The sequence below is a fragment of the Lynx canadensis genome, chromosome D2 (genome assembly GCF_007474595.2).
Source record: "Lynx canadensis isolate LIC74 chromosome D2, mLynCan4.pri.v2, whole genome shotgun sequence".
Lineage (NCBI taxonomy): Eukaryota > Metazoa > Chordata > Mammalia > Carnivora > Felidae > Lynx > Lynx canadensis.
Genome location: NC_044313.2, coordinates 72,720,534 through 72,940,843, shown reverse-complemented (window position 1 = coordinate 72,940,843; position 220,310 = coordinate 72,720,534). Strand labels below are relative to the sequence as shown.

General features: G+C 44.2%; 2 protein-coding genes and 1 pseudogene across 4 annotated transcripts; 1 reads left to right on the top strand and 2 right to left on the bottom strand.

The window, feature by feature from the left end:
- Nucleotides 1-5,697: 5,697 nt before the first annotated feature.
- On the bottom strand, nt 5,698-12,574 carry LOC115527543 (cytochrome c oxidase assembly factor 6 homolog). Of its 3 annotated transcripts, none has more exons than XM_030335250.1 (3): nt 12,506-12,574; nt 11,670-11,829; nt 5,698-6,029 (listed from the first exon to the last, which is right to left on the bottom strand). In XM_030335250.1, exons 2-3 carry the CDS (start codon nt 11,811-11,813, stop codon nt 5,934-5,936), a joined length of 240 nt encoding a protein of 79 aa, XP_030191110.1. In that variant the 5' UTR covers nt 11,814-11,829; nt 12,506-12,574; the 3' UTR covers nt 5,698-5,933. The 3 variants fall into 3 exon arrangements, with proteins under 3 accessions (XP_030191110.1, XP_030191109.1, XP_030191111.1); XM_030335249.1 differs by lacking the exon at nt 12,506-12,574 and adding an exon at nt 12,331-12,485; XM_030335251.2 differs by lacking the exon at nt 12,506-12,574 and adding an exon at nt 12,324-12,425.
- Nucleotides 12,575-24,710: 12,136 nt separating this feature from the next.
- On the top strand, nt 24,711-25,607 carry LOC115527712 (annotated as a pseudogene).
- Nucleotides 25,608-89,303: 63,696 nt separating this feature from the next.
- SLC35F3 (solute carrier family 35 member F3) lies at nt 89,304-210,041 on the bottom strand. The gene is made up of 7 exons (XM_030335429.1): nt 209,940-210,041; nt 193,096-193,420; nt 104,019-104,238; nt 97,349-97,474; nt 94,424-94,616; nt 93,528-93,617; nt 89,304-90,772 (listed from the first exon to the last, which is right to left on the bottom strand). The coding sequence occupies exons 1-7, from the start codon at nt 210,013-210,015 to the stop codon at nt 90,537-90,539; spliced, it is 1,266 nt and encodes a 421-aa protein (XP_030191289.1). The 5' UTR covers nt 210,016-210,041; the 3' UTR covers nt 89,304-90,536.
- Between the last annotated feature and the right edge of the window lie 10,269 nt (nt 210,042-220,310).

The following is a 220,310-nucleotide window of genomic DNA, read 5'->3' as shown; positions in this document are numbered from 1 at the left end:
GCATCTGGGGTTTCAGGAAGGACACTGCAGGGATGATGTGTCCTTGTCCTCACATCGCAGCACGACCGTCACCCTGGTCATTTGTTGAAGGCAACGTTTGCCGTGTTCTCCTCAGTGAAGTTGCTGTTTTTTGCTTCCCGTGGTCTCTTTGTTAGAAGTGGGGTCACTAAGCCTAGCCTACGCTCAAGGGTAGAAGATAAGCTTCAACCTCTGCTGGGGGCACCTATTAAAACGACCATGGTAATTAATACTGTGGGAGAGATACTTGGGAGGCTATGCTGATAGGTGGCTCCTGAGTGTGTTGCCCACTCATTTTAATACTTGTCAGTGGGTACTGCCTGCCGTGTTCTCACGGTGAGAGTCCGTCTCCCTCATTTCTTCTACATCCATGACCTGGGATTCTGCTAGAAGGAAGACTAGTCCCTTCTTATTCAGTCACTTGTTTAGATCAGCGTGGATGGCTGGCTCCTGTCCTTTTGACCTGTTCCCATTCTTCCATTCTTTTTTCTTAAACCTTCCCTACTCTCTGGCAGTACACAGTGCTCCAGGCTCTTTTATTTTTTCCACCCTGGTTCTAGAATCAGACATTTCTCCAAGGACCACTGGTTCCAGATGTGCCTGTGGCTGCCCGAGTATCCCTGCAGGCCCTGTCGGCGGCTGGAGCTAAGGAATCTAGGCGTCTGCCACGCATGTGCACAGAAATACAACATCTACGTCTGAATGTTAAGCATGAATTCTTAGAGCTCTCCGACACCAGTCCAGCTCTACAAGGTTAATTCTGACACAGCTTATTTTTAACTGCTTTTTCTGACTTACACATGCTTCTCATTATTGGACTTTGAGAGTCGCTAACCCGGAACCTGTGAAATTTCGCAATTTCTGTAAGTTGTCTTGAGCCTTACGGGATCCAGTCAGATCACCATTTTTCAAAGTCACATGAGTCAGCTCCTCTCTTAGCCATCCCTTCCAGTGAGTATATGGCACATGTTTCTAATACGAGTAGACTCATTTGTCATTATCTACCTTCCAAACCGGAATCCCTCCAAAATCCTGGCTGATTTTATTTTAATGTGCATACAGAGTCACTTTTTAGCGTGCACAGTTCTTTGGGCTTTGATGAGTGCATACTCACGAATCCCCCACCACAGAGCCAGAGAAGACCCTTTTCCCCATTCCCAACCACTCATCTGTTTTCTGTGCTAATTTTAACCTTTCCCAGAATCCTGTAAATGGAAGCATATAACACATAGCCTTTTGGGTCTGGCTTTTTACCCATAGAAAAATGCATGGAAGGTTCGTGCCTGTTGCTGTGAGACTCAGAAGTTCAGTCCTTCTTATGGCTGAGTGGTATACCTGTTTTTCTGCTCCTGTTGTAGGAATCTGGGTTGTTTCCAGTTTTGGGCAATTATAAGTGAAGCTGCTATAAACACAGGTTTTGTTTTCAGTTCATTTGGTGAACTACCTAGGAGTGTGATTGGTGGCTCATAAGGTAAGCAGATGCTTAACTTTATAAGAAATTCCAAACTTTTCCAGAGGGGTTTTATTGTTTTGCATTCCCCTCAGCAGTGACTACGAGTTTCTGTTCGGTCGTGTCATCTGCACTTGGTACCATCAGCTTTTTAATTTTAAGCTATTCTAATAGGTGTGAGATCATCCTCATTTTAATTTGCATTACTCTACTAACATGGAGCTTCTTTTCCTAATGTTATATTCAACACTATGAGTAGATATGCAACAATATTCACATAATCTGCCCATTTTTTAAAGCTTGGGTGGGTGATTTATTTTTGTCAAGAGTTGGAAAACTTTATTCTGTGTACACATTTTTTATGTGATTTGTAGATATTTTTTTCCCCAGTCTGTAATTTTATCTTTTCGTTTTCTTAATAGTATCTTTCACACAGCATTTTTAGTATTTATACAGTTTCAGCTTTTACAAAACTTTTGTCCTTTTCCAGATTGTGCTTGTGATGTCATTACATAAAAATTAAAATGCAGAATTCCTCTGTATTTTCTTCTAGGAATTCTGTAGTTTTGTATCTTACATTTAGGTCTATGATCCATTTTGAGTTTGTTTTTAGTAAGATGTGTGGTGTCAAGGTTCGCTTTGTTGTGTGTGGGAGGACACTTTCTCCAGCACCACATGTTGAAATTCTTCTTTCTCCACTGCACTGCCTTGCACCTTTGTCAAATTCAGTTCACTTTGTGTGGGTATATTTCTGGACTCTTCTGTTCCACTGAGCTCAGTGGGAGTCCTTTGCCAATACCAGTTTTGATTACCATACCTTTATAATAAGCCTTGAAATCACGTAACATGAATCATCCAACTTTTTGTTCTTCTCAAAATTACTTCGGCTATCTTAGGTCCTTTGCCTTTCCATGCGAATTTTAGTATCAGCTTTTGTCAATAATTACACAAAAAAACTTGGGATTTTGATTAGGGTTGTGTTGAACAAATTGGGAGGATTTAAGAGTATTGAGAAAATTAAGACGAGTTTTCTAAATCTTGACTACAGTATATCTAATTAGATCTTCTCTGACTTCAAATATTTTGGGCTTTGTAGTTCTCAGATACAGTCCTATACGCAGATTTATGTCAAGTATTTTAATTCTTTTAGTGCTACTATAAATGGTATGTTTTTTATTTTAACTTCCAATTATTCATTGTTGGTCTACAGGAATAGGATTTTCTTGCGTATACTGACCTTGTTTCTTGCCGTCTAAGATTCGCTCGGTTCTAGGAGCTTTTTGGTCAGTGCTTTGAGACTTTCTAGAGACACCATCATTGCCACAAACTGAAGTTTGTGTTCAGCAAGACTTTAGGCATCGTATTTCCAATGCACTGGTTCACTTTGTGTCTGTCACGTTTTCGTAATTCTTGTAATATTTCAGACTTTCTCATTATAATATTTATTACGGTGATCTGCACTCTGTGATCTTCGACATCACTATTGAAATTGTCTTGGGGAGCAGTTAAGCATGCCCACGGAAGACGGTGAACTTACCACATTTGTCTGTGTCTTACGTTCGTAGAGCCGGTTTCATTTCTTCCTTCCCAATTTGTATGCTCTCTCTTTTTTGTCTTTGAAGCAGCTAGGAATCCAGCACAATGTTGAACAGACATGAGAAGGGACATCCTTACCCTACAGCTGATTTTAGGGAAGAAGCATGTATTATCTTCCTACATTAAGTATGATATTAGCTGTAGGGGTTTTTTTATAGATGGTCTTTGTTATTTTACCTCTATATTTTAAGTTCGACTTTTTTCTTCCAGTCTTCATTTTTTTTGTGCCTATATTAAAATGCTAATTCCCAGGATACACACCAGCCGACTTTCTTCACTATCTTAACTATAGAGGTATACTTCGTTCTATTGCACTTTTCAGGTACTGCATTTTTTTTTAGACATCGGAGGTTTATGGCAACTCTGTTGAGCAAGTCTATTGATGTCACGTTGCCAACACCATTGATTCCATGTCTCTGTGTCACATTTTAGTAATTCTCATAGTATTTCAAACGTTTCCATTATTATATTTGTTAACGGTGATCCATGATCTTTGGCGTTACTATTGTAATTGTTCTGGGGCACCATGAGGGTGTCCATAGAAGGTGGCAAACTTAAAGCTGTGTGTGTTCTGACTGTTCCACTGACTGGCAATTAAGAACGAAGGAACAACACTGAAATTAGGCCAGTTAATAACCCTACAGTGTCTCCCAGCGAAAGGAAGAATCCTACATCTCACCTTAAATCAGAAATGATTGGGCCTGGTGAGGAAGACATGTCCAAAGCCAAGACAGGCCAAAAGCTGGGTCTCTTTTGCCAAACAGCCAAGTTGTGAATGCAAAGAGGAACCCTTGAAGGAAGTTAAAAAGTGCTGCTCCAGTGAACACATGGATAATAAAGCGAAACAGCCTTACCGCTGATACGGAGGAAATCTGAGCGGTGTGCAGGGAATATCAAACCAGCTACGACGTTCCCTAAAACTGAAGCCTAATGCAGAACAAGGTCCTAATTCTTCAGTATTATGAAGGCCAAGAGAGGTGAGGAAGCTGCAAAGGAAAAGTTTGAAGCGCACAGAGGCTGGTTCATGCGGTTGAAGGAGAGAAGCCGTCTCTATAACCTCAAAGTATAAAGTGAGGTAGCAAGTTATCCAGACCTACCAAGATCATCAGTGAAGGCGGCTACACTCAACAACAGATTGTCAGTGTAGGCAGAACTGCCTAACTTCTATTGGAAGAAGAGGCCATCTACGATTTCTCTAGCTAGGGAGCAGAAATCAATGCCTGGCTTCAAAGCACAGGCTGCTTGTCTTGTTAGGGGCTAACGCAGCTTTAACTAAACACAGTGCCTTTAACTAAAAGCCTGTGCTGGGGCGCCTGGGTGGCTCAGTCGGTTGAGCGTCTGACTTTTGATTTCAGCGCAGGTCATGATCCCAGGGTTACAGAATCAGCCTCTGTGCTGAGCATGGAGCCTGCTTGGGATTCTCTCTCTCCCTCTCCCCCACTCTCTAAAATCAAAGTAAAAAAATAATAATAATAATAAAATAAAGGCCTGTGCTGTATAAATGGAACAGAGCCTGGATGACAACACATCTGTCTACAACATAGTTTTACTGCAGGTTTTAAACCTACTCAAAAAGTTTCCTTTCACAATATTACTAATTGGCAATACACCGGGTCACCTATGAGCTCTGGAGATGCACCCAGATTGTGGTTTTCATGCCTGCTAACACAGCATCCATTCTGCAGCCCGTGGATCACGAAATTTCAGCTCCCAAACCTTATTAAGAAATACACTAGAGCTGCCGGAAATAGTGAACCCCTCTGACAGATTTGGGCAAAGCACACCTGGAAGAGGACTCACCACTCTAGATGCCATGAAGAATATTCATGACTCATGGGAAGAGGTGAACATCATTAACGGAGTTTAGAAGAAGTTGACTCCAGCCCTCCCGGATGACTGTGAGGGGTTCAGGACTTCAGGGGAGGGCGTTGCTGCGGATGTGGAAACAGCGAGAGAACGGAAATCAGAAGCGGAGCCCGAAGACGGGACTGAACGAACGGCTGCAATCTCATGTTAAAACTTGACCAGATGAGCAGGTGCTTCTTACGGACGAGCAAAGTGGTTTCGTGAGGCGGAATCCACCCGTGGTGAAGATGCTGTCAAGGTTCTTGAAATGCTAACAAACAGCAATAGAATATTACAGAAACTTAGTTGATAAAGCAGCAGCAGGGTTTGAGAGGATGGACACCCAATGTGGAAGCAGCGGTACTGTGTGTAAGATGCTATCAAACAGCATTAAGATATTACAGGAAATCGCTTGTAAAAGGAAGAGTCAACCCGGGGCAAACTTCATTACTTTTAAGAGAATGCCACCACCCTGGTCAGCCGTCCACATTAAGACCAGCCCCTCCACCAGCAGGGAAAAAAAAAGTACAGCCCACTGAAAGCTCAAATGATGGTTATCATCTTTTTTAAAGTACGTGCATTGTTTTTTTAGACATAATGCTCTTGTACACTTAAGAATTCAGTATAGTGTAAACATAACTTTTATGTACCCTGAGCAATCATTCATCTGACTTGCTTAGTTGTGCTCTTTGCCTTATCGAATGGTCTGGAACCGAACGTGTGCCATCTCCAAGGTCTGCCTGTATTTGCCTACTACTGACGCTCCAACCAAAACAAACAAGAGTACATGGGTTTTTATAATAGGCTTTAATTTTTCTTAAAATATAGATTTCTGACTACATTAAAACTAAGCATACTTCATACTATTTCGACTCTTCATAGTGTGAATGATGGAATCTGTTACTTGACCATTTGCGTGTGGAACAAGTACTGATGGTGAGTCCCATCATTGCCACGGTCAGCGGAGCATTGCTGCAGGTGCAGAGAGAATCGTTTCAACCCTTCTGACAAGTTCAGGAATAGCCTAGGACTTCACAGTTGGTTTTGAAGGCTGGAATTGTCCTGCTTCAAATTTTTCTTTGAACTTTAAGTAGTCTCTTCTTTTATCAAAATATTTTATCTGTTGAGAAAAAAAGTGAAGGGAAAGTTTTGCAGTTTAAACAAAAGCACAGATTTAGTTGAGTAAGTGGTATAAGTGATTTGCATTCTAGAATCATTTTGAATCCGTGCATATGATATATGAGTCTCCAAAGAGGATGTAAACCAGTGAGCCCTGACCCCTTTTGAGTTATAGATCCTGTTGAGACTTCAAAGAACCCATGAACCTTCTCGAAAAATGCCCCTGTGCCTGGATGTATGAATCTTGCCATGCAGGCTGAGAGTTCATAGGTCATAACACTCATGATTTAAAGACATTGTACAAGTTTTTCTTATCAACTGTAGTTTCAATAAATTTTGTAGTTCACCAACCATATTTTTAGCAAGGTGATCTCATCCAGAAACACAGAGTTAAAAATTATACTTATAAATTTTACTTATAAACTAATTTATTGAAATTTTACCATCCACTCAAAGACGTCCTCTTATTTACATCCTCCTCTTGCCTAGGGAATTTGAAGTATCTTAAAGCCCCATATCCTGAAACAGTAAAATTCCAGCAGAAAATCAAGGTCAATCACAAAACTCTCCGTGTCTATATCTGAGCTGCTCTGCAGACCAGGCAAAGGCAGAATACTACACGTCTTCACTGTCAGAATAAACAACACTAGTTCTTTTGATAAAAGCTTTCCTTAGGCTCCAATAAATAATTTAAGAATTAAATCCTAAGTGAAAATCAGACTGAGAATGTAAACCTATCTCCAGCTGGAATGAGAGACACAGACCATTTCTCCCCAGGACACCGTAGCCACAGAACGTCCTGACAGACCCCGCTAAGGGACTACTGCTTTCTGCCTCACCAAGAAACCTTGTCCTCTGCAACAAGAGACTATCAGAAATTTGCTCTTAGTGGTTCTATCAATAAAAGTGAAACCTCTTACCTTTGCCTGGAGGATCTAAGGCAATCTAACACAAAGCAGCAGCCTCCATTTCCAACCCAGGGGCAGGATCTCAAGGGATTTCTGAACACGATGTTCATCTTTAAGAAAACAGGACCCTTGGTCCCCTTCTCAGTCTGGAGCTGACAATGACCTGTTTAGATGCAGCCCTGTTTCATTTCAATTTTGCCTGTATCCCATCCTGCCCCTATGCCTGGGGGACTCCCTTCCTCCAGTTGGTGAGGTGCCCACAGTTCCTCTGATATGTGGCCTCCCTCCCCGGTTATGTGTTAATACATCTGTCAGACTACAGATTCACCCCTGGTGGCTGGGACGGGTGTCCTTTACTAAAGATCCCACAGGAAGAAGTGGACAGGGTCTGAACATCTGTGGCAAGTTAACAGATCTTTGTGACATCTGTCACATTGCCAACCGCTTAACCGACAATTCCACGTAGACGCCCTAACACCTCGGTCCCAGCCGCCGCTTCAAACGCGTCTGTCCTCTAACACTTCAGTGCATGTGCCCGTACGCACCCCCACACTTCGATCCCACCCCCTCCTCGTCACTACAGTACAGGCCCTCCCTTCTAGCTCGGATTGTCCCAACAGCTCCCGAACTGGGTTCTTGACCCTCTTGATCCGTCTGTCGTGCTGCTGCCAGGCATGGTCTCTCCGCAGCCCACAGCTGGTCCCATCCCTTGCTGGAAGGTCTTTCCGGGTATCCCTGCGCTTTAAGGTCCACATCCAAACTCCTCAGCAAGACAGACAAGGCCATTTGTGGCTTGGTCTCTGTCCTCCCTGAATGTGCCACCAGTCCCTGAAATGCCAGCCCAACAGAGCCCCTCCAGCTCCTAGATGTGTTTCTTGCGCACTGTACTTCCAGGGCTCTGTGTGCTCCACCCTCTGCCCGAACCGCTCTCTTCCCAGGCCTTCCCCTCCTCGGTTCACAGTCCAGCATCCTCGACACGGCGCACGCGCTCTCTCTCTCCAAGCTAGTAAGCCAACGAGCAGTTACCGAGAAGGACCGTGTACACGAAATGCTAGCATCCTCTAAGCCGCTACATGAGATACAGGACAGCAGTGCGAACAGCAACGCTCTGGAATTTCTACAACGTATCAAAGGTTTATACAAAAAAGATAGTATCTGAAATTGATAATGGGATCGGGTCTCTCGGATGATGCCGGAATGATGGATCTCATCCCTGCTCCTTCCTCTGCTGAACCGACAGGAGACTTTACACAGGCCTGTTACACAAGTTAGGCTGACGAGCGCCATTAAAAGCCACAAAGCAAGAGCTAAGAGTAATTCGTTGTGGTGACAGCTAGCATTTCAGCTGTTTGCCACGCTTCTTAGGTAACAAAGGTCCTTTTCCTACTGGACCTCAGCTGATCTTGGACAAGTCACTTCACCTTTCTAAGCCTTAGGTCCTACCATGTAAAACAGACACACAAGTACTCACGAGACTGAATGAAAAATAAAGCTCATAAAAAAGTCTCACCCAGGATGGACCCAAACGATACTTGCATTTCTGACCCCTCCCTGCCCATGTACCCCCCCGCCTTCTCACACACCGCTCCGGAAAACATCTTTCCGTTTCTAGACTCTGGCTACTGGGGTAAGGCTGCAACAGCTGATACCTGCGCAGAGCGCTCCGGTGAGGCGGGAGGTGGCTGAGAGAGAGCACCGCACTGCAGAATCAGACCGTTTTAACCAGGAAAGTGGCCACCACGGTCAAAGGCTGCAGAAGTCAACTCCAGTATTTTGCTGCACTACCCACCGCCCTCCTGCACTGGGGTTGGCTTTGCAGGCTACGCTCGTCCTCTCCACCAACACTCCCGTCCTGATGCTCGGGGGGCTCCAGCATCTGCGGGGTCAGTCCTTCCGTGGCCCAGGCCTCCCGGCTCCTTGACCTCATCCGTGACCTTGTCCCCCAGCCTTCCTCCCAGGACCAAAGCGTAGGCCTCGGCCTTCCCAATAAAGCCAGCTTTTCCGCAGTCCCAATCCTGAGTATCCTGCTCTCCAACCACCAGCTCTTCCCTTTCTCTGTGAGACCCAGACGCCAATAACCCAGCCACCACCTTGTCACTGGCTCCCTCTCCTTTCCTCATGCCGCCTCACTGCCAAACTCCAAGCCTTCCAACAGCTTCTCGCAGCACTCAGAGTAAATGCCACGGCCCCTGGCCTCCGGTCGCCTCTCCGACCCTGATTTCCGCTACTCGCTCCTTGCTGTTCCTTAAACAGCAGGGCCGTTGTGTGGTCCCGCTGCCCTCCTGAGGATGCTCCTTCAGTACGCCCCGCAGTGAAGGCTGACGCCCTGCGCTCCGGGCCTGTGTCGATGCAGGAGGCCATCACCGAGGTGAGGGGCACGGGAGGAGAGGCCTGCTGGGTACAGGATGGGGAGGAGTTCAGTCCTGTGTACGCAGAGGGCAAGGTTGGTGCTTGTGAACATCTAACTAGACCGCTCGACAGGTGCCTCCGGAGCTGGAGCTGCAGATCGGGCACCAACTAAGACCAGCCTGCCCCAGGGAGAGCGGGCACAGCCCTTAACACGGGCAGGCAGGCGTTCCAAAAGGCGTGGCTGCTACACACGCAGGGGGAACTAGGGCAGTGAACCCTAAAGGCGCCCAGGGAGAAGGGGCTCTTGCGTTTCAACGCCTGGAAACTTAGGACCGAGGTTCAAGAGCAGCAGGAGGCTCGTGCAGGCTACTTTCAGGCATCTCGGTGTCGCGGGGCAAGCACAAGCGGCAGCGTGTGGAGAAGGGGAAAGCGTGGGGTCCGGACTCAGACTCCTGGGCTCAAATCCAGGCTCCGCGCTTACAGGTGATTTCCTTTCAATGTGCCCGGGGTCCCTGTCTGCAAAACTAGGTGACAGCTGCTAGGAGGAACACATCTGAGATGCTCAGAGCCCTTCCTCAGTAAATAAGAGGCGTGACAGGGACATGGGAACCTGGGGAGAGGGCTGGCCCTCGGGCTGCAACGTTCAGCCAGTGTCAGAATGGAAGGGACACAGAATGAAGAAGCAACTGGCTGGCAGTAAAAACAAACAAAACCCTTTATGATGCAGAGAACAGAAGGTGCCCTGAAGGTAGGGGAGGGAGAGGGTCTGCCAAACCCTGGGTTGAAGAGAAAGCAGAGGGTTTCCATGGAGAAAGGATAAAAATAGGACTGAAGTGCGACTTTGCCAGGGGCTAAGACCGTGATTCCCAAGGGTGGTTACTGTCAGAATCACCTGTAGAACCACAGCCAGTTTGAAAAGCTCGGGTTCTATTTCCAGACATTCAGCAAATCGGAGGTGAGGTCTGGGACATGGCTGTTCAGCAAACGTCCACATGATTAAGACGTAATCTGAGTGGAAAATCAGGGCAACACTTGTCAAAAGACCGGTCTAGTGACAAAATTCTCCTGAGAAAATGCGGGGGTGGGGCCAGAACGGAACCAACACCCCAGCTGTGACCCACCTGGGTGGGGGGAGGGCTAGTCCTGCCCTGTTCTCAGCAACCCCTTGTGACCACGGGGCGGAGGGCCCAGTGGGAAGGGGGCAGCACAGGCAGGAAAGGGATCAGGGCCTTCCAGGAATCGGGTTTGATCAGCCCAAACTCCACCTGCTAGTTAAACCAGGGAGTTCACAGTGCATCCGGCTAGTGGGCAAACCAGGGAGGTATAACATTTTTTTTTTTTGCCTAAATCATGATGCAATCTGATCACAAAGCCCCACATTTATCAGGTTTCTGTTTCTGTGTCAAGTTAGACATCGACTCTCCATGGGAATCCCATGAGGTACATGGCATGATGCTGATCTGACCAGGAGCTCATCTAAAGTTCTCGGACTGCCTCACTCCCTGCCCAGCCCTCCGGTAGGATCCCCCCCCCCCCCGCTCCTCATCTAAAACTGTGGCAAAGACCCTAAAAGCACGTCTCATCTCTAGGATGATCTGTTCACACGCTACCTAGCACACTCTGCAGCAGCACGATGGGAGTGAAAAAGCACAGACAAATTCAGGTTCAAATCTGCCATGGGCCAGCGGGGCCTGACTTCGAACTGCAGTTCTGCCACTGACGGACCAATAGAGTAAGTTATTTCAATACCCCAAGCTTCAGATGCCTCCTCCGGACAAAGAGCAAACCGCCCATCTGAAAGGATGCGGATACAGGAGTGTCCACCACTTAGTACCATTTGCTGAGCTCAATGTTAGTTCCCCTCTCCACCCACTCCCAGAAGGGCAGGCACTACAGAGCAAGGAAAGGCCTGTCGGGGAGGCATCTGGGGCGGAGGGTGGCAGAAGCCATCATAAGGGCATCCTCTTCTATTTTCTAAACCATTCTCAGAGCATTTTGGGTTTATGGCCCTATGATTTGGGGTGGGCGACAGGGAATGCTTTATTTCCGACAGTAGCTCTAGGCCCATGAATTTGCCGACCCTTGCCCAAGATTCAAGACTCTTCTTAAGATCCTGGAGAAACCTACCCATGTAGTGGGTCACAATTTTTGGTTACTGTCTATATGTTTGTTTTCAGTGATCTTTAAAGTGTCAGGTAACATCTCCCAAATGCCTCCCTGATGTAAGTGCACAAAACACGCCGGGATTACCAGAGGTCTCTCTGCTGCTCACAGAAACTAGATGTGACACGCCTCGGATAGGGCTTCATTTCGTCATCGACCACTCACCCTGTAAGCTCTATGCATTTTAACAGCGGAGAGAAACGCATCCGAGTGTGCCTTACCCACTGTTGGGGACAACTCGATTCAAAAGAGCTTCTTAACTTCTTGCACCGAGAAGCGTCCTCTGTGTTCTCATCTAAACACTTCCAGTACTCATCCCGGGCTCCCCAGCAAGCCTGCCTTTCTTTCATAGAAGGGGCTGCCATTCCCAGTGGGCTCCAGCTGTCGGCCGAAACAACATGTGACATTAACGAGGAACTGGTCAATTCACAGACAACGCCGCAGTTCCCTCCCACTTCCTCTTTTTAATGATGCAACTGACATCAATCTGTTCTAAATTAACGATCCCATGAGAACACCTGCTTTTGAAGCTTAGCTCCTACTCTATGGAACCGCATCCACTGCTGGGTGCCAGCCTGGTCTCGGGAAGCCCGAGTTAGAAGTACGGCTCTGGCACGGGGCTGTCACTTAGGGGAGCTCATTTATCCTCTAGGACCTGCTGCCCATCTGTGAAACGGGGTAGCAGTGCCTAGTTTACAAGGTTGCCGATGGAACCAAACTTCTGCACAAACAAGTGCACGGGGGCGAAATCACCCCGCAAGGGCCAGGAGTGCTACCCAGGCCTGCAGAAGAGGAGCCCGAGGAGCGCGGAGTCGGTGACCGCCGCGTCCTCGTTCCACGCTCGCTAGCCCGCCCGGACCCAACCGCGCGCTGACCTCTCACCCGCCCAGAACCAGGTTCCCTTCGGCACCGACGGGGGTGTGGGGGGAGGCAGGGGTCATGGAGCCCAACAAACTGGGGGAAGAAGGCGCGGTGCCGAGTCCTGGCGCCGGAGGGTCGCCTCGCCCGCTGGGGCTCGAGCGGCGTTAGACAACCCCACCGTGAGAAAGCAACTCACGCGATGAATCCGCCCTCCAGCTTGGAATGACCCTTACGGGATCCCGTTCACGGTTCGAGGAAGGCGGGACTTCCGGCTCCGCTCTCTCGTATTGCAGCTACTTCCTTCCGGATCTCCGGTGTTGTGGGAGGCGGTGCCTGGGGGTGTGGAGGTGGAGGCTGGGTGTGACTCTGTCACCGCTTAGAGAGACCTGAACCTTATTGGTGTGTAAAGTCTCCCCCCCCCACAGCTTTGAAAAGTTGTGAGGAACTGTGCTCCTTTCGTAAATATCAATGGCTATGTATATTTCCTCCAGCTCCGCCTGGAAGGCTTGACTCGCCAGCCCTGCGGGAGAAGGCAGTTTGGGGTGGAAATTTGCCCCTGGGGGATAAGAGCTAGACAAAGTGTTACAGATGAAAAGCCTGACTCATCGCTTCCTAGAGAGAGATATGTAGAGAGACAAAGATGGAGTTGATAGAGGGAGAGAGAGAGAGAAAGATGGGGAGGGGAGGTGGGGGAGAGGAAAGAGGGGAAGAGAGATGGGTAGAGAGGGAAAGGGACACGACCCAGAAGACTTGGCAAAAAAGTGCATCAAGCTGCGAACCCTAGGCTTTGAGCTCCTAGCCCCCTGGTTGAGATTTCATCCTGGTACATTTCTCAACATCACCAGCTTGCCTTGAACCCTTGAGGCTTGCTTCTGTGCAAAGAAAATGTCTTTTTAGTTGGTATTTGGAGACATCTAGTGAAAGAGAATGTGAAAGCAAAGTGTCATTCGGCTGAGATGTGATAGTTAAAATGTGAGCCTGATTATAGTTTACAGATAGGATCTGTGGACTTGGATATAAAATTTGTGGAAAGGTAGCACAAATTGGTCAGGAGAATGAAGAAAATCAGTATCTGTAATATTGATTTAGTCTTGTGGCTTTTTACTCCCCAAACGCCAAGGTATCTTAAAACAGAATGGAAAGAGCTGCTCCAGATATTTCAAAAGTATCCTTTTTCTAATAAACAAGTTAATATCTCTGAGCAGAATCTTTAAAAGCACGTTTATGGATAAAGATCAGTCAGTCATCTGCTGTCTGGTTCTCTTAACATATTCCACCTGCATCATCTAATCCTGTTCTGAAGTGCTTATAAAACTCATAAACAATGTACAGTTCTGCATTCGATGCAGGTGTTTGATATTTTCCAAATTAAATATATGCAGATTTTCAGGGCAGCTATGTGAAGCTAAGTACTACCAAACATATGTTCTACAATATGGGAAGTATTTCTGTAATAGTTAATGGACTCAGATGATAGTGGAATGCTTTATCTTTACCTCAGCCACTCATTTCTTTTACACTATGTCTATCAAAGATAGTTTATATAAAGATAATATCTTCTAAGTATGACTGATGAAATATAAAAAGGATGAAAAGAAAAAAAGAATGGGTCTTGGATGACGTGTGAGTTGAAAAAAAATACATTTAAATTTTTAAAAAATTTAAGGTTATTTGTACTTAATAATAAATATATAAAAGTGAAACTTGACTGAATTACAAAGAAAAAATGTAAAGTCCTATTAGGTTATTTTAATAAGCCTTTCTCAGTGATTTTTAAGACAAGTAAAAGAAAAGTCAATAAGGATATAGAAAATTTGAATAACATGATTAATAAACTTGACTTAATGAATATACACTGAACACAACCAAAATCAGAATGTACATTTTTTTCCAAAGTAAACATGGCATGATTCCCAAATCAACCACATACTTAGCTGTAAAGCAACTCTCATCAAATTTTAAAGATTGAAATCATTTGGTACGTGTTTCTTGACCATGACACAATTAGGCTAGAAATCAATAAAGAGCTATAACAAGCCCAGGGGCAGCTGGGTGGCTCAGTCGGTTAAGCATCTGACTTCGGCTCAGGTCATGATCACTCAGTTTGTGAGTTCCAGCCCTGCATCGGACTCTATGCTGACAGCTCAGAGGCTGGAGCCTTCTTCAGATTCTGTGTCTCCCTCTCTCTCTGCCCCTCCCCTACTTGCACTCTGTCTCTCTCTCCCTCAAAAATAAATAAACATGAAAAAAACATTTTTTAAAGAACTGTAACAAGTCCATATAAAACCTAGTTAAATAAAGAGTCACAATGGTAATTAGAAAATATTTTGAGCTGAACAATAAAATACAACAGCAATGCCTGTGGAGTGAGGCTAAAACAGAACTTAGAGGAAAATTTGTAGCCTTAAGTATATTAGGAAAAAGGCTAAAAGGTTTTTAGCGAAACACCCCTTTTCAAGAAGTTAGAAAAAGGAGAGAAAATTTAAAGAAAGTAAAAGGACAAAAAATTAAAGGACAAATAATTTTAAGAGCAGGAATAAATGAAATGGGAAACAAAAGTAGTGTGCTAGAGACAGTTGGTACTGACCCAGGAGAGCAAATTGTGCACACCTCTCCCCAACTCCATGGTCACTAACATCAAGTTAGTGGTTTGAAATTGCCCATGATGGTAGTATTCACACAATAAAAGACTAATAAAATTGACAAATATCTGAGAGTATTGAACAATAAAAGAAGGTATGTTAACCGGTATCAGTAATGAAAACTATAGACATCCAAAAAGTTAGGACATCTTATAAACAATTTAATGCAAATAAAATTTAGATAAATGCACAAATTCAAGCAAAACACAGCTGGCTGACTCAAGAGTGGAAAATATGAATCTGCCTAAACCATAATTTGAATCAGTAGTAAAAAATTTTCACACACAAATTCCAGGTCCAAAGCTCCACCAGTTAAGTTCCTCTAAACTCTGAAATAATTACATTCTTCCTGTATGAGGCTACCATAACTTTTATGCTAATTACAAAATCCCCCACTTCTGAAACACCAAAGTATTTGGAACTCATTAGGTGAAAATGTGACTTAGTGACATGAGGCTCTTTATAGTCCTATATAGGCTCTTTATGTACTTAGGTGATTACATGTTTTGCCGCAGAAATAGTAATGTTTGAATATTGGTTATTGACTATAGGTGCTCTCCCAGTACCTGCTGAGAGTGTTACATAAATAATATATATTGTATTTTCCACAGTACCTTTCCAATGTCCAAAAAGTCTGTATTCCAAAACACATCCAGCTCCAAGAATTTCAGATAAAATGCATAGGCCTGTATGGAAGAATGTTTTTATGACTTAGGGGTCAAGAAGTATTTTTTTTTAATTTTTTTTTTCAATGTTTATTTATTTTTGGGACAGAGAGAGACAGAGCATGAACGGGGGAGGGGCAGAGAGAGAGGGAGACACAGAATCGGAAACAGGCTCCAGGCTCTGAGCCATCAGCCCAGAGCCCGATGCGGGGCTCGAACTCACAGACCGCGAGATCGTGACCTGGCTGAAGTCGGACGCTTAACCGACTGCGCCACCCAGGCGCCCCAAGAAGTATTTTTATCCATAAGAGAAAAGATCAATAAATTTGTATTAAAATGAAGAATTTTTGTTTACCAAACAATACCATAAAGCAAGTGGAACAGACAAAACCACAGTGTGGGAGAAGTTTGTAAAACAAAGAATTGGTGCCCAGCATATATAAAGAACACTTAGAAATCAATAAGAAAGGGACAATGTAGTTTTTAAAATAGGCCAAAGCTTACATAAGCACAGAACGCAAGAGGAAATGCACATGACCGATAAAATAAAATACCCATATCCTTGTTAGTAACCACAGACTTGAACTTTCAAATCACAATGCAATGCTGTTAGACACCAACCAGACCAAAGAGTGATTAATTAGAGAATCTGACAGTAACAAGTTTAAGAAGAATGAAGCAAGAAGGATCCTCGTACACAGACGGTTATATAAATGGTGATAGATGGTTATATAAATCGATGGTTATATAAATCACTTTGGACAACAGTGTGGCATCATCTAGTGAAGTTCAAGATACACATTCACTATGGCTCAGCACTTCTACAGACTGACTTCTACACGCACATGTCTGTTATAGCTAGAGACCATATACAACCTAAACTTATATCAACAATAGAATGAATAAAGCATGGTATAGTCGTACTATGAAACATGATGCAGCAATGAGAGGAGCATTTATAGTCCACTTACAATAACAGGATGTATCTCGTATTGAGAAGCAAGTCAACCAAAGAATAGATACCGTGTATTTCCACTTACCTAAGGTTCAAAAACTGGCAAAACTGAGCTATGTTTGGGACACATAGACGAGTAGTGAAACTATTAGCAAAAGGAAGAGGTGAACAGGGGCCTTCTGAAGGGCCGACAAAGTTTTATTTCTGGACTTGGGTGCTTGCTTTCTAATTATTCTTTAAATAAATGGTACAAGCATGTTTTATTCACTCTTCTGTATGAATGATATATGCCACAATTTTTAGTTTTTGTTTCTTAATTTTTAAAAATATTTAGTTTTGAGAGATAGAGACAGAGTGTGAGCAGGCGAGGTGTAGAGAAAGAGGGAGACACAGAATCTGAAGCAGGCTCCAGGTTCTGAGCTGTCAACACAGAGTCCGAAGCAGGGCTCGATCCCACAACCGTGAGTTCGTGACCTGAGCCGATATCGAGAGTCAGACACTGAAGTGACTGAGCACCACCCCCCGCCAGGCACCCCCAGTCAGGAAAGTATTACTAAAGAGGTTCAATGAACTAAAGTAATGGTCCCCACCCTTACCTCCAAGGAGGTCCATGGTTCACCAACAGAGAAAGCCCGATTTATCCAACAGAGCACAAAACAACTAGGAAAGAGACATTTTGAGAGGCTGACAAGACAAGCCAAAAATGACACAGGGTAAGAACTGCAAAAGCCAGACTCGCCTTATAAAATCTGGAAGGCTGTGGGCAAGGAAGAGAACGGGGCTGCCAAGAGATGATTTCACATGTGTTGTCCTGCCACGAACGGAGTGTCGTCTCCCCGCGTGTATGGAGGAGAGAGGGGGCGAAGAGAGGTCCGCGTGAACAGGTGGAAGAGAGCTGTGCTGGCTGTTGCCATCCAGAGGAAACTTCGTGTGGGTGTATCTCTAGTCTGAGCTAAGTCGATCCCGAAAGCACCGCTGGGCAGGGCCAGACAGACACCGGAGCACGGAAAGCGTATGTGTTGTTTCTCTGTTGCTGCCCACAGACTTTTATTTATAATCTGCACTGTTGTACCAACCAGTGTCACGGACACCTACGCAGGCACACAAACAGGAGAAAGCCTCCCTTGACTTGAATGTTGCTGCAGAGATCCTTGTGAATTTCCCGGCGATCTCTGCGCCAGCCCCTGGTCTCTCTCCTCCCGTGAACTACAGATCTGCTCTCCAAGGTGCTGGCCTTCTTCATTTTTTCCTGTGCTTGCATTTTCTTTGCTCTGTTTTCCTTGGCGAGCTGATTCACTCTTATCAGAAAGACCTGTTGAGCCTACAGTTTCGTCCTAAGGGAACCTCTGTGCCACTTTTCTCTTTCCAAGTCCCTCCTGGACATCCCCACTTGTATGTCCTTCCATTAGTCCAGTAAGCTCAAAACTGGACAAATGGTGTCTTCTCTCCAGAACAGTTTTTCCCTTTTCATTGGTTCCACAAGTCTTTTGTCTGCCAGTCAGGGACCTATGAATCCTCTGTCATGCTTCCTGCTCTGTACTCAGGCAGCCAGTTTATTTCATAGACATTAGGCACCTGCTCAGTGCCAGGCACAGTGCCAGGCTGTGGGGGGAAAACATGAACGAGGACAGGTCTCAGCCCTCGAGAAGCTCAGTCTAGTGGGGGACGGGGGGCACGTTGTCCTCTAACACACGGGAGTGAGAGCTATGGTAGAGGCATGCCTGTGCCCAGGACAGTGGGAGCTCACATAGGAGTTCTCCCAAAGCGATCCAGAAGGGAAATATAGGTTGTAGTAGAGGCAGCAAAGTGTAGATTCTGGAGCCAAGATGGCTTGAATCCTGCCTCCCCCAAAGACAAGCTATGTGACCTTCGGCAGGTTACTGGAACTTTGCCTATGTTGGTTTCCTCAACGGAGAATGTGAATGGTAGTCACACTTACCTTAGGTTGCTTGTAAATGTTAAATGAAATTATCCCGGCAAAGCACTCAGAACAGTGCCCGACACACAAAAGGATTTCACTCGTCTGCTTATTCTGTGTGTGCCAGGCGCTGGTCTAGGGGCTTGCGAGACATCAGGGAACGATACAGATGAGCACTCCTGCCCTCGTGGAATGTGCATTCTAACAGGGAGACAACGAACAACAAACATAAAAAAGAAATTTTATAGGTAGTATTATAGAGAAGTATTACAGGACAAAGAAAAAGGTAAGTGTAAGTTATTAATGTTGTATTTGAGAGGTCACTTGACCTTGGACTTCAAGGAAGAGAGGTCCTTTGAAGAGAATACCATGTTTCACCAAATCAAAGATGCATTCATTATAAATAATTTGCACCGTTATTTTATGTTCCACTAAGAAAAGAAAAAGCATTCCCAATTAAACCGTAATGCAATTCCTTTTTCTTAACTAGGGTTCTAATCTTAAATTTAGTAAACTTATTTAGGCATATTTATGTATGAATTTTTAAAAATCATATCACATACACACATAAGAAGGAAAACAAAAGCAGAAATTGACTAAGGTATTGTATTCCTAAAGCTTCTTTATATTTAGAGCTCTAGTCCCTGGAGTCCCTCTCTGACCTAGTCACCAATGTGTTTTTCCACCAATCTCACCACCTATGCTTTTAAGCACTTTGAACAAGTCCTCATCCTCTCCCCTTCCCTTCTCTTGGCTCTTAAAAGTTTTTTTGTGTGTTTGTTTGCTGTTTTTTTAGAGAGAGAGAGAAAGAGAGAGAGAATGGGGGAGGGACAGAAAGAAAGGAGAGAGAGAGAATCTTAAGCTGATTCTTTCTGGGGAAGCCTCCCAACACGGGGCTCAAGCTCACGACTGTGAGATCACGACCTGAGCAGAAGTTAAGACTCAGACACTTAACCCACTGAGCCACCCAGGTGCCCCGCCTCCCTTGGCTGTGGAAACGTTTCAGAGCCACAAAAGGGTGATGAACAATGCTGCCCGCTCTGTAAGTAGGTATAAGGTGCCCAGTTTTCATTCCTATTTTGGGGAGGTTGCTCAACAAGTTGGAGTTGCCCTCTGCCCACCCCCTTCCCTTAACATTTTGATTGGTACAGGTTAAGAGCGCCCCCTTCAGATCTCCTAGATTTTCGTCTAAGCCACTGAGGCCGCAAGTTTGGATGGCTAAGGGTAGGCAGTCGGTGACGACTGTTTTATAACTGGGATCTGGGGACTCTACTGTCAACTGTAGGACACATCCAAGTGTCCAAGAGGCAGAAATGCGGGAACAAAAATGGGGGTATTTGAGTCCATGAAATACTGCAGTAATAACGTGGTGATCTCTTTTCTGAGCATTTGCTCTTTGTCAGGCACTGGGCTAAACATTTCATAATTATGATCCCATTTAATCTCTCTACAAGCACCCCCTGAAGTAGGCGCTCCATTATCCCCCTTTTATAGGGCTGCAATTTTACAGTTTCTAGTAGCCACATTAACACAGTGCAATAGGAAGAGATGAAACTAATTGCAGTAATATATTTCCTTTAACCCAATATATTTAAAATATTATCATTTTATCCTGTAATTAATCAGGTAGTTTAATTTTCTTTCATACTAAGTCTTTTTTTTTTTTTTATTTGAGAGAGAGAGAGAGAGCACGAGCAGGGGAGGGGCAGAGGGAGAGAGAATCTCAAGCAGACTCCACACTCAGCACAGAGCCTGACATGGGGCTCGAACCCACAACCCTGGGATCATGACCTGAGCCGAAATCAAGAGTCAGATGCTCAACGGAGCCACCCAGGTGCCCTTCATACTAAGTCTTCTAAATCTAGCATGTATTTTAGCTTAAACACATCTTTAAAAAATTTTTTTTCGATGTTTATTTATTTTTGAGAGAGAGACAGACCACAGCTGAGGGAGGGGCAGAGAGAGAGAGAGGGAGACACAGAATCCCAAGCAGGCTCCAGGCTCTGAGCCATCAGCACAGAGCCCAACGAGGGGCTCAAACTCATGACTGTGAGATCATGACCGAGCCGAAGTCAGACGCTTAACCGACTGAGCCACCCAGGCGCCCATTAACTTAAACACATCTTAACTTGGACTAGTCACATTTCAAATGCCCGATAGCCACACACGGCCAGCAGCTGGACAGCAAAGTTACAGACGGCAGGTGTAAATTGTAAGACTCACATTAAGTATGGGGCAGAGTACAAACTCCAACTCGGATCTTGACAAAAGGTTGTGCTTCTGGCCTGCCTCCTACAGGAGGGAAGAACCTTCTAGGCAGAGCAAGAGGGGATGCAAATGTTCAGAGTTGGGGCAAAGCAGGTCTCTTAAAATTGTAAATGGCTGGCTTTGGCTGGGACATTGGATATGAGGTCCCCTCCATCACTGGAGCCCATCTCAACTCTTTCTGGCCCAAATTCTGACCCTTTCGGTCACCCACTCACATATCAGCAGACATCTCTTCAACCGTGCCACCGGTCTGGGGTTGCTTCAGTGACACAGATGTAGTCCTGGCCTCAGGTTGCCTCCCTGATGCCCTTCTCCTCCCCGCTCAGCAGCCTATCCCATACATTCTGCCAGACTGAGCTGACAGAGATCCTTCCAGAAGCCTGGGGGATAGGACACCACATTCATTTTGTGCTGTCAGTTAACCCTCGCCACTCCTTTCACGTCTGTCCTTTGATCTTCCCAGCTCTACCCAGAGCAGGGGTTGATTAGCTCCCGATTATTCCGCATGGCACAGAGACCTTGCCACTGCCCGCAGAAGGCACTTAGGAGCACACTTTCCACTTGCACGCAAGACAGGAAACAAGTAGCCGAAAGAGGACTTGCATCGCTTAGTACAGGACGTCCCTCGCTTGATCCACAAACACTTCCTGAAGGTCTCAGGTACCAAGCCTGACCTACGGGGAAGCAGAGCGGAGTCCTTACCTTTCCTTTGTTCCTGGTTTGGAGGTGGGAGTCAGGCATGAAATCCACAAGCCACAAGGTGATCAATGCAAATACCGAGCTACGGGCCAAGTGCTGGGAGCGCAAAGGACAGAGGGACACATCCTTCCCGGGAGAGCTGGGGACCTTCGCTGAGGACGTGAACTTTGAGCTCAGCTTAAAGTGTGCGTGGACATTTTCCAGATATGAATGGGAAAGAGGGCATTTGCAACAGAGAGACCCACACGTGAAAGGCCCGGAGCTGTCTGTCAAAGGGATTTACGGACCATCTTATGGTTCTTCAAAATCACTAAGCACTTCCCTGCTTTAGAGCCCTTGTGCCGGCTGGTCCCTGGAGTCCCTCTGCCTGGAACATTTCCTCCCAACTACCTGTTTTCCTCCAAGTCTTTGCTCACCAGATCCTATCAGATCTCCCCAAATGGAAATCTGCGCCCACCTCCTTCATTCCATTGTCCCATACCAGTATGAACATTACATTCTTGCTGCATTAAGATCTCAAATGAATCCATGGGTGTTTGTAATATTTATAGCCTCTGCGGGGTAAATCCGTCACTCTATCTACTATATGTGTATACATGTATCTATTTATATATCTATGAATCTATTATCTATTATCTAAGCTTACACTGTGTTGTTCACTCAAACCCCATGCATTTCTGTTGTTATGAATTATTTGTTGATTCCTTGGAGAAGTATATTAAAGTATGTCACTATAATTATGTATTTATCTATTTCTCTTTTTTGTATTCCTAAACCATTTTAATAGCTCACAGTTGTCTTGTTAGGTGTATAGAATTCTATATTCCACCAATATGAAGTCCCTATTTACTTGTTTAATATTTCTGGCCTTGAATGATATTACATCATCTGATATTATCTCATCTTTCTTTTTTGTGGCATTTCCCTGGTACATATATTGTTCAATCCTTTATTTTTACCTTTTTTCCCTATGATTTTGTGTTCATTTTACCTACTATGCACAGCCTACAGTGACATTTTAAAATCTCATCTGAGAATCTGTTTTTAAATGGGCAATTGCAATATGTTTTCATTCACAAGGATTGTGAATATGTTGCACATTATTGCAGCCTATCCTGACCTGTTTCTAGGAAATTGGAACAAATGGGAGCCCGTGTTCAATCAAGCTGAAAACAAAATATGTTCTATCCTTTACCTTGATAAGTATGGCTTCATCATGGCAACATTACACAATACATTTAAAGGTATACTTTTTATATGACTAAAAGTTGCAAAAAGTCAAAGATGGATGAATTCAAATCTTGCGTATCTGCGAGTCCTATTGGTGGGTATCTGTTCAGACTGCTATAAGAAAACGCCACAGACTAGGTGGCTTATAGACTACAGAAATCATTTCTCACAGTTGTGGAGGCTGGAAGTCTGAGGTCAGGGTGCCTGCAGGGTCAGGTAAGGGGCCTCTTCCGGGTCAGACTTCTCCTGTATCCCCACATGGCAGAAGGAGCTAGGAGCTCTGTGGGATCTCTTTTATAAGGGCACGAATAGTATTCAGGAAGGCTCCTCCCTTGTGACCTAATCACCTCCCAGAGGCCCCACCTCCTGAGGGGTTAGGATTTCAACATGTGAATTGGGGGTGGGGGGGAGAGGACAAAAATATTTAGACCGTAGCAATGGGTTAGTGGTATCTAACTAACTTATACAAAAGTATATATTTATTTTACAAAATGCATTTTCTTGCCTTCATTTCAGCAAAATTATGTTGCTAAATAAGTATTTTCACGAGAGATAAAGGAGGATGGCAGAGGAGAATCCTGAGCTCACCTCATCCCACAGACACACCGAGCTAACAGCCACATTTGTGCAACAAACTCTGGAAATGACCCAAAGACCCAACAGACTGGAAGGTGTGTTAAGACCTTCCATGGTGAATCGTGGAGATGAGGCCACATTGAAAAGGGTAGCAGGGGAGAAGCAGCTGGGAACCAAACCCCAGGCGAGAGACCACAAGCCGAGAGAGCAGAGGGTCAGACCCCACATCGGTACCCTAGGCACTGGAGATCTGCTCTGGGAAATCATAACTTCTGGCTTTGAAAACCAGTGGGTCTTATCTCTGGGTACTTTAAAAATCAGCAGGCTTAACTCGAAAAGAGTCAGAGTGAGGTAGGAAATGGAATCTATGTCCTTAAAGAGCCAGCATATGTAACCACCTGGCCTGAAACACAGCACTGAAGCAGCAACTTGAAAAGCACCTGGGGTATACGTATACATGAAGACCTATTTACTAATCTCAAAGCACGTGCTGGAGGGGCAGGGGTTGTTAGGGGACTTCTCCAAGAACAAAAATGCTGGTAGGTGCCTTTTCTCTTCCCCTCCCCCAGCCTAGGTAGCAAGATGCTGGTGGGAACCAGCCCTAACACTCTCCACCTATATTCCCAGCAACATGTGACCTATCCCTGGATTCCCCTGGGGACCCTTCCCAGCCAACCCACCCAGTCATCCATCCAAAGCAGCCCCTGCAGGGACTAGTGCTACTCCAAAGTCTGAGGGAGAGGGGGAGATAACCCCACACCCCAGTGCATCTGCTGTTCCAGCAGCTAAGTCTTTTAGCAGGCCATGCAGGGAGAGAGCCCTGCTGTTGGTGCAGCTGCAGCTGCAACAGAAAGGCCAATTGCAACCACTTAGCACAACTCTGACCCCACCGACTGAGGAGTTCACAGAGGCCTCAGATATGCCTCTCAATAGTGCCCAGACCAGACCCTGCCCAAGGGGCCCAAAGAAGTCAAAGCAAGTTATTCCAGAAGATTGGGCTGAAGGCAAGTGGAGCCCAGGCACGACAGTAGAATGCATGCAGAGCATATAGGAGGCCCCCTGGAGCATCTGGTTCTGGTGACTACGGGGCATTGTGCTCAGGGAACCACGGTACCTCTTTTATACAAGGCCACTGCTTTCAAGACCAAGAGACAAAGCTGGCCTCCCTAATACAGAGAATCACACAGAGAGTTAGACAAAATGAGGATATGGAGGAATATGTCCCAAATGAAAGAGCAGGACAAAATCACAGCAAACAGCTAAGTGAAAGGAAGATAAGTAATATGTCTAATAAAGAATTCAAAGTGATGATCATAAAGACACTTACTGGACTTGAGAAGAGTGGAGTTCTTTGACTTCAACAAAGAGATAGAAAACATGAAACAGAACAAGTCAGAGATGAAGAATTCAATAACCAGGCAGTTGCCTCCCTCCTCTTTCCTTTCAGCATGACAGATGCTGCATACCCTTCATTGCCAAGGACTTCCTGGTGGGTGAATTGGCCGTGGCCATCTCTAAGACCACGACAGTTCCTATCAAGCAGGTCAAGCTGCTGCTGCAGGTGCAGCATGCCAGTAGGCAAATCACCACAGATAAGCAATACAAGGACACTATAGACTGCATGGCTCATATCCCTAAGGAGCAGGGAGCCCTGTCCTGGTGTGGTAACTTGGCCAATGTCATCAGATACTTTCCTACCCAGGCTCTCAACTTTGCCTTCAAAGATAAACACAAGCAGACCTTCCTGGGTGGTGTGGACAAGAGAACCCAGTTTTGGTGCTACTTTGCAGGGAATCTGGCATCAGGTAGTGCTGCTGGGGTTATATATCCTTGTGTTTTGTGTATCCTCTTAATTTTGCCCATATGCGTTTAGCAGCTGATGTGGCAAAGCTGGAGCTAAAGGGGAATTCAGAGGCCTCAGTGGCTGCCTGGTTAAGATCTACAAATCTCATGGGATTAAGGGCCTGTGCCAAGCATTTAGTGTGTCTTTGTAGGGTATTATCACCTACCAAGTTGTCTACTTCGGTATCTATGACACTGCAAAGGGAATGCTTCCAGATCCCAACAATACTCACATCTTCATCAGCTGGATGATCACACATTCTGTCACAGTGTCTGCTGGGTTGACATTCTATCTGTTTGACACTGTTCACCATCATATGATGAAGTAGTCAGGGTGCAAATGAACTGACATCATGTATGCAGGCTCACTTGACTGCTGGAGGAAGATTGCTTGGGATGAAGGAGCCAAAGCTTTTGTCAACTGTGCACAGTCCAGTGTTCTCAGAGACATAGGTGGTGCTTTTGTGCTGGTCTTGTATGATGAAATCATTAAGTTCACATAGGTTATTAACTAGCTTATCCCCCGTGTGAACAGGCATGCAATATTATATAACATATCTTGAGCATTCTTGACAGATTGTTGGCTATTTATCAATAGCAACTATTTACTGGTTGAAATGGGAGGGAATGATATTCATCTGACCAGTTTTCTCTTAAAGCCACTTCCATGATGATGGGACTCCATTACAGTTTTTATTTCGGTCACTCCTGATAAATAAACTTGAAGAAGTAAAAAAATATCTGAAATTAAAAAAAAAAAAAAGAATTCAATAACAAAAATAAGAAAAAACACTGGAAGGAATCAATAGCAGATTAGAGGAGGCAGAAGAATGGATCAGTGATCTGGAAGACAGGTTAATGGAAAGCAACCAAGCTGAACAGCAAAAAGAAAAAAAAAGAATAATAATAAATGAGAATAGGTTAAGGGAAGTCAGCCACATCATCAGGCACAGTAACATTCACATTAAAAGGATCCCAGAATGAGAAGAGAAAGAGAAGGGGGGCAGAAAACTTATCTGAAGAAATAATATCTGAAAACTTCCCTAATCTAGGGAAGGAAACAGATATTTAGATCCAGGAACCATAGAGAGCCCCTACCAATATTAATCCAGGGAGTTCTATACCAGCACACATGATAATTAAAATGGCAAAAAGTAATGATAAAGAGAGAATTCTTAAAGCAGCAAGAGAGAAGAAAATAGTTACATACAAAAGAAATCCCATAAGGATATCAGCTGATTTTTCAGCAGAAACTTTGCAGGCCAGAAGGAATGACATAATATATTCCAAGTGCTAAAAGGAAAAAAACCTACAACCAAGAATACTCTACCCAGGAAGGTTATCATTCAGAATAGAAGGAGAGATAAAGAGTTTCCCAGACAAACAAAAATTAAGGGAATTCATGACCACTAAGCCAGCCTTACAAGAAATGTTAGAAAACTGATTTGAAAGAAAAGACCATAACTAGAAGAACATTAATGAAAGTTTAAAAATTCATAGGTAAAAGCAAACAATAAATAAAGGTAGTAGATTAATCACATATAAAGCCAGTATGACGGTTACAACACAAATGTAGTAAAATCAATTATATCTACAAAATCAATCAAGGGATACATAAAATAAAAAGAGGTAAAACATGCCATCTTATACATAAATGTGAAGGTCGGTTAAATTTTAGTGCTTTTAGGATGTGTTCAAAATTAAGTAATCATCAACTTAATATAGACTGCTATACAAATAAGATGTTATATATGAACCTAATCGTAACCACACATTAAAAATCTGTAATTGATATGCAAAACATAAAGAGAAATGAATCCAAATATAACACTAAATAAAGCCATCAAATAAGAGAAGAAAGCAAGATAAAAAGGAACAGAGAACTACAAAAACAACTGGAAAACAACTAACAAAATGTCAGTATATATATATATATATATATATATATATATATATATCTATCTATCAACAATTACCTTAAATGCAAATGGACTAAATGTTCTAATAAAGAAACACAGGGTGACTCAGCTATGTGATGCTTAGAAGACACTCGCTTTACACCTAAAGACATGTACAGACTGAAAATGAAGGGCTGGAAAAAGCATACTCTGCAAATGGAAGAAAAAAAAGAAGCTGGGGTAATAATACTTACATTAGACAAAAGACTTTAAAACAAAGACTGCAGTAAGAGACAAAGGGCACTACATAGTGATAAAAGGAAAAATTCGACAAGATGATATAGCAATTGTAAATATCTATACACCCAACATAGAAGCACCTTAACACGTAAAACAATTATTAACAGACATAAAGGAGAAACTAACAATAATAGTAGAGGAGTTTAACACCTCACTTACATCAATGGATAGATTATCCAGCCAGAAAATCAACAAGGAAACCATGGCTTTTAATGATACATTAAATCAGATGGACCTAGCAGATACATACAAAACACTTTATCCAAAACAGAATACAGATTCTTTACATTTGCATACGAAACATTCTCCAAAATAGATCACATGTTAGGCCACAAAAAAGTCTCAATAAACTTGAGAAAACTGAAATCACATCAAGTTTCTTTTCTGACCACACCCAAATGAAACTAGGAATCAATTATAAGAAAAAAAAATCTGGAAAGAACACAAATACATGGAAGATAAACAATATGCTAGTAAACAATGAATGGGTCAACCAAGAAATCAAAGAGGAAATTTTAAAATATGTGGCGACAAATAAAAATGAAAACACAATGGTCCAAAGTCTTTGGGATGCATCAAAAGCAGTTCTAAGAGGGAGGTATATAGCAACACAGGCCTACCTCAAGAAATAAGAAAAATCTCAAATAAATAAACTAATATTACAACTAAAAGAGCTAGCAAAAGGACAAGTCCAAAGCTAGCAAAAAGAAGAAAATAATAAAGATTAGAGCAGAAATAAGTGAAATAGAGGTTAAAAACCAACAGAAAGGATCTATGAAACCATGACTTGGTTCTTTGAAAAGAGTGACAAAAGTGATAAACTTTTAGCCAAACTTATCAAGAAAAAGAGATAAAGGACTCAAATAAGTAAATGTAAAAGAAATGAAAATAAAGTAAAATAAATGAAAAAGGTGCAGTAACCAGCAATATCACAAAAATAAAAGGGATTATAAGGCAGTACCACAATTATATGCCAACAAATTGGACAACCTAGAAGAAATGGATAAACTCCTAGAAACACAATCTTCCAAGACTGAATCAAGAAGAAACAGCAAATCTGAACAGACTTATTACTAGTAATGAAATTGAATTGGCAAAAAAAAAAAAAAAAATCCCAACAAATAGAAGTTTAGGATTAGATGGCTTCATAGGTGAATACTACCAAATATTTAAAGAAGAGTTAATATCTATCCTTCTCAAACCATTCCAAAAAATAGAAGAGGAAGGAAAACTTCCAAATCCATTGTATGAGGTCAGCATTACCCTGATACCAAAACTATAAAGACACTTAAAACAAAAAACAAAAAACAATTACAGGTTAAATATCCCTGATGAACATAGATGCAAAAATCCCCAACAAAATATTAGCAAGCTGAATTCAACAATACACTAAAAAGATTCACCATGATCAAGTGGGATTTATTCCAAGAATACAAGAATAGTTAAATATCCTCAAATTAATCAACAGGCTACACCACATTAACAAAATGAAAGATAAAAACCATATGATCATCTCAATAGATGCAGAAAAAGCATTTGACAAAATTCAACATCTGTTCATGATAAAAACTCTCAAGTAAGTGAATTTAGAGAAAACATATCTCAACATCATATATGACAAAGCCACAGCTAGCATCATTCTCAACTGTGAAAAGCTGAATGTTTTTCCTCTAAGATCAGGACCAATACAAGGATACCACTTTTATTCAACACAGTATTGAAGGCCTAGAGCAAAATAGAGACCTCGGCAATAAACCCACAATTATATGGTCAATTAATCTATGACAAAGGAGGCAAGAATATACAATGAGGAAAAGGCAGTCTCTTCAATGAATGGTGTTGGGAAAACTGGATAGCCACACACAAAAGAATGAAACTGGACCACTTTCTTACACCATACACAAAAAATAAATTCATAATGAATTAAAGACCTAAATGTGAGACCTGAAACCGTAAAAAAAATCCTAGAAGCAAATATTGGCAATAACCTTTTAGACATTAGCCTTAGCAACATTTTTCTGATATGTCTCCTCAGGCAAAGGAGACAAAAGCTAAAATAAAATATTGGAATTAAATCAAACTAAAAAGGATTTGCATAGCAAAGGAAACCATCAACAAAATGAAAAGGCAACCTACTGAGTGGCAGAAGATATTTTCTTTTTTTTTTTTAAAGAAGCACTTCTTTTAAAGTTTATTTACTTATTTTGAGAGAGAGAGAGAGAGAGAGAGAGAGAGAGAGAGAACCACAGACAGAATCCCAAGGAGGCCCTGCACTGGCAGCACAGAGCCTAATGCAGGGCTCAAATTCATGAACTGTGAGATCAAGACCTGAGCAGAGATCAAGAGTCAGATGGTTACTTAACTGACTGAGCCAACCAGGCGCCCCAAGAAGATATTTTAAGATCACATATATGATAAGGGGTTAATATCCAATATATAAGCAACTCAGACAACTCAACACCAAAAGATCCTGAAATAATCCAGTTAAAAATTGGCCCAAGACCTGAATACTCATTTTTCCAAAGAAGACATATAGATGACCAACAGATATGTGAAAAGATGCCCAACATCACTAACCATTGGGGAAATGCAAAACAAAATCACAGAAAAATATCAGCTCATACCAGTCAGACTGGTTATTATCAAAAAGGCAAGAAATAACAAGCGTTGGCAAGGATGTGGGAAACGAACTCTCATGTGCTACGGGTGGGAATGTAAAGGGTGCAGCCACTATGGAAACCAGTATGGAGTTTCCTCAAAAAAAAATTAAAAAATAGAAATACCATATGATCCACTGATTCCACTGCTGGACATTTACCAAAGAAAACAAAATCACTATTTTGAAAAGATATATGCACCCTCACCTTTATTGCAGCATTATTTACAATAGACAAGATAGGGAGCAAACTAAAGTCTACTGATAGATGAATGGATAAAGAAGATGTGCACACACACACACACACACACACACACACACACACACACTGGAATATTACTCAGCCATAAAAAAGAATGAAATCTTGCCATGTGTGACAACATGGATGGGCCTACAGGGTTTTATGCTAAGTGAAAATAGTCAGGTTAGAGAAAGGCAAATCCCATATGATTTCACTCATGTGGGGAATTTAAAAAAAAAAACAAATGAATAATCAAACAAAACTGGAAATAGACTCAAATACAATGAACTAGTGATTGCCAGAGGAGAGGGGGAGGGGGGATGGGCAAAATAGGTGAAGGGATTAAGAGATACAAACCTCCAGTAATAAAACACGCAAGGCACAGGGGTGAAAAGTATGGCATAGGGAAGGCCGTCGCTAATATAGTAATCACTTAGTAATCACTTTGTATGGCGACAGATGGTAAGGACATTATAAATGGTAAGTTTGTGTGGTGACAGGTGATGGGGATGGTGTAAATATAGAATTGTCCAATCACTATCTCAGACATCTGAAACAACTATACTTCAATGTTAAAAAGTAAACGTAATTTATTCAAAGTGTACAAAATTTAAATACACATTTGCAACAATGTAGATTGAAATCCATGTAAAGAACTGAAAATTAAAATTATTTTTAAGTACATTCATAGTAAAGTTATCCTAAAATACTCAAACTTATCTATTAAAGTTGAAAAGGCGAAGCAAATGATAATCAATGGCTATGAAACAAAAAAACTGTCATGAAAAGAGTTACATTGTATTTAATTTCCCCCAAATTTAAATATTTATCAAAAAAACTTTTTAGTGTTTATTTATTTTTTTTTTTGAGAGAGAGAGAGAGAGAGACAGAGCACAAGCAGGGAAGAGGCAGAGAGAGAGAGAGAGGGAGACACAGAATCCAAAGCAGGCTCCAGGTTCTGAGCTGTCAGCACAGAGCGAACTCACGAGCGGTGAGATCATGACCTGAGCCAAAGTCAGATGCTTAACCAACTGAGCCACCCAGGTGCCTGTCAATTTTTTTTATGACACTATAGCTATTTGCAAGTTTAGCGTCCAAATTTCACCACCCCCCCGCCCCCTCTGCCAATGTAACAAGTTGGTATCATGTTTCACTCGTGTTAAACCTAGACCACTATGCATGTACCTGTGAATATTATCAATTGCCTAACATTGAAAATGTTCTTTGGTCACCAAGCGCAACTGTTATGAATATTATGCTAAATTGTGAGTGTCTTCAAAATCATGAATTGGGAATAAATGGGGGCTTGCCGCTCCTGGGAAAAGACATTTCGTAACACAAGACTTTATTGCATTTATGGTACCTCGCAAGAAGGAGTTGACAATTTATTTTTTTCTCTAACCTAAGCGCTTCTGCCCTGCAGGTCCTCCCCGCCCAGCCACGCATCTACATGCTGATATCAACAGTGGCACAACACAAAGCTTTCATAATATTCGGATACAGCTTTGGATCATATTTGGATCTGTTTCAAGGACGTAGACCCAGTCACAAGAGATGATGTTTAGGGTTGCATCCTAAAGACAAAGGCTGGATCCCATGACTGACCAACCCATTGTTATTTTATGCGATCCTCTGAAAATACTAGTCATGCTTTGTTTTAAAGACTTCCTATGTTCATTGATAGATTCTTTTTCTGCGAGTGTCCTTCTGACCTCTGGGTTTCATGACTTCAGTGTCGGGTTTGCTTAAATAAATGCTCGGTGAACCTTGTACTCTATCTGTTCGTGTTTGTCATTGCTAAATTATGGTTTAGCCCATGCCCTGGCTCTTTAGATTGGGGGGATTCTGCATGTGGGATCAGAACTTCTCCTGCAGGGAATAATCACTGTGTGTCTGAGATAGCTGCATCATTTCTATTTCTGCTTCAACTTGTCAGGGTTGAGGGGGCCCTGTTAGCTCACCTTAGCTCTGCTCCCGTCACCATCTCAAACCAATATAGTTTTTCCCTGCTAGGTTAATCCCTCAGGTTAGCAAGCATTCTAGGACTTACCCCTAGGGGCACATGCCTTGACTGCCTGCCTTCCTCTGGCCCAGCTGTTTGCCTTAGGAGGTGTTGCCTAGTTTTCATCCTAGTGTGGCGTTTCTCTGGAGCTACGTAGGAGCGATGGCTTCTACTCTTGACTATATTTTCTCTGGAGTGTGTTTTGAGTTGCAGTTTTCTTTGCTTAGTTTTCTTTCCATAAGTAAAATCCCACCTTGTTTCTGTTCTCAAAATTCTTCCACACTCCTGACCCTCCATTTTCAGGACTTGGGATGGGAGAGGAAGTATGGTTCAGCCTAATCTCTTTCCTTGTTGGGGAGGGGAGGGGAGGGGAAAGGGGAGGGGAGAGGCGAGAGGGGGGAGGCGAGAGGGGGGAGGCGAGAGGGGGGAGGCGAGAGGGGGGAGGCGAGAGGGGGGAGGCGAGAGGGGGGAGGCGAGAGGGGGGAGGCGAGAGGGGGGAGGCGAAAGACTATTTTTTTCAGAGCAGTTTCAGGTTCTCAGCAAAATTGAGAGGAAGGTACAGAGATTTCCCATTTATACCCTGCCCCCACACATGCCCAGCCTCTCCCATTATCAACATCACTAACCAGAGTGGTGCTCTGGTTACGACTGATGACATAATGATCATTCAAGGTCCACAATTTACTTTAGGGTTCAATCTTGGTTTTCTACATTCTATGGGTGTGGGTAAACACATGACATGTATCGATCATAAAATCATACAGAAAATTTCCACTACCCTAGCAATCCTCCTTGCTCTGCCTATGCACCCCTCTCTCCCCCAACCCCTGGCAGCCACTGGTCTTTTTACTGCCTCCACAGTTTTGTCTACTCTACAATGTCACAGAATTGAAATCATATAGTATGTAGCCTTTTAAGATTGGCTTCCTTCACTTGATAATAATATCCATTTAAGGCCCATGTCTTTTCATGCTTAATAGCTCATTTCTTTAAAAAAATTTTTTAACGTTTATTTATTTTTGAGAGACAGAGAGAGACAGAGCACGAGCAGTGGAGGGGCAGAGAGACAGGAAGATACAGAATCCGAAGCAGGCTCCAGGCTCTGAGCACAGAGCCTGATGTGGGGCTCGAAATCACGAACTGTGAGATCATGACCTGAGCTGAAGTCTGTTGCTTAACTGACTGAGCCACCCAGGCACCCCAATAGCTCATTTCTTTTTAGTGCTGAATAATACCGTGTGCATGGACCATAGTTTGCTTACCCATTGACCTACTGAAGAGCATCTTGGCTGCTTCCATGTTTTGGCAATTACAAATAAAGCCAATACAAATGTCCATGTGCAGGTTTTTGTGTGGACACACAGTTTCAACTTTCGACTGTCTGGTATTTACCCAAAGAGCACAATTACTGGATGATATGGTAAGCCTTATGTTTAGCTTTGTAAGAAACTGTGGAACTATGTTCCAAAGTGGCTATACCATTTTGCATTCCCACTAGCCATTGATGAGAGTTCCCGTTGCTCCACCTTCTCACCAACATTTGATGTTGTCAGTATTCCAGATCTTGGCCATTCTAATAGCTATGTAGTGGTATCTCACTGTTGTTTGAATTTGCATTTCCCTGATGACATATGATATGGAGCATCTTTTCGTATGCTTATTTGCCACTGTATATCTTCTTTTGTGAGGTATATATGAAAATCTTTGAGTCCTTTTAGTTGTTTTTTTTTTTTAATGAGTTTTAGGAGTTCTTTGTATATTTTGGGTAACAATCCTTTATCGGATGTGTCTGGTACAATTATTATATCCCAGTTCATGGCTTGTCTTCCAGTTCTTTGGCATTGTCTTTTGCAGATAAGTTCTTAAATTTAATGAAATCGAGATTATCAATTATTTATTTTACAGATTGTACTTTTGGTATTTAAAAATTCATTACCATACCCGAGGTTATCTAGATTTTTTTCATATATTATCTTCTAGGAGTTTTATAGTTTTGCATTTTACATTTAGATCTATGATCCATTTTGAGTTAATTTTTGTGTAAAGTCTGTAACTAGATTTATTTCTTTGCCTATGGATGTCCAGTTGTTCCTACACTATTTGTTGAAAAGACTATTTTTGCTCCATTGTATTGCCTTTGGTCCTTGACAAAAATCAGTTGACTGTATTTCTATAAATAAATTTCTGAGCTCTCTATTCTGTTCCATTGATCTTCTTGTCTACCCTTTTGCCAATGCCACGTGATCTTGTAGCTTTATAGTTAAGTCTTAAAATCAAGTACTATCAGCCCTCCAACTTTGTTTTTCTCCTTCAATATTGTGTCATCTATTTTGGGTTTTTTACCTCTCCATATAAACTTTAGAATCAGTTTGCCAACATCTACGACATGACTTGCTAGGATTCTGGTTGCAATTAGATTCACTCTATAGATCAAGTTGAGAAGAACTGATGACTTGATAATGTTGAGTCTTCCTACCCTATGAACATGAAATATATCTCCATTTATTAAGTTCTTTGATCTCACTCATCTGAGTTTTGTAGTTTTCCTTATGTAGATCTTGTCCATATTTTATTAGATTTATACCTAAGTATTAAGTTTTGGGAGATGCTAATATCAATGGCATTATGTTTGGGGGTATTTTTGTGAAAAAAAATTTTAATGTGTATTTTTTTTTTAATTTTTTTTTAACGTTTATTTATTTTTGAGAGAGAGAGAGACAGAGCATGAACGGGGGGAGGGGCAGAGAGAGAGGGAGACACAGAATCGGAAACAGGCTCCAGGCTCTGAGCCATCAGCCCAGAGCCTGACGTGGGGCTCGAACTCACGGACCGCGAGATCGTGACCTGGCTGAAGTCGGACGCTTAACCGACTGCGCCACCCAGGCGCCCCTTAATGTGTATTTTTGAGAGAGACAGAGCATGAGAGGGGGAGGGGCAGAGAGAGGGGGGGCACAGAATCCAAAGCAGGCTCCAGGCTCTGAGCTGTCAGCACAGAGCCCAACATGGGGCTTGAACTTACACACTGCAAGATCATGACATGAGCCAAAGTCAGATGCCCAGCCAACTGAGCCACCCAGGAGCCCCATAAATGGCATTATGTTTTAATTTCACATTCTACTTGTTTACTGCTGGTATATAGGAAAACAATTGTTTTTTGTCTATTAACTTATATCCTGCAATTTTACTATAATTACGTATTAGTATTCCAGTGGTGTTTGTTTGTTTGTCAATTCTTTTGGATTTTCTACATAGACAATCATGTTGTCTATGAACAGAGTTTTAGGTCTTCCTTACCAATGTGTACATCATGTAGTTCCTTTTGTTGTCTTACTGCATTACCAAGGACTTCCAGTACAATGTTGAAAAGGAGTAGTTGGGACATCTTTGCCTTGTACCTGATCTTAGTGGCAAAATTTGAATTTATCACCATTAAGTATAATGTTAGCTGTATGGTTTTTTTCTTTTATCAAGTTGAGAAAATTCCCCTCTATTCCTAGTCTACTATTCTTATCATAAATAGTTGTTAGATCTTGTCAAATAATTTTCTGCATCTATTGATATGACCATATGCTTTTTCTTTTTTCAGACAGTTGATGTAATGGATTACATTGATTGATTTTCAAACATTGAATCTGTTTTTGCATACCTAGGATAAATCCTTCTTGGTCGTGGTGCATAATTCTTTTTATAATTGTTGGATTCAATTTCCTAATATTTTGTTAAGGATGTTTGAGGCTATGTTCATGAAAGATTTTGGTCTGTAGCCTTCTTTTCTTATAATGTCTTCACCTGGTTTGGGTATTAGGAGTAATAATATTGACCTCACAGTGAGTTGGAAAGTATTTATCCTCCAAAAGAGATTGTAGAGAATTGGTATCATTTCTTTCTTAAATGTTTGGTAGAATTCACTAGTGAAGCCATCTGGGCCTGGTGCTTTCTGGTTTGGATGGTTATTAATTATCAGTTCAGTGCCTTTAATATGCATAGGCATATTCAGATTCTCTATTTCTTCGCATGTGAGTTTTGGCAGATTGTGTGTTTTGAGAAATTGGTCCATTTTCCCCCAGATTACCAAATTTGTGGGCAGAGTTGTTCATAGTATTCCTTTATTGTAATTTTAAATTTCCAGGGAATCTGTGGCAATATCCCCTTTTTTATTGCTGATGATAGTAATTAGTGTCCTAATTCTCTTTTTCTTAGTTAGCCTGGCTAGAGGTTTATTTACTTATCTTTTTTGAAAGCCAGCTTTTTGTTTTGTTGATTTTCTATTTTCAATTTTATTGATCTCTACTCTAATTCTTTTTCTTTCTGCTTATTTTAACTTGCTCTTATTTTTCTACTTTCCTAAGGTGAAAACTTAGATCACTGATTTTAGATCGTGCTTCTTTTCGGTATTTGCATTCAATATGATATTTTCCCTCTAAGCACTGCTTTTGCTGCATTCCATAAATTTTGCTAAATTCTGTTTTCATGTTCATTTAATATAAAATATTTTAAAATTTCTTCTGAGATTTCTTCTTTGATCCATGTATTATTTACAAGTGTTTTGTTTAATCTCCACATATTAAGAGATTTTCCAGTTTTCTTACTGTTACTGATTTCTAGTCTAATTCCATTGTGGTCCAACTACAGGCATTGTATGACTCACATTCTTTTAAATTTGTTTGGGTATGTTTCATGGTCCAGATGAGGCTTATATCAGCAAATATTTCATGTGAGCTTGAAAAGAATATGTATTCTGCTGTTGTTGGATGAAGTAGTCTATAGATGTCAATTGATTGATGGTATTGTTGAGTTCAACTATGTCCTTACTGATTTTCTCCCTGTTGGATATGACCATTTCTGGTTGTGGGTCACCTGAGCATAAGAATCACTCAACTTACTTAAAAGCAGCAAGGAAAAAAACCAACTTGCTACATAAAAGGGAACCCCCAAAAGGCTATGAGCAGACGTTTCAGCAGAAACTCTGTAGATCAGTAGGTTGTGGCACTATATACTCAAAATGCTGAAAGAAAAATAACTTTCAACCAAGAATATTCTACCAGGAAAAATTATCATTCAGAAATGAAGGAGAAAGAAAGAGCTTTCCAGACAAGCAAAAGTGAAAGGAGCTCATCACCACTAAACCAGCCTTACAGGAAATGCCAAGGGGACTTTTTTAAGCTGAAAAGAAAGGGTGCTATTTGGTAATAAGAAAACGTATGAAAGTGGGGCGCCTGGTGGCTCAGTGAGTTAAGCATCCGACTTTGACTCAGGTCATGATCTTACCCTTCCTGAGTTCAAGCCCTACGTCAGGCTCTGTGCTGACAGTGTGGAGCCTGGAGCCTGCTTCAGATTCTGTGTCTCCCTCTCTCTCTGCCCCTCCCCCACTCATACTCTATCTCTCTCTCTCAAAAAGAAATAAACATTAACAGATGAACATAAGGGAAGGGAAGCAAAAATAATATAGAAACAGGGAAGGGGGAAAAAAGTAAGAGACTCTTAAATATGGAGAACAAACAGAGGGTTACTGGAGGGGTTGTGGGAGGCAGGATGGGCTAAATGGGTAAGGGGCATTAAGTAATCTACTCCTGAAAGCATTGTTGCCACTATATGCTAACTAACTTGGATGTAAATTAAATAAATTAATTAAATAAAATTTTTAAAAATAAATACATAAACTGGAAAAAAAACAACAAAAAGAAAACATGAAAGTATAAATATCACTGGTAAAAGTAAATAGTAGTAAAGATAGTGCATTAATGATTTATAAATCTAGTATAAAGGTTAAAAGAAAAAAAAACAGTAAAAATAGATGTAACTATAATAATTAGTTAAGGGATACCCAAGATAAAAAGATGCAAGATGTGACATCAAAATTATAAAATATGGGGAGAAAGAATAAAAGTTTAGAGCTTTAGAATGCATTAAAACTTAAGTTATTATCAACTAAAAACAGACTCTTATAAGTATTACATGTCTCATGATAACCACAAAACAAAAACCTACAGTAGATACACAAAAGAAAATGGAATCTAAACATAACATTAAAAAGGGGAGACTACAAAGGAAGAGAGCAAGAGAAATAGGAAGAAACAGAGAGGCACTATAAAACAGCCAGAAAACAATTAACAAAATGACAGTAATTACATACCTATCAATAATTACCTTATTTTTTTAATGTTTATTTTTGGGAGAGAGAGAGAGAGAGTGTATGTGTGTGTGTGTGAGCAGGAATGGGGGAGAGGCAGAGAGAAGGGGACAGAGAGTCTGACGTGGGCTCTGTGCTGATAACCCAATGTGGGGCTTGAACTCATGAACTGTGAGATCATGACCTGAGCCAAAGTAAGACATTTAACTGACTGAGCTACCCAGGAGTTCTTCAATAATCACTTTAAATGTAAATGGATTAAATTCTCTAATCAAAAGACATAGAGTGGCTGAAAGGATTTAAAAAAAAAAAAAGACATATGTACATGCTGCCTATAAGAGAGACACACAGACTGAAAGTGAAGGTATGAAAAAAGATACTTTGTGAAAGTGGAAACCAAAAGAAAACTGGGTTAGCTATATTGATATAAGACTTTAAAACAAAGACTGTAAATAACAGACAAAAGAGGCCATTACCTAATGATATAGGGATCAAACAGGGGAATTTAACATTTGGAATTATTTATGTACCCAACATAAGAGTACCTAAATATATAAAACAAATATTAACAGACATAAAAGAAGGAAAAGACAGCAACACAATAGCAGGGGACTTTAATACCCCACTTACTTCAATCCATCCACACAGAAAATCAGTAAGGAAACATCAGCCATAAATGACATCTTAGAACAGATGTCCTTAATAGATATATACAGAACATTCCATCCAAAAGCAACAGAGTATACATCTTCTCAAGTACATATGGGACATTTTCCGGGATAGATGACATGTTAGACCACAAAATAAGTCTTAAAAATTTTAAGAAGACTGAAATCGTATCAGGCATCTCTTCTAACCACAATGGTATGAAACTAGAAATCAATTACAATAAGACTGGGAAATTCACAAGTATGTGGAGAAAAACAACATGCTACTGGATAACCAATGGACCAAGAAATCAATCAAAAGAGAAGTCAAAAAATACTTTGAGATAAATGAAATTGGAAATAAAACACCAAACTTTTGGCAGTTCTAAGAGGAGTTTATAGTGATAAATACCTACATCAAGAAACAAAACAAGGGAGCTTAGGAAGATGGTGGAGTAGGAGGGTCCTAAGCTCACCTTGTCATATGTTTACAACTAGGTATCACTTAGGTTCATGTAAATAAACCAGGAAGTGATCTGATGACTGGCACAACAAACTCCACAACTAAAGAGAGAGAAGAAGCCACATCTGACAGGTTAGGAAGGGCAGAGACAGTAGTTGGGCGCTTCCCTCAGAAGGGAGGGAGCTGTGGGCATGAAGAGGGGAAAGAAATGGCCCCTCACACCAGGGAGCCCATACGGGGAAGACGAGCCCCCATAATGTCTGGCTTTGAAAACCAGAGGGGCTGAACTCCCTGAGTTTTACAACCAGTGGACTTGGAGCCTGGAGCTTTAAAAGTCAGCTGACTCAGCACTGGGCAAGACAGGAGGGTGAGTGATAGCTGGGTCCCCACCTTTAAGAAGAAAGCAGCCTGTGGGGAGGCAACAATTTGCCTCTGGAAAGGAGTATGGAGGTTCCTCAAAAAGTGAAAAATAGAACTACCCTACAACCCAGCTACTGACCACTAGTTACTTATCCAAAGTATACAAAAATACTGATTTGAAGGGGCACATGCACCCCAATGTTTATAGCAATACTATTGACAATAGCCAAATTATGGAAAGAGCCCAGATGAAGAATGGACAAAGAAGATGTGCTATATGTATACATACACACACACACACACACACACACACACACACACACACACACACACTGGAATATTACTCAGCCATCAAAAGGAATGAAATCTTGTCCTTTGCAATGACGTGGATGGAACTAGAGTGTATGATGCTAAGTGAAATAAGTCAGTCAGAGAAACAAATACCATCTGATTTCACTCATACGTGGAATTTAAGAAACAAAACATATGAGCATAGGGAAAGGGAAGAAAAAATAAAATAAGACAAAAACAGAGAGGGAAGCAAACCATAAGAGACTCTTTTTCATGTTTATTTATTTATTTTGAGAGGGAGCGAGTGTGTGAGTCGGGGGGAGAGGCAGAGAGGAGAGAGAGAGAGAGAGAGAGAGAGAGAGAGAGAGAGAGAATAACAAGCAGACTCCATATTGTCAGTGTGACATCCAACATGGGGCTTGACCCCACACACCCTGAGATTATGACCTGAGCTGAAATCAAGAGCTGGACACTTAACCAACTGAGCCCCCAGGCACCCCATGAGACCCTTAACTATAGAGAACAAACTGAGGGTTGCTGAAGGGGAGGTGGGTGGGGGAATGGGTCAGATGGGTGATGGGCATTAAGGAGAACACTTGTGATGGGCACGGGGCATTACATGTAAGTGATGAATCACTAAATTCTACTCCTGAAACCAACACTACACTATGTGATAACTAACTTGTATTTAAATAAAATCTTGGAAGAAAGAAAAAAGTGACAGTTTGCACAACACCTGGGGCAAATAAGAGGCAGATCTGTCTGTACCGATTTCAGAGCGTGTTGGTGGACTTCTGTGGGAACAAAGGAGCTAGCAGACCCCATGTTCCTCCCCTACCCCTGGCCTAAACACAGAGCCCCTTGCTGGAGGCAGTGCTGCACAGATACTTGCTACCCAGCCTGCTAGCAGTGCACCCCACCGATGCTGAGGACCCATCCACTCTCAGCCTGCTGGCGTTGGGCCCGGGCTCGGTGCAGATTTTGTTAAAGCCATGCACGCACCCTGTTCAGCTGCCAGGCACAGATGCTGCACATCGTGCCCCCAGGGGCCACCGCAACTCAGGCGATCTGGCAAATTTAATGACGTTTGCTAACGTTGCCACCCTGCCTCTGAGCCCTCCTGTAGTCACATCCTTCAGAGCTGGCCTGCCTGGGTCTCACTAACAACACAGAGCACAAGCACAGGCAGAGGGCCAGTGCAGGTTATCTGGAGGAAAAGCAACTGAAAGGAAAAGCAACGCAGGTACAACAGCAGGATGTAAACAACACATCCCCTGAAGCGCCAGGTTCGGGGGAACAGGGGACACTGCACCGCAGGGCACTACAGGACCTCTTATTCACAAGGCCACTAGTTTCAAGAGCAGAAGACATAGGTGACTTTCCTGACACACAGAAACAGATAGAGAGAGGCAGGCAAAATGAGGAGACAGAGGAATATATCTCAATGAAAGAAGAGGAAAAAAATCACAGTAGGAAACCTAGGCAAAATAGGAATAAGTAATACACCTGATAGAGAATTTAAAGCAATGGCCATAAAGGTTCTCAGTGGACTTCAGAAAAGGGTGGAGGATATCAGTGAGACCCTTGACAAAGAGATAAATAACATTTCGGAGATTAACAACTCAATAAATGAAATAAAAAATATAATAGATGGAATAAATAGTAGGCTACAGGAAGCAGTGACCTGGAGAATAGAATCAACCTGAACAGGTTAGAGACAAACAAATACTGCATTATGAGAATATACTTAGAGAACTCAGTGACATCATCAAGCATAATAACATTTGCATTATAGGGATCCCAGAAGAAGAAGACAGAGAAGGCAGGAGTCAGAAAATGTATTTGAAGAAATAATAGCTGAAAACTTTCTGAATCTGGGGAGGGAAACAGAGATTCAGATTCAGGAGGCACAGAGATACCCCAACAAGTTCAGCCCAAGGAGGTTTACATAAAGGCAATAGTTTTTTTAAATGGACAAAAATAATGGCAAAGAAAGAATTTTAAGGGTTGTGGGAGAAAATAAGAAAGTTACATATAAAGGAAACCCCATAAGGTTATTAGATGACTTTTCAGCCATAACTTTGCATGTCAGAAAGGAGTGGCACAATATATTCAAAGTGTTGAATATATTCAAAGTATTAATGGCCACTAAACCAGCCCTGTAAGAAATGTTAAAGGAGACTCTATGAATGGAAAACAAAAATCATAAGTAAGAAAAATAGGCATCATAAAAGGGGGAAAAAAGGTATACTTGTAAAAATCAGTCAAGAGAAGCACAAAATTGAAGGATGTAAAATATGATACCTGAAACATGGAGGGGAGAGGAGTAAAGAATGAGCTCAAAATTAAGTGACCATCAGTTTCATATAGACTGCTATATGGAGAAGATGTTATATATAAAACAAATGGTAACCACAAATCAAACCACATTATAGATATGCAAAAAATAAAGGGTAAGGAATCCAAGTGTATCTCTAAAGAACACCAGGAAAAGATGAAAGAGAGAAAGAGAAGAAAGGACCAGAGGAAAACTACTAAAACAATCACAAAACAAGTAACAAAATGGCAATAAATACATATTTGTCAGCAATTATTTTGAAAGTAAATGGACTAAATGTTCCAATCAAAAGACATAGGGTAGGGCACCTGGGTGTCTCAGTCAGTTAGGTGTCTGATTTCAGCTCTGGTCATGATCTCGCGGTTTGTGATTTCGAGTCCTGTGTCGGGCTCTGTGCTGACAGCTCGGAGCCTGGAGCCTGCTTTGGATTCTGTGTCTCCCTCTCTCTCTGCCCTTCCCCTGCTCATACTCTGTCTCTCTCTATCCCTCAAGAATAAATAACATTAACAAAACTAAAAAAAGAAAGACATAGGGTGACAGAGTGGATAAAAAAACAACACCCATCTATATGCTGCCTATAAGAGACTAATTTCAGACCTAAAGTCACCTGCAGATTGACAGTGAATGGATGGGGAAACATTTATCATGAACACAGATGTCAAAAGCAAGCTGGAGTAGACAAAATCAACTTTAAAACAAAGTCTGTAAAAAGAAACAAAGAAGTACATTATATAATAATAAAGGAATATATAACAAGAGGATATAACAATTGTAAATATATATGCACCCAATACAGAAGCATCCACATACATAAAACAGTTAACAAATATAAAGAAACTAATCAATAATAATACAATAATGGTGGGGCACTTTAACACCACACTTACGCTGATGGACAGATCATCCAAACAGAAAATCAATAAGAAAATATGGCTTTGAATGACACACTGGACCAGATGGATTTAACAGATATATTCAGAACATTCCATCCTAAAACAGCAGAATCCACATTCTCTTCGAGAGTACATAGAACATCCTTTTCAATAGATCACTTATTCCCACCAACAGTACAAGAGGGTTCCCATTTCTTCACATCCCTGCCAATATCTGTTGTTTCCTGTGGTGTTAATTTTAGCCACACTGACCAGTGTGAGGTGGTATCTCAATGTGGTTTGATTTGTATTTCCCTGATGCAAACTGGTGCAGCTGCTCTGGAAAACAGTGTGGAGGGTCCTCAAAAAATTAAAAACAGAACTACCCTATGACCCAGCAGCAGCACTACTAGGAATTTATCCAAAGGATACAGGAGTGCTGATTTATAGGGGCACTTGTACCCCAGTGTTTATAGCAGAGCTTTCAATAATAGCCAAATTATAGAAAGAGCCTAAATGTCCATCAACTGACGAATGGTTAAAGATGTGGTTTATATATACAATGGAATACTACTTGGCAATGAGAAAGAATGAAATCCTGCCATTTTCAACAACGTAGATGGAACTGGAGTGTATTATGCTAAGTGAAATAAGTCAGTCAGAGAAAGACAGATACCATATGTTTTTACTCATATGTGGAACTTGAGAAACTTAACAGGAAGGGAAGGGGAAATAATCGTTTCAAACAGAGAGGGAGGCAAACCCATAAGAGACTCTTAAATACAGAGAACAAACTGAGGGGTGATGGGAGGGTGGTGGGTGAGAGGGGAAAATGGGTGACGGGCATTGAGGAGGGCACTTGTTGGGATGGGCACTGGGAAGCAATGAATCATGGGAATCTACCCCGAAACCAAGAGCACACTGTATACAATGTATATTAGTTAATATATTGACTTGACAATAAATTATATTAAAAAATTAATAGATGGCCACAAAACAAGCCTCAACAAATTAAAAAAGATGCATCTTTTCTGACCACAATGCTATGAAACTGGAAGTTAACCACAGGAAAGGATCTGGAAAGAGCACAAATAGATGGAGGTTAAATAATATGCTACTAATCAAGAGTGGGCCAGCCAAGAAATCAAATAAGAAATAAAAAAGCACATGGAAACCAACGAAAATGAAAACACAATGGTACAAAACTTTTGGGATGCTGCAAAAGTGGTTCTAAGAGGGAAGTTTATAGCAGTACATGTGTACCTCAAGAAGCAAGAAAAATCTCAAACAATCTAACCTTACACCTAAAGGAGCTAGAAAAAGAACAACAAACAAAACTCTAATCCAGCAGATGGAAGGAAATCATAAAGATTAGAGCAGAAATAAATGTTACAGAAACTAAAAAAAACAATAGAACAGATCAATGAAACTAGGATCTGGTTCTTTGAAAAGGTTAAGAAAATTAATAAACCTCTAGCTAGATTTATGAGAGAGAGAGAGAGAGAGAGAGAGAGAGAGAGAGAGAGAGAGGACTCAAACAAAATCACAAATGAAAGAGGAGAAATAACAACCAACACCACAGAAATACAAATAATTGTAAGAGAACATTATGAAAAACTATATGCCAACAAATTAGTCAACCTAGAAGAAATGGATAAATTCCTAGAAACGTGTAATCAACCAAAACAGAATCAGGAAGAAATAGAAAATCTGAACAGACCGATTACCCGCAAGGAGATTGAATCACTATGGACTGACTAAATGGGTGATGAGTATTAAGGAGGGCACTTGTTGTGATGAGCACTAGCTGTTATATGTAAGTGAGGAATCACTAAATTCTACTCCTGAAACCAGTATTACACTACATGTTAACTAACCAGAATTTAAATAAAAACTTAAAAAAAAAATCTCCCAACAACAATAGTCCAGGACCAGATGGCTTCCCAGGCAAATTCTACCAAATACTTTAAAGAAGAGTTAATACCTATTCTTCTCAAACTATTCAAAAAAAAAAAAAATCGAAGAAGAAGAAAAAACTTCCAAATTTATTTTATGAGGCCAGTATCGCCCTGATACCAACACCAGATAAAAACACTCCAAATAAAGAGAACTACAGACCAATATCTCTGATGAACATGGATGAAAAAATCCTCAACAAAATACTAGCAGACGGAATCGAACAATACGTTACAAAAAGCATTCACCACTATTAAGTGGGATTTATTCCCAGGAGGCAAGGGTGGTTCAATATTTGCAAATCAACCAATGTGATACATTATATACATAAGAGAAAGGACAAAAAATCATATGATCATTTCAATAGGCACAGAAAAAGCATCTGACAAAGCACAACATCCATTCATGATAAAAGCCCTAAACAAAGTAGGTTTAAAACCTACCTCAACATAATAAAGTCCATGTATGTAAACCCCACAGTGAACATCATACTCAGTGGGGAAGAACTGAGAGCTTTCCCCCTAAAGTCAGGAACAAGACAAGGATGTCCACTCTCACCACTTTTATTCACCATGGTACTGGAAATCCTAAGCACAGCAATCAGACAACAAAAAGAAATAAACAGCACCCAAATTGGTAAGGAAGAAGTAAAACCTTCACTATTTTCAGATGACATGATACTCTAGATAGAAAACCTGGAAGACTCTACCAAAACACTGCTAGAACTGATAAAGTAGTTCAGTAAAGTCAGAGGATCCAAAGTCAATGTGCAGAAATTCATTGCATTTCTACACACTAACAATGAAGCAGCAGAAAGAGAAATTAAGAAAACAATTCCATTTACAACTGCACCAAAAATAATAAGATACCTAGAAATAAACCTAACCAATGAGATGAAAGACCTGTACTCTGAAAACTTATTATAAATCACTGATGAAAGAAATTGAAGATGACAGAAAGAAATAGACATTCCATGCTCATGGATTGGAAGAAAAAATATTGTTGAAGTGTCTACACTACCCAAAGCAATCTATACATTTAATGCAATCCCTATCAAAATACCAACAGCACTTTTTCACAAAACTAGAACAAACCATTCTAATATTTATATGGAAACAATAAATAGCCAAAGCAATCTTGAAAACGAAAGGCAAAGCTGGACATATCACAATTCCAGATTTCAAGTTCTATTACAGAGCTGTAGTAATCAAAACAGTATGGTACTAGCACAAAAACAGACACATAGACCAGTGGAACAAAATAGAAAGCCCAGAAATAAACACACAATTGTATGGTCAATTAATCTTTGACAAAGCAGGAAAGAATATCCAGTGGGAAAAAGAGAGTTTCTTTAACAAATGGTGTTGGGAAAAACTGGTCAGCTACATGCAAAAATAAAAAAAAAAAAAAAGAAATTGAACCACTTTCTTACATCATACATAAAAATAAATTCAAAATGGATTAAAGACCTAAATGTGAGACATGAAACCATAAAAATCCTAAAAGAGAGCACAGGCAGTAATATCTCTGACATTGGCCATAGCAACATTTTTCTAGCTATGTCTCTGGAGGCAAGAGAAACAAAAGCAAAGTGAACTATTGGGACTACATCAAAATAAAAAGCTTCTGTACAGTGAAGAAAACAGTCAACAAAACTAAAAGGCAACCTACTGAATGGGAGAAGATATTTGCAAATGACATATCCAATAAAAGGTTAGTATCAAAAATATATAAGGAACTGACATAACTCAACAAATAACAAATAATTCAATTTAAATAACAAGTGGAAAACATGAACAGACATTTCTCCAAAGAAGACATCCAGATGGCCAACAGACACATGAAAAGATGCTCAACACCACTGATCATCAGGGAAATATAAATCAAAACTACAATGAGATATCACCTCACACCTGTCAGAATGGCTAAAATCAACAACATAAAAAGCAGCAAATATTGGTGAGGATGTGGAGAAAAAGGAACTCTTGTGCACTGTTGGTGGGAATGCAAACTGGTGCAGCCACTGTGGAAAACAGTATGGAAGTTCCTTAAAAGTTAAAAATAGAACTACTCTATGATCCATTAATCACACTACTGGGTATTTACCCCCAAAATACAAAAATGCTCATTCAAAGGGATACATGCACCCTTATGTTTATTGCAGCTGTATTTACAATAAGCAAATTATGGAAGCAGCCTGAGTCCATCAGTTGATGAATGGATAGAGACGATGTGAAAGAAAACTACCATATGATTTCACTCATAAGTGGAATTTAAGAAACAAAGCACAAGAGCAAAGGAAAAAACAAAAGAGAGAGACAAACAGATTCATAACAAGAGAGATCAAACTGATGGTTAACACAAGGGAGGTGGATAGGGGAAATAGGTGATGGTGGTTAAGGGTGCACTAGCCGTGATGAGCAGTAGGTGATGTATGGAATTATTGAATCACTATATTGTACACCTGGAGATAATATAGCACTGTATGTTAACTATACTGGAATTAAGATTAAAAAAAACAAGAAAAATCTCAAACAACCTAATTTTACATCTCAAGAAACTAGAGAAAGAAGAACAAATGGAGCTCAAAATTAGTATAAGGAAATAAATAACAAAGATCAGAGCAGAAATAAGTAATATAGAGGCAAAAAAGAAAATAGGAAAGATCAATGAAACCAAGAGCTGGTTCTTTGTAAAGACAAACAAAACTGAAAAATCTTTAGCTAGACTCACCAAGAAAAAAAGAGGACTCAAATGAATAAAAAATGAAAGAGCCAATGATATAATACCACAGAAATACAAAGGATCCTAAGAGAGTTGTAAGAACAATTATACATCAACAAATTAAGCAATGTGGAAGAAATGAATGAATTCCTAGAAATATACAACTTACCAAGGCTGAATTATGAAGAAATTGAAATCCTAAAAGGTTACATTTTATTTCTTTATTTTGAGAGAGAGAGAGAGCAGGGAAGAGACAGAGAGAGAATCCCAAGTAGGCTCTGCATCATCAGTGCAGAATCCAATGTGGGGCTCAAACTCACAAACCATGATGATATCGTGACCTGAGCCAAAATCAAGAGTCAGACACTTAACCGACTGAGCCACCCAGGTGCCCCAGAAATTGAAATCTTAATAGACCAATTACTAGTAAGGAGATTGAATGAGTCATTAAAAATCTCCCAACAAACAAAATTCCAGGACCAGATGGCTTCACTGGTGAAATTCTACCGAACATTCAGACTAAATTAATACCAATCCTTTTCCTTCTTCAAAACAAAAACAAAACAATCCCCCCCCCAAAACCCAAAACCGAAAACCACAAAGTAGAGGGAATACTTCCAAACTCATTTTATGAGGCCAACATTATCCTGATACCAAAACCTGACAAGGACACCACAAGAAAGGAAACCACAGGCCAATATCTCTGATGAACATGTGCAAAAATCATCAACAAAATATTAGCAAACTGAATTCAACAATATATTAAAAGGACCACACACCGTGATCAAGTGCTATTTACTCTAGGGATGCAAAAATGGCTCAACAGCTGCAAAACAACGAATGTGATACACCACATCGACAAAATGAAGAGTAAAAATCACATGGTCCTCTCAAAAGATGCAGAAAAAGCATATGGCAAAGTTCAACATCTATTTATGACCCAAACTCTCAACAAAATGGCTTTAAAGGGATTGCACTTCAACAAAACAAAAGCCATCCATGACAAACCCACAGCTAACATCATACACAACTGCGAAAGCTGGAAGCTTTTCCTCTAAGATCAGGAAAAAGACAAGGATGCCCGACCTCAACAAGGTATTGGAGTAGATAAGAAAAGGAAATAAAAGGCATCCAAACTGGAAAGGAAGAAGTAAAACTGTCACTATTTGCAGATGACATGATAGTATATGTAGAAAATCCTATGGATTCCACCAAACCAAACAAATGAATTCAGTAAATTTGTGGGATATAAAAATCAATATACAGAAACCTGTTATGTTTTTAGACACTAATAATGAACTATCAGAAAGAGAAAATAAGAAAATAATCCCATTTACATTTGGATGAAAAAGAATCAAATATCCAGAAAGAAATCTAACCAAGGAGGTGAAAGACCTGTACGTTGAAAATTATAAGACACTGATGAAAGAAATTAAATACAAGTAAATGAAAAGATACTCCATGGTCATGGATTGGAACAATTAATATTGTTAAAATGTCCATACCACTCAAAGAAATCTACATAGTGCAATTTCTAGCAAAATTCCAATGGCATTTTCACAGAAATTGCACAAACGATCCTACAATTTGTATAAAACCACAAAAAAATCCAGAATAGCCAAAGAGATCTTGAGAATGAACAACAAAACTGGAGGCATCACACTCCCTGCTTTCAAACTATCTTACAAAGCTATGGTAATTGAAACACTGGCATTAAAACAGACACATAGATCACTGAAACAGAACAAAGAGCCCGGAAATAAACCCACGGGTAGATGGTCCATTAGTCTACAACCAAGGAGGCAAGAATATACAAGGGGGGGGGGAAGGACAGTCTCTTTGATTAATGGGGTTGGGGAAACTGGACAGCCACATACAAAAGAATGAAACTGGACCACTTTCTGACATGATACACAAAAATTTAGCTCAAAAATGGATTAAAGTCTTGAATGTAAAATCAGACACCATCAAACTCCTCCAAGGAAACAGGCAGTGAGCTCCTTGGCATAGGTCTTGGTGAAGATTTCTTAGATTTGACACCAAAAGTAAAGGAAACAAAAGAAAAACAAACGAGTGGAACCACATCAAACTGAAAAGCTTCTGTGCAGCCAAGGAAATCATCAAAAAGATGAAAAGGCAATCTCCTGAATAGGAGAAAATACTTGTGAATCATATATCTGATAATGGATTAGTAACAAAATATATAAAGAACTCCTACAACTCAATAGCAAAAAGCCAAACTGATTTAAAAAATGGGCAGAGGACATTTCCCAAAGAAGATGCATAGATGGCCAACAGGTACATGAAAAGATGGCCAATGTTAACTCATCATCAGAAGACGTGCAAATCAAAACTATAATGAGATCTCTCTCTCTCTCTCTCTCTGTCTCTCTCTGTCTCTCTCTCTCACACACACACACACACACACACACACACACACACACACACACAAGAAATTAAGTGTTGGTGAGGATGTGGAGGAAAGGGAATCCTTTTGTATTGTTGATGGAAATGTAAATTGGTGCAGGCACTATGCAAAATAATATGGAAGTTTCTCAAAAAATTAAAAATAGAACTACCTTTTGATGAAGCAATTCCACTTCTGGATACTTATCCAAAGAATACAAAAATGCTAACTCAGAAAGATATATGCACCCCCATGTTCACTGCAGCATTATTTACAACAGCCAAGATACGGAAACAACATTAAGTGTCCGTTGACAAATGAAAGGATAAAGAAAATGTTGTGTGTGTGTGTGTGTGTGTGTGTGTGTGTGTGTGTGTACAGTGAAATATTGTTCAGCCATAATAAAGAATAAAATCTTGCCTTTGCAACAACATGGATGAACTTTGAAGGCATTATGCTAAGTGAAATAAGTCAGACAGAGAGAGACAAACTCTGTATGATCTCACTTATATATGGAATTAAAAAAAAAAGCAATCATAGATACAGAGAATAGATTGGTGGTTATCAGAGGGTAAAGGTGGGGGGTGTGGGCAAAATGGGTGAAAGGGGTCAAAAGGTACAAACTTCCAATTATGATAAATAAGTCACGGTGATGTAACATACAACATGGTGACTATAATAAATTATACTGTAATTGTATATATGAAAGTTGCTAAGAGTAAATCTTAAAAAGTTGTCATCACAAGAAAAAAATTCTATAACTATGTATGGTGGTGAGTGCTAACTGTGGTGATCATCTGGCAATATATACAAATACCAAATCATTATGTAAATAAAATCACTCCACACTAAGCAAACACATTCGAAGTCTGCCTGCACATCACAGCCGCTCACGTCATGCCTTTGGCCAAAGTAGACTTGTGGCCAAGTTCAAAGTCAGTGTCAAAGGGAAATATACCCTGCCCCAAGTGGATGGGGGTGGTGAGTGGATACTTGATGGACAATATGTGAGTACCTCACAGTTTTGGGGTGGGAAAGGAAGAAAGAAAGTACTAAAGCATGGATCCTTAACTCATGGAGGGTGGAGGCTTATACCTATTTTGAAGGAGGATTCTGGGTAACTGAGGGCCAGCATAAAGGTATTTGGTGTCCAGATGCCTATTCACACCAAGTGTGCTGTCTCATGGCCTTAAAATGTCGCAGAGGAATAAAAAAAACCATCCAATACTCACTATTGAATAGAGAGGTAACTACTACAAAAATCAGGCTCTGCTTTTGCAGCATAAATTGCTCTATTCACACACTTGGCTAGGAAGGCCACTGATTAGAGACATAACTGTCAGATTTATAGCCCTATCCCTGACTGCTCTCCTAAATTCCAAAGTCCCGAGTGCCTAATAGCATTCCCACAGGACAGGTACCTCATACTAACAGGTCCAAAGCCGTACTGTCCATTTCCCCCCGAATCTATTATTCCCACACCTTCCCCATCTTAGAAAATGCAACTCTGTTCATCCAGTTGCTCAGTGCAAAAGCCTTAACAGCAGAAAACAGGTTGTCAGAAAATTTAGTTTCCTGGAAATTAAGGCAATAAGTCCAGCAAGGGGTTTCTGGAGATGGCTGAAGAAATTCCTCTGCTAATGGAAATCTCTTGAAAACAGGAAAGAGGGAGAGAAGTGGGGAGGGAGGGATGGGGGAGAACACAGAACACCATCTGACCCCTGGTGGAGGTAAGCTTGGAGGGAAGAAGTCACTGGACAGTCTCACCTGAGCCCTCCAGCCTATGAGGCTAGAATATGAAACATCTATTTGCAAGGCAAATGCTCTCTTTAGCTACAGTCCATGCGAACACTATCTCAGTAGGCTACTCTTTGATCCCCTCTTACAAGAATCCCCTGCCTGTGAAGATAAAACAGGAAATAAGTTTCTTTCCTATTAAACGGAATGAAAATAATAGACCTTCAGGCACTTCTGGGAATGAGATTCTGTGTTATAGAAACCAATGTTAATTAAATAGTCAGTTCCAATTCACTGCATACCTTTAAGTAGGAGACCTAACGGTTTGCTTCTAACTTCATTATATAAACAGTCCTATGACCTAACCTTGGTGTTGATTTTCTTTCCAGGCACTAGCATAAATGAGGTTGTGCTTTAGTGAGAAATTCTTATACCATGGCTAAACGTTGTAAATTGACAATTTTTCTATTCTAATGTTTCTGTTTAGAATATATAAATAAGCAGGAGAGATGCTCAGGTTTTATTAAACTATGAATATTCTTTAGTGTTTTACAGTTTAAAGAACACTTTTCAGATGCGTTGCCTCATTAAATCTGTACAACGATCCTATGAGGTGCTAATTTTATTCTGGCATGTAGGTCCCAGAGAGATTAAATAACTCGCTCGTGGCCACAAAGTGGGCACATAGCAGAGTCAAGATGTAAACACAGGTCTTTCAGACTCCATTTTCCTACCCTACACTGTCTCTCAACTTTCTTCCCCCAATCCCCCACCCCCTACAAATGGTGGTGGACCCCTGGCTGGACAGCATTCCTTAAAGGAAGGCTCTAAGGTTGTCCTCTTTAATCAGAAGGAAAATAAAACAGCATTAGGTGTTCAAGAGCATCCTCTGGTTTCCTGTCGCCCAGGAACTATAAAGAACCGAGCAAAGGGAAAGTGCCTGCAGGGAGGGGCCTCAGTGAGCAGCAAGTCCCTGATCCTTGGGACCCTAAGGCTGTGTGCTGGGGCACGAGCACCAGAGGCCAGGACAGAGGGACATAAGCAGTAGCCATGAAAGCCCAGTGCAGGCCAAAGGGAGAGCGCTGTCGGAAGAGTTTTAAACTTCTACATGTGGAAAGTAGTAATGGAATGGAAAACTCACTGAAATAGAGTTGGGAGGTTTTCGGGGCTGGGGGGCGGGGCTCTCACGCTTTACCAGTCATAATCAATTGCAGACCCAACAGGAAGAGCCAGACTTAGCCAGACCTTGCATGTGGACTTGACCTTGCATGTGGGTACTGCTCACCCAGTTGGAGGAAGAGACATTTTCCTTATCTCCACTGCCAAGGGCTCAGCCAATGAGAAGCCACCAACCTTGGAGCTCCCAGTTTACTCCAATGGACTTTTAGTTCGCAACAGTCTTCCCAACTTAACCCCTTTTCTCCTTAAAAAAGCATGCCTCTCGTGTTCCCTGGACTTGCCAGCGGTTTTTTGCTGCAGCTTGTTTCTTCTGGATTGCAATTCTCTTTTATTCTTGAATAAACCCATCTTTTACTGGCAACATAACAGGCAGTGTTTATTTTTAAGGTTAACTAATAATGTATACATATTACATAATATATGCATATATATGCATACACACATATATATACTTCACCTCAGCACTCTTATTACTCCTTTTTTTATACGTTTATTTATTTATTTTGACAGAGAGAGAGCACGAGTGGGGGAGAGGCAGAGAAAGAGGGAGAGAGAGAATCCCAAGTAGGCTCCTTGCTCTGTGCTGTGCCTGACATGGGGCTCAATCTCACGACTGTGAGATCATGACCTGAGTCAAAATCAAGAGTCAGGCGCTTAGCTGACTGAGCCACCCAGGAGCCCCATTTCTGACTATTTAATGAACACTGTATTCCACCTGGAAGATAATTCAGATAACTCCCAGTTACAGTCATCCTCTGATGTATACGGATTCTATTATGCCTGTTCTTTTCAACAGTACCTTTGTTATCAGAATCACTAGCTTTCAGCAGAGTTCTTGACCACCCCCCTCACCCCCCCACCCCCACCCAACCCCATGCTCCTGCACAGTTTTAAACAATAGGCTTGAACTAAATGACAGTCCGGGGGCCATAAAGGCAAAGTAACTTGGGTTCTGTCATTCTATGTGACAATTTGGACTTCTGGTGTTTAAAGTTAAACAGAGAAAATTGCAAGGGGCAATGTTTTTGTTTGGTAAGTATACATTTTGGTTTCTTTAAATTTTTTTTTCAACGTTTTTTATTTATTTTTGGGACAGAGAGAGACAGAGCATGAATGGGGGAGGGGCAGAGAGAGAGGGAGACACAGAATCGGAAACAGGCTCCAGGCTCCGAGCCATCAGCTCAGAGCCTGACGCGGGGCTCGAACTCACGGACCGCGAGATCGTGACCTGGCTGAAGTCAGACGCTTAACCGACTGCGCCACCCAGGCGCCCCTACATTTTGGTTTCTATGTGAAACATTTTACTGATATTTGAATACATTTAATACTAAAATGTATCTTTTAATTGTCGATCACCTTAAAACCAAAGAAGGAATCAAGAATTCCAATAGGAATCACCTATTTGGGCAAAATAGGTGATGGGGATTAAGGAGGGCACTTGTGATGAGCATCAGGTGATATATGGAGGGGTTGAATCACTGTATTGTACACCTGAAACTATTACACTGTATATTTAAAGAAAAAGAACAGAAAATATTATTTCAGAGATATAACTTAGTAGTTTTTTGTGGGGTTTTTTTGGTGTGAACTTTTAGGAAGGGTTAATCAGGCACAAAAACATTAGCAAACAGCAAGATTCAGGCTCAAACAATGGGCAATAAAACATAATTTAAAATTGTTCCTTGAAAATCTGTGCGTAAAATTGTGGCGAAGGTCAGTATTTGTGTAGTAACATAAGGTGAGGAAAACTGATATGCGCACGGAAGAAAGAATCACATTTCAGAGAAATGCAAAGATGAGTTACAAAAGCAGCTGGGCATATGTGGCCAGAGGAAATCACAAGGACAATGTTTGAAAACCTTGACCATTTCTACCAAGAGCGGAGTATCCAGTCTACGGCAATACCATGATGTCAATGTTTGTTGTAAGTCAGTGGTATTCTCTAATTTTTGCAGAAGAAAACCTTCAGAAGTTTTAACAAATAGAAATTTATGATGGATTTCCAGAAGGAGGTAGTCTAGTGGGATTCTTTTGACTGCAGAGGTATTTGACAGCTACAAGAATTGAGCCCCTCAAAACCAAAAATGTGGAGAGTATTGCAATTTCTGGAATTCATTGTGAAATGTTTTTTTTTTTTTTTAATGAATATCTGCCAAACTTACACGTAAGACTTTTCTAAACATTTATATATCTTCTCTTTGTAGGAGGGAAATTTTAAATAAACATAATAATATGTGGTTTAAAACATTTTTTAAAAAATGTTAATTTTTGAGAGAGAGAGAGCGAGCAGGGGAGGGGCAGAGAGTGAGGGAGACACAGAATCCAAAGCAAGCTCCAGGCTCTGAGCTGTCAGCACAGAGCCTGATGTGGGGCTCGAACTGAAGAACTGTGAGATCATGACCTGACCCAAAGCTGGACACTTAACCGCCTGAGCAAGCCAGGTGCCCTATTTGGTTTTGATCAACTATAATTGAAGATAAATAGACTTATCTAGCTATAACTATCTAAAGAACATGAATACATAAAGGAGATACATTTTGACAAAGTCACTGAAAAATTTGCCCAAGTTAAGGGTTGAAAACATCAATAGTTATGTTGTATATTCATTCCTATGACAGATCCATATGTAGGGATACACGCGTTTGTTTTCCAAAAAATATATTCATGGAGTAAAAGCATTATCTAGTATTTTTTTTCCTTTTTTTGTACCATAATATTTATATTACTTTGATTTTATTGTATATATAAAGCTCAATAAAAGAAAATGTTCACCATGTTTCTTTTCTAGTCATTATTGTTTCATTTTATGCTTATTACTGAAAATAATTTTGTTGTGTGGGGGGGGAGGAGTATTTAAAATATGATCAAGGGGTGCCTGGTGGCTCAGTCCATTAAGTGACTGACTCTTGGTTCGGCTCAGGTCATGATCTCACGGTTTGTGGTTCATGAGATCGAGCCCCTAGTCGGGCTCAGCACTGACAGTGCAGAGCTTGCCTGGGATTCTCTCTTGCCTCTCTCTCTGCCCCTCTTACCCACTCACACACACACACACACACACACACACACACACACACACACTCTCTCTCTCTCTCTCAAAATAAATAAAATAAAAAAAACAATACAATAAAATATGATCAAGTCCAGGGGCACCTAGCTGACTCAGAAGAGCATGCAATTCTTAATCTTGGCGTCATGAGTTCAAGCCCTAGGTTGGGTGTAGAGATTACTTAAATAAGTAAATAAAAAAACATGACTAAGTCTGGGTGTGACTATGTTAGATATGGCACTGGGTGAGGCACAGGGCTAGAAATGTGGTTGGGGGAGAGGATGAAATTCTCAAAACAAGGACTTAGAGACTCAACTCCCTTCCCTGGTACACACAGTCCCTGCTCTTCACTCTGGGCTTTTGCACCACTGTTCCCTCTCTCTAGAACCCAATCCCATTAAATATTTGCAGGACTTCCTTCCTTTCTTCCTTTAGGTCTCCCATTAGAAAGGCTTTCCACATCTACAAAAATAGCACCCTCTGTCACTCTCTATCGCCTTTATCTTATTGTGTTCTTCTTACTGGGACCTATTATATATTTGTTGATTTCATTTCCTTCCATCTCCTCCAAGGAGAATCTAAGCTCACAAGATCAGGGACTTTGGCTCACTGCCTATTCTCCACATTGTGGACAGCACTTGGCATATGAAAATCAACCATTTTGGAATGAATTAATGAATTCACTCCAGAAACTGATTCTGAGAAACTCCGACCTTGACGATATGACAGAAGGTAGGAACAAGGCATAGATCTACACATGTGATAATTAAATGGAAGTCTATCTACTCAACCGTGTTACCTTCAGCTCCATTCTCATGGAGGTACAGATTTCTTAACCCCTCTACTATGCTTTAGGCAAGGGAGTGAAAAATACAGTTGCAAAGAAACTGAGGTGCTCCAGAGAAGACAATTTGAGGTACTGATACGCGGAGATTCCTCAGAAAGCCTAGCTTGCTCCTTGGCCATTGCATATGGCAGCCCACCAGCCACTGTTTCCGCTCACCTGACAGAACGAGAAATCAACTGTTCAATCCCTGACTCTTCACGCCCAGCCAAGAATCACCTAACATTTCAAAAAGATTTCCAAAATGAAGAAAGAGACTAGAATAAACAAAGTATGAAGAACTAGAAGGAAACAGATGACACAGAGAGGAGAAAATAATAAAAAAGCATTTGTCACCTCAGAGATTAAAAAGAAAATGTGCATCCAAAAAAGCAAGATGGAATGTTATTTATATAAAGGCCACAATCACGGGATAACAAAAACTTTAGAAACTCAGAGCAGGGCAAACAGCTTTTTCAAGTCAACAGTCTTTACCTATGTGACACAAATGGCATTCACTGAAAAGAAAAAAAAAATGAGAAAGTGGACTCCACAAAAATTAAACACGGATACTCATTAATGACATTGCTGAGAAAAGAAAAGGCAAGGCACAGATTTTGGGGAAAAAAAAATTTGTAGTACATATATCTAGCAAAGGACTTAGACAAAGTACAAAAAAGCACTTGCGCAAATCAACAAGAAAAATAAAAAGAACTCAATTTTTTTTTAATCGGCAAAAGACTCAAATAGATACTTTACAAATAAATATAAAAGAAAAAGATCCAAAAAGCGCATAAAAAGGACCTCACTGTCATTAGTCATTAGAAAAAACAGAGGGATGTCTGGGTGGCTCAGTCAGTTAAGCATCGGACTTCAGCTCAGGTCATGATCTCACAGTTTGTGGGTTTGAGCCCCGCGTCGGGCTCTGTGCTGACAGCTCAGAGCCTGGAGCCTGCTTCGGATTCTGGGTCTCCCCCTCTGCTCCCCTCCCACTCATGTTCTCTCTCACGCAAACTCAAAAAAAAAAATTAAAAAATTTTTAATTACTAAAAAAAAAGAAAAATGGAACTAAAACTATGAGTTTTTATGGAACATTATCCTACCCAAACGGCTAAAATATAAAAATACTGACAGTAGCAAGTTTTGATAAGGATATTGAGTGTCTGACACTCTCAGAATGATAAAACGACTTCAGAAAACTGGCAATTTCTAATTGAGTTAAATATACACCTACTTACGACTGGCATTTCACTTCCAGGTATACAGCAAGGAGAAATGAATGCATACATTTACAAAAAGGCTTATAAAACAATGTTCATACGGGGTGCCTGGGTGGTTCAGTTGGTTAAGCGTCCAGCTTAGGCTCAGGTCATGATCTCACAGTTCATGGGTTCAAGCCCTGCGTTGGGCTCTGTGCTGACAGCTCAGATCTGGAGCCTGTTTCAGATTCTGTGTCTCCCTCTCTCTCTGCCCCTTCCCCATTCACACTCAATCTGTCTCTCTCAAAAATAAACATTAAAAAAATTTACAAAAAAGAAAATCATTAAAAAAAATGTTCGTAGATATTTAATTCATAACAACTAAAAACTGGAAACAATCTACATGCCCATTAACAACAGCACAGAAAGACATATTATGGCATATCCACACAATGAAATTTAATAAGCCATAAAAAATAACCATTGACACGTGCAACAGCATTAGATGAATTTCCTAAAACTCATGATGAACAGACATCAGACACAAAATAGTACGTATTGGATAATTCCATTTATATGACAATTGAACAGCCTGAACTAATCTATGTGGGTAGGAGTCAGAATAGTGATTCCTTCTCTTGGGAAGAGGGTACTGATGGACCAAGGGGCTACGGCAGCTTTCTGGGGGGTGACGGACAGGTTTTATATCATGATCTGGGGGATGGTCTATTCTTTTTGCTTTATATGCATAAATCACGTCTCAATAAAGTACCGTAAAGAACAATTTACCTCCAGTTTCAGAGCAACCCGCTTGTTGCAAACCACCAGAGGAGCACCCAGTACCGCGAGAACTTTCCCAGAGAGAAGAGACTCGCTGAGGAATGAATCTCACGTTTGTCACTTTTTTCCTGAAGGCATTTGCCAATCGACCACTCAGAGGCTGAGAAGATGAACAGGAGACTGACCAATTGACAGGGCTGGGGGAACAAAAATTAAAATTCAGACCCCACTAATGAAAAGCAGTCCTGCTACAAACCCAGGGTTTCACTGGGGCTCCAAAGATCTATACTGTAGTATTTGGAGTCCAGAAGTCCAAAATTAAGGTGTCAGCGGGACCACGCTCTCTCCCAAGACTCTGGGAGAGGATCCATTCCTTTTCTCTTACAGCTGCTGGTATTGCAACATTCCTGGATTTATGGCCTCGACACTTCAATTTCTACGTTTGTGGCCACATTGCCTCCTTTCCTTCTTTGTGTGTCAAATCTTCCTCTGCCTCCCTCTTATAAGGATACCTGGGGTTGCACTTAGGGCCCACTAAGATCATCTCTCCATCTCAAGATCATTAACTTATTAACATCTACAAAGTCCTCTCTCTCTCTCTCTTTTGCTATAAAAGATAAGATTCACAGGTTCCAAGGACTAGGAGGTGGATCTCTTAGGGGCGTGGGTGGGTCACTATTCAGCCAACTATACCTCACCGGAATTAAAACCTAGATCTGAATAAATATCATTTCTGATTGGATTAAGGTAAGCTGCCCTAGTTTAATTGTTAGACAAAAGCCAAAAGTAAGTCCTCTCTGGAGAAAAACAACATCACCCAGAGGCTTAAATTATATCTACAAGTTTTCCTACACAATATTTGAAATATCAAAAATAATCAGGCATAAAAAAGAAAATGACAGATGAAAACCAAGAGGAGAATACAGACAGTACAAATAGATCCACAGAAGATACAAATATTGGAGTTATCAGATGCAGACTTTAGAACAAATAATTAATATGTTCAAGAAATTAAATGACAGAGTGGAGATTTTTGGCCAAGAACTAGATATTTTTAAAAAACAAACAGATATCGTGAAAGTGACGAACAGTTTTACTGAAATTATGAGTATAATCTGCTAGCTTAGACACGGCTGGGAAAAAAAAAAACATTTTGATTGGAAGATGTATCAGAAGAAAATACTGAGATTAAAGCATGGAAAATATAAGAAGGAGAATAAGAAATATGTGATGCACACTGCAAAGTCTCAACATATGTATGATTAGATTTGTGAAGGAGAGAAGGGATGGAACAGAGTGTGTGCAATACTTATACAGCTATTGGCTGTGGGTTTTCCAAAACTAAATACATCAAGCACGGGTTTAGAAAACATTATTAAACCCAAGCTCTGTGAGCATCTAGCCCAGATTTAAGACTATGAACCACAACTAACACACAGTAAAACTAGTGAAAACCAAAGATAAAGAGAAAAATCTTAAACGCTGACAGAGACCAAAAAATAAATAAGACATCTCATCTTCAAGGACCAATCATTATTGACTTCCTAACAGAAAGAAGACTTGAAAAGCTTATTGTAAAGTGAGAATGAGATCTTCAAAAAGAGAGAAAAGAACTATACTAAAAACGTATACTTCGTGGGACGCCTGGATGGCTCAGTCCAAAGCGGCCCCTCTTGATTTTGGCTCAGGTCATGATCTCATGGTCCGTGAGTTCGAGCACCGCATTGGGCTATGCGCTGATAGCAAGGAGCCTGCTTGGGATTCTCTCACCCTCTCTCTCCCTGCCCCTGCCCCACTTGCTCTCTATTTCTCAAAAGAAATAAAAATAAACCTTAAAAAAAAAGGTACATAACTCAAGAGAGGAGGAGGAGATAGATATATACTGGATTTGTGTAACTGAAATAGTAAATTTGTGAGCACACCTAAATAAGTGTGTAAAATGTTAATTGAAATGTCTTGTGGGGTTTGAATACATATATTGATATCTAAAATTATACAATAATAATGTAATGATTAATAAATTTTATAATATATATTTATATTTATTAATACAGTATACCATATATAATGCATATTTGCATATTTGTACATATATATAATTTATTATGTATAACACACATAAATATATTATGTATCTTTAAATAAATATATATTTAAAATGTTATATTTTATCATAGATATTTATTGCATATTTATAGACTTGTATATGTTTTATAATACATTATAATACTTATAAATAATTTAATATTTGTATATTATATATATATTTTATGGATATATAGACAAAATTTACAGTAGTGCAAAAAATTAGCACATGGTATGTGAAAGAAAAGTGTTGTAAGGTTCCAAGATTGTCTAAAAAATAATAAAAGTTCTAGGTTATAGTAGACTTTAATGACTCAGAGATGAATATTGTAATCTCTAGGGTGAGTAGCTAATAAAAAATGTCAAAAGAATGTAACTACATATAAGAATGGAGAAATAGCATAAATTCTTGATTAATAAAAAAGACAAAAATAATAATACAGTGTGGGGTTTATAACATTTAATAGTAAGATGTGTTGCAACAATAGGGCAAAGAACGGTGGGAAAGAAATGGAAGTATAATTGTGAAGTCCTTAATCTCTATGTGAAGTGGTGTAATACCAGTTAAAGGCAGAATGTGACAACTTTTCAATGTGTACTATATAAACCCTAATGCAACCACTGACATTTTTTAATTTTTAATATTTTATTATTTTATTTTTTTATTTTAGAGAGAAGGGGAGAGAGCAAGAGGGGGAGAGGGGCAGAGGGCAAGCGAGAGAGAATCTTAAGGAGGCTCCACGCTCAGTGCAGAGCCCGACACAGGGCTCGATCCCATGACTGTGGGATCATGACCTGAGCCGAAATCGAGTCTGACGCTCAACCAACCGAGCAGCCCAGGTGCCCCCTGAAGTGTTTTTTAAAAAGAGATAGAGCTAGTAAATCAACAAAGATATATTTGAGTCATAAAAATATTCAATTAATCCAAAATAAGACAGAAACGAGATTAAAATTAAAAAGAACAAATAAGACAAATGAAAACCAAATTTTAAAATGACAGATATAAACCTAACCATCATTGATAAGCACATAAAGTGTAAATAGTCTAAATACCCCCAATTAAAAGGCAGAGATTTTCAGGTTGGATTCAAAAACACCCCCAATTATACTCTGTCTACAAGAAATGAATTTGAAATGCGCAAGCAGGTTGAAGTGAAAAGATCCAAAAAGATATAGTGTGGTAACACTAAAGAAACCTGGAGTGGCTTTATTAATATCAGACCAAATAGATTTCAAAGTAAAAAGTACTGCCACAGAAAAGATCATTCCAGAGTGATAAAGGGGTTGATCAAATCCTAAACACTTATGCTCCTAAAAATAGTTTCAAAATCCATAAAGCAAAAACAAAAACAAAAACAAAAAAAACCCCAAAAACAAAACAACAGGATTGCAAAGAGAAATACACACAAGTCAGAGATTTCAGTATCACTCTGTCAACAATTAAGAAAATAAGTAGACAGAAAATAAGCAAGATATAGATGACTTGGACAACACTATCAACCAACTTGACTAAATTGATATTTTTAGAACACTTTTTCCAACAACAGCAGAATAAACCATTCTTTTCAGATGTATGTGAAGCAGTTATTAAGATAGACCATTTTCTGAGCTATAAAACAGAATTCAAGCCATCCACAATTAAATTTAATTGTAAATCAATAACACAGATCTCTGGAGAATTCCCAAATACTTGAAAACTACTAACACACTTCTAAACAAGCCACGCACCAAAGAAGAAATCAGAACAGAAGTTAAAAAGTATTTTAGTTAAATGAAAACTACAACATATCAGAATTTGAGGGATACAATTAAAACATTACTTAGAAAAGAAATTTTAGCACTAAACGCATAGATCAGAAAAGAAAGGTTGCAAACCAATGACCACAGCTTCCATTTTAAGACACTAGGAAAAAAGAAGAAATGAAACCTTAAGTAACAAAATAGGGAAATAATAAAGATCTAAGTGGAAATAAGAGAAAACAGAAAAATGATATAAAAATGCACTTAAACCAGTTCATTGAGAAGGTCCATAAAATTGATAACTCTCTAGCCAGAGTAATCAGGAAAAAAAGGGGAAAAATACAAATGACCAATATCACTACTGAGAGAAGTGACCTCACTACATAGTCCACAGATATTAAAAGAATGGTAAGAGAATACTATGAGCAATTTTATGCCAAGACATTTGGCAACAGATATGAAATAGACAAATTCCTTGAAGGACACACACTCCAAAGCTCACCTAAGAAGGTAACCTGAATAGCACTTTTATCTACGAAAGAAATGAGATTTGTAGTTGAAAATGTTCCAGGTCCAGATGACCTCGCCAGCAAATTATGCCAAATATTTAGGAAAGAATAGTAATTTGACACAAACTCTTCAAGAAAAGTGAGAAGCAGGAACTCATAATAAGGCTAGCATTATCCTAATACTAAACCAGGCAAAGACATTCCAAGAAAATAAAACTACAAAATGATATTCCCATTAAAGTAGATGTAAAAATTCCAAAGAATTTTTTTTTTTTAGCAAATTGAATCTAACAATACTTTAAAAAGATAATATATCCTGAATTACTGGGGTTTCTCTCAGAAATGCAAGGTTGGTTTAACATTGGAAAAAATTAATCAGCATAATTCACTGTATTACCAAACTTAAAGAGAAAACATATGATCATTCAAAAGACACAGAAAAAACATTTGACAAAAAATAACATCCACTTCTGATAAAATGTCTCAGAAAAAATAAGAACAGAAGGGTTCAACCTAATAAAAGCCATCTGCCAAGATCCTACAGCTAACAAGATAGTTAATGGTGAAAGGCTGAATACTTTCCACAAAAGATCAAGAACGATAACTGGGAACTCTCACTTCATGTCTTCCCGTTAGACATTGTGCTGGAGGTTTTAGCCGGTGCAATAAACAAACAAACAAAAAAAGCATCCAGACTGCAAGAAAGAAAGACAACTATCTTTATTCTTCACTTGCGTGGTTATCTACGTAGACGATATGACAGTTGACTAAATCAACAAGAAATGGTGGTTCCAATATGTATCCTTATCTTCTTCCAAATAATCCTCCTTACAGTTTTTGCTAAGGGCCTGGCCATTCAAAATACAGGCGACATTTTCCAGGCTCCTTGCAGCTGGATGTGGATATGTGAACTAATTCTTGACATGTGAGTAAAAATACTTTTTTGCTGACTTATGGAAACTTTCACACGAAAAAATAACTGGCATGCCCCATAAGGCAAACTTGGTGATAGATGGAAGCTGACTGGACCCCTTCACGGAATAGAGCTCTCATACCAACAATGGGCAGCCTATCTCTGGCCCTTGGCATAAGAGAGGTTTTTTTAAAAATATAATTTATGGTCAAATTTGTTTCCATACAACATAAGAGAGTTATTTACACCCTCTTGCTAAAGGTATAACTTTAGGTTTTTGTTGTTTGCAGATGAAGAAACAGAAAGAATTTGATCAAATCTTTCTGAAAGATAAACAAGATCAGAAGAGATGGAATATAAGAATAGAGAAAGAAAATTAGTGGATCAGTCCAGTAAATCCAATATCCTACTAATAGTCCAAGAAGGTGAACCGAGAAAAGAGGGTGGAGAGGGGGATCTCCCAGAACCAAGGGACATAAGACTCTAGACTGAGATGCTTCACTAAGTGCATAGCAAAAGGTGTGAAAGAGACTCATATTGAGGTATGCTACTGTGAAATGGCAGAACACCAAAGAAGATCCTGGAAACTTCCAGAGAACTAGAGACTACTTACACATTATCAGCAAAGCAGAATGGATTCATCTTTCGCAGTAGTGGCATCAGAAGCCAGAGGACAACAAATCGAATGTCATCAAAATTCTGAGAGGAAATTATCTGCAACTTAGAATTCTAGAGCCAGCTAAATTATCACGCAAATGTGGGGGGAGGATAAAGACATTTTCAGATATGCAAAGACTTAAATACCTCCCCTATACTCTCCTGTAAGAGGCTATAGAGAATACCTTCCGCCAAATCAAGGAAATTAAGACAAAAAGATGGATCCAGGACAAAGGATCTCTTACACAAAGGGAAGTTCCACAATGAAATCTTTGCATAGAGCAACCAATATGTATTGTAGCAGGATGAAGGGGTTTCTAGGAAATAAACCCATGCAGCTGTTACTTTGCATATGGCAGAAACATACTTTTATGGAGACAAAAATTAACAATAGGTAGATAGAAAGTCAGGCCCTCAGAAAGGGCTAGTATCAACCCTAGGATAGTAACACTTTTTATCTTAGATACTGTAGGGGTAAAATGAATGAGGGTGTGTGTGTGTGTGTGTGTGTGTGTGTGTGTGTGTGTGTGTTATATAATGTAAGTATATAAAATGTACTGATAAGAATGCTTGGCACAAAGTTAATAATCAATAAATGTTTATTATGATTTCATATCATTGTTAACATGGTAGGAAGGCCATATATATTCTCTAACCTTTCTAATTTAAAAATATGGAGATGAGAAAAATAGAAGAGGTGAGGGTAAGGGGAGGAGCAGAGTACTGAGCCGTGCATATAATCCTCTCTGATTTAATAAGGGATATTGCCCATAGACTGTTATGATAACAGTAAAACTTAATTCCAAACAAGTTGGCTGTGGTCCCCAAAGCATTCTGTCTCTTGGAAGGTAGTCGAATGAGCCTTGAAATGAGCCCATCCTGCTGTCTGCCAATAGTGAAACTCTCCTTCTCCAACCCAATTCCTCACAAAGCCTAAACACCTTTGCTTACTCTGATGCCTGTCACTTAAAGCACAGCTACATTAGACAGCAAACTGAAGCCAGACATGATAGATAAAACCCCTAGGAAGTCAACATGGTCTCTCCCCAGAGTCTCACTCAAGTCAGTGTCTCCCATTTTCTATAACAGACTTCAGGGGTTCAAATCCTGAATCTGCTATTTAGTAGCTACATGAATTTTACCAAGCCATTCATCTCTCTGCTTATTGGCTGTGAGTTGTAGCAAGGAAATCTATAGGTGATGCTCTATTCCCTTGTGGGTTAGCTTTTAAGGAATGGTCATCAATGTAATGTTGGACACGCTTTCAGTGAATAGGTGTTTCCTGAACATCCTCTAAACAGGGAGCAGGGCAGGCTGAAAACTCAATCTATAAAACAGAAAACATATTCTGAAACAGATTCCCTGCCCCCTTGGTCCTTCATCACGTTCTTAGTCTCATGTACTTAGAAGAAGAAAGATCACAGGATGACAGTCTGGCTATGGACCCATTTACTAATCTGGTGAGAATTGGTAAGAAAAATATAACACATCACACTTAATGCAAAAGTATAAAATAATTAGGAAACAACCCTTTTCTTTGTCTACAGTAAAGGTCAAAATGCATGTGGAGACTGAACCTCTGTAGTGTAGAGAAGTAAAAGGAAACAGAGTATTAGCTATCACAGCTGTTCACACATCTAACGGTTGTTTTCCTGGTGAAAACAACCACCATTGTTAACAGATATGAGCATCAAAGGCTCACAGTCACTACCAAGAAAGTCACAGTTAGCAATCAATAGTTGGTATTTCTTAGATGATACTCTTCTATGCCATTAAAATTCAAGGCATTTCTTTGGTACAGACCCATGGGTTTCCATGGAAACCTGCTTTATTACCCAGGCAACTAAAGGCTCATGCCGGCAGCGTTAGATTATTTTAAATTTTTCAGCAAATTCAGGTCTACTTAGATAAAAATCATCCTTTTTGGCTAAGTTAAAACTCTATTTGACTATTCCCCTGTGCCAGATTTAAAACTTTTTATTTAGCCCCCATGAACACAAAAATGAAGTTTCTAATTCATCTTGTGAGTTCTATGACTCTTTATATTAACCAGATAGACATTAAAGGAGTTGCAGTTGCCTGAAGGTCTTTTGAGGAATCTAATTGATAACAAATCCATATTTTCTTTGGGGAATTGATAGGAAACCAAGTAATAGAACTGAGATTCAAGTGTCTGGAAAAGGGAAGATGTTGCAGTTTAAAGAAATGCAGGGTGTCAGTAGCCTCAATTGATAGGGTTGGTGAAAGGTTTAAATAAGGTAATACCTGCAAATCAAGTGTATTGATATAAGCAATCAATAATATCTGCCATTATTGAGAATGGTGGACTGGATGCTTTTATACATGGGTATTACGTGTTTGAATAAGCATAGCTCAAAGAATTGGAGTAATCATCAGCCTAGAGGGAGGTCATACTTTTAGGGGTATGACCAGGGTTATGCCTTCTGTACATTTTGAAGTCAAATTAGAGAAGCATGTTTAAGATGCTTATCAAACCTTCAGGGAATCTGGGGCTGGAGGAGATGGTTCATAGTTTTAATGACAAATTCAAGATCAAAATGTTCCAAAGGCCTTGTGTGGTGGGCTGGAATAAACAAGATAATATTTAATCATGCTACTGTTCGCTTAATCACTTCTAGAAGTGTGGAGACCCTCACATTGGGACTTGCCCTGTTTTCTGATTTTGTCTCCTACCACTCTTCTACAGATGCCTATCTCTTTTTCTGAGCTATTTGCTGTTCCCAGATCCTATCCCTAACATGCTGTCTCTCTCTCTGTTTTGTGTTCATCCAAACTGCCTCGTCATCCATCTGTTTCTAAAAATCCTATTCATCCTGTTAGGCTCAACTCAACAAGTTATTTCCTTCATGAAGTAGTTCCCAATCCCTCCAGATTGGAACGGCACAGCCTAACACCGAGAGTCAATTGTCTCATGTCAAGGTCTTGGTGACCTTGATCAGTCTGCTCATTAATTTCTAAGTTTGTTAAAGATAGGAGCTCTTTCAATTACACAAATTCCCTTTTTAAAAGTATTTATGGAACAAATAAATAAAGCTAAGTGTGAAATCCTGTTCGTGTTCGAAACTCAACAGCTTTGGTTGAATAGGATGGAATGAACATCTAAGTAAATCTATGGGGTCTTAGTTGACTCTAAGTAGAATAAGTAATAAATACTATGGGGACCAAAAGCTAATGTAAACATAGACTACACAATCCAGATGACAGATAAACTCTTGTGAGTAATTATTCTGTATGGACTCTGATTATCAAATGCTTAAAGGGTTGCTATACAGTAAGCTAATGGTTGAAGGGAAAGGGCTTCGCCTGTAGGGTGGTTTCTTATCATTTGCCTTGCCAGTAACAACACATTCCTTACCCTGGAATCAGATGAAATCTCTACACATTCTTGGACCTACAGGGACCAAGGAGTTGGAATCCTATGTCCCTGGTGATGGCTGCAAAGGGGACACATGGCTAAAAAGGGTTGGGCTCATCTTACGTTGGGAAATAAAAATGTTGGTGGCTGTGAGGGACAGTCTGAGGACAATGAATTGGGATGGGAGCACAAGAGGCGTGACCTCCATGGGAGTCGGGCTGAAGACCTGGAGGTCAAACAGCCACTGGAGGTCAAACAAGAGGTGGCTACTGGAGGAGGCGGAGGAACAGCCCGAAGCCTGTGGGGCACAGCAGCCCTGTCACTGAAGAGTCAGAGGGTCAAAGGGGAGAAGCACCTACATTGGTGTAATTTGTGTTTTCTGTAGTCATTTCTGTTTTGCCTCACCTTGGTATTTCTTAAAGGATTTTTCCTGGAAAAGTAAGGAAAAGCCCTCTGATTTCCAGTTCTGCATGTAAGGAGCTTGGAAGTCACTATCCCCTCCTAACAACAAGTAAAAAGCTAAACAGGCTAAAAACAAAAACAAAAAACAAAAACAACTATCCTAAGATCTGTAAGAGAAGTAAGGACACAGGGCAAACCACTGCCCCTAAGGGTGGAGATACAGACAAATACAGAGAAAACCCAGGAGCAGAGACCAACAAGCAGAAATGGCCACCGGCACCAGTGCTGGGGTAGGAAAACCAGAACCGAATCGACAAGTTGCTGGAGGCTCAGGGCAGACAACTCTGAGAGTTAAAAACTCCAGGGGACCCTGTCATGGGGCGGGGGGCCCACAATATTGTGACATTTACCTCCAGGATCTTGACCAGGTTCTCACAGTAAATACCAGAGAAATTTTCCTTCGTGCTTCCGGCAGCAGGAGGTCACGGTGAAGGAACCATTTTGAAATACATCAGGGCGCTCCGTTCTTAAGAAGGCTTTCCCTCCGGTGGAACTACTTAACAGAGCCTAACCTGCTGGGCTGTCTTCGGGGCCTAACCAGGAGGAAGGGAACTAGCCAATTGCAGTCAGCTGTAGCCTGCCACAAAGGGAGATAAATACTCAACTCCAGCCATGCTAGCCACCCTCTCCCACCTAAGAGAGGGGAAAAAACTAAGACCCATTTCCCAAACTGGAAAGCAAAGAGAACAAAACCCAGAACAGAATATCCAAGGACTGTGGGACCACTACAGAAGGTGTAACATAGGGGCGCCTGGGTGGCTCAGTCAACTGAGTGTCCAACTTCAGCTCAGGTCATGGTGTCATGGTTCATGGGTTTGAGCCCCGCATCAGGCTCTGCTGACAAGCTTGGAGCCTGGAGCCTGCTTCAGATTCTGTGTCTCCCTCTCTCTTTGCCCCTCCCCTGCTTGTGCTCTCTCTCTCTCTCTCAAAAATAAATATTAAAAAAAAAAAGAAGGCATAACATATACCTACTGGGAATACCAGGAGAAGAAAGAGAGAAAGGAAGAAAAGAAATATTTGAACCAATGACTTAGAATTTCCCCCAATTTAATGTTGGAAACCTAACCACAGATCTGGGAAGCTCAGAGAACACCAAGTGGGATAAATGCCAACAAAACAAAGCAAAACAAACAAAAACTGTACCTTGGCATTTCATTTTTAAACTATAGAAAATCAAAGATGAAGAAAAAAAATCTTGAAAGTAGCTGGAGGAACCTTGCCTTTAGAGAAACAAAGGATTACATCCAACTTCTCTTCAAAACCATGCAATCAAGGGAGGAGAGAAACATCTGAAGTGTTGAGAGAAAAAACCCACCAATCTAGAATCCTGTATCCCACAGATTTATCCCTTAAAAACGGAACAATAAATAAAAATTGGGGGAAATCGTTGCTAATTGGCTTGCCTTGCAAGAAATGTTAAGGGTTCTGTAGAGAGAAGGAAAATAAAATAGGTCAGAAACTTAGATCTACATGAAGAAAGGAAGAACATGGAAAAAGGAATAAGTGAAGATAGTTTTCTCATTCCTAACTGACCTAACAGATTAACAGTTTGCTCAACATAATAACAGCAACAATGCATTTGATGATGTATAGATATTATGTTTTTTTATTTTTTTTAAAATTTTATTTATTTACTTTGAGAGAGAGTGAGGGAGCACAAGTGGGTGAGGGGCAGAGAGAAGGAGAGACAAAATCCCAAGCAGGCTTTGTGCCATTAACGCAGAGGCCGATGTTGAGCTTGAACTCATGAACCGTGAGACCATGACCTGAGTGGATATCAGGAGTCGGAGGCTTAACTGACTGAGCCACCCAGGTGCCCCTAGATGTTATGGTTATATGTGTCTTTATATGCTTATGTATACTTATCTATAAATGAAATGAATGACAGAGATGATACAAGGGATGGGGAAAGAATTAGGATTATTTTATTATTATAAGGTACTCACATTACATATGACATGGATTATTTGGAAGTAGTTGGATTAGTTGTAAATGCAAACTCTAGGGCAATCAGTAAAAAAAAAAGTTTTCAAATAAATATAACTGATATACTAAGAAAGGAGAGAAAATGGAATCATATAAAATGCTCAATTAAAACCATAAAACCAAAACCACAAAGAACAAGGGCAGAGACATACAGGGAACAGAGCTGAGCATCTTCAAAAGGTGACACCCGCCATCAGCCTGTGGCCACGCGACTCCGCTGAGCCCAATCTAAGCCAGCCAAAGTGCAATCCCCTGCAGATTGGTGAGCACGGGCAGAGACTTGCTTGTTACAGGCCACTGAGTGCAAGGTGGATTTTTTTAAATGTTTATTTTTGAGAGAGAGAGAGAGAGAGAGAGAGAGAGAGGCAGAGAGAGAGAGAGAGGGAGACACAGAACCCCAAGCAGGCTCCAGGCTCTGAGCTGTCAGCACAGAGCCTGACGGAGGGCTCGAACTCACCAACCGGTGAGATCTGACCTGAGAGGAAGTCGGATGCTTAACCGACTGAGCCACCCACGTGTCCCATGAGGCGGAGTTTTAACACAGCACTATTGCGGCAATGCCCGATTAAAGAAAAAAGCCTACCTGCCCTACATCCCATTCTCTCAGGGGCGTATTAGGTGACTTCGTGGATGGTCATTGACACGGATTCTGGTTAAGTACATCGGGCTCTGTGAGCTCAATGAGAGCGCTTTCCAGGTACTGATTGTAAATTTCAAAAAGGCTCTTCTGGAGCCGGTGAGCTATGTCTGGAAAGAGATACACTCCATCAGGTGGATCTAAAGAATCTTTTCTATCTCCCCAATTCAGAGGGCTGCCCAGAGGCTTGGTGGAGACCGGATTGAAAAGGGCAAGACAGCGGAATAATAGAAACTGTAGCTTTTTCTTGTTGCTGTAAACGAACTGTACGGTATACTGAATTGCATTACTAAAACCTGAAAAGTAATCCACTGTAGCAAGATATCACAGATGATTAAGACATTTAGTTTCTAGTCTGTGGTATTAAATGTTTAGAACCCTTTCCAGATTCATATTTGAGGGTCACAGACGGGTACAGATGGATATATGGAGTGCTTAACACGCTCATTCATAGATAAGAGAATTTTTAGAATGGGTTTCTCATAAGTGACGTCTAAAATAACCTGGCAACAGCCGAAGGGTCTTGGGACTCCCTATGGTCGGACTGTTTGGAAATACGTAGCATTTCCTGCAAACATCTATTATTAATTCTAATGTTAATAAAGCCATCCATATGGCATATACTTCCGAGTTCCCATAAAAGTTGAAAGAGTTTCTATTTTTAGTTTTGACTTTGCAGCTCGATTGCTTTTCATCGAAATCCACACTGAGCCCTCTCTGCCAGACCTTGGCCAGGACACTGAAGTGCCCTCCTTATTGATTCTCCGCTGTGTGTGTTGTTGCTTGCTGGATTGATCCAGTCACATCTTGTATTGAAAGCAGCCCGCTGTCAGTTCCATTAGCTAATTTTATGAGCGTTGGCGCCCATGTGCAGTCCCAGATGGGATTCTAGGACCCGTCTGCTTCCACCTGCTCTGATAGCATGACATGGCTTCTGCTCTGGCTGCCTGCTCTCTCCTGGAGTTGTATCATGGTGCTTTCTGAAGAAGGGACATCTCAGCAGTGGGATGTTTGGCTTAAATTTCTTTTAGCCACAGTCTATGTATTAGTCAGAAAACTGTGGGTATTTGAAGGGATTCTTCATGATTTGGGCTCTACCCGTCTCTGCAGCCTTATCTTCTGCCAGAGATATTAATGGACACCCGCACTGATCCACTGTTTGTATATGTGTCTTTGTATGCCTCATCTGTATTTACCTAGCTATCTATCTAATGCAGTTATGGCCCCAAACTCCATACGGCATCAGTAGTTATCTCTAAGGCCCACAGAGCCCAGGTTAATAGCTAAAATGAGCAAAGGCCAGCACAAGTACACACGCAAATACTCACGAACGATCTGGCTGAAGGGTGTAGCCCCAAGTGGGGCTGGCTGATTTTTGCTGTGAAATATTGCTGGAAGTTTCTTTCAAGAGAAGTTATTTAAGGGAAATCAGAAATCCACACCTTTTCAAAAATTTTAAAATTTATTTAATTATTTTTGAGAGAGAGAGAGAGAGAGAGAGAGAGAGAGAAAGTGAGAGCACAAGTGGGAGAGGGGCAGAGAGAGAGAAAGGGAGACATAGAATCAAGAGCAGGCTCCAGGCTCTGAGCTGTCAGTGGGGCTCGAACCCAGGAATCGTGAGATTGTAGAAATCCACGCTTTAATGTGAAATCTCCTAATTTAAAAATGTTGACTCAAATGCCTTCGTGGTAGTAAATGCGGGGAATGTGAATTGGTGCAGCCACTGTGGAAAACAGTATGGGGCATGGTCCTCAAAAAATTAAAAATAGAACTACCATATGAGCTTGTTTCCACTGAATCCTACTTCTAGGTATATATCCAAAGGAAACTAAATCAGTATCTTGATGAGACAGCTACACTTGCGTATTCATTGCAGGACTATTTATTACAGCTGAAACATGTAAACAGCAGAAGGGTCCACTGATGAATGACTGGATAAAGAAGATGTGATATATACATATGTATCACAGACAGATCTAAATATCGATGTAGATAAGACATATCCATATAGATAAGACAAATACTGTATGATTTCACTTATTTGGCTAAAAAAGCCAAATTCACAGAAACAGAACAGATTGGTGGTTGCCAGAGGCGGGACATGGGGGTTTGGGGGGAAATGGGTGGAGAGGGTCAAAAGGTACAAACTTCCAGTTGTAAGATAAATAAGTTCTGGGGATGTCATGTACAGTATGGTGGCTATGGTTAACACTATCTGAAAGTTGCTAAGACAGGAGATTCCAAAAGTTCTCATAACAACAACAACAACAACAACAACAACAACATGTAACTAACTATGTGTGAGGTGATGGATGCTAACTAAATTATTGCGACATTCATTTCACAATATACAAATATATCAAGTCATTTCATCGTACACTTTAAACTAATGTAATGTTATATGTCAATTATAGCTCAATAAAAACCAGGAAAAAGAGAATACATTCTGAATGATACAGAAAAGGGTGCAATCAAATAAGACAGCTACGTATGTTACCAGTGTGTATGAAAGACAACTCGGACGTCACTAGTTCTCAACTTTTGGCTTACTATTCTTACCTTCTTATTTCTGTGCATGCTACTTCCTGTGTTGTTAGCCTGCTACCCCTCTATTTACCTTCAAAATGCTCACTCAGGTGGTACCTCCTCTGTAGAAGTATTTCTGGTCTCTCTCTCAGAGGCCAGCGGTCAGTTTGAGCCCCGCCCCATCTACCCTGTATATATAACCATCGTGGTACTTATCACACCGCCTTGTTATTTATTTATTTATTTGTTTATTTATTTGTTTATTTATTTATTCATTCAGTTATTTAGTTATTTAGTTATTGAGAGAGAATCTTAGGCAGGCTACACACTGACGCTGTGATTTTTGGCTGAAAGTTGGACATTTTTATATTCTAATATGTAACTTCGGAAAGAGTACTCTCTCCCTTACCTTTTCTGTTTTGTTCTGTGTTTGTGTTGTGGTTTTGGCTGTTGAAGGCTGTAGTAGGCCATTTGTTTGGTGACTTTCCCAAACGACTATTGCAAAGACTGTATTCCTTGCCACGTGTGGTCACTGAAATCTGTTCCTTACCTTTTTGGGGGGCTAGTATTTGACAGAGATTTCTTTGGATGCCAGCAGCTGAAAACAAAAACAACAAAAACACACATAGCAATCAAGCATACAAAAGGAGAGACAGAAAAAAGGCACCTCTTACAATCTTTGTAGATTGGGTCTGTCAGTGCCCTCCTTCAGCATTTAGCCAGGTTTGCACTGAGATCAGGGATCAACACGAGGCTGAAGGTTTAGGGTCCCATTGAAAAGACTCAAAACGAAAGCTTAGGGTCTTTTCTGAGCATGTGTTTTGTCCTTGGAAGGCATAGGGGGCTTTCTAAATCCCCCAGTATACATGGATGCTTTTGAGTGTCCTAATTTCCCAAAGAAACTCGCCTCAACTTTTGCTTAGGCAGTCTAATACGGGTTTCAGCTATAATCTTTGCCTCAGACATCTGAGGACTGTTAGTTCAGCCTCCAGTGTTTTCAGCAATGCTCATCACTTTTTTGGCCTGAGTTCTGAGGTAGGCAAAACAGAGATGAGTGCCTTCCGTCAGTCCTTCAGGTACCCACCAGGCAGGTTAGAGCACATATACACAGTGTAGACACAGCAGTCCGCTAAGGCTGCCATAACAAAATACCACAGACTGGGTGGAGAGTAACCAACAGAAGTTTGTTTCCTCACAGTTCTGGAAGCTAGAAGTCCAAGATCCAGGTGCTATCAGGGCGGGTTTCTGGTAAAGCTTCACTTCCTGGCTTATGATGGCTGTTGTCTTGCTGTGTCCTCAGATAGCCTCTCCTTGTGTGTGAACTCTCATATGTCTTTTCTTCTTATAAGGACACCCACCCTACTGGATGAGGATCTCACCCTTGTGACCTCAATTCTTCTTAATTATTTCCCTTAAGGCCCTTTCTCCAATACTGTCACATTGGGGCTTAAGGCTCCAACATATGAATCTTGAGGGGGCACGATTCAGTCCATAACACACAGTAGCTTGTGAATAAGGTCTTCACTCCTTCCTCCAGAGCCAGGGACCAGGGTTCCCTTCCAGAAACGTGGGCTGCTGATGCTTAAAGACCAAAACTGCCTAAAGGGCACAGGGGAAAGGCAAATAAAATGACCACAGAACTTTCCTACCATTTTGAAATTCCCTTTTCTTGAGTCAGCGTTCATTTGGTTGCTGTAAACTTTTGACTGTTTTACAGAAATCTGGTAAAGTTGGTACTCATGGTTCCCGCTTGTTTTTGTGTTTCTGGGGAGGGAGCTATCAAGAACTTGGAGCTGCAGACTCCACCAACTTGCTGATGTCAATCTAGCCCATGCTTCTTAAAAGTTGAACTTTTGTAATCCCTTTATTCCCAGAAAAGAGCACAATGTTTGGTATGAGAGAAGAGTTAAATAAATATTGAATACACATGTCAATCTTGGTGAGCATCTAGGCTAATGCAGTGCATGGGCAAGAGTCTAAAGCCTTCACGGGAGAGCTTCAAGGAAATTCAAGGCTCTGGAAGGAGGCTGGAGGTTGGAGAATCTGGGGGCTGGTATAGACCAAAGTCTGTGGGAAACAGAGCACCAAGAGCCACCTATGTCCAAAGCCAGAAAGTTCCATGGAAACATGTTTTGCTATATTATATTATATTATATTATATTATATTATATTATATTATAACTTTATTTTATTTTTGAAAAATGTTTATTTTTGAGAAAAAGACCGTGTGAGCGGGGTAGGGACAGAGAGAGTGGGAGACACAGAATCCAAAGCAGGCTCCAGGCTCTGAGTTGTTAGCACAGAGCCCAATGTGGGGCTCAAACTCACAAACCACTAGATCATGACCTGAGCCAAAGTCGGATGCTTAACTGACAGAGCCCCCCCAAGCGGCTCCTTGCTATGTTATATTTATGACGATTCATTTTCAAATGCTTCAGGATGATATGTAAATGTGGGAAGATGAATTTACCTTATGTTATCAATATCTTAGGATTGTTTAAATTATCACTGCAAGTGGTAGAAGTACTTTGATAGAACAATTCAATTTTTATTCTTTGCTTAAATAAAGCATAAAATTGTCAAGCCCAACAGACTACACAAGGAGTCAGCGAAGTATGACCCATGGGCCAAATGTGGTCTGATGTAAGTTTTTGTAAAAAAAAAAAAAAAAGTTGAATTGCAACACAGCTATTCTACTATCTATATATTGTCTTTGGCACCTGTTGTGCTACAACAACAGAGTTGAATTGTTGTGACAAAGACCATATAGTCTTCAAAACCTAAATTTATTTTATTTTTTTAACATTTTAAAAAAATTGTTTTATTTATTTGTTTTTAGACAGAGAGAGACAGAGCATGGGCAGGGAAGGGGCAGAGAGAGAGGGAGACACAGAATCTGAAGCAGGTTCCAGGCTCCAAGCCATCAGCACAGAGCCCGACGCGGGGCTGGAACTCACAAACTGTGAGATCATGACCTGATCAAAAGCAGGAAGCCCAACTGACTGAGCCACCCAGGTGCCCCCCAAACCTAAATTTTACTGTATGTTCTTTTACAGAAAAAATTTTCTAACTGTTGTTCTACAGCCTGATATTTGAAGGCCACTTTGGCAGGATATAACATCCTGGGTTCACACTTTTCTTCCCTTCAATTTTCAGAAAATATTTCTCCATTGCTATCTTGCTTTTTATGTAATTATTGAGACATCTAATGCCAACCTGATTTTTCTAAAGCTTTGTGAGTCGGCTGATCTTTGCTGGAATTCCAGCAATTTTTTCCCCTTAAAGTCTAAAGGTTTTACCAGAAATATATTTTGAGAATGATCATTCTGGGTCAATTGTCTCAGGTATACATTTTTCCCCTATATATGTCCAGATCTTCTTTTATTTTCACAAAATTTTCTTGAATTACTAATTTAAATATAACCATCCATTGTTTTGTTTTCCTTTTAGGGGACTTCATCATTCACATATTGTAAATGTTGGGTTTTATTTGTTGATTTTATGTATCTATAGCTTTTGCCAGATCCTTTTGCTTCTATTTATTGATTTATTGTGTTTTACTCTTCTTGATTTTTATAATTCTTCTACTCAGGTTTCAATATTTTCAGCAAATCTATTATCTCTAGGTATTTTATAAGGTCTTTATTTCTGAGATGATTTTTTTCTTTATTTCTTGAGTTTGGTTAACTAACTGTTATTTCACATTTTCATATTTTTGTCCATTTCTCTTCTGATTAGACTTCTTATTCAAGGCATTCTCTTCTACCTGAACATGCATTGATATGTTAAATATCAATGATATTTAATTTGTGTGGCAGGTCAAAGACTTGGGGACAAATGACAGATACTCAGGGCAGGAGTGGCTGAAGAAGCCTAGGCTCAGAAGGGTTAAAGGAAATTTTGCCAAGACTCAACTGAGTTCATTGTGGAGGGGAGCTTTGAGCTTTCAGCAGGAGTTTGGCTTAGAGGCTTGGACACTGAGAGGTCAGAAGACAGATGAGTTTCCACTATGCAGGCATTTTTTGATAAAGCTTCAGTGTCTTTATTGGGGGGAACAATGGGAATGACTCAAAAAGATCTGAAGGAAATTAACAAAATCCAAGCCATTCCCAGCGCCTGAAGGTTGGATTGCATCAGTAGCCAAGCAATCCCTCCGATTTAGGAAGGATCATTTTAGATTCAGTCTTTCCTGTGCCATCATTAAGGGTTGCTAGTATAAACTCAAGCACCAATTAGACCCCTTTCCAATATTCAGTATAGACATTAAGGACTAGCATGATAAGGATTCCCATAGAAATGGGGAAACTGAACCCTGCACTAGTTATTGGAAGTCCAGAGGACACACAATTCACATTGAATAAGAAGAGGCTTAACGCTGCCCACCATGTGCCAACATGTTCATGAACCTTAGGATTATAGAGAAAACACTGATATTATTTTGGATGAAATAGGTAACCCTAATCATTATTTGACAGGATCCTGGGAGAATTCTATGATGTTGACTATGGGATATATAAGATGACTGAGATGTTCACCCTGTACTGTCCAAGGGGAATTGACATAATTGTTATAAATCATGTCTAATTATTTTAAAAGCTTATAAAAAAGAGCCAATTCAATAAATACATCCTATTGTTTATGTGGGACCCTGCTGGGTGCAAAGGACAAAAATTAAGGAACACAGTTTTTTGTTTTGTTTTGTTTTGTTTTTTGTCCCTTAGGAATATTAATACTGTAAGAGAGAGAAGTTTTGACTGTAATGTGTGGCACCGGAGATAGAGAAATTTCTGTGCAGGCCACAAAGTAGGCATATTAGTTGTCATGGGGTAAATGAGGAGTTTCATTAAGGAGGAAACATTGGAAGTAGACATGTAAGAACATGTAAGATTTGGCCAGGCAGAAAGAGGGAGAGGGAGGAGGAATTCTATGCAGAATTAACAGCAGTATCAAGACAAGAGAAAATACGGTATCTCTGAGAAATAGTAAATAGTCTAGTATGGTTGAAGGGCAGGAGATGTTGGTGATTGTAGTGGCAGGTGAGTTTGGAAAGATTAGTTACTGCCAAATTGCGGTGGGCCTTGAATTCAGGCTCAGGATTAACAGTTTATTTAATAAAGCATTTAATAACGGTTTATTTAATAAAGACTCTGAAGATCTTTGTGCAAGACAGTGAAACAACCCCAGCTTTACAGGACAGATCAGACGACTTGGAACTCCCTGGGTGATACATACTAGGAAATGGGGTGCCTGGGTGGCTTGGTCGGTTAAGCGTCCGACTTCGGCTCAGGTCATGATCTCATGGTCCGTGAGTTCAAGCCCTGCGTCGGGCTCTGTGCTGACAGCTCAGAGCCTGGAGCCTGTTTCAGATTCTGTGTCTCCCTCTCTCTCTGCCCCTCCCCTGTTCATTCTCTGTCTCTCTCTGTCTCAAAAATAAATAAACGTTAAAAAAAATTAATGAAGTAGGGTAGTAGCGGTGGGGTGGGTGGCAGGGGAGGGTTCTACACATGATTTGGAGTTACAACACCACCGACTTGGATGTGAATCATACAGTGATTGCTAGTGTAAGAGTAAGGAAGAAGTTAAAGGTAGTATTAAGATTTTATGCACTATTACAAGATCATAGTGATGCCAATTAACACCAATAGAAGGAGGAATGGTTTTCCGGGTGAGAAAATAGAATGTATAGTTTGGGACATGTTAACATTGAGGGGCTGCTAGGACACATCGGGAGAAATGTCTGGGAGGTGGTTAAAAACTCAGATTTGTAGATGGCAGAGATTTGGAAGTGATTTTCAAGGAGGTGAAAATTAGAGACACAAAACTGGATGAAATGGGAGGCAAGGTGGCCTTGGATGGAAAAGGCCATGGGCTGGAATGCTCTTCAAAGGAAATGATTGCTCAAGCTTGGAAGATGTGCTCTGGTGGTGGTGGTGGTGGTGATGATGTTGATGCTATCGTTTTTTTATTTTATTTTATTTTTATTTTTATTTTTTTTTTAAATTTTTTTTTTTCAACGTTTATTTATTTTTGGGACAGAGAGAGACAGAGCATGAACGGGGGAGGGGCAGAGAGAGAGGGAGACACAGAATCAGAAACAGGCTCCAGGCTCTGAGCCATCAGCCCAGAGCCCGACGCGGGGCTCGAACTCCCGGACCGCGAGATCGTGACCTGGCTGAAGTCGGACGCTTAACCGACTGCGCCACCCAGGCGCCCCAGATGCTATCGTTTATTGAGTACCTACTTATGTCTAGAAACAGTGCTTAGCTTTCATACATAGTGTTTTGTTTTACCTTGATGATCTTCTAAGTTAGACTGTTTTTATTCTTTTTTTTTTAATTTTTTTAAAATTTTTTAACGTTTTTATTTATTTTTGGGACAGAGAGAGACAGAGCATGAACGGGGGAGGGGCGGAGAGAGAGGGAGACACAGAATCGGAAACAGGCTCCAGGCTCTGAGCCATCAGCCCAGAGCCTGACGCGGGGCTCGAACTCACAGACCGCGAGATCGTGACCTGGCTGAAGTCGGACGCTTAACCGACTGCGCCACCCAGGCGCCCCTAGACTGTTTTTCTTCTTATTTGACAGGTGAGAAAACTGAGACTCAGTCGTGTCAAGTGACTTGCCCAAGGTCACAAAACTATAAATCGTAGAGCTGGGCTTTGAATCCAGTTCTGTCTGTCCCTAAATTCCATGTTATTAACCACTGCACTCTTCTACTATAGCTCTGCCCTGAACCTTGTAAGATTTCTATTTTTAGGAATTTGAAGACAAAGCATATCAGCTAAGGGAAAGAGAGTAAGGACTAGAGACACAGAGATAGTAAAGTAGCATCAGTGTGTGCTGAATTCATCCAGGTATAAGAGGAAATGATACACTTTTGGTGCAAATTCAATCTTCCAAACAAACGCACTCTTCATTCGGGGCAATGTAGGGATTATGAATGGATCATCGAATCTCCATTTCTGAGTGTTCCGAGCAAAGTGGATTGAGTGTACTACTTTCCAACCCAGGATTCAGAAATATAAACAAGTGGCCATGTCCCATAGGCAGGGCTGTAGAGGGCGAGAGGTTGGTCAGTGAGGTCCCAGAAGAGCTGTGGGGACTGTGCCTGGGTGTGTGAACACACCCATGAGAAGTGCTTGGTAAGTTGCAAACACGTACAAATATTGACTCTTGTCGTTGTTGTTTCGGGGTGGTGGTGCTGGTGGTGTTAGTTGCACGCAAAGGAAAGTACAGTCAGTGGAGCAGAAGAAGATCTGGTGGAGGAAAGAACTGCGAGTTGAAGGGAAAGGGAAGGACTAGTAGAATCAGGTCCAAGGTGGCTGAGAAGTTGACGAGAGAAGTAGGGGATGGGTAGCCTGGTCATTTTGCTGGGGTGGCAAAAAACCTACCATTGACTTCAGTTAGAAATCGATACCAGAAAGGAACTTATGGGCACGGTGTCATTTGTAGAAAATACCCAGCCTTTACAGAGCTTTAATGCTAACCGAGATCTTCCAAAGTCCCAGGAGACCATCTGTCATGCTTCTAGGAAGGCCCTTGATAAAATCACTCAGCCGAGAAGCTTGTCCTTAGAGCCTTTCCCTCTGTGTGGTCGCCCCACAAACCAAAGAGTGGGGCTCTGGGAGGGGGGTGGTCAATGAAGACAGCCTGCTTTGCCTCTCCTAGCCACATGGCCTTGTGGCAAGTCCCTTGATAACCACTTATTAGAGTCATAGAACATTCTGCAGCTTTTAAGTTGCTTTCACAAACATATCCCTGAAACCCTGGGGACCAGAGTTTCATAGCATTTCCTAGTATTTTGATTTATCTTAGTTGACATTTTAGAAGCAGACGTCCTTCTTACTGTCTCTGCCTTCAAAACCTTTTCATTCATCTTGCGCTCAGAAGTCTTGATCAAATTTTTTAAAGCTATCTTTCAGCATCTAAAATTCTTTAATTTTTTTAAATGTTTATTTTTGAGAGAGAGAGAGAGAGTGAGTGGGCAAGGGTAGATAGGGAGACACAGAATCTGAAGCAGGTTCCAGGCTCCGAGCTGTCAGCACAGAGCCTGATGCGGGGCTTGAACTCACCAACCGTGAGATCTTGACCTGAGCTGAAGTTGGACGCTTAACCAACTGAGCCACCCAGGCACCCCTCAGCATCTAAAATTCTAATAGCATTTTTATGCAGGATAAAGATAACAGAACTTGGATTATTTTCTAAGTTCTTAGAAACACCAAGCCAAACACTCTGCAACAGATAAAATCAAAAAACAGAAAACACAAACTTACAATTTAGGAGAAGTCTAGAAGTCCAGCAATCCAAAAGTAACCCGTAAAGCCTTTTGATGCAATAATGCCCGCAGATGAGTCAGATCTGCAGAGAGTTAAATATCCCAATGTGCTTTGGACTTTAAATTGGTGCTAACAGTAATATCTGACTTAAAAAAAATTAAGCTTTGGAGAAAAATACCAGGATCTCTGTAGATGATCATTGCTTGCTAAAGGGATTTAAGAAAGTTACCAGGTAGCAGCTGGATGAATCAATACCCAGCCCCATATGGTATCATTTATTTAAAAAAATTGTAATTTCTAGTTAGTGATTAGCTTTCGTGGATGATTTAAACAAAATTTTTAAAAAATGGAAGCAGCCTAATTGGTCAAAATATGTACTAAGAGCTCACAGTAAATGTAGCAAATGCACATGCATGGGTACACCCACACCCACACCCACACAAGGTCCTTGATGAAATCCAACGTCTGCGCATTACCACTCAGCAGGGCTACCTACTGGGCACAGATATTTGCAAAATCCTAGAAAAGTGGTGAAACCACCAGCATCCCCATGAGGCTGCCTTCTCCACATATTTCAGTTGATAAAAGAAGGTGTTCCACAAATTCAATGGGGATGAAATCAGAGAACAGGGAGAGAGGGAACTACATCTAGTTGGTGTAACTGAGTTTACAGTTCTCATAAATGGAGGGGCCAGAGAAGGATGGTTGGGGATTAAAAAAACCAAACTCTAATCCGGGATAGAGGTGTAAATTGAAAAAAGAACACCATAAGGGTATACCGCTAGTTTTGCTTTCCTTATACCCAAATCTCCCCCTTTGTTGCGTGCAGAGACTGACCCGGAGGTCCATCAAACTGACTCATTTCCTGAACTCTGAGCAGAAGTGAGATGAGCTACTTCCAGGCCTCTCCTCTCTAGCCTGTGGATGAGCGTCGCCATCTTGAAGTTGCATGTTGAAGATGAAGAGCCATAGCGAAGGGGTCTGGGTCCCAGAGTCACTGCTCAGGGGAGAGCTATCTGGTGATTAGGAATACGTTTTGGAAGTGAATGAGCTTGGGGTACTCACCAGGTGTGCGTGTGACGGCACCTGGTGTTACACAGTGCCCCCTCTCCCCTCAGGCATGCTGCATTAGGTGGGCACCAACAGTATCCTGTAAGACCCTGGGTTAACGGCTGCTTCCGCCTTGCCCCTCAGATTCCCCTACATCACTGGAATTCAGGAGATTCCTAAGAAATTGAAGGGAGTAGGTAGGTGGCCAGCTGCTCTTCTATTTTTCTTTTTTTTTTTTTTTAATGTTTATTCATTTTTTGAGAGACAGAGAGAGACAGAGCTGAGTGGGGAAGGGGCAGAGAGGGAGGGAGACACAGAACCCGAAGCAGGCTCCAGGCTCTGAGCCATTAGCACAGAGCCTGATGCGGGGCTCGAATTTGTAAACTGTGAGATCATGACCTAAGCCAAAATGTGACGCTCAACCGACTGAGCCACGCAGGCGCCCAGCTGCTCTTCTATTTCTAATAAGGAGTAAACATGGATTCCTGGAGGAAACCTTCTAGAGGTTCTTAAATTCATTTCATTTATTTTCTTATGGTGAAGTATCTCTTCCTTAGGATGCCTTTCTATGGAGATACTTGTATTTACAAGTCAAAAGCCAAGAAGGCACACTTAGGTTCTTATGTGTTCATGTCAGCTCTCAGAGAGAAAGTGCCCTTCCCAGGGAGATTCCCCAGCCATCGGGTTCCCTCTCCGCCATTTTCCTCTATTTTAGACTGCTGCCATTACTGTTCCTGAGGCTCCTAATACAACTGCAGTTATTACTGGCTTGTGACTTTATGTGTATTTCCAAATCTCCCCAGGAAGCATATTCTTTTTTTCAGTAAGAGAAAAAAAATTCACCATGTTTTGTTCTGAGCTAAAATTCACAACTCATTACACTGTAATTACATGAAGTCTCATTTCCCATAATTTCAGTAACTGTTTGTTTGATAATTTAGAGAAGATTGACCTCGGCTGAAGTTTACCAGTATTTTAACTCAAGGAAAGGGTTTTCTTGGGATGCCTGGCTGCCTCAGTCTGTAGAGCATACAACTCTTGATCTCAGGGTGGTGTGTTTGAGCCCCATGTTGGGTGTAGAGATTACTTCAAAAAAGGGGGGGGGGGTTCAAAAATGTGACAATGCTGAATACAAGAAAAAATATGGAAGGGAAAATACCATTGTTTAAAATGTTTTTAAAAATATGTTTTGGGGGGTCGCCTGGGTGGTTCAGTCAAGCGTCTGGCTTCAGCTCAGGTCATGATCTCACTGTTCATGGGTTCAAGCCCCGCATTGGGCTCTGTGCTGACAGCTCAGAGCCTGGAACCTGCTTCGGATTCTGTGTCTCCCCTCTCTCTGCCCCTTCTCTGCTCAGGCCATTAGCCTCTCTCAAAAATAAACATTAGGGGCACCTGGGTGGCTCAGTTGGTTAAGCGTCCGACTTTGGCTCAGGTCATGATCTAGCAGTTCGTGAGTTCGAGCCCCGCGTCGGGCTCTGTGCTGACAGCTCTGAGCCTGGAGCCTGCTCTGGATTCTGTCTCCTTCTCTCTCTGCCCCTCCCCCACTTGTGGCCTGTCTATCAAAAATAAATAAGTGTATAATATTTTTTTAATAAAAAAATAGGGGCGCCTGGGTGGCGCAGTCGGTTAAGCGTCCGACTTCAGCCAGGTCACGATCTCGCGGTCTGTGAGTTCAAGCCTCGCGTCAGGCTCTGGGCTGATGGCTCAGAGTCTGGAGCCTGTTTCCGATTCTGTGTCTCCCTCTCTCTCTGCCCCTCCCCCGTTCATGCTCTGTCTCTCTCTGTCCCCAAAAAAATAAATAAACGTTGAAAAAAAAATAAACATTAAAGAATTAAAAAAATGTATGTTCTGGGATGCCAGGGTAGCTCGGTTGGTTAAGCATCTGAGTCTTGATTTGGGCTCAAGTCATTGTTTGTGGGTTCTAGCCCCACACTGGGCCCTGTACTGACAGTGCAAAGCCTGCTCTCTCTCTCTCTCTCTCTCTGCCCCTACCCTGATTGTGCTCTCTCTCTCTCAAAATTAATAAACTTAAAAAATATGTTTTAAGCACTGTGGAGAACTTTCACATCCTCTTTATTTCTCTATCATTGATGCATTTCTTATAAATCATTCCTAGTCATCCTTAAAGCAGTTTGACTGAGGAGTCCTGCTCAGCCATCACAAGCCCAGCTGCATGGGAAGGATCTGTTTGGAACCAGGGAGCAACCATGGATCTCCACACTGGGTGGGGATTGAGGCCACGGCCAGGAGCCCGGGGACTGGCTGGTCAGCGCGGCCCTCCTAGGCTGCTCCTCGGGGTCTGGTATTCCTTGCTCCAGAACCAAAGTCCTAGGAGACTGCAGCCTGCTGGCCAAGTGCAATTCACCCCTCCTTTCCCTCCCTGGACTGTGGGGGGGAGGGGTGGTGGCGCCCATATGGAACATCTGTTCCCTTCAGCCTCCGAACCGAAGCAATGTGCTGTTTTAAATAGGGATCAGATGCCGGGCAGCCAACACCAAGCCAACTACCCAGGAAATGTCCTCTCTGCTTGTAAGATTTTGGCAAAGGCATTTTAACTCATTTCGTGGGGCAACCGTTTATCTATTATCTAATAAACCACTTTATTGAGATATTATCCACATGCTGTAAAATTCTCCCCTTTGAAGTGTATGAAAAATTGAATTTTATTTAAACATTTTTTAATATTTATTTTTGAGAGAGAGACAGAATGTGAGTGCGGGAGGGGCAGAAAGAGAGGGAGACACAGAATCTGAAGCAGACTCCAGGCTTCGAGCTATCAGTACAGAGCCCGAAGCAGGGCTGAAACTCACAAACGTCAAAATCATGACCTGAGCCGAAGTCAGATGCTTAACTGACTGAGCCACCCAGGCACCCCGAAATTGAATTTTAGAATATTCACAGAATGGTACAACCACAACCACATTCCAATTTTAGAACAAATCATTTATTTTCAAAATCGAGTATGAAGAACTCCACATTATGCGTCCCTGGCTAGATTTGGAAACACACCTGTTCTACGGGGTGGTAGGTTCTCTGGCAACAGTTTCTTCTCTCCTGTTTCTCTTCAGCCTGAGCGTCTGCAGAGCAGGTATGAGTTCCCAGAGACAGCTGTGACTCGATGTGGCAAGGCGGCTGGTCACTTCGTGTCCTCTGGCTCCAAATGGCCACATTTCTGACAGAGAAGGTAGGATTGGAGGCTTCTAAGCGTCTTTGGGACCCTGATCAGCAGCAGAGGCCCCGTATCCTCTTTGTACTTTCTGTCTTTCCTTCTACTCTTCAAAGGAGCAAAATTGGAAGAATCCTTTCATTGCTATCCAGACTGGCCTCTAGAGGGCAGACGATTCCCCAGACAGAGCACTGATGGAGCCTGTTTCTCAAAGCCACGCCATGGTTCCACTGGAAGGGACTCTCTTTCTGGGATTCTTCTCTTCATAGACCCCTTCTGGGTTAGCCACAGCTCACACCAGTCCTTGAAGCCTGCTTGGGGTGGAGGTGGGAAGACGTGGTTTGTATCCTTTCTGGAAAGAAAGCTCTCAAAGCCCCTCAACCCTCTTCCAACTCGTGTGTATAATGTCCTGAGAGGACCATTAACCATTCCTGAGAGTTTTAACCATTTTATGTCACATACCTCACCTTTAATATTTTTTTTATTATTATAACATGCAAATAACATAAAATTTACCATGTAGGCATTTCCAGGTGTACGTTTCAGCGGCACTGGGTACCTTCACATTGTTGTGCCCCGTTACCACCATCTGTCTCCAAAACATTTTTATCTTACAAAATTGAAACCCTGTCCCCACTGAATGAAAACTCTTCATTTCCAGCCACTAGCGACCAAACTTCTGTGTCTATGAACTTGACTATTCTGGGTACCTCATATAAGTGGATCATGTATTTGTCCTTTTGTGACTTCTTTCTTTCAGCATTATGTCTTCAATGTCCATCCATGGTGTACCGTGTGTCAGAATCTTTTTTTTAAGGCTGAAAAATATTCCACTGTGTGTACATGTTGTTTATTTATTCATCTGTTGATGGACACTTGTGGTACTTCCACCCCTTGGCTTTTGTGAATAAGGCTGCTATGACCCTAGTGGACAAATACCCCTTTGAGTCCCTGCTTTCAATTCTTTTGGGTCTTCACCGTCTTTTAGGCCAAATGGGTGAGTGGGGTAAATCTTCTCTAGTGTAGGCCTTCCCAACTTTATCATGCTGTGGCTTCCATAGGAAATGTTTGGCACCCTGACGTAACAAAATCATGGAGGTGACTCGTCCAGGCTCCACTAAGGGGGCTGAGGGGTTCCCCCTCACAGCACACACTGGACACATCAGGCAGGGAGCTCTCTGCTTTGGACAGCTCAACTCACCAGTTCTTATTTATTATTCTAATTTATTTTTAGTTTTTAATTTACATCCAAGTTAGTTAGCATATAGTGCAATAATGATTTCAGGAGCAGAACCCAGTGATTCATCCCCTGCGTATAACGCCCAGTGCTCACCCCAACAAGCATCCTTCTTAATGCCCCTTGTCCATATAGCCCACCACCCCCCACCCACAAACCCTCCAGCAACCCTCAGTTTGTTCTCTACATTTAAGAGTCTCTTATGTTTTGTCTGCCTCCCTGTTTTTGTTATTATTTTTGTTTCCCTTCCCTTATGTTCATCTGTTTTGTCTCTTAAAGTCCTCATATGAGTGAAGTCATATGGTATTTGTCTTTCTCTAATTTCGCTTAGCATAATACACTCCATTCATGTTGGAGCGAGTGGCAAGATTGCATTGTTTTTGATCAACGAGTAATATTCCATTGTATATATAAACCACATCTTCTTCATCCATTCATCTGTCAATGGACATTTGGGCTCTTTCCATACTTTGGCTGCTATAAACATTGGGTAAATGTGCCCCTTCCAAACAGCACACTTGTATCCTTTGGATAAATGTGCTATTGCTGGGTCGCAGGGTCGTTCTATTTTTAATTTTTTGAGGAACCTCCGTACTGTTTTCCAGAGTGGCCGCACCAGTTTGCATTCCCACCAGCAGTGCAAAAAGATCCTCTCTGTCCGCATCCTCGCCAACATCCGTTGTTGCCTGAGTTGTCACTGTCAGCCACTCTGACAGGTGTGAGGTGGTACCTCATTGTGGTTTGGATTTGTATTTCCCTGATGATGATGAGTGATGTTGAGCATCAGCTCACCAGTTCTGACCCCAAGGAGCAAGTGATGCATGGTGTATGGTCGCTCTAGGTGTGGCTGGCAGGGTGACGTGTCCTGAAGAAGCTTGTGGTCTCCTCTCCTCTCTGCTCCACCCCCCCTCCCCCCCACCCATCCTTAGAGAACCTGGCCGTTTGCAGCTGCAGAATGAGAGACATTGGACCTCATGGCCCCTGGCTGCAGCTGCCTGGAACAGAATATTGAGGCTGGTACCTCAAATTCTCCACAGAGCAGAACGAGGTTAGGACACTGAGGCAGAAGTGAGGGGTGGGAGTGGAGCTGGAAGACCGTGCCAACAGGGCGACCGAGGCCACCACTTGGAGGTAGCTATGAGGGCAACGTGAGCTGAGGAAGCAGTCTGTGCAGAAAAAAGAGAGACACAAGCAACACCCAGAGCTGAGTAGGGGGCAGGCGCCTGGAGGGAAAGGAGAGGGGGGTGAAGGGAGAGGAGGAGGGGAGGGAGACGATGCCTCAAGACATTTTGTATGAGGCCCAGATGGCTGTTTTGCATTCTGCTTTTGTGCCAGTCACCTCTGTCGTCACAATGAGAATCTTCGCCCCTTGAGGTGGCTGGGTGGGTTTTCATGCCTTGGTGGCGCGGGAGGGTGGGACCTGCTGGGAGCGGGAATGGGCGGGAGTGGGCACCGTGGGAATGCAACAACGGGGCCACCAACACAGCACGAAATGCTTCTTTTTTAAATAGTTTATTCATCTGTTTGGCCAAACAGGTAATGGAAACTGAGAATAATAATTTGCTAAAAAGTTCAGGTCACGAATGCCCCTTTCCCCTATGAAACGAAAGACTCCATGGTTAACAGAGTGCACCATTGGGTTATGACAACATTTCAAAATAAGGTCTCCATTTCGTATGTAACAATGTAAACTTCAAAAATAGTAAACTCTAACCCCCTTGTCCCTCTTTACAAGATCTATCACAGATAGAATTTTTCTGGCAGACCTAAATTGTGTAAGTAAACAGCCCGGTGCTTTAAAAGTTTCATAAAAAGGTTTACAGGTTCAGGAAGTAATTTTTCCAGCTTGGTCACGAAGTGAAAGCAATTCACCTCCGGCATAGTCTACCTTGTCTGTGCATTGCACACCGCTAACCATGTGCCATTACACAGGTCACCAGCTTGTCATTTTTCGTACACACACACACACACGCACATATATAGTTTTACTGGTTTCTAAAGATTTTTACACCTAAATAAGAAGACGGCGCCAGTGACTTACAATGTCACCTCGCTTCACGTAGGTAAAGACGAAAATTCTGTAGAAGGCACTGTAATTTCTCTTGCGTGATCTTACACAGACACAGGAGAGCAGCTAGCTGGGGCTTGGGCTTCTCTTTCCCTCTCTGTCACCCGGCGCGGGCCTGTCCTCCTCCAACCGTCACCCCGAGGTTAAGTCCGCAGTCGATGGGTTCTGCAGCCCGTTTCCCTTTTCCGCGTCACCTCTTAACGTCCTCATCCATCCATCCCTCCGTCCGCCCAGATTGACCGAACAGTCAGCTTTTGGTTCGTTGAGATCCCTTAAAATTAAGAATACAGCTCTGGTATAAAACAAAATATGACCCTACCATAGCTGGAAAGTAATCACAGTGTGCAATGTAAATTTTCAGTTGCTAAGATTCAGAACACTTGGCCCTGCCTCTCGTCGTCCCCGGACAATCAATGCCAGGGTAACTGTAACCAGCTTTACATTCCCTGAAAAAGGGCCGAGAGGCTCTTCTCGTCGCTCTCATTTTGAACTGGTAACCTTAGGAGAAAGGTCTGATGTGGAAAAAGAGCAAGCAAATTGGACATGCCAATAAATACCGTATAACTTACCGCAGATTACCGGAACTGTACAGGTATGTACACCTTACCAAACCGAGGGGCCCCCGCCAGGAAGAGACCCCCCAAGTCACTAACAACGAGCGTGAGCGTTCGCCGCAGAGTTCTGGAGGGCCCACGGTCAGCGGGCGAACGAAGGGCGGGCTCTTCTGTTCTTGCTCTGAGGTCCAGAGCCCGGGTCTGCAGCGCCCTCCGCCGTCTCCTCCTTCTTCCTCACCTTGAGGCGGGTCAGCAGCTTGATCAACCAGACATCCCACTCCTCGGGCAAGAGCAGGAGGAGGAAGCCCAGGCCGATGATGATGATGGCGATGACCCGGACCCCGTTGAAGACGATCTTACTGGTGTAGTGATCAACCACTGCACGAGACCGAGAAAAGCCGGGTTACTCGGAGGTGAGCCAGGCGCAGGGGCTGGGGCGTCCCCTCGCGGGCCGGCAGGAAGCGGTCTTCCTTGACCACAGGGTCTTCCTCAGGGTGGCTTCGTTCCTTGCGGGCAGGGGCTGCCTCTCAATTTTATAAGCCTGGCGCTTGTATGTCACTTGCCCAAACTGACCTGGCACCTCAGTTCAGGCACTGATTTATGTGACAGGCAAAATTAATGGTGGGGGGGGGGGGCAATTGGAGATACACCCCCCCCTCCCCGGACGATTATTCTTGGCCCACCTCCCGAGGATCCGGGGGAGGGGGGACGGGCAGGATAATGAAAACATTATTGCCTTCTTTATATTTTTGGTACTTTTCATGTTTTGTTTTTTTTTTTTTTTTTTTTTACAATGACGTTTTGTATTTATAATTTAAAAGCATTATTTCCCAATATCCGCATAGGTACGGTTTAAAGGCCAAACTCACACTGGTGTTTTGAAGATAATAAATATAAATTCTTGTTCCGCCCCAGGCCGTTATTAGCACGACACTTCAAAGCCACCTGGGTCGTCACTGACTATTCAAGTTTATTAAAGGTCCACGGGGCACATGGCTCATACCCGACCCACATCGGGTGAGGGAACACAGCGAGAAGCAGGGTTAACGTCCAGTCATAAAAATCCACACCATCACTCTCTTCATAGCTGAATGGTCAAAACCACTGGGGATATTAAGGGTTTTCTTTTTTCCTTTTTTTTGCTTTATTTCCCTGCGTTCTTAATTAAAAGCCAGAAAAAGCAAATTTGGAGGCCGCCTTCTACACAAGAGACACCAACTGCTTACTTTTCTATCACTTCGTGACAGAGCGTTTGCTGGCTTCGAGCACGCGGCCTTTGAAAGCCACCTTGCTGGCCGGCGGTCGCCGGCTCTCCACGTGTGGGCCCAGGATGTGGCCCCGGACATGGCCTGGCTTCTGGCCTTCTCCCCTCACGGGTCTCCACTCTCCCTGCCTCCCCCCAGCCTCCCCTCCCTGCCTCTCACCTTGCCACTAGGGGAGGCAGAGAAAGACACAGGGATAAGAGTTAAAACGGGAAGAGAAACTGTTAGCAGCCCTTTTGTGGAACTAAAGTGCCTCTTTTGTCTCACTGCAATTCGGCAAGGCTTTAATTTTTAATAATGGCGGAACATTCTGTGAATTCAACGGACGGGGACAGTCAATTAGCAGGGCCCACGGGCTGCGCCCCAGATAGGCGCCAGGGAGGGTCGGGAAACCACCCAAAGGCTCCGCTCTGACACATCAGGTAATCGTGGCCACCTTTGCTCCTCTCTTCCACTGGGGAATTGGATGTGATCCCTTCCTTGGCCGCAGAATTAAACTCCTAGGTTGCAGGTGAGTGATGAGAAATGATGCTGATTTCTCTCTCAAACCCCTGGCTGTATGATACGGTCAAAGTAAGCATCCGTCTAGGAACCACCTGTGATACGCCTTCTCCAAGTGAAGAACGCCGTGACTACAGAGACGCCGTAAGGGGTAGGGGGTAAGCTGAGAAGTGATTTTCCAGAAGGCAGCAGTGTCTGGAGGCTCACGGTGAGGACCGCTTCTTACCAGCTCTCTCTGACGCATTCAGCCTTTTGAGATATTGACCGAGGGCAGGTACTACCTTCACATTCGGGTGGGACAGGCAAAGACCCAGCGAGGCAATGGGTTGGGACCACCATCCTCCAGGTGGGCGGAGCCCGTGCTGCCACCCCCGCCAGGCCTTTTTCCACACGCTGCCCTGAGGTACCCCTAGGAGGGTCTGGGGCCAGGGTGAGGCACATACAGAACAAGTGGGACAGGAGGGGTGAGGAACCAGATCACAGGAAAAGGCTTCAGAAATTGAGAGCTGTCAACGGGGCGAGTGCTACAGAGAGAAGAGATTTACAAACCCTTCTCCGGCTAACGACAGGTTATACGGGGGCGTCAGGTGTGTGTGGGGGGGTGCTAACGGGAAGAAAATCCAAAATTGCCACCAGGATGAGCCAGGAAAGGAGGAAGGTGGGGGGCAGGCGGCCACAAAGTTTTGGAAGAGCTGCCGACTGTCCCCAGCAGAAAACAAAGCAAGGTCCCGAGTCACCGGGGGAAAGGGCTCTCGCTCTCCGGGGAGGTGGAGAATCACGTGCACGCTCCTTCAGTCTGTAAACCCTACATCGTACCCATCACACCCTGAGCACATTTTCTGCCCCAGAAAGTCACTTGCAAAAGTTAAAAGTTTCTTCCCGCTACATATTTTTCCATGCTTCTTACTCATATGAATGCTACTCCTCTCCGGTCCTCACGGCAGTTAGCCCTGAGATGGCTTTAGACTAGCTGTACTTTGGTGTGCTACGTGAAAATCAATGCATTCTGGAGAAATACCGTATATATGAGAAACACCGACTTGTACCTAAATGCTTGCTTTCTTTCGTTTTTTATTTGTTTATTTTGAGAGAGAGTGAGCAGGCTCCACGCTGTCAACATGAAGCCCAACATGGGGCTCGATCCCACGAACCGTGAGATCATGACCTGAGCCGAAATCAAGAGTCAGACACTCAACCGACTGAGCCACCCAGGCACCCCTAAGTGCTTTCTTTTTATACAGAAGGTTAAACCTGCTTTCCATGGCAGGCACAGCAAGAGTGTGTGTGAGTACGTGTGTTTGTAAGCGTGCACACGTGTGTGCGTGTGTGTGTGTGTGTGCAAGCAGATACTGGAAGCCATACTGGCTTACCTGCATTCACAGGTACACTGAGGACGATTCCAACAGACATCAGAGTGGGATACGTAACAGCAATTCCAAAATTTAATACAATATTGAATGCTGAAATAAAGAAGAGAGAGGGTGTTATTCGTGGCTGGCCCTGGACTTTACAGCCTCCCTGGTCTGTCCCACCCCACCTTCTCTGATGAGGCTGGAGTCACGGGAGTTACCACTGACTCAGTGACCTTGGGTGGGGGTTAGGGTCGAACACCCTGATTATGTAGCTTTCTTCCCTTCCCTGAGCGCTGAAGAAGGGAAAAGAAATCCGGAAAAGGTGGTCAGGGGGAAGGCACTGGAAAAGAGGGCCGGGGCCATCCTACTCATCCTACATCCTGGTGCTTTCTGCCGGCAGTGACCATGGCAGGCGCTTCGGGTTATGCATTTTTAGATGGAAACTGGGCGAGGCACCTTCTTGGCCACTTTTCTGCCTAAGACCCGCCTTCCATCAAGGAATGGTGATGATGATATTAACAGTAATGATAACTGATAATATTTATTGGACACCCATGTGTATTAGACACTGTTCTAAGAACCTTGCGCGTATTATTTGCCAACTCCCTACCGGTCCTGTGGGGACTGTTCTGTTATCAGTTCTGTTATCAGTAGGTCACTATTCAGAGCGGCAGTGACCATGGCTACTACTGCCTCGACTGTGGTTCTGAATTAGAATCCAGTGCCATCTTTACAAGGACTTAACAGTCTTCAAAGACTCAACCATCTTGAAAAGCACTGGGAATTTCAGCATAACAACAGAATGCTTTTCTTCTTCAGGGCATGGGTTTGCAGATGCCCCTTGAGCTGCCCGGTCCTGTTCACCCATCATTGCTTCTGACGGCGGGGATTCTGACGGGGTGATCGACACTTACTCAATAAGAGGACTGAAAATCCACAAAGGTTTCCCCATGGAATGTCATCGAAGGAGCTCCAGTATTCCACTTTGGTAAAGTAGAGGATGACGGGAATACAGGTGATGAAGAGGATGTTAAACACACCCAAAATGGACAAAAATAAGGCGGCTTCTCCGAACTTAGCACTGCCCAGGAGGAGCTTGAACAGAACCTGACGGAGGAAGCAGAGGAGGCCGGGTGAAGACTCGCCCCAGACGTCACCTTGTCACAGGGGGAGTAGAATGCACCTGATGAGGCTGGGCTGGACCACAGGACTGCAGCCACGTGAAGGGTAAATCCTCCCTTACCAGGCTTCATGGAAAAGGTGGTGGGGTCTGACCTATGTGCACCTGTACACATATCCAAATCTCAGCAGCGCCATAATGAAGAGTTACGGAAATCTGGCCTCATAGAAGGCATCTTCAGGACTCGTGGGTTTTCACGCTAGGCTTCATTTGTCTGTGTTGTGTTCATTGAATGTTTACTTATTTTTGAGAGAGAGAGAGTGAGAGCGCGTGAGTGTGAGAGAGCACACAAGTGGGGAAGGGCCGAAAAAGAGAGAGGGAGACACAGAATCCGAAGCAGGCTCCAGGCTCCGAGCTGACAGCACAGAGCCCGACGCGAGGCTCAAACTCATGAGCCATGAGATCACGACCCGAGCCAAAGTCGGACCCTCAACTAACTGAGCCACCCAGGTGCCCCTGTCTGTGTTGCATTCATCACACGACATGCCAGGTTCAGAGAGTCTGAAGAGGAGGAAGCCACAGAAATTACAAGTGACTACCGTTCGTCTGATGGATCTCTGACTTTGCACAACACAGCTTGCCCCCAGTGAAAAGAGCTTTGGCTGCAAAGCCATGTTCTGCAAATCGAAGGTAGAGGGACTGTAACACTCAGCTCATCTCTGCTCCATCCCGCCACCTCATTCCAGAACCGGCAAGGGTTTTAGTGGAACGCGCCTGCCCCACTCTGAGTTCTTACACCTTTTCTTGTTTGTACATATTTCAAATGTGTGAGGGCCGGAGAGAGAGGGATAGATGTGCCTGGAGGCTGGGAAGCTGGGATTACAGAGGCAGCCTTCAGGGAACGATCCACACCCAGGGAACTAACTGATCTGAGTCGAGCTGGAGTCTCCTCCTACCCTGCCTGCTTCTTCCTTTTTTCAGCCAGTTCTCAAGTCTTTCAGGTATTTCTGGGCATACGTGCAAGGAGCACGAAGAGGGAAATAAATTGCTCGGGCTTCCACCCGCTAGCCCCTCTGCGTAAGGAGGGGGCAGGGGAGGAGATGGGAAATGGGAATCAAAATCAGCATTATTTGTGCTCATTGTGGATTGATTGCATTTCCGTGTGCCCTCTGCTTCCCATTAGCACGCAGCTGATCGAGTGCAGCCGAGTGTGGCCTTGTCCTATTTTCTGCATTTGAATAGTGCCTTTGAAGTCTCAGAGCGGCGTGGGCCTATCGCATCCTCTTGGCGAGCTGTGTTCCGGAGAAGGAAGATGGCCTGTGTGCGTCTCTCTGTGGGCAGTGAGGGCAGGGAGCTGATGAAGGATGGGAAGGTGCCGTTATTTCGCATTCCCAAACCACAAAATGTCTTACGCACAGAGCTGGGAAAAAGTGCCTTTTCTTATACCTCTCTACCATACATCATTTTCTCTGTCCTACCGTCTGGATCCCCAAAGGGCCAGTAAGTCTCAAGGCTAAATCCTCACTCCTCCCTGGATCCTCCTCGAAACCTCCGGGTCAGGCTCCCAGCTTGGAGATCAAAGACTATTTGCATTCTTCACAATGAACATAAAAGAAGGAGAGAGGAAGAAAGGGAAGGAGGAGGGAGAGCAGCCAGAAGCCATGATGGGGTGGGGGAGCAGAGAGTGGGGATCAAAACTGGTCCCATCCAGGGGCGCCTGGGCAGCTCAGTCGGTTACGCATCTGACTTCACCTCAGGTGATGATCTCGCGGTTTGTGAGTTCGAGCCCCGCATCGGGCTCTGTGCTGACAGCTCAGAGCCTGGACCCTGCTTCGGATTCTGTGTCTCCCTCTCTCTCTGCTCCTCCCCCACTCGCACCCTGTCTCTCTCTCAAAAATAAGTAAATGTTGGGGCACCTGGGTGGCTCAGTCGGTTAAGCGTCCGACTTTGGCTCAGGTCACGATCTCGCGATCTCGAGGTCCGTGAGTTCGAGCCCCGCGTCGGGCTCTGGGCTGATGGCTCAGAGCCTGGAACCTGCTTCCAATTCTGTGTCTCCCTCTCTCTCTGCTCCTCCCCCGTTTACGCTCTGTCTCTCTCTCTGTCTCAAAAATAAATAAACGTTAAAAAAAATAAGTAAATGTTAATTTTTTTTTTTTTAAATGGTCCCATCCACACCTGCAGTTGGGACATGTTTTCCAGCACTTCCCAACATTTTGTCAAAAATAGGTTATAATCCCCATATCATAGTAGTTGTTCTTCAGATCTCCGGGCAGTGCTCCAAATGCATCATGGATTCATGCTGAGTACGGGTAGCTGCACAAACCATGGGATGAAAGATTTCATTGACAAGGCTGCACCGGGTATTTAAATCTTCACGTCAGACCTGGTGGGAAGTCATCTCCCCCAACACCGAACCAGCCCTTTAGGGCCCCCGATCCTCCTCCAGTCCTTGCCAAACCATGAAGTCACCGACATCTGACACTGCCGATCCACTGTTCCATCTATGTTATCCCCAGTACTGCAAAGATACGGCCGCCGATGGCCAGATCTAGAGAGTCAAAGCCAAGAGCAGGTGCACGCCTCATCACTACAAGTCTGTATGCTGCTCACCTTAAAACACAGGTGCCATCAAGGTGCCCCAAAGGTGCTGGGCCAGCCACGCAGAGGCCCGCTGTTCTCTCCCGGGAAAGCTCAGGGAGCTTGCTCTGCGCGTTCTTACCTTGTAGAGGGCAGACATGGACGCAGAGCCCACCACCAGCGCTATGCCGATGACAGAGTGGCTGTGGAAGCCATCCGCATAGGTCATCATCACGATCCCAGCGATGGCGAGGATGGCGGCCACAATCTGGACAGAAGGAAGAAGACAGCGGTGAGGGTAGTGGTGGGGAATCCGAGGGGCCGCTGGAGGGTGAATGCGGTAGAAAAGCTCATGGAAGTTCAGTAATGGGACGGAAGAGTGGGGTCTCCTTTCCAGGTCTCTGGAGAACGAGCGAAATTTCCGTTCTTGCTCAGTAAAGCTTGGTGCGACCGAAGAACCCGGAATGGCTGTTAGCAAGGAGACATGCTCATCCCGTGGTGGCCCGTCACTGGGAGCCTTGGGAACCGCAGGGGAGGCGGCCGTAACGCCAACAGCAGGTGGTTTGGCCGTGACAAGGGTTGGTAGACAGCACCTGGAAGTCACCTCGGTTCCTTCCCAACCTTCTGAAAGCACCTCACGGGATCTTGCTTTTACGTACTTTGTATCTCAACAGAGAGAGGGCGCAGATCATGACCCCATTTAACATGCCAGCAGTAGGGTCTTCTGATAGAGTGAGTGTCATATGACAAAGGGCAACAGTGTCCTCACCCTGGGAGGGCAGCTCCTTTTCTTAGCTGCTGCAGGGCCATCCCCCCCGCCCCCCACCGACCCCCCCTAATCCTGTCATTATCCGGATATAGACTTCTTGGGTGGAATGGCCCTTCCAGGGAGACGTACACATTCCTGCCGCTGCGCCCAATGAAACTGTCGGAATACCCAGGAGACCGACTCCATGGGATGACATTTCGCAAAGGAGAAATGCATCAGCGCGGCGAACAAGGACAAGTTTGGACCCGAGGCGGTCAGGGAGCTACCGAAATGTTGCTGGTGCTGAGTGGGGGTGCTGTAGGCAAGACACGGGGAGGCCAGAACAAATGTGCGCGATACAAGTTTCTGCTACTGGGTTCGCTGGGAGCTTTCTCTCTCTTAACGGATCAAAGTTGACCTCAGCTGCCTACAACAGTATCAGTCGCCACTTACTAACTTGGGGGTCACGGGCTAAGTGTTCTCTATGTATTTTCCCGCTTTATCCTCAAAACAGGTAGATACGATCATTCATTTCATTTTGTAAACATGAAAGCTTTGGCTCAGGGAGGCTACGTAACTCGCCCAAAGTCACAGCGCTGGTGTGTGGCTGAGCGGGGACGCCAAATTTCAGGTCTGTCTGGTTGCAAAGTCACTGTTTATCTCAACAGGAAAGGCTGGCTCACGTCACATGCTACTGCCAACCACCCTGTCTGCGGTTGGAACTGTGGTTTCCTTCGCGGCTTAAACATAAAAATTTCAGGTTAGTGCAAGGTACTGCGGTTGAGCGTCACGCAGCCTGAGTTACAAACTTCTGGTATGTTCCTCACACAGTACTTCCGGGTCATGATAAATCTGCCCGGAGAACACAGAGGCTCTTGAGAGAGCAGGTGATGGTCATCTGCTAGAGAAGTGCCAGGCCCGTGTCTGCCTACTTGTCCTTTCTGGGTTAGTGACTCGCCGTTAGGCAGATGCTTCATCCCGCATCACACACGGAATCTATTTCATACTCAGATGCTACCCATACTGCGTGCGACTGCTCAGGTAGGGAAAGAAACGGAGACCGTAAGACGGTAAGGGGGTTTTCTTCCCCCCTCCAGAAGAAGAGAGGGGCAGGGAAAGAGGGCGGCTTCTGGTCCAGGGGACACACACAGCGCAAAGATGCCGCTTGGAACAGTTTAACCTGGCTGGGCACCGGAGGTCCGCAGAAGAGAAAAATAACTAGAAAAAAAGAAGGAGGGAAGAAAATAGCTGCGTTTCAGACGATTTGGTGCAGCCCCAATGGTATTTGAGCCTTTTCAAACTTGGGGCTTGAAGTTTCAAGGAAATGAAGGGGATCAGGGCTTATTTTCTCCTGAAGACTTACAAGGCTGGTCTCCAGCCTCTGGCTCTGTCTTCCCTACTGGGTAAATAACGAAGGGCTGAAAGCTTCTGCCTGCGCTGAGCTGTGCAAAAGAGTGGAGGGAAGGGGTTGGAGGGGTAAGAGTGAGAACCTTCCAGTCAGCAGTCGGGAGCCCGGGCCCCAAGATTTCATTCTGACAGGTGGCACCGGGGGACTGTGGTCCCCACCCCCCCCCCCCCCACTGGCTCAGACCTCCAGTTCTCCTCTTCGGAGTCCCTGCCACAGGTCACAGGGGACTCCTGTGAGCTCCACTGTGAGGCCCCCACTCTCCTGGCACCAGCAGCCCTGATGGGACCCCTAGCCCTGAGCCTGGGGCACACCCACGGTGCTGGGGCTAAGCTAACTCTTAACACCCCCCGAACAGCAGGGCAGAGCTGAAGCACCCTATGGATTTGGGGGGGGCGGGACCTGGAAGTCCTCCCTCAAGCCTGACATTTTCTTTCAAGATCCCAATTCTATCTTTAAAAAAATACGTGCAGGGGCGCCTGGGTCGCTCAGTCCGTTAAGCATCCGACTTCAGCTGAGGTGATGATCTCTCGGTTCGTGGGTTCGAGCCCCACGTCAGGCTCTGTGCTGACAGCTCAGATTCTGTGTCTCCCTCTTTCTCTGCCCCTCCCCCCGCTTGCGCTCTTATCACTATCCAGCAAGGCCAGACATGCCTGTCCTGTGGTTTCACATGCCCCTTGTCTAGATCGGGGTGTCCCTGAGGGAGAATGTGGGGTTTGAGGAGGAAATAAAGAAAAGTAGACAGCCGAATTTCCCCCAGCCCCCTTTCTCCCACCTTCCACCACCCCCTCCAGGTAGCCCACTGACCTGTCCCAAAACGGGGACTTGGTGCTTCAGACTGGTGGCTGACAGAGGCCCTAAGACCAAGAAGGGTGAGATCACCATCTCTTCTCCAGCTGGAGGGGAGGAGAGTTAGACACAGGAGACTCCGAGGCCACTGTGGTGCCAATTACCCTTTCACTGGTGGCCTCGCCTCGCGTGGTGACCCCACCAGAGCCTGCCTGGCCCCGGGGGCTTTGGATTCAGAGCTCCAGCAACTCAGTGATGCGCCCTGCGTCCCCTGTGGCCGCACTACCCCATCTCCAATGTCAGGCTGAGCAGAAGGAGGTGAAGCCCTCGAACATCCAGGAGGAAAGGTGGGTGCAGCACCACAGTCGGGCCCCCTCTCAGACGGGCTCTGCCCTCTACTCTGCCCAGACCGCGATGGGCCGCGCGTCCTCTCCCCAACCAAGCCCCGGGTGCTGCACTGTGGATGTTGACAGTTGGGGGCAATTTTGAGAAATAGAAAGGACACGTTTTAAATATACTTCCCCTAACACTTCCCCTCCCAGCTCCTAGCTGCTCTTCCCCACTCAGAAGAGTGTAACAGGAAGGGGCTGGCTGTGAGCCCTCCAGTGACCCCCCCCACCCCACCTCCCCCGCCGTGCTCTGTGTCCCAGCTCCCCCCAGCTGTGCTCAGGTGGCAGGGGGCAGCCTCCCAAACAGAAGGCAGTCGAGATCGGAAGTGGAGCTACCATTCAGGGATGGCCCCTCGGGCGACACCAAGAGAGCACTGTCATTATTGAAAACATCAGCTGGAATCTGAGATGGGAACTGGTCTGGGAAAAAGCACGGATCCCCGGGGAATGTGCTGCTGGGCTTTGGGGGCCCACGTGAATGATCTCTCAGGTGGCTGTCTTGCTTCTGCCCCAGTCCCTCCTGGCTGGAAAGCCCTAGCTATTGGGGACCGTTATGAATAGATGCCCAGGAAACAGAAGATCCCATCATCTTCCGTTTCTATCGAGATGGGGGTCTCACCCAGACAAGGCTTCTTTATCCAGCTGCTGAGCACAGCTGGGAGGGCTTTGGCTTTAGCAGAGGCCTTCCTCATGCCCCAAGTTCTACCTGTTTTCGTTCAGCCGCTGCTTTTGCTACACAAAACTGCCTCCCTAGACATCTGTCGGCTTCCGGGACTGTCACCAGAAGAAATGGAGCTGATCCAACAAACCCCTCCAACTGAGAAGGAATGATCAAAATAACAACACTGAGAAAGAGAACAGTTACTGGATTTTATGTGCCGAGCACACATCATCGTATTTTATTCTCACAACTGTCCTGTAAAATAAGTAACAAAGGCTCAGAGACGTTAAGTAACTTGCTCAAGGCCCAACAGCTTGTAAGAGCGGAATCAAAATCCAAAGCCTAGTCGTTTGACTCTAGACTGGAACATCTCCCTATTGCATCAGAAACCCTGAATCTGGAGAGCCGGGGGACGTACGGAAAGCCCATCTAAGCACAGGGTGAAAGGGGACACAATGGCCAACGTGGGCTGCTTTCAACAGTCCCCTCTGATGCCTTAAGTGGCCAGGATCTCTCCAGCATGAGAAGATATGTTTGCTTCTTCTTGGCCAGCCCATGTGACCTGGACCAGTTGATGTTTTCCAGGAACCACAGCCCTTGTGATGTAACTGTCGTAAGAACGCAGATCCTCTGGGCGGGCTGTTCCCACAAACATAAGGTTGGTGCTCCTTTGTCTTAATGTCTGTGAGATTCTCCAGCTCATATGCTCAGCCCCCAGGATGGGGAACACTGTCAGTTTCCTCCAATGTCTGGAAATTTTGTGCTTGGATAACCCAGCAGTCTGAGGGAAATCTAAAAGAACCCTTGCACCAGTTAGATATTATCTTGGACCTAGGTTTCCCATCTGTTATCAAGGGGGAGATTTCCCATCACTCTGGCTGCTGCTGGGGTCTCACAGATTTTGCTAGCTCTCTGAATTTTTAAAGATGGGAAGAGGGGAATACACCATGACTTGGAGTGGGAAGCTCTTGGATGGGGGAGGGGGGGGTCACATGCTTCTCAGAGGATTAATGCTTATTAGAGAGACCCATAGCTACACAGCACTTTACAGGTTACAAAATTTCATCGCCAGTACCAGCTTCTGGGACCTTCTTTTCAGTGCTGGCCTAGTGATGGCTTCAACACAAAATTTTGTTCAGTATATAGTGGTCAGTGCAGACCAAACTGACCAAGTGGCCAGGACGGCGAGACAGGATCATAGTTCAAGGGATGTCATGGGAGAAAACCCTCCTATCCGTGAATAGCAACAAAGGAAAGATCTGGGTATGTCACATTGTTCTCTACGGGTCTAGGAGGGTTTCAAGTATTTTCCAGCCTACTTCTCTTAACCTCACAAAAAAAAAAAAAAAATCCAGCTTCGGTGCAGAATTCATCTTGAAGTTTCTCTTCCCGATTAACAGAGTCTCATTTGGAATTTGCTTTGGACATGAGAATCATGCCGAAGAGTTTCCTGAATTCCCTTGGCATGTGGCAGCCAAATGAAGTCACAATGGGCTCCAGGACATCGGAGTCTGCAGGGTCCAGGCAGGCAGGCTGTTGGACAGATTACCGCTGGAAGCACCTGTGTTTTTTGTGGCGAAGTATTAGATCATGTATTTGCTGAAAGCTTTTCTGGGTGGTAGAACAGTGAGCGAGTTTTAATTCCAAAATTAACACTGAGACTCAAAACAAAATCTCCCCCTACTGCAAGCTAAAAATACTACTCAGCAGTTGACTCATGTCCCCACTGCTGTTTGAGTAGCTAGGTGGGTGTGAATCCTCCATCAGGGTGATGTCATTGTCCTCAGGACAATGAGCAAAGGATACAAGCGGAGGGCCTGGAGTGGAGCCTGCCCCTTGCTGGATGCCTGTGTGGTTCACGGTCACAGAGCTGCCCATCAACAGGGCTCTCAGCTGCAAGGCCGGCCCACGTGGCCCGACGGGCAGGAAGGAGTAAGCGATGTGCCCTGTCTACAAGAGGACGGGCCGTGTGGCCAAATCCCCTTTTGTCCTTGTTTGTGGCAAGGAGGTGATGGGGCAGTATCAGCTCCTGGCCACCAAAGGGAGGCGAGCAGAAGCCACCAGGACTCTGTCAACTGAACTGTCACCTTGTGCTTTCATTCAGGGTGAGTCCCTTGCTATTACAGCTGACAGTTGACAATGCACCTATCATATTTCACACAACTGTTAGGAAATTTGACTGGCTGAGGTTGACTAGATTTTGACAGAATTTACTAAGTCTCAGATCTCACAACAAGAAGTAATTCACAGGATATAATTTCCCTCTCCCTTCGCCTGGGGTGTGAAGGAAATGAAACCGGCCCTCCACAGTCTGGATTTAGCCTAAGTGCATCCGGCCCACTTTGGCTTGTACACACGGTCCAGACAAAGGGTCTACCAAGACTGCGCGCATATGTGGATGCGGAAGGATCCTCAGGCTTTCAGATGCGTCCTAAGCAAAGAGCGATAGGGTTAGCAGAGAGCTCCAGGCTGCAGGGCACTGCTGCCCAGGAGAGAGAGAGAAAGCACGCAGAGAGGAAATGCATCACCATCCCCAGGTTGGGTCCCCGACTGGCACACACTTTGGGGAATGCTTGCTGAAATGCTTGAAATGAACGGTGCTTTAATGAATGCTGGTCTAGTATGGTTTGCAAGCAAGAGAGTTTGCAAGGCGCACCAAGAACCAGGCCCTCTGCCGGGGCTCCTTTTCTGCTGCAAATCAGAAGGGAAGTGGTCAGCAGTTTATGCTTATGACGCAGCACATGGAGGTAAGCAAGCCAATGGGCAGGTTTTGGTTGACATGACCAAGTGAGGGAGGAAGACAGAGAATAAGGAACTTACCCTCACTCCCATGAACCTGTCCCTGAGAACGATCCATGAGAGCAAGAACACAAAAGCTTTGTTGCAGCAGAATAAGACGGAGACATCCGTAGTGTTTATTTTCTTTATTGCATGTAAGTACAGGTAGTTTGTGAGTGTCCAAAGAACACCAAAGGGTGCTGCCTTGGTAAAAAACACCTTCAAAGTCAAGCCATTGTCTCCAAAAAATCGACAGCATTCCCTAAAACAAGGAAAGAGAGGCAGTGTTATTATATTCTTGGGTTGAGACAGATCATTTTTTCCCCTATACCCATTTTTAAAGCAGATGAGGAAGGGGTGGGGTTGCTTATTATTATGTTTTCTGGAACATCTATTAAATAGCTCTTCAACCTATTGCTTTAGTCCATTGAAGACAATGTCCCACGACGGTCTGACATCATAGATGATTATTCCTTCTGCTCATGCTAAGTTTGGAACTGATGGTTCTAGACAGAAGGTAGTGGAGTGTTGGGCTTATCTGATCTGAAGAAGGCCCAGTTCCATGGAGACTGACTGAGGAATTCTTTTACCTGCTTGTTAAGAGAAGGAAGTCACTATATCTTTTTCGGGGGGGGTGGGGGGTGGCGGGAAGACTACTCGAAGAGAACTCACTAAAACATATTTTTAAAAAAGTTTGCCTCCAGCTGGAATTGTCTCTGGTCAGCCAGGGGCAGTCCTTTCTTGGGTGCCTCTAATACATTTTGGCTATGATACAACTAGTGTTAACTATCTGCATTTTCTCTATGAGGCCTTTTTTAGGGTCTGTCCTTCAGCCATGTGGAAGTTCATGTCTCCATGCCACCTAAGAAACTAGCACAGATTCAAGAGCTCAGCATCAGAACAGAGAGGGAGGTGAGGAACCACCGATAGAAGGAGGTTTTTGAATGCTCTTCTGGATTCCAGGGGAAAGGACCATGAGTGTATGGAAAACCACGTCAGAAAAACAAAGCTAACCTTCCACACACAGAAGAAGACAGCAGAGGAGGCCGTGGGGTAGATGGAGAGGACATCTACCCCCTGAGAGGGGCTTGGTCTGCAGACAGCCTGCTATTACCAGGACCGCCTGGGAGCCAAGGTCATTGCTCTGCTGCCCTGACAGCCAGGCAAGGGGATGGGTGGGCAAGGAGCCTGGATCCCATGGCCGTCAGCGCCCAGGCACACAGACTGTGCCCAGTGCAGCTGATACATGAGCGAGTGAGGACAGGAGTGAGAGAAAAGAAATAACTAGAATAAGCAAAATACCCCAGCGTGGGGGAAGGGGGGGATAGCTGTAGTCTATGCCACTTAAATTTAAAATGCAGCAGGAGAGAAGAAAAATTAAGAGCACGCATCAAAGGGGATTTGGCATGATTTTTATTTTAATTTGTTCTTATCATTAATCCAAAATGCAATCCGCCTTCGCTCATGACTTGACTGTGGGATCGCCACAGAAGAGACAGGGAAACGCATGCTCTTTCACTGAATTCAGGGGCCTCTGTTGCTTCTAAACCACCACCAGGGGAATACGTCTGAATTTCTAAAGTTACCATGAAACCAATTCGGCTGAATTGATTCCAGTGCGGCTTTATACAGACGAAGCTCTCATCTGATAGGTTGATGTTTCTGCTGCTTCATGATCTTCATACAATATTTCAGTGGAATTTTTCTAGGGGGTTTTCTTGAGTCCCTGTGCATGGAACAGTCTTCTTTCCTTCAGGGGTGATGCCCAGGGATGGCTTCCTTCAAGTTTGTGTTTGACAGTAGCCAGAAAGTGGTGTCAGTCCTTTCAGCACGATCAATAGGAAATACAAATTTAAAAAATTTGTTTAATGTTTATTTATTTTTGATACAGAGAGAGGGAGAGACAATGCGAGTGGGGGAGAGGCAGACAGAGAGGGAGACATAGAATCCGAAGCAGGCTCCAGGCTCTGAGCTGTCAGCACAGAGCCCGACACAGGGCTCAAGCCCACAGACCATAGATCATGACCTAAGCCAAAGTCGGATGCTTAACCGACTGAGCCACCCAGGAGCCCCAGGAAGTACAAATTTTAACTCTACTTAGAGGTTACCCTTCTTAAGGGAGCACAATTAAAGTAGGATTTCTAAGTTTCCCTGACTCACTAGTATAAAAAATGATTCATGCTGTGGCAGGGGCCATCCGAAGTCAGTTGGACACGTTATGTCCTCTCTAGGTTCTAAGGAGACCAAGATGATTGGCCCTGAGCCAGTGAAACTTGTGCTGTGTTTTTTTTTTTTTTTTTTTAATTTTTTTTTCAATGTTTATTTATTTTTGGGACAGAGAGAGACAGAGCATGAACGGGGGAGGGGCAGAGAGAGAGGGAGACACAGAATCGGAAACAGGCTCCAGGCTCTGAGCCATCAGCCCAGAGCCCGACGCGGGGCTCGAACTCACGGGCCGCGAGATCGTGACCTGGCTGAAGTCGGACGCTTAACCGACTGCGCCACCCAGGTGCCCCACTTGTGCTGTTTTATAGTTAGAGTTGGGGGAGAATGTCCTTGGAGAGAGAAGAGAAGAAATTATATCAATGAAACAAGAACAAATGGCTATAAAAAAGGAGACAATCTTGGAAATTAAATAAAGGATAGCTAAACTAAAAAGATTAAATAGAAGAATTGCACATAAAGCCAAGATAATCTCTCATGAGAGAAGGAAAGAGAAAGAATCTATGTGTGAGTCTTCCAAAGTGTGATGGTTGTAGAAGTGGTGGGGAAGGGGGATCCATCCTGGAGATGGAAAAGGCAAGATTTCTGAGCCCAGTAGAGTTCTTTTGGCCCTTTGTGGACTGATGGCTGGGGAAGTACAGCTAAGATGGGCAGATCTGGGTTCTAAGGAGACCAAGATGATTGGCCCTGAGCCAGTGAAACTTGTGCTGTTTTAAGACTAAAGGCTGTGCACTGATCTATGTCAGGTATATATACCCTTGATTGCAAGGGGACTCAAGAGAGATGATGAGCACAAATTCTTTTCTTCCAGATACCTCTTCTTGGTACACAAAGAATAGAGTATAGTAGAGACTCTTGACTTGTTTTTGCTTAAATGATATGACAGTTGAATGCCCTTCTTTCTTTGGCAGACCAAGTACTCAAGGCTGGCAGGGTATTCTCCAGCAAGCTCAAACCCTTTGGTTTCTACCAACTGAGTCATGTCTTAGCAGAGATTTAGATGTTGTTTGCTTCCAATCCTGCTTGTGCCAACTGTTCTTGGTTATTTCAACCGCATAATTTATTAGATATTTCCTAAACCAACGAAATATAGTGAAAAAAGAAAGTTGTGTTTTCTCTATGAAATCTAAGTAGAGAGTTTCATGGGAAAGTCAATAAAAGTCACTAAAACATTGTTCTTGAATAACCCAGCTAGGACAGCCTGACTCAGTGGAATTAGGATGGCCATTTTTTTTAAACCAATAAGCACTTATTTATCACTTGTTGTATTCACAATTCTAGACAAGGCACTCTGGCTGATAAAGAACAAGTAAACAGTGCTTCCTTGGTCTTGAGAATATTAGAGTGAGATCAGGGAGAGGAAACTGATTTCCTCAACAGCAAGAAATGCAAATTTAATCACGTATTAGATGGTGTGGAATATAACAGTGCCATAGAATTCATGTTTAAGGAAGAGATTTGAACTGATTGGACAAGGCCTCACACAAGATATGGATTTTGACCTGAACATTCAAGGATAGGTAGGATTTATAGTTAGAGTTGGGGGAGAATGTCCCTGGAGAGAGAAGAGAAGAAATTATATCAATGATACAAGAACAAATGGCTATCAAAAAGGAGACAATCTCGGAAATTAAATAAAGGATAGCTAAACTAAAAAGATTAAATAGAAGAATTGCACATAAAGCCAAGATAATCTCTCATGAGAGAGGAAAGAGAAAGAGAGAGAAGGAGGAGGAGGAGAAGGAGGAGGAGGAGGAAGGTAACATTAGAAGGTCAAGCCAGGAGGTCCAATATTAAACTAAAAGAAACTCTAGACTAAAGGGAAAATGGAAAAAATGAAGTGGAGAAAATTACAAAAGAAATAATGCAAGAAATGTTTTTAGAAATGTAGGATATGAATCTTCATAACAAAAGGGCCTACCAAGTACCAAGAAAACCGACTGAAGGAAGAACCAAAACAAGGCACATATTTGTGACATGAAGGGATAAAGAGAAAATGTAAAAGCTCTCAAGAGTAATAAAACCAAATAGGTCCAAGGGGTAGCAAATCGTAATAGCATCTGATATCTCAAAAACCAAAATGGAAGCTATACAATAATGACTTTAACATTTTTCAAGGGCAATGTTTTTTGGGAGCCAAAATTCTGTTACCAGCCAACCATCAATTAAATGGCACAGTAGGATAAAGACATTTTCAGTTATACAGTACTCAAAAACATAGTCTCCCTTACTATTAGAGGACAGGCTGCACCAACACAAGGGTATAAACCAAGAAAGAAGATATGGCAGCAGGAGGCATGGCTCCAACACAGGCAAGAGTGAAAGCTAGTCCCAGGAGGAGGCTCCACGGCAGATCACGTGGGGCTCTGGAAATGGAATCTCCAGGGAAGTCTTCTGATCAAACCAGCACAGGGAATATATTGGCAGGTTTTTGAGATGGCAGGAGATTTAGGAAAAAATATCAATCATTACTGGAAATCAGGGTAAATGAGACAAAAGAGGCAAATGTTTCTGCAGGAGAAATGACAAGTTGTTCATAAAAGGAGACAGTCTCCGGGTACTATTTGCATGCTTATAATAATGAAAACACTATTAACCAAATGTTGAGGTAGCATTATGTTGACGGGAACAGAATCAGGGCAAGTGGGTATAGGAGGGGTCAGAAATCAATAGATGTCTACATGGGAGAAACACGGAGATAAGAATTTCATATAAATTGGCATAAATAACACAAGAATTGGGAGTGGCTGAGAGTGAGGAGGTATGGACAGGGGCTGCAATTTTTTTAAAATGATTATTTTACTACCGTTTGCTTTCTCAAAGTATGTACATGTATTAAACTGCTAAAAATAAAAAACATTATTTAAAAACACGCAAGAGAGGTCAAGGTCGCTGTGGCTGAAGTTGAAATGTGAGTGCTCTCAGACAGTTCTGAGGAGTGCAGTTTGAAAACCGTAATTGCAGAGAAACCCTGCAAGGTACAGATAAAGATGCTGTGGCCCAGACAGATTAAATGATGTATTCAAGTTCAGTCAGTGGTGGAGCCAGGCCCGCAGCCTGTGCTCACTCCCCAGCGAACACTCTCAATGGTCCCCCTTTCTTTTGGATCCTTTCTGTCACCATTTAGATAGGCCTAAGCCTCACCAACCTTAAAATATACCCCCCAAAGCAAAAGCAAGCATCCTGTCAGCCCCCCGTCCTCCCTCATCCCCTCTTTCACAGCCAAGATTTTTCAGAATGGTTGTCTGCACTCAAGTCCCCCACACCCACCTCTCTCACTCTTCCGTTTACAAACCCAGCATCAGCTCCCACCACTCACCCAGACCCCTGGCCTGATTACTAATGAGCTCTGCACTGCTACATCCAACAGGTACCTTCGGATGTTCCTCTTTCTCTTGGAAGCCTCTGACGTTGTTGACTATTCCTCCTTGAAGCACCTTTCTTGACTTCCAACTCCGCACACTCCTCTTGGTGTCCTCGAACCTCTCCGCCCACTTCCAAAGCTTCCTCTGAAAGACTTCTTCAGTATTTTCCTAGATTTCTCTTCTACTATCTCCTCTTTTTGTCCTGCAGTCACTGAGCAACCTCATCTACTGTTCTAGTTTCAAAGCCCAGCTGGTGATCTCTAGTTAAGACACTTCTACTGGATACCATCTGCATGGTGGACATCCCAGACACCTCAAATCTGGCCTTCTCAAATGGATGTGGTATCTTCCCCCTCAACCTTCAACCACGGCATGGTACCATGATTCATATTTCTACCCAGGCTACATATACTTGGGAATCATTTTTAAAAATGTCCCCCCTTCTTCACACCTAATTCATTCACCAAGACCTATAGATTATTTCTCCTAAATATCTCATTCCCACGGCCACTGCCCTGGCCCATGCGTCTTCCCCTCTCACTTGGACCACTGCTGCCACAGCTAATTGAGCTTCTGTCTCCACTGTTGTCTCTTCTCCAATCCATTCCATTCTCCATGCTGCAGCCAGAGAGGTCCTCCTCTCACCTCGCTTTCTCTTAGGATAATGGCCAAGCTTCCCTACAAGGCTTGTCAAGTCCTTCCTGACCTGGCCTTATTCCATCCATTAACTTACCCATCACTACTTCCCCACCCATACTCTGAACTTCACTCACCTTGAACTCACTTCAGTTCTCTGAATTCATGTTTTTTCTTTCTCTGCTCTAGGTCTCAACCCATTCTCCATTTCCTTTTACTGAAACACTCTTACTTTCCCCCTCTTTCTTTGGTTGGTTTCTTCCCATCCACTGGGTACCAGTTCACACACCCCTTCAGTGAAGTGTGCCTGATATGTGCTCCCCAAATGCCATATACTCCTTATGACACATACGGTACCCTCCGTTGTAACTGTACTTTACTGTAACCATTTATTTCATCATCTGACTTCTTCATTAAAAAATAAGCTCCTTGTGGTCATTATATTTTTGCTTCATCTTATATCCTCATAGCCTAAGACATAATCTCTATCTCTATCTACATACACACCATTAGTCTTAGAAATCCAAGGGATCCTTTAACAATACGGATTACCTGGGGGTGAATTTCAGCTTGGGTCATGGTTTGTGAGATCAAGCCCCACGTCATTGCTGGGCTCTGTGCTGAATGGTATGGAGCCCGCTTGGGATTCTCTCGTTCCCTTTCTCTTTGCCCCTCCCCTGCTCATGCTGTCTCTGTCTCAGAAAAAATAAATATAAAAAAAAAAGATGGCTTGGATTCAACCCTAGATATATTTGATCAAATTGTCTAGTAAGGAGCCTAGAATCCTATAGAGAATGGTGCTGTTTACAGAAAGGGTACATTCTTGACAACATTCCATGGTTCACAACTTACAAATCTTGATTCGTTTTTCCCACAGTATACTGTATTTCTGTTTGCCAGCGAATGTTAACACTGCCACCTGGCATTTATAGTTCCCTTGGCCTCCCAGAGCTGATATTGTGATTCTTATTTAACATTTAAACTCTCAAGAGAGTCACATTATTTGAAATTTTATGCATAAATGAATCATTAGTCATACTTACATTTTGTTATTGCAAATTTGCATTAAAATGTGACTGCTCTGTATTTTTTAAAATTTCCAAACGATTCTCATGTGCAGCTAAGTTTGGATTCAAAAGTTCTCTGTTTTCTTGCTTTAAAAAATGTTTTTAATTGTGGTAAAATCCACATAACATTTATGATTTTAAGCATTGTTTAGTGTAGTTCAATAGTGTTAAGTACATTCATATTGTATAATCAATCTCCGGCACTCTTTTCATCTTGCAAAACTGAAACCCTGCACTCATTAACAACTCCCCATTTTTCCCTCCCCATAACTGCTGGCAAACAGCATTCTACTTTCTGCCTCTGTAAATTCTGACTACTCTAGGACCTCATATAAGTGTGACAATATGGTATTTGTATTTTTGTGACTGGCTTATTTAACTTAGTATAATGTCCTCAAGGTTCATCTATGTTGTGCCATGTGGAAGAATTTCTTTCCTTTTTAAGGCTGAATAATATACCATTGTATGGATATACCAACATTGTGTTTACCCATTTATTCATTGATGGACGCTTGGGTTGTGTCACCTCTTGACTATTGTCAAGACTATCGTCTAAGACTATTGACTGTAATTATTGTGAATAATGCTGTCACGAACATGACTGTACAGATATCTCTTTGAGATCCTGATTTCAATTCTTTTGTATGTATACCCTGAAGAAGAACTTCTCGATCACGTGGTAATTCTACTTTCAATTTTTTGAGGAATGGCCATAGTGTTTTGCATAGTGGCCACATGATTTTATATTCCACCAAAAGTGCACAAGGGTTCCAATTTCTCCACATCCTTATCAACATATATTTTTTTAATTTTAATGTTTATTGTAGCGATTGTATGGATGTAAGGTGGTATCTCGTGGTTTTGATTTCCTTCATGATTTCCCTCACAATTAATGATCTGGAGCATCTTTTCATGAGATTGTTGGCTATTTGTGTATCATCTTTGGAGAAATGTCTGTTCAAATTCTTTGTCTATTTTTAATTGTTGGTTTTTGTTGTTGTTGAGTTGTAGGAGTTCTTTATATATTCTGGATATTAACCCCTTATCAGATATATGATTTGCAAGTGTTTTCTCCCATACCATTTCACTCTGTTATGTCCTTTACTGTGCAAAAGTTTTTAATTTTAATATAATCCAATTTATTTTTACTTTTGTTGCCTATGCTTTTGGTGTCATATCCAAGAAATCGTTGCCAAACACAATTTATAAACTTTTGTCCTTATGTTTTAAGAGTTTTATAGTATCAGCTCTTACATTTAGATATTTGATCCATTTTGAGTTAATTTTTGTGTATCATGTAAAATTAGCATCCAACTTTATTCTTTTGCATTTGAATACCCATCTTTCCTAGCACTATTTGTTGAAAAGACTGTCCTTTCCCATTGAATGATCTTAGTATTCTTGTCAAAAATCATTAACCATGTATGTCAGGGTTTATTTCTGGGTTCTCTATTCTATTTCATTGGTCTATAAATCTGTCTTTATTCCAGTATCACACTTCTTGTCAGTTTTGATTACTATAGCTTTATAATGTTTTGAAATCAAGAAATGTGCAACCTCAAACTTTATTCTTTTCTTTCAACATTATTTTGGCTATTTTGCATTCCTTGAGATTCTATATTAATTTTAGGATGGATTATTCTATTTCTGAAAAAAAAATGCTCTTGGAATTTCGGTAGGGATTACTTTAAACCTGTAGATTGCTTTGGGTAGTACTGATATCTATCAATATTAAGTCTTTCAATCAATGAACAAACACTAAATGATGGGTGATGTCTTTTCACCCATTTTGTGTCTTAATTTCTTTTAGGAACATTTTGTAGTTTTCCATATAGACACCTTTCACTTCCTGGGTTGTTTGCTTCTAAGTAATTTATCCTTTTTGATGGTATTATAAATGTAACTGTTTTATTCTCTTTCTTTTTCAGAAAAAAATTTAAAAAATGAAATACAACATGTATTTCTTTAAGTGCACAAAGATTAAAGTATACAGTCTGATTAATTTTTATAAAGAAAAATTATACACATAACACCATCTCTATCAAGATATAGAATATACCAGCACCCTAGAATCTTCCCCTGTGGCCTCTCTTAGTCATTTCCTGCCCTCTAAATATAATCATTATGGAGAGTTCTGTCATAATAGTTTACTTTTCCTTTATAAAGATAGAACCACACATTATATTTATTCTTTTGTGTCTGGTTTCTCTTACTCAGTATGATGTCTGAGAGATTTTAGTTGTAGGTAGCTGTAATTCAGTTGCTTTATAGTATCTACTTTATGAATTTACCACAATTTACTCATTCTTCAGTTGATAGACATTGAGTGGTTTTATGAATTTAGAGAGTATCCATTTATATTTTACCACATATTTGCTCTTCTTAAAGTTTATCATTCTTTTCTGAATTATACTTCCATCTGGATTGTTCCTTCTGCCTTAAGAGTCCCTTTAAGTATTTTTTTCTACTATTGGTCTGTTTGTATTAAAATATCTTTATTTTGCTTTCACTATTTAAGGACATTTTCACTGGATTTAGGATTCTAGATTGACAGTCATATTATTTCTGCCCTTTGAAGAAATAATTCCATTGTCTTCCAGCTTTCAGTTTTTCTGTTGAGAAATCAATTGTCAGTTTGTTAATACGTCTTTTGATCTTTTGATAATAATCTCATTTTTCCTAGTTTCTTTAAAGATTTTGTTATTTACTTTGGTTTTTAACAGATTTGCTATGACGATAATAGGTGTGGTTTTCTTTTATCCGTTTTTTTATTTATTTATTTTTTTTGGTTTGAGATTTATAAATCTTGACTCTGTGGCTTGATGTCTTTCATCAATTTTGGAGAATTCTTGGCCAATATACTCATACTTTTCCCTCTACTCCTGGTACTCCAATTATACACACACCAGACCTTTCCACTGTTCTCTTTATGTATCTTGTACTTCTTTTTGTATTTTCCATCCCCCCTTTTTTCAATCTTATTTGTAACTGACCTATTTTTCCATTTTACAGATTCCTCTTTTGTTGTGTCTAATCTGTTGTTAAACTCATGAACAGATCCTTGACTTCTGTTGTATTTTTCAGTTCTAGAATTTTCATTTGATTATTTTTCATAGATTTTTATTTCTCTGGTGAAATTTTTCATATGTTCAGCATTCCCTTGAACACATTAATCAGTTATTTTATGGTGTGTGTGTACCTGATACTCCAAAATCTAGAACATCTCTGAATCTGTTTCTAACGCCTATTTTATTTTTTTCTTAGGTTTTGGTCACCTGTTTCTTGGCAACCTGTATTATTTTTGATTGATGACAGACTACATATGGAAAATTTTAAGGCTGTGGACGATGCTTTCTTCTTCTAGTGTAGATTTAATTTCTTCTGGTAGGAAGATCACCTTGGCTAATTGATGCTAGCCAATTTCCATTTTCCTCCCTTACTCTTAGGTCACAGCTCTTTTACTGGTCTCAGTTGAAAGTATCTCCTGCTTTGTGGGCTTGAACCCCAACTTTTCACTCCAGGACCATGAAACTACTGAAGTTTTTGACCCAGTGGCTGATTTTCTACTTGGTTCTAGCTACAAACATGCATATCTCAGGAATCAGATAATGCTTTGGGGGGATAATTGCACATGAAAGTCAAGTTCACTTCTGACCTTTTTTCTTTTTTCCTGGGATCCTGAATCAATCCCAACCCATGGCTACCTTGGCAGCCTTGAATTCCTAATTTTATATTCCTATCCCAATGACTGCTGTAAGCTCTATGCTGTTAATTTCTGTTTGGCTTCTATAATCCACTCTGTTAATTTTTCAAAAGGGAAAAGAACCAGAAAATGTAAGCTTCCCTTCATGTGTTCCCTTTTACTCTGAGATCTTGGTGCTTCAAGTCCTGGCTGTACAGGTTGTTCTCTATGCCTTCAAACAATTTTTTAAGGTATTTTTCCCAAGTTTTAGAATTCTTTATGGAGGAAGGATTGATATTTTGTTATAGAACTATCTCCCTTGTTAAGCTATTAACATTTAGAGGCTTTGAGGATGTTCTGAAATAGCCCTGGGTAGGTGATGATAAATTAGCCACACTGGTGTCAAACTGATGATTCTTGGGCCCACTCCAGAGATTTTGTTCCAGTAGGTTTGGAATGGGGAACAGGGATTTATATTTTTAAACGATGCTTAGGAGATTCTGATGTACATCCAGATTTGGGAGGCAGTTCTCTAGATTGCTGTTTCTGAAAGTGTATCTGAGGAACATTATAACACCTGGTGCACTTATCATCCTGGTCTGAGCCACCATCATATCTCAGAAAGATTATCATCGCCGTTTCTATTTTTGTTTCCCTCTTTTAAAATGTAAGTCAGATCATGCTATTCCTTTGCTCAGAAACTTCCACTGGCTTCCCATTTTATTCAGAGTAAAATATGTAAATAGGGAAGATTTGCCATGGTTCTCTCCCTCACCCCTTCAGGTCTCTGCTCAAATGTCAGAGAGGTCTTCCCAAACCCATAGTGAAATCACTATCTCAATCCCCCTCATTTCTTTATCACTTGGGTTCACACTCTCTGACATGCTATATGTTTACTTTAAAATTTTTAAAAATTATTTTTATAACTGTTCGTGTTTACAGAATGATTTGCAGTTCTTTTATTTATTTATTTTTTTATGAAATTTATTGTCAAATTGGTTTCCATACAACACCCAGTGCTCCTCCCAACAGGTGTCCTCCTCAATGCCCATCACCCACCCTCCTCTCCCTCCCACTCCCCACCAACCTTCAGTTTATTCTCAGTTTTTAAGAGTCTCTTATGGTTTGGCTCCCTCCCTCTCTAACTTTTTGTTTTCTTCCCCTCCCCCATGGTCTTCTGTTAAGTTTCTCAGGATCCACATAAGAGTGAAAACATATGGTATCTGTCTTTCTCTTTTAATTTTATTTATTTTTGAGGTGGGGGAAGGGGCAGAGAAAGAGGAAGCCCCAGAATCAGAAGCAGGTTCCAGGCTCTGAGCTGTGAACACAGAGTCTGACGAGGGCTCAAACTCACAAACTGTGAGATGATGACCTGAGCCGAAGTCGGATGCTTAACTGACTGAGCCACCCAGGTGCACCTATGTTTCCATTCTTTTATTGTCTTTGTTCTTCCACCAAAATATGAGCACCATTAAGGCAGAAACTTTGTTTTATTTACTGCTGAGTTCCCAGTGCCTAGATCAATGCCTGGTGCATCATAAGCATTCTATAAACATTTGTTGACAAAGAGAATCCTTGTTTCCACACCAGATGGCTGAATTAGAATTTGGGGGTATGAGGCCCAAAATACCAGCTATCTCAACTGTGTGTATACTCCCAATTCTCTAATGTAACTCATATCCAAAAAATTAGTTTTAAAGGGGGAAAACACCTATAGATCTCCTCCATTCTTAGTTTTAAGTGTCATCCTATTCCTGGCTATGCCAGGAACATTGGTATTCTCAGAGAATTAATGTAAAGAAATGTGAAAGTGGTTCTAAGCTCTCTGTGTGTGTATTTATGTGTGCGTTACTTTCTTGATGTATGTGTGTTTGTCTTGCTCATTGTATTAAAATATTTAAAATTAAGACAGGGGTAAAAAAGACAATTGCCTGAAGGCAAATTTTATAGAAACAGCCATGGCTTAAATGGCTTAAATGTGACATACCTAATGCCACCTTTAAGCCAGGTGACTATAGATTATCAAAGATAGGACTCCTTAAATTGGAGTCCAGATAATTTAATATCTTGTCACTTCCAGGACCTGGTTATTTAATCCACTGAAAGATACTGTGAAAATTGGTGTTTTAGTTTCATTTCATGTTGCTTAAGAAAAGAAAATTCTAGAGTGATTTGTTTCTGAAGACTAGGATTCCAACTACCAGTCATAAAGGTGGAAAGGGAAATATTCATTTTAATTGATTATGTCCAACTGTAGCCCCTGAAAGAAGTAGGTGGTGTGTGTGTCGGGGGGTAAGATTAGAGGGAATATCACTTCTGCAGATGCTAAGGCATTTCAAGTAACTCAATTCCAAGGTGAGAAACCAGACTCTAAACTTTGTTCCTGTCCAAGAACTACCCTCACATATAAGCCATTAGGATAGTACTTGTTAACAGAAAACATGATAAATACCTCACATTCTAGAAGAAAGATGTGAGGCAAACACATTGGCTACATTTATATTCGCATGAGCTGGAACAACCCAAGAAGTTTGGTGCAAACAGTGTAGATGGCTCTGGGAGATATACAGAGTCCCTGGGGCATACAGACTCATACATTTTGTAAGGACCTCCAGGTCAGAAACCAATTAATGCTGGTTTCTAAAGGGTCCACTGTTAAAACCATAGCACGGTGCCAGGGAAATGTGATTCAGTGCCAGGGCAGGAAGCTCAGGAGATAGATTAGAACCCTAGGGAGCAAACCCAGTCTTGAGCATTAGATAGAAACACTATTGATTTTCTTCTGGATCTCTCTCTGTGTTGAGCAGCTCTGGCCTGCTTTTGTACCTACAGCCCAAATCTCTGTACTAAGTTCTTCGTGTCAGGCTCATTAAGAATAATTCCATCAGCCAATGTTTTTGACCCCCACCATCTCTGTCCATAGCTTGTAATAAAATATGCATTTAGTATATACTGGTGGTGATACAATATATTATTCAAGTTCAGGGACACACACATATATGGTAGGTGATCAAAAATATAATAGATTTATGTACAAAGATAGAAAAAGAGACTGAATAATGTATAAAATAAAAAATATAGTGGGGGCACCTGGGTGGCTCAGTCATTTAAGCATCCAACTCTTGATTTCAGCTCAGGTCATGATCTCATGGTTCGTGAGTTCAAACCCCATGTCGGGCTCTGCACTGACAGTGTGGAGCCTGCTTGGGGGTTTCCCTCTCTCCTATTCTCTCTCTCTCTCAAAATAAATAAATAAACAACATATACACACACACACACACACACACATATGTGTATATATATGCCTATATATATAGGCACACACAATTAAACTAAATGACTAATTGGGGCTTCCCTTGAGTCACAAATACTAACCAAATTTGTTGAAAATAAAAATAATGATTGGAGATATTACCATAGCAAAATTAGAACCATAATCCCAGTTATACCTTTTTTCTCTTTCCTTTCGTAGGTCTTAAAGCATATGGTCAGTCGAGATAAAATGTCATTTAAATACATTTTTTTAAGTTTATTTATTTATTTTGAGAGAGAGAGACAGAGAAAATGTGTGCACGAATAGGGGAGGGACAGGGAGAGAGGGAGAGAAAGAACCCCAAGCAGGCTCCACACTGTCAGCACAGAGCCTGATGCGGGACTCAAACTCACAAACCATGAGATTGTGGCCTGAGCCAAAATCAAGAGTTGGGCACTTAACTGACTGAGCCACCAGGCACCCCTTAAATATATTTGATATGCAAAAGACAGCTCACTGTGTGAGTTCTGGCTCAGAAGACATGAAAACGAATAAGTAAATGGAAGAATTAGAAGTTGGTAACTAATCAAAGAATTAAAAAAATCTAGGAAACCATGATAAGGAAGAAATTAAAATAGGTTCTGAAAAATCAAAATAGTGAATCAACAGAGCAGTAGTTGGGGGTGGGCAGGGGGTAGGTGGGGACATAGAGATGCAGGAGAAATTCCCAAAGCATTACTCAGCAACAGGTTCAGATGATCTCTGAGAACCACAAGGGAAGGAAATTTGTCTTGAAACAGAACTGCATTTCTACCATAGCCTCCCAAGGAGACTTTGGGAAATGCCAGAATCCCTTGGCATGCGGTAGATGGGATGGACACACAGCCCTATGGACAGAGGCCAGCTTTCCTGTTACACTGGAAGAGGACCTGCTTCATAGGTCCTCTATGGTCCTTCATCAGCAGATGAACGAAAGTCTACCTACTTTCGAGAACAGAGGCATCACAGAAAAAGCCGAGTGGGTTGGGCAAGCTTCTAAGAACAGAGAAGAAATCTGACACCTACTCACTCTGTGACCGAAAGGCAATATGCTTACTGCTCATGGCCTCTTTACAAATTAGGTTGATCAAAATTTTAGAAAAAAAAAGAAAAAAGATTTCATCTGGAATTCCTTAAAGCTGCCTCACCGTGAAAGTACTTTAAGGGCAGTTCTTGAGCTAAGCTATGGTCATTCATTAAAAAATACAAACCATCAGGTCAGTGTATCCCTAAGAAAACATGGACAGGATCTCACTTTCTAGTCCATTGCCAACATTCACTTTCAACAAAAAGATTAATCCCAAACAGGTGCGTAGGTATCCACCCTATGAACGCATTTAAAGGTGATGTCTGTCATAGTTTTGCAACTATCACACAGGAGACAGGAAAGCAACGAGAGTGAAGCCCTGAGGAAGCTCCTGTTCATCTTCCAGAGCTTGGGTGTGTTGCCATTTTGTGGGAGTAGAGCACCCTCAAGGGAGGTTAGGAGTGTCCTAAATCAAAGATGTATCTTGTTCCCTAAGGTAGGACTTTTTGCCTAGAAGTTACTTCTTTTAGCCAAAACGAGGTTCGTGAGAACAAAAAGCTCCTTCATCATTATAAAAAAGAAAAGCATTTGAGAAGAAGAAAAAAAAAGAGCTAATTAGGTTTGCAGCAAGGGGAGCCAAGCCCTCAAAACAGAAGAGTCTCTGACAAAGTCTGGAACCTCCTCAGAAAGTCGGAAAAGGAGAGAAGATACAATCACAGGACAGAAAAACAGTTTTGAAACACTGACCTCACCCCCGGAACTGGAAAAACCAAAAGCAACCTAATCATGGGGGTTGAGGTCAGAGTTAAGGTAGATCAACAGTCTAATCCTAATAATTGTTTTGCTTCAGTTACCATTCTTAAACTTCTTCCATATGGTAAGAAAACCAACTTGGATTATAGAAGGATCCTAAAAATTAACTATCTCTCACTCCTAACTCCCAATCCCCAGTTCTCCTCAAAGTCAACCACCATAACAGGTTTGTGCCTTCTGGAAAGAGCCTATTCAGAGTCAAACATAAGTGGATACTTTTTTTTTTTTTTGCCATACAGATATTTATATATAATTTAATTATATAGTAAACTGATAAACTTATCTGCAGTGTGATTAAAGATGTAAAATAATTATTCATCTTTGATGGGCCCTAATTAAAGAATCATTATGAACGGATACAGGCATTGGGGGATGGCTTGTGCCCTATGGTGTGTGCCTACTCTATCTGGGAAAGAGGAATGAGAGATAAAGGCAAATATTCAATTAAAAGAAAACCTAAGTTCAGGGCCAATAGGAGGCTGCCCTTTAATTTCAAGAAACAATCCAATTGGATTCTTTATCTCTACAATGGGCTTTTAAAAATATTAACTTTGTAGAACATTTTATTTGCTTTCTTAAAGCAATTTTTAAAAACATAAAACAATGTAAAAGAAAAATCTGAAAGGAGAAAAGAAGTCTTACTCATGATGAAATAATTTCAACCCAATTGTGATTTTGACATATTTCCTTCAGGTTTCTCCCCAAACAGATGCGTCTACCCACATGTAATCATTATGCACACTCAAGGCCATATCTTGCTTTTTTAACTGACAACATCTCATAAGAATGCTCCCTTGAGGTCACATGGTTTTCTACTTACTGGATTTGTTTTTGTGTACAACTGGGGTTGGTGCCCTTCTGATTGATACCTGCATGGATATTCTGGCAATATTCTGCCTAGAGCTGGGGTAGTGAATATACTGTGATAGTCTTACTATTCCTCTACTATTACTCCAATTTATTATAACAAAAAAGATGACAAATATCTTCATGCTTAAAGTTTTCTACAAATTTTCAAACTTTTCCTGAAGAATAACTGTATTTATAATAGAATGTTGGGGGAGATTATAGATGACTCAAGTGTTGTTATGAAATTCACCACCAACTCACATGATTAGGGCACATCTGTATAATTAACTGTATTATAAAGAAAACAGGTGTCATGGTGAGAGTTAGGTTCCAGACCCCTAGGGTATACTTGGCTGTTCATTTTTCATTCAAGGAGTAGTTCCCAAGACTTCAGCACCTACTTCAGGATTTTACTGAAAATAGATGGCAGAATGGCCAGCATTATAGCATATTTATATGGCCTGGGCATGTGATATCTTCCTCTAGAGTATCAATAAGCAGACTGTAAGGTGGTAAGTTCAAGATATTCATTCCAGGGACACCTGGGTGGCTCAGTTGGTTAAGTGTCTGACTCTTGGTTTCAGCTCAGGTCATGATCTCATGATTTGTGAGTTCGAGCCCCACATCGGGCTCTGTGCTGACAGTGTGGATGGAGCCTGCTTGGATTCTCTCTCTCTGCCCCTCCCCTGCTTGGATTCTCTCTCTCCGCCCCCTCCCCTGCGTGCACTCTCTCTCAAAATAAATAAATAAACTTAAAAAAAGAAATAGTCACTCCAGCATTAGCAGGAAGGCTGGACTCTATGAAATTGAATGTTTTCAACTTCGAGATTCTGAGATTAGAAAATAAAACCTTTCAAACACGCAAATGTCAGAGTGGCATCCAGCTAGAAGTAGTGAACTGTTGGGTAAATGTTTATTTCCTCTTTTTTCCCCCTGCATTTGTTTAGAACTTTAAGCTAACAGAAGCAGCAGAGACCAGTTACCAAAGTCATGAATTAGGCTTTTGTTTATTTTGAAATTTTAAGACATCTTTTGGGGAATTTTAAGTGGAATGGTTTTCCCATGTAAGTCACTGCTGATCATAAGTAAGTGAAAATGTGTTTGCATTTCCCATGAGTATGTTTCAGTGTTACAGATCTTCCATTCTGTAGCAGATCCAGGCTTAGCCAAGCCAAAGTATCCTTGTATATTAGAATCAGGTTGTAAAGACTTGTCTAAGCAGTCAAAATGATTAACTTTCATAGCACAACTAGAAACAAAATACTGAGTAATTTTATCAGCTTGACTTCCTACAATTGTAGGTTTTCTAAGCAACTAGTAGAATGTTTTGTTACCAGTGAGTCCAGAAGTTTGTATGCATCTATCTATCTATCTATCTATCCATCCATCCATCCTTCTACTCATCCAACTATCCGTCCATCTATCTATCCATCAGCTTATCTTTCTCTTTCTTTTTTTCCTTTCTTTCTTTTTCTTTCTCTCTCTCTCTCTCTCTCTCTCTCTCTCTCTCTTTCTTTCTTTCTTTCTTTTTTTTCTTTCTTTCTTTCTCTTTCTTCCCTTCTTTCTTTCCCTTCTTTCCTTTCTTTCATGTATCTATCTGTGTATCTATGTATCTATCTGTCTATCCATCCATCCATCCTGTTATTGGTCAGTTCTAAAAATACATGCTTGAGACATTTAGAGGCAGAAAAAGACAGGTCTTCCATGATATTAGTGGCAATGTTCTTTTTGGAAAGGGATCCAAGATAAACAGAGGGCATTAACAGCATATGAAGAATTTTGGTCCCTGAGATTCTCTCATAGGAATGGTCCAGCCTTGACCATGTCTTGGAGAGGGAATATCCAAAAAGCACAAATTACATACATGTCCCACTAACTAGGGGTTTCCTCCTCCATAGGAATCTGTTCTTTGTTGGGGACTTAGCTGGTTATTTTGTGTGCACAAACAGCAGAAGTATCTGAAAAGTACAGAGAGTGCCTAATCCCTGAGCACTATCTTGGTCCACAGGGCTCCTGGCTAACATTCAAGTCAGAATGAAGCAATTATGCATTCCATGCCAGAGGTGAAGATCAAAACATCAAAGACAGGGATAACCAACAGCTTCTATCTGTGTGTGTAGACTAAAGTGCCAACTGAAGTAGTTTGGCCATTTAGGAAAGATGGGCTCTCAGAATTTCTGTGCATTTCCTCCCAACCTGAAACAGGCTCTCAATACTAGAAATGATTCTGCATGCTCTAGGGAGTTCATTCAAATACTGCCTCATGACATAAATGTCCTCTGAGAACCCTTGTTTGTGACAGTCCAACTAACCCAGGATATTGGACAAGGTTTCCTTTAGCAGAAAGATACATAGGACCATCTGTGGCAAGAAAGGATTTCTCTCCTGTGCAGGTAGGAGACTAACAGACTGGAGATGGGCACTTATGAGAATTGTTAATTTAGTGCTGAAATAGAACCCGTGGCTCAGGAAATAGTCAACCTTCTGCTTTAATGAAGCACATGCCCAAGAGAAGCAGAAGGACACAGCATCAAGCACTGGTTCAACAGGCCCCAGAAAATAACAGCTGCTGACCTGTTTTGAGTTTTGCTAAGCTGTCAAGAGTTGAACCAGGAATACATGTTTACAACACATGATCCAACAGCATTTTTATCACAGAGTGAAGGCACGGCGGATCTGGTGGACCTTTCCCTGGCTCTCTGTAAGAAGTTGGAGCTCAGACTTTGTGATGGTGGGATGATATGGGATTCAATGGTGCCATCAGAGTCACAGAGTTGAACCCCACAGCCATAGCAGATGTCTGCATTCACCCGCTGGCCAGCCTCACTTTCTTCCCAGTGGGTGGTTATTTGCCTGGGGCTTTGGAGTGGTAGAAAGAAGCATATTTAGTTCATGGTAAGGAAGAAGCTTCTACTAACTGTTCAACCAGAGAAGAACTGAGGGCTCCACACGCTATGCCTACTTTTGTCCTCCTATACCACGTTTCAGGTATCTGGGATCCTATCAGTTTGGAGAAATGACCAGCAGGAATTCCAAAAATATGATCAAATTTCCTGAAGACCTTAGGTGAGCAGCCCTCTCTGTCTCTGCCTGTCTCTCATCCTTGCAATGGAAAGTCCCAGGCTTGAGACTGAAGCCTGGGTCAATGACCAGAGTGCTCTCTGCATTTGTCACAGTGAGAGGCAATAGGATTTTGGCAAAGGTCAGTAGCTAGAATGGGAATCTTCAGAGCCCAAGTTTTACAAGGGAGTAATAATACAGTGTACAATGAGATTTCATATAGCTGTCTCATAGATCTGCTTCACAGACACTTAAGAACAGTATAATGGGATCATTAAATTATGCCACAGGGATTCCAAAAGGCCTTTAGTCTGACTTTAGTCCCTTTATCATGCACGTTAATATTATCTGCTGTCCTTGGACTTTCTCAGAGGAGTATGAGCAATATCTTGTTGTACAATCTGTCTGCTAAAGCTGGCCGTAGGAAGGCAGAACTCCTGTCTGGTTTGGAGAGCAGAGTACAGAGACGGATGCCCGCCTTGTTAGGAATCAAGGCATTTCTCTCTACTGGGCTGAACTCAGTTCTTCTGAGGGCCACACTCCCATGGGCTTCAGAAATTCAGTCACCCCTCCATTGCCATCTCCTTCATGGAGCTACCAGGTATCTCCTCCTCCAGGGCTTCCTCTTCAACCTCCAGCTCCCTGGAAGCACCCTGCAAATACATCCCCTAATACTCTTGGCCTAGCTCTGTCATATCTCCACAGACTTTTATAAAACTCTTTACATCAGTGTTTCTTCCAATAAACCACTGGTTTCTACCCAGAGGAGGGACCCCTGTGTCTTAGTCACCTTTGTACCCACCAGGACCTAGGACAGCGCCTGATTCAAAAGCGTACTGAATAAATATTGGTGAGTAAGTCACAAACTTAGCCCTTGATATTTTGGCATAATTTGCCAATGTCAGTACTGCTAGAAAATTCAGCAGGTGACTATTGTACAACTTCAGACTGTCAGTGCTGGCAATGATGTGAGAGACCCAACTTGCTTATTTTATTTAAATTAAAAAATTTTTTTAAATTTATTTTTTGAGAGAGAGAGAGTGCAAGCAGGGAAGGTACAGAGAGAGAGGGAGACACAGAATCTGAAGCAGGCTCCAGGCTCTGAGGTGTCAGCACAGAGCCCGATGTGGGGCTGGAACCCATGAGCTGCGAGACCATGACCTGAACTGACGTTGGATGCTTAACCGACTGAGCCACCCAGGTGCCCCAAACTTGCTTATTTTAGATGTAGGCAAGCTCAGGCATGGAGGAAATGAGTTCTGCCCAGGACTATGGAGCTGGTTAGTAGCAAGGCTGAGTCTAGAACCAAGAGATTGTGATTCACTTCCCCATTCTCTGCATTTATTTTAATGAAACCTTAATGGTGGCTAATGTGCCAGGTAAAGCAGACTATTTTAACCATGGAAAGAGTAGCCACCCACCCACTTTTCTGGCCAGGACAGAATGAGAAAACAAAGCAGAGCCCTTTGCAATGGCTCCCTTGCCACTTCAGGCTCAGTGACCATGAAAGGTGTGTGTGTGTGTGTGTGTGTGTGTGTGTGTGTGTGTGTGTGTAGTGCTGAGTGCAAAGAACCTGCCTCTTTGGATTTTACAGGAATGGGCATGTGGATTTAGGGTATATTCCCTGCAACTAATTATGCAGATGTGTGGGCAATGCTCCTTGCTATTTTCAGGAGATGTGTCAAAGCTATTTAAAACCATGGGCGTAAATTTATCTCTATAAAGACAAATTCAGGGAAACTGGCCTAGAGGCTACCCTTTTGGCTTTATCAACAGATTTCTGCTTTTAAAAAACAGCTTCCATCAAACTGAAGAGATGTGAATATTTGTGTAATTCAGTGTCAGGGGAACAGGCTGTATTTTCTTTATCTTGAACCTAGAATCAAACAAAGATGCCACAAATTCAATAGGGGCTAAAAACTCAGTGTTGTTACTAAGGAGAGCAATTTCACGAAAGCTGACATGAAATTTTGTTGTCTCTCAAGGACAGAAATGCTTACAGCTAAGGCCAATTCCATAATGTGCCATTTTGGAAAGAACTGATTGATATTAACTGTGAAGCTTTTTGAAGCTGGCACCAGGAGACTGGTGTGTGGACGTGTGTCCACTGATTTTGAAGGTTGTTTTCCTCTTTGTGAGTGTGTGTGTCTGTCTCTCCCTTACACACACACAGTCAGAATTGCTCGACCTAAATGGGCAGCATAGATTTCTTCAGAATTGGATGGATTTCCATGGCACACACCAACAGCTCCTTTTAAAAATAAATTAGATTGAACCTTAGGAACTGTCTAAATACATATTGGTTGGCCCTGTGCTACTGACTCAAGACACACATTGTTTAGCCTTGAAGAAGTCACTGTGATTCCCTGAGATTCAGGGATAAAAAAAAAATGGCTGAGAGAAAGCTCTCCTTGCTTTTGGGAATTTCTCTAGTGTAGAGAAAACTCTGGGGGCACAACTGAGCTCCTGCTCTGGCTTCCTCCCATACTAGACTCAGACCTGCATCCAAGGAGCTGTTGTTCTCAGGGGTCCTGCTTACTCCAGAGGCTTCTTAATGGCTCTTCCTGTTTACTGTCTTGCTGCAATTCCAATTTTCGGTTCCCTTCTGTTCACCTGGGGTCTACAAGCACCAGTGACAGTCAGCTCCAATTGTGTAAGAGGTAGTCTACATCTTCTAGGAAAGTGCAGGTTTTCAAAGCAAAATGACCCATCTAATCTCCTGTGGCAGAGGTGTCTCGAGGCAGGCTCTTTCTTGAGTAGCCTTTTTGGAAACCTGATAATAAAACTTGCAACTCTTCTTTTTGTTGCTGTTTTTTTTGGTTGTGGAGCACACATTGATTTCAATATATTGTGGGAAGTCTGTAAAAAAAATGTTACTTTGGGGCGCCTGGGTGGCTCAGTCGGTTGGGCGTCCGACTTCGGCTCAGGTCATGATCTCACGGTCCGTGAGTTCGAGCCCCACGTCGGGCTCTGTGCTGACAGCTCAGAGCCTGGAGCCTGTTTCGGATTCTGTGTCTCCCTCTCTCTCTCTGACCCTCCCCTGCTCATGCTCTGTCTCTCTCTGTCTCAAAAATAAATAAATGTTAACAAAAAAGGTTTAAAAAAATGTTACTTTACCCATCTTTTAAAAGTAAGGTATTGTGTTTACATGGGAACATCTCCGTGAAGGGCAATATTAACCATCTAATCAGCTTTTCAGTATGTGAACCTAATTAAACCCTTTTTAAATGATTGTGTGACAAAAGACAAAGTAAAGTGAGAATGAAAAATCATCACATGAGATTTTGGAGATTAACAACCTGTCAGCATAATTTATGACACTTTTCAAGAGGAAGTAAAAAAATCCTAACCTACATTATACCAGGGAAGAAAACTTTATCTTTTTTTTAAATTTTGATAATGTTTATTTATTTTTGAGAGAGAGAGAGAGAGAGAGAGAGAGAGTATGAGCGGGAGAGGGGCAGAGAGAGAGGGAGACACAGAATCCGAAGCAGGCTCCAGGCTCTCAGCTGTCAGCACAGAGCCCGATGTGGGGCTCAAACTCACGAACCGTGAGATCACGACCTCAGCCAAAGTCGGGATTCTTAACTGACTGAGCCACCCAGATGCCCCAAAACTTTATATATATATTTTAAAGTTTATTTATTTATTTATTTTGAGAGAGAGAGAGAAAGAGCGTGAGCAGGGGAGGGGCTGTCAAGAAGAGCCTGACGTGGGGCTCAAATTCACGAACCATGAGATCATGACCTGAGCCAAAACCAAGAGTTGGACGCTGAACCAACTGAGCCACCCAGGTGTCCCAGTCAGGAAAGAAAACTTAAAAATTTACTGCTCTATACTTTAAAAAAGCAAACAAATAGAAGAAAAGAACCCTTGCATGTGTTTGTTATTTTCTCCTAGCAAGGTTATCAGTACAGATAATCATAAATCCATCGTGAAAAAATATAGTCCTAGAACTAACAAAATAAGAAATTTCCATCAGCGTATTATGATTTATAAGGAAATCTACCTACCTTCACCTTAAACCTTAGGAATATTAAATCTAAAAATTAATAAGCCGTATGACTCTAGGTCTGTTTTTTCATCTATAAATATGAGACTCACATCCTAGTAGATGGAAAATCTATACCTGGAAGTACCTCCCTGGAGCAGAGGCCCGGGCACCTGCTACAGGCGGGCTCTGGTCTGTGAGGCATCAGGAGGACCGACCCTTCAAGCCTGCACAGCTCTTTTCTCTCTGATCGCAGGGGCTGCCCCAACCAGCAATGTGCCTTTCCCTGGGAATATTCACTCCAGCCCAGTTGGACCCTAGGCCCCATGCTGCAAACTGGCAGGACCCTTCCCCTCTCATGCAGGGCCTTTGGGATGCCCACGTACTCATGTCAGATTCTAACATCCCTTCCAGCCTCCCAGGATGACCTGTAAGCCTCACAACCATTTCCATCAGTTTTGGGTCAAAGTTCAGGAAACAGATGATTTAGTGAGCCAAAATCTTCCCTGCCCATTTTCTCTCTGTAGGCCCGGAATCAAGACCCCACTGGTCTGCAGAGGACCACAGCTCAGGAGCAGATGGCTTCCTTGTTGTCCTCAGCCACTTGGCAGGGACCAGCCTCAACCACTTGTACGCTTGCCAGGGTTCTAAATGTGCCGAGTGGTCAAAACTCATCACAAAAGGCAGCAGATAGGTGCTGGGAGCACGTCTACAGGGATGGATGAATTGAGAGCTCACAAATCCCTGCCCACCTCCTCCCAAGACACAGAAGCTCAAGCCCCAGACCTGCAGCCAAGCCCAGGCATGTGAAGGCTGAGATTGTGAGCTACGGCTTCCCTGGAGCCAAGACAGCTGGCATCACCCTCTGCCACTCTCCACCTCATGTTCCTCTGTTGCTCTCATCCTGCCTTGAAGCCTGGTGCTCCTTTTTGTCCTCTACACATACAGACCTCCACTGGTTCCTCATACTTTTTGGCTTTTGCCTTAAAGTTGGCAAAAGTACTGAGTTGGAAAGTACCGAGTCCAACAGTAGTCCTTTCTGCTTCCTGGATGCAAGAAGATCCTGAGTGTTGTGAACATAAAGCATGGCAGCTTCTCCAATCACAAAAATGTCTCTTGTGGCCAGCTCTGTGATACCCTCCTGATGCAATCCACTCCCCACCACACCATGCCAAGGTCCCGATGCGTGGTCCTGGGACCAGGAGCATGAGCATTGCCTGACAGCTTGTGAGGAACTCAGAAGCTTAGGCTCCACCTCAGTCCTCCTCCTCGAGATCAGAATCTGCTTTTAACAAGTTCCCCTGGTGATCTGAGTGCATGTTAGCCATCTGGGTTGAATGGCGAGTACTGCCTTTCTGGCCACAGTGATTAGTGCGTACACGCGAGAGGAACAGGCACGCAACCCAAGCTTGGCTCTAGCTTTCAAGTTCCTGGTTCCACTAATTCAGGTTCTTGAATTTTCTAGTTCATTCCAGCCTAAGGCCAGGTACCTAGCTCCTCCATCATCTCTGAGCCTCTGCAATGTCCATCCAGTAAATCCCAGTTTTCTTTTTTTCTTCCTTAAGATAATTTGGTTTTATTCATTTCTAACCTTAAGGTTGGAAGTGACCTGACAAGCATCCATCCTCAAAGTCAGAGGCCGGGGCCTCTGCGGTGCATCAGGATGAAGAAGGGAAGCTGAGCATGGTCCTCAGCATCTCCTGTGCTGATGAGTGTCCTCACCCTTGCTTCCAGGACATAAATCAGTGAAGGCATCACTCCCATTCAGGCTCTCCTACACCATGGAGTCTGTCCTGTGCTTGTGGAACCAGGTTTGTTGGAGTATAATTACAATGTCTCAGTCTGGTGATATTTTATTATGCTCATCTGGGGGTTTCCTGTACTTTGTAATCTGAAGATCACTGTCTTGCATCATTTCTAGAAATCTTTTCTTACCATTATTCTTCTAAAAATTGCTTCTCCCTCTTTTATGTTTCTGAAGCTCCTATTAGATGAACATTGTAGCTTTTAATTTTCTTATTAACATTCTATTGCTCTTTCTCATTCTTTTTTTTTCCCTTTTGGTATTTTTCATCTCTTTATGTCTGTGTTTTATTCTGGGTGCTTTCCTCAGACAATCTTCCAATTCACTAATTCTCCTTTCAGCTGTATCTGGTTTACTGTTTAACTCATCCATTTCTAGAATGTTTACATAATTAGCTTTCATTTTCATCCCCCACCTACAATGACTTCTCCTCTTCCTTCTTTGAATATTTTAAAAAGATCTTTACTGAACTTCTTTTGGGTTGTTCAGTAGTTTCTTGGGTGTGTTTCTACCGTGTCTTGTGGTTTGCTAACTTTTGCAGTCATGGTGGGTATTTGTTTTTTGCTAATTTCTTAGCTTATGGTTTGATTCTGTTTGGTTTATGTGAACTTGGGCTCCATATCTGCACATAGCATGGGCTTGGGGTTCTAGTTTCTCACAGGTGACTTTTTCTTCTCCTGTGCCAAGGGTGGGCAACCTGTTTCTGTGCCCCCATGCTCCCTGCACATCCCCACCCCCAGTTTTGTAGACAGAATGTTTCAAGTCTCCTCTCATGGATGGAGAGTGAGTTAATGTATAAAATATAGTAATATTTGAAGCCAGAGAAATGAAGATTAAACCCTGCTTCACTACTTGTCACCAGCGAGGCCATTATAAGCATCTTGTGGGAACTTTAGGACTCCTAATGTTCTCATCAGAAAAATGGGCATTTTAATAGTAACCTTAGAAGACTGTGGTGGTGGTTAAATGAAATTATGAGTTAAGCAATTACCAAAGTGGCTGATAGGGTAGAAACTCCTTATATATCATCCTCCCCCACATCCCTCCCTTCAAAGAGGACAGACTTCAATTTAAGGAAACGACTTTGAGGCTGGAGTCTAATTTCCCAGGCTGCCAAGAGTCACAGACTAAAAATGTCTTTCACATTTTGTACCAAATCACAGTAGACACAGCGATTAGTCTGACTGCATTTAAGAGAGTTTTATTAACAGTCGTTAAACCACAGAAGTCATAAGGTTTTTTTTTAAAGTACTAAATGTATAATGATTTATAACTTGAGCACTTAATTAAAGTTCTACCAAATTCTACAGTTTTCAGCTCAATTTCCTAATGCTCTGAGTTTTATTGCCTTCTTTCTTTTCACAGATGTAATGCTCTGGCTGGGGGAAGGGGCATCTATACTGTGGTACAGACCCAGCACATGAATGTTGGGGAAACATAAAGATTTGCTCCATACCAATCTCAACATGGAGGCAACTGCCTTTCAATGCAAAGTCAATGTAAATGAAGGAATTGGAATTTTAAGCTTAGAGTCAAAGTGAATGATCCTATTCAGACACTGATGTCTCATATCCTTAGGCAAAAGTTTTCACTACACTGCAGCAGCCCTTGACAGGCAGCAGACATGTGGTTAAAGGCATAGGCTCTGGAGCCACACTGCCTGGTCCAAATCCTGGGTAGGATAGTGACTTAGGTCAGTTATAGAACTTCTCTGTGTCTCAGCTTCATCATCTGGAAAATGGGAATAATAGTATCCACCTCATAGGGTTGTTAAATGAACTGCCTGTATTAAGGTACTTAGATTAGTGCCTGGTACATAGTAAGCATTCAATAAACATTAGCCATTTTGATTATGATTAGTGGTTTTAGGCATATAGAAGGTTCACTAGGCAACCTGTGTCCTAGTAGAACACAGATTTGGGTGTTGGGCAGATGTGAACTCTTCTATTCATTAGCTATGACTCCTGTGAGGTATTTAACTTCTATGAATCTATGTTCTCATGTCCAATGCAAGCATAGGGCACGACTTGCAGTATTATTGTGAAGGTAAAATAAGAAGGTATGTGGGAGGGGTGCCCGGGTGGCTCAGACAGTTTAGCATCTGACTCTTGATTTTGGCTCAGGTTATGATCTCACAGTTCATGAGATTGAGCCCCACGTCAGGCTCCTCACTGACAGTATGGAGCCTGCTTCATATTCTCTCTCTCTCTCTCTCTCTCTCTCTCTCTCTCTCTCTCTCCTCTCCCTGCCCCTGCTCCACTAGTGCATGTGCTCTCTCTCTCAAGATAAATAAACTTAAAAAAAAGAAATTATGTGGGAAAGTGAAGTATCTGACTGGTGCCCTATAAATACTACCTTTCCTATTAATGCAAAACTCATCACTTCTGAGAGCTTTGAGGAAATGTTTTCTTTTTATCTTGACTTATGATCTACCTTCATAGGTCTACTACCTACGGGTCCGAATTCTACCTTTTAAAACCAATCTCATACCTTTTCCTTTTAGATAGAAAATCACATATGTGGAAGTTTCTCTTCTTTGGACTGATTATCCCCACTTCCTGTCACATCTCGTGGGACTTGATCTGGGGATCTTCTTGACACTCTCACCACCACTCATCTGTGTCTCTCTTAAAATGTGGCCCCATATGACATTACTAGTATAATGTGGTCACTGAAAAAGTGGACAAAACCGTCAGTTCCTTAGTTCGAGTTACTATACTTCGTTATGTACCCTGGATTCAATAAAAAATTTTGATGACTTCCTCATACAAATAACTCATGTTAATGGTGATAATCACCTGAAGTCCTTTTCCCACGTGTAACTGTCAGGCTGCCCCATCCCCCACACCAGCTCTGCTCCACATGGACACATGGACACTTTACATTTATTCCTATTAAATTTCTTGTTATATTTGGCCCTGCCTTCCAGCCCACCAGATCTTTCTGGATCCCAGTTCTGTCATAAAAAAAAATCACTATCCCTCCTAGGTTTTGTGTCATTCACAAATTTCACAAATATCAACTTTTATGTTTTTACCAACGTCATTGATAAAAATGTTGAACAAGCCTACATATACAATGGACTCAGCCTGGTTAGAGGCCCTGAGAAATTGTCCTTGGAGTTGACATAGTTAATGAACATACATCTTTGCAGGCAGTTATTTTCACCCTTGCATGTCTTGCTTTCAAAACTGTTTCTCTATTTTTCATCCGAGTTTCTTACAAGGTGAGGTCAGAGGCTTTGCTGAAGTTCAGCTATACAGGATCTACTAGAGTGTGTGCTCTTGAGCTACCACTCAGGAATTCTCACCTAAAAAAATGGTGCCCAGTTGACAAGACAGACGCTTGGGAAGTGTGAGCTGCTTCCTCGCAGTCACCACCTGTGGTCCTTTAAAGCCTCACAAAGTATCCCTTTACTAATCCCGTCTTGCATTTGCTCTGAGATCACCTTGCATAAAAGTTGGAACTTGTGGAGTCTGTCTTTCTTCTTCCCTTTCCTGAATCTATTCTTCTGCCCCCTGCCCCTTCCTTCCCCAGAGCTCTGCTAAGACCACTAACTGTGAGTCATGACCTCACTTGCTATCTCACTGATACCTTGTAATGCCATCCTTTGGTTCAAGTGACCTGGGCACCTGCATTTAGGGCAGCTAGGCACTCTCTCACCTCCTCATTCTGCGCTTTCAGCGGCCTTTGATCCTTTTTTTGAATTGTTTTGAAATTGTTTGAATTTTTTAACATAAGAGACAGAATCACAATTGAAGACTTTGTGCCTTCCCTTCTACTTTCCCCAAGCCACGAGAACAGAGCCAGGCATGCAGAAGGAAGGAACTCAGTGAACATTTGTTGTATGAATTCTATTTGAAACCACACTAACATTTCCAGTACCAACTCACACAAGGAGGTGAAGAGTCCAAGGTAAACATTTATGTGGAACGTGAGCAGGAGTGAACATGGGCCGTACGGCAAATAGTTGTTTTTGTGCATAAAGTTAGACACACCTAGGGGCGCCTGGGTGGCGCAGTCGGTTAAGCGTCCGACTTCAGCCAGGTCACGATCTCGCGGTCCGGGAGTTCGAGCCCCGCGTCAGGCTCTGGGCTGATGGCTCAGAGCCTGGAGCCTGCTTCCGATTCTGTGTCTCCCTCTCTCTCTGCCCCTCCCCCGTTCATGCTCTGTCTCTCTCTGTCCCAAAAATAAATAAACGTTGGAAAAAAAAATTTAAAAAAAAAGTTAGACACACCTAGGTATGAATTCTGCCCTTATTACTTTCTACCTGTGTGATCTTGGGAAAGTTAATTTCCTTCTCTGAGCCCCAATTTTGTCACTTATAAAATGGGAATAATAATACCTATCTTAAAGAGTTATGATGGGGCACCTAGGTGGCTCAGTCAGTTGAGCGTCTGACTTTGGCTCAGGTCATGAACTCATGGTTTGTGAGTTCGAGCCCCGTGTCGGGCTCTGTGCTGGCAGCTCAGAGCCTTGAGCCTGCTTCGGATTCTGTGTCTCCCTCTCTCTCTGTTCCTCTCCCCCTTGCACTCTGTCTCTATTAAGAAAAGTTATGATCAATATTTAGTTAGCTACCGTGGAAAAGGTCCAAGAGTAGTAACTGCTGCACCTCGTACTCTCAGTTATAATTACTATAATCATGACAGTTACTGTGTCCTTAAAAATTCTAGGTACTGGGGGTGACCATTATCATGCTGTAACACCCAGGCACCACACTTTTACCACCAATCAACATTTCCATAGAGAGTGCCTGCACATTGTTGCTGGTAAACAGAATGGTGAGGATTCATCTTCCAGGCACATATTCTGTGGAAGGCTGGATTCTTCTGCCTTCATAGATTTCTGCTCTTATAAGCATTCCAGAATTAAGCTGCCTTTCAGTGGTGGCCCACATTATGGAATCCATTCAATCCCACTGTTATGAGGGTCTGCCTTAGGAACAAATGGACCAACCCAATTGCCTGTTGGTCTGCAGTGCTATTTTGCATTCCACGATACCTCCAATAAACTATCAAGTAGACCTAAAAACCCACAGTTGTTAATTAGCAATGAGTTGTGCCAGTGTTTATTTTAGTCATTTGTGGAGAGAACAGTAGTAATTAGCATAAAATACCTGTCCTTTGTGTCTTAAGAATATTTGTGGGGTAAATCATAGGAGGTAAAGTAGTAGTTTGTTCAAAATAGTTTCTGCAAAATCAAGATATGGCTTATGGTCATGTGCACTTTGGCTTCGGCCAGCCTGATGGAGGATAGCATGAAGAAAGTCTCCCATCAGGCCCGTAGGAAGGCTCTGTTCTAGGCCAAGAAGACGGGCTCTCCTGCAAGGACAAACTCAGGTCAAGAGCATGGGTAGGAGACTACCAGTTCTAATGTCACCTGGATCATAAGCTAAAAACCTGGGACAGACCCACAGGCTCACACAGGTCCATTGTCAGGCTTCTGGACCAAGTGAGCATTTGAGACTCTACTCCTGACTAGCAATAGGGACTGGGGTATCAGCTTGGTGGGTCCTCTGAATGTTTACTCATTCCTCTAGAACCAAGCACAGAAGTATTTGGGGTGAAGGATTTGGGCTTCTTGCTTTTCCGTAAAGTGACTAGCTGGGGATTGTGTACAGCTGTGTGCAACAATGTCAAACGGGGTTGGGAGGGGTCTTTATTCTGCCCGACAGCTCACGTCACAGGGCTGTGAGGCCAGGATGCTCCTCTACGCTATGTGCCAGGAAATGTTGGCATCGGAAAAGCACCAAGGGCTTAGGCTCAGCCTCAGCCCAGCCGCTACAGTGTGTTCCTTGCTCCCTGGCCAGGGCTGCGGCTCTGACGGTAATTTGACATGATGCATTAGAGATGACCAAGTGCTTGGTTGAGCCTTCACAATGCACTGTAATCCTGAGAAAAAGTACACAGAAGTCTTCACACACACTTGATGTGATTGCTTCACAGGATCTGACAATGTACAGCATCCCTTTCCAAGTGAAAGGCCAAGCCGTTTTGAAGGTCACCTTGGAAGGGTGGGTTATATTACCACTTATCACAGACCCCTTTGCGGTTCAAAAAGAAAAAACCTGAGCTGGCAACTGTTTGCTTACACTTATTCCATGATGTGTGTCTGAAGATTCTATTTTAAATTACCATTTTTTTTTTTGTTTTTTGTTATTTTGGTTCCGAGAGTTTAAAAAAGTCTGCTGTAACACTTCATTAAATCTCTGTTTTCCCAATGCAGTATCATAGTTGATGTAGGTTGACTTTATGTCCACTCTTTTCTCTGCCAACTGGGGACAAAGAGGAAACAGAAGCCTCAAACCATGTGGATTAGTTGGCTCAGACTGCTGTAACAAAGCACCACAGGCTGGGTGGTTTAGAAGCAGAACTTTACTTCTGCATGGTTCTGGAGGCTGGAAGGCCGGAAGTCACAGATCAAGGTGTGGGCAGATTTGGTTTCTCCTGAGGCCTTTCTCCCAGGCTTGTACTTGGCCATGTTCTCCCTCTGTACTCACATGGTCGTGCCTCTGTGTACCTATATCTGAGCCTCCTTATAAGGGCACCACTCAGTGGGGATTAGGGCCCACTTGTTTTAACTTAAGTGCCTCTTTGAAGGCCCTAGTTCCAAATACAGTCACATTCTGAGGCACTGGGGGCTGGAACTTGAACATATGAATTGAATTTTGGGGCACACAGCTCAGCTTATAATACTCATGTAAGCCTGGGAAGGCCCTCTGCTGTCTCCACCATGACCTGCATTGACCTCTGCCTTTAGGCGGACGTGTGGCACTGAAGACAAGTTGCCAAGCAGAGTCTGCAGGCCCTTCCCCTCGGGGTCTCAGCGGCCCAGCCATTGCAGACAATTGTGAAGCACTCCAGCTAGGATGCCAATGAGGTTGTGGGGAAGCAAGGCCTAGTCTAGAGTCACGCTTGGGTTCCAATCTTGCCTGTGACAACTAACAAGTTATTCAACCTGTCTGAGCCTCAGTTTCTCCATCTTTAAGAAGGAGATGCTAACAACACCTACCTCCTAGGATGCCTGTGTGGTTGAAATGGGACAAAATATGTGTGTGTGCTTAGCACCACGCTGGCCCCTGGCCAGTGCCCAGGAATGGGGCTTTTCATAATCCTGTACAAAGTAAAGAGAACGTCCTGGAAATTGGGAGAGTCATCCTGGGCTTTCTAGGGGCTTAGTTACCCCGCTTCCATCTTCCTTTCGTTCAGTGTCCCCCAACCATTTTCCTGTCCCACTCCCCTCCCAGAAAGCCCACTTAATACTGTGTCGTGCCTTCCTGGTCACAAAGGCATCCCTTGTTATTCTCTCCACTGGCTTGCAACACACGGCCTGGCAAGGCCTGCCTCAGTTCCAGGGCGAGTTTATTTAATAATGAGGCTCACTAGAAAGGTTAACACAGCCATTAGTTACTCTAATTATGGTTCCCCTCCAGACTGCGAATGTGCTTAGGCGTCTGAAAGTAGGGGGTGACCAAGAACAAGGGCAATATCACATGCCAGCTGCCTACGAGGATGTTCGTTCATCACCCAAAGTGATCTCATGAGCGCGCCCGGTTGGGGTGAAGCCATGAGCTGAAAATGAGCAGGAAACATTTCCCCTAATGGCGCACTGGAGAGAAGCAAATGAGGAATCTCTGGTTGTCGAAATGCTAATGCTTTCTATCCTGAAGGGGAGTGGCTCCTGGTGGATAAAGGATCAAGAACTCTCTGGCCACAAGAACAATGGTGAGCCAGTTAATGAGCCAGATGCCATTTCCACAGTCGCTGTCAAGCATGCTCATTTGCTAACTGGGCAAGGATGAATGGGGTAATGGTGCCTGACGTGCCGGCGGATCCAGGGAAGTCTAACTAATGTGCTGTGAAATAACAACACATCACTTATTTACATAATGGAGCCAAGCCAAGGTCTGATAGCACAGCCGTAAATGGACCAGTTCACAAATAGCATTTTTAGTCTTTGCTGTTCTTTACCGTGAGACAGTCCGTATTTTTTCTTCCTGTTGTAGACCTAGCCTCTAGGGGAAGCTAATTCTCCAGGCCCACTCCACAAGCTACCTGGGTATTTCTCAGAGGTCCTGCCCACATTTATTTCTGTGTGGGTCCTGGCCTCCATTCTCTTGACACCCGTCTCCACCTCCTGCCCTCCCGTTCAGATCTCTTCAGGGTGCTTTGTGTAAATGCTCTTCTCTGACCTGTGGCTCTAGGCCCTTGCTCCCTGGCACAGAGGGCCCCAGGGTCCTGAGCCTGGCCGGGGTTGAAAGGAAGCCACATGTTCATCTCCCTTCTGCTTTTTCACCTGTTTTTAAAAACCACATGAATCCAACCAAATCCTACAAAAAGTTATCTTGGGAGAAAGACACCCACATTACAACATTCCAACATTGGTCTTTCCCTTTTCCAAATATCGCAGTGTCCCCTTTACAGAGTCAATGACTTTGACTTCAGCCATTCCCGCTCTCATTTGGCAGTGTCTTCTGCCTTCCAGAAAACCAATATAAAACCATAACTCTTGTGGGTCCCAATTTCTAGCCACAATCTTGGGTTACGTCTTTTTCAGGTATGTCACATTCACTTGGTTAGGGTGTAAGAACAAGAGAAATGCAGATCGAAGGTTAGACAGGGTGGGATCAAATGGGGGCACCCTCTGTTGTATTTCTTCTTTAGGAAAATGAGATAAGCATTTAACGAGACTTTAGGCTAGAGCACAAACCCACTTCCAAAGGTGGTGATATGGAAGAGTATTAAAGCAAAGGGCCAAAAGCGTGGAAACTCTTTCCCACCTACACAGGACCGATGTAAATATGGTTTTAAGTGAAGGCTGAGATGGCCCACGTGTCTGGGTATGAGGAACATTCTTTGCCTAGAAACTCTGATTCTAGCACAAAGTATTTGCCTCCACATTTATATCTCACCCAACCTTTTCTCCTCCTCTCCCTCCTTAGAAAATCGAAATGTGGCTGGTAAGCTGCCTTCACTCTAAAGCCCCCTAATTAGAAAACAACAGCATGTGACAAATGCAGTTCAAGTGGCCTCCAAACCACACTGGAGTCCTGTCTCTACCTCTGTGATTTCATTGCCCACAGTTCCCTCTCTTACAACCATTGCCCACCAGGACAGGAGGACTTCTCCAGAGACCTATCACTCCTGGGATGGAGGGTCCTTCTTCTTGTGTTCTCTTACGCCACCTATCCCACCCCTTGCCTGCTGTACGGGGACCCATTACGGCTATTAAAATGCCATTGAAACCACTGCGACTTTGAGGGCACCGGCTATCTACAAAATGGCTAGATTTGAGTTCCATGGCACATGTCATTCAAGCCAGGTCAACTTAACCTGGCTGAAAATCTCTTCCAAGCATCCCTAGTTTTATATCCGAACTCCTCCTGTGACCAGATCCTGTGAGGGTCCCATCTTTCCTGCTAGTTCAGCTTTGCCATCACCTCCTCAGTACCACATGAGAGGCAATGCTTTTCGATTTCTCTATCCTCAAGAAAGCAGATGGCTTTTCTTTGGGGTCCTCAGTCTTGGGAACACAGGTCCAAATTACTTTCTGAAAGCTGTCTGCCCTTTGTGCTATCTGTGGATCTGCTTAACAAGGTTCCAGAAGCTTTGCTGCTAGAGGCACCAACATCCTTGCCAGCAATGTTGAGGTGTTCCTCTGTTCCTGCTCTGCCCCTCAAAGACCCTCTGGAACTCTAACCTCTCACTTGCTGGCACGTGCTCCCAAAACTCTGAGAATATTCCACCTGGGTAAGGCCCCCCCCCTTGAAGCCACTCTGCTCTCAGACCCTTTTAGCCTTAAGCATCACTGCTCTTAGATGTTGTCTGGGGTGACCTGCCTCTCATCTTGGCCTCTCTCAACTCTAGCAGTCCTCGCGGGACTCCCAGAGCTCCCTCTGGGAGTGGGAAGGCACCACTTGGAGGGGAAGGCCACCCCACTGTTGTACAGCTCCAAGACAAAGACATTCTCCCTTTACTGAGCCTTTGTGTAGCAACAACATGGTATTAATAATTGATACTAATAATTATGGGGACTACAAGTCTAAGAAGTCGTGGAGCAGGATTTGAACTCAAAATATTGGACCCCTCTGTCTGTATTCATGAGCATTACAAGCAATATCCAGCCTTCTTGGATAGCTCTCATTTGCCCTCTGAAACAATTTAAAAATAGTGTAAGTCTGGCCTCTCTTGTACATGATAATGTCCCCAAATACCTGAAAACACTGAAGAGAGATACCCTCCACCCAGAATTTTCTCTTCAAGTTAAGCATTTTATTTATTAAAAAAAATTTTTTTAATGTTTATTCATTTTTGAGAGAGACAGAGCATGAGTGGGGGAGGGGCAGAGAGCAAGGGAGACACAGACTCTGAAGCAGGCCCCAGGCTCCGAGCTGTCAGCACAGAGCCCAACACAGGGCTCAAACCCACAAACTGTTGGATAATGACCTGAGTCAAAGTCAGAACTGACTGAGCCACCCAGGCGCCCCTCAAGTTAAGCATTTTAAACTCTCCCTAAGGTCACGCTACACAATGTGGTAGACACTAGCCACACGTGGCTTTTTACAGCTGACATGTATTCTAGATGCATCACCATTGTGATCATCTTTTTTTGTACATACTCTCAAGGAGTGGTGATCAGACGTCAGCCCATACCCTAAATTTCACTCTTGTGCAGAATTTGAGCAACCATTAGCGCTTGGGGCCATGCTAAATACAATGAGCAAAGCCTTCTGGGTCTGGGGCTTTATTGGGAATCATATATTTTGCTTCTAAATATTGAACTTAGTTCCAGGATGTAATGCCTTACATCAGGGGGTTCTGTAAGCTTTGCTCATTGCCAAATCTGGCCCAATGGATGCTTTGTAAAGAAAGGCCCTACAACAGCCACACTCATCATTTATGCATTACTGGTGGCTGCATAAGCTCTACAATGGCAGAATTTGGTAGGTACAACGAAACCAAAAGTATTCAGTACCTGGCCCTTTTCAGGAAAAGTCTGCCAACTCCTTAGGTCCAGAGAGCTTTGACTGCCTCATTAGACCAATATGCTAAAATGAGGGGGAAATGTGGAAAATGTGGAGGAGACAGCATCTGTCTTTGCAAGAACTGAGGTTCCCCTTCTGCCAAAGATGCATGTCTGCAACCATTAGGGCTTCTAATTCTTATCAGAATCTTCAAAACCCAGCACTTTGGGGGCAATAATTCCTAATGTATTTAGTTGGGTTAACTGGTAACTGACTAATTGGTAACTCAGACTGGAACATTCAATGGCTGAAACCAAAGAGCTTAATTTGGAAAGGAATTTGTCAGAGAACATCTTCAAAGAAAGAGACCCCAGAAACTATGATTTAGCAAGTCTGGCTGGGACTTAGACCTCTGTATTTGAACAAGCTCCCCAAGAGATTTAGATACAGGTGTCCCACTTGTCATATTGAGAAATACTCATCTCTTTGAAGGACAAGCTCCCTTGTGGATGCTCCCTTTGAAAAGTGGAGGCTCCTATAGAGTTTCCAGGAACACATGTGCCTGCGCGGGCCTTTCTCTTGCAAATGAAAGAAGGACTGCCATCACTTCTTCTGTTTCCTCTTTTATCAGTGCCACCTCTGGAGCCCAGTAACTTTGTTGGCACCACCAGACTCTGTTGGGTTGGGATTCCTGGATCCATAGCCTTGGGATGTGGGGAGCAATCTGCAGCAGCTGCTGGGGATGGGCAATGCCAGAGAACTATTGGCAACTTAACACCTGCCTTGGGAACATGTCTTTGCTGGGATGCCTCAGTTTACCTCCAGCAGAACGATGGCCTGGGTCCATGCTGGGTGAACAGCTCTGGGGAGCTGTCGTGTGGGGCTCTCAAGCTAGGGAGGCTGGTGGCCATACAAGTGGAGGGAACCAAGCCAGGGGAGAGAATACTGGTTGGTGGCTGGGGACAGGGGGTGGGAAGACCAAGTGAGTCCCAATGGAATGGCATGAACTGGAGTCAGAAGAACCCTATTGGGGAGTTTGGAGGCTGGGTCCCAATTCTGACTGTGTGGCCAGGGGTGATTAACCTACTTGTTTTGTTTCCCCTTGTCATTAAAACCAAGGAATTGGGTTAGATGCATGTTCTCCAAAATAACATGCTGAGAGAGTCTGACAAATTCGTGAACACAGAGCTCTGTGAATCTTCCTCTTCCCCACAGCCTTCCGACAGCTTCTCACTGCAGCTGGAATAAAAGCAGCCCCTTCCTGAAGGTTCAAGGCCCCGCGTTTCCTGTGTCCCCACTCCCCGTGCTCCGCCACATAGCACTGCTTTCATCCTTCCTACTGTCAAGCCTGTTATCACTCCAGAGTCTTTTTTAATGATTTGCTTCAGAGGACCGCATCGTGTGAAATCACATGAACGTGTGTACGGCTGACCCTTGCGCAACACGAATTTGAACGGCGCAGGCCCACTTACATGCGGCTCTTTTATAGTAGGTACGGTCAATGTATTCTCTCTTCCTTATGATTTTCTTCATAACACTTCCTTTTCCCTCACTATATTGTCAGAATATAGCATAGAATACACGTAACATGCAAAATATGTGCTGTTGACGTTATTGGTAAGGCTTCTGGTCAATAGTAGGTTATGAGTAGTTAAGTTTTTGAGGAGTCAATGGGGATGTGCGGCCTCTCAACTGCAGGAGGGGTTGGCACCTCTAACCCCCACGCTGTTCAATGGTCACCTGTACTATATCTGTACATATCCTTCTATGTGTAATATGTATGTGCATGTATTTGCATGTGTGTTTGCATGTACATATGTGTAGGCATATGCATGCATATGTGTACATATGTGTGTGCGGGTATATTTGGATGTGGGTGTGCGTGCACGTGTTTGTGTGTGTGTGCCTGTGTGGGTTCACTGCCGCCTTCACGAGAATGCACACGAATGAGGGTGGGCACTTGGTCTTGTTTACTGTGCAATCACCAGAGTCTAGAACAGTCTTGGTACAACTTAGACACTCAGTAAGTCTTAGCTGGAAGAACAAATAAGTTAGATGTTAATTACATCTCTACACAACTGGGCGAGAAACCCAAAATAAGCAGTTGAATAAGCCAATGAATAAGAAATAAAGCAGAAAAGAGGGGCGCCTGGGTGGCGCAGTCGGTTAAGCCTCCGACTTCAGCCAGGTCACGATCTCGCGGTCCATGAGTTCGAGCCCCACGTCGGGCTCTGGGCTGATGGCTCGGAGCCTGGAGCCTGTTTCCAATTCTGTGTCTCCCTCTCTCTCTGCCCCTCCCCCATTCATGCTCTGTCTCTCTCTGTCCCAAAAATAAATAAAAAAACGTTGAAAAAATTTTTTTTTAAATAAAAAAAAAAAAGCAGAAAAGAAATACGGGAGGTGTTAATCTCCTCCCGTTTTGTGAATGGGCAATAAGTCAGAAAAACCCCAATTCAGGTTCCTCTGTTACTCCTTCCTCTTAACCCATGGCGGGTGGGAGCTTTACCAAAGCTTGTGGGTCAAGGGGAATTATAAGGCACACTGTGTGAAACCCATTACTACTCTCAACATGGCACATGATGAAAAGTGGTTACTTTCAAGGTCGTGGTAGTTACTTCTTCTTCCCAGCAGATACTGGCTGGGAAGCCAACATGCACAAGTGTGTCCCAAGTGCCAGTTACACCTCCTAATGCTGACCCTCCCAGCCACACAGGGTACTGGTGGCTGGCTTCCCTCTTTCCTCACCGGACTGTGCCTGATGAAGAATTCTGTGAAGACCTCCCTCCCTTCTCTCAGACTACTCCTGCTCCTGGTGATGTCAGAGAAGATGGCATCATCCCTGTAAGAATGCCTCTACTCTTTCTCCTTTTCCTCTCCAACAACTGAGAAATTACTATTTTAAGTTACACAGTGCTCAGAACCAGCTCTGGGGGGAGAGAAACACCCTGAAGCTGCCCCTGGCGATTCTGCATGGGGCCCCTTTGTGCTTTCCACCTGCCTTCGCTATTGATGCTGGTGGCAAGGGGCCAGATGTTGGCCTTTAATGGGCACCAAATGTTATTTTTAACAAGGCGCTTGCTGGAGTCCACTAACATCCAAAGCAAGATTCATCCTCATTTTTCATTTAATTCAAATAAAATCTCTACCTTTTATTCTGCACGACACTCTTCTCTTCTCCTCTGGCTTCCTCCAGTCCTGGAAGCCACTTATCAAACAGTGACAGAGGCATACAAAGCAACCTGCCTGAGGAACGAATCTGCTGGAGAAAGAGCTGTGATGATATAGCCCAAGGCTCATTCTGCCCATCCTCCTGTGCTCTGCCCACGTTGTTTTGGATTATCTGCTCTGTCTCAGGCATTGGGCTAGGCCATGAGGATACATACAGATCAACAGGACACGCATGACACGGATTCTGGCATCACGGATCTTTCTACTAAGTTGGTTCGAAAGCATGTACGATACGCTGTAATGCCAGGTAGAGCGTGCAATGGGCCTCATGCAAGATAGAGACAAAGAACCACCGAGATGCTGCAAAGAACTCCTGGCCCCAGCCCCCCAAGCACCGCTGTCCATTATCTCCTCCAGCCCCTAAGTCTCTAAGCTCTCAGCACCCACAGGTTCTGGTTGGTCAATCTCACTGTGGATGAGAAAAGACAGACACCGAGGGCTTATCTTGGATGCAAGGCCATGATGTGCCAGAGGACCTGGAATCCGTGCTACTTTCAGCATTTCTGAGCTGGAACAGACTTAGACTTTTGAGTAAGATTTTTTTTCCAGATTTCTGTTGTATAAAAACATCCCACTTAACCGACTGTGAAGAAGTGATACAATGCCAGCGCAATGACCATTATCAGTCGCATGGTGATCACTTCCTACAGTGTCGCCTCATGTCTGAAGAGGTTAGAGTGGGGGGCCCTGGGTCTGACGCACCTGGCTCAGCTCTGACTTTTCTGTTTCACAGATGTGTCACCTGAGGCAAGTGAGGAGGGCTTCCGGCACCTCGGCTCCATGTGGAAAATGAAGAAAATAAAGGCACCTATGTGGATGGAACTAGAGGGTAATATGCGAAGTGAAATCAATCAGCCAGAGAAATACAAATACCATCTGATTTCACTTGTATGTGGAATTCAAGAAACACAACAGATGAACATAGGGGAAGGGAAAGAAAAATAAGATAAAAACAGAGAGGGAGGCAAACCATAAGAGACTCTTAAATACAGAGAGCAAACTGAAGGTTGCGGGAGGGAGGTGGGTGGGGGGATGGGCTAAAGGAGTGATGGGTATTAAGGAGGGCACTTGTTGGGATGAGCACTGGGTGTCCTATGGAAGTGGCAAATCACTAGGTTCTACTCCCGAAACCATTATTACACTATATGTTAACTAACTTGGGTGGGGGGGAAAGCGCACCAACTCCATGGGGCTCTTATCAGTACCTAGAATAGTACTTGGCACCACATATTAAACACTAAATATTAGCTATCATTGTAATCATCTTCTATGCCATACATATACACACACATACACACACACACACACACACACACACACACACACACACACATATACACCAGTATTTATCCATGATGCTTTGGCCATATCAGAGAACATTCCATAGACAAATCAACTGTCTGAGATTAAGACTTGAGTAATGTGTGTGTGTGTGTGTATCTGGTACATTTATGAATATATGTGTGTGTGTGTATAAAATACACACACGTGTGGTACATCTATATTTGTGTGTGTGTTTTATGTATATATTAGTCTATCTATATCTAATATACTATAGTATACTATAGTATAGAATAGTACTATAGTATGTTAGATATACTAATATCTAATATACTATAAACTCACATATGTATATATTAGTCCATCCGTCCATCCATCTGTCCATCCGTCCATCCATCCATCCACCTACCACCTATATCTATCCATGTATTTATGTATCCATATACCTATGGACGGGTGGATATATCCAACTAGCTAGCTTATGTAGGAGTTTTGAGTACTCCTCTGTATCTGCAATATTGAAAACGAATCTGTGTACCCTTAACTGGAAATGACATAAAATGAGGAATTCAGGGGAATGAAATTGGTATCTAAAGGAATCCTACTCAACCAATGAGGTGTGAAGTCTTTCAAAGGCGGAATTCTGTCTTCTGTCTGCAGCACTGATGATTAATGTATGGGAGGACAAGACAGACGATGACTAGGGACACAGCCACCAACCAGGATGTTCTTCCTCAGCAAATGCAGTCTGCTCTATCACACTGGCCTTGGCTTGGATGGCTTTCTCCATTGGGTTTGACGAGCCGAGTAGTACGTCATCCTACAGCGGGGAATGCCAAGGTCTCGTGCCCCTGACGGGACGTGCGTGTTCAGAGACTCCCCTCTCTCCAAATTACTGTCTATTCGTCTCATTTGGTAACTGATTATGTGCGGTCTCCAGTGAAATTTCTTAGGTTTCTTTTTAACATTTTATGTATCTTGTGTGTAGTTATTTTCCTAAATGGATCATATTCTCCCTAGGTTTACCAGACTATTTCTTTTGTGTATCTATTTCCATCTTATCTGATGCCTATACCAGTGCCCATGCATGTCACAGCTCATAGTAAGTCTTTATTAAGACTTTGCATTTGTTCTCCAGCAGCCCAGAAACACCCAATAGGATACTTTTTTAATTGGAACAAAAACTTCCCCTGAAAACTATTAAAATTTTACCACCAACGATTTTAGGAGTTGAGCTACAGGTTGCTTGTTCCATCTCTGATTTTATTTATTTATTTATTTATTTATTTATTTATTTATTTTTAATGTTTATTTATTTTTGACACAGAGAGAGAGACAGACAGATAGAGCATGAGCAGGGGAGGGGCAGAGAGAGAGGGAGACACAGACTCTGAAGCAGGCTCCAGGCTCTGAGCAGTCAGCACAGAGCCAGACGTGGGGCTTGAACTCACAGACCACGAGATCATGACCTGAGCTGAAGTCAGACGTTCAACCGACTGAGCCACCCAGGCGCCCCTGATTTTTCTTTTTTTAAAGCAGACTTCAATGTATACAAAAAAATTTTTAACCAGAATTCTACATCCTTGAGTGTAGCCCATTTTGTACACAAATGTTACTAAATGGTATGTGACGAGCAAGAGAGGTGCAAAACCACTCTTCGTCAGTCTTAACTTTTCCATGACTTGGGTGCCTTCAGGAGCTGATTATTGTCACCCTTGGGTAGGGGACTTCCCAGACTGCTCTTCCCCTCCCCACCCCATCTCCAGCTGCTCTAGATAGCATTTCATGAATTTATTTTCATTCCTCCAAGGCTCTATGTGTGCCTTCGAGCATCTCCCCGACCCATTCCTACCTTATTCCAGGGCCTCACAACTTTGTGCATGGATTACTGTGGCCACCCTTCTGAAAGCTTTCCCAGCCACACCAGCCTTCACTGTGACCTGCCCCAAATCCTATACCATTTATAATCTGTAGCACATAATTTATGACTCACACCTGTGTCAGCCCTTCCAGGGGCCACTTGTAAAGGGTAAGTCAAAGGAATTCATCACTGAGACTCTGAAGTTGTGTAAGCAACAGCCTATGCGAAGGGTAGGAAAAATAAGTAAAGACACAGCTGGAAGTCAGATATCTGGCTTTGGAAATAAATCAAGTGAAAATCGGTGCACTGAATGAAGGAGGTTCATCTACAGAAAAGCAGGCAGGGGCAGCCAGAGTGAGCCATTACTGGCAAATCTCTGGAATGCAGGTCGTATCAGATTACAGTGGTCCTGGAATGAAATAATGGATCACGGAACAGAAGGAAGAGGCTGAGGGAAAAGCAAGAAAGGCACTGGTTAAGTGCTGCCCACACAGTCACTTCCTGTCCCGCAGTCTAGACTCAGCACCCCTAGTTAATAAATCCCAGGTGCTGAGGCCATCCTAGGAGGAATTCAGAGTCTGTTTCCTAATTCTGGCTCACCAAGGACAGCATCCTTGCCGTCCAAATTGGTGGAGAGAAGCAGCCACCAGGCAAGAGAAACAACAAATAGGGACAGTCAACGAGCCCCACAAAGACAGCATATGGAACCATGCAACCTTTCATTTGGAAAGCAAATCTATATAGGAATGTCACCATCACAGACGGAAAAGGAGGTTGGGAAAACATGTGGAGTTTAAGGAAGATCTGACACAATTTTCATGCATCTTTAGAAAGAACAATAAGGCTTCTCTGATGAAGTCATAGGACAGGCTCTCAGGGGTGCAAGAGATTCTAAGAACATGGGAGCCAACCCCACATGCATCTCTTGATTTCCTCCACAATCCATCTGACATTGGTTGTGCTGGCCAATGCTTGTACCCAACCCTCACCCCACCCTTTCAGCCTACTCTGTCTCAGGACAACTGCAAATGTAGGAAAGGACTCCAAAGGGGTCACAGGTATAACAGTGTTCCAACAGTGTGTGTGCAAAGGTTGTGGAGAAGATGTTCTTGATGTGCTACTTCTTGACCTTTCTGATCCTGCAGTCTACAGCTGAAGTATGTTGTTCTGTTGCTAGAACCCCTTATGTCCTGTTATCCAGCCTCTCCGAAGAGTTTCACTGATAGTGATCTACCACTCTCTTAACGTCTTACTTTCCATACTCTGGCAAGCATATCTAGTTCTAGAATATTCCATCAGGATGGCCAGCCAGTGATTCTTAAACACGAATGGGTTCTATCGCTCTCTGCTTGTGGTTCTCACATATTTGTTAAGTAGAGCTCAATCAATCACGGAGTTGAAAATCAAGGTATCCTCATTATTCACTGGGAAGAGGCATCAGATTCACTAGCAATAGTGAACAGTGAGTAGTGACTACAATAGTGAATTCAATAGTGAAATAGTAAGATTTGGCTTTTCTGTGCAAGCAAAGTCTCTTAATACTATGATTTAGGTTGAGACTCAAATCTCTGATGAATGAGATTTTTGTTTTAGGCCAGGTTTCTTTTAAATAATACCCATAACACATTACACTTTACATTTTATAGCACTTTTCCACTTTCCTCTATGGGTCTCAAAGGACCTCACAAACAACTATAAAGTCAAAGAGAAAGGGGAAAAAAAAGCATGATTTCTATTTTTCAAAAGGAAGAAGCCCTGAACAGGACATTTACTAATAATCCCAGGAATGAATCCTTTAATTAACAAGACCAAATTGTAGATATTTGCAGTTTCTATACTGAGAGTGTTAGGATTCCAGTGACAAGTATTTCAAAAACTTTTTTTTTTTAATATATGAAAAGAATAAAGAATGACTCATTACACTGATGGGGCTCTGTACATGGTACAAAATAACAATACTTTTTCTCAGTCCTTGTACCCACCCAGGACCTCTTCACAAAGGTAGAGGTAAGCCTAGATGGACAATTTGTCCTGGTGGTCACCACTCGAGTCCCTCAAGGGGTTAAATCAACTCATATCCACCCCCTCCCATCTTTAAATTTATAGCTACTCTCCTGCTGTTTTAGGAAGCCTCTGACTTGAACTTTATCTAATTTTAACAGCAATAAAATTGCAAAGGCAGAGGTATAAAGAACCCAAGAACTGCATGCTGAGACTATGGCTTACAATAAATGATCTGCCTTTGTAGCTGTTGCTACAGATCCCTTCTTCCACAGGAAGAGGTGATATTTTCCCATTTTAATAGCTACATAGAATCGGCATTGCTTAACATTGAACCGCCCGTAAGCATGATGAGGACTGTTTTTGAGCAATTTATCAAGCCCCTCTCTCCTGGGCTTCCATGACAGCTGCCTCCCACCTTCACAAGACCCTGTGTCGGGCAGGAATCATCTCCATTTGGCCTTGACAGCTGTTACACAGAACACCCTTCAGGAGTGAAACCTGAAACAATCAGTTGCCTTTTCTCTCCCAGAGAGCCTTTACTGTGGCCTCAGCTTGGAATGGCCATCCATCACAATTAGCAAGTCTGGGCCAGCACAGTCTTCCAGAACGTGCACTGAGCTTTGTGGGCAATTACCAGCCTTTCCACGGACTCTGGAGGGCAGGGGTGAAGGGACTGCCATCTGAACAGCAGGTATTATGGTCTGAAAGCTTCATGCTGCCACAGATCACACAGTGAAATGGTTAAGTAGTCTTAAAACTTTTTATTTGTATTGCTAACCATGCCTCCAACCCACAAACTCTGGCATAGCCACTGATGCGTAAACAACTTGATAGATTTATTTATTTTTATCTCTGAGAAGCTGAGATGGCCGAAGAACTCCTTTACAAAGTTTATGGGATGAAACCCTTTCCTCTGGACTGGCTGTTACCTTCTCTGAAGCCTAGGTGATTTTCTTTCCTTTTTTGATTTTTTAAAAAATGTTTATTTGTGTGTGTGTGTGTGTGTGTGTGTGTGTGTGTGTGTGTGAGTGAGAGTGAGAGAGAGACAGAGAAAGAGAATCTGAAGCAGGCTGCAGGCTCTGAGCTGTCTGCACAGAGCCTGATGCAGGGCTCGAATTCACGAGCTGGGAGATCATGACCTGAACTGAAGACAGATGCTTAACTGACTGAGCCACCAAAGACCAGGTGTCCCAAGACCAGGTGATTTTCTAACTCCTTGACAGAAACACATGGGGCTATGAACTGGTTTCTTGGAGTGGGATGAGTTGAGGGATACCAAAAAGGCTGCATGACCAGAATTAACAGAAACAAATGCACACATAAGAGCAAAGGTATTCATTGGGAGACCCTGCACATTAATGGGGATTTAAAAAATCAGAACGCAGTCCTCGTAACTCAATTTTTGCTAAGATAATAAGTGAAAATGGGCATAGGTGTATGCACTTAAATGAAGAAGTGAAGGTTAGGGATGCAGGATGCTGTGAACTCACCAGGGGGTGTCAGTTTTAGGAATGTAAAAGGGCAGCGAGGGCTTGCCCTGAACTTGAAGACGAGGCCACCAGAAGATGTGCCACTTGGTGGACCTTTTGTGTTCCACTCTGGTTTCTTCCCATTTTGCCTGTGTAGGAGCCCCTCCAAATGCTGGGCCTCAGCAATCATGGTTTTGGGGATCTGCTCTAACCTCTTCTAGATGTAGGAAGGGTGAGGGCCTTTCATTATTCCTGTTAATAGCTCCATACAGGAAATAGTTCTGTCAAATGTCTCAATCCAACTGTTTACAGTGGGATTGTTGTTCTTGAACTCATTAGATCTGTAGAAGCAAATATTTACAACATATATAGGGCAAATAACAGAATGCTCAACAATCAGTTTAAGGGCTAGAACATTTCTGCTATCACCAACATAGCAACATACATCATTCTTGACTTTGGTCCCTATCACAAGAACTAACAATTATTCAAGAACAGAACACCTCTGAGAGAATCCCAGAACATGGAGGTAAGGCCGAAGCACCCCCCTGTATCTCAGAGACCAAGGTATTGACCGCATTGCCCCTCCCCAGAACAGCACAGCACCATATAGAGAGGTCTCCCCTGAGCCTAGGGTTCTTCCAATGGAAAAAGAGAATCCAGGGTGGTGGGGGGGGGGGCATCTAGCCCCTCCACAGTACTGTGGATTTCTCTGTGGAGGCCCCTAGTCTGATCTTGCACTATGGGGACTGCACTGGAATGTGGGGCTCAGTCATTGGGAGTCTGACACAGAAATGGGGAGGAGCTTACAACAACCACCACATGGATCTTGGCAAACGGAGTTCACAACTGCATTGCCCAAGTAGTGACCCCAAAGAGCAGCTGTGATTACTTGCAGAACCAAGTCACGGGGTGCACTCTGACCGGGCAACTTGGTAGGGTCCAGATCTGCCTGATTTAGATTCTCAGATGAAGAGTTTTGCTGGCCCTAGAGTCCAGGTGCACTCTGTAGGCCCTGAGCCCAGAGGTGTTGGGGCAAGGGGGTGGGTAGAGCTGATTACCCCCAGAGCAAAGCCAGTAACAGGCATGGAGTGGTTCTGTGCTATATTCAGGAAGGGGGATTCATTCATAGCTAAGGCTAAAGGTAGCCCCCGGTTCTCCCACCTGGAGAGCCCATTTGGGAAATTGAGATCAGCCTGGAGTGACCTCTCCCCCCACCCACCCAGGCAAGGAGGCTGGGACACAACCCTACCACCGTGGCTCTGAGCATTCTTGGAGAAGAGGGGCTGGCAAAGACATCTGGAAGCCTGCGGCCCTGTTTGGTCAGGGAACCTGGGGTATGGGTTGCCTTAAGACAACAAATAAAGCATGTTTACTAGCTTTGGGGTTGCTTCTCCTACTGTGCCCAGGCAGGGAATCTAATTTGTAGCCCCACTCATTGCTGAATGCAGCCTTCAGCTGGTCTGACCAGGAAACGTCACCAGAACACATGGAAAGCTGTGAAGCCCATTCAACAGCCCTACACACAGTGGCCCTTGAACACAGAGCACAGCCTGTGGCTTCTCCCATCTGCAGAGCAAAACTTGTGGTCTCACCTGACCAAGGGATTTAGTGTATGTTCAGGCCTGATTCAGGTCACCAAACAATGAGATGTACAGGCCCTAGGTCTCATCCTGCTGCCCTGCCAGGGCAGGGCAGCTAATTCATCCTCTCTTTTACTACTGAACATGGTACCCAGTTCTGACCATCTAGTGAGTCTGATCAAGGAATCCAGGCAGCCACGGAGCCCATCCTACAGTCTCAGTTGTGCAGGGAACCAAACCAGCAGTCCTACCCAATGGTTCTCAGCCAGTGGCACAACCCCCCTATCCTCACCCTCAGAGCTCGAACACTTGCCTTGCCCCAAAATGGACCATACAGCAGGCCCCACCGGCCAAGGACATTACCAGCAGAAACACTCAGAAACCCAAACTGAGCTGACAGGTGAAGAGCTGTGTCTCTAACAAAGCAAACCTGTAAAGTCTGGAAGAGGAACCTGATTACTCAAATGTGCAGAAAGCAATGTACAGAATCAATGGTCATGGAAAATAGGGTAAATATGACACCGCCAAAAGAAAGTAATAAAGCTCCAATTACTAACCCGAAAGAAATGAAGATCTAGGAACTATCAGGTAAAGAATTATGAATAATTCTAAAAAAACACAGACAGGCAACTAAATGAAACTAGGAACACAATGCATGAACAAAACGAGAAGTTTGACAAGGAGATCGCAACCATCAACCATCAAAAACAAAACCAAAAATTAGAGTTGAAAAATACAAAAATTGAACTGAAGAATTCAATAGGGAATTTCAAAAGCAGACTGGACCATGCAAAAGAAACAATCAGTGACCTGGAGGATAGGACATTGGAAATTATCCAGTCCAGGGAGCAAAAAGAGAAGAGGAATGAAAAAGACTGAAGAGGGGCGCCTGGGTGGCGCAGTCGGTTAAGCGTCCGACTTCGGCCAGGTCACGATCTCGCGGTCCGTGAGTTCGAGCCCCGCGTCAGGCTCTGGGCTGATGGCTCAGAGCCTGGAGCCTGTTTCCGATTCTGTGTCTCCCTCTCTCTATGCCCCTCCCCCGTTCATGCTCTGTCTCTCTCTCTGTCCCAAAAATAAATAAACGTTGAAAAAAAAATAAAAAAAAAAAAAAAAAAAAAAAAAAAACTGAAGAAAGCCTAAGGAATTATGGGACACAATAAGAAGAAACAATATTCACATTATGGGAATTCCAGAAGGAGAAGAGAAAGAAAAAGGGACAGAGAGCATATCTAAAGCAACAGTGGCTAAAAACTTCCCACATCTAGGGAGAAAAATGGACATCCAGATCCATGAGGCCCAATGAACCCCAAAGAGTTTGAACACCAATAAGGTTACACCAACCCACATTATTATTAACTTGTTAAAAATCACAGACAAAGAAAGAATTTTAAGAATAGAAAGAGAAGAGAGAAGTTATATACAAGGGAACCCCGGTAAGAGTGGATTTCTCAATAGAAAAAATCAGAATATTTCCAGTAACTCCAAACCTCCCACCCTTCTGTGTCATGTATCCTTCCTTTCCCCTAGTAGATGTTTGATATCCTGTGTCTGTCATCCCTATATATTTCTATGCAGCTTAGTTTCACATGCTTTAAACCTCACATTAGTGGAATAACACCGACTATACTCTTCTGTGATTTGCCTTTTTTCTTTTTTGTCTAACATCATGCCCTGAAGAGTCATCCTGGAGATGTCTAATGCTGAATTTCACTCACTTTTCACTACTATATAGCATTCTACCATGTGCTTACACCACAGATTCCTTCCATGCTCCTGCTGGGGTATTTGGGTTGTTTTCTGGGGTTATTACAAACACTGCTGCTAGCAGTTTCATAGCATGAAACTTTTTCTGTATAGTTTATTTGGACTCAAGTGCAAACGTTTCTGTAGGGCATAAGTCTAGGAATGGAATCGTTAGGTCATAGGTATGTAGATGTAGATAAGGTCGAAGATTTTTATCCTTCTTCCAACAGTGAATATGAGTTCAACATGTTGCACATTCTCTCTTCCCCTGATATTTTTTGAGAATCTAGTGGGGCACAAAACGCATCTCCCACTGGTTTTCATGTGAAGTTCCTAGATTACTATACAAGGCTCCTATATTTCATATGTTTATTGGCCTATGTGTTTTCCCTTCCATAGCATGCAGGTTAAACTCTTTGTTCATTTTCTTTTGTATTTTTTGATAATATTCGAGATATTTAAATATATTTAAGTTTGATTTAAAAACAAGGGAACAGAAAAAGAATCAGAGTTGAAAAATATGAAACGGTTAAGATGGTAAAGTTTATGTAATGTATATTTTACCATAATCAAAAAAAAATTGAATGGCTATTCTCTGCCAGGCTCTATCGTAGGTTCTGGGATAGAGCAGTGTACAAAACAAAGCCTCTCTACTCATTTCCTAGAGAACACTCTAGGAAATAAAAAAAGTCATCTTAAAATTCATATTCAAGGGATGCCAGATAGCCAAAACAATTTTGAAAAAGAGCAAAATTGTAAGTCTCACACTTTTGATTTCAAATTATTATAAAGCTACAGTAATCAAAATAGTGTGATACTCGCATAAAGACAGACACATAGAACTAAAATCAAAACGGTCCCCCCAAAATTCTAGTATATATGGTCAAGTGATTTTTGACAGGGCTCCCAAGATCCAGTGGCGGAAGTGAGTCTCTTCAACAAATGGTATTGGGAAACGACATGCAAAAGAATGAATTTGGATCCATACCTTACACCATACACAAAAATTAACTCAAAATGATCCAAAGACCTAAACATAATAGCTAGAACTGTCCAACTTGTAGAAGAAAACAGAGAAGGAAAAAAAGCCTCATGACATTGGATTTGGCAATGATTTCTTGGATATCACACCAAAGGCAACAAAAGAAAAAATTAGATAAACTGGACTAACATCAATATAAAAAACCTTCTGTGCATCAAAGGACACAATCAACAGAGTGAAAAGGCAGTTAAAGAATGGGAGAAAATATTTTTGGTAGACACGTAACATCGTGCTGCCACTATGGAAAACAGTATGGCCATTCCTCAGAAAGTTAAAAACGGAATTACCATATGATTCAGCAAATCCATGCATATGTCACACTGAGCAGCCGGGCACCTCTGTTTCATGTATATATCCAAAAGGATTAAAAACAGGGTCTCACAGAAGCATTTGCACATGACAGCATTATTCACAATAGCCAAAATGTAGAAGGAACCTCATGTCTGTTGACAGAAGAATGTGTAAACGAAATGTGGTATATACACACAATGGAATATTCAGCCTTAAAAAGGAAGGAAATTCTGACATATGTGACAACATGGATGAAACTTGAGGATATAACATTAATTATGCATAGTGCTAAGTGGAAAACAAGAGACGAGAGGCATATTGCTAAGGGAAATAAGTCTGTCACGAAAAGACAAATACTGTATCATTCCACTGGTATGATGTACCTAGAGTAGTCAAATACATAGAAACAGAAAATAGAATGGCGGCCAGGGGCTGGGGGAGGGGAAATGGGAGTTAGTGTTCCATGGGGACAGAGTTTCAGTTTGGGAAGATAAAAAAGTTCTGGAGATGGATGGGGGTGATGGTCGCACAACACTGAGAGGTACTTAAGGCCATTGACCTGTACAATTAAAAACGGTTAAGATGAGGGGCGCCTGGGTGGTGCAGTCGGTTAAGCGTCCGACTTCAGCCAGGTCACGATCTCGCGGTCCGTGAGTTTGAGCCCCGCGTCGGGCTCTGTGCTGACGGCTCAGAGCCTGGAGCCTGTTTCCGATTCTGTGTCTCCCTCTCTCTCTGCCCCTCCCCCGTTCATGCTCTGTCTCTCTCTGTCCCAAAAATAAATAAACTTTGAAAAAAAAATTAAAAAAAAAAACGGTTAAGATGGTAAAATTTATGTAATGTATATTTTACCATAATTTTAAAAAACTGAATGCCTATTCTCTGCCAGGCTCTATTGTAGGTTCTGGGATAGAGCAGTAGCAGTGTATGCAACAAAGCCTCTCTACTCATGCGTCCTAGTAGAGAGAATAAACAAGCAAACACATGAGTAAATATAGAGTGCACCAGAGACTTCTGAATACTACAGAGAAAAAGCAGCAGAGTGAGAGAGATAGGGAGTCAGGAAGAGCCTCACGGAGGGGGTGACATTGGAGCAGAGACCTGTTAGGAGAGTAAGCTGTGCAGATGCCTGGGGAGACACTCCTAGCAAGAAGGAAAATAACGAGCAGAGACCGGGGAGGCAGGAGCACGCATGACAGGTTCAAGCAACAAAAAGGCTGGAGTATGTGTGGTGCTGAAAGGCCAGGAGGGAAAGCCAGGATGAGGTGTGAGAAGGATCAGGGCCTTGATCATAGGGTTGCAGACTTTGTCTTTTATTCTGAGTGACTTGGGAGGTCACTGTAGGGGTCTGAATACAGGAGTGACAATAGGATTCGTGTCTGGAAGGGCTCACTCTGTGCTGTGTGGAGAACAGACTGCAGTCAGGCATGGAAAGGAGAACAGAGAACTGTCCAGAGGCTAACTCAGTGATCTGGGGAGAGAGAATGATGTCTGGGGTGGGCATGGTGGGGTGGTGAGAAGTAGTCAGTTTCTAGATACATCACTGAAGTGCAGTCAAGAGGATCCCTGGTGGGTTGGATGGGGCATGAGGGAAAGAGGGGCATCAAGGAGAAATGCTGAGATTTTTTGCCTCAGTAGCAGCAAGGATAATGCTGTTGTAACTTGATATGGAGTGAGACCATGGAAAGAACAGATAGGGGAGGTGATTAAGGCTTTCAATTTTTGACATGTTACATTGGAGAGGTCTTTTAGCTATTCGAGGGAAGATGTTGAGTAGGTAGTTGGTTGTATGTGCTGGAATTCACAAAAGAGGCCCCAGCTGAGGCCATACTTTTAGGAGTCTTCATCCTGCAGACCTGAGACTGGAAAACACCCTCCCCCTGCCAATGAGTGAACATAGATATTGTAGAGCTGAGGACAGAGGATGGGCACCAGGCCTGGACTGTTCAGAAGTCAGGGGGCAAGAAGAACCAGTAAAGCAGCCTGGGAAGGAATAGCCAGGGTGGAAAGAGAAGGACATACAGTGTGATGTCCCAGAAGCCAGGGGAAGAAAGTGTTTCTGGAGGGAGGAGTCATCAGGTAATAGGTTAAGGGAGACCAGAACTGAGAACGACCGCTGGATTTGGCAGCATATGCCTTTGATGAGAGCTTACTGGTAGTAATGAGGGTTTAAGAGGAAAAAGGAGTCAGCGAGTATACACTACTCTTCAGGAGAGTTTGCTGTATTCAGAGAGACTAATGAGGTGGTGCCTGGTCAAGAGTATTTTTTAAATTCTTAGCTCTTAGCGCTATCATGTTATAATTGGCTGACAGAAATGCTCCACCAAGAGACAGAAGTTGGTTAGCAGGAGAGAGAGAGGACAACCGCTGGGGTGATGTCCTTGAGGAGACGGAAGGCGAAGGTCCTCCAGCATCCCTGAATCCACCGGGAGTGTAGGCATCAGATAGGAAGGAACATGGTGAATGATTTTCTGGATATTAGTCCCTTGTCAATCATTTGTGTTGCTAATGTTTTTCTCCCAATTTATTCTTAATGAAGGGTTATTCTTAATTCTAATGTAGCCAAATTGACCAATCTTCACTTTATGACCTACTTAAGTCCTTCCTGGCCATGCACAACCAACCCAAATTGGTTTCCTTACCCTTGAGCCCCACAGGACTGTCGGGATGGAAGTTCACAGTCATGTCCTCAAGGCTATGGGTGTGTCAATGGTTCATCTATCACTCTGGATTCAGTGCGGTTTTAGAGTCTTCATTTAAAAAGTGTTTTTTAAAAAAGTGTTATCCAGCATCATTTTCATTTGGAAGGTTTTTCAGGATATCAACATTATACTGCCAAAACAGAAGTCATGACTGATGTTTCTAAAAAAGAAACTGGAGAGAGAAAGACTGAAACTCTGATTTGTGAACAGTCTCCTCGCTCTAGGGTATTATGGAAGAGATCCTGGTGGGGATCACAGCTCCTGTCTGCTATGTGTGGGCTGGACTATAGACTTGTCTTTGGAGGGATGCCTAGCTTGCTGGACGTTCCCCACTGTGGAGCCAGGTAGGTGACCCTCAAGGGTGGACAGCTACTTGGTCCACATGGAGGCCCTTCCTGAAGGCCACTTGTCTCTGGGGTCGTAATCCATTCTCCTATGCAAACAGCACCAGTCCTGAGGAACTCTCCACCTATAATGTTCTACATAAGCTCCAAGTATGTGACTTCACCTCTTCTGAAATAGCATATAGCTGAGTTTTAAAAATCTAACTTTAGTCACTATGCCTAGTAGACCAACTTAATCTGTTACTGTAAATAGTGTAATTAGTGGTATGTCTGGATTGACTTCTACCATCTTATTGGGCTTATGGTTTTCATTTCTCTTTCTTTCTTATGTTTTGATGGATTGATGTCCTCTGCACATTATGGATTGATGTCCTCTGCATATATATATATATATATGGAACTTTTTAAATTTTTAGCAAGAAAATACAAACTTGTATTTTTCTCAAGTCTAAAAAAGTTTATCAACATCTCTAGCTTTCTCTTGAATAAGAAAAGGACTATAGACAATTTAATTTCCCTCTGAAATTCCTCACTTTTATTTTACATGTTATTATAATTCAGTACTTTAGTTCCGCTTCATTTTTATCCTCCATGTTTTTTTTTTGTAGTCAGTAATTATTACCAATGTCTCTGTGCATCCGTGGTTTCTTTCTTCCCATCCTTCTGTGCTGCATTCTTAGTACATTCTTCAGACTTCCCTTGAACTTATGTTTCCTCTTCAGCCAAGTATCATCTACTTTTTAATCTGTTAAGTTTTCAATTATTACACATTTTATTTATAGATTTTGCTTGGTGCTTTTCCAAGCCTGTCTTTTAAAAATGTGCTGTGTCAGTTTTCTATTATTGTTGTAATATATCGCTATAAGCAAAGGCTTCAGCACCACAAATTCTCTTACAGTTCTGTAGCTCAGAAGTCTGATACAGCTCTTACTGGGCTAAAATCAAGATGTCCACAGGGCTGTGTTCCTTTCTGGAAGCTCTGAGGAAGAATCCATTTCCTTGCTCATTTGGGCTGTTCGCTGAATTCAGTTCCTTAGTTTGTAAGGCTGAGGTCCCCATTTCCCTGCTGGCTGTAAGCTAAGGCTTGTTTCCAGTTTGCACAAGCTGCCCCGCTCTTCGGCGTGTCCCCTTCCTCCATCTTCAAAGCCATCGAAAGTAGGTCAAATCCCTTTCACACTTCAAATCTCTCCCGTCTCTTCTTCTGTCCTCTCACTTCTGACTCACTCCTTGTCTGTCTCTTCCAATTTTAAGGACCCGGGCAGACACATCCAGGATGCAGATAATCCAGGATGCTCTCTTCATCTCAAGGTTCTCAAGGATAACCACATCCACAAAGTCTCTTCTGCCATGTCACGGAACGTATTCACAGGTTCTAGGAATCAGGATATGGACATCTTTGGGAGTGATATTACTCTTCCCACCATATCTGTTGTTAGATAGATTATATTTCTTCCTTTATCTCTTTGCTTATTTTTTATTTTTTTAATATTTATCTATTTTGAGGGAGAGAGAACATGAGCAGGAGAGGGGCAGAGAGAGAGGAAGAAAGAATCCCAAGCAGGCTCCATGCTCCGCACAGAGCCCAATGCGGGGCTCAATCCAACGACCGTGAGATCACAACCCAAGCTGAAATCAAGAGTTGGATGCTTAACCAACTGAGCCACCCAGGCGCCCCTCTTTGCTTATTTTAAACATACTTATGTTGAACGTGCTCTCTCCATCGCTCTACTATCTGTAGCTCATGGAGTATGAGCGATTTTTCCCGTCTTCTGCTTTTTTCTCAGAGCAGTGAGCTCATCTTCATGGGGGATGGGATGGAGTTAGGGACAGAGTAAGGGTCCGGGATGGGGTGTAGAAAGGACTGGCTTCATGAGCATTACCTGTGTAGGCACACAGGCCCCCAGGACCAGGAGGCTCATATAGCTTTAATGCCCTATTCTTACAGTCTTGGAGTTCTTCATACTTTTTGAACAAGGGGCCCTGTGTTTTCATTTTGCACTGGGCCTGGAAAGTTATGTAGATGGTCATGGTTGTCAATCAAGAATGAAGGCGAGTGAGCTCCTGGAAGGGGATGAGGGGATGAGGACAGGGTCAGAAGGAATGAGGAGAGGGGTAAAATGAGATGAGAAGCAGAATGAGGTGAGTGACCCGTGATGCCATCCATTTATTAGAAACTAAAACAAAAAGCAGGGATGGTGCAGGTTGAAGTAGTCAAGTTATCACAGACAAAATCCTCTGCAGAATGAACGATGCTAACTTTTCAACAAGTAAACTGAGTGAGGATGGAGAAAGTGACTATAGATCAAAACACTGCCTGGATATTTGATACAGTTAAGGAATTACTAATTATTTTAGGTATGGCAATGGCATTGTGGTTATTTTTAAAATAACACAGAATCAAGCAAGATAAATTTTACTCAAGGTCTCACATGCAAGGCAAAACAGAGGGTTTATGCTGCATACCAACCGATGACCCTGAGAAATAAAAATTCTCTTGTGGCTCCATACAAATTTCAGGATTATTTGTTCTAGTTCTGTGAAACATGCTGTCAGTATTTTGATAGGGATTGCACTGAACCTGTAGATTGTTTGGGTGGTATGCACATTTTAACAATACAAAATTTCTGTTCCCTTTTAAATTCTTCCAGCTCTCGTTCACATTTTTCTTCTTTGAAAATTTTCCTTCCTTTTTTTTAAAAAAAATGATTATTTATTTATTTCGAGGGAGGGGGAGCAGAGAGAGAAGGAGAGAGAGAGAATCCCAAGCAGGCTCCACGGTCTCAGCACAGAGCCCAATGTGGGGCTCGATCTCACAAACCATGAGATCATGACCTGAACCGAAACCAAGAGTCAGACATTCAACCGGCTGAGCCACCCGGGCTTGTCTTTCTCTCTTCCAAGCACACCTCACTCTCAGTGGCACTGAAACCTCCCCTAACTTCTAGCACCCGACTCTGGGATTTTCCCCCTGTGCCTCTTTGTGTCTCTTCCCTGTCTCCAAAGGAGCTCACCCGGCCTGGCCCTGCAGGCAGCATTCTGCACAGTGAGCAGGGCAGACAGGATCAATCATCTGAGTTATTGTACATAGCAGATCTTGTATTTCACCAGCAATCCTGTATGTTTGCCTGCGTGTGTGTATCTGATCCCATCAGCAAGGTAACCAAATGCAAAGGCCCATCACCGGGAGCACACCTGTTCCAGATACAAACTGTAACCCAGAACTATGGCAACCAGGAAATGTAAGCAGCCTGTTCTTCACTCCAAGGTCGAACCCATTAGTCAAATAGCTGTTTGCCTAATAAAAACTGACCTCAATTCGACTAAGTAAATATTACAACACAAACAGTTCTGTTTCCCTAAAGCAGGCGGAGTCCTACCCCCGCCTGGGGGCTGGGGGAGGGGTGAGAAGAAGGTGGGGGTCAGAGCCCATGCTTTGGCACTGCTGAGGGTCATACCCTAGGCCCCAAAGCCCCAACCAGAACCTTGTTCTGGAAGCTGTTGCATGTCACAGCTTGCCCACAGGAAATGAGCGGCTGGGCTGGGCACAAGACAGGATACATTTGGCACACTCGAGTCCTGACTCTGCCAAAATAAATGTCAGAGGACCTCCCGAGGACCAAGAGGGGAATAACGAGGACAGCTCACCTGGAAGGAAGCGGAGCCGTTTTCTTCTCCTGCGAGAAGTGCCACACCTGAAAAGCTGCCCTCACCACGCCCCCTCCCCCACCAATTCTAGAGTTCCATGCCCACTGGGTAGGGCTTTGATAGGCACTTTTTATTAATGCATTTCATCTCAAATTACTTCCGAGTGTCACAGCAAATGACCCTGTAATGTCAGTCCCGTGAATCCCATCTCCCAGGTAAGAAAACCAATGCTCCGAAGACTAAGTCCCTTGCCAGACACAAATGGAGTCAGTGCCACAGTGGGTGTGCCTGGTGCTAACCCCCTCACCGAATGCCTTGACATTTGATCTTTGACTTAGCCATCACTTTTTTTTTAAAAATTTTTTTTTTCAACGTTTATTTATTTTTGGGACAGAGAGAGACAGAGCATGAACGGGCGAGGGGCAGAGAGAGAGGGAGACACAGAATTGGAAGCAGGCTCCAGGCTCTGAGCCATCAGCCCAGAGCCTGACGCGGGGCTCGAACTCACGGACCGCGAGATCGTGACCTGGCTGAAGTCGGACGCTTAACCAACTGCGCCACCCAGGCGCCCCGACTTAGCCATCACTTTAACCTCTAGCACTTAACACAGAGCTGGCCGCACAGTATGTGCTAAGTAAATACTGAATGCCAAGAGCCTCCTCCTTACCCAGCCAGGGGACAGTCCCTGGGGGTGGGGGTGGGGTTGCTGACAAGCTGGAGAGATGTCAATGTCCTGACGACGTAAGGGCATAGGATTTCTCACCTGCAAACCCAGATTGGAGTCTCAGACCTGCTGGCTCGATGACACTAGTTAAATCCTTTAAGTTTTGCTTATTTATCCATGCACATCCTTGAAGGTGGGTATGGCAGTGTCCCCAAACAGCAACACCTGAGCCCTACCAGCAGGATCACCATGGGGATCAGAGGGTACGGGAGGCAGCCTGAGTGGTCTACCAGCAGCAAGCCCTGTTTGGCATTGTGGTAGCCAAACTTTAGCTGATACAGTGACAGTAAAACCTTGGATTGCGAGTAGCTTGTTCTGCGAGTGTTCCACAAGACGAGCAAACGTTTCTAATAAATTTAACTTGATAAACGAGCAATGTCTTGCAATACGAGTAGTACGTGAGGCCGAATGTCACATGATCGCAACTGAACCAGCGGTTCTCGAACTTCGTTTTTTTTTTTTTAATTTTTTTTTTAACATTTATTTATTTTTGAGACAGAGAGAGACAGAGCATGAACGGGGGAGGGTCAGAGAGAGAGGGAGACACAGAATCGGAAACAGGCTCCAGGCTCTGAGCGGTCAGCACAGAGCCTGACACGGGGCTTGAACTCACGGATGGGACCGTGAGATCATGACCTGAGCTGAAGTTGGACGCTCAACCGACTGAGCCACCCAGGTGCCCCTCGAACTTCGTTTTGACGTAGAAGTGCCCTGGATGACAAGCATGTTTCGGGAACGAATTATGCTTGCAAATCAAGGTTTTCCTGTACTTTCATTTTAAAGAGAAAAAGAATTTCATTCCATAAACCTTCCATGTTTCTTGGTTTAGCCTCATGTTAAAACAAAAAAAGGAAAAGTTTACCCATATTGAGGTTCTGATTTGCACATTCTTCCCTCTGCTGGGAAGCCTGTTGTGCATATGTAAGGCTACAAGAAAGAGAAGCAAGCACAGAGAAGCCCAGTAAAGCACCTTATTTTGTTCTTGAATAATCGTAGCGCAGGGGAAAGGAGCAATGAGGAGCTAATGTGGTCGGTGCCTCCCATGAGCCACATGCTTACTCATAAACACATCCAAGTCTCACAGTTGCCTTACTAGGGTCAGATGATTTGTTTCCCCATCTCAGTAGGTGAAAAAGTCCAGGCTCCCAAAGGTTAAGCGAACTACCCATCGTGCTCAGATACCTGCATTCCATATGCCAAGCCGCGACACTAGAGTTTTATCCCGCAGCCTAGGCTAGTTAGACCTCACCATCCAAACTCCAAACTGGAGGACACTGGAGTCAGAGACCAAAACCTCCATCCAGTGGGTTTTCTGGGCTCCTGAGCAGAACTCACAGGGGACAAACCAAAAAAACCCCAGTGTCTTTTACCTTAACTCCAGGTGGTTATTACGGAACTCATTTCTGAATTACACAGGAGAACTTCACTCCTTTGGTCTAAACCGGTAGATTTTTTTTCTTTTTTAATGTTTATTTACTTTTGAGAGAGAGAAAGACAGAGCGTGAGAGGACGTGGCGCAGAGAGAGAGAGAGAGAGGGAGACACAGAAACCGAAACAGGCTCCAGACCCCGACACGGGGCTTGAACTCCCGAACTGTGAGATCATGACCTGAGCGGATGTCCGATGCTTAACCGACTGAGCCACCCAGGTGCCCCAGATCTTTCTCTTTAAGTGAGAGCATATTAAAGAATGGCAGGGCGGATTTTTGCTTTTGAGGCCACACAGCAGCTGTTTACGAAATCTGGAATCCCCTGGAGCATTTGGTATAAATTCAGAGCCCCAGGTCCACACCGGGCAGGACTTAGAATGTCTAGGTACGGAGGCTTGGAATCAGCATTTTAACCAGTTCCCCGGGTGATTCTTTGATACACCAAACTCAAAGAACTGGCCAGACACAGGAATGGGTCCTAAAGAGCCAGAGGTACAGAAGAGAGAATACCCAAGTATCGTACCAACTAATTTCAAGTAGATGGAGGACAGATGGAAAAAACTGTTCGTTATTTTTCACAGAGGTTAGACACTGCCCTTCCTCCCCACTTACATACACTATCCATTTCTTCAGCAAACTTTTCCTTCAGGAGTAGCTCAAGATACTGTGGTTCAATCTCTGCCAACGTTAATTCGCAACTAAAGGTGCCTGAATTAATAAGATTTAGCTGTGCCGAGGCTATGATTTCACTGGGTAAGAGCATCAGCGTCCAAACAAAGATATCACTGATTATAGCTGTCTTGGCTAATAGAGACACAACCGCCAGAGAATAAAAATAGCCCAAACTCTGCCGAGACAAGGGTGTCAGCACAAATCAGGAGATGGCTTCTTTATGCTGAAGGAACCCTGCCCCAGAGAAGCCGGAGCACCCCCAGCCTGCATCTGGAGAAAGCATTCTAGAGCTGTACTTAGAAGCTCAGTTATGTGTGCGGCAGCTTGCATTGAATAAAACCCCTCTTTCGTTCCCTCTTATTATCATTGGTTTCAATTAGCTAATGGGAGGTGGGAAGTGATTAGCTTGCTACCAACCTGCAGGGATAATATGCTTTTGTTTAAGGCTGCCACGGAATACTGCAGGGAGAAACAGAATGTACGAGACGAGGTCTTTTAAAGTGAAGGTTTAACACAACAGTAGGAATCAGAATCTTCCAGGGGGACGAACACTTAGAGGTCATCTTGTCCTACAGCAAAATGCTAGAATTCTTTTTCAATTTGAAGGCAGCTATCAAGCTCTCTGAAGTCTCGCTTTGTCCGGGACAACTATTCTCAGTTCTGTCAACCGTTGAAATGGCTTCCGGTCCCCACCCGCTCCGCTATTATCCCCTTCAACTCCTCTGGACATGATAATGTATCAAAACCCCTCTGACAGTGTGGAGCCCAGAAGAGCACACATTATCCCACATGGTCCCATCGTGCAGAATGCAGCTTGACTCCTGTCTCTGCCAGTCAAGATGGGCTATGTTAATTAGCCCAGACAAGAAGGACATGACATGAGCCTCTTATGGAGCTGTCTGAGGCTGCTGGCTTGCCTTCATCTGGACACCAACTAAAAGCAAGACGTGCCCTGTCAACACAGGTGCAAAAAGCCACAGGTATAATTTAAAGTGAAAACCCTTGAAACGAGCGTTTTAAACTTAGATTAGGGATAATAGGCAACGTGTATTAAATCTCCTTTTGGTGGTTTACGCGGATCCTTTCCAGCTTGCCAATATCTTTTTTGAATCCCGACAGGGCCATCCACTCGTGTTTAATCTACATATTTGATGAAAAAATGCATCCTGGGGGCGCCTGGGTGGCTCCGTCGGTTGAGCGTCCGACTTCGGCTCCGGTCATGATCTCACGGCTAGTGAGTTCGAGCCCCGTGTCGGGCTCAGTGCTGACAGCTCAGAGCCTGGAGCCTGCTTCAGATTCTGTGTCTCCCTCTCTCTCTGCCCCTAACCCACTCGCATTCCATCTCTGTCTCTCTCAAAAATAAATAAACATTAAAAAAAATTTTTTTAATGCATCCCATTTTACTCAGGCCTTCCCACACCTTTATTATTGCAGTCTCTGCAGTTCCAAAGTTGTAGGGGAAAGCAAAAATCATCCTAACATGAAACCGTTCCCTAGTGCACCAACTCCAGGGCGACATAAAAATACTTCCTACTCAAACATCTTCCCCCATTCCATGCTGGCATCTGTGCACATCCTTTGATTCAACATCCCTGTCTATCTTCTGCTGAGTGCAATTACAGGGTGATTACTTACGAAGTGAATGGCAAAACCAAACTGAGTTCACCAAAGTGAATCCCCAAACCGAAACAAACCAACAGTCCCTCCATGGGAGCGATGCTGGAGAACAGACGAGGTCATACACTACGCCACTGGCCAATAAGGGTCAGCGGGGTTAGAGGGGTTGGCAACTAAAGGGGATGATGATTGACAGATGCAAGGACTTGAAAGAGGGCTTAAAAGACAATGGATTGAATATTAGGATATTTAGAGGAGATTTGTGAAGAACCGATAAGGCTCTGATGAAAATAATCCTTTTCAGGATCACTCAGCACAAGTCAAACATGAAGTGAAGGATGATATCCACCACTTTCATACAATTCTGGGGTAACAATTCTATGCCAAATCACTCACCCCTGAAAACACTGACGTCATGGAATATAATTTACAGACAGTACAATGCATGCATTTTAAGTCGTAAAAATCCCTGATTTTTGATTGGTTTACACAACCATGATAGTATCATCAGTATCGAGCTAGAGACCATTTCCATCACCCCCAAAACTTGATTACTTGATTCACTCCTGGTTCATTCGAATTCACTGATGCAATTATAAATTAATTTTGAGAGAGCTGAGTTTCATAATTTTTGGTTTCGTTTTTCACAAAAGTTGCCCATCAAATATTGTCTCTACTTTTTAATTTGGACATTGAAAAATGGATAGACTTTATTTTTTCAGAGCAGGTTTAGGTTTACAGAGGAACTGAGCAAAAGTACTGAGTTCCCATGTAGTCTCCGCCCCCTCCATTATTAACATCTTGCACTGGTGGTACGTTAGTTACAACGGAAGAACCAGTGTTAATGCATTATTATTAAACTAAAGTCCATATTTTAAACTGGGGTTCACTCTGTATTACACAGGGTTTCTTTTGTTTTTCACAAATGCATAATGTGACGTTATCCCCTATTACACTATCATATGAAATCGTTTTCACTGCCCTAAAACACCTGTGCTTCACCTATTTTTTCTCCCACCCACCTCCCCCATCCCCAAACACAGATATGTATTTTTGCTCTATCTGTACTGCCTTTTCCAGAATGTTCTATAGTTGAAATCACAGCACGCAGCTTTTCCAGATGGACTTCTTACGCTTAGCAGTATACATTTCAGGTTCCCTCATGTCGGAGAAGGGCACTTTGTTTGCTTCCAAGTTTTGGCGATGATGAATAAAGCTGCTGTAAACGTTCCTGTTAAGACTGTTCTGTGGACCTAAGTGTTCTCCTTATGAGTAAATACTGAAGAGCACAACTGCTGGGTCACATGGTAAGAGTAAGTTTGGTTTTGTAAGAAACTGCCAAACTGCCTTCCAAAGTACTGTTTGGGCTGGCTTTTCACCGGCTGTACTATTTTGCATTTTCCCCAGCCGTGAATGAGAGTTCCTGTTTCCCCACATCCTTGTCAGCATTTGCTGTTGTCAGGGTTTTGATTTTAGCCATTCTAACATGAACGTAGTGATATCCTGTTGTTGTTTGAATTTGCAAATCCCTGACGTGTATCACATTGAGCAACTTTTCATACCCTCAACTGCCATCTCTATACCTTCTTTGGTGACCTGCCTGTTTGTTTCTTTTGTCCACTTTTTAACTGGATTTTTCTACTGTTTTTTTTTTTGATGTTTTTGTTGTGAAATATACATAAAATTTACCATCTTAACCACGGTTAAGTGTATAACTCAGTGGTAATAAATATATTCATAATGTTGTGCAACCATCACCACCCATCTATCTCTCTAGCTCTTTCATCTTATAAAACTGTCACTCATACCCATCAAAGAGTAACTCCCAATTGCTCCCTTTCCTAACCCCCAGAAACCACCATTCTACTCTCTATGAAGTTGACTACTCTAACTATCTAATGTAAGTGGGATCATAGACTAGTTGTCATTCTATGATTGGCTAATTTCACTTAGCAGAACATCCTCAAGGTTTATTCAGGTTGTAGCATGTGTCATACTTTCCATCCTTTTTGATACAGCAATATAGATTATAAGGGGCACATGCACCCTGATGTTTATAGCAGCATTATCAACAAGAGACAAACTATGGAAAGATCCCAAATGTCCACCAACTGATGAATAGATAAAGAAGATGTGGTACATATACACAACGGAATATTACTCAACCATAAAAATGAATGAAACCTTGCCGTTTGTAACAACATAGATGGGGCTACAGTGTCAGAGGAAGACAAACACCATGATTTCACTCATATGTGGAATTTAAGGAACAAAACAAATACATGGGAAGGAAAAAAAAAAGAGGGAGAGGGAAGCAAACCATAAGGAACTCTTAACTATAGAGAACAAACTGAGGGTTGATGGAGGGAGGTTGGTGGGGGATGGGTTAGACACGTGATGGGTATTAAAGAGGGCACTTGTTATGATGAGCACTAGGTGCTGTATGTAAGTGATGAATCACTAAATTCTACTCCTGAAACCGATATTACACTACACGTTAACTAACTAGAATTTAAATAAAATTTCAAAGAAACAAAGAGTTTCCTTCCTTTTTAAGGGTGAATAATATTCCATTGTATGGATATACCACATTTTGCTTATCCATTCATCTATCAGTGGACAGTTGGGTTTCTTCCACCCCTGGCTATTGTGAATCATGCTGCTATGAACATGGGTTTACAAATATCTTTGAAAAGTCCTGCTGTCAATTTTCTTGGGTATCTTCCCAGAAGGAAGAATGATAGATCACACGGTCATTCTATTTTTAGGGAGCCATCACATGGTTTCCCATAAAGGATGTGCCATTTTACATTCCCAACTAACAGTACACAAGTGTTCCACTTTCTCCACATCCTGGCCAACACTTTTAATTTTTCTGTCTCATTTTTTTGTTTGCTTGTTTTGAGAATAGTCATTCCTCATGTGTGAGAGATGATCCTGTTGTTGAACTACAGAAGTTCTTTTTATATTTGGATGCCGATTCTTTATCAGATGTTCTGCAAATATTTTCTCCCAGTCCGTGGCTTGTCATTTCATCGTCTTAACCATGTCTTTCACAAAGCAGAAGTTTTAAAATAATTATGACATTTAAATACATTATGTAAAACAAATTACCATAGGATAATAGACTTTTACCACATCTATACCTCTTAGTTACTACAAAATTAATGAATAGGATAGTTTAAAGGTGTTGAGCACTGGATATCTCTCTCCAGGTTGACAATGATCAACTAAACCATAAATAGACATTTTTTTCCAAAGAAGACGTACAGATGGCTAACAGGCATGTGAAAAGATGCTCAATATTAATAATCAACGGGGAAATATGTATCAAACACACAATGAGATATCACCTTACAACTCTGAGAATGGCTAAAATAAAAAAAAGATAAATAACAAGTGTTGGCAAGGATATAGACAAAAGGGAACCTGTGGGAACTGTTGGTAGCAATAAAAATTGGTATAGCCACTGTGGAAAATGGTATCGAGGTTCCTCAAAAAATTACAAATAGAATTACCATACGACCTAATAGTTCCATTACTTACCCAAAGAAAATGAAAACACTAATTCAAAAAGATATATGCACCCCTATGTTTATTGCAGCATTATTTACAATAGCCAAGATATGGAAGCAACCTAAGTGTCCATCAATAAAGTGGATAAGGAAGATCACACACACACACACACACACACACACACACACACACACACACACACACACACAGTGTAATATTACACAGCCATAAAAAGGATGATATCTTGCCATGTGTGACAACATGGATGGACATACAGGGTATTATGCTAAGTCAAATAAGTCAGACTGAGAAAGACAAGCACCATATGATGTCATTCACATGTAGAATCTAAAACAAGCAAACAAACAAACAAAACGCAGAATCAGACCTATAAATACAGAGAACAAACTGATAGTTGCCAGAGGGAAGGATGGTGGGGGGATGGGAAAAATGGGTGAAAAGAGGTGGGAGATACAGGCTTTCAGTTACAGAATGAGTAGGTCACGGGAATAAAAGGCATAGGATAGGGAATATAGTGAATGTATTGTAATAGCATTGTATGGTGACAGGTGGTGGCTACATTCGTGGTGAGTATAGCACACTGTATAGAGTTGTCCAATCACTATGTTGTACATCTGAAACTAATATAGCACTGTGTGTCAACTTTACTCAAACAAAACAAAAAATAAATAAAACCTGTTGACCAAGATTCCACAGCTCATTTGGCATGTTTTTATAAATGAACCATGGTGGTTACTAGTTATTCCCTTCTTGTTAAAGTGCTCACAAAGCATTTATAATTCATTCGTGGGGCGCCTGGGTGGCTCAGTCAGTTAAGCGTCCGACTTTGGCTCAGGTCACGATCTCACAGTTCATGAGTTCGAGCCCCGCATCAGGCTCTGTGCTGACAGCTTAGAGCCTGGAGCCTGCTTCAAATTCTCTGTCTCCCTCTCTCTATGCTCCTTCCCCACTCATGCTCTGTCTCTCTCTCCTTCAAAAATAAATAAAAACATTAAAAAAAATAATTCATTCGTGAGTTTTACCATGAGTCAACATTACGCCTATTTGGTAAAGAGTTTTCTTTTCTATCATTTGGAAAACTGAGGAATGATCTTCCAGTGTCTTTCCTCATCTTATAATAGCTTGCACAATCATGTTGGCAAGGTGTTTCACTACCCTGGGATAGAATTAACTTGGGCCCAAAGACTTGAGGATATTTTGAACGGTTAAGTGTACTTCTTCAATCTTGCCTCCTTTCTTAGAGTTTTAACTCCTTCTTCATACACTTTGTGCCTCACTTTTCTTACTCCATTTGAAGATTATACTTCCTGGACTGGGGAAGATGGTGACATACTTCTCCCCAACGGTTTGGTACCTGAAGGGTGAAATCCGTACCTGCACTGCTGGTGGCCTCTGGAAAGAAGAGGCCAGGGTGCAGTGGAGGGACTCACAGTTGACCCGGCAGGTCAGATGAAGCTGCTCAGAGGCTGAAATGAGGTCCAGAATGAGTTTTGAGACCAGAGGACAGTGTGAACACTATTCAAGAATACAGAAAGCACACATTTTGACTCTGAAGGAGCCAAAAGCATAAAGGGGGCAACCAACCCAAAGGAATAGGGGAAGGCCAAATATAATAGTCCCACAGCATTAAGCCAAACAAAGAAAACAAAATGAAACAACAAGGCCATTCTTTGCACAAGTCAACCAACCCAGAGAGCTACACAAAGGGGAATCACCTGGGTACCTCATGAGTTTGTCAGTGTTGCTCCAAATCAGGAGCAGCCTTTGCCTGGCTTGGAAAATGGGAGAAGCTAAGAGGCCCAAGTACAAGCAGAGCTTAAAAATTGCACACATAAGACGCAGTAGGGCCATAACAGGAAAGCAGTTCTACTTTCTGTCTGTCACCAATTAGCATCCTGCCATCTCCCCTTAGCAGTGACGACATGAACCTTTCTTGTTACGTTCTCACTCAAAACCAAAAATAGTCTTGTACCTGACGTCTTTCACGAGGCTTAGCTCATCCTGGGGGTTATTCTTGCCCTTATCTGGCATCCAGCCTTGGTTATGTGCCTCTCCTATTTTCTTTACTTTCTTTCTTTCTTTTCTTTTTCTTTCTTTTTTTTTTTTTTGGTTTTTGGAGCTCTGAGATCAATAGACAGCACCCTGGATGGTCATATTCCTGTTCTTGGCTCCTCTATTCATTTTATTTAATTATAATTTATTTTTAATTTTTAAATGTTTATTTTTGAGACAAAGAGGGAGAGAGAGAGCGCAGAAGAGAGGACAGAGAGAGGGAGACACAGAATCCAAAGCAGGCTCCAGGCTCTGAGCTGTCAGCACAGAGCCCAATGTGGGGCTCGAACCCATGGACAGCGAGATCATCTTTGTATTAGATTGCTGTTGCCACCTTACAAGTCACCCCCAAACTTAGCAGCTTAAAGAATTTGGGAGTGGTTTCATGGGTGTTTCCGGTTCAGAGGCTCACATGTATTTGCCATCAAGATGTCAGCAGGGGCTGGCAGGAGGCCTCAACTGATTGCCAAGGGGTCTTTCTCCTCCACAGGCAACCTGAGTGTCTTCACAAAACAGGGCAGTGGATTTTCCCCAGAGGAAAAGGTCCAAAACAAAGAAAGGAGGAGGCCATAATGTCTCTGATGACCTAGTCACCCACCATCGATCAGTTCCATTATTGTTCCATTCACTGGAAGAGTCACTAAGGCCAACCCATACCTAAGGGTGGGAAAATTGAGCCCCACCTCTTGAAGGGAAGAATATCAAAGAACTTGGGGCTTTATTTTAAAACAACATGCACCCCATGCTACACTGTCTTTTAATTTTTGCTTCAGTGTTTTAGAGTAAAAACTAATTTCTTTTCTTCCTCTCTCTCTCTCTTCAATTATTTTTCCTCAAGTAAATTTCTTCAGTCAATTAGGTCAAATGGAATATACCCAGGATGAATCTCTTGGCTATAGTCATGAGTTTAACACCCTGGGTACCACATTATCATCACCAGGGACTAGTGTTCTAGACTGTATTTTGAAAGAAGACAGGATTGAAGTTAGGGAAGGGGCTTTAGTTTCCATTGGTAGGACTCTTCTTTTTAACTGCCTGACCAGCAGTTGGTGTTTCTTCTCTTGCTGTAAAATCAGTAATCTGATGGGAATGCTAGCTACAAAGACTAGCTTGCATTGTGGGTAGAGATGAGCCACTGACAGACACAGGCATTAGGACCTTTTTTCCTGCTGTCATTCAACATTGACCCCAAATCCCTAGAGCCAAGATAAATAACATACACTGAGCGTCCTTATAAATGCAGGTATCAACAGGATCAACTTCTAGAAGCAGAATCGATTGGCAAATGGGCATTCAAAATTTCAATAGATATTGTCAAATTGTCCTCCAAAATTATTGTACCAATCTACCCTGTCACCACAGCATTTGAGACTGCCAAATTCTGCTCACTCTCACTTACACCGGGGTATCATCAAACCATCAGATCTTTGCTGTATAAGAATTACAGCTGTTCTCCCCATGCTGGCAAACAGAAGCAGGGCTAGTATCTGTGAAAACGCTTGAAATAAGTGTCAAATTCATTCATCTCTGGTAGCATTTTATTGAATGAAAAAGAGTAGATGATGGGAAACTGAGGTCAGAAAGAGAATCGGTTGGAAGGAAATTGAAAGTGGCTTTAGCTGGCAGGGGCTGGGAACACCTGCTTTTTTAAAAAAATACTTTTTAATGGTTATTTATTTTTGAGAGAGAGAGAGAGAGAGAGAGAGAGAGAGAGAGACAGCACATAAGCAGGGGAGGGGCAGAGAGAGGAGACAAACAATCCGAAGCAGACTCCAGGCTCTGAGCCGTCAGCACAGAGCCTGACATGGGGCTCGAACCCAAGAACCGTGAGATCATGCCCTGAGCTGAAGTCAGATGCTTAACTGACTGAGCCACCACCTGCTCTTTATCTATAGCTCAGTAGTGAATAGAATGCCACTGTAAGCTTGTACCTCTTTAGCTAGTCCCCCACTGGCAAATATTTTACATTCTTTTTTTTTTAATGTTTATTTATTTTTGAGAGACAGAGAGAGAGCGAGAGAGAGAGAGCACACAAGCAGGGGAGGAGCAGAGAGAGAGGGAGACCCAGAATCCGAAACAGGCTCCAGGCTCTGAGCTGTCAACACAGAGCCCAACGCGGGGCTCGAACTCATGAACCATGAGATCATGACCCGAGCCGAAGCCGGACGCTCACCCGACTGAGCCACCCAGGTGCCCCTACGTTATTTCTAATCTTTATCTAATTACAAACAATGCTGCAGTGATACCTTGTTCATACCTCATGATCCATGCTTACTTGTAACATAAATTCCTACAAGTGAAGCACTCAGTCGAAGCGAGTTGGCATTTGTGATTCTGATAGACACTACTCTACAGGGTGCCTCGCATGAGGTTTACGAATCTACACTCCACCAGCAGTGTGTCAATGTACTGTTTCCTCACAGTCTTGCCACGTGTCACGTATTATCAAATATTTTATTCGTTTATTTTTCTCTGTCAATCTTTCAGGTAAAAAAATCAGTTTTAATTTACATTTCTCTCATCAGGAGTGGGATTAAGCATTTTTCGGATACATTTATAGGCCTTCGGATACATATAGGCAGTATATGAACTGCTCGTCATATACTTTGCACATTTTTTTTCTAGTGAGTTGTTGCTTTTATCGGTCTATGAGGGCTCTTTATTAAGGAGCTGAAAACTCTTTGCCTCTCATGTGAATCGCAAATAGTTTCCCTAGTTTGTCAAGTTGTTTTTTTTTTCCCACTCTGTCTATGGTGATTTTTATTTTATTTATTTATTGTTTGGCCAAGGACTAGACCTTAGGCTTTTAAAAAAAATGTAGTTTAATCTAAAACTTATCAGTCTTTCCTTTGATGATTATCACAGTGAGACGGGTTGTAAAAGGATTACCCAATATTTTTATGGACTACCCATAAAATTTTGGATTTTACACCTAAATTCTATTTGGAATTTAGCTAGGCTTACAGAGGTCGTTGAGTCACCTTTTCTGCTACATGGCTCCCCTGTTGTCCCAACATCACTGACTAAATAGTTCATCTTTCTTTCACTTAGACAAGATGCCACATTTAGCATATACTAAGGTTCCTTGGGTTTAGGTCCACTTGAGGATGTTCTACTACATTCGATCGGTCTTCTGTCCAAACATGTGTCGGTACCACACTGCTTCGATCCCTGAGGCTTCACTGCATATTTAACCTCCAGAACCGCTAGGTCCAGCGCATTCTCCTTTCTCCGAGTTTTCTTGCCCACTTCCAAAACAAACCTAATTTTAGCTGGAATAGCATTACACTCATAAATGAAGGTGGGGAGGACTGACATTTTTATGCTGTTGAGTCTCAGGCAGATTCTAAAATTGTTCTTCATCCAGGTCCTATAAATTTCTATTGCGTTCATTACTCAGGATTTGGAGTTGTTTGGTTGAGCTTGTAAATGGGCTCTTTTCTCCCATCCAGTTTCTCTCTGGTTGTGATTCTCATGATTGGCCTAGGGCCAAAGGGCTCAACTCAAATGATCTGCCCGCCATCTGTTTCCCTTTCAACAGCCTCCAGGAGGACTTGGTCGGTTTCCCCGGTGTCTCTGCAACCTTCACCCACGAAACTCTGTTTCCTTATTCGTCAAAGAGCACCACTTTTAGGTATTTTCTTTCCCTCTTGAGCGATGGAATTATCCCGAAGAAGGTCAGAGATTTATCAGAGGACCCCCGTTCAGCTTAACAAGGCATCCAGAGATGGTCAAGACATTGAACTATCCCATTGCTCCTGTCTGTTCTCAGGGACTTGGCTGGCACTGTCGTCTGCACCAAGCAGGAGTCATCTGTATCATCCCTCTGCTGGGGGACCAGGACCCAGCTCCTTTCACCCTCCTCTTTGCCTTTGCTCTACTTTTCCTACCATTAGGCTCACCGTTTGCCACCAAGTGCTTCTCTTTTTATGTTAGGATCCCCCAAATTTCTTTTTCTACTTGGGATCATTATTTAAATACCACCTTCAAAAATGGGTTTCTCAGAATGCTGGTGCAGGTGTTAGATTCAGCACAAAAAGGGCCCGAAGGCTGTGTTGGGAGGCACTCCATGCTATATGGCACTCGTGAGGTCCCAGGGCACGTTAACGCTTTAAAGGCCGAGAAGTTCTGCATATTTCACAGACTGACTTGACCACAGTTAATTAACACACCGCATGACTCACATTTGGTGGAACGCACTTCAGGGGATGCAGCCTTGAGACCAGAAGCTCCCGGTTCTACCGGAGTCACTCTGCTCAGGACACCTGTGATCTCAGTTATCTACCTGGGCGCAAGCATCAAGTTCACCTATGGGCTGCGAACTGGGATAGAACACTTAAAATTCAAGTTTGCCTATTGATCCTCAGGACGACTACAAAATTTACAGAGCCCACCTTTTTTTTCAGTGGAATATAAATATGGGGCCCTGGCCCGGGCAGGGCACTCAGTCTCCCCCTTCCTATGGGCCTTCTGCCCTGACCCACAGCAGACGGGTGACCCCACGGGATTGGAACCTCCATGGCAAGATGCACTTGGTACTGGCCGGGGCTGGCCAAGGGGCCCTTGTGGAGACACCCACCAAATGTGCCACCGGAAGTGAAAACCAAAAGGATTCCTCTCAGACCCACAAGGCAAGAGGGAGGCACCTCTCCCGCCTGAGGCACACAGGGGGCTGGCCTTCCCCCCAGAGAAGAAAAAGGAAGTGAGAGATTCCTCGTTCTCATTAGCGGGATGGAAGCTTCTGTAGGAGACAGAGGGGAAAACTAGGAAAGCAGCTAGAAATACATAAGGAGGAAGAGGGAAGTAGGGCAGAATAACATGAGCCTTCATGGCCTGGAGCTGGTGAGGAGAATGAGGCCCTCTTAGGAGGAGCGGCCCACCCCCACCGGGCCCTGGCCCCCTGCCTCTCCCAGGAGGATATGCGGGGGGACCTTGGTGGTCAGCCATTCCCGGCAGGTGTTCCAAGAATTTTAACTCACTCACCTGTGACCACTTCCTAGCGGCCTGCTCCCTAAGACTCACCCACGGAACTAGCAACTCTCCCTTCCTCTTGACAGAAGAACAAGCAAGGGACTCTGTCCGGAGAAACATGGAACAGACCTCCCAGATGACCTGGAAGCCCTCACGGGGGCTGCACAGGTGATGTTTTCACCCGGCTCCACTCTGAGTGGGGTCCTTGACTCCGGAAGGGCCGGTGGGGGTGGGGGGGGGGCAATCACCTTGTTCACCTAAGTGGCAGCAACAAACATTTTGGTTTCTGGGCTGTGATGTGGTGCTTCTGGGGGAACAGACTTGCATCTCAGGCTTTGCACCTGGTTAAGAAGGACAGAAATGTGCCCGGGAGAGATTAGTGCCGTCTGCATACAGCCAGGACAGCTCCTCTCTACTGCATTTCCTTGCGTGATGTCTTTTTTTTATTAGAAGAAAGCATTCCTTTGCTAAACACTCCCAAACAAAACCTAACTAGCCACTCAAAGAAACCACCCACCTGACCAAATCAACTGACCCACTAACCAATCTACCGAATGAGCAACCAACTAACCAACCTGTCAAACAAAGATTAAAACCATTGCAACCCCGGGGGCACCTGGGTGGCTCAGTCAGTTAAGCATCTGACTTTGGCTCAGGTCATGATCTCCCGGTTTGTGAGTTTGAGCCCCCTGTCGGGCTCTGTGCTGACAGCTCGGAGCCTGGAGCCTGCTTCGGAGTCTATGTCTCCCTCTGTCTCTGCCCCTCCCCTGCTTGTGCTCTGTGTCTCTCTCAAAAATATATAAACATTAAAAAAAAAACTAAAAAAATAAATTAGGCACTCAGCACCCAGTGTACCCATGCACTTAGCCTTGGACTTTTTAGGAAGCCACTGCTGGTGACTGCACCCCGCCCCACTTGGTTTCACACCTCCATTTCCAGCCCTGTGAACTGCCTCCATCTTGGACTTGACTGTGGAGTTTGCTCCTTCGAGGCGTCCCATCCTGCCGTGCCTGTCACCTCTCCTATGCCCTGCCCTGGGTCCTAGGACAGCCTTACCAGCCCTACCTATACCACTGACTTGAACACACATGGCGGCCATGGAGTCTCCCAGTTCTCAGAGCGCTGAGAACTGAGCCACAAGAACACTCTGCTGTCCTTGCTGCTTCTGGGAGCAATTTCCTATTCATGCCTTAATTCCTCATATGGCTGTTTCTGTCCTATGTGTGGTTTTTGCTAATGCGAGGTGTTTTGGCATTTCAGTGCATACAGGGATGTGACTCGGGTTATAAATTACTGTGTTAACGGTGGCCTGGAATGCTGTGGTCCTTGAACACTATTTGCATAAAAATAACTCATGTATTTAGAAGGGGAAACATCAGTATGGAAAAAGGGATCAAGGAGATAGCCCGAAAGTAAACACATCACGTCTCTGTTCTTACACTTGGGCAGTTCCCGAGTAGTTTTCCACCCTCTGAGTCATTTATTATCGCTTTTATTAGCCTTCTCCATCCAGGCTGACATTATTTTCTGTTTTACTGATAAAGACGATGCTTCTCGGAGAAAGGAGTGGCTGGGGCAGCTGCTGGAGCCTGGGGTGGAGAGCGGGCAGACATCCGGCCCAGAGATCCCACTGCGTCCACCTGGCTGCTAGGGCTAGCCTGGCCCACATCCACCAGCTTCTGGAGGAAACCCAGGTTCTGACCTCTCTCTCAGGTCAGGATGAGAGAGGTTCCTTGGGCACCTTCTGCTTCCCTTGTAATCCTCTTCCTCCACTCTGCCTCCTACATCCCAAGCCTTGTGTAGCCCAGAAACATGCCTCTTTTTTTGTTGTCGTTTTTAAGTTAATTTAGTGTGTGTGTGTGTGTGTGTGTGTGCGTGCGTGCGTGCGTGAGAGAGAGAGAGAACAAGTTGAAGGGGCAGAGGGAGAGGGAGGGAGAGAATCACAAGCAGACGCTGCACTATCGATGCAGAGCCAGATGCGGGGCTTGAACTCACAAACCATGAGATCATGACCTGAGCCAAAATTGAGAGCCCCGGATGCTTAACCGACCGAGCCACCCAGGAGCCCCGAAATACACCTTTTTCAAACAAGGCAGGTCTACTGCTCTCCCCCCCTCCCCAACACTATGGTGCTTTAGATATTGTAGTAGACTGTATTTTCCAAGTAGGTGGCAACAATACCTACCGAACTTGGTGGGCACTGTCCAGGGGTCTCGTCACCCTCCAGTTGAGGAGTGGGGTGTATGTCTCCCTTGACATTGGGCAGGCTTGTGACTGCTTTGATAGAGAGAGGATGGTAGAGATGCCACCAGTAAGACTTCTCAGGCTAGGTGCTAAAAGGAATGAGGCCTCTTGTCACTGTTGGGACCCTAGCCACCATGAAAGCAGTCTGACTACTCTGGGCCACCATGCTGTGAGGAAATCCAGGCCACCTAAAGATGCCATGGGAGCGTGCTCAGGTAGACAGCCCCAACTGATGTCGCCGGGGACTAACAGCTGCTAGGCACTGAGGGGAGACAGCCCAGATAATCATAGCCCCCAGTGGTCAGGTTGCTCCCCGCCAGAAAACCTTCCCAGCGGAGGCTCCTCACGTTGTGCAGCAGAGAAAAGCCATCCCTGATGCTTTTTTGGAATCCCTGGCCCACAGAGTCCCAGAGTTTAACAAGAAGGGTGTTTATACCATTAAGTTTTAGGGTATGTCTCAGATTTCATGGCAGGTTAAAACGTGTGCAACCCTTTTAAGATCCTAAATGCACAAATCCTCTAAATTCTTCTTCTCTGGGACAGAGTGAGGGTGTAGTTTTCAGCGAATGTGAAATTCCAGCCAAGATAACTGCCAACTTGAATCTTCACGAGGATGGCCTTGTGGCTTGGCTTTAATCACATCGCATAAAGGACCACCCCTCGCCCCTAAGCTGGAGCCTGCTAATTTCAGACCAGACCAATTCTAAAAAACGTCTGATAATCAAGCACTTCTTCTTCTAATACTGTTTTATAATTAAAGAGCTCTTTCAGAACGGGATCAGTGTATCATTCTGGATGGCAGGGGGGACCACTGCGGTCAGGATAAAGGGTCACTTCCAGGGCTGCCCCACGGAGAGTGCCTGCTAAGAGCTGTCTCAGTAAGTCTTCTCTGGCAGGAAGTGTGAGGGTGACAACCGTGACACTGCCCATGTGATCGTATCCTCCCTTCCTTTCCCCTGCTTCCCCTGCCTTCTCTCAGCATCCATCATGTGTATACTCTGCACCAGGCACTGAGCTAGGTGCTGGGGATATGCAGGTGAGCAAGGCGGATGTGATCCCTATTCTTGAGTGTAGAAGCTGCCGTTTTCTTGGGGTGCCTGGGTGGTTCAGTAAGTTAAGCATCTGACTTTGGCTCAGCTCATGATCTCGCGTTTCGTGGGTTCGAGCCCCGTGTCAGGCTCTGTGCTGACAGCTGGGAGCCTGGAGCCCGCTTGGAATTCTGTGTCTCCCTCTCTCTCCGCCCCTCTCCCATTTGCACTGTGTCTGTCTGTCTCTCTCTTTCAAAAATAAATTTAAAAAAAAGAAGCTGCCATTTTCTGTCCAGTATACTTCTTAAAAATTTTTTTAAATGCTTTTCTTTTTGAGAGAGAGAGAGAGAGAGAGAGAGAGAGAACACGAGCAGGGGAGGGGCAGAGAGAGGGACACGCAGAATTTGAAGCCGGTTCCAGGCTCTAAGCTGTCAGCACAGAGCCCGACACGGGGCTCGAACTCACGAGCCCTGAGATCATGACCTGAGCCGGAGTCAGACGCTTAACCAACTGAGCCACCCAGGTGCCCCTTAACATTTTTAAAAATATTCAGAATACAAATAAAACTACATGGAAGTTTATGGGTGGTGAGGATGTCCAAGTGCACATGGTTGAGGATATGGATTTTCAGATGGACTCTGACTCTGCGGGCAGGGGTAGAAGGATGGGGACTGTATTAATTAGCGCAATGCTGGCTATGGCATCAAACCCCCTAGTTCAGAGGCTTGGCATGACAGAAGTTCCGTTCTGATTCATGTTGTTGGGAGATAGGTGGCATTTCCCCATTTGGTGACTTTCCTTCTGTTGGTAGCTCTGTCATCCCTTCGAGCCTGGGAATCCTGCATGTGTTGCCAGTAGAGCAGGGAAATGCCTACGTGCTTTTGATCTGCCTCGGTTGATACGTTATCATTTCAGAGAGAAGTCGTTTGGCCCAACTTAGATGCCAAGGGAGGCTTGGAGATGCAGCCGCTGGCCAGACAGCCCCTCCAGCAACAACCCGATACTATGGCAGGAGAAGCAGCGATCTTTGTTATGCAGTTCCCCATACCTGCTCTTGGGTGATGTTGGAGGATTTCTGTCCACCATGATGCCAGTGCACTATGGAATGACACTGGCTTGCTTAGGACTCCTGAGAGCTGGGGGCTTGGCCAGGAAACGTAGATGGCTCCATCCCACCTCTGTAGGAAGATCTATAAAGCCTCACATGTCCCCAGAAAGGATTTTTTTTTTTAAGAGAGAGAGAGCATGAGTAGTGGAGGGGCAGAGACAGAAAGAGAGAGAGAAGACGCAGGGCTTGATCTCATGAACCGTGAGACCATGACCTGTGCCGAAATCAAGAGTCGGACACTAAACCAACTGAGCCACCTGAGCACCCGCAGAAAGGATTCCATAAAACGCATATGTGGACGTGTCTACCAGTCTGCCTTGTCAATTCCCTCTGCTACCTATATGGGAGAAAACATCTTTAACCAAGAAACAAGGACACTCTCTGAGGAGCGCTTCAACACACCAACTTTCATAAAACCAAATGCTTAAAAAATAACCAATAAGCATTTAAAATGCCCATATCCCCTCAACACTAATTCATAATAAAATATTAAGAAGCCTGTCACCATTCTGTTGGTGGAGAACTTAAAGCTCTTCTCTGAAAAACATTCTCTTCCGTGTACCCCCGGAGAAACATACAGCAGAATAATGCCATATAACGGTTCTAACGATATGTTCCTGCAACAAGAGAGTTTTAGTTTCCATTGCTTTTCATTTATTTTATGTTATAAATTAATAACATATTTATGATGGAGAGTAACTCATTTAATTCATTAAATGTAAGTACCATAAAGTAAGGCACTTAGATAAGAAAAGTGTGAAACGATCCTGATGCTCTCCTAAATGTTACATTAAGTATATAAATCATTTTGTTTTCTCTCTGCTTGAAGTAGAAAGCAGCTGAGGAGGTAAATGTAATTACTATAATTCTATTTTAAAAGGTCCAGGAAGCACGAGAATAGAATTTGCGCAAACATCAAAAAAGGCAGCTTATTCTGGCCCCATTTGTCATCTTCCGTGACAAACTCAACTAGATCGTATGGGGTGTGGCCATGAAATGAATACGCACTTTCAACGACTGAGAGCTTTACAGGACTAGGCTCCCCAGCTCTAAGGCACAGGGAACCCACTACTTGCTGGGGTCTGACTTTTTCCACCTTGACGACCCGAGCTAGAAAATCATCTGAAGTTTCCCTGTTGGAAGCCCCCACCCTCTTAGTGCCAGATCTTCAGGGCTTTGGATGGTTGGTGGGGTGGAGGGCTGGCCCGAGGGGGCCTGGACACGTGGACTGGTCTATTCCAGCTCATGCCCAAAGTGGGTAAAATGTGTTTTGGTGAAGGGGAGGGAGCTGACTCTGTGAAGCACTCAGCATGGATGCTGGCTATATGAGAGGATTTGGTTTGATTCTGCTTTGAAAATCAGGCGTGGCAATCTCCAGCCACGGCTTTGCCCACAGGCTCCCAATTCCTCAGCTGACGAAAGCCCATGTGGAATGGAATATAAAGAAATAACACAGGAGGGGCGCCTGAGTGGCTCAGTCGGTTATGCGTCTGACTTCGGTTCAGGTCACCATCTCCCAGTTCACGGGTTCAAGCCCTGGGCTGGCTCTGCACTGACAGCCCAGAGCCTGGAGCCTGTTTGCGATTCTGTGAGTCTCTTTCTCTCTGCCCCTGCCCTGCTTGTGTGCTCTCTCTCTCTCTCAAAAAATAAACATTAAAAAAGAAAAACAAATAACATAGAGAAAATGCAAGTGTCAAAAGTCCCTCTGCTCCATGGCTGCATTAGAAAGGAAACAGCTAAAAGAAATACGGTGGGCACAGTAAGGCTGTTAAGGGGGAGAACGAACAACGGCCCCCACTGCTCCAACAGTAGGGGGTGCGGGAACCACCGTCAACTCAACACCAACAAATGGCCAAGTTCGGGCCAGGCTGATTTGCACACAGTGCTCCCAACCTTGTGGATATGGGCTTTCTTGGCCTCATTCTTAAATATGAGAACACGGAAGCAAAAGGAGCACTCATAAACAACTCACCCAAAGTCACACGGTTTTGTGAATGGTGGATCTGAGAACATGAACCAGCCTGACTCCAGGGCAGGGGGTCCCTTCCCTCTGCCGTGTGGCCTTGTTCCTCGCTGTATCCCTGGGGCCTGGTGTGGGATGATCCTAGTAGGTGCACACTAGGACGGGGCAGGAAGGGTGGAGAGGGCTTTGGAAGCCATTCTAATGTCTGCTCCTCTGGACGTGGGTGGCTGTTCCAGCTTAGCTAAGAGTTGTGTACAATAAAGCTAAGGTGATGCCAGCGGAAGAACAACGACACGCATCGGCTTTAGTATTCTACGTGGTACCAGCATGTTCCCCCTTTGCCTTTTCTTACCTTCCAAAAACCCGAAAAGAACACCACAGGAGCTCCCTGCCCTTTTCCAGTCAAACTCGTCTCACGGCTCACCTCTGCCAAGAAATGCCCCCATCCTGACAGTCCAAAATAATGACAGGGCATTTTATGCTGTTTTCTCTGCTGTGGGTTCCACACCAGCTACGTTGCTTATCTGAATCTTCATGAGGAGAAAGGGTCAGTTACCTGTGGTTGAAATATGCTCCATCATCGTCACCACCACCATGATCATGGTCACCATCATCGTCACCATCATAACCATCACCATCATCGTCATCTTATAATCTGCAGGGAGTGGGAGCCACGCTTTGTGTGCATCTAGGGATTCACATTCGAAGTCAACTGGTGATGGACACAAAATCCCGGGACCAAGTAGAGTTTGGGGCTTTATACACACTATCACATTTAAGCCTGTGCGGTTGGAACGCAAGATCTAGACAAGAGCTTTGAGAGCCCAGGGGCCCCTGGGTGGCTCAGTCAGTTAAGTGTCTGACTTCGGCTCAGGTCATGATCTCACGGTTCGGGAATTCAAGCCCCGCATCGGGCTCTGTGCTGACAGCTCGGAGCCTGGAGCCTGCTTGGGATTCTGTGTCTCCCTCTCTCTCTGCCCCTCCGTCTCTCTCTCTCTCTCTCTCTCTCAAAAATAATTAACCATTAAAAAAAAACAGCTTTGAGATCCTAGAGGAAGGGCAATCCCAGCTGCGACCCTCAGAGGTGCGTATTAGGGGCTCTATTTTACAGAGAAGGAGTGAAGCTTGGAGCTTTTCGGTGACTAACATACGGCCAAATCGCGAAATGAAGGTGAAGCTGGGCTTCAAATCTGGGCTGTGTAATGACAAGCCTGCACTCCCACCATGTTATCACTGTGCCCCAAATGTAGGCTGCCGGCTTTCTCACCCACTGTTGCTCCATTGCCTCTATGCTCCTCCCTCTGAGGAAAGAGTGTTGACCTATTTCCCTCCCGGTGGCATTTCTGAAACAAGACTGGAACTGAAGAGGACAAAGGCCTCACGCTCCTTCTCTGAGCATCTGTGGCCTCTTTGATAATATGGATGAGTTGGATCAGAGAATCCTCAAAGTCCCTTCCTGACCTTTTGAGATCTCCATTCAGATGATCTTCTCCCTAAATGTGGTGAAATTTTAACTCTTCAGTATGCCCGTGAGCTGGCTTACGAAACTTGACTCTATGACTCAGGATTACACAGAAAAGAAATGGCTCGACGTTCGCTGGGTGGGATGGGGTGGGGTCTGTGTCTCCTGGGCATCTTCCTGCAGCTGATACACACCCGGACACACCTCCCGGAACCTTCCTGCGTCCATGCACAGGAGCCCTTCTCCATCGTCTGACTTGTACACGTGTTAACTCCTCCTCAAGACCCACTGGCTGAAGGGGTCAGGGATGGATGGAAAGCCATCATTTCTTGTTCCGCACCTTCTCTACAAGTGACCCTGATCTTGCGAATGTTCACAAGGGTCCTGGCACTTTGTGCTAAAAATTTCACTACATCTCTTGCTGGTAAGTCTAGCCGAGGGCCCCTTGACCCCCCATCACACGGATATGGCAATGATTTAAATGGCTACTATTCTTCAAACGCAGGATCACGTGCAATGGACCTGACCTTTTGCAAAATTTCCACAAAACTGCATGGGAAGGCATAACATTGCCGCAGCTGAATTAGACGTGCTCTGAAATTACAAGGTTAAATTGGATAACCTCCTTACACTGCTGAACTGCCAAGACAAATCACTGATATCCCTTCAGGGATTAACAAAGACCTCAGATAACCGATGGAGGCTGAACTGAAGTACGTGAGGACAGAGGAGATCAGGAGCTAACACAGTATTTCCTCCTTGCCTCAGTGAAGGCTGAAAAATCACTTGTGGAATATTCTGGACTCCTCAGTAGGAGAGTCTGGTCATCAGTGAATTTCGCGGGAGCCAGCAGCTGTTTAGCTGAGATGTGGTGGTGAGGTGGGGATGATACGTGAAGAGAAATAAATGAGCCAAACTATGAAGGCCATGATGACAGGACACGGTGGTGGACCCTGTACAACAGGGGGGACCTGGTGTAAAAGCATGAGGGTGCTGTCACTGTCTGGGTCATGAGGACAATGCTCTGTGCTTCGTTTCTCCACTAATGCCTCCTTGACTATTACAAATGGTATCTTAAAACAGGCAGAGACGATCTAACCTATGCCAGCCACCTCCTCTCATTTCTTCCTTTGCTGACACTGGGATCCATTATGACTTCCCATCTAGACTTGGAGCATGGCTTGTGTGCTCAGATGGCTATGTGCACATGCATGTGAATGCACACACGCGTGCGGTGTGGATGTGTGGTGTGTATGGGGGGCTAGGGGGAAGGTACTCCGCCTCGGCAGCAAGCCTGACCAAGATCCCCTGGCATAAAGATGGTTATATATCATTACCATTATTTACCACCAAGCAGAAGACACAGACCAAACTAAAAACTAACGTTCCCAAATATTTTGCCCACTTTTTCTAAACCAGTTACAAAAACAAACAACAAAACATCATACGTCAACTGCAAGGGCTCTGGATGTATCGTTGCTTTGGGGGTTGATGATTCACAAAAATGAGACAGGAAACAAGACTGCTACACGTCAGGAGGAAGGGTGAGGGCAGAAGCATGTGCTGAAAACACGACATTGTGCCGCTCCCTCTGCCCGTCGGGCCCCGTGAGCTGGTGTCTTGGCCGGGGTTCTCGGGTCCGTCCCACAGGAGGCCAAACAGGCCAGGCCTCCTTGCCACCTGACTCCTGTATCCAGGGGTACAAAGGTAGCTTCCCCCACTGGGTTATGAGCAGCTCAGGGGCAGAAATGTGCTTGGAACTTCCATTCCCCAGTGCCCCGCTGTGCAGGGTCAGAGTAGGCATTTGGTGAGGGCCTACTACACAAATGAATGCTTGTAGGGATCAAGAATGAACAAGCCATAGGTAACCAGGGCTAACCCTGGCATTCGGGTCTGGGTGGGGTGGGGAGGTGTGGGGGTAACCACAGGTCCCTTCAAGAGACAGAGGGATCCCCATCCCAACATCAATATCCCCCCATTGAGCACCCCAACCCTCCAGCCTTGCTTCACGTGACACATTATATTTTATTTATGTGTTTGTTTCCCCGCTAAAATGTAAGTTCTACACAGGCAGGGATTTTCACTTGTTTGGGTCACTGCTATGGATACAGCAGTGACCAAACCCTGGCAGATTTTGTAGAATGAATTCTGGCAGATTGTGTAAAATGAATGAAAGGGTATGTCCATCCTGCTAGAGTTGGAGATCCTTGCTGCCTTGATTCCACAGTGCCCTCACCCTATAAAGAGCTGTGGATGGGAGAACGGGCCAGAGCACGTCTGGGGCTCGGAGTAAGAAAGGGCAAGGAAAGAAACCCATCAGCCTGCATCAGACAGAAAGCCCGATGGCACTGGGAAGGCAGGGGTGTGCTGGGGCATCGCTAATGAGGGCTGCCTTGGTGCAGCCTTAGCATTCACACGGGGCCCAACAAACATGTACCGATATTTCCTGGAAAGAACATCTCCCCCCGATTTTCAGAATGCCTGAGTCTGGTGAGAAAATAACCACTGGAATGCTGTTCACCAAAACAAAAGTTTGCTTCAGGGTAAAGAAGTGACAATTCAAAGCAAGATATCTGGCTTTGCAACACTTCAAGATTTACCACTGTTTCTCAGGAACTGGGGTCCCTCTCCCCTCACCCCCTAAAAAAGCCTCACAAAGAAATGAAAAATGAAAACCCCCGAGAGGCATGGTGCCGTGGATGTGAATTGGGGAATTCTGTAACCAGTTGTATAATTAGCACTCGGAAGCCTTACTTTTGAAAGCAGCTCTGATTATCTGTCTTCTACTCAAAACGTCCTCAAGGATCCCACTGCTTAGAGAATAAAGCCCTTGATCCAGCAGCACCCAAAGCCCTTCCCCTCTGGGCCTCAGTCTGACCTACAGCTCTAACATGTACGGGGCCCTGTCTGCCCCAGCCAGCTGCCCCAGCCAGCTGACTGCCCACCCTCCTGCCTGCCTCCTCCTTACATCTCTTACAGCTCGTGTGATTTTCACGTGGGTCTCTCTCCCACTCCAGTGTGAGCTCCTAAGGTGAGGAACAACACCTGCGTGACCCACATGTTCCCACGTGCCCCAGATACACTGACGTCAACAAGTGTTCGGCAGTGGTGTTTCTAGATCCAGTCTGATGGCGGTGGTGGTACTTCTAGATCCAGCCTGATGGCGGTGGTGGTATTTCCAGATCCAGTCTGATGGTGGTGGTGGTATTTCTAGATCCAGTCTGATGGCAGTGGTGTTTCTAGGTCCAGCCTGATGGCGGCGGTGGTGTTTCTAGATCCAGCCTGATGGCGGTGGTGGTACTTCTAGATCCAGCCTGATGGCGGCGGTGGTGTTTCCAGATCCAGCCTGATGGCGGCAGTGGTGGTGTTTCCAGATCCAGCCTGATGGCGGCAGTGGTGGTGCTTCTAGATCCAGCCTGATGGCGGCGGTGGTGTTTCTAGATCCAACCTGATGGCGGCGGTGGTGTTTCTAGATCCAGCCTGATGGCGGTGGTGGTGTTTCTAGATCCAGCCTGATGGCGGCAGTGGTGGTGTTTCCAGATCCAGCCTGATGGCGGCAGTGGTGGTGTTTCCAGATCCAGCCTGATGGCGGCAGTGGTGGTGTTTCCAGATCCAGCCTGATGGCGATGGTGGTGTTTCCAGATCCAGCCTGATGGCGATGGTGGTGTTTCCAGATCCAGCCTGATGGCAGCAGTGGTGTTTCTAGATCCAGCCTGATGGCGGCGGTGGTGTTTCCAGATCCAGCCTGATGGTGGTGGTAGTATTTCTAGATCCAGTCTGATGGCGGCGGTGGTGTTTCTAGATCCAGCCTGATGGCGGTGATGGTACTTCTAGATCCAGCCTGACGGTGGTGGTAGTATTTCTAGATCCAGTCTGATGGCTTCTCTGTTCTACCTAGAATCCTTCCATGGCTCCCCCCTAGTATCCACACGAGAATTCAACCTCTGTGTGAGGTGTGGGAGGTGTGGGAGGATCGCCAGGGGCTGCTCCCGCCTAGCTTACCTCCCACAGCCAAGTCAGAGCCCCTCGCATGCCATGCTCTCTGTGTTCCCTCTGTGTTTCCCTGTGCTACTCTGCCGGCCCAGGGTGCTTTGGCTTTAAAGAGCTTGTCCCTCGGTCATCTCCGCTAGGAAACCTTCCCATCCTGCCGAGGACCCATGCCCTTGGCCTCTCTCCTGGGCTCCCCTGCACACCCCCACACCTTGCTTGCCTATCTGACTCCCATACCAGCTGCTCTCTGAGGACAGGGACCATTTATCATCATGTCCCTAGTGCCCCGCCCGGAGAAGACGTGCGATGCCATTTTCAGAACGAACAAGCCTCTGGCTTGCAATTGCCCCAATTTGCTCCTTTGACCTTGAATGTTACAGCTGCATGAGACCACACACACACACACACACACACACACACACACACACACACACGGTTCCTGCATTAAGACCGTTACCTCCATACCCACTGGGCCCTGATAAGATTTAAGATGAAAGGTATCCAAACTGCCCTTTCCCCTTTCTTGGCTCAGAATGTTTCTCGCTGTTTCTAAAAGAGAATCCGTTGGCTAGCTTCCAGAAGCCTGAAGCTACAAAAGGCAGAGGGAAACATCTGTCACCACTGTATCGTTCACTTTTCTTGGCAGCTGCATGATGGCAGAAGGTTCTAGCATTTGCTTATGAAAAGAAGTCACTACTGGAAGAAATTCCTGGCAGACTTTCTGACAAGAGTGCAGGAGCCCCAGATCTGCTCTGGCTGATTTCCGCTCCCTGTGGTGAGCCCTGGGATCTGAGAAGCTGTCCTCCTGATCTAGAAAGTCATCCCTCTCTGGGGCATGGACCTGATGCGGCCTCTTCCTCGGGTGCCCAGCTGTGTAGGAGACTCACAGGACCGCCCCCTTCCCGTTGTGACTGCGGTTTCTGCCGCGCCCACACGCATCTCCATGGCCGGAGCCCAGCCTGGGTCCCAGGCACCACTACTTTCTTGGCACATCCCCATGGCCCGCTGTCAGCAAGAAGCAGGGAACCAGAGGCATGAGACCGGAAACCCAGTTCAGCTGGGCTGGGGGGTTTTTGCATCTGTGCCCTTAATTCCTAACAACAGTGCCCAATCGTGAGAAGCCCGGGCCAGCTCTAGGATGCCCCGTGCCGCCAGCAGCACCCGGAGTTGACTTCTCCAAGGCATAACACCTGCATGAGGCCGCAGGGTTAGCACTTCCCCCAAGACCCGCCCCGGTCATTAAAATCGGTCATCACGGTACAGTGACAGTTGTTCACATCTTAACAGCATTTCACAGTTTACAGGGCGCGTGCATGGATGGTGCCGCATTTGATCGCACAACAATCTCGTGTGCAAGACGGTGCACGTGTCATCACCTCCCATTTACAAGTGAGCATCTGAGGCTCCCACAGCTTAAATGATTGCCCATGGAGCCTCTCCTCTCTCGAAAGTGGCACAGGACCTGAGCTCAAACAGTCCCGGGGCCGGAAGTGAGTCACTCATCGGTTCCACGTGGGATGGTGAAGCCTGGTTCCTACATCTGGTCAGATTAGCGGCATTTAAAACCCTGTAGCTAAGACTCACAACTCCTGGGCCTTTTCAGTCAAGGCACAGCCCTTGGCCAGCAGCACCAGCATTTCCTGGAAGCTTGTTAGGAAAGCAGAAACTCAGATCCATCCAGAACTACCCAATTAGCATGTGCCGTCCAGCAAGATCCCGGGTGGACATATTGGGTTGCAGGGGCTGTGCACTAGGCAACGTATGCTCTCCTTTCCACTTTGGCTGACTTTTCTGGCTTCACACTGGGAACACAGCTCGGGTGGGGAGGGCTTGGGGAAAAGAAACTTCCATCAGACTGCTTGATAGCCACAAGAAGCGTTGGCTTAACTGTTCCCCTCTCTGTGAAAAAGGTCTCCACCTTTGTCCTCTTTTCCCCAGCTTCCTGGCGAAGCACTTTTAGCCAGAGACACACCTCTTCCGCTGACTCTAGATCCTTCCCTCTCTGGCGCTAATTCTGATAAAAGCACAAAGAGGGGAGATGTGAGTTCAGTCTTCCTTGAGTTCTGGGAATCCCAAAGTCTGTTTAGAGAACCCCCAATTTGAGTTGTGACAGAGTCATGATCTCCTAAGCGAAGCCTGTGAGGCTAAAATTTTTTCTCTCCCTTTTATTGACAAAGAATCTTTCCTTGCCCCTTCAGTGGTGTGCACGGCTTGACCAAGCTACCCACTCAACTGGTAAGCAAATGGGCCATTCTGCTTAGAGCTGATTTTTAAAAAGATGGTTAGAAAGATTTTTTTAAAGAGGCGGACCTCAGCTTTACTGTAGAGACTGGGCAAGGTTTTAGGTGGCTTCGCTGACCATGTTGTGATTACGGACCCTGCTCCTCACTGCCGTCCGGATCGCTCCGCCTCCACAACCTTTTCGTGATTCTGCAGGAAGTCCTGACTCTCCAGACACGTTCCGCAGAAAGACAATTCTGCAGTCGGTGTTGACTGATGTCTGTGTTTAGCTAATCCACTTGGGTGACCTCTCGTTCTTCCCCCCTGGCCTTTTTACCCCCCCCCCCCCCCCCCACTGAGCTTGGTTTTTTTTTTTCTGTGCTTGTTCTCAGCAGTCAGTTACATGGCTCGAGGCCTGCCCGGAGTAGCCAGTCGCGCCCGTCTTGTCCCGAGGCGAGTGGCGGTCATGTGAGGACACGTGTGTAAACCAGCAGTCACCGCTGCCCTCAGGGGAGGCCCTGTTAGAGCGCACGCAGGTGAAGGGAGCAGGGAGAAACACGTCACCTTCTCCACCAGCGATTCTCTCCCAAGAAAGGGGGCATAAGCTCACTTCTAACTCTTTGCTAAGGGAAAGGGGCTTCATATTCTAGTCAGTTTCACGGAAGGCAAACGCTCCATCACAAACTCTGCGTAGAGCCACATGACTGTTAAATACATCATTTACCGAGTGTCTGTTCTTGTCTGCGACCAAAAGCAGACCGTTATTTTTCTCTTGCCTTGGGGCCAATCTTGGGCCCTCAGGAAGTTTCTAGACCTATCTGTTTCAGTCTGCGTCTGGGTGCTCTTCAGGAGAGGCGCACGAAGTCCCCCTTTAGCAATGTCTGGCTGGCCCGTGAGCCGCTGGTTCAATTCAATGCTGAGAATGCCCCAGGCCTGGGCCCCAGTTCCAGGCTTCAGGCTCCTTGCTCTAGGGGCCTTGTCTACTGAATTTGCTCGGATTCCTTGCCACTCAGGGGACGTGTGAAGCTAGCCTTATGACTCCGTCTATGCTCCATTGGAGCCCCTTCCTCTGGAATCAGTGGTCCGATTTCCAATTTGGTCTTCCAGTCCCAATTCTGTCTGTCGGAACTGTAAAAAGTAGGGCACCTCACGCATCCGCCTGTGACTGACAGCGACATAATGGCAGATTCCCGCAGGAAGGTTCTGATCTGAGTCTAGACCTCCGTTCCCCAGACTCGTTGCTCCTTGGACCCGTGATGTTTTTCGTTACCTTGTGATGTCTAATGGCAGCTTGAAAACAGGGGCGGAGCTCGGAGCAGATGGTACGAGGGGCGCGGTGGTTTCGTGGGGCATGTGTTTGGCGGGGTGGGGGTGAGGGCGGAAAGAAGGCAGTGGGGAGGAGACCCTTCAACTTTCAAATTTTTCCCCCACCATGAGGGCTGACAAAAAGATAAGTTCCCAGGGCCCACCTGGTCACCTTGGCCAGCGTTCTTGCCTCTTTTTGTTTCTTCCCTGAGTAGATCAGATTTGGGCCAGCAGGAAGGCCTCCGATCAGGGCAACCATGAGATCCAACGACTGGCATAGGATGGGGACTCAGGGTCAACACCGACAACGTGACTTCTAAGGAAGGCTGGGGGGACCCCGCTGTACACTGAGGTACAGAGTTTGTCAGGGTTTCTGGCTTCTTTGGGAAAGGAAGGTCACACCAATGGGCTCCACGTGGGAAAGTAGAGTCAACAAGGCCTAGACGCTGCTTTGACTTTGAGAGCCACCCTCTCCAGGCCCAGGCAATCACACCACAAAGAAGGAGGTGTCCTGGGTCGGAGAGAGGATGAACGATCAAGTCTTTGAGGAGGGGCGATGGAACGACAGAGCTGTCCCAGTTGTCCCCTTTCTGGGGACCTACCACAGGCTGTCTCTGAAAGATGCTGCCTTTTGTTTCACACAAAGGACTTCTTCGGGCTGAAGACACAGGAAGCAGGTGCTCACCACCCCAAGGGGAGAGGATTCTGATCCTCGCCCCACTAAGACAGCAGGTGACACCGTGACCTCTGACCGCTGCTTCCCCCGGCCCGACGCAGCGCCAGCACTCAACAGAGCGGCCCGGAGCGCGGGGCCTGCCCCCACGGAAGTGCCTACCTGTATCTCTGCTTCACAGACTGCTTCTCTGCGGACTTGCAGACGTGCCCCACGTAGTACAACGGGAAGAACAAAAAGTTCCAGTTGGTGGCAAACCACGTCAGGGTGAAGGGGGCGTCGAACTTCCTGAAGGTCAGCTTGGCGAGCTGCGTGGAGCCCGCCCAGGAGGAGCACACGCACAGCACGACCGCCACGCCCCAGAAGATCTTCTTGAGCTGCGCCCGGGAGCATCTCCAGCAGCGGTGGCTCGTCCTCCCGCCGGCCTCCGCCCCAGCCGGCGCCTGGGCCTCCACCGGGCCCGGGGAATCCCGGGGGCGCTCCTCCCCTGGAGGAAGAGAAGGGGTTGGTTACCTGGGGGCCTCCACGCCTTCACCTCGTCGTCCCCGAAACCCAGGGGAGAGCGGGAGCGGGAAGGCCCCCGACCCCACTTGCCATTGTCAAGGCCAGCTGCCCCAGGGAGGGGATGAGGGGCCGTGGCAGCCTTCTGGAACAAAACTTAAACAGAAGACGTTTTCGCTGGTTCAGTGATCCTCCAGGATCCCGACCCCCGAAGCATGGTCCGTGGGCTAGGAGCATCAGCGCTCACCCCCAGCTTGTTGGAAATGGGAGACTCTCAGGCCCCACTCCAGAAGCCCCGAGTCGGAATCTGCCTTTCCACAAAGCCCAAGAGACTCTTGGATACAGAGGACAAACTGAGGGTTGATGGGCAGCGGGAGCGGGGGGCAAACGGGTGATGGGCATTGAGGAGGGCACCTGTGGGGAGGAGCACTGGGTGTTGTATGGAAGCGATGAACCACGGGAATCTTCCCCCCAAACCAAGAGCACACTGTATACACTGTATGTTAGGCAACTTGACGATACGTGATATATTTATACATATACAAAAGAATCTGCCTCTCAACAGGTGGTTTGCGTGCACACCAGTGTTTGGGAAACACGTCTCCAGCACGCATGGAGAGGCGGAAACATTTTCACCCTGGTCTGTGTCGGCTCACCCGTCCTGCTGTGCTCCGGGGCACCGGGCATGCCGGGTCCGGGGATGCGTGCCTGAGAAGGGCACAGGCCCTGACCTCTGGAAGCTCCCAGTCCACGGATACCAGCTCCTTCTGCCCGTTCAACGCACGAATGCCAAGATGCTCATCTTACTCCGCGTGGAGGGCAAAAATAGACGTTCCCCCTCTTCTCTATTTGCTTTGTCTTCCTGCCGACGGCCTTCAGTCCCACTGCGAAGCGTTACTTAAAAACCACAGCCTCTGGCAGCGGAGGCTGTGGAAGGCCTCAGACACCCCGTTCTAAGCCACGTGACTTCTGGGAGCCAGCCTGCAGCCCGAAGCCTGGCCCTGGGGCAGAGTCGTTCCCACAGACCAAGAGGAGGTAGAAAGGCGTTATTTTCCACCGTTTGGTTTTCATTCACGATTGTGTGCGAGCCGGTCAGCTGGAAATGCAGACAGAGCTGTAACGGTGCATAGGGGGGAACCATGGACAGATGCAAATTTCCGGCGCACTTGCCTTTCAGACGGTCAGCCCGGCACTTAGCTGGACGGGGGCGCCCAGTGCTCAAAGGCCGTGTCTATTACAGGGGTGCAGGAGTCAGTGCAAAATCTCCTGGGGCCAAACATACTCTATATATTCTGTTTAAACACGGCCAACTGAGCTTTGTGCATGATGCTGTCTAAAACAGTAAATGCACGAGGCAAAAATCCTGACCCAAATGTCAGCCCCCGGCTGTATCTGTTTTAGCCAAAGGTTCTACCAGGCCTTACGTGGCTACTCACGTGAGCGATCACGTCCTTTACTGGCTCAAATCCTGCTCGACACCATCTCTAGTGTGCTTCCTTGCCTGCTTTATTAGTGTTTAATTTCTTTCTTCCTCTTACTTTTCATGTGAGTGTATATGATAACGAGAAGGCCTCTGGAAAATCAAATGCTTAATCACCCTCTCAGCTTCCGGCAAGTGGCAGGTCTCTGTCATGGGCTGGAGGGCAGGAGACAGGAGGGCGAAAGCAAGCAGGTTCGCATCCTGTTGGGTTATGTCCTCCCACCAGTATGGCTTGACTTTGTTCCCAGCGAATCCCCGCAACTTAAGGGAAATTTAATTTCAGATAGATGCACGCATATTTCAATTTATATACACTGATTGCCGGGCATGCGGGACTGACCCTGCAGGCTTTCATTAATGGGGATAATTTCCAAGCAGTGTTGGGGGTGATTTCTCAACCACCGTTACCACTGTCAAAAACTCATGGAAAAGACAACTATGGAGATGAAAGAAAACGTCCACGGACAAATCAAATGCAGTTTCACACGACTAACTTCCTACTAAAGACGGACTCTGGAGGAGGCTGAGTAAATTCAGGCTTGCGGGTTTTTTTTTTGTTTTGTTTTTTGTTTTTTCATTTAGCCCTTCTCTGTGCCAAATACAGTTTTAAAACTTAAAGAATTAGGGGCACCTGGGTGGCTCAGTCGGTTGAGCGTCTGACTTCGGCTCAGGTCATGATCTCACGGTTCGTGAGTTCGAGCCCCACGTCGGGCTCTCTGCTGTCAGTGCAGAGCCTGCTTCGGATCCTCTGTCTCCTTCTCCCTGTGTCCCTCCCCCACTTGCGCTCCCTGTCTCTCAAAAACACATAAACATTAAAAATAAACACCTTAAAGAATTAAGCGATGACAGATGCTGTGTGCTGTTCCAATGAAAGAGAAAGTCACCAAATCATGTAATGCTGTGTTAAAATACTCCCGTAGATTTGGAATCAAGAAGTTATACTCTTTTTTATAAAGATTTTTTAAATGTTTATTTACTTTAGAGAGAGACAGACAGAGAGAAAGAGCTCGAGATGGGCAAGGGGGAGGAGAGAGAGGGAGACACAGAATCGGAACAAGGCTTCAGGCTCTGAACTGTCAGCACAGAGCCAGACGCAGGCCTGGAACCCATGAACAGTGAGATCATAACCTGAGCCAAAGTCGGACACTTAACCAACTGAGCCACCCAGGCGCCCCATGAGAAGTTATACTCTTAATTTTGTAAGCCTTTTGGATCATTTAACCAAAGGAATATTAAGAACACACAAGCTGGTACAGCGTGTGACTCTTGATCTCAGGGTTGTGAGTTTGAGCCCCACGTTAGGTGTAGAGATTAATTAAAATAAAACATCTTAAAAAAATAGACAAGCAAAATAAAGACATTCAAAACTACAATCTAGGCTCTTCTTTAAAAATAAGATAGAACAATGTTTCCCAGCATTAATAGGCATCATAAGAAAAAAAGGATTCCATGATCAGAAAAGTCTGGAGAATACTAGGTAGATAGATCAGAACCAGGTTGCTTTGCTTAAGGAGTATTCAGGGCTGATGGGCATTAAGAATTTCCACAGCTACAGAATGTGTGTTTCTTATATTATTTAAACGTAACACCTGTGGTAGGAATGGTGCCCCTTGGAACACACTTTGGGACACTGGAACAGACCCACAAGGAATCGTAGGCATCCAAGCCAAATTCATTGCCAACTTTCCATTTCACTGTACTGAGCTTCTTATGAAAATAATAATTACTTATCAATTTCATTGCCTCATTCATTCTTAATACTAGATCTACCTCCCATAAACTAAAAGTTTTCTTTACAAGTAGTTTACAAAATTGCTGAATAGCATACATAATAAGGACTACAGACTAATTTTAGTACCCAGAGATAATACCAAGGAGATTTTGCCACAGTCTCCCTGGTCTTTAGTGTCTTTGTCTCACACACACACACACACACACACACACACACACATACACACAGCAAAACTGGGATCATACTGTATTTCTTCTAGTATTCATTTAACTGAATGGACTTCATAACAGCATGGACTTCATAAGTTTCAAAGGGCGACATTCAGTATGATGTATCATAGGAATATCTCAGCTGACTCGGGAGCTGACATGAAGCATCTGCCCTGTGCCAAGAGCTCCAGGCAGCAATGAAATACATATAAAGCATGGTTACTGTTCTTCAGGAACTTACAGTCTGTCTGGGAGTGACAAAACAGACCTGTGAAAGAACTACAGAACAATCATGTGTGAAACAGAGGGATTTTGACTGTAATGGAAATTGTGAACACAGCACGACCAGCATGGGTCATGATACCGGTGGAAAGAACCAGATGATGCAGAAGGCTGGCCTGGATGAAAGAGAGAAAGGCCCTGAGTAGAAAGTGGAACAAAGTTCAGGGTCAGGAATACACAGGGTGTGCTGAGGGGCAGTGAGGAAGGCGGTGGGGTCTGAAATCCATTGCCACCTTGCCCCACCTTGATACCTAATTTTTTTTTTAATTCAAGTTAGTTAACATACAGTGTTCTTGCCTTGGTCAGACACTCGGCCAGGGTGGCTGAAAGGATGGGAGAAAATTCAGGTGTTAGTCGTTCTTTATTTAGGAAGTTCATACCCCAGCATCTATAACCAATAGGCAGAATTAGTTAAGGAGTAAATAGAGAGTGATATAATAAATTTGGTTTTCAGGTGCATTGGTTCTCCACTATTTTTTTTTAATTTTTTATGTTTATTTATTTTGCAGAGAAAAGAGACAGACAGACAGCATGAGCAGGGGAGACACAGAACCCGAAGCAGGCTCCACGCTCTGTGCTGACAGCTCAGAGCCCGACATGGGGCTCGAACTCACAAACCGCGAGATCATGACCTGAGCCAAAGTCAGATGCTTAACCGACTGAGCCACCCAGGCGCCCCTGGTTCTCCGCCATTTGAAAGGCAGCAAACGTACCCCATGTCAGGTACCATTCTCAGGGTCATTTTAAATGCACTGATTTATGCTCAGACTTCAGAGAGAAGGAATTACAACAAGAGGTAGAGCATCCCTTCTCAAAAACCTCTCAAGTCTTCAAGCGCAGGAAACTCTTGCTGACTTTCCCTCCCATCCTAAATTGCAAGTCAAGGGACTCCTCTGCCTTTGATTTCACTCCTTTAGTAGAACAGCTGAAACAGGAAGTGCAGATTCCTGGAAGGAACAACCGAAACAGGAAGTCTCAAAGAAATCAGTGCGGAATTAGCCTCACGCTGTTTCCTGTCTCGGCTCCTCTGACCATTGTTGTACGACGAGGAATGCTATTTATGTCACCTTCACTCTTCCAACACCCCCTCCCGCCAACCACTAACTAACTACCCTTCTATCCACGATCTTGTGCCTTCCATCCTAACTTTAGCCTCAACAGTTCTGCGGGCAAAGTGGACCATACGCTCTGGCCCCCTGGTTGTACTGCCACACGCTGGAATTGTGGACTCAAGCATCTCCCTATTGGTTATGCCACTTGATTCACTCAGAAGCGCTGGGGGACAGGAGGGCTCTTCCCCGGGTCGGAGGAGTGTTCTCTTATGCACAACGTGCACTTCATGACGTGGTGAGACGTAACCACACCTGTGCATGAACTTCCATCTGGAGCTCTGTCCCGGAGTCAGGCAATTTACTGAAACCATGCTTCAGTCCTACCACCTGCAACATCACACGCACTGCTGGTCTCCTACTGGCACTTAGAATACATTCACTGTCTTGGGTCAAGAAGCAGCAGCTCCCAGAGACAGAGTCCGCTCAGGACAAGGAAACTCTAGCTCATAATGGGTGAGCTGGAGGTCTGTTTTAGCCACTCATTCTCAGGCCAAGGCAAGCCTCAGGAGCTGTCCACTGCTTTCCCCTGCGAAAGTGATGCATCGGGGGCTTTTTGCGTTTATTTAGCGAAAGCCCATTTCTATCATGAGAAAGGAGGAAAAACTGGAAAAGCATTCACTCTTAACTTAAAGTTCCCATAAAATAGCTCCTCCAAATTTCCAAGAGAACACTAGCTTTCTTTCTGAGGTCGCCTGAGAACAAGTAGACTTTTGGTGACTCTATGAAAAAGCATCCAGGAAGTTTGCACTTAGTAAGTGCCCAAATCATGTCTTAGGGGTAAAGGAGCCAGAGCCGGGATCAAAGACCTACTGGCTGGCATGGTCCCAGCCTCCCAGAAGCAAAGGCAATACCCGGTCTCTACTGGGAGGAGGTAGCCCTCAACAACATCTCCATCAATGAGACTTACATAATTATTTTTCATCGCTTTCTGGAGGCATACATTTCGTAACCATAAAGTTAACTTGCTTTAGGAGTACAATGCACGATTTTTATTACATTTACAGAATTGTGAAACTATCACCACCCTCCAGTCGTAGAACATTTCCATCACCTCAAAATGAGTCCTGATGCCCACTTTCAGTCAGCCATCCTTGTCCACCCCAACCCCAGACAACCACAAAGCTTCCACCTCTACCAATTTGCCTATTCTGGGTATTTCATATAAATACGGAGATTTCTGCATCTGACTTCTTTCACTGACCATCACGTCTTTGGGGTTCGTCCATGTTGTAGCACGTGACACCAGCTCATTCCCTTTTATGGCCGGGTGGCATTCCATTTTATGGATAGTCTACATTGTGTTTCTCCATTCATCAGCTGACGGACAGGTGCATCGCTTCCAGGTTTCAGCTACTGTGAATAACACTGCTGTGAACGCTCACATAAAAGTCTCTGTGTTACTTGTATGTTTTCCTTTCTCTCGGGCGGACTAGTTATGTTTTTAGGCTGCTTATCCAACTAACATTCACTGACACCCTCTTTGCAGCACAAAGGGGCAGTGCGTACGTGCCCGCATCTTACGAGGTTCTGTGCCTCCAGGCTCCATCCAAACAGGGCACGGCTGAGAGGTGCTCTGGGAACCAGAACCTACTCTCTCGTTTTTGTGTCCTGGACTGCCCAGGGGAGAGTGCCTGATGAGAAATTGCCCATTGACTGGCCACCGATGCATACACCGGTTCAGAGCCAGGTCACCCAACTAAGTAGCTTTTATAAAATTGAGGAGCTCAGAAGAAAGTTTTTGTTTACGGCCATGTGCAAGTGTAATTCATCTCCCAAAAACGCACGTCAGGTTTTGCTTACCTGATACACTCTTTCAATACTTGCGCAGTGAGTTTACGCATGATGGTGTGTGTGTGTGTGTGTGTGTGTGTGTGTGTGTGTGTGTGTAAGTAGTGGTTTGGAGAAGAGGGAAGGAGAGGCTGGATGTCCCAAAACAATGCCCACTTCACATATCCTGACCCGTTATGCCCACCCGTACTTGCCAGACCATGCTTGGACTCCTGGATTTGGGGTCGGAAAATACTCGCATTATTCATACGTGCTCCTGGCTAGCACTGGTCACAAGGAAAGAATAGAATCCACAGATGATTAAAGTTGGATGCTGACCCTGAGAAAGGAAGAGGTGGGGGCACAGGCAGGAAAAGGGATAAGTGACAGGTACGCGTCACTTGTATACACGCCTTACTCTCTGTGAGAGGATTTTATAGATCTTTTTTTTTTTTAACCTGTCATAATGTTGGCGGTCAGTATGACTATTGTTTTGCAGATCGGACGGCTGAGGATCTGACGGTTGCTCTCCAAGGTCACAGGTTAGTTAGTGGCTGAGATGCCCTTCCAAGCCTCTGACTCCCAAACATCGACAGGAACAGAGAGCAAGCACCCTTATTCTCCCCTACGAAAGTGGATTAGGGTCGTGGTGCCCCACACCCCAGTCAGAACTGCAGATCGCTGGAGATGGGCTTCAGGTTTCTGGAAGAGAGACCCTTGGAAGAGCCTCACTGGGTATGGGACTCTGGGCCAGGACTTACCATCCTGGAACAGTTTGTCATGAACTTCTGCGTCTTCCCCACCAAATTCATACATTGAAGCCTTAACCCCCAGTGTGCCTGTGTTTGGAGACGGTGCCTTTAATCAAGTATTTAAGGTTAAATGAGGTCATAAGGATGGGGTTCTGGTCTGACAGGGTGTGGCCTTATAAGAAGAGATGGCAGAGAGCTCACTCTCTCTCTGTCTCCCTGGGTGCATATGGAAGAAAGGCCACGTGAGGACATAGGGAAGGGGCGACCCTCTACAAACCTGGAAGAGACCCTCATCAGGAACCAGATTTGCCACCACCTTGATCTTGGACTTCCTGCCTCCAGAACTGAGGAAACCCATGTCTGCCGTCCGAGTCACCCAGTCCACAGTGCTTAGTTAGGGCAGCCTCGGCGGAATAACCTGAGGGAGTCACAGCGCTGTGCGCTGTGCTTATGGGGGTGGGAACACAGACCGTGACCGCCACCGTGCACGACGTGGGGCCAAGCTGCAGAGGACGGGGTACTTATTTGGATAACCTTTCAAGAGAAGAAGTAACTGCACTGATCGCTGGATTAGAGACATGAGATACTATCTCACACGCGTGCACCTCCTGTGAATTGCTCAGGCCTTTGTTGGAAAGTGAGTCCCGGAGGCAGTCTGCAGAGACAGAACACAAGGCAACTGCAAAGTTCTTTTTAAAAATCCAAACAGGCGCCGGGGTGGCTCAGTCGGTTAAGCGTCTGACTTCAGCTCAGGTCATGACCTCGTGCTTTGTGGGTTCGAGCCCCGCATTGGGCTCTCTGCTGTGGGCACAGAGCCTGCTTCAGATCCTCTGTCCCCCCTCTCTCTCTGTCCCTCCCCTACTTGTGCTCTCACTCGTTCTCAAAAATAAGTAAACGTTAAAAAATACAAATAAAAAACCCAAATGATTTCCCCGGTGTGGATACAGAACTGGGGGGGGGGGGGTGAACCCTGAAGCCCTACCCTGCGGCAGTTAGAGAGCTAGAGTGGGTCACGCCCACATCTGGCCAGCGGCCAGACATCCCAGACATCTGCAGTGGCATTTGCACCCCACTCTGCATTTCCTTAGAGGGCCCCCCATGACACTCAAGTGTGGAAAGACCGGCTTTAAGACAATCCCGACGGGTACACAGCCTCAGGCGAACGTGACATCTGAGAAAGTGACTGGCTACAGGTAAGCTTTCAAGGCAGCCGTCGGAGCCCCGGGGAAGGAGAAGTCCACGTCTCCCTTGGGAGGGGAGCAAGGCCTGCCTTCCAGCCAGCTCGCGGGCACCCAGTCTTACTCCGCCGCCCTGCCAGTGAGTGGCCCGCACAGTCCCCGGGAATCTCGCCATCTGCACGGCCCCGGGCACACGGCACCTCTGTACCCACAGCAGGGGCTCACCACATGCAGCCGGTGATGTTTGGGGGCGGCCGGTGACTCGCACACAAACACAGGCCAACACGCACACACTCCCCGTTGCTGACGTGTTTCCTAGTCAGAGGATCCCTTCGACCTGTGCGTGGACAGGAGCTCAGGCTGGCAGAGCTCATGGGGACAGGCCAGGGTTTCCCAAGAGGGTAGGCTGGATGCGGGGATGGCCCCTCCAGGCAGAATCCTTCCACGGGCAGGAAGGGGTGCGCCCTGGGGCCTTGTCCCCCAGCGGGGAGCGGGACAACAGGGCCCTATTTTAGCTGATGGCATGGGCTCTTACTCGATTTCCCTTGAAGAACAAAGCACTGTTTTCTGAAACAGACCACCAAGTTCTCAGCAGGGTCACGCACGGGCAGGACTGAACGCGTTCTGAACGGAAGTGGGGTCGGCCTGAACGTGTGAACCTCTTCCTCCCAAGCTTTCTCTCCTGCCTTCTGTACCAACTGATGGGGACGTGGCTCGGCTAATCCCGAACCATGAGGCTTTTCTACAAAAACACCCAGGCCTGCCTCGAGCAAGGCTTATGACTTCCAGTACCTTCCAGAGATCTTCCTGTACTTTTTTTTTTTTTTTTTTTTTTGGCATCGCCCCATCACCTGGGGGTCGTCTCTGGAGGCCAGCAGTTTCCGGCTGCTGAAGATTCAGGGAGCAAGTTGTACTCACACAGCGGGTCTTTCCTCCCCATGTTCAAATACCACAAGAGTACATGCCTCCTTGTGGACACACACACACACACACACGCACACACATGGTGCACGCACACAACACAGGCTGAATTTCTTATTTCTGCCGGGTTTCATTTCCTCAGAGCCCTGCTCCCTGGAGTATAGCTACTGAAGGGTTTTAAGCAGATAAACCCATCTCTGCTAATGAGGAAGCTACTTCCTAGACTCACAGAATGTGTCTTGCGAAGACAGTGGGTAGGAGATCTATTCTAATCCCCCATCTTTTCAGAGAAGAGAAGGCCGGGCTCCAAGAGGTGAGGCGACACGTCCAGTATATTAATCAGCAAGCGGGGGAGCAGGAAAGGAAACGTCAGCGTCCCGACCCTCACCCGGTGTTCCTCCCCACACATGCTTTCCCAAGTCACACGATGTCTTAACCAGTGAGTACGATCACTCGCCAAAAAGGCTTTTAAGAATTACATCTCTTCTTGGCTCTTCCAAGGCAGCTATTCTGAACTCTTTCCCACCTCTGAAGCCTCCAGTCCCCATCCGCGATCTTCGGCAGATGATTCCACGTCCTATGTTGCAAAGAAGATCAAAGTCACCAGCTCAGGTCCTTGACTTCCCTCCCCTGCCGTGTCCACATTTCTGTGTCTTTGCTCATCAGCTCTTCCATTTCTCTTTCTCAGGGCCACTGCCCCCTTCTCTCGTCTTGTGCTTTCTTCCCATGCCCCTTGCCGCACCCCCACCCCCCGCCCCGGCCACTGTTGCGTGAACCACATTTCTCCTGTGCTGGAACCAGCCTCCTTCCTCTGGTCTACAGCAATGCTTTGCTTTCAAACTCTCTCCTCCCCCTGAAGGTGGAGAACTGCTCTCACAGCCAGGGGCGCCTGGGTGGCTCAGTCAGTTAAGCGTCTGACTCTTGATTTTGGCTCCGGTCATGATTTTGCAGTTCGTGGGATCGAGCCCCACGTCGAACTCTGCGCTGACAGCGCGGAGCCTGCTTGGGATTCCCTGTCCCCCTCTCTCTCTGCCCCTCCCCCATGCGTGCTCCCTCTCTCTCTCTCTCAAAATAATAAGTAAATAATCTTTAAAGAACCACTCTCACTGCCAAACACATTAACCAAGTATCCCCATACCTGCTGTTCCTCTGCCTCACCCAACACTCACCCCTTGAGATCTGGCCGGCAGACCAGCACCCACCTGAAATCGTTTCTACAGAACCGCCCTCCTTGGCCGTACAGTAAAACCCTGGATCGCAAGTAACTTGTTCTGCGAGCGTTCCGCAAGACGAGCACACATTTCTGAAAAATTCTGACTTGATAAACGAGCGACGTCTTGCATTCGGAGTAACAGGGGCCGCCGAATGTCACGTGATCATAACTGAACCAACGGTTCTTGAAATCTGCTTCGAGTGCTTTGAATGGCAAGCAGGTTTCTGGAACGAACTATGCTCGCAAAGCAAGGTTTTACTGTATTTGCAACCACGTCACGCTCGCTCTTTCTTGGTTTTCCTCCTGTGGTTTCTATGATGCCCTATGACGTGGGTCCTCTGGTTCGGCCTGCAGAGACTTCTCTCCCGCCCTGTCTCCCAGGTGCACGTGGCTGTGAGGACTCTGCACGTGCCTACTCCCTCCCCTCGAGCCAGCTCTCACCTCATCAGTCACTCAGCCTCCGCCACCCCTCCCTCCACCTCCTGGCCCGCTCCACACCTGCGCGTGAAGGCACTGCCAAGGCTTCCGGCTCAGCCCATCTACACCCGACCCCCAACTCTCCTTCATGGATGTGCCTCCCCTCCCACCCCTGCCGTTGCCACTACTGTTCGTGGCATCTCTGCTCCTGGAGAACCTTCAGGCTTCACCTGTAGAGCTGCCTTTGGTGGCTCCCTTTCCAGCACTCCACCCGAAACCGTGATACGTTTTGACACTGTTGACTCTATCCTCCTGTCTTCATTCAAAAACATTAATTGTGATGGGTGAAATAGACTTCGTGACCCATTTGGAACACCACAGCTATAGAAGACTGTCCAATTTTCTCCGACTTCGATGGTGTGTTTCCCCCCTTCTTTGGCTTCCCCTTCCTCCCTGCTGCAATTTACTCTCCTGAGCCCAGCATACAGGAGGCCTCTGAACCCTGGCCCCTTCCGTCCCCCACTACTTCTTCAGGTAGCGTGAGCTCTGGCCCCAGGAGAGGGCACACAGGTCACTAGCTGTGCACCTCTGTCTGTGGGTTGCCTCTTCCAGGAACACTGTGTTCGTACCTCCCGCCCACGACAGCACAGGGCACAGGAACAGCCTCTACCACGCTGTCCTGATCGTGCTCAGGATGTACAGTCATCACCTGCATTTTGGAGATGACAAAGATCCTGAGGCCACCTCCAGGCTCAGCGGGAAAGCGTGTCCTTCGTTTATGTCATTTTGGCAAAGCGGGGGGCAGGGGGGAGACTGGTGGCCAGAGAGCTATTTAGTGGCCACCTGCGTCCCAGCCAGACGGGAGCGCGCCCTCTGCTGAAACGCGTCATTTATGTTATCACCCTTTCATGGAATTAAAAAGAAAATGAGATTCCAACATGGCATCTGTGACATTTCTCCCTTGTTTGGGAGCTCTGTGTAATTTATCCCTCTAGCGTCCTCAAGCAATATCCAGTTCATTCTCTTGCGCAGACTAGGTAACGTCTGTGTTCAATACACAAATGACAAATGACTTTTGTTACTCAACTTTCAGGTCTGGGACCACCCAACCAGGCAAACATTTTTGGGTACAGGATCCCTTTGGCAGTATGTTTCTCAAGACTCCCGTAAGACGGGACCAACAGGGCTGGGGCTCCACCTACGTGATAATGGGGCACCCCAGGATGACAGTCCTACCCCATTAATAGAAACCCAGTAGCCACACCTACACTGGGGGTGGCTGAGACGGGCTGACAGCCCCAGAGCAGAGGTACTAAGCATATCAATGACAGTGGGTCTGTGAGTCCCAGGGACGGTCCAGACCTCTACGCCATATTGTAGCAGGAGCTCCAGTGAGCAAACATTTACCCAGCCCTTACAGAGTGCCATGAGCAGATGCAACTCCCACTGCCAATCAAATGAAATGCAGTTGTACAGAGGTTCTCCAACACCCTGGAGCCAGTGAAGATCCGGACACGCAGCCTGACATGCTTACTTTCAAACTGCATGACCTTGCAGGAGCAGTTTCTCTGAACCTCGGTTTCCTTGTCTATCAGTTGGGGTAACAATGCTTATCCTTCCTTTGGGAGAAAGAGCAGGAAGGCAGCCATCTCCCCAAACAAAGTGTCTGCAACACGGCAGTCACATTCGCAAAAACAATCATTCTCAGTGTTAAGAGGGACGTCTCGTCCCTCTTCGCTTTCACGTAAGAGAACAGATTCCCACTAAGCTTGAGTCATTTGGCGAAGTTACTCAGGTCAGCACGAGAGGTGGGCACTAAACCCGGCCCACCTAATGCTAAAGCCCTCACTCTTTCCAGAATACTACACACCGCCAGCCTCTTGGGGAAACCTACTGCATTTCTCAACTACCGATTCCTACTGAATGTAATTCTACTGAGTGTGATTTAGCTGGTTGTGAATGTAGACGGTCCCAGGAAACACTGCTCTACTAGAGATGTACCACTGATCGATGCTCAGTGTCTGCATCCGATGGGAAAGGGAGGAAAAGGATCGGAGAATGAGATATGCTGTCAGACGGGACAGATGCCATCAACCTGGCTGGAAACCACTTTTCGAGCCTCAACCCCTCTCTGGGGCCCAGCTGCTCTCCCTTCTCATGCTTCCTGGCCAAGCCTGCGCACACACCAGTCCTTCTGCCTGAAACAGCTCACCCTCCCTTCTGCGCCTGACAAGTTTTCTCACTTCGGTTACAACACCTCTACCTCAGAAGGCTTCCTCCTCAGACAGGCCTCCTCTTGTTCAGGAAGGTCTTCTCCTCAAGGAGGTCTCCTCCTCGAGAGGGCCTCCTTAGATTACTCAATTATCAGCGTCCCCGTGATACTTTGTCCTTAGCTCTGTACCAGAACTTTCTCTCTTACACTAGATAATGTATCTATCTGCATGTCTCTTTGGCACTAGACTGAAAACTTCCCTGAGGAAACGAAGCTAGCGTTGTTGTTTATTTTTGCGTTTCCAGGGCCTCGCTAAGTGGGCAACGGATGGGGAGTCGGGTGGGATGAGGTCTCTGGCGAGTAAATGAAGTCCGCTTGTCCATTTTTCTGTGTTTCAGTTCAGCCCAGCATTGCATTTTCTATTTTGGTTTTATATGTGCCGCATGCTGGTGCCTTCTTGCCTCCCCATAGAAGACACACTCCACAACCCAATAAATATTCCTTGCTGGCTGCATTCTGTCACTATAGCCTGTCTGCCAGCCACACAGAAACAGCCACAGGATGGGGACCACCCTGCCCTGTGCATCCAAGGCAAAACAAAATGATTCAGCACTTCCAAAGCGAGCACATAAGATGTAAATGGTTTCAAAAAATAGACCAAGAGCCAAACTGAACAAAAACACCAAGCAAAAAAAAAAAAAAAAAAAAAAAAAAAAAGAAAGAAAAAGAAAAGAAAAAAAAAAGGCAGAGAGAAAGTGCTACATGTATTCCCGGTCGTACCAATGGCAGGTTTTATCCGGCCCTGGCCTGCAGACTTCTGCTGACATACACGTAGGTATCCTAGGCAAAAAGGGAACTGGGGGCTTTCTAGCATCACCGGAACTCTGTGGATGCTTCTAGATACCGTCCTCATTCCCTTACTCTTTGAGAGCAAGGTTTGCTGAAGGCACAAGACAGTCTGTGACTGGAGGAGTGCCAGACGTTTATTAAGGAGCTACTGTGTGCCAGGTATGTGCTAGGTATTATCACCCATCCTACCTCACTGCATTCCCAAAAGTCAGCTGAGGTGGGTTTATGACTTCTGTTTTACCAGGGCTCAAAACAAGGAAACTGAGGCTCAGCGCTCACGATTTACGCAAGTCGGGCGGGGGGCAGAGAAGGAGAAGGGCACAGTCTTCATCCCCGATCTCTCCGATTCTCAGTGAAATACACTTTCCGCTACAGACGCGTATGGGCAAATGTTGGTTAAAAAACCGAGTCCATGGCTTGCTAAGGTTGTCAGTGTGGACGGGAGGCTCAGAGTTCACCTGACAGTTACACCTAAGGCAACGGAGGAGGGTGTCCCCGTTTTTATTCCCTGAAGGTGAACCTGGGGCTGGCATGTCCCTCCCTGCCTCCTGCAGCACCTCTGGGGTCACGGGGCACCCAGCCTGGGTGACCTCGCCGTCCATATTCAGCCTGACTCCGCGGGCAGGTCAGACCTGTCCTGCACGATGGGCTGGGGATTGCCAGGGGCGGGGGCGGGGGGTGGGGTGGGGAGACACTCTGCTGTTGGAAAGCAGCACCAGCCCTGCTGTACTTAAAAGGTGGAGGTGGGTGACTTCCCACAAGGACCCCAGGAGTGGGCAGACATTTCCAGCTTCCCTATGGGACATACACATCCTCCAATCCTTCCCCTCCCCCATCTTGCACGCACGCCTGGGCAGTGTCCCTGAGAAGGCCTGGAAATGCAGAACCCCTTAGGAAAGTCGGCACATGCACTAAACTTAGGTGTAGATAACAGATACCATGTCTCTCCTAAGATCGGGATGGGGAAGGGGAAGAGACAGCTACACGGAGGGGAAAAAAAAAATCAGCCTCCTTTAGACAGAAAATGAAGCAAATGGTAAGGAGTTGCAGGTTCGTGAAGAATCGTGTCCTGAAAAGCACAGGTTTGGGATCAGAGGGCCCAGAAGTCCATTCCTGTCTCACCACCCATTAGTTATGGGTCTTGGACAAGTCAATCCGCCTTGCAGGGTCTCACAGTCCTTAGCTGTTCGATGGGGGGTAATGGTACCAGGATGGCTCCTGGTTGACCCCGGTGGGCCGGCTGGGCTGCGTGTGGAGTACACAACCGCCCCAAGTTTCCATCTCATTCTTACTGGTTCTCACTGTGACAAACGAGGACTCATGAGGGGTACAGGTCCTTGGAGGCCATCATACAGAGGTCTGGGCTCCAGGCTGCAGTCCCAGGGACAAGGTAGAAGCTGGGCTCTCTCCTACACACTGGTTGCACCGGGCTCTGTTAGCTCAGGAGACACGAAGGCCTGGAACCGAGGGGTCCGCCTTCCTGTCCCCACTGGCCGAGGGCTCCCTCCCAGCCCTCGCCTGGCCAACTTGGCCAGCTCTAGGAAGCCTCAGTCATTCCACCTCCTGTTAGAGCAGTTCAGGATGGAGCCTGGTCTCTCTCTGCATCCCTCCTCCCTGCCCCCCATCAGAAAGGGAGGTCCCCTTTACTCCAGCAGGATAACAGCTGTGTCTGAGTAAGTGTCTGTGTCTTTCCCCTGAGTTGGGGAAAGGACCTGTTTCCAGGCTGCTGGTGGCTTCTCTCTCACCTGCTTGCCCGCCCGTTCCCAGGGAGCTGGGCACTCACACTGCTGGGGGGCTGGCAGGCTTCAGGGGCAGGAAGGCTGATTTGGGCTGCGGCAGATACATATCTCCTTCCTCCACCAGCAGAGCAATACCTCTGGTCTTCCTAGGGGTGGGGGTGGGGGTGGGGGTGACGCTCCAAACCCAGGGTATTCAAGTGTGTGTGTGTGCGTGTGTGTGTGTGTGTGTGTGTGCGCGCGCGCGCCTGTGTGTGCAGTGTGGTGGTGGGGGTTGGTGTGAGGGAGAGCACTGGTTAGTGTCTGGGAGACCCCTTCCTCCTCCGGCCCCAGCTGGCAGGTGCCTCAGGACAGGACAGGCAGGAGCTCAGGCCACCGCTGCCCGCTGCTGTTGCCAGATGTACTGGGGGCCACGCAGGGAGGAGCCAGCCCCGTCTTCTGGCAGCAGGGGGACAGCCCCGCAGACCCCGCAGCAGCTCGGCCCGGCGCGCCCGGGAGCCACCTCTCCAGCTGCCACCCCCGCCCCCCGCAGGCATCAGGCATCGGGGCGCTGCACTGCGGGCGACGCTTCCTGGGGAGCGCGGCAGCACCCACGGCCAGGCAGCCCCAGCAGGGTGCCCCCCCCCCCAGCCCCGGGGCCATTACCTTCCACTTTGGTGAGGGTAAGGACCGGACTGTTGCAGGCGCTGAGCGGGGCCACCCGGGCCGAGTGCTTCTTCATGATGAGCCGTCCGCCTGCAGGAGCGCCTCCGCCGATCGCCTACATCCTGGGGCCGGCCGGGGCGCGCCTCTCGGGTCCGGTCCCGGTGGCCTCCGCCGCGGAGGAGCGCGAGCGGCTGGCCGCTCAGGCCCTGCCCCCGGGGCTGCCGGCCGGGCTCCTGTCGCCGCGCGGCTCACTGCGGCGGCCGCCCCTCCGAGCACATCTTCCCTGGCCGCGCAGCCACTCCACACACGCGCCCACAGCTCCTGCCTGGAGGTTGCTGCAAACTCCAACGTCACGTACAAGTGCGCTCCCCACGCCCACCCCACGGGCTCACCTGCTCCGCCCCGCGCCCTGGGACGCCCGGCCCCCCGCAGCAGCAGCCCGGGCCCTCCCTCCCAGCCCTGTCCCGGCTGTGGCCTCCTGCGGGGCTGGCCATCAGCTCCCAGGTCTGCCCTTTGCCACCACCCGCTCGCTTGCGGGAGGGGACACCCGAGAACTTAGCCTCGAGTTTAAAATGCGAGGCGTTTGACTTTGAATTGAGAGCTGACTTCCCTGCACGGAGTCCTGAGCTGTGGTTTACAGGAAGAAGTCAGGAAAGAAGGAAAGCTTCCCCAACAGCTTGTGTGAACTTCTTTGAAAGAGTCTAGGGACACGTTATCTTGTCTGGCCTCGGGGGACAATTTTGGGGGGGGGGGCAGAAGATGCAAAGTCCATAGAGCAAAGCAGCAACAAGAGGAAGGCTTGAGATTTCTGCTCCCGCCCCACCGGCCGGGTCCAGCGAGTCCCAACTCCCTGGGAAGTGGAGAAACTTCAGCTCTGCCCAGCTCCCGGGTTCATGCTGCTGCCGCCGGTCTGGCATTTGCCTCTGCACACACTGGTCTCACTGCTCCCACTCAGACCCAGCTGTAAGCTACTGGCCAATGATGCGTGATAAAAAGCAATGACATCCCTACTGCATCATTGGCTGGGGTGATCCTTAAGTGACCACCGAGTCCCCAGGACGTTTATGCAATGATAATGCATCATTCGAGGTGCCCTGCCATCACCCTGCAGGTAGGATGCCCAGGGCTTGCACAGCCCAAGAACTCCACGAGGCCTAATGGGCATCTCACTCGCACATGCCCAGGCACCCGTCGGAGTCCCAGCCTCCTCTGGGAAATGGAAGATTCGGTGGTCATTCAAGGTGGGTTTTGTTATTGTTAAGTCCTTCCCCAGAGTTTGAGAGCCTCCCAACTCTGCTTGGTTTCCTGTCTCAAAGCTGATATTCTACTATACGATGTAATTCGTGTCCCCCATAAGGCTAACTCAGTGGAGTGGTAAGAGGCAGAGAGCAACCCTCGCCTGGTTCCTAACAGGCGTTTCTGGTGCCATCCACGTGCAAAGCCTCGGGTCCCTGGCAGAAGTGGTTCTTACAAGTGGTCTTGTAGGGATCTTGTTATTCCTTGCCCTCCTGAACAGTCCCGATGGACAGAATGGCCCCTGGCTCTGCGAAAGGCCATGGTTTCTCAAGGTTGCTTCATCACTATAGCCAAGGAAAAGGATTAGAGGGTCTCTGCAGAGCCCTCTAGTGGTAGCCTCAACATTACATGCCTCTTCCATGAACTTGTCTCAAGACCCCTAGAGATGACAGTCCAAGTCAGTAAGCTATTCGTTCCCTTCTTTGTAAAAATTAAGCATAAATAGGCCCAAAGCAAAAGAATTTCATCTTATATAAAGAGGGCCTTGTAGATACGCAATATAATATTCTTATGTGTTGTTTCACTAAGTTCATCAATCAACATTATATACAGTAACTAAAACAAATATCACATGACTACTTATTTTTTGAGTACTTACTATGTATCAAATACCATGTTAGTTTGCTTTGCAGAAATCATTTCATTATTTACTTACGAGAGCTCTGTGAGATTGCTGTTACCTTGTTTTATAGATGGGGAAACTGAGGCAAAGAGAGATTTTATATAAAATGCAAACTGGCCAAGCAGGGATTTATATTCCAGTCTGAACAAATCACTATTGTACTCAGAAGAGCCTGCCATGCTATTCACTTGTTAGAGATGTAAAATGTAAAAACTCCACTTAACTATTCTAATTCAGGTAGGAGATACTAATCAGGTAATCCATAATTCATTTCCTTGCACTTGAATATGGTTTCAATAGATTTCATCATGCTTTTGCACCTCCTGGAGTCTGGGTCTCCCCAGAACTTCAATTTTTAGCTTTACTTGCTGCTGAAACAAATACCCCTGAGACTTAAAATTAGCCCGTCCACCACACTCATTCTACTGGGCAGCTCACAACGAAAGTGCCCAATAAACAGTTGTCTGTTTCTTTATGCATCTTCCAATTTACTGCAATGTCTTATACAAGTTAAACAGATGATCAAGTATTGGTTTTTTTTTCTGTTTATTTATTTTGGACAGAGCGAGTCTGGGAGAGGCAGAGAGAAAGGGGGAACAGAGGATCCGAAGGGGGGCTCTGTGCTGACAGCAGCGAGCCCAATGCAGGGCTCAAACTCACAAACCGTGAGATCATGACCTGAGCCGAAGCTGGACGCTCTACTGACTGAGACACTCAGGCACTCATTAAGTGTTGTTAAATACTCCTGTCAACTTCACTCATTAAGTAGTTATACCTAAACCTTCTTTTCCCCATACAGGATACTCCAGGACCTTCTGATACCCGAGAGATCATCACCTCCTCATGTCTATCAACTTCTGCTTATCAAAAAGGCGGTACCAAATCTCATCTCAGCTTCCTCCCCTTCTTTTTAAGAACCGAATGCTGTTTCTCATTTTCTATACTCTATTAGCTCATACCTTGTGTTCCGACAAAAAAACCTTAACGCCCACCAAATATTTCCTCTACTCCCCTTTTTAAAAAAGGAGTTCCTGTGGCTTGACCATGTGAGAGCTGACACTCCTGAGTGCACACTTTTCTGGGGGGAGTGAGTGTGGTGAGGATGCATACTTACAAACTTACATACATTAAATTATTCTAGAATATTAACTGTGTGCTGGTATATGAGCACACTGGTATTTTGAGAATTCCAACAATTTAAAACCCTATGCTAGGGTGAGGCCACCATGACCTAACTCAGGGATACCTAGAAAATCACACAAGCTCCCCACTTAAAAACCCAATTCTCAAATTACATTAAAAAGGATGCTAATAATTCTTTCAATAAAGACAGACATGATCCCCCAAGTATCAATGGAAACAAATCCTGTATATATAATATCTAGGCAAGAGGTTAGCTCATTTAACCCTGTTCTATGGAGGATGCTTGTGTGAGCTAATAACTGAACGATGTCACTGGGTAACTACCAGTCTTAAATTTAATATTATAGGAATTTATCTGAAAGAGGGACTGGGGGTTGACTTTTTCCAGGTCATATTCATAAATGTCATCTTCTAAAAATGGTCAATGGTTTGCTCACCAAACCCAGCATTTCCCTCAGCTTTACATGACATGCCATCCTCTGTGACAGAAGAATGTTCTTTGTCACTAACCCCACGCTCTGGTTTTCTCTTTTCATTGCTGAGGTTGGGGAGATGGGATATTTAATGGCCATCTGTGGCATTCTGGTACAGCAGGCTCATAAGAGTCAGTGGGCTTTGCGTTCTTAGTACGATGGTCCAAACAATGGAGTAAGTTCACTGAACAGATACAGAGAGTAACAAGTCTATGACGCAGAACTTACATAACGTGGGTATGAGTTTTATACTCCCTGGCCTGCCTTCAACAGCCTCCCAGCCTAACCCCCACTTCCCACTTGCGAACCAGAGTAAAGGAGTGAAAGGAGGAGTCTCAGGTAAGAAAGAAGACAAATCAGCCAGTTTCTTGTACACCCAAGAGGCTCTATTTAAATTGCAACCCTATGTGGGGTCCTGGCCATGGCCCTATAGGAAGAGAAGGGCAGGCAACCTTGGGATGAATCATCAAGGAGGTGCATAGCTCTAAGGACCCGGTTGATTCCTCAAGTTCTGGAGGCTTACTACTTTTCTTTCTGGTACTGGACTCCCAGGTCCAGCTCTATATTCAGTCTCCGGCCTCCCTAAATAACTCATGTCGCCCAAACAGTCTGGTCTGGTCTTCCTGGACTGACTCCTGCATCTGCCGTTCATGGTGGTCACTGGCCATTTCAATCTTCTGTACTGGAATGTATTTTCAGACTCATCACACTATTCCAAACAGGCACGTGATCCCCTTGGTGGGGGTAAGTAATACTTGTGACTCTCTTGAGCCCAAGAGACATGGAAAATGCCCTGAATAACAGCCAGCAACGGCTCAAGTTTGAGCACCAGCTCTGGCAAGAAGAGTGGCCAACCTCGAGGGGCCACTCAGCTTATTCTGGCCTCAGCTTCCTAACTTGGGCACACGATAGTTAGCCCCCACTGGTAGTTTCCAGACTGTTTTTCCTGGTCTCTCTGCAGACTGACTCGACTTGTCTATGTCCACGTTAGATTCAGTTTATAAAACAGCTGTCACTGTAAAAAGAAGGTTTTGAAAATGATGAGCTGAACAATTTCCAAGGTGCCATTTGGGTTTAAAATTTGGGGTGTATGAAATTATCTTCCAAGATAAGATAGTTGTCACTTCCTCCAAAGATCTTAAAAGAATATTATCTTTCGTGAATACTTCAGTTAGTAGACTCTCCCTTTAAATGGTTTCTCACTTTTTTGACAGAAGGAAATCTACATTTCTTAAAAATTCATAGAATTTTACACTGAAAGGATGAATTTTACTGTTTGTAAACCATATGCCAATTTAAAACTTGGTAAAAATATGCTTGACATGTACAAACACATATATAACTGAGCTGAATATTTAATAAAATACTACCCTTACCGTGTATGAACTCAACTCTTCTCTTCTCTTCTCTTCTCTTCTCTTCTCTTCTCTTCTCTTCTCTTCTATTTCTATTCTATTCTATTCTATTCTATTCTATTCTATTCTATTCTATTCTATTCTATTCTATTCTTCTGTTCTGTTCCATATATTTTGTTCTGTTCTTTTATTGCAAAAAAAAAAATGCTGACTGTGGAGTGCTTGGGTGGCTCAGTCGGTTAAGCGTCTGACTTCAGCTCAGGTCATGATCTCATGGTTTGTGGGTTCAAGCCCCGGGTCAGGCTCTGTGCTGATAGCTCAGAGCCTGGAGCCTGCTTCGGATTCTGTGTCTTCTTCTCTCTCTCTGTCCCTCCCCCACTCTCTCTCTCTCTCTCTCTCTCTCTCAAAAACAAATAAACATTAAAAAAATTTTTTTAAATGCTGATTGTGATCAAGTAAGTTGACTTTAGTATGATCTGCTCTTGGGTCATAATGCATATGGTTTGAAAAATACTATTAAAATTACATTCTTTTTAAGCAGAGAGCTTTACTTAATCTCTTCAAAATTAATAATAAAAATATAAAATCCAGCAAAGGTTTTCAATAGTCAGAAAACAGACCGCTTCAATTAATTTGCTCTGAAATATTAACACTGCTTCAGAGGCCTTTGTAGTATTAAACAGTAAGAATAACAAATTATTTTTGTGGTTACCCATGTTTAAAAATAATCACTTCAAGTAGCTCCAAGAACCAGAAATGGAGTTTTACCCAAATAAATCAGTCTGCAGCATTAGAAGCTTTCAAAGTGGAGCACACATTGGTATTTCCAACAGGCGAGAAGGTCTAATGATCGAAAGAAATTAACTCCATGCGTTGGGCCGCTCATTCCCCTGATCTGGCAGGAATAAATGATAACCTTTTTCAATAACTCCAAGTGCAAGTTCAGGGAGTCAAGAACCATTAGACAGATCTCTGGGTGGCTTTTCTCATCCTCACATGCCCCTTCTCTGGCACTGTGCATCAACAGCATAAACTCAGAACTCATTAGGGCCCCACTAGGATTTTTCCTCTTTTGCTAGAAAGTAATGTCAAGGTTGCTTTTGCAGACACATCCCCTCGCGGCATCTCCATGATTGCTCCACGGTGACTGGACAACAGTTAGCTTTGTGGCCATTCTGAGCCCAGGGTCAGGATCATGATGAACAAAAAGAGAGGCACAGAGATGGGAATGGGGTGTCTGGTCACTTCCTTTGTGGATCCTGGTCAGGAGCCTGAGTCCAGTGGAAGGCACCATGGGGTGGCCCTCTGCAAGACCAGGCCATGGCATGGTGGCATCATGGGAGCTGAGAAGGGGCAGCTTCCCTGGAAGAGCAGACAGGCCAGAAGGGACACCTGGGGTGGGCTTGGGCGGGCTGGCGGTGGGGGAGGCTCCCTTTCCTGGGACCTTCAGAGACCTACTTTGGTGCCAACACAGACCATGAGTATAGAACGAGTACACAGTGTCTGGTCCCCAGAAGATACTCAAGAAGTGATCATTCTCTTCCACTTTGGGAAATGAACATGCCAGCTTCCACACATTCCTTCCGACACTGGAAAGGGGGCACTGCTTAACAATGGTTTCACCTGGTCACGTCGTTTAATCGCTCCACGCTCAACACATCATCCTTAAGATGGAGATAATAATAGTAGCTACCTTACAGTGCTGCTGTGAAGATTAGAAAAAGGGATACATGTGCAGTTCACGTAAGAGAACCTGGTAAAGAGTAGCACTCAGAACGCATCAGTCATTACCTTCAGTCTCTCCCACTAGGTTCTTTACTGGGGAGGGGCCATCTCTGGTTTGTACCAAGCACCATATATGGCTTACGTAATAGGTGCTCAAAACAGGAAGTTCTGAAGGAAGGGGAGGGAGGAAGGAAGCGAACAAGAGCATATTCACAGGACCCAGAATTCTGGAGTTTTCTAGAACTGTCGGCTTCAGCCACCTCCCAGACTATCCCTTTGTGCCTGCACGGAAACAGCGGTGCCAAGAAAACCACGCTTGGCCAGCTCCCTCCTGCTCAGGGCTCTCTGCCCCCCACTGGCTTCATCTCAGAGGAAGTGCCTGGAGACCAGGGCACTGGACTCAAGGTGAGGAGAGAGAGATCTGATGCCATTTAGTTCAGAAATAGCTGCTTGCTGTGTTCCGGATGATTCATCGACCACAGCTGGACTCCTGTCTGATTCCCCTGCTCTTCTTCCTCTGTGGAGCAGGAACTAGAATACTGACCTACATCGGATCCTCGTCAAGGCCAGAGGCGCGCTCCCTTGGCTGGTGTTCGTTTCCAAGGGTGAGTCAAGGGGACTGGCCATCAGGCTGACTTGAAAATGAGAAAGATGTATTGGTTCGGGAAGGCGCCTGCTCTACTCTTTAGTTCCTGAGCACAGGACAGGCCAGGATCAGCAGACAGGGGTCATGTGCACCAAGGACAGGAGAGGCTCCAAGTTGGGCAGATAGAGTTTCAGAAGTCCTGGGATCGGGGCCTCCTCTGGAGTCACTTAGCTCTTTGTACTTCTTTGAAGGCAGTGATAACCTCTGCCTTGCCCTAGAGTCTTCTGTACACCTGCCTCAGCTTCCTGTTGGCTGTAAGCACTGGGAGTGAGGAGCCCTGCCCAGGAACAGGGCCTCAATGAGCACCGGTGAGTGAATGAATGAATGAATGAATGAATGAATGAAAGAAAGCAAAATCATTAGGGCAGGAAGAAGCAGGAATTTACCAATGGCTTAGATAGGCAAGGAGCTGAAACCAGAGAGGCAGATTCAGCAGGTCTGCGGGGGCAGGTACCGGCAGGATCAGCTTCCTGAACTAGCCCTAGAAACAGCCCCTTCACGGATCAGGGAAGTCCTGCCCATGTGCCAAAGGAGCTCCAGGCAGGACCAACCCCCTTTGTGTGGGCAACCTCTGGGTACCCCCTTCTTCAAACAGACCCTGATTCCCAAGGCTTCCTTCCTCTCTTGAGAGCCTGGCTATCGTCCTTCATTCCCCAGTTAGGATGGGTCTGGGAAACAGCTGGGCCCTCCCGATGCCTGGCCTAGCTCTGCCCCTCCGTATCATCTCAAATCACCAGAAGCTTCCAAGGTACAGGGGTTTTATAGAGTGTCATCTGGATGCCTGAAAATTACTGAACACACGGTCTACTTCCCGCGTTTTCCCAGTCCCAGGGGCTTCTCTACGCCTCCCATCCACGTGGCACCCTCACCTTCTCCTTCCTCTACCCAGCATGCCTCATACACACTAGGATCCAGGCCCACTGTCCTCCTGGCCGAGCAGAACCTCCTGGGAAGTGTCTTCTGCTGACCTGACCAGAAAGGGGTATGCCAGTAACAAAAAGCCTTCTCCCCTGCTAGACTTGTTTCCCTGAAGTCTTGGTTCAGGCTCATTTTGCCCCTAAGGGGGCGTCTGCGCATTGGTGTACTTTGCTCCCCTACCCCAAAGAACAGACCAACCAACAACCTGCTTACAGCAATGGGGTTGGCTCCTGGCCAAACGGCTGGCATTAGAAGCCCCCAAGTGCTGCCCCTGGCTTCCGCCACCTCAGGCTGGATTCAGAGAAAGATGGGACCCTGGCGGAGGCCAGCAAGGCCAGGATCTTGGAGGGGGTGGGGTCAGAGTGTGACTACAGCAGGCCTGGTGCCAGCTGTCCCCAAGACTTACTCTCAGCGATCACTTCACTGGAAACCTTCAATTAAGCACTTGTTCCCTGTTCCCAGGGGTGTGCTTCCTGCTCAGTGACAATGAAGCTGAGCTCTGACCGATGACGTTCCATGCATGACACAAAGAGACCCCAGATCGCGGCTGACCAAATCTGCTGTAACTCTCTGTGAACTCACTGGGTGAGAGGAAAGAAACGTTCTGGCACGTCAGGGGCTACCAAATGACTCCCCTGGCCAAAAACTATAAAATTCCCCCAAGAGATCACTGAGTCTTCCCCACAGTAAGCCTTGAGGATGGTCCTTTTCTCCTGCCTTGTTTTGCACAAGATCTTAGTTGCCCTACGCTGGGCATGTGTGGGCACAGGGGTGGGGGGGGGGCGGTATATGCATCTAAACCTGCAACGAATTGTATCCTTCAGCAGAAGTAGGGGCAGACCACAGGGAGAGATGTTCTACCATTTTATCAGATTATGAGAGATACCCCTCACTTTTTTCCCCCCAAAGCAAACAAAAATCCAGCAAAGGCTGTTTTTTTTTTTTTTTTTTTTTTTTTTTTTTTTTGCTTTAGGGCTGAAACAGAAGGTCCCACAGATTTTGGACAAAAGCAAGAAGGAGCCAGGAGTCTGGAGATACACCCTGTTCCTGACCGAGGCAGTGAGTCCCGCCTTTTCCCCAAATGACCAGCTAGTGTCAGCAAGGGGACAAGTCTCAAGAATTATCTAGAACTCTTGGTTGGTTTTGGAGGATTAAATGTATGCATGATTTGTTCCCCAAAGTTACCTCCCTGGTGTCAGAATATTTCTGTCTCGTGGATTCCATAACTACCTCCCAACCCTAGCTCCTTGGCTCTTTGACAAAGATGGGCTTGTTGGTGCCCCAAGGGAGTGTCTGAGGCTATGTGACACCGAGTGACCAGCCTAGGGCACTTGTTGGTGAGACAACCAGGCTTGTCTGGGTTTTCCCTAGGACATCAACACCACAATCATTTTCCAGCTTGATGGGAACCTTTTGAAATTATCTAGTCAAAATCTGTTCTTGGAATTTTTTCGTCAACCCTCATTTTGATTTTAAGATAATGATCTCTGGAAATTTCACATAAATGCCCATTCTGAAAGTTGGCGACGTGTATCAAAATTCCTAAAAAATACAAATGTTTATGGCCTCTTACCCAGTATTTTCATTTTAAGGAATTTACCCAAGAAATAATCTGATGTGAACATAGACATATGGACAAAGATGGCCATCAAGTGTTTTTTTTTTTTTAAGTTTATTTGTTTGAGAGAGACAGAGACAGCATGAATGGGGGAGGGGTAGAGAGAGAAGGAGAGAGAGAATCCCAAGCAGGCTCTGTGCTGTCAGTGCAGAGCCCGATGTGGGGCTTGAACCCACGAAGCGTTGAGATCGTGACCTGAGCCGAAACCAAGAGTTGGACACCCAACCAACTGAGTCACCAGGCAACGCTCCATCTAAGTTTTAATATGAGTAAGTAAAAAAATAGAAACAACCTAAAGGTTCATTAACAGGGAAATGGGAAATAAAGTTTGATGTATTTAGACAAAAGGGTATATCACAGCTGATAAAACAAGTCATTCAATAATACAGGGGAAATGCTAAGGAGAAAACAAGGTGTACATTTATGTTCAATGTGATTTTTACATACATTACGTGTTTGTTTTATATGTAGGCCATATCATTATATATATATGTGTGTATATATATATATATATATATATGCACACACACGTATGTATATAAATAACATGTATTTGAAAAAAAATAGGCTACCAT

Coding starts and splice junctions, on each gene's coding strand:
- SLC35F3 (XM_030335429.1), bottom strand. CDS start 210,015: ATGAAGAAGCACTCGGCCCGGGTGGCCCCGCTCAGCGCCTGCAACAGT. Junction 97,475..104,018: donor ACAGGTTCATGGGAGTGAGG/GTAAGTTCCTTA, acceptor CCTTCTGTCCAG/ATTGTGGCCGCCATCCTCGC. Junction 93,618..94,423: donor ATTTTCAGTCCTCTTATTGA/GTAAGTGTCGAT, acceptor TCTTTATTTCAG/CATTCAATATTGTATTAAAT.
- LOC115527543 (XM_030335249.1), bottom strand. CDS start 12,389: ATGACCCCTGCCTCCCCCCACACCCCCGTCGGTGCCGAAGGGAACCTG. Junction 11,830..12,330: donor GGGAACCTGGTTCTGGGCGG/GTGAGAGGTCAG, acceptor TTCGGCCGACAG/CTGGAGCCCACTGGGAATGG. Junction 6,030..11,669: donor CGAGTTGTCCCCAACAGTGG/GTAAGGCACACT, acceptor TTTTCTCAACAG/ATAAAATATTTTGATAAAAG.